The 288358-nt window shown below is 43.5% G+C and overlaps 3 protein-coding genes across 10 annotated transcripts in view; 2 read left to right on the plus strand and 1 right to left on the minus strand.

The window, feature by feature from the left end:
* DNAH9 (dynein axonemal heavy chain 9) overlaps positions 1-39310 on the plus strand; it is a gene marked incomplete at its 5' end in the record, with an annotated part of 303352 nt that extends 264042 nt beyond the window's left edge. The window contains 9 exons of the mRNA XM_081219032.1: positions 1673-1821; positions 11767-11894; positions 14420-14647; positions 18994-19185; positions 20339-20530; positions 22349-22519; positions 26907-27089; positions 34035-34424; positions 38820-39310. Coding sequence (XP_081075158.1) covers positions 1673-1821; positions 11767-11894; positions 14420-14647; positions 18994-19185; positions 20339-20530; positions 22349-22519; positions 26907-27089; positions 34035-34424; positions 38820-39047 — 1861 coding nt within the window. The 3' untranslated portion in view covers positions 39048-39310. The remainder of the gene's footprint in view (positions 1-1672; positions 1822-11766; positions 11895-14419; positions 14648-18993; positions 19186-20338; positions 20531-22348; positions 22520-26906; positions 27090-34034; positions 34425-38819) is intronic.
* A 1833-nt stretch (positions 39311-41143) lies between these two features.
* On the minus strand, positions 41144-62399 carry ZNF18 (zinc finger protein 18). Of its 5 annotated transcripts, none has more exons than XM_081219864.1 (7): positions 62384-62399; positions 56153-56632; positions 54775-54961; positions 54259-54350; positions 48275-48359; positions 47525-47632; positions 41144-42760 (listed from the first exon to the last, which is right to left on the minus strand). In XM_081219864.1, exons 2-7 carry the CDS (start codon positions 56537-56539, stop codon positions 41994-41996), a joined length of 1626 nt encoding a protein of 541 aa, XP_081075990.1. In that variant the 5' UTR covers positions 56540-56632; positions 62384-62399; the 3' UTR covers positions 41144-41993. The 5 variants fall into 5 exon arrangements, with proteins under 5 accessions (XP_081075990.1, XP_081075988.1, XP_081075989.1 ...); XM_081219862.1 differs by lacking the exon at positions 62384-62399 and adding an exon at positions 61624-62371; XM_081219863.1 differs by lacking the exon at positions 62384-62399 and adding an exon at positions 61624-62371 and having other exon boundaries at positions 56153-56655.
* Positions 62400-74626: 12227 nt separating this feature from the next.
* Positions 74627-181674, plus strand: MAP2K4 (mitogen-activated protein kinase kinase 4). 4 transcript variants are annotated; one of them, XR_014014028.1, is made up of 12 exons: positions 74627-74754; positions 85250-85282; positions 106070-106172; positions 134249-134423; positions 149247-149366; positions 157177-157296; positions 159701-159752; positions 162644-162771; positions 171076-171153; positions 173549-173697; positions 173908-173989; positions 177841-177886. XR_014014028.1 is itself a non-coding variant. In XM_081219866.1 (12 exons), exons 1-12 carry the CDS (start codon positions 74640-74642, stop codon positions 179193-179195), a joined length of 1233 nt encoding a protein of 410 aa, XP_081075992.1. In that variant the 5' UTR covers positions 74627-74639; the 3' UTR covers positions 179196-181674. The 4 variants fall into 4 exon arrangements, 3 of the variants coding, with proteins under 3 accessions (XP_081075992.1, XP_081075993.1, XP_081075994.1); XM_081219866.1 differs by lacking the exon at positions 173908-173989 and adding an exon at positions 179082-181674; XM_081219867.1 differs by lacking the exons at positions 85250-85282; positions 173908-173989 and adding an exon at positions 179082-181674.
* Positions 181675-288358: the final 106684 nt, after the last annotated feature.

Consider the following 288358-nt stretch of genomic DNA (forward strand, 5'->3'; position numbering starts at 1 on the left):
AAGATCTGAAATAGGATCTGTGAAAAAATGGGAGACGGCTGACCAGGGAAACAAAGAGTTCCAAGCGGCATTGAGGGCCCACCTAGTGAAATCCTGCATTTGTAGGGGCGCCAGCCTTCACCACTGGATGATTTTCTATAGCTGCATCCAACAGCCCTAGGGTAGATTCAGAGCATGGATCCCTGGTGGAATAAGAGTTAGGGAAGGGCAGTGTGTGGTACTGGCAGAGAATGATTAGAAGTCACAGGCCGTGCAGCCTACAGAGATGGCGAATTAGCAGCTGCCTGGCGCTGGAGGGTAGGAATAGGAATTCTCTAAATAGGCAGGAGAATCTTATTGCAGGCTTAAAGTGTTCTAAAACTGGATTATCATGAAGATTACAATTCAGTGAATTTATTAAACATTATTGAATAGTATACTAAAAATTGGTGAATTTTATGGTATGTCGATTGTACCTCAAGAAAGTTGTTTTTAAAAAAAAAGAAAAGAGGAAGTTACAGGCCATGGAGCCTACACTGGATTGAACAAGACTTGTAGTGACAAGAATAAGGGGATGATAAAAAAAGAAAGAAAAAAAAAAACCACCAGGGAGGCCAAGACACTGAAAATCCTGCATTTGTGGCACCAATACAGGTAAAGAATAAGTTAACTAAGGATAAATTACTAAAAGACCTGTAAGGATGGAAAGCTTTGGTCAGAGAGTGAGATGTTTCCATTTATGGTTTCAGACATAGAAAAAGTTCCCAAGTGACCACAAGGATGGGGATGGGGCCTTGGAATCAGGTGGCTGACATGGGGAGGAATTGAAGATTGTTAAGAATCTGGAGGATTGTCCACATGGATGCTTATGTCACTCAGGCTGGTGGAGAGACAGTCCATGAGCCAAAGTCCAAGTGATGAGTGAATGAGTAAAGGGACCAAAGGAGCAGTGGACGACATTGCTGTGCAGGGGTCGTGGTGGTACAGTCAGGGCAAACGAGCCTCAGTGGAGCCACATGAGTGGGAAAGAAAGGGTTCAGAAGTAATGGTCATCCATGAGCAGGACCGTGATCCCAGCTCCCAGTACTGAGAATGCACCCAGCTGAGAAGGGTACAGGGAAAATAGTGTCCTTGCGGGAGCTTTTAAGGCCAAGAGTTAGGCCGGATTGTCAGAAAGTGGTTACAACTGCAAGGTTTTGTTTAGCCTGAAATGGGACATAGGAAAAGGAACATTGATAAGTGGAGTAAGGTGAAAGGCAACACAGAGAATGATAGAACGTGAGGGACTAGAAGCCTGGAGGGCCTTAAATCATGGATAGGGACGGAGGATCCCAGGGATACAGTGTATGGAGGGTTTAGCTGCCTGCAAGCTTCCGGAAGGCGTTGCTCCTGGCAGGCTTCTGATGGGTGGTGGTGATGTGACAGGACATCCCAGCTCCACAGAGGAGTCAGTGGTGGCCTGGCTGGATGGGGATCCAGAAGGAGCCCTGATCCAGGTGAGCAGGTGCACACCCAGCAGCAAAGGTTGTAAGTGTCGACTTAATCAGTAAGTAGTGCTTGGCGTTGGTCCTGGCTCTGTAACTGCCAAGCCATGATCTTGAGCACACCCTTCCATTTCTATAGACCTCTGTTGCTCAAATGTTATTATTCTGTGACTGACATACACACATGGACCTTCTTTTATTCCTGGCAGAGATTTTATTGAGGAGAAGTTAGGAAGCAAATACGTGGTGGGAAGAGCACTGGACTTTGCAGCCTCTTTTGAAGAATTGGGACCAGCCACTCCCATGTTTTTTATCCTGTCTCCAGGGGTGGACCCACTGAAGGATGTGGAAAATCAAGGTAAGAAAACCTCATTATGGAGCCAAGCCAGCACCAGCCTCATGCACTGTCACTCTGCGTCTGTCAGCTTCTCTTTTCCTGATTCAAGGTTCATTTTGCAATGCTTGATATTTGCTAACCCTACAGAAATCGGGGTAATTGCTGAACCAACCCCAGGGGATCATGAACAGAGGGAGGACTGCTCTGGGATGTAAGGTAGCAGGTTCATGAGGAGACCTTGTCCCACCACCCACCCACCCATTCCCCTTCCTGTGGCTGGAGCAGTTATTCTGAAAAACAAGGACAGTCCTTTTACAGGCTCCTAGTGTCCTCAGGATGAGGTCCAAACACCTTAACATGGCTTACAGGGAGCTTCGTCCTCCAGTCCCTCCCTATCTCTCCAGCCTATTTTCCATTATTAGTTTCCTATTGCTGCCGTAACAAATTATCACAAACTTAGAGGCTTAAAATAACACTATTATTTTACAGTTCTGGAGGTCAGAAGTCATACATGGGGCTTACTCTCTCCCCCTTTCCCTCATAAGGACCCCTATGACTATATCAGGCCCACTCAGATAACCCAGGATAGTCTCCCCATCTGGAGGTCTTTAACCACATCTGCAGAGTCTCTTTTGCCTGTAAAGTCACATACATTCACAGATTCCAGGATTTAGAACATGGGCATCTTTGGGCACTCCTTGTTCTGCCTACATTTCCCTACTCCCCTCTTTTTCACTCTACATGGAAGCCATTCCATTCTCCCAAACATTCTGTTCCTCCTCTGGCATCCCCTTCACCAGGCTACCTTCTACTCATCCTTCAGATACCAGTTCCAATGTCACCACCTCCAGGAAGCCCTACTTGATTTCCAGGGTGCTGGGTACCCCTCCCCATGTGCTCTTAGAGCACCCTTCTGTCTATATATCACATTGTAATCATCTAGTGACTACTACGGTATCTTCATGTGAGAGTGAGTGCTCTGGGAATAGATGTCCTTTTCAAGGTAGTATTCAAATTCCTATCTCTGTATTTTCACGTGCTAGGCACTCAGTATACATTAAATAGGACTTCCCTGGTGGCGCAGTGGTTAAGAATACGCCTGCCAATGCAGGGGACACGGGTTCCATCCCTGGTCTGGGAAGATCCCACATGCCATGGAGCAACTAAGCCCATGTGCCACAACTACTGAGCCTGCACTCTAGAGCCCACGAGCCACAACTACTGAGCCCACGTGCCACAACTACTGAAGCCTGCGTGCCTAGAGCCCGTGCTCCACAGCAAGAGAAGCCACCGCAATGAGAAACCCGTGCACCGCAACAAAGAGTAGCCCCAGTTTGTGCAACTAGAGAAAGCCCGTGCACAGCAACGAAGACCCAACGCAGGCAAAAATAAATAAATAAAAGAAAATAAATACATTTTAAAAATATATCTTAAATAAAGGGATGAGCAAATGGATGACTAATCAAAACTATAAAACTAGCAAAACTAGGGAGTTCCCTGGCGGTCCCGTGGTTAGGACTCCACGCTTTCACTGCCGTGGCCCTGGGTTCAATCCCTGGTCAGGGAACTAAGATCCTTCAAGCCTCGTGGCGCGGCCAAGGGGGAAAAAAAAGCTAGCAAAACTACACATGTTGAAAAGTTAAATGAGGACTCAGCAGGTTTTTACAGAGCCAGGTCTTTATGGATGAGAATCCAGACCAGGTAATACACCTCCATGAAAGGAATCTACACCTGGTGTAGATTTAGAGCCTGGTGTTTGGCTCTAAAGAATAGATGAGTTCTGTATAAGGAAGAGAATTATCTTATTCACTAATTTAATGTATATTTTTGTAATCTCCTAAAAAGTTCAAGTAACATATTTTTAAAATACCTGTAATAAAGAATTTAAAATGAAAAGCAATAGTTCTCAGCTCCAGCCCTTCCCACACCCAGTCCACCTTCCCAGACACTGGGGTTTTGCCTATTTCTGAATTTATTCCTTCTGACAATTGTTTCTCTATTTCCTACTAATAATTTATATCATTATTTCTGAATTTATCAAGTTTCAGTATCTATTTATTCCCTGGTATGAAAAATAGGAATTTAGATCCCATTACTGCCAACCAATTGGCTTCATCCTAGATTTGGTAGCATAAGTCATCAGGAAAAAAATCACGGGAAGTAAAATTTCTGAATCTTTCAGTGTCTAAAAAGACTTCAGTTTTGCCCACATACTCTTTTAATAGTTCTGCTATTAAGGTCCAAAATGATTTTTACTCAGAATGTGTCCACACTGCTCAGTTGTCTCCTAGAATTCAGTTTTATTCATATGAGGCCATATGCTAGTAGGGTGCTATTCTTCCCTTGTTTCTTTGTTGGTGACCTATTTTTTTATTCCCTGGAAACTTTAGGATCATCTTTCTACCTTGTGTTCTGACATTTCATGAGCTGAGTTAGGTGTGGGTGTTTTTCATTCACCTGCTCAGCACTCAGCCTGCCTTTTCAAGTGGGAGAGTCACACCTCTCTTTATCTCTGGAAATTTTATTCTATCATTTTTGGTAAATATCACCACCATTCAGCAAGTTGCTCATGCCGGAAACCTGGGAATCAGTCACCCTAGACCCCTCCTCCACTACCTACCACATCTAGTCCTATTGCTTCTACCTTCTAAATGTGTTTCAAATGAGTCTAATTGTTTCATTGTGTCTCCCTCCTCTGAGGCACCACATCTCTCACTGGACTATCACAATAGCCTCCTAACTTATCCCGGTTCTCCTCCCCCACCTGCAATTTTTGCTGCTCTTACAGCCAGACTCATCTTGCTGAATCTCAGATCTGATTGTTATCATTCTCCTTCTTAAATCGCTCTCGTGGTTCCCCACTGTTCTCAAGGTAATGTCCAGTACTATAAACATGGTCTCTGTGACCTGCATGGCCTGGCCTTTCTGTCCAGCCTTGGATCTTACTTTCCCTCAAACTCACACTTCTCTGGCCACATGGCTCTTTTAGGTTCTCCATCATGAGCCCTCCTGGCCCAGGGCGTTTTCTCAAGCAATTCCTTTTACCTGAAATACTTCTCCCCAGCTCTTCAGTCCAATGCCTGCCAATCCTGCAGGGATCAGCTTCTCCTGACCTCTGCACAAGACCATTTGGTTCCCCCTTATACATATATTTGCTTCCGAGCATTTAATACAATTCTAATTACGTTTGCCTACCTGCATGTCACTAAGACCCTGGGGGTCAAGGACCGTGTCATCTTGCTCGTCATTTTCTTACCAGTGCCTAAAAGCGTAACTAGCACAGAGAGGTACTCAGTAAATATCAGTTGAATGAATTAACAAACGAGTGAATAAATGAGCATAAGAACTGTTGTTATTGCTATGTTATTCCTGACTTTCACTTTTTCATAGATTCTGTATTCCTTCTGTCCCATGGAGGTTTTATTCCTTTCATAATGACCAATCTAGTCTCCTCATTTTTATTCAGTATTTTCCTTTTCGGAAGCTTTCATATACGCTGTTTATGAGCAATTTCCTACTATTCTTTGCCAATTGACCCCCAGCTATTATTCCATCATGTAGTTTGAAGCTTTCTGTCATTTCAGGCAAGCTGACCTGTCCCTGAACCGTATTGGTTATTTGTCTCTGAATAAATCACCTCAGCCCTGCCCTTGGCTTCATCTTAACGCGTATTTCCCGACCAGAGGCAATATTGCTGTTCATCAGCTAGAGATTACCTGGGCACCTGTGCCTCTTTCTCTCTCTCTTCCTCCCCCTCTGCATTCTGGGTGGTTTGATTCGTTTTCTCAAGCACCCATTTAGAACATATACTCTGGTGACATCGTGTGCTCCACATCTTGCTTGGGTCTAATCATTCTGCCTGATGGACTCCTATTCTCAGGTTTGGAATCCACATAACTGACTCACTTTCCCCTATGTCCCCTAGGCCCCCGCTTATTCAGGAAGCTTACCGTCTCTGTGCTTGGGCAGAGTCTGTGCATCAGACTCCATCAGACACTGTTTTACCCCAATGTAGACGCAGACAAAGCTTGGCAGATGAAAGATTTTGTTCCCCCATCCTCACTCCAGCCCTTCTCCCGAAATGCATGAACCCACAGACAGACAAAATTCTGTATATGATTTTGGGAGTTCTCTAAGATTCTGAAGCTCATCCATTGACACTTGGTTAAGAATCTGTGCTTTTCTAAGAATCTGAAAAAGAATAGGTATATGTATATGTATATCTGAATCACTTTGCTGTACACCTGAAACTAACACAACATTGTAAATCAACTATACTCCAATATAAAATAAAATTTTTTTAATTAAAAAAATTTTTTTAAGAATCTAAGCTCTTCTGGCAGTTTTTTTTTTTTTTTTTTTTTTTTTTTTTGCGGTACGTGGGCCTCTCATTGTTGTGGCCTCTCCCGTTGCAGAGCACAAGCTCCGGACACGCAGGCTCAGCGACCATGGCTCACAGGCTTAGCCGCTCTGCGGCATGTGGGATCTTCCCGGACCGGGGCACGAACCCGTGTCCCCTGCACCGGCAGGCAGACTCTCAACCACTGTGCCACCAGGGAAGCCCCTTCTGGCAGTTTTGTGCCTCTTAGTCTCCTCCAAGATTTTCCTTCCTCAACAGTTTTGAAGGAGGAGGAGGACAGAATTCCATCCACTTTCCTTGGCCTATGTTTTAACATGAACCCACTTCCACCCACCCGCACAGCATTCCTTCTTGCCTTCGCAGATTAATCCTTTACCTTCTCTCTCTTCTCATCACCTTCTCCCTCAATGAGCCACACTTCCTTATTTGCACGATTATTTTTGCTTTTGCTTCATCTAAAAGCAATCACCCATCGTTTCCAATCACCCCCTAATACCTTCCTCCCAGGGTTACTGTGAAGATAAGAATGAAATCTCAGATGTGAAAAGGCTTTGAAACATTAAAAGTACAGTAGCATTGTACGGCATTAAAATGACGATGATGATGCGTCTATTCTTTGAGGCAGCTCGGTTTGCTCCTTCCTTTACATCCTTTTGTCACATCCTTTCAAAGCACAGTATCGTCCTCGGCCCTCCCAACAGAGGACCTCCCCTTTCCACCCTTACAAGGCACCTTCTCTGGTCCTTCTTTGACTTGACTCTTGCATGATCTTGCTTGGTCTCCATCCTCCTTTGTCCAATTACCTGGCATTGACAAAATGTTTCCGTTTATCTACCAGTTTGGCCTTCCACTGCCTCCTCTTCCTCTTTCCAGTGTGCTGGTCAGAGGAGGAGTTCCTTTAGATTTTTGTCAGCCTGCTACCAGGTGTGTTCAAAGAAACAGTTTTCAATTCGGTGTCTTTGCAGCTAGATTATCAACACTTTGCTTAGAGCCTCTTTTTCATTGTTCCTGACTCCATTCTCTTTTTCTTAAGTGTCAGTTGAAGTTGGCTAGGATGGAGCAAGTACAGTCTTTACAGAGCACCTTCCAGACTGGCAGAGTGTAGTTTCTGTGTGGAGGGACACTCATCCATCTGTTCATGTGCTGGGGACGGGGGACACCTCTTCCACTGAGAGGGGGCTGTGCAGGGATGGGGATGGAACAGGGATGTGCGCAGAGGCAGATACAATGGCAGTAAATGGAAGGTGTTCTACCAGATGGCAGATGTTTTGTCGGGCAGAGGGAGCAGTAGAGAGTGAAGCAAAGTGCTGAGCATAAGAAGCGGGGCAGCCATTAGGAAGTTTAAAGGAAGAGGGGAGTGGACAACATAGCCAACTTCTGGACGTGAAAGATTACCAGACACTCTCACAAGACTGAGAATCATCAGCTTGTGGTGGCACCAATTCACTCAGTGTGTTATTTTTTCTCTTGTATTAACGCATAGACTTGTCCAGGGTTGTGGTTTTACAAAAGTTGGGGGATGGATGCAGACGTAGAATGGGCAATGGAGTGAAGAATTTTATAAGATCATGGCTCAAATGAAGGATTATTGGGTCCATCTTAAAATAAGAGGGAGGTAAAGATGAAGGTTAGAAAAAACAGAGGAGCCAATGGACTCGTTTTGCTGACATAGAATAATATGCGAGGAGGAGTAAGAGAGTGAGCAGTCTGGACAGTAGGAAGTTAGAGTTGTGATTATATATGAAAGAATGATGTGTCAGATGTGGGAGAGTTTGCAGGGATAATCAAGGCCTCGGTACAGCCACTGGGAATGGGAAACAGAAATGGAAAGAAATTCTTTGAAGATGAGGAAGCATGAGGCTGGGTGTTGGCTGAGTCATCCATAGTGGCATTAAAGCTCACCAAGATAATGATGAGACAGAAAATATGGAATATTTTAAACCAAGTTCCAAAACCCCTAATGAAAGTGACTGTCTCTGGGAAGTTGATAGAAGGCAGAAAACATAAAAGTTAGTAGGCAATGTAGCCAGTAGCATGTGCTTTAGAAGAGAGCACATGTGTTAGCGTACGGTATTTGTTTTTCTCTTTCTGACTTACTTCACTCCGTATGACAGACTCTGGGTCCATCCACCTCACTACAAATAACTCAATTTCGTTTCTTTATATGGCTGAGTAATATTCCATTGTATATATGTGCCACATCTTCTTTATCCATTCATCTGTTGATGGACACTTAGGTTGCTTCCATGTCCTGGCTATTGTAAATAGAGCTGCAATGAACATTGTGGTACATGACTCTTTTTGAATTATGGTTTTCTCAGGGTATATGCCCAGTAGTGGGATTGCTGGGTCGTATGGTAGTTCTATTTTTAGTTTTTTAAGGACCCTCCATACTGTTCTCCATAGTGGCTGTATCAATTTACATTCCCACCAACAGTACAAGAGGGTTCCATTTTCTCCACACCCTCGCCAGCATTTATTGTTTGTAGATTTTTTGATGATGGCCATTCTGACCGGTGTGAGATGATATCTCACCATATGCTAACACATATATATGGAATCTAAGAAAAAAAAAAGGTTATGAAGAACCTAGGGGCAAGATGGGAATAAAGACACAGACCTACCAGAGAATGGACTTGAGGATATGGGGAGGGGGAAGGGTAAGCTGTGACAAAGTGAGAGAGTGGCATGGACATATATACACTACCAGATGTAAAAGATAGCTAGGGCTTCCCTGGTGGCGCAGTGGTTGAGAGTCCGCCGGCCGATGCAGGGGACACGGGTTCGTGCCGCGGTCCGGGAAGATCCCACATGCCGCGGAGCGGCTGGGCCTGTGAGCCATGGCCGCTGAGCCTGCGCGTCCGGAGCCTGTGCTCCGCAACGGGAGAGGCCACAACAGTGAGAGGCCTGTGTACTGCAAAAAACAAAAACAAAAACAGAGAGCTAGTGGGAAGTAGCCGCATAGCACAGGGAGATCAGCTCCGTGCTTTGTGACCACCTAGAGGGGTGGGATAGGGAGGGTGGGAGGGAGGGGGATGCAAGAGGGAAGGGATATGGGAACAGATGTATATGTATAACTGATTCACTTTGTTATAAAGCAGAAACTAACACACCATTGTAAAGCAATTGTACTCCAATAAAGATGTTAAAATAAATAAATAAATATTATATTAAATTTAAAAAACAAAAGAAGAGAGCACATGAAAGGTTTCTCATACAAGAGTGGAGAAGAAATAGCCTGCAAGTAATAAGGCTAGAAGGATGTTCCCCTTCCTCCCACCCGCAGGGGCATGTGGAGCTAGGCGGAGGGCCACGGACGCTGTAATGTCCTCAGACTGGAGCTCGTGGAGGGTCAGCCACCAAGATGCTCAGGGAGGTTCACAGTGTGGCCCGGCTCCTGGTGACACCACCATACGGGGCGCTGGAAGGAAGATCCGAAAGGGAAAGAGGAGCTGAAGGCAGGGGGCTGGGGGACTGGAAGCCATAGCACACGGAATTCGAACTAATCTTTAGCTAAGCCCTCTTTTCCTGTACCCTTTGTCTGTAAACAAAGAAAAGAAGTAGGGTCTTTGTGAGCAGAAATGTCACCAAGGCTATCTAATAATCCCAGCATCTTTATCCTGTTCTTTTTCTCTGGAATAAGTTGTCCATATTCTTGGCTCTAAAGCTGACATCAAATCTATTGCCAGCTAGGATTTATAGAGTTTAATAAGGGTATTTCTTGGGTTCATCTCAGTTGAATCTGTAATAACTATTCCTCACTACAAAAAGTCATCATCTTGTTTGGTCTTGTACAGTTAAAGAACACACTATAGTTTTGTTTTAGTGCTTTAAAGACACATCCAATATTGACAGTGTTCTTTAAATTTTCTTGCACAAGTATCAAACTGCAACTTTAATTTTAGTTCCCCTGAAACTAAATTTGTTAAGTACAAACTTTTATTCTTTTTCTCTTTTAAATTTCTCCTCTTTTCTCTTGTGCACCTCACCTTCTTAGAAAAATTGCTCGACAATTCCTTCATGGTATTACACATTTTTTGATCCTTTTGTCTAAAGAATATTATGTAATTTCTCTAAATTTTTTATTATTTTTTAAAATTTTATTTTTTTATTTATTTTTGGCTGTGTTGGGTCTTCGTTTCTGTGCGAGGGCTTCCTCTAGTTGTGGCAAGCAGGGGCCACTCTTCACCGCGGTGCACGGGCCTCTCACTGTCGCGGCCTCTCTTGTTGCGGAGCACAGGCTCCAGACGCTCAGGCTCAGTAGTTGTGGCTCACGGGCCTAGTTGCTCCGCGGCATGTGGGATCTTCCCAGACCGGGGCTCAAACCTGTGTCCCCTTCATCGGCAGGCAGATTCTCAACCACTGCGCCACCAGGGAAGCCCTCCAAACTTTATTGGGTTGGGTGAATAGCTGGTGTTCAAGCAGAACTGGCTGCCTATATTAAGCTTATTTCTTTGTGTGAAGTCTTTCTTGGGCTTGCAGAGCAACTCTTGAGCATCCGCCTTGCTCCAGTGACCCAGCTGTGACACGTGCATTTGCATGGCCATTCCCTTACTCCATTCCCGACAGTGAGATACAAGCATTCACACCTACGCAGCCAAGCCCCTTCTTGGCTGGCCTCTTGCCTCTCTTCACTCTCATTCATGCAAAATGACAAGGTTCTTTGTGGTGGGAATAACAGGGAGGAGGTTCATATGGCATAAAGTCCAGGAAGCCCAACTACCCGAGTCCTGGTCCTCTTGGCCTCGCCTCGCAGTAAGCTTCCAGGGAAAATATATATTATTATTAATATATTCCGGGGACAAAGCACGTTAGACCTGGCCATGCCCACATGCTTGCTACTCTTCGAGCCTTTCACTCTCTAGGATGGCGGCCCAATGCCTGCTCTTCAAGTGGAGGCTGCACAGAAGGGCAGCGGCACGTGTGCCCACTCTTGGGGATGTCAACTGAAAAAAAAGCACGACATGAGAGTCGTGAGTTAAGTTTTCTCGGGGGCAAAATGAGGACTGTAGCCCAGGAGACAGCAACTTGGAGGTCAGTGTGTGTGTGGTTTTGGTGAGGGGGGCATGCAGTCAGGCACACGTGTTTGCAGAAGAGCAGACGTCACCATGAAGGACTAGAGTGCTTTTCTAGATGTGAGGACACATAAGAACTGGACTCATAAAATCTTCTCCTGAGAATTCCTAACTATCTGAAGACCTGTTCTGCCAGTTCTTCCCAGAGCACAGAGGGCCTCATTCCTGGTCTCCACCGTGAGCTCCTTTCATAGGGTGTTGAAGGTCATCGGCTACAGTAGCTAGTGACTTAATCCTTGTACAGGCAGATGGCAAGCGCCAGTTTTTAGTTGGCAGGGATTAAGTGAGGAGGGAGGGGTGAAGCATTTTGTCGAGACAAGTGCTTCCTTCTCTTTGGGAACAAAAAGCTGGAAGATGCAGCAACCACCGCCCCCCCCCCCCACCGCGCCGTGAAGGAAGAGGGTCCGTGTGTGAGGTCGGGCTGCACGGCTTCCCGCAGCCTGCGATGGGGGAGCCGCATGGAGGTGTGCGTTTCCTCGTGAACACTCAATGGCATTAGAGGCAATAATGACCACTCCCTGCCCCTTTTAGGTAAAAAACTCGGATACACCTTCAACAACCGGAACTTTCACAACGTGTCTTTGGGCCAAGGACAGGAGGTAGTGGCTGAGGCTGTGCTGGACCTGGCTGCCAAGAAAGGCCACTGGGTTCTTTTGCAGGTACGCCCCCTCTGCCCTGCTGGGGTCACTCTTGACCCCGTCTCTGGGTCGACGCCCGCAGCCCCTGGGCTGACTTTCCTTCCGTGCCCTCGTCCCTGACTTCCCAGTCTTCTCCCTGCAGTCCTGCCCCGTGTGTTCTGCTCCTCAGCGCCCCCCCTCAGTACTCTTGCTCCCCCCCCCACTCTCTCTGGTTTCAATGGCGCCCCGTCCAGAAGCAGGCCTGTTCTCGCGGCACTGCGTGCTCAGGAGGCCGCCGTTCACCTGGAGGCTGCTGACCTCTTCCCAGGCATTCCATGGAGCACTCCTCTGCTCTGCCTTTCCACGTGTCACGTGTTACAGGCTCTTCATTACATGCGTGACTAGAGCATCACACGTGTAACCAGGGCTGAGCCTCTTCACTGAGAGTTCATGCTGGGGTTGGGAATCTGGAACACCTACCATTGTAGGAATACCTACAGCACTTCTTGTACGTGTTTTACTAAACACGTACAAGAAGTAAAGGCTGCCCCTCTCGAATCATGGCCTGTCCTCTTGTTCCCGTTTCCGCAGCTTGCATGGATCCTGGGGCTGCGGGGCGCGGAGCGAGTGGCTGACTCCTCTCTTCTTCCGCAGCCACCTCTGTGAGGGCACCCATGGCTACGTGGAGACCACTTACACTATGGCTGTGTCCTTCACTGCATTTTCTTGGGGAAAGAGACATTCCTTATTTACCCTTGGCACCCAGCACACCACCGTGAACACAGTAGACACTCAACCAAAGCCTGTGGGGTAAAAGAATCAATGAAGAAATCAGTGAAGGAAGGACACATGGAAAAGCCAGTCCCTCCCCTCCCATCTGGCTTTGATTACCGAGAACTTCCTCTGTCTCCTGATGACTCACTGTACACTTCTTGCTGTTGGGTTTTCATCCTTAATTATCCCATTATTTATTTGGAGCCTAGCAGCAGAGGGATCTGCTATTCCCTGGGACGCTTTTCCAGAAACAGTGGGAATCTAAGGAGAAAAGAGAATGACAGTGGGTTTCCTGCTTCTTCCCACTAGATCAGCTCGGTGCTGGGAGGGTGTGACCTCCCCAACTGTCTCAGGCTCATTTGCCAAAGAGACCCCCTTCTGGGCACTAGCACCTTCAGGAACCCAGCCCCCCAGACGGTGAGCAGAGAGCGTTTCCTCCCCCTGCTACCTACCGGCTGCCCTAATGCGGTTTCTGAGAGACCTCCAGGGTGAAACTCAGACGCTGGCATTCCTGAAGCAGTGGCAGTTTCTCACTGCCGGCCAGTGGTGCTGCCTGGCTCATGGAGCCCTGGCTCTCCAGGCAGCCAGCAAACTCTCCGCTCCCACAGAGTGATGACAACTGAATGCTTTCATTTAACAGAGTTTCATTTCAGCAATCGCTACGAACTCCTGCATAGCATTTCACAGTATACAAAGCCCTTTCAAATCCATTACCTTTGGTTTTTTGCAGCAACCCTGGGAAGTAAGTATGGAAAATATTATTGTTATTTCTCTTTTCATAGAAGAGAAAGTAGCACTCAGAGACCAGATTGCTGTGGCCCAAGCACTGTGCTCTGTGCCAATCTGTGTATTTAAGGCTCTCTGCAAGCAGGCTTCCTCAAATATGTATCAAGGAGCTTTTATCTATCCATCATAATGAAACTGATTGCAATGAAGCAAAGTGACTATCCTTGCTAGAGTGAAAAGTGCATGCTGCAAGGTAGTGCTAAGAAGTAAATGTCGTTTTACACAGACAGACAGAAAGGGATTTTGTTGGGGGAGGAGAAGGGCTCAAAGACCAGACAGAGGAGCTTGGGCTTGTAGTAGGGGCTTTCTCTGTCTGGGAGCAGCAGTGTCTCAGTGTGTTTTAGGAAGATAAGTTTGGCAACAATTAGCAGAATGGTTTCGAGAGGGGCAGGGGAGGAAGGAAAGCTAGCTAGAAGTTTAAATCAGTGCTTTTCAAGTCTTAACATGCATACAAATCACTGGAGGATCTTATTAAAATCCACTAATTCAGTAAGTCTGAGTCTGCATTTCTAACTGGCTTCCAGGTAAGGCCAACATTGCTGATCCATGGGCCCCACTTTTGATCAAAGGCTCAAAAAAATCCAGGTGTCAGATATGGGGATCTGGATTTGGAATGTAACCACACATTAGACCCTTGAAGTGTGGCCCCCAGACCAGCAGCAGCTGCGGCATCACCCAAGAACTTGTTAGAAATGCGAGCCTTCAGGCCCTACCCTGGACCACCTGTATCAACCACTCTGGGATGAGGCCCGAGAATCTTTGTTTCAGCAAGCCCTCCAGGGGATCCCGATGCCCGGTCAAGTTTGAGATCCTTGTGCTAGAGAGATGTAGGACACCAAGGGAAAGGATTGAATTGCAGGATACAAGGGGTCCCCATTACTGGGAACCCCAAGACTCATGCTGGGATGTGATTTGTTTGAAAGTAAGGCCAGGTCCCTCCTCAAGCCGCCTTCCTGATAATTGTTTAAGCAGATGCCTGTAATCAAGGGGTCATTCCTTCCCACCAGAACATCCACCTGGTGGCCAAGTGGCTCAGTACCCTGGAGAAGAAGCTGGAGGAGCACAGTGAGAACAGCCACCCAGAGTTCAGGGTCTTCATCAGTGCGGAGCCTGCGCCCTCCACTGAGGGCCACATCATCCCCCAGGGCATCCTGGAGAACTCCGTCAAGATCACCAACGAGCCTCCCACGGGCATGCACGCCAACCTACACAAGGCCCTGGACAACTTCACTCAGGTAGGGGGCCCTGGGAGGGAGGGGAGAAGAGTGCCCCGCCTCACAAAGAGCAGATTCCCCGAGTGGGAGAGTGGCACACAGCTGGGATGGGGTGGGGGACCGACTGGAGCAGTGCCTGGCATGGGCGAAATGTGTCCCCTCTGCAAGTGACCTCCAGCCAGTGCCCGCCGAGTGCAGCTCTCAATTCCCAGATATACCTTGGGGGAGCCAAGCTTAGGGTGTTTCTTTGGCAAGAGGTGTAGGGGAGCTTTCTGCACATCTACAGGCTAACTGAGTACTCCAAGATGGAGAAGGACAGAGTGCTGTAAATCTAATTGATATGGTGCACTGGTCACACACTTATTAGCTAAACACACCGTCTTCAAGCAGGGGGCTGACGCTCTTGTTCAGATGACGTCTGCATGCATCTTGAGTATCAAGGGTTCAGATAATCCAGGCAGCAGATGGTGGGGATCTGGACTAGAATGTAACCGTGTGTTAGACTCATAAAGCATGGCCTCCAGACCAGCAACATCCGCATCACCTGGGCACTTGATAGGAATGCAAATTCTCAGGCTCCACCCTAGACCAAGTGAGTCAGACTCTCTGGGGTGGGGCCCAGGCCTCTGGGCACTAACTACCCCTCCAGGGGATTCTATCCAACCGTCGACTTGGAGAACACTGTGCTAGTGAGACTTGGACTATCCAGGCATAGGGTTCAAACGCGGGCTACTACATGACTGGAATCTCTGTTACTGGGAACTCCAAGACTCATGTAATGGAGTATTTATTTAAAGCCAAGGCCAGGCCCATGGGTATATAAAGTACCGCTTTATATACCCATATATAAAGTAGCGCTTGCCAGGTCTGCAGCTCAGGCCTCTTGCATCTTCTCAGGAAGGCATCCCTTCTGGTCGCTTCTTCTTTGGGGAGTCCCACCCTTCTGGGAGAGGGAGTATGCAAAGGTGTGAACACCAGGAGGATGGGGGCCACAGGGCCCACCTAACGTCCATCTCCCACTCTGGCCTTGGTGGAGTCCAAGGGCGGGGTTCTAGGATGGGTCCTCCCCGACATCATCCTGTCGTAACACCAGGGGGTCTCTAGCTTCACGGAACCCATGCTCAAGCTCACCGCAAGCCCCAGATAGGTCATCTAGGTCAGCTGAAACAGGCCGTCCAGCAGGACAGCCATTCTGGTGAGCCCAGCGTAAAGCAGCAGGAGCAGCAGCCCTTTGGGATTGACATTAACATGAGATGAAGACCACGTGTCAGCCGAGTCTCAGGAGATTTCACTGACTGTCTGATACCCTCGTAGCAGCAGCCCAAAGGCCAACTTGCAGGGAAGCTTCCCCGGGATCTGAGAAGCGAAACTTATCCAGCCCCCTCCTCTTGCACTCACCTTTCCAACCCAGCTCCAAAACTCCCACATAACCTGGAGTAGAGAGCAGGGGAACATTACCAGGAGATCTCAGATATTTTAGCTTGCCATTTTTCCTACAAAATACCTTCCCACTGCAACATGGTACAGAAGGCAAGGTGCTTTTTTGTCCGGGGCATTTTCTTTTCTCCTTTTGTGTTTTTTCCTAAGTAGGTCTTGACTTCTCGGTGCTCTGTACCAGAGGTCAAAGCTTCTCAGTTTTCTAGATTTTATATTCCATGTAGGGCAACTAGACATTCTTAACTTTGAAATCTACAGACTTCTTTACAGGAGGTTGTAGTTGGTTCCAAGCAAAGACATTTTTGCCCTGAAAAGGCATTGGGACTATAGCTCAACTGATGGGTGGATAAACAAAAGATGGTGAATCCATACACTGGAACGGTATCTGGCAATAAAAACAAGGCACTGGTACATGCTATAACATGGGTAAACCTTGAAAACATTATGCTAAATAAATGAAAGCAGCCAGACACAAAAGTTCTCATATTGTATGACCCTATTTATCTGGAATGTCCAGAATAGGCAGATCTGTAGAGACAGAAAGCAGATTAGGGATGGCCCGGGGCTGGGAAAGTGGGGGAGTGGAGAGTGACAATGAATGTGTATGTGGTTTCTTCTCAGGGTGATTAACTAGTCTAAAACTAGACTGTGGTGATGATCACACAGCCCTGTGAATATGCTAAAACCATGGAAGTGTATACCTTAACTAGATGAAACGTGTGGTATGTGAATCATGTCTCAATACAATTCAGTGGAAGAATCTTTTCAGCTGCTACTCACCAGAGAAAAGGAAAAAAAAAAAAAAAGGCATTGAGTAGCACAGCAACATGAATGCATGTAATAATGCCACTGCATTGCAGGCTTAAGAAAGGTTAAGATGGTAACTTTTAAGATATGTATATTTTACCATAATTTTTTTTAAAAGTTGGGGAGGGAGGAAGACATTAGGGTGCAGTTAGCCTGCTCTGGTGAAGGGTACAGTGGTAGGGAACCCCCAGCTCTCCTGCCTTGAGGGTCTTGGGCAGAGCCAGGGAAGGGAGCGGCAGCTGCTTCACATGGAATAGCTTCTAATAATTAATATTATAAAACTCTGCCTCGGGGTGGGGTATCATCATCTACAGCTATAGCCGGCTTCATCTGCTCAGGCTCCCCATGGGCCCTCGTCCTTGGGCTAAACCCCCTGCAAGCCTAGTCTAGTCTGACAGCCTTGGTCATCAAGCAACTGGGAAATACATCCCAAGAGAGGCTGGCTTTTCCTGGAACATCCCTTCCACGACAGTTGGTGTTTGGGCCACTTAGAGCCCTCTTCAGTAACTCATTCTGAGGAAGAGGGATAGATTTATGAGTGGATTCATTGTTCACAAGAGTTTTAAATGTTTCCTTCTGCATTTACAAGTGCCCTGGAACAGTAGCCTGGTTTATATGCCTTATGATTCACTCTGTGCCTTCAGAGCCCTAGTCCAACCATTTATGGGACAAATTGCAGAACTGAGCTCTTTTTATCACTGCTTCCCTGACCCCTGTGCCATTCGGGGGTGATTATTTCTCTCTGACCTTCATGTGAGTATACACTGTCAACCAGCTTCAGCAAGTGTGGCTTCTTGTCTGTCTGCTTAAAGGCGTTTTTCAGCAGGACTCGATTTTCCACATGTCAGAGGTAACACAGGAAACACCCTACATGTCTGCAGAGAGCAGCGCTGCCCAAAAAGCAGCTATTACGTTCTTGCTTGCTCGAGGCAGCGCCTTTGCCCTCTGTCCCACCTCTGACCTTTCACACCCATACCTTCAAGGCAAGTATGGTACCCAACCAAGGCACCAGAGTGACCCCCACATATCCAGAAAGATAGGGAGACTGCGTCACGGGTTCTCCATGGAAAAAATCAGACCTACCAGAAGCTTAACTTCTCCCGCCTCCTCCGCTCCTCCTCCCCCAGGTAAGCGACGTCTAAGGGCCACTTCTTAGAAGAAACGCCAAGGCTGAACTCAGTCCAGTTCGTGTGAGCTTTCAAAGTGCCTCTCGTGGGCTCTACCTGCCACATCTTGCTCCTTCCTGAACAGAGAGGAGCTCACTCAGAGGACGTGCTTAATTCCAAAGAATCCAGGGCTCTTGTCCTAACGGCCCTTCAAAATGCAGGTTTTCCCCTCCCCACCATCATCACCATCCCCCTTAAAATCTAAGCGCAATTCCACTGACTCCCTCTGGACTCTCTCTTGCTCCTCTTTTCTTCCATCTGTCCCGTCTTTCATCCTCTCTTCATGAGCCACGCCGTCTCTCCCGCCTTATGCTTTGCAGTCGGGACCCCTAGGAGGTCTTGCTTCTGCAGCCACATGTCCGATCGCCCCTGCTCTGCTTCAGAGGAGACATTATGGGAAGGGCAGGGCATGGGAAGGGCAGGGCACGGCACCCCTCAGCCTCTTGTGGCTCCGACTCCCACCCCCACCCCACTACCCGCAGCTCCCCCAGCAGATGAGCCATGGATTCTTCAGTCACACAGGCAGTAATTACACCTACTAAGATTCCATGATGGGTGAGAAAAACATGGCAGGAAGGAGGGAAGTCAGAGGTGATGCTATGGGAGTCCCCTCCCACCTCCCAGCGCAAAGTGTCATCAACAGGACAAACACGATGCTCCCCTGGCCGCTACCCCTTTTTCCGTTAGCTGTGCTTGGGAACCTCATTAGCACATCCATGTGTGTGAAACTGAACTGTAAACCAAACCCCGTTATAAGCTGAATCTAAACCTTATCTCTGACTCTAGACTAAAACCCAGCCCCTCTGCAAGGTCCCCTCAAACGCGATTCCATGCCTGTCCACAGAGCAACCCACGGTCCTGCTGGAGCTCAGACCCTCACGGGAACACAGCAGCCCTGCCATCCTAACCCACACCATGGCCTGCCCTGTGCTAACACCGAGCAACATTTCCTTTCAGGACACCCTGGAGTTGTGTTCCCGGGAGACAGAGTTTAAGAGCATCCTCTTCGCCCTTTGTTACTTTCACGCCGTGGTGGCAGAAAGAAGAAAGTTTGGGCCCCAGGGGTGGAATCGCTCCTACCCCTTCAACACTGGGGACCTCACCATCTCTGTGAACGTGCTCTACAACTTCCTGGAGGCCAACGTGAAGGTAAAGTTTCCGGCGGCGCGGAGTGGCTCGGGAGGGCACCTCTGAGAAGGATGATGTGGCATCAGCACGGCCAGAAAGGGGCGTGCTCACCGGGGCAGGTCTACACCCTCCCCAAGGGGAGTGAGCAGGTGCAAGTTTACCACAGGGGCAACCCCAGGGCCAGTGTGAGGCTGAGGAGTGAGTACCACGGTTGGGGGGGGCAAGAAAGCTCAGGAAGCCCCGTTAGTGCCTCACGCCTGGTGTGAGCCACCCACTGGTGTCAGTCTCAGGGCCCCCCAGACCACCCTGTGCGCTCCCAGCGTTGCGGGGGGCGGTGATCAGCAGGGAGGGACCCCACACTCACCTGATACAAAGTCCCAATTTAACTCGCCAAGGCAGACCTTCTCGTGGTGCACGCAGCTCCTTGCGTAAGCACGGTCTTGCGGAAGTTAAAGAAGCTAAACTCTGGCTACACCTCGCCTCCTCCCTCCTCTGGCTGATGTCTCTATCCTACAAAACACACTAACAATCCACGCTCTTCCAGTTAAGGGGATGTGTACGCCATAAGGCTCTTCTGGTTCATGGACCAAACACAGCATCCTTTGGGGGACAATGAAGCCAGCCCAGAAGCAGTGCCTCTGCCTCCGGTTCCAGGGTCCTGGGAAGCCCACCACACAGCACACCAACCCTTCACCTGCCGCGGCCACGTGGCTTTCTCCAGGTGGCTTCCACCCCTGTCTCTAACACCCATGAACTTGTGTGCTGTATTTCATTCACTTTGAACTTTCCAAGGAGATGATTAATTAATATGCTAATTAATGGCAGGAAATGGGAAAAGTACCCATGCCCTCGCTTTCCTCCGTTCGACACTGGCGTGATTAAAGGACCCATAGGTAGAGACTGACTTCACTGCCACAGTTAATGACTGTGAAAGAGGGAAGGCATGTGTGCAAGAGTGCCGGTGTCTTACCTCCTCTCACTCTTTGATGTAATTCCTCCAGCGTTTAATGAGCTCCCACGTGTGCCCAACCCCACTGGGCACCAGGGGAGCTTGGATGAATAAGACGCTGTTGCTAATCTCAAGAACCACCCTATCTTGTGGCTCACCCTCTGTCCACACACTGGGCCATCCCAGGGCCTGCGTGGAGATCTTCCTTTCCTTCCCGTCTCTCAGGTCCCCTATGATGACTTGCGCTACCTCTTTGGTGAGATCATGTACGGAGGCCATATCACTGATGAGTGGGACAGGAGACTCTGCAGGACCTACCTGGAGGAATTCATCAAACCAGAAATGCTGGAAGGAGAGCTGTCCCTGGCCCCAGGGTTCCCCCTCCCAGGCAACATGGACTACAATGCTTACCACCAGGTAGGGACCTGGGTCTCTCCCGGAAGGACTGGAGATGCGCATGCAGGGCCGGGGAAGCCCAGCTTAAAGAGCCGAGGTCACATCAGCGTGGCGCTCAGCCTGTTCAATGTAAGAGCTACTATAGGATTTCTAGCCTCAAATTAGTGATAAAGTTGAACTTTTAGAGATCTTTTTATTCTTGATGTTTAGCTCGATAATTCTATTTGGTGCTCTTTTCTACAAACAACATCTTGGGCATTTATCTGATTGTTTTCATTCAGGATATTGACACAACCATTAGGAGCAAAAATTCAGGTAAGAACTTAGCCAGCTTTTGGTAAAGATTATATTAGTGGTTCTCAGTATCTTCAGAGGGACATGGTCTTGTGGGCAGACACTCACCCCTCCCATTCTCTGTTGGTTGCTGTGAACACAGACACACATACACATACCAAGAAAACATCCTCATGGAGTTTTTTCATACTCTCACTTTGGGTTTTCATTTTACTATTACTTCAGCTATTTTTAAGGTGTGCATCTTTGCCTATTTACCCTACCATGAAAATGTATTAAAAAGGAATTCAAACAAAAAAACCTTTTTTGTTGCTTCATTTTTGAACATCCCTAAAAGAACTCTTGAATACCAAACTTCAGGGAAATACTGGTCATAGGAACATTAACTACAAGCTTTAAACAAATTTTTAATTCCTAAAATTTAAGAAGGTAAGTCATAAAAGTTATTTGATCCAGAAAAACTAGGCCTATGAGAAGAAATTAAAAACAATAATTCTCTTGAAAGTAAATAAAATAATTTTTAAAATAAACGCTTTAGCCAAGAAAGTTGTGCAAGAGCGCCCCCTACTGTCTGTGGAACAAATGCAGGTGATGGGCAATGATAACACTTTCCAGATGACTTCGGTAGAGTTCCCCTTTCTCCATACCTCCCTTTAATCTGTCAGTAGACGCTTATAGGGCTTACCAGGAGACCAGGAGTGTGCTGGGTGCTGGAAGAAATGCAAAAATAAACACGCAAATTTGCCTTTAAGGAATGAGCCATCTTTTACTTAGACTAGATGTTACTAACACCAAGAAATCATCAAAGCTAAACTTGAGGGATATTTTTTCACTGTAATGGAGAGAATTGGCACAGAGTGCTCAGAAACATTTGGAGAAGGAAGTGAGCTTTACATGCCGGGGAGGATTTTTTAGGGATGGCAGCCTATGGCCCACCACAACTGACCACAGAGATGTGGTGTTTGGAGACACATTGTTTTAAATGTTTTTAATTCGAATGCTTTCTGCCAGAAGCAAAGCTCACTTCATCCCACACCAGGATTCACACATTTATTTTGCATACATGGTCCCATGTTTGCATTCAGGTTTATCATTCCTGATTTAAATAAACAGAGGGGAGAGAAAAGGAATTTAAGCGGGGAGGGCTGGGTAAAATTCCCAGGCAGGAAAAGTATCTCTGAGGGACTCTGAAAAGTCCTCCTTGTGTGTGGAGGGACAGGTGTAGGTCAGGGTGCCGTGGGAGGGGCTGAGATTGGAGATGGATAGTCAGCTAAGCTTCCCCCAAAAGAATGAGCTCATGAATGTGGAGGTTCTGGAAAACCAGCCGGGCATACACAAACGGACGGTGTAAGGATGTGCCCTAACAGGTGGGCAGCACAGTGAGGTCGGCCAGCATCGGTGAGTGGCGTCCACCTGGAGGGCCAGAGGGGCCCCGGCGTCTGAGGCCTGCCCCGGACCACTGACTGCCCTGCAGAGGACTAGTCAGGTGGGAGATGGGAGACACGTCTCGTTGGTTTTCAAGTGAGCTTACCCTTGACTTTTTAGTACATCGACGCCGAGCTGCCCCCAGAGTCGCCGCATCTCTACGGCCTCCATCCGAACGCGGAGATCGGCTTCCTGACCCAGACTTCGGAGAAGCTCTTTCGCACGGTGCTGGAGCTGCAGCCCCGGAACAGCCAGGCCAGAGATGGAGCGGGGGCCGCAAGAGAAGAAAAGGTATATGGAGGGGTTGCCCGAGATATTCTGGGGAGCCCAGGACTGCTGAGGTCGCCCTTTCTCCCGACGGCCGCGTTGGGCTCCACAGCGCAGACTGCTCGGCGTGCGTCTTCCTCGCGCATGGGTGGTCCAGCCTCGCCGCGCCAATCCTTCGCTTCCGAGGGACCCGCCGCAGTCACGTGACCAGACGGGCCCTCGGGGTACGTGGTGGTAGGACGTCCCAGCCGCTGGGTGTGGCAGTGCTTCGCTCGTTCCCTCACAGGCAGGTTTTATTCCGTTTGTCTGCCAAAGTGAAGAAAGGGCAGAGCTGAACAATCGTGGTTTGGGAACCTCGAAACGGACCTCATGGTTCCTTTCCCAAACTAAGTAGTTATGGGTGGGGAGCTGTCCCTAGACACCCCACCCTCCCTCCGCCAACTAGACGCTCGTGTGGACGAACTCGCTCCTCTTTAAGAGGAAAATGCGGTCTCTTTGTGGGAAGGACAGTTAGTCCCCGAGTCTCCTAACGCACAGCTAGTGCTACTAAGCACAGGACTTCCCGAAACTTCAGGAAGGTGCAGGGGAATTGTTGGGTGGAAAGGCAGGGGAGGGTGCCGTGTGGGTGTAGGGTGACCAGAGGCAACCTGGGAGCTCTGTTCCTGGTGAGGGCGCAGCAGAGGGCAGAAAAGGAAGGGGCCCAACGTGAGCCTTCTCTGTGATGCTCTCCTAAGACAAGGCAGTTCAGTTTCCCACAGATGCGTCTGCTTCACCCCACCTCCCCTCCAGAGCACTACCCGGATTCCTTTAGTTAGAGGTTCCTTTGTTACAAGGAAACATACCTGGAAGATTAAGCATTAAGAAACCTGGAGAATTATCGAACTTTTAGCCTTCAGGGATTGATTTTAGGAAAACAAACTGACTGATAGTAAAGGAGCTGGATGTTTGTTTAAAGGTATGGAGTGATGTCATTAAAATGAGTCTCAAATTTTAATATGCCTCAGAATGAGCTAGGGAGCATCCGATTCTGGGGGCTGGGGTTAGGCCCAGGAACTTGCAGCCCAGCGATTGTGATGCAGGTGAGCCTACTTTGAGAAAGCTGCTCTAAACCCCACTACTCAACCTGTTTTACTCTTTGATGCATAGGATATAATTTGAGAACAAAAGGAAGATAAAGTTTATGTTGCCCAGAATCCAAACCACCTCGTATCAAAAATGTTCCTAGCTTAAAAATGAAAAGGCTGGGACTATGTGAGTAATAGGCTTAGGATTCTTTGGGCAGCATTAAAGGAAGCTTCTAGTTCTTGTCATTTTCTTATCCCCTTCTTTTAACCACTTCGAGAAACGGTGTGTGTGTGTGTGTGTGTGTGTGTGTGTGTGTGTCACAGATGAATGAAGTACAATCACTTGCCAAACTAGGAGAACCCAATTGCAACACAGATACCGGGAAGTGGGCAGATTTCACTAATATACAGTTATTACCCATGGAGGAAAAAGAAGGAGAGAGAAGAAGAGGGGAAAGGGGAAAAGGACACAAAAGAAATTCACATAATAATATAAATGGCCAAGAAAAATAGTAAAATATTCTCAACATCACTCATAACTAAATGGAGTTAAGTGAAATATTATTTTTCACACAATGGTAAAATTTTTTAAACGTGAGGATATCCAGTGATGAAAACATAAGAAAGATGTACTCCCATCTCTGTTAGTAGAGGCTTAAATTGTAGAGCAATTTGACAATAGCTACTAAAGTTTAAAATGTTCATATATTTTACTCATAATTCTATTCCTAGGAATTCAACCAGTGGAAACACTCAAAAGGGCACAGATGTTACGATATATTTCTTTATTGCAGGATTGTTTATAGTAGTAGGAATGATAAACAGACCAAATACCATTAATAGGGGGATGACTCAATAAATTATGCTATGCCAAAACAGTGAAATAATATATACTGTTAAAAAAAACAAGGTAAATCCATCAGTACTAACAAGGGAATGTGTTCAAGATATATTATTAGGTGCAAAAAGCAAGCTGAGGGACTTCTCTTGCGGTCCAGTGGTTAAGACTCTGAGCTTCCACTGCTGGGGGCATGGATTCTATCCCTGGTTGGGAAACTAAGACCCCGCAGGCCACATGGTGTGGCCGAAAGAAAACAAAAACAAAACACAAAAAAAAGCAAACTGAAAAGTCTGTGTGTATTATGATTCCATTTGTGATAGATAGAAAGAGAAGGAGGTGGGGAGGGAAGGGAGAGCGATAGAGGGAAGAGAAGCAGCAAGGCAGGAAGGAAGATGTGGCAGACGTGATAAATATGGGGATGGATGGATGGATAGATGGGTGATGGATGGATGATGGATAGATAGAGTCATATGCATTGAAGGACACCTGCAGAAATTATAAACCAATAATTAACAGTGCTTTTTCTCCCCCTTTGAAGGAAGAGGCAAAATTGTGGGAGGATTTTGCTTCTAATATCAGAGGAATCTGTAATACTTAGATTTTTATGATAAGCATTTATTACTTTTCCAAAAGGAAAAAAAAACAGAGGTGTTTGCTTGTGGAAGTAAAGTAGACCACATCCCTTGGCATGCACTGCTCCCACCTGAAGTGTCCTCTCTATGTCTGTGGATTTTCTCCCTCCTCAGGCAGGGTCTCCAAATCCTCCACGGCCTGATCAGTGACGGAAGAGAACTCTGTTTCCCCATGTTCAATGTGTTTTGAAACAATAGCTCCAGACTATCTTTTCATTTCTTTGTGAATAATGTCCAAATGGCAGCTTGCTGATACAGGGCTGTTTCTTCAAATTCAGCTCCAGAGACAGAACTATGCTGCAGTTTTAGCCATTTGTCTTCTGTCTCAACAGCAGCTTCCAGGTACTGTTAAAATTCCATTCCAGTTTTTGCTATGACTGCACCAGAGACCCATCTGTGACACGGTAATGAGTTCTTACTTTCTTTTCTTCTAACATCGGCTCTTTTCCTAGATAATGTATTGTCTGTGAACACGACAAGGCAAAATTAACATTGACAATCCTGTACATGTATAGGGTCCTTGGTAGCTTTCAGATGCTGCCACATTCATCACCTCTTTTGGTTTGATCTCTTCACCAGCCCTGGGAGTTGGCGGGGGAGGGGGCAGTGGAGAAAGTTGCTCTTGGAAATTTTTAATAGATGAGAAAATTGAGGTCTAAGTGACTTGCTTAAATTCACACGGGTGATACATAACGACGCCATATTAACTCAGTCAGGGTTCTTTGATTGCAAGGAACAGAGGCCAGTTTCGCTGAAATAGGCAAGAAATAGCTCACTGTATCAAAGGAATACACTGAAGAAAGGATAGAAACCACAGTGGCTCTGGGGTCCCAGGGAGAGAGAAGAGTGGACCATCGCACTTCCCTCCACTTTCTGCACCTAAATCCTGGGCTTGAGATTCAATTTTCATGCTCCTGGGAAAGATCATCAGATTGGCCCACTTGAGTCCGGGGAGGGCTGGGCCCGGTGACTGTGCCCCAAAACAGTGGGGAAGAGGTAATTTCACAAAAGGAGACAGGGACCCGTCATTGGAAGCAGAGGGATGAGATGAACGAACCAAAACAGCATCCACCACACACGTCCACCAGCTCTCCTGACTCCAGGAAGGGCTGGAACTGGAGCCCTGGCTCCCTCTCTCCCTCCCTCCAGCCCCTCTGCCAGCCACATGTTCTAGTAAGTTTGCACTTTCTCATTTTTCTTTCTCTGCTGGCAGAGCTCCTGGGCTTTACTCATTTGCTTCAAAATGGCAGACTCAGCCTCCCAGTGCCTGCCCCCCAGACGGCCCAGAGTCTTGGTGCCTCAATTCCAATTTTCCAGGAGAGAGGCCCTGATTGTTCTAGCTCCCCTGGTCTGATTAGCTGACAGTCCGTGTGACAGGAGGGTCCGTGGGGCGTGGGAGGAGGTTTACGTGAGCTGTGGCGATGCCTCTTCCAGGACCCAAGGACAGGAACTGCAGTGGGGCCTCGTGGAAATTCCGGATGGAATGTTTATATGTCTCCGTCACTGCTGCTCATTGCCGCGGCTTCCCGTCGTTCCAGACGACCGCCCTAGGCCAAGTCTGTCCTATGCCCTCGTAGCTCGATTCCCACAGCGAACAGGGTCAGCCTCTGGGTTTTTCAACTCCCAATTCTCAGAAAGGCCTCTGTGTTCATCCTTTTAAGCGGGTCCCAGAAGTCACAGAGAGCTGGCCAGCCTATAAGGGAGGCCATGCTGCGGTTGGTCCTCAGCCCCTGACCCAGCTGACCTCAGCAAGTGGGCAAGGGTATGCCCAGGGCACGGATGACTGGCATCTTTAGTGCCACGTGGCAGGGGAATGGAGGCCTTCTGGAGAAGTTGAACCCCGTCTTAACCCTGTGTTTCCTGTTGTGGGGCAGGTCAAGGCCGTCCTGGAAGAAATATTGGAGCGGGTGACAGACGAGTTTAACATCCCAGAGCTGATGGCCAAAGCGGAGGAGCACACCCCCTACGTGGTCGTGGCACTCCAGGAGTGCGAACGGATGAACATCCTCACCCGAGAGATTCAGCGCTCCCTGCGAGAGCTAGACCTCGGATTAAAGGTGGGCGAGGCTGGTGGTGGGGGAGGGAGGGCCACTGCCAGCGGGAACCCCTTGTGGGAGGGGCGCCAGGGGAGCCGGAGAGCAGTGGTCACAGCAGCCTCACTGCCTAAGAAGGCGCCACTCCTAGAAACCAGGGTCTGGCCAGGCTGCAGGGAGGGTAAGACAGGCTCTGAAGCTGGAAGCTGGGAAGGCAGAATGAGCCGTGACTGGCAAGCTGCCCGGGAGCCCATGCTCTGACCGCCGAGCAGAAGAGAAGTCTCGATGCCCTGTGTCTCCTGCTGACATGGGTGGTGTTGCTTTCATGGGACGTAGAAGTGTGTGCTGCATCAAAGCACAGGTCCTAGACAGCCCTGCACCGCCTCCCAGCTCTTCTGCCTCCTCGCTGTGTGGCCTTAGAGTGACTTAAGTCTCACTGCATCTCAGTTTCTTCACCTGTAAAACAGGGATAGTGGTCCTACTTCATAGGGCTTTGGGAAGGATTCAATAAATAGGTTTGCATAAAATGTTTAGAGCAATGCCCAACACGTGGCAAGTACCCAGAAGTGTAAGCTGATGGCATGATTATTACCACCCCTTCAGAGGAAAGGAAAGAACGTTAATCTTTTGCAACCTCATGGTTATCTGAAAGGCCCGAGATACTTCACAAGCTCTGACATTTCTCACGAGCAACGAAAGGGTCTATTATTTATACCAACAATTATGTAAATAGATCTACTTTATTCACCATAAGATAATTCCATCAAATGCCCAGCACAAAGCCTAACAGAAAAGCGCTATAACTGTTCACCTGGATGATAGGTGAGTGGGAGGTCCTGCTGCCTTTGACGAGCTGAGGAAAGTAACTGTTGTCAGTTTACACTGGCACATTTATCAAAATAATTGTAACCCCAGACAGAGGGAAAGTGAGGACCCAGTTTTGTAGGCAGCGGTGAAAGCTCAGCCCAGCCCTGGACGTCCAGGCCTGTGATGTGCTGCCACCCTTGTGTCTGCCTCTTGGAGTCGTATGACCACTGTCACAGGTGCAGAGGACACACAACCATGAGCGTCTTCACGTGTGCTCACATAGAAACTATGAAGTAGACTGAGAAATCTGGGTGAGTCTTTTTCAGTCTGTTAATTCCCATTCTGACCCAATATGGATAGAAGGAAATAAGGAGAAAGGAGAGACGGGAAAGGATGTTGAAGGCTGATGCTGTTTGGCAACATTACCAAATTATGCACCGGCTTGTAATCAAAGGAAATACAGAATTCCATAGAACAATCTCAAGCGTAAATAAGGACCTTGCCGGTCATTTTATGTGGCTCGGTTCCCTAGGTACGCAGGTATATATTAGTAATTATCTTGAGCTTGTTTGTTGCAGTCTTAGCTTAGTGAATCTGTGCAATTTGGTGCAGTCTATTTACCCATCCGACTTCCAATTCATTCACTCATTTTTCTCTCAAGAGCCTTCGCTGTGGTTTGGTGTCATGGATCCCAGTGCGTGCCTGGGCGAGGATGAAGGGGTGGGGAGGGAGTTACTCTTTTCTTCCAGTCTAGCTCGAGCGGGGCTGGTGGACGGCCAGCCCTGGTGCTCTGCCCTTGGGGAGACAGCGGAGACTGACAGGGGAGCCTTCCTCTCCAGACGGACAGTCTGGCGGGAAAACGAGCATACAAATGGGTTACAGTACCAGGCAGGGTTTATTCAGTGCCACACAGAGAGAGGTGCGAGCAGAAAGGAAGAAATCAGTATGTGGAGTCAGGATGGCCCCAGCGGAAAAGTGGCATGCAGGGGGCTTTGGAGGAAGAGTAGGCAATAAGAAGAATCTTCTAGAAGTCCCAAGGTGAGGAACCCTAAGCCTGTTCTAAGAGTTAACTTGGTTTGGCTGGAGCAGAGGGTCGCCTCAGGTAAGTAAGAGTGATATGGTGAACTTCTAAAGGTGACTGGTGGTGACACCATTGACCCAGAAGCAGTCAGGACAACGGTATGTTGCCTTTTTCTCCTGGTCCCCTGTGAGCGGGGGGGACAGACAGAGCAATCTCCACTTAAAAACGCTGTCATGAAAACCCAGTCTCATTAGGACAGGGCCCCCAAACTGGCCTGGTCATCAGACTCCCTGGGGGCTTCATCCCAATATGTGTTCCTATCTCCACCCTCCAGTCCCACCAACCTCTGGAGCTGGGGTCTGGAAAACTATATTTTTAGCCAGCAGCTGGGTAATTCTTGTGGCGAGACAAGTTTGTGAATAGCATTAAGGCAAGTAGGTAGAAGAAAAGATGGACAGATGTCTTCATGGAACAGTGAAGGTGCAAGGGGACAGCGGCAGAGTTCAGAGAAGGAAAAGTTTCCAAGTCTGGGGAAGAGGTTAAGCTGAGCTGCAAGAAATGGGAGAGGAAAGGAGAAAATGGCTGAAGGGAGCAACTGGAACAGGAGGGGTTCACAGGACAGCCTGGCATGTGCGGGAGACGTGAAGGCCCCACTGGACAGCGGCTGGTACATGGAGCACTGAGGAACTCACATCCCAGCTCCCAGTGGAACGTGGAAGGGGAAGCATAATGGGAGGAGAGGAAATTCTGAGCGAGGTTTTCCTTCCGGTCCTTTCTTTCTCTTTAACAGTCACTTTGAAGTTCTAGGACTGTTTTAGGTGGAGCACAGGGAGACATGGGGCAACCCACACTACCCAGCACATCAAACAGGCAAACCCTAATGCCCTGCCCAGACTGGGCACCAAATTAGAAAATGTCTGACTTTTTAAGTCATTAAGTCAATACCCTTAGCACTTTTTATTACAAAATTTTTATTCATAGTTGGCTGGATGGGAAACCATAATGCTACCCAAAAGTACTGGCTGAACTGAGAGGCACAGCTCTCTAACCCCTGAGGACTGTGGGAGCCCACAGCACACAGAAGTGGCCACCTGGGAGAGGTCTACCAGCCACAACCGTGTCCCCACAGAGAAGAATTCAGGAGAGTCAGACATCTGGCTCTCAGCCTTACACAATGAAGAACCAGGTCCTGTGAGCATCCCAGAGCTGACTGGTCAGAGGTACTGACTCCCACTAACCAAATGCACAAAAGCCTGATGTACAGAACTCCCAAATGCCAGTTTATTCCTTTACAATCCTTTACAACTAGGTATAACTTTCAAAGCGCCATTGACTGATGGCAGCCTGACCAGAAAATTCTCTACCTGTGTAGGAAAACTACAGGCGAAGCTGGATTCTTATGCACTGTCCAGTATGGTAGCCACTAACAACAGGTTAACACTTGAAATGTGGCTAGTCCAAACTGAAATGTGTTGTAAGTTTAAATTAAATGCTGTATTTCAAAGATATAGGACAAAAAGGGGAAAATACCTTATTAATAACTGTTATATTGATTAAATATTGAAATATTTGACATTTTAATCTATTAAGTTAAATAACATATTATGAAAATTAAATTCATCTGTTTCTTTTTATTTTTTTAATGTAGCTACTAGAAAATGTAAAATTACGCACATGTAATTTTGTGAATTTTAAATGTAAAATTACCCATTCACAACTTGCATTGTATTTCATTTGGGCAGTGCTCTCTTAGATGGAGTCATGGCCAGCCCAGAATCTGGGGCTGGGAACTATTTTCTATTATTCAGATATTTAATGGCATCAAACCTTTTCCCCCTATGCTTCAGTGGCTGATTGCCCCTCCTAATTGACAAATCCTGTTTTTCTAAACATGTGAAAGATGTTCAGTCTTAAAGCCCAGCTTGCTGACTTGGGGAACCGCTCTGGCTCTTTACTCTCATCCGTTGTGTGTTGACTTAATAGTTCAGGTTTTGCTTTGGCCCTTTAGTGACTTATGGTCACCACCCTGCAGGCAGCTGCCCTGGCCCACATGCCTGCTAGAGTGCACAGATGGACCAGCTGCTGTCGCCCGCAGTCTGGACGCCAGACTGGGAAGGGCGGAACCCACATAATTCCCACTTCCCTCCCCATCTCTTTACCTCCCGGTGTTTCATTCATATGAAAGCTGGTTGCAAAGACCACCTTCAGAGGGAAGGAAAAGCAGACAGGGGCTGACCCTCAGAACAAGGTGCAGCCTGCAGCCCCTGGAGAAGGGCATATGTGGGCGTTGCTGACCCCACGTGACGGACGCTGGCCACGTGCCTGCGAGCCCAGAGCACCAGCCACTTCTGACCCTCCAGAGATGCCCTTTACAGATGGACATTCCTGGCCATCCAGAGGCTGGAGTCCTTAGGTTTGGAATGGAGCCTTTGAATCCGCGCTTTTAACAAGCGCACTGACTTAAAGCAATGAAGGCCTAGAGGGCAAATCAGGTTTTTATCTTCCATTCTCCCTAAGAAAGACTCTGAAAGCATTTATTTATAGGGACAAAAAAAGTGGTTAAGGCCACATCCAGGTAGCCCTCATACCCACCATAAAGCGTCCCCCAGTCTTTAGTTCTCCCTGCTTTCCCTGCAATGTGGACGTGGAACAAGCCAGTCACCCAGGACCCTGAACTACATCATCTTCTTAAGGATTTAGTGTTCTCTTTGTGAGTTTTCTTTTTGTCGACTCTTGACCTATGAGCACATAAGTGCAGACATTAATCCATGTTTCACAGGATCCAGGCAGGGGGAGTTTGAGGAGGTCAGGCTTGAGCAGATGGAAGCAGGTTTCTCTCGCGGGGAGCTGGAGTCTTTACAAAAGGCCTGCTTACCCACAGTTTGGCCCAGAAACTTCCCGTCTGCCCACCCTGCCTCCACCAATCTGGCAGCACCTGAGGAAACGAATTTTCTCTGAACACCTTTTAGGAAACGCTGTCCCAGAGTCTGTAGGTTTATTCCTCTTTTCCTAAGAAAGGGACCCACGTTACACTGAGTGAATTTGGAGTGGGGTTCTCTCTGGTTTCTTCTCAACCCCTCCTCTGAAAGTGAGTCATTTCTATGTCCACTCAAGATCATGGGCAGATCTGAGTTCAGCACCGTAACCACAAGGTGAATGACTTCTTTTCCTAAATCGTTCCTGCTTCACTCTCAAACGGGCAGAACCCAAGAGACAGCACATTCTTTAAGGCTCCATCACTCATACTTTCAATTAGTAAATGCAAAATCATTGTCAGAATAACTTCTAAGCAGATGTGAGAAATTTTTAAGAAAGGCAAGTTACACATTTTATGCTTCCCTGCTGTCAAAATGATTTTAGATTTCTGAAGAGTGTTAAGTATTGCATATACATTTTTTTATTATCAGATTTTATTTTTAGAGCAGTTGTAGGTTCACAGCAAAATTGAGCAGAAGGCAGAGTTCCCATATCCCCCTCCCCCGACCACACCCAGCCTCCCCATCATCAACACCCCCAGCAGAGTGGCCCATCTGTTACAGCTGGTAAGTCTACCCTGACCCCTCGCAATCACCAAAGTCACCTGTAGTTCACATTAGGGTTCACTCTGGGTGGTGTACGTTCTATGGATTCTGACAAATGTGTAATGACATGGATCCGCCATTTTAGTGTCTTACAGGAGAGTTTCACTGCCCTAATATTGCATATATTTTAACTTAAGCACATGATTTCTTCTTGCAAGGAATTTCAGAGAAATAGATGTTTATAGGACCTCACCGTTTTCAGAAGTGGCACATCTCTGTGTAAGGCATGGTCACACGGAGTAAGTGATTGAATTAGCCAGGGGCAATAACCAGGCAACAAAGGACTTCTCTGTACCAGCAAACAACTGTGGCTGGCAGAGTCCGGGGCTCCATGTGAGTTCATCTCTATTTGTTTCTCTGCCACGGCCCTCAGAGATGTGCCAAAGGACCGGGACATTTTCATCCTACTTTTTCCAGTAGTGCTGACCCAGTCCTGTTAGATCAGTTGTGGGATGATTCCAGGGTGGGGGACCTTACCTCCCCACCAACTCGCATGGCCAACAACATTCACAGGTGCAAAAAACTTCCACAGACACACCGCGACTCAAAACAACCCAAGACAATTCTGTGGGGAAGCAAATTTATTTGGTGTATTATTTATAAAAGCACTTTATAATTATGTGAGTTAATTGGCCATTGAAAACTTAACATTTTTATTTTAAAAGGAAAAATAAATACAGCTTCTATCTTTTTCCTTTTAAGTCTATTGGACTTTATTTTTTGTAATGAGTCTTGATTTGTCTACATATCTTCTTATCTGCAGTTTAGCCAGCGTGTTCTATTGTATGCCCATAAACATGTTTTATTAAAATTGCAACATACAAAATTTTTAACACAACCCTGGCAAAAACACATACACTACAGTTTAATTACCAAACAGAAAACTAGGCCTTTCTGTTTCGAGCAGTGATGTCCAATAGAACCCTCTGTAATGATGAGAATGTTCCATATCTGTGCTAAGGGCACAGTGCCTGCTGATGACATGAAATGTAGCTTATTTGACTGATAATTTTATAATTTTAACTCACTTGTGCTTAAATAGCTTCATAGGACTGATGGTCATCATATCAGACACGGCAAGCCTTATTGGGTACTCTAACCCCTGTGCAGAAACCACTGCAGTATAGACGACACCTTCAAGAAATTGTAGATACTTGGCATAACTAAGGTTACAAAGTTTAATTTAAAGATGGTTTTCGATGTACATCTTCCTTTACAGATTTCATCTAGCAATTGGAAGAGGATTCCTCCTTCACTGGAGGAGAACGGAGGAGCCCAAGCTTTAGGGTAGTGTGGAATCAATATGGAACCCACAGGTGGCTTGAGGTCTGCAGTGGACCTAAACTACTGTCAGTAGATACGTGTAGACTCTGATACCACAGGAGTGGGGAGAGGACCAGTCTCTGTGAGACAAACCTTGCAGATCAAGTACTAGACAGGGACTGTCATTGTGTCACCCACCCCGGCAGTCATCTCCTGTCTTTCCAAAGATCCCCGAGGCCAGCTGTTTCCAGGGACTTGCTGCCCCTCACTCTTTCCCCTCTCACTCTTTGTCTTCAGGGGGAGCTGACCATGACCAGCGACATGGAGAACTTACAGGACGCTCTGTACCTAGACACAGTGCCGGAGCCCTGGGCCAGGTGCGCCTACCCTTCCACTGCAGGCCTGGCAGCCTGGTTTTTGGACCTGCTCAACCGAATCAAGGAGTTGGAGGCCTGGACAGGCGACTTTACGATGCCCTCCACTGTGTGGTTGACGGGCTTCTTCAACCCCCAGTCCTTCCTGACCGCCATCATGCAGTCCACGGCCCGCAAGAATGAGTGGCCCCTGGACCAGATGGCCTTGCAATGTGACGTGACAAAGAAGAACAGAGAGGAATTCAGGAGCCCCCCTTGGGAAGGGGCCTACATCCATGGCCTCTTCATGGAAGGCGCTCGCTGGGATGCACAGGTAAATCCTGGGATGAGCCGAAGGGCATCCCCTGTGGGCTGATTACATACACACTGCCCCCTGTAAAGTACAATTGCTAAAAGGGATGCCCTTTTTTTAGGGGCGGGGTATGCGGGCCTCTCACTGTTGTGGCCTCTCCCATTGCGGAGCACAGGCTCCGGACACGCAGGCTCAGCGGCCATGGCTCACGGGCCTAGCCGCTCCGCAGCATGTGGGATCTTCCCGGACCGGGGCATGAACCCGTGTCCCCTGCATCAGCAGGCGGACTCTCAACCACTGCGCCACCAGGGAAGCCCAGGGATGCCCTTTTAGCATCCCTTGAGGCTGTCAAATCATTTCTATGTAGCCAAGGATGACATAAAGAGCGCAGAGTGAGTAGAGAGGTTAAAAGCAACAGACTGGCTGGATCTGAATCCCAGCACTACCACTTACTAATTCTGTGAAAAATCTCAGTTTACTCAACTGTTTTTTAAAAAATATTGATTAATTTAATTTATTTCTTTGGCTATGTCGGGTCTTAGTTGTGGCACGTGAGATCTTTGTTGCTGCGTGTGGGATCTTTGTTGTGGCATGCAGGATCTTTAGTTGCGGCATGCGAGCTCTTAGTTGCGGCATGTGGGATCGAGTTCCCTGACCAGGGATCGAACCCAGGCCCCTGCATTGGGAGCGAAGAGTCTTAGCCACTGGACCACCAGGGAAGTCCCTACTCAACTGTTAAATGGGAAAACAGAGTTGCTGTGATGATTAAACGAATTAATATGCAAGACACTTAGAACAGTGCCTGGTACATAGGGAGTGCTCAAAACTTGTTGTGTGACCTGGGGGTATCATTTCACCTCCCTGGTCCACTTTCCTCATTCATGAGCTCTCGGAGGGCAGGAATCCCTCCTACTTTTTACACTGCTACATGTTAGCAAAGGGGTGCCAGTGATATCATTTAAAGTGACACTTTGAATGGATTCTTCACTGCAGGCTAATACAAATTTGAGTCAGCATAAGATCAGAAAAGATGTTTTGTCTCCAATAGGAAACTAGCAAACAAGCACAGGTGGCGGGGATAAGTGACATGAACAAGGATGGATAACTCTAGGACAAGTTTACATTGGTTCTACACATGATCTGGAAGGACTACTTAGTCAAATATCCCATTTGGCAATATTTGCACTAAACTATCCTAGCAGTCAATACAAAGGAACACGGGAAAACTATTAGAAAGTCTAGAAGATCCTACAAGTCCAGATCAATATGCATAGAGAGCTGTACTAAGTTGAAGAGTGTCCCCACAAAATCCATGTCCACCCAGAACCTCAAAATGTGACCTATTTGGAAAGGGGTCTTTACAAATGTAATTAGTGAAGATGAGGTCACACTAGAATAGAGTAGGTGCTGAATCCAATAATTGGTGTCTTTATAAGAGGAGAACACTCTGTGAAGACGGAGGCAGAGACTGGAGGGGTGCATCTACAGGCCGAGGGAGGCCAAGGGTTGCAGCAACCACCAGGCACTAGGGGAAAGGCATGGGACAGGTTCTGCCTTAGAGCCTCCAGAAGGAACCAGCCCTACCTACACTTTAAGATTTCTGGACTGCAGGACTGTGAAAGAATACGTTTCTGTTGTTTTGAGCCACTGTCTTTGTGATAATTTTGTTACAGCAGCCCTAGGAAACCAGTCAAGAGCCAACAGAAAGGACGGTAAAGTGGGACGGTATTCAAGCAGCCTGAACGTTGAGAAGGAATCCTACTTCTCTCTCTCCACCTGAACATTTGCATAAGTCTGTCAGTGGAGATCACATGTGGACTGTATTAGGTGTAAGGTAGCCAGAGCTAGGACACTAAAGATGCCAAAATGAGAGAAGTGCAAAAAAGATAAGTAGGGAGGAAGCTCAGAAGGAGGGGCACTGGCACTGGGGGGAAAAAGGATATTGATTCCAAACAACTACCTCCGATTTTTTCATGACCTTGTTTCCAAACAATAAAAACAAACAAAAAAATAACACCCGCCCACCAAGAACTCTTGTTCTCAAAGTCTGTATCCCAGAAAGCATTCAGCAAAAAGGGAAGGGTGGACTTCCCTGGTGGCGCAGTGGTTGAGAATCTGCCTGCTAATGCAGGGGACACGGGTTCGAGCCCTGGTTCGATCCCACATGCTGCGGAGCAACTGGGCCTGTGAGCCACAACTACTGAGCCTGCGCGTCTGGAGCCTGTGCTCCACAACAAGAGAGGCCATGATAGTGAGAGGCCCGTGCACCACGATGAAGAGTGGCCCTGCTTGCCGCAACTAGAGAAAGCCCTCTCACAGAAACGAAGACACAACACAGTCAAAAATAAATATATAAATAAACAAATAAATAAAAGATTACTATTAAAAAAAAAAGGGAAGGGTAAGGATGTCCAAAATTCCTCTCCTCCATAAAACAAGAACATTGGCCAAAAAAAATAATAATAATATACATATATATACACACACACACGTATATAAAGATATATATAATAAGATATAATATATATCATATATATAATATAATAGTATAATAAGGTATATATCAAAATCATATATAGTAATTTTATACATATATATATATACCAGAATCAAACTTATCAGAACTCCTGAAGTTAACCAAAGGCTTTGGCAATCCAAGCAGTGTTTGTTGAAGAAAAATGACTGAAAAAAGAGCAAGCATTAAATGCAAATGGATTAAACACTACAATTAAAAGGCAGAGACTGGCAGAATAGATTAAATTTTTAAAAACCTGATCCAACTACATGCTGTGTATAAGAGACACACTTTAGATTTAAAGACACAAATAGGTTGAAAGTAAACAGATGGAAAAGACATGCCATGAAAACAGTAACCAAAGAGAGTTGGGGGACTATACTAATAGTAGACAAAATAGACTTAAAAATTGTTATTAGAGAAAAGACAGAAGAGAGAGGAATTGTAGAGACCAAAAAAAGGCATTTTACAATGATAAAAGGTCCATCCATCAAGAAGATATAACGATGACAAATATATGTGCATCTAACAAAAGAGACCCCAAAATAAAGGAGATGAAAACTGTCATAATTGAAGGGAGAAACAGACAACTCAACCATAATAACTGATGACAATAACACCCCACTACTAATGGTGACAGCTAGTGGTTATAGAGTTTCTTTCTGGGGTGATAAAAATATTCTGGAATTTAGATAGTGGTGATGACTATACAAGTTTATAAATATACCAAAAACCAGTGAATTGTACACTTTAAAAGCGCTGGTTTTATGATATATGGAAAAAGAAAGGTTCTACCCTGCTGCCACTCCCTACCATAAACACTCAGGTGTGGGGGACAAGGGGTCCTCACTGTTTACCTTAGTTCTGTTACTTTCTATGCCTCATGTCAGCCTCTACCAGAACTGAAGAGGCACATCCTTCCCGTTAAATACATTTCATGGGAATTAAAACAAATTCTGTCCACAGTGTAAGGGGCTCAGAATCACCTAGGCACAGGCAAGGAATCCATGAGTCACTCTGGATCATCATTTCCCAAAGTATGTTCAGAAAATCCTAGTGCCACAGGAAATGAATAGGTTGCAAGAAAAGGGTCTTTTGGTCAAATAAGTTTGGGAAAGACTGGGATAAATAAAGTCAAACTGTTTTCTTTACTGCCAGGACTTCTTGTCTTCAATGTACTAGCATGCACCGTAAAGCTTCAGGCCCAGGGTGTGGTAAGCTTATTTCACCAAGGCACCTTTTTGTTCCTCAGAATATTTCTCCAAGGCACCTTTTTGTTCCTCAGAATATTTCTCAGGACTACTAGAAAAAACTTCCCCAGACAGCACTATGGAGACATCTCAGAGAACCAGAGAGAGGCCCCAGCTGGAAAGCTACAGAACGGCCAGGTCCCTGTTACATGAGTGAAGATAGAACACAGCTCCCTCTGCTCAAAAATAGAAAATGCTCTAGAGGGTGGAGGACAGCACATAAGAAGCTGGAACAGGACATAACCAAAGCCTTAACATCTAAAGCGTTTGCCAGCAGGGACTGTTTCTTGTTCAGCTTTAAGTCCCTAGCACCTAGCATGACACCTGGCAAATAGCTGCATTCGGTATGCTTACTAAATGACAAAATAAAACTAAGAGAAATTCAAGCCCCAAAGAGATTAATGTGCAAATGATATGCAACAGCTTTTGGAACTCTGCTTCAAGAAGATATTCAGGCTGAAAAACAGTGGGAATATGATGTCCACCCGTCCACGGCACCCCATCGTGGGTTGTCGAGAGAATTTAGTAAGGGGGTGGGCCCAGGGCAACCAGGTCTTCCCAGTCTCTCTCTCCCAGACCTTCCGACAGGAGAAAGCCTGGCTGGCTGAGCTTGAGGTCTGACCTGAGATGTTCTCGTGTCCTTGTCCTCAGGCTGGGATCATCACCGAGGGGAAGCTGAAGGAGCTGACATCCCCCATGCCGGTGTTGCTCCTCAAGGCCATCCCCGCAGATAAGCAGGACTGCCGCAGTGTCTATCCCTGTCCTGTGTACAAGACTTGTCAGCGAGGACCCACCTACGTGTGGACTTTACACCTGAAGACGAAGGAGAAGCCTTCCAAGTGGGTTCTGGCCGGAGTAGCCTTGCTTCTCCAGGTGTAGCTTCTTGCAGACCCACTGAGGCGACAGAGCTGGGCTGGAGGCTGCCCAGAGGGACCAGTGGAGAGGGCGGACCACAGCCCTAGAGAAAGATAAGAAACTGAAAGCACTCACAGTTCTGAAGAATTCCTTTGGGGAACTCGGAGAGAAGGACCTAAAGCAAGGCAGAGCGAGAGGAGTGTGGACCTGGGAACTAGGGGAGAAGAGTCTCGTGACGCTGAGACTCGTAACACTACTTTTTTCCTAATAAAGTGATTTGTTCTTCACCTGTGTCTGGTCCAGGCTTTGAGCGTTGCAGAGTCCTAAGTTATCATGAAGAGCCCAAGAGAAACGAGCCACAGGCACTTGAGCCCTGACGTCGTTACACAGCCCTACACGCAGCGCCCTAGTTCCCAGCTGGTCCGGGGCCCAGCGGCACAGGCGTTGCCCATGAATCAGAGTCTGCATTGTAACGAGCTCCCCAGGTGATTTGTATGCACTTTATGGTTTGAGGAACGTTACTCTGGATCAGGGGGCCACCAGACTTTTTCTGCTGGGATCAGACAGTAAATATTTTAGGCTTCGCAGGGCATACTGCTTCTGTTGCAACTGCTCACCTCTACCACTGTAACCCGGAAGCAGCCATAGATGATACCTAAATGAATGGGTGTGGCCACGTTCTAATCAAACTTTACAAAAACAGGCAGTGGGCTAAATTTTGCTGATCACTGCTCTAGAGGATAAGGGAAGTATATATGCAATATTTATCCCTCATTAATCCACACATCCATTTAACAAGTGTTTAACATCTACTACTTGCTGAGGACAAAACTGCAAACAAGGTGGATTGTTTCCTTGTCTTTCTGTCATCCTTCAGATCATTTAAGAGGGGCCCAAGGAGAAATCTTTCACCTAAAGCTTTTTAACCTAAAAGTTTTCTAGATTTTCCTCTGTGGAACACATTTTCACTGGATGCCCAAAGAGGTCTACAGTTTTAATGAGCTGTAAAGAGCTCTGTGGGGAGGCTTGTTTGTTAAGTCGTCTGGGGGGGGGGCTCACCACTCCTTCTAGGATCATTATTCCCACATATCCTTGGAGAGACTTACTTTTGGATTAATTACTATTTAGTACAGTGGTTCTTCATCTTGAGCAGGCATCAGAATCCCCTGGAGGACTTGTTAAAACAAAGACTGCTGGCCCCCACCCTTCAGAGCTTGATTCAGGAAGTCTAAGAAATTGCCGATGCTCCAAGTCTGGGGACTGCACTTTGAGAACTCCTGATTCAGAACATAAAAACCCACCCTCCTACAAACCTCTGCTATGAGAACACAGAACCTCATGCCAATTCCACCATGATTTTCCTGCTTTCTGCCTTGTGGTTCCCGCATCCCCAGAGGAAGGGCCTTATTCCTCATGTTCACGCTATAAGGGAGTTGACAAATTCCTCTGGAACCCAGGGATTCCAACGTAAGTGCTGTCTCTTCTCACATCAACCAGCAACGTACTTCCCATTGTTTGCCAATAACTTGCAGTTTCTTGCCTACAGTTCATCTGTTTCCATGGACATAGCTCTGTCCTCCTCATCGGCGTCATGCTTCCTGATCCTCACTGGGAAGAGTACAGTGAGGGCAGGCAGAGGAGGACCAAGATGGAAGGAAAGTGGTCTCGCGGTACGAGAGCAGGACACTCTGGGTCACGTCATTTTTGGAGACAAGTGGTCAGGTTAGATATATGAGTTAATAAACCTCTAGATACACTATAAATTGGATCAGTACTATTGATTTCTTCCTAACACGTACAGATAAAATGAGATAAGGAAGATAATTTTAGAGGCCAGGACACTTTGGCAAAAATGATGGATGGCCTAAGGGGGACACCAGGAGAAAGAGGGGCAACTTGAGGCCCCAGAGCAAGTGGGAGGTGGGCATGGAAAGAGGACACCAGAGTGCCCTGCACTGGCCAAGCTCTCACCGGGGCACCAGGCTAGCAAGTTCCCATCACTGCTCTGCTGGCTGGTAAACTTGGTGGGTTTGTACGGACTGATCTAGGAGCTCAACCACCACTTAGGGTCTGTGAGTTCCAGTCAGCACACAGTGGACGCTGCAGACACAGACAAGACAGGGAGTGACCACCAAGTTTATTGAAAACAAGGGACGCTTGGAGTTAGCTTTGCACCTTTATGACACAGACCACACTGAGCTCACTGGCCTCTACGCTCCCCCCACTGGAGCAGAAGACCTGCTCTAGGGCCACAGTTCTAAAGGGTGGATCTGAGGTTCTTCCCAGCAGCAGCTGCAGCTAATCCAGTTAAATCCTTCCCAGAGACCACTCCTAAAACGGGACCTCCAAGTGACACGTTCTCCCCAAGGGGTCCAAGAGAAGAGATGAGCTGGAACGTGAAGACTTTTCCTTCTCCGGATGCAGAAGCAAGAAGGTCAACCTGCGCGAAATCCGATCCGGAGGCCGAGATATCCTCCGCGTCTAAAACCATGTCCCAGTCTCTCCTCTCCAATCCATGAAAAAATGAGAGAACAGGGATATTTTCTAAGAGATGAAATTTCTCTGGATGGAGCCAAGTTTGTTTGTTTGTTTTTTTAAATAAATTATTTATTTATTTTTGGTTGCATTGGGTCTTTGTTGCTGCGCGCATGCTTTCTCTAGTTGCGGCAAGCGGGGGCTACTCTGTGTTGTGGTGCGCAGGCTTCTCATTGCAGTGGCTTCTCTAGTTGCAGAGCACGGGCTCTAGGTGCACGGGCTTCAGTAGTTGTGGCACGCGGGCTCTAGAATGCAGGCTCAGTAGTTGTGGCGCACGGGCTTAGTTGCTCCGCGGCATGTGGAGTCTTCCCGGACCAGGGCTTGAACCCGTGTCCTCTGCATTGGCAGGTGGATTGTTAACCACTGCGCAACCCAGGAAGCCCGCCAAGTATTTTTAAATGGACCGGGAGAGAGACATGGGCTCGGAGAGCTTGGCTATTGAAAGGGCTTCTTTCCCAAATGGGATCTTTGATGTTTGGCAAGGCTTGAGCTCCAGCTAAAACTTTTTCCACAGCGGGAGCACTTATAGGGTTTCTCTCCTGTGTGAACCCTCTGATGCCTATTAAAGTTGGATCTCTGAATAAAACTCTTCTCACAGATGGGGCACTTATAGGGCTTCTCCCCCGTGTGGATTTTCTCGTGGTGGCGCAGCCCCGAGAAGTCGCTAAAGCCCTTCCCACACGTATCACACTTGCAGGGTTTCTCGCCCGTGTGGATTCGCTGATGCTTCACGAAGTTTGAACTCCGCAGAAAGGCTTTTTTGCAGGTGGGGCACTGAAAGTACGTCTCTCCAGTGTGAGTTCTTTGGTGAAAATCCAGCTGGGAATTCCGGTAGAAGGCTTTCCCACACTCCCTGCAGGTAGGGAGTCTCTGGGCCATAGGGGCTCTCAGCTGCCGTCGTGGGGAGGCCTCTCTCTTCCCCTCCAGCCACGGCGTGGACGGCTCTCCGGGAAGAGGTGGCAGATGCTGACCCAGCTGTGTCCCGGAATTCCTCTCTCGGGGAGAGAGCTGCGCCCCTGTCCCCTCACCATGAAGGTTCTCCTGGGCCTCGGGGAGATTCTCTCCTTCTCCAAAGCATCTTGGCTCATCCTTGCTGAAGAGGCCACTTAAGGAAGTCTGAGGAGGCCCTCCTGAGGCTTGAGGGTCCTGGTCCCTGTAGTTCTCCAAGTTTAAGTTCTCTTTGTCATTCTCCTGTCTGTCCCCTGAAAGGAGAAAGAAGGTATGGAACAGCTCAATCAGTGGTCTGCCCTGCTTTGCAACTCATGTGTCAGAGAGAGGGTCATCACAAAACATTAATTCTTTTTACCAAGAGGGCATCGGTGAGTGAAGAAAACCACTGTCCAGCCCGAGCACCTGGCACTCACTTCACGTGTGTCCAGGCTGTGACTCAGCTCTGGAACCAAGGAGAACAAGTGACAGCAGAGGACGGCTCCCAGAGGCCGCAGTGGCCACCCCCGCAAAGAAGCAGCAAGTTTCTTGAGCCCAGGGAAAACAAGTCTAGTATATGAGAGTACTACTCTAAAAAAGTATTGGTTTTTATCTAATTATATATAAAAGATAAATATGATCACTAAAAACAATTTGAAAAGCATACACAAGAAAACCAAATCAACCTCAATTATACCACCCAGAGGCAACAACTATGAGTATACATTTCCTTCCAGTCTTTATCTGATTTATACATATGTATGTATGTATGTACGTACGTATGTATGTGCTTTTTTCTGACACAACTGATATCATACTGTATAAACAGTTCTATATCTGGCTTTGTAGCCTTTAAATGGTAGATGGTGGTACTTATCAATTCCACATGGATTCTCCCTTTCACAAGTCACCCCAAAATTCATGAAATGCAACCATGTGTCATTTTACTGTGGTTGTGACGCACAGTGAGACTGCTGTGTAAAAGTGAACCCCTCGGTCTGTGCTTGAGTCCAGCGTTCACTTGTGCTTCATTACGTCACATAACAGTTAAAGTTTGTTTTTCTCATCATAACTTGGGTTTTTGCTTATTACTACTTAATGATGCATGTAGTAAAGATTTTTATTTTGGTGGTAGAATTTATCTTCAACTTTTATAAATTACTTTATTCCTGTAGATCTAAAGAAGCTGCTTGCCTTTCTCTTTCCTATATCAGTGTCTTTCAAATTATCAGCTAGAGACCGGAATCTGCTAGAGAACCAGACCTGAACTTGGTAATTCAGAGCCTTATAACATGTTCCTCTCAGATGGCAAAGGTACTTTCTCTTTTCTTTAAAGAAGCCTTTATAAATATCATTTTAAAGAGCTGAATAATGGCCCACTGTGGAGATGTCATAATAAACACATAAGAGGAAACATAATTTATTTAAGAGTTCTCCTACTATGGGAATCTAAGTTGTTTGTTATATTTTGCTACTATAAATAATGATGTGATAAGCCTTTTTCTTCATAAATTCTGCCCACATTTCTGATCAGTATCTTAAAGGAGGTTCCTCAAAGTAGAATTACTGTGTCAATGGGCATGAATGGTATTAAGGCTGTTGACACCTACTGGCAAATCGATTTCCGCAACGACTCTGCCATCCTCGGGTCTGAGAGGCTGGGCAGAGAGGAGGTGAGTGTTCAATACCTAAGCACTGACTGTGTCTCAAGTATCTGCCATTAAGGCTGGTGAAAAATGGCTTCTCATTGGTATAAATTTTAATTCTTTAGTTATTAAAGGATCAGTTTTTTCACACTTATGAGTTAGTTTTCATACTCCAAGACTGCTGTCCACTTTTTTTTTTTTTTTTTTTTTTTTTTTTTTTTTTTTTTTTTTTTTGCGGTACGCGGGCCTCTCACTGTTGTGGCCTCTCCCGTTGCGGAGCACAGGCTCCGGATGCGCAGGCTCAGCGGCCATGGCTCACGGGCCCAGCTGCTCCACAGCATGTGGGATCTTCCCAGACCGGGGCACGAACCCGCATCCCCTGCATCGGCAGGCGGACTCTCAACCACTGCGCCACCAGGGAAGCCCAGTCCACTTTTTTTTTTACTGGGAAAGTCACTTTTTTTCTTATCAGCTTGCATTAACTCCTTCTATATTAAGAAAAATAGTCACTTATCTCTCATGTTCATGAAAAGAGTTTTTCACCGTTTAGTTATTACTTTAATTTTGTTTGGGGTTATTTTTATGTATAGGAGTTGTAGTCTTTTTCTTTTTAAATACAGTCAAGTCTATTAATCTTTTAATGATTTTTTTCCGTTGCTTTTATACTAATAAAAATCTTCCCCAGCTTGACGTGAGTCAAACATTTACCCATTTTCTTCTCTATTATTATTTTATTTTCATATTTTATGTCTTTTTCATCTGTTTCCAACTTATTTTGGTATATGACATACATAAAATTTAAGCTGATTCCTCTTCCCAGAGTCTTTTCTCCTTATTTTGCTCATCCCATGGATTTGTTCTGCTTCTTCCTTCATCACATATCAAAGTCCTTTATAGACCAGCCTCTGTTCCCAGGCTCTGTCTTCTGTTCCATTGGCCTGTGCGTCTATTGTTATATCAGTATCCCACTGTGGTAATGAGTTTACCTTTTTAAAATGATATACTCTTAATATTTACAGACCCAACACTGATGAAACATTCTTCTTTCAAACCTTTTTACTGTTCTTGCAGTATTTTTCCTGATAACTACTTAAGAATCATTTTTCCAAATATAGTTGACCCTTGAACAACGAGGGGTTTGGGGCACCCACCCCGGTGCAGTCAAATTCCAAGTGTAACTTTATAGTCAGCCCTCAGTATCCAGGTTCTGCATCCGTGGATTCAACCAAATGCGGATCGTGTACAAATTTATTGAAAAAAATCTGAGCATAAGTGTTCCTGCACAGTTCAAACCTTTGCTATACAAGGGTCAACTGCATATATATATATATATATATATATATATATATATATATATATAATTTTAATCCTTTGGGAATTTGATTAGAGGTATGAGTATAAGGCTTTTTGAGGCTTACTCACCTGCTGACCTTCTTTAACTGTGAGCCTGTTCTTCCATATGGTCAAACAAAATAGCATAGCTACCCTCTCCTGGGACATCCGCCCCCTGCTCTGAGTCCAGATTTGCCAGACTGCTCACTCTTGTACCTTTGAGACTGGACTAGTCCTTTCCCGTCTTGGTATCACTGTCTCGTCCCTGCACACCTGGCCTCCTGCGTCGGCTGCCCACAGGGCTCCCCTCCTCCAAGGGGACCTTCCTGGGCTGTCCTGCACGCGGCTGCTTCCTCAGCCTCTCTCCCCACAAATCCTCTCTCAAGAACCTACAATGGCATCTCTTTCCCTTATCAAGGCAGGCCGGCTTTTTATTTTTTTATTTTTATTTTTTTTGTGGTACGCGGGCCTCTCACAGCTGTGGCCTCTCCCGTTGCGGAGCACAGGCTCCGGACGCGCAGGCTCAGCGGCCATGGCTCGTGGGCCCAGCCGCTCCGCGGCATGTGGGATCCTCCCAGACTGGGGCACGAACCCGTGTCCCCTGCATCGGCAGGCAGACTCCCAACCACTACGCCACCAGGGAAGCCCAAGGCAGGCCAGCTTTATACACTCTCCACAGTCTGGTTCAAGGTAAGATCTAATGGGACCATGTCAGCAGGTGAGATGACGGGAAAGAAAAAAAATAGAATGTTGCCATATGGAGATAGAATGAGCTAGGTATCACAAATAAAATCCTACCACACGGGAGTACAGGGGCAATCCCTGTACCTTCCTCTCAATTTTGCTGTGAACCTGAAACTGCTCTAAAAAATGAAGTCTGTTAAAACAAAAATCCTACTGCAACAACCTCTGAAGCAGCATTTTCAAACTTTTTTTTTGTCTGCTACCCACGATAAGAAATACTTTTATATCGAAATATAGTACAGATGCACATATATAGAATAAAAATATCCTGAAACACTACCTACCCTGACATCTGGTATTTCCTATTTGCATTCTGATATTTTCTATTCGGTATTATCATTTCATTTTTTAAAATGCTGGTTGCAACCCTATAAAATATTTTCACAACCTGCTAACTGGTCACAAAATGCAGTTTTAAAAATACTGCTCCAAAGGAATCCTTGTGAAGTAGTATTATGATAAATATATTGCTTAAAATTAAAACCGTATGTCTCATGTGATGCTTGCTCTCTCTGTGGTATTGATACATTAGCGAAGGAAACAATTAATCAGACCCTTCTGGGGAGAAAGAATGGCCTGTCATACAGTTCCCATCCTTGGTCCTTTTGTTCCTCCATGGTTCTGGGGTCTTTTGTAGATTTGAGAGAGAGAGAGTGTGTGTGTGTGCAGGAATGTTTGACAGTTGATTTTACATAACTGCAATGTTTTTAAAAGAACGTAGAAGGCAAAGGGTGATTGCTGTTTTACAGCAGAACAAGTTCATATTTCTTCGTACCAGTCTTACAATAATGTGATTTATATGACCCATTTATTTGATGTTGCTGCTGTTTAATGAGACTTAGATGCATGGAGATTAGCTAGACCATATTTTTCTGTTTGTTTGTGTTGTTTATTTTGTTGAGGGTGGGTCAGTTACCATTCACCATAACGAGAGTAAGAAAAGTCTAGTTACTTTAAACCTTCTTGTTAGGAAGGGTAATAGTGGCCTGTTAGATAATCTTTTTTTGATAATAGAATTCAACCCATATCTGTTTTGGTCTCAACTGTACTAACCCTAAGTCTCTCTAAGAAAGAAAACTGTCACAACAGGCAAGAGTGAGGCAACAGATCGGATGCGGGGTCTTTCTTCCATGATTAAATATGTGTCAACAGCCCAAGAGTCAGAGACGAGACCCACCTCGGTACTCAAACTGGACTGACCAGATCACGGCCGGTTAGAACCAATGTAATAGAAACCAAGTACTGATATTGACCCGCCACCTCCAATATAATGACTGGAGGTCAGAAATGGCTCTGGACCAGTAGACCATCACTCACCTATGCAGGTGGGTCTTGGGATCTTCTCGCTGATGTGTAGGTGTGGTCCTGTCAGCTCTGCCCCAAACCCAGCTGGATCAGTCAGGTCATGCTTGGGATTGGAAATGCCTGGTACAGAGAGAGATAATCTGTGGGCCTGGATGAATGGGGAGCACTGGGGACCAAGCCGTGTTGCTCAAAGGAGGGCCCTGAGTGCAAAGGGAACCAGGGAAGCTCTGGAGACCACTGAGGATGTGCAGAGCGTCTAAGACACCAGTAGTCACGAGAAACCCAGGATATATGGTGAAGGCCACAAAAAGAAGATTCTGGGAGGGAGCAGTCAGACCACCTGGCAGGCTGGTGTGAGGGTCGTGACTGGGACCCCACGCATGGTTGGCTGGGACTGTGGTTAGTAGAAAAGACCATGCATGGTCGGCCACTGCTGAGCCCCGTCGTAACTCAGCACCTACGAGCTACGTAACAGTGAGCAAATGACTTGATCTGATACTCACTTTCATCACCTTAAAATGGGAATTCCATCACCCGTTTCACAGATGAGAGGAGTTACTGTACCTGAGGAGCCACAACAGTGCCAGGCACACAGAACACGTTCGATACAGGGAGCTGCCACCATAACCCAGCCACCTCCAGCTCCCCAGTTCCCAGCCGTGTCTCTAAAGAGTTCCTTCACCCGGAGAATGTCAAGCAGTGTGGCTGTCTCTAAAGCACACGGAAGATGTCTCCTTCCATCAGGCTGACCCATGCCCGTACCTCCTGAGACCATTTTCCCGTAAGTCTCCAGCATGAGATCCCAGTATTGCTCCTTCTGAGTGGAATCCAGGTGCCTCCACTGCTCCTAGAGAAAAACACAATGCCCTGAGTCCAGGGAAGGTTTCTGAACCCTCCTTCCCTGCCTGTGGGAGGCTGAGGAGAAAGGAATGGGCCTTAGGATCCTGGCCATCAGATGGTCTGAGAAAGCACGGGAGGTGCTTCAATGGGAAATCGACAGGCCCTGCCTCAGTGTTTCTTGCCGTGGTTAGAAAACATTTAGGTTTTAAGTTCCGTATTTTAAGTTGCCTGTTTTTGCGAGTGGAGAAGAAAGAGAAGGCAGGAGCCCTTTCTCCACTTTCCTTTTGCTTAACTCTCTCAGTGCTTATCAGAGAGGTCTTTGAGCAGCAGGGGGCCGATATTCCCCATATTTCATTAAAGTCTGGAAATTCAAGAGGGAAAGGAAAGAAATTTTAAAATGTATTTGTTGGAAAAGCAAGTGCAAATCAGTGAAGGGGTGGGAAGGGTAAAGAATGGCATCAGGCGAGTTGTGAGTCTCACTGTGAGACAGACTGTGGCCTCGGAGCAGAAATGCTGCAGCCACACACACTTCGAATCTCCCGACAGTTCTGAGTTCAGGTCTAACAGCAGATCAGTTTTCCTCTGGTGAGTGGGAAATGGAGGGGTTCCCTAGAGCAAGCTGTCCCTTGAGTGCGCCCCAAACATGCCCTTCTCATCCTATGGAACTGAGCCTGGAGACTCAACGCTGGGAAGGCCATGGAGCTGCGGTCAACTTTTGTGAATCAAATGGCAGTCTCCCCACCAGGAGGCTGACTGTTAGACACTCAGTTTGTACAGCAGAGTGAGGAACAGCACAGTCTCTGGCGTCAGACGCAGTGGGATTCAAGTCCCAGGTCTGCCATTTCCAGCTGCGTGATCTTGAGGAAGTTACTAAACTTTTCTGGGCCTCAGTCCTCACCTAATGATAGTACTAGGCTCAAAAAACTGTCTGGAGGTTTAACAGAAATAACCAAGTGTGATCTATTTTCAAAGCACCCACTACTTTTCATTCATAGCATTCATCACAGTTTATTAAATATTTATATATATGTACACACACACACACACACACACACACACACACGAACATATTTAATGAATAGTTGCCTCTGTAGCACATTCACACCATGAGAAAAGGATCCTCCACTGTTCTTTCTCAGTTCCCAAGACCGTGCCCAGGCTAGAGCAGGCACTCAACATAAGTTGTCTGGGTGAAACAAAGCCCTTAGCAAACAAGTGCTTGGTAGGCGGTCTATTTTCTCACTATCACTACCACACGCAGTCTACGGGTTATCAGTCTTCCAAGGGTTCACAGGGAGAATTCAGGGATCCTGCACACTCTCGGAAACCCCAAAGTTGATACCCATCTATTACTGTCATGAACGGCCAGCCAGGCCACAGGCGGCAGAAGTGAGGAGAGGAAGAATGAGAAGAGAAGTCACCCTCCATCACATCCAACCCACTACCCAGGGAGGCCATTCCCCATTCTACATTAACTCTGCCCCCAGTACATTAAGGGGACTGGAAATGGCTGAAAGAGAGTGGAGACACCAAAAATTCTTTAACTAGCAGATACTAAGCTTAAAAAAAAAGAAAAGAAAAGGAGGAATTAAATTTCTTAGGGTGAAAAAAGTGAAAAGGTGAAAAGTGGAAAACTGAACTCTATATGTTTAACTATTAACTATAACCACATTTTAAATACGGATTTTAATTTTAAAAAATTTAAAGTAGGAATGTTTAGCAGCTTACTTTGTTAATCTTCTGTGAAGGAAGCTACCTTAACAGCCTACTGGAAATAACCATCTTGAGCAAACACTGCTGAATACAGGAGTCCTCGGTCTTCCTGGTCAAAACACACAGACCCTCATGTTGGCACTGGCACAGAAAAGGACGGGCTGCCAAGCACAGTAACATCTGCCTGGACGCCTGGCTCGCTGGATACAGGCCTCGTCCACGGGCACCAAAAGAGTAGCCACCCAGCACAGTACAAGGCGGAAAAGAATACAGCCACCAAAACCCCCAAGGGCACCATCAGCCCTTTCAAAGCCCAGGAAAGAGGCTTCAGGAGTCTCTGGAAGGCGTGCCTCCAGATTAAAGCCACAAACTTACTCAAGGAACTGCCCAGGAGCTAGGGATGCATATGAAGCCCCTTACTTAAGAGGCAAGACACCAACTGCAGCCATCTTCATTTTCTGTCATTTTCATAAGAGTAGAAAAAAATCCAAATTCCTATTCTGGAAGGATGGAAGTATGAGATTTGATGGGGAAATAATCTCAATTTCATGTGGAAACAGCACCATCTTGTGGGTTTGTGGGACACTGCCACAACTGACTGGCAGACAGGCATCTGTACTGTGTTCCCTTCCCAAGGTTTGAAGACACAGGAACCGGCGCCAGTGCATCCCTAAGTCTGTGAGACTGTCTCTGACTCAGTCACGGCATCTACCACAGTGGACCTCATACCCTGCCATTGTTCTCAAGGTTCCTAATTTAGGGAACAGATTAGAGGACATGATTCTTTATACTATATTTAAACATTCCCTTCAGTTAGTTACAAAAGACTCCATTAAACATCGAGGTCCTTCTGATGCAAATAGTTGTTAGTTTGGGGGAGGGATATTGGGATCGGGTAGGGATGATTTTTGTTTGTTTGGGGTGAGTGGCTGTTAATCAGTTATCGGCTATATATAGGTAATTTATATATTATATATATTTATATACATACATTTATATTTATATGGTGCTGCTCGTGAGCATTTGGAATACTTTGACTTCCAGCTATCCAGAACAAGTCATGGTTAATGTCCTCATGTAATGTAGAGCTAATGTTTAACTCCGCTAGTTAAAATATGTTAATAAATTGTAGATGCCTTTCATAGGGATACTCTGTATTTACTATAGAAGCAATAATAATCCTCCAAGTCAACCTGAAATATTTGGCAGAATACCCAAATCTTTTTCACCAAGCAGCCTCCTGCCTAACAGTTTGGTTTCTGCGTACTTAAAAGCAGGAAGATGGGCACCCTCGAGTCACTAAAAAGCTGTATCCCTTCCCTGCCCCCTCCCCATCCTCTGCCCAGGGTAAACTGCAAAGCTCGGACTCTGGTTTCTAAATCTTTTGAGCCTGGAAAGCTAAGGCTCAGACACATCTACAGCGGCTTCCCTGTCCTCACCTTCACTCTCAAGTGCCCCACGAGGAAAGTCCCAAGAAGAGTTCCCCAAAGGTTTGAAACAATGCTCTGATTAAGGTCTACAGGTGCCTGAAAAAGTTGATTTTTTTTAACATCTTTATTGGAGTATAATTGCTTTACAATGGTGTGTTAGTTTCTGCTGTATAACAAAGCGAATCAGCTATACATATACATATATCCCCATATCTCTTCCCTCTTGCGTCTCCCTCCCAATCCCACCCCTCTAGGTGGTCACAAAGCACTGAGCTGATCTCCCTGTGCTATGCGGCTGCTTCCCACCAGCTATCTATTTTACATTTGGTAGTGTATATATGTCTATGCCACTCTCTCACTTCGTCCCTTCCCCCTTTCCATGTCCTTAAGTCCATTCTCTACGTCTGCGTCTTTATTCCTGTCCTGCCCCTAGGTTCTTCAGAAAAAGTTGATTTTTATCAAATGCAACTTTTCAGAGTTGTTCACCACATAATCAAGATAAACCTCTTCTTGAGACTTCTGTTTACAGTCAAGATGGAGTAACAGGGAATGGATTTACCTCCCTGCTGAAACAACCAAAAACAGGGACAAGATATATTAAACAATGATTTGCAGATGATATACTTTAGGAAGAACAGGACAGAGATCCCTGTGTGCCCTACAGTTGCCCAAACTTGCCACCTGGAGAGGGCATCCAGAGCAGCAGAAGGAGCTCAGGGTCTGGGGAGGCCAAGAGGGTTACAGAGTTATCAGCAGGGCAGAAGACCAGACCAGGGGAGCTGCACACAGAGAGAGCTCTGGAGATCTGCAGAGCGTCCCCCGCAAGTCAAGGAAAGACCCCCCTACCCCAAAGAAGCAGAAGGCACAGTCCCCAGAGCTCACAAAGTGCTGGAAACACTTCATATTTCCAGCAGCTAGAGTGGAAAACGTTGTCTATCAAGAAGCATAAGGTAGAGTATCACCTCAGTAGAGGGGGAAGATTAGCCCTAGACTAAAGGCTTTACTGGTGCCATGTAACAAACTGTATCCAAGTAACTTAACTGTATCCCAGAGCAGAGCTCAACAACATTTATAGGAATGCAAAAATATGCAGCCCCAACAATGTAAAATTCACCATGCCTGACATGCAATCAAAGATTACTGGGCATACAAGGAAGTAGGAAAAGACATCTCATAATGAGGAGATCAAACCATCCATCAAAACTGACTCAGAACTGACACAGGTGATAAATTAGCAGACAAGGACATTAATACAGATATTATAAACATATTCCATATGTTCAAGGAGTTGGAGGAAAGATTGAACACATTAAGTACAGACATGAAAGATATGATAAAGCCCAAATTCAAACTTCTAGAGATGAAAAACATCTGAGATGCAAAATACACTGGATGGGATTAAAAGTAGATAAAACACTGCAGAAGAAAAGATTAATGAGCTTGAAGACATAAAACTAGAAACTACACAAAATAAAACACAGAGATTAAAAAGAGAGAGAGAACAGAGCATCAGTCAGCTGCGGGTCAACTTGAAGAGATATAATGTGTATATACACACGTTAAGATTATACATGTCCCATGTGTGTGCTATTCTCACAGTTCCCAAAGAAGCAGAGAAGGCAGGGAGACAGAAAAATCAGTTGACATAACGGCCAGAATTTTTCCAAATCTGATGAAAGCTATACTCCAGCAGATCCAAGAACTTCGGTGAACCCCAAGAACAAGGAACATGAAGAAAATGACTCCAGGGCCTCCCTGGTGGCGCAGTGGTTGAGAGTCCGCCTGCCGATGCAGGGGATACGGGGTTCGTGCCCCGGTCTGGGAGGATCCCATATGCCGCGGAGCGGCTGTGCCCGTGAGCCATGGCCGCTGGGCCTGCGCATCCGGAGCCTGTGCTCCGCAACGGGAGAGGCCACAACAGTGAGAGGCCCGCATACCACAAAAAAAAAAAAAGGAAAAAAAAAAAAAAAAAAAAAAAAAGAAAATGACTCCAAGGCTCATCATGGTCGAAATTTTTAAAATCAGAGAGAAACTATTAAAAGCAAGCAAGAAAAATACATTATATGCAGAAGAACAAAGACACGTGGCATGAAGAACAAAGAAGTACATGTGGCAGGGTTCCATTTTGTGTAAAATTCCAGAAAATGCAAACTACTGTGTGGTGACAAAGCAGATGAGTACTTGCCTCAGGACTGGGGGAGAGTAGGAGAGCAGCAGGGAGGGATTACAAAAGGAAACCTTTGGGGGCGACAGATACGTTTACTATCTTGACTGCAGTCATGGCTTCACATCTGTATATACCATGTCCAAGAACTTATCAAATTGTACACTTTAAATAAGTGCACTCTATAGTTTGTCAGTCACACCTCCATAAGTGAGTCGGGGGAGAGGATAACCTGTCCCACGTTACATGTAACATTCGAGATCACAAACCGACCCCAACGTGGAGGCCTAGACGAGGAAATGAAATAACAGTCTTTTCTCAGCATAACCCAAAGATAATAAAAAAGGGAGACAAGATTGCTTCATCACAGCAACTTCTTCGAGGTCCCAGATTCTATTATTAAAGATGACAATTAGGAAACATTCTGCCTTCAAAGAAATATTGAAACCCGGGTTTCATTCGACATGTATGGCTGTCATCCTTGCTAGGCCTTCCTCTCTCCTCCGCTTCTGAGAACGCTTCCCTTTTCAATCCATGGACTGTTGACAGACCCTCAGAGCGAGGTTCTGGGGTATGAGAAGCAGGGGAACCCCGCTCACCTGAGGTGCTGTGTGGAGAAGGGAGGCTCCAAAGTCTTGGTCTCTGATGAGCCTTTCCTCGGGTCGGGCAGGAAGTGGGGAGGCAGCCAGGGCTGAAGGTGGAGACAGGAAGATTAAAGAATCCCGATGTCCTGTCACCCACTAGCCAGAGGGCACAGGTGCAAACCTCAGAACCAACAGAACCAACGCCTGTTCCGCCATCTGTGATCTCAGACGTGTGCTTGCCTCCCTAACCCACTCCGACTCCCCCTACCTTCCCAGCTGCCTCACCCGTGTGTCTCCTCCCACCTCCCTCCCCAGAACCCAAATCCGAAAGGCTTGGCCCTGTCGTAAGTGGTTTAAATTGCAGACTTTGAATCCCCAAATCAGAGTGATTCCTGTATGTCTACCCTGCTTCCGAACTTCCCAGAGACACCCCAATCCGAGCGGCACATCATTTCAATTCACTCTTAGGCCTACTGACCACAATCCCGCAATTTCTCCAAGACGGCACCACACACACCACCTGCCCCTCACCTAGTCCTTGTTCCGAGTCGGACTCCTCTTTCACGATGTGGCTCAGTGGCTCCCCCGACCGGCAGGCTGAGTTCTGAAGCCCCAGCTCCTGAGGCACTTCAACATGGGCCTCCGCTTCCCCCAGTGGGCAGCTTTCAGGCTCTGCCTTCTGTGATAAGACCTCCTGTCCCAGAACTTGGATGCTGATCTAGAGACCACATGGTACTAATTACTGAAAGATCCAGAGTAAGGATTTCTGCAAGATACAAAGCTAACCTTCTAGAACACATCATAAGGCAGTCCTTAGGGACATGGGGCAGGGAAAGAAAAAAGCCAGCATTTACTTCTGGTCCAGCGGGAACCAGGGAGGGAAACATCCTGAGAGAGGCCAGAAGCCATAGCCTGGGAGCCCTTCCGACAGGCCACTGATGTTGTGTTTCTACTGGACAGTTTCCATTCTAAAGATGGAATGGGATATGGGAGATTTAGCTTCAATCCCTAATGGCTAAAAAGTGTGGAGAATCTCAGGGAGTCTTAGAATCAGGTGAGGTGTGGGGACACACTGAGATAGTATAACAAGAAATGTGCAACTGGTCTTTGTCCCAGGTTCCTGGCAAGCGCTCCTAAAACCCCTGGAATTTCCTGAAGGACAGGAGTGCCAGGAACAACTCCTCCTATTCAGAAGGAGCCCCTTTCAACCATCCCTGAGTTGATGCTGATGAGGTGACTCTTGGTGGCCCCTAGACGGCTTCAGGATGGAGGCCGGTCCCCAGAGGAACTAATCAGGTGGTCAGAGGGTTGGAACTTCCAGCGCCACCCCTCAACCTCTGGGGAAGGGAGAGGGGCTGGAGATTTTCAATCACCAATGGCCAATGATGAAGCAATCATGCCTAAGTAATGAAACCTCCATAATAACTCCTAACCTGTGGGGTTCAGGGAGCTTCTGAGCTGGTGAATACATACAAGTGCCAGGAGGATGGCATGCCTAGATGAGGGCGTGGATGCCCTGTGCCACCCCCATCTCCTCCATTTGGCTGTTTCTCAATCATATCCTTTATAACAAACCGGAAAATATGAGTAAAGTGTTTCCTTGAGATCTATGAGTCATTCTAGCAAACGATGAAACCCGAGGAGGGGGTTGTGGGAACCTTCAAATTTGTAGCCAGTGGGTCATAAGTACGGGTGGCCCCTGCAGCTTGTGACGGGGTCTGAAATGGGGTCAGTCTTATGGGACTAGCCCTTACCCTCTGGGGTCAGAGCCAAGCCAGACAGTGTCAGCGAATTGGTTGTTGGTGTGGAAAAGCCTACATATCTGGTGCCAGAAAAACAGACAACACCCCTGCTAAGACCCCAGAGGAGCCCTGTGCTTCAGTCAGAGATCACAAAACTCTCTGCTCACCCACTGCCACAGCTTCTGGGGGTCCCCCCTCAAGCTCTCCACGAGGGTCACTGCTTCCTCCCCGCTGCCTGGACACTGCTTCCGCACCCACATCTGGATCTCCCCGGGCAGGATGGTCAGGAACTGCTCCAACGTCAGGATCTCTAGGATCTGCTCCTTGGTGTGCACCTCTGGCTGCAGCCACTGGGAACAGAGCTTCCGAAGCTGTCTCAGGGTTTCGTGGGGCCCGGACATCACCTGGTAAGGAAACTGCCTGAAAAGCTGGCGTGCAGTCTCAGAGCTGGAGGGCTCCCCTCGAGGGGTGTCATCTGGTCCAGAGAACGCGGACTCCTTGGCCTTGGCCAGTGGCGGCAGCAGGACTGGAGCCTGCCCCAGCTCCACGGGCATCGTCTGGCTTGGCAAGTCCTTTTAGGTGATGTGCTTCTGGTACGGAGTTTTCCCTGGGAGAACCAGGTCTTCACAGAGCCTCTCACAGGGACACTGGAGGGGGAGTGACAGTGATGCTATGCGGATGAGAGGGACGCACTTTCAGAAAGGACAAATTCACACGCCCTGCCTGAGAAGCCTCGGAGGCAACCGTGCATCTTCTGAAATCAGTGGACACACTAATCTATTTTGAAAGATGGTAAACTTGAAGCCGCAGAGCAAACCACTACTACCATATCTAAACTGTCATCATCACCCTGACCATTTTTACAACGTTCTGTCTTGGTCTTCAAAAGGCCAGACCAAGTAGAAGAATGAACGCACCACATTAAGCGTTTTCACTGTGGGTTTCCAGGTAAACAGCTCTTCTGCAAAACACTCCAATGTCTGCATCCGTGTGTCTGCAGACCAAAAAATAGAGCTGAACAAAGACCTTGATGCCCTAGGAATGAAGGCTAAGGCTGAAATGATCAGATGCTTCCAAAATAAATAGGAGGTTGAAGAGAACTCTTCCCCAAAAGGTGCAATGAAATTTCTAAGTGACCTCTTTTGAATGCCATGTTGACAACGGGGAATTTATGAAAAACCTGTCACACTGAAATTTTCAACCCTGGACTGAAAGAAGGTTTAGAATAAATACTGACTACCTCAACAACATTCCTACAGACTTGAAGCAAGTAATCACTCTTTTATGGTGAGTGGTATCAAAATTCAGAAGATAGCAACTAAGGGCCTCCCTGGTGGCGCAGTGGTTGAGAGTCCGCCTGCCGATGTAGGGGATACGGGTTCGTGCCCCGGTCTGGGAGGATCCCATATGCCGCGGAGCGGCTGGGCCCGTGAGCCATGGCCGCTGGGCCTGCGCGTCCGGAGCCTGTGCTCCGCAACGGGAGAGGCCACAACAGTGAGAGGCCCGCATACCGCAAAAAGAAAAAAAAAAAAAGAAGACAGCAACTAAGACAGTGAAAAGAGAACTATTAAATGGCAAAGTTAATATTAAGATATTTTTAAAGGAGCATGCACTATTTCTAGCTAGCTTTCTTGCATGTAATCCTAATATTAGATTATTGGGTCTATCTTTAAATATTATGAAGGAGCTAGAGGTCATCATTTCTCCATAACATGAACCACAACAATCAATCACTTGGGTGTCTGGCTTAATCAGAGATCAGTACAACACTAGTTTTGAAGGCTGCTTTTTCCTTGAGGTGTAAGAGCAACGTCCTCATCCCCACCACTTCACCCAAACAATCCACCCTATATCACAACATCATTTAAAAATAAAACAAACAAAAAAAGGAAGCAATTTTTTTCAAGGGTACAAAAAGGGAAGGAGTAAGGTAAAAGGGATCGATTTAATATTATGTTTCTCATGTGGATCTCACTAACTGTACTTTTTGTTTATGCAGAGACCCATATATTTCATTCATATATTCACGCAGCACCCAGAGTGCTACAGCAACATATGTTCTCAATAATTCAGGAATTCTGTTTCTGGTCATGGCAGCCCACCTACTGTAAACAATGACAAAACTGGAGAAAACCTAAGAGGCCACTGTTTTCAAGCACTGGCCCACCAGAAAGGCGAGAATGGAATCCCTGAGAGAAGAAAAGCTTGTGAGGAGGGCCACGATCATCCTGGCTGTCTGCCGGGGGATGATTTCCTAATCCCAGTGCAGGAGGCTGGAGCTCAAGCAGAGACCAGAGGTCTCACTAAACTGAGGAGGCAGAGATCAGCATTTGGAGCTACTGAAGTGGCTGGGATCGGAAGAACAGGGCAGCAGGGAGGAGGGAGCTATGGGATAGAGGTGGAAGTCTGTGCGGGGTCCCCTGTGAGTTCTGGCCAAGGGCTGGGCTGCACTCAGTAGGGTGAAACTGCAAGGTTCAACAGAGAGCAGTTGCTACCAGGTTAAAGGAGCAAAAGAGGGATACAAAAGGCCAGTCAGTGATGAGAGACATTTGCGTTTCTGACCCTGAGAGGAGAGAGACCTTATTAACACTCAAGGCATCCTGAGATACCAGAAAGGCCACATGTTAGGAGTAAGGACCTTGCTCTAGAGAAAGACCTACTCTAAACCTGCCCTAAAAAACTTAAAGCCAAGCTTCAACAAGATCCACAGAGGAGGTCCAGTCTACTGCTCTATTCTGATCCAGTCAGAAGAATTTGGGGGAATTCCCTGGCAGTCCAGTGGTTAGGACTCCATGCTTTCACTGCCAAGGGCCCAGGTTCAACCCCTGATCGGGGAGCTAAGATCACACAAGCCACACAGCACGGCCAAAAGAAAAAAAAAGGAATTTGGGAAACACCTTGGGCTTTCCAAAGATCTGCCCTAAAACCAAGCCAACACAAGTTGATCAGTCAGTAATTGAACTGCCTGCTAGAACAAAAATCAACACTCTTCAGAGGAAGATAACAGAATCCTTAGTGTCTACAATGTGCCATTCACAATATCCAGGATGCAATCCAAAATTACTACACATGTAAAGAAACAGGAAAATGTGACTCAAAATCAAGGGAAAGCAGTCAAGAGAAACCAACTTCAGATGGCCTGAGGACTTAAAAACAATATAGTCTTTATGACAGAAGAGATAGTGACTTTCTATAGAGAAATAGAAATTATAAAAAGAAACAAATGCAAATTCTAGAAAATGAACCACCAACCCAGAATTCCACATCCAACAAAAACACCTTTCAAAGAAAGAATTAAAGACATTTTTCAGATAAATAAGCTAAGAGAATTTTTCACCAATGACTTGTACTACAAGAAATGCTAAAGGACATTCTTCCAGTTTAAGGAAAACTCATATATACAGAAAGGAATGAAGATCTCCAGAAATGGTATATACATGGTGAATAAGTTTAAGATACCATGCTTTTATTTCTCCTAACTTCCTTAAAAGGCAACTGACTGTTAAGGCAAAGATGACAATAGTATAAGTAGAACATAAGATAAGTAGAAGTAAAAGATATAAAAATAGCACAAAGGAGAGGGTAAATGGAATTAATCTGTTGTTTTTACATTCATGAACTGCTAGAAAGTTGGGAGTAAGAAGTGGTGTCAGGTGAAGTGACAGATGGGAAATGTAAAGGTGTTAAGTGAGGAGCAGGAAATAAGAAATGTGAATTATAAAGTGGTACAATATTAAAGTATATTCTGATAAGTTACATGTTGATAATTTAAGGATGCATACTGTTAGCTGTAAAAATATTATACAAAGAGGTACAGCTAAAAGCCAATAGACGAACACTAAAAAACAGTCAATAATATACAGGAAAGGATCAAGAGAAGACTAAAAATCAGAAAGATCAAATGGAAAAAAGACAGTATGACAGATTAATACCCAACCATATCAATAATTACATTAAATGTAGATGGACTAAACACTTGAATTATAAGGTCGAGATTGTCAAATTTAAAAAAGCGAGACCCAACAATATGTTGTCTACAAGAGACATTTTATGTATAAAGACACAGATAGTTTGGAAATAAAGTGGTGGGAAAAAGACATTCCATGCAAACAGCAAGCACATGAAAGCTGGTATGGCTATATTAGTATCTGACCAAGAGACTTCATGACAAAGAGAAAAAGAGGGACATTTCATTATGATAAATGGGTCAAATCATCTAGAACGCAAAGCAACCTAAATGTGTATGCACCTAATATCAGGTCTAAAGGGACAAATCCTCAATCATGGTTGAAGATTTTAACACTGTTCTCTCAGTAATTGATAGAAAAAAATAGACCAAAAAATTGTAAGGATATAGAAAATCTGAACACTATCACCCAAGTTGATGTAATTGACATTTAAACCAACGACTGCAGAATACACATTCATTTCAAGTGCATACGAAGCATTCGTCAAAACAGACCATGTGCATAATTAAGTTTCAAAACACTGGAATCTTAAAGTATAGATTCTCTAACCACAGAGAAATCAATAACTAGAAACCAATAACAGTAAGATACCTAGACTATCCCAATATATGGAAATTGTTAAATAACAATATTAAATAACCTATGACCAAAGAAAACAAACCACACAGGAAATTAAAATATATTTTCATATTGAATGACAATGAAAACACAACATATCAAAATTTGTAGGAAACAGCTAAAGCACTGCTTAGAGAAATGAACAGCTTTAAATAAATGTTAAAATTTTTAATAAATATACACGCATCCTTCACTGTCTAGATCTATTTGGATCCTGAGTTTCAAATAACAAGTAGCAAGATTTCAGATAGCAAGAGACTTATCAGTAGAATTATTCACATTTACTTAGTTCCCAAATTAAGATAGCAGTTTAGATAACATGGAAACTGACTTTTAGGGAAAACTATAGATCTTATAAAACATTTAAATCTAACTTCAGCAATTATACTCTCACATAATGGTAGGGGAAATGACTCGCTTATAATTAAATTACTTGACAGATGCTTTATAGATTGATATCCCAATGACTTCTTGAGAATCTGCTCCTGTTAGTTATGAGAAAAAATTTAAAGATATTCCAAATGTATAGTTGCTATACTTATTAAAGCTATAACAAATTAGAATGAATTTTTAAATGAACATCTAGGTAAGGATACTCACTATACATTCATATATAAGTAACCATTTGCAGAGCACCTACGATTGACAAAGACTGTCTCCTTAATCAAACTTCAGTCAAGCTGAAGTTGCCTGAGTCAATCTCTTTGACTAGGAATGGCCCCTGGACTCTGTCCTTGTCACTTCCAGTCCAGTTTAGCAAGAATCTTGCTGACTCCAGTTTAGGGAGTCAGCAAGACTTGACATTTGATCAAATTCAACATCCCTTGGTATCTGGTCAAATTCCTTATCGCCCTGGCCTGCCTTCAACAAAACCGGTCAAGTTGGCTTAGCTAGAATCCCCCCTTAACCCAGATGTTTCCTCTTAGTAATTTTCCACCCACTGAGCCCTCCCCACCCCTTGGCTATAAATTTCCATTTGTCCTTGTTGTATTCCATCTCTCGCTCCAATACCACAAAGTCCCACGGTAGCCCCCCTGAATAGTCTGCCTTACCGTTTTTAACGAGTCTCTGAGTAACTTTTTCTTTAACACTATGCATCAGCTCCTTATTAGGCCCGGTTCAAGTCGTTTCTAATCCTCACAATTACCCAGCATGGTGAGTATTACAGTGTACAGATCGGCAACCTCTGAGGCTCACAGCGGCGGCCAAATTCAAACCCAGGAGGCTCTAAGCCTGTGCTCTGGGGAGGAGAGCTGCAAACCTTTGAATCTGGGGGGCGGATTTGGGAGCTGTCACAAAAGGCTGGAGGAGAGGAGAAGCTACAGGCATTTCGCGCCCCGGAGGCCAGGCGGGATCCAGGCCTGCCAGGCGCCGGGCAGTGCTGCCCACTGCGTTCTCCACCCTCCGCCCACGACGCCGACAGCGCCGGGAAAGAGACTCCGGGCATCAGCCCATCCGGGTTCCCTCTTCCCGAGGCTCACTTCCAGCCTTTGAGGGAAGGCAGGAGGGAGGGGCCCCTTTTCGGTCCCAGTCCAGAGACGTGGCCGGAGAGTCCGGAGGGGCCCACAGGCTCAGGGACACAGGGCCCGGTCCGGGGTACCGGGTCTCCACGACCCCAGAGTCCACTCACAGCCCCGCCGCCCCTCCCCCGTACTCGCCGCGTCCCCGCGCGCGCTCCCGGGCACTCGGGCGCGCGTCCGCCGGCCCGACCGCCGCTCCCGGAGTTCCGGCCGAGTCCGGCGCGGACGCGGGCGGCGCCAGGCCAGACCCCGGGCTGCCGCGGCCAGGCCTATCCAGCCCGCGTGCGCTCACCTCAACCCGAAGCGCCGGCTCCGGGCGCACTTCCGGGAGACGGGAGGCTGCGCGCGCCTCTGGAGCTGGCGGGGCGGGGCGGGGGCGGGGCGGAGGTGCGGGCTCCGATTGGCCGTCCGGGTCGCTCCGCCCCGCCCCCGCCTCCGCGGCGCCGAGGCCACTGTGCGTCGTCTGCAGCGGGCGGTTGTGTCATTCATTCGAGCTCCGCGCGGTCACTCAGTCCTCACCTGGATGTGTAGTGAGCCCCGGGTCTGGGCCGGGCACTTGGACCAAGCACTGCGAGGGCTGCAGAGGTCGTTTTCGTGACTTTCCCAGACCCCTCTGCCAGTCCCACACCCAGAGCTGAAGCTTTCGGGTCCTATCCCAGGTTCTTACCGGAGTCTCTCGTCCTTGGGGTTCTCACCTCACTTGGCTTCCCAGGGGCATATGATTTGCCCCAACCTTGCTCTGTCCCGCTTCTCCAGCTCTCACCTACTCTGCATTTCCCGGGCGCTCTCCTTCCACCTTCCCTCTTTCAGTGTTGAAGTTCAGTAGGGTGCCAGCCTCTCTTCCCACCTTGTCTCTTGCCTGCCTGCCCCCCTCACCTCACGCCTTCAACGTGGTGTCTTCCTCGCCTCCTCCCTCCCCTTCTTCCCTTTCCCACGTGCCAACAATGGCCAAGTCCTATGATTTTACCGCCTATCTCTTCGACACCTCCGCTCTGTCCACTCTCTACCCCTACCTCCTTCCCCGTCATTTCTAACCGGGATAACGGGTGAAGCCCTCATCAGTTTCAGAACTTCGGTCTTGCCCATTTCCAGGCCATCCTGCACTCGACCACACAGTCATCTTGTGGGACAAAGCTGTGTTAGTAGTAAGTATCAGGTCCAAATCTGAGAGACTGGAGTTACGTGTGTATCGTATGAATGTTCAATCACGGGCAATTGGCAAACCGTAGAGCATTTTAAAAAGGAGTTGGGGCTTCCCTGGTGGCGCAGTGGTTGAGAGTCCGCCTGCCGATGCAGGGACACGGGTTCGTGCCCTGGTCCGCTGAGCCTGCGTGTCCGGAGCCTGTGCTCCGCAACGGGAGAGGCCACAGCAGTGAGAGGCCCACGTACCGCCAAAAAAAAAAAAAAAAAAAAGAGTTGTCAGTATAGTGAAGTACCCTGCCCAGGGTTATCAGGAATGGGAGACATCTCTGAAGAAACAAAGCTTTGGGCAAAGGGGGGGATGGGTGGGTCATGATGTCTTCACATATCTGAAAAACTGACCAGTGGGAAACGGATTCAGCATGTTTTTCTAGGCCCCAGGACCTGAGCAAGACCCACTCTGCGGCGAAAATAGTGAAAAATACTATTTCAGCTTAACCCAGGTGGAAGTTTCTGAAGGCGACTTGTGTAACAAAGCTGTTTTTTGAGTTCCTGAGCAGAACATGGGTAACAATTTGTCAGAAACATTTAGAGAGACACTTGCAGAGGGTGTTACTTCCAACACCAAGGTGCTTTGCTTCTAAGAAATTCAAGAGGTGAGCTGGTTTGGAAAGGGAAGATGATGAGTTTTTATCTTTAGCATGTTAAGTTTTTAGCTGATAAACATCCAAGGAAGATAACAGTAATTTGAAAGCTTTAATTGGGCCACGGAGCCCTCTGTGAATCTGATGGAAGCTATAACTCTTTTCACAAGGAAAGTGCGCATACATATCTATATACAAAATTTTGCACACAAATTCAGGGAGTTCACAGAGCCCTGAAGTGCATCCTTGGAACCCACGAACTTCAGGTTGAAAACTCTAATTCTGATAGATGGTTCTTGATATGGAAGTTACACTTGGCAGTTTAATAATTTCTTTATAAACTGTCACCTTGCTCCTTGTGATATGTGATCATCATTCCTGCCCATAAAAGTTTTGGCCACTAACTAGGTCTGTTAGTCTCTTGAAGTATGAGTTGAGACAATTATTTATTATTAACTGTGCATTGTAGTGCTTCTCCTCAGACCAGTGCCAAAAGCATCATTTTGGAAGTTTGCTTAAAAACTGTATTTCGAGGCTCCACTTCTCAGAGAACCTAATTTTAGGAGAAGGCAAGAAATCTGGGCTTAACATGCCTTTTGTGTGAGTTTGACTTGCGGCCACATTTGAGAAACCCTGATTTAGAGCAGTGGTCGCTACACTTTTTTGATCAAGCACTCTTTACCAGTAAAACTATTTTGAGGCTAGAGAGCCACTATTTGTATATGTATTTATTAATAAATAATATACATGTATTATTTTGCCTACATATTCTATATAATAAAACGTGAATATAAAAGTTAACAAAGACTGAGGTAAGAATGAAAAAATAATTTTTCAAAATACTTATTTTATTTGTTGAATAAAATTCCCACTTAAAATGAGATGGAACAGGCCTCCTTAGTTGAGCAAATCTTGATTTAATACTCTAATTTTACAGAGATTTTTCAGGTCTTGTTCTACCTTTACTTTTTTTTTTCAACACTTAGTTTTAATGGCTGTCATAAATTAAAAAAGAAACTTCACAAACCCTCCAAATGGAAAAAGTACATCATTGGCAAAACATTTTCATTTTTCAATACCATCTGTTAATTAAGCAATTTTTGAAGAAATGTGCCTACTAAGAAATTCCAAAAAGTACCTGGTAGGATATTGTATAACCTTAAGCATCACTGAAAATTATCTTCGTGTTCTGGATAGGGTTTCAACCACAGAGCCTAATGTTTACTAAAAGTTGGGATCTCACCTCGTCAAGACTCTCTATGTAATTGATCCGTCTCTTGTTCGTGCCAGAAAAAGAGCTCCTGCCTTCAGGTACAGATGTGGAAAACTTCTGAATCCTATAGATGATTCTTTTTTTTTTAATTTTATTTAAGTATAGTTGATTTACAATGTTGTGTTAATTTCTGCTGTACAGCAAAGTGATTCAGTTATAAGTATACATACATTCTTTTTAATATTCTTTTCCATTATGGTTTATCACAGGATATTGAATCTAGTTCTCTGTGCTATACAGGACCTTGTTGTTTATCCATCCTACATATAATAGTTTATATCTGCTGATCCCAAACTCCCAATCCGTCCCTCCCCCACCCCCCTTCCCCTTGGCAACTACAAATCTGTCCTCTATGTCTGAGAGTCTGTTTCTGTTTTGTAGATATGTTGATTTGTGTCATATTTTAGATTCCACATACAAGTGATATGTAGTATTTGTTCTCTTTCTGACTTACTTCACTTAGTGTGATGCACAGATGATTCTTTATCCCATTAACCGATCAGGGGCCCTTTAAAGCTTGGAGAGTTCTATCTGGTTAACAATTTCAGGGAGATTGAGTAAGAGGCCTCAGACTCCCTTAAACATTCTACCACCCAGAATTCTCCTTCTTTGGTCCCTTAGGTGCCTCATCTTGATGCTTCTTACTGATTTCTGCTTTCCGCGCGGTCCCTTGTGGCCTCCATGGGTCTCCTTCCCTTCAAGCTGCTTGATCTCTTGCTGAGCTGATGACCCTCCCGGCTTTGGACAGCCAGCCCCTGCCCTTGCTGAATCTGTGACATTTCCCTCTTTCTGATGGCCAGGGCTCCTGAAAACCCCACCAGCATCGAGCAGTGGGAGGCCCATCTGTCCTTGCTGTCGGATGCGAGGGATGGCTGGACCACTGCCCAAGTTTTTTCAGATTGAACTTTCCTCCCTGTGACAGAAGCTTCCAGGAGCGTTTGGTGACTCTTGAAGGGCTTGAGATCAATAGAAGAAGCAAGCTTTTTCTTCCTCTGGGGAGCCAGCAAGACGGGTGAGTCATCTGTCACTGCTAATTAACAAAAAGGGTCTGAACATTGGGAAACACACAGAGAGAAAAGGATTGGGATGAACCAGACACTGGGGTTTAAAAGAAAATACCAAAAAAAACCCTATTTTCCAGAATATAGTCTATTCATCATGTGGTATTAGGAGAACACAGAGAAAATTAAGTTAATGGGCAGCAGCAGTGTGTTTTAGGAAGTCTCGGAGGGCCACTGCAGAGAGATTCAGGCTGCCCGTGGAGATGCGCAGAAGAAACGGCATGTGGCCAAAGGCACAGAACATAACCTCATCTTGGAAGAAGCTGGGATACCAAGAATTATGCATAGAGTGTATTCATTAAAGCTTGCAGAATTTTACCAAAGATTCCTTCTTTCCTCTGATGCTGCTGTGGACCCTCCAAACCAGGCACTGGAAACTGGAAGCATGTATTTCGTTTGGCAAGCACAGTTTTTAAATTCTTATTTTGAATTGGGAACACCTTTTATGGTGTATGACATACGCTGACCATCCCTGTAAATCAAGTCTCTTTACATTTTCCAGGACTTTAACCTGGTCTCTAAAGGTGTTTGAACAGAACTGCTCAGTAATATTCTCCAGAACTCAGAGGAGGTGGTAGTTTAATGATGCCCACCTTGGATTCTGGGTTTTAGAGCTCATTGGGGATGCCTGAGGGCTCAGCTGGCCAGTGGGTTGGAGGGCTTTCAGGGGAAGAGGCAAGGCTGACCACTGCAGCCTGGGGAGGGCACTGCCTCACCAGAGCCCTTCTCCCCTAGAGCCCTTCTCCCCCAGAGCCCTTCTCCCCCAGAGCACTGGCCATGTTCTTGTCAGTCTGTTGTCTCCACCAGGCACCAGGCGTCTAGGAACGGTCCTTCCCCAGATCCCCGTTATTCAGGGCAGCTCCCAAGAGAGAAATACGAAGGAATCAGTCAAGAGCAACAGCAAGAATTTATCCTAGGTGTATGTAACTGTATTTTCAGGACCCAAATTCAGACCTCATGGTCAAAAATTGGGAACGTAGTATTTGAATTGTGACTGTCCTGGAAGATTCATGACTTGTGAGCACTAGAGCTCAATCAGAGTCCACTAGGGGGGAAAAAAAAAGAAAGAAGGAGTTAGATCCTCAAGACCTATCTGGGAGAGTTAGACATTTGTCTCATGGATACACTCTCTTATAAACTGGGATCTGGACTTCTTTCTCCATGAAGAATGATCTTGGATTTCCTCCACATACCTGAAAACATATGTAGTCAAGGAGACATGGTCTGGTGTAGACAACCTTGTCTGTGAGCCTGTGTCGCCCTCCAAGGCCACCCCTAGGACCACCCGGACCACGCATGGATGCCGGAGGACAGTTGTGTTCAAGGCAACCACATCCGAGTGGCATCGTTTGGACCTCGTGAAACAGTGATGTGAGTCCTCCTGAGGTCCCTGTGGCGTCCTGTGGTCCTCCAGGACAAATGCTACCCATCTCTGTGTCGTCATACACTCCTGAGCTTTTAAGATCATGTCTCCTTGCTCCAGCCTGGCTGAGAGGGAAAAGAACAAAGAAATCCCTTAACTTGGCTTCCTGAAAACCACTGAACTGCACCAAACTGTCTAAAAATATATTCCCGAATTCTAGCACACAGACTTGTGAGATGGTAGGGGAAAAAAAACCTGCTAAAACATGGCTTATATATGTAACATCAGGAGAGAGTAGTTTAGAAATGACAAAAAGATTATCATTTTTCTTTGACTGCACATGTGGCTTGGATTTAATAAGGCATAATAGACCAAAAATGGCATGAAAGCTCTACAGTAGCACCTGTCAAGAACAGGTTAGAATAGGCAGAGAGAAATGGGGAGGGTAGCTTAACAAAACTTTATTTTCAGGCTTAAAGGGAACCAATAAAGACTTTTAAGTAAAAAAAGTACTATCAAAAATTTTACTCTATTGATCTAGTAATAAATATTCACTGAGTAAATTCTTACACGATCTATCATCTCTGTATCTTGCAATTAATTGCTATTCGAGTAGAACCAGAGCAGAGATTAGAAACTCGGTACATTTATTTTCTGTTCAATAAAGAGAAGAAAAGAAACATTTTGTGTAAGTAAAATAAGGAAAAAACATATCTTTTTATAAAACAGACTTTTCAAAAATAATTTGTGTTTCTGATTAGTTTTTAAATGAAACTGCTTAGAAGAATATAAATGTATGGTAATCAATACTTTGTAACTCATAAAAGAATGCTTGTTGCAACAACAGAAGGACAGCTATCAATCTCAATTTAGCTACATATTAAATAATTTTCATTAGGTATTACATTTACAATATTCACAATTCATAAGCTACCAAAAGTTTATTATCAAAAGACTTTCTCCAAATCCAGTTGCCCAGTCACTTATATGGAGAAAGGAAAGATGAATAAAACAGATAGGAAGTGGTAAAATTCTAGTTCTTTTTGAAATTTTAGTTCTTTATAACAAATTTTAAATTTTGATGCAGTATTATGTGAAAGTTTTACAACTCTAAATTGGTACTGGAGGGACTTCCCTGGTGGCGCCGTGGTTAAGAATCCGCCTGCCAATGCAGGGGACACAGGTTCGAGCCCTGGTCAGGGAAGATCCCACATGCCGCGGAGCAACTAAGCCCGTGCGCCACAACTACTGAGCCTGCGCTCTAGAGCCCGTGAGCCACAACTACTGAGTCCACATGCCACAACTACTGAGTCCGTGTGCCACAACTACTGAAGCCCCCACGCCTAGAGCCCATGCTCTGCAACAAGGGAAGCCACTGCACTGAGAAGCCCGCACACCACAAGGAAGACCCAATGCAGCCAAAAATAAATAAATAAATAAATAAATTAATTAAAAAGAATAAATTGGTACTGGAATGTGGCTGTTTTGTGGGCCATCAGAGGCTGTCTTTATCTACGACCTAAGACAAGATCAGGGAGAGAATGACTTTAGATGAATGAACTGAGTTTAAATACGACCTTTCTTCGAACTAATGGGAGCTTGTGTCTGAGGTAGTTCATAAGTTAGAAATGTCAACAGAAAAATATATTTATCAATTTTTAAAGGAAAATATTATATACCATTATTATTTAAATGCATACTACTATAATTATGAACGAGATTTGGAATCAGTGGTTTAGAAGCCATTTATTTATCTTTTACTCATTTTTTTTTCTATTGCATTGCTGGTGCTCATTTATTGGTTCATACGTTCTTTAGATATATAAGTAAATATATCTTTATATTTATGTATTACAGACAAACATATGAAGTACTTCTGGGGTATAATGAGGTGTAGTTTTCAGAGGTGTATTTAGACTTAGAGAAGCTCTTAGCATCTGACTAATATAAGGTAAATTGCATTTTTCCTAAGTGTCCACTTTATCTTTTTATAAAACGCAATTCAGACTTTTTGTTCTTGTGACATCTTCTCTCCTGCTCATTAATATTTTTGTGCTGTGTATAGTGTATAACTTTATTATTAATTCCTATTGTTGAATAATTGAATTTTTTTCAATATTCCAAAAATAGAGAATTTCCTATGTGTCCAGCATTAATTTTTTCGTTCATCTATGTCGCTGATAAAATGCTTCATCCACTACTAATAGAATTTAGTTACTGATTTCTGATGGTTAGAGGAAGCCAACAAATTGTTTGTACCTCTCAGAAAAGGGCACAGTTTCCTTGAGCTCTGACTGGTAGATTTGATATGGACCGATGTACCAAAAGTGAGTCATCTGTGGTCACAGGAATTCATGTTGTGGTAGTTCCTCTTGAAATGAACACATTTCATTTTAAGTTTATAAAATATACAATGTCTGCCAATGTCCAATTCAGTGGCTATTATAGATGAAATGCCTCAAAATACACTGTTACCATAAGGGTGGCTCTAATAAAAAAGACAGATCATAATGTGTTTGCCTAAGATGTGGAGAAGCTGGAACACTCATACACTGCTGGTAGAAATGTAAAATGGTGTAGTTACTTTGGAAGAGAGTTTGGCAGTTCCTCAAATGGTTAAACACAGAGTTACTGTGTGATCCAACAATTCTGCTTTTAGGCATGTACACAAGAAATTTGAAAACCTATGCAAAAACTTGTACACAAGTGTTCACAGCAGTGTCAATCAATTGCAGTTTATTTTTGCCTTATTTGGAATGTGAAGAGAAAACTGTCCTCTTAATGTAACCATTGAGACCTGTATCAAGAAGAACAAGCAAGCTACATTTCTAAGCAAAGGTGCTCTAAGCAGGGGGTATACAGATGTCACTCTGACCTTGTCATACATTGCTCATAGCAATGGCCTTACTCTGTTATATCCATCCTCTCCAGTGGGAAGGAAAAATCATTACATGACAGAGCCAAGAACTTCAGGCCCCTTTAGGGATTTTTGTCAAGGAGCTCTTATAAACATGAATTTGCTGGTTATTGAAACATATTTTGCCTAATTGCCTTTTCCGCTCCCCAAGGATTATGCCAGCTACTAGTATATTACTAAAAAGGCTGTACTTCTTTTAAGCGATTCATTATTTTGAACCATGTATGGGTTTGTTATGGCTGTCATAACAAAGTACCCCAGACTGGGAGGCTTAACCAAGAGAAATGTATTTTCTCACAATCCTGGAAGCTGGAAGTACAGATCAACGTGTCAGCAGGGTTGCCTTCTTCTCAGGCCTCTCTCCTCGGCTTGTAGATGGCCGTCTTCTCCCTGTGTCTTCACACAGCCTTCTCTCTGTGTGTCCTGTTCTCCTTAAAAGGACACCAGTCATATTGGATTAGGGCCCAGTGTGACCTCCTTTTACCTTAATTACCTCTTTAAAGCCTTATCTCCAATACAGTCACATTCTGAGGTACTGTGGGTTAGGACCTCAACATACGAATTTTTTTTTGCAGGGGAGACACAATTCAGTCTATAAGAAACCATAAAACATAAATATATAAGAAAAAAATTAGCATAGAAAAAGTAAAAAGCTCATAGCTTCATCAATTTGAACAAGCCAAGATCCTTTCTTGTTTTTGCCCAAACTCAGACCTAGTTGATGTTTTTTTTTTAATTAATTAATTTATTTATTTATTTATTTTTGGCTGTGTTGGGTCTTCGTTGCTGCACGCAGGCTTTCTCTAGTTGTGGCAAGTGGGGGCTGGCTACTCTTCGTTGTGGTGCGCAGGCTTCTCATTGCAGTGGCTTCTCTTGTTGTGGAGCACGGGCTCTAGGCGCGCAGGCTTCAGTAGTTGTGGTATGCGGGCTCAGTAGTTGTGGCTCTTGGGCTTTAGAGCGCAGGCTCGGTAGCTGTGGCACACGGGCTTAGTTGCTCCGCGGCATGTGGGATCTTCCCAGACCGGGGCTCCAACCGGTGTCCCCTGCATTGGCAGGCGGATTCTTAGCCACTGCACCACCAGGGAAGTCCCTGATGGTTCTTATCCCTGGTTCTTATGCACTAGTTAACAATACTAACAGCAATCCAAGTATACTGTCTGTTTTATTACAAGCGCAGCATTAGGCATTATTAAACAAAAAACTAATTAGTTACATATTACTCTTCTCTGAAAGCATCCTTTATTTCTGCTTTCTTTAGACTCTTTTTGTCCCATTTTATCTTAAAGTACTTCTTTAATTAAAAATTTCTTTTTCATTGAAGTATAGTTGATTTACAATGTTGTGTTAGTTTCTGGCATGCTGCAGCGTGATTCAGATATATATACATATATATATATATTCTTTTTCATATTCTTTTCCATTATCATTTATTACAGGATATTGAATACAGTTCCCTGTGCTGTACAGTAGGACCTTGTTGTTTATCTATTTTATATACAGTCATTTGTATCTGCTAATCCCAAACTCCTAATTTATACCTCCCCCACCCCCTTTCCCCTTGGTAACCACAAGTTTCTTTTCTATGTCTGTGAGTCTGTTTCTGTCTTGTAAATAAGTTCATTTGTCTCATATTTTAGATCCCACAATATATTTACTCTTTTAATTCAACTTTCCTGAATGAATTTCCTAGTTGGAATGTTTTCCTTTAGGTTTATTTGTTACACATATTTTCCTCATTTAAGTTCACTTAACTGTATCAGGTCAATGTTTTTCTTACTTGATTAAACTCTTCTTGAACAATCTTAAATGTAACCTATATAATCTAAAATAATATTGGAAAACTTTTTCCTACTAAATAGTTGACTAATCTCTAGTATTGCCTCTAGGATTTCTATTAAATAATAAGTTTCTATTAAAGAAATATGTATAATTGGAAAAAGAGACTAGTAGCATTTTACATAAGACTGTAAGTATATCAATTGTCCACATCAAAAAATGGGGGAGGGATACTTATGGTACTAATGCGGGTGGGGAGACTAGAAGTCTTCCAAGTCATTTCTTGGTACCACTCCAAAACCCAAGGAACTGCAAGTGAGAAATGAAATGGCATACACAACAGTGACATTTAGTCAGCAGGAACTGGTTGTGAAATCTACTGGCAGGTACTGGAATAAAGTGTCAGAAAATTTCTCAGATAGAACTATTTGGTGTCTGGTAATCCTGCATCTGGAGTCTGATGACGACATTTGGTGTGTTTGCCAAAAAACTATGAGGCTGTTGATGCTTTCTCCCAGGATGTTAAAGTGGCCAAGCCAAGGAAAGTGCAAAACTATTGCCTGGGGATGGTGGTGGTGGGGTCCCTATATTTTTGCATCAATCTTTGTTAATTGTTGGCAAGTTGTGTTGATGTTTTGAGAGAAGAATTTCATTTGATTTTTGATATTAACCCCTCCGGGCACTAAAACATAAACCTCAAAGAAAAGAAAGCTGTCTTCCAATCTGTACCTCCAAAGAAGAGCATTTAGGGAGCCTCAGCTCCTCCTTTTCTCTGTCATTTGTTGCTATTCTTCCCATCAGCACCATGTCAAAGACGCAGATTGAGTATTTAGCCTGTACTCTGGGCTGAACAGCCTGGATGGGACACTTTCCTTCCAGGTTCTGATTATATTTCCTTTCTGGGGACCCCACTTTTATGGTTCCCCAGGACCAAGAAGAGCAATCTGGGATACTGATTCCCAGATGGGAATTTGGCAGTGTTTCTAATGACCTGGAAATGGAGATGTCGCTCTGCCAGCCAGGCCCTCAGAGGAGAGTTCTGGCAGGCTGGAATGCAAGGCTCTCCACTTTTAAGCACACCTACATGCTCTCACCTTCAGTTTGCCTTCACTGCCTCCCCAGTTTACTTTCCCTAAGCCCTAACTCTAGCCCCTGTGAGCAGTCAAGATGATGGCTGAGGTTGGGTTCGGAGCAAGAAGGCAAGGCTTCTGTTGATGGAGGGGACATTACCAAGATGCCCCGAGGAAGTTCCAGCACAGATAAGGTCTGTGTGGAAGGATGTCCTGGTATAGATTGCTCAGTGCTTCCAAAGGGCAGGAAACATCCAGCTCCATGTTTCAGACTACTTGGCATATTGTATAGTTGGTCATTCTATATATAGACGAGACATACCTCTGCCAAGAGATCCATACCTTACCGTTCCAATTACATTTCTGTTGGCCCACAAACCCCCAGCCTCATAAAGGACCTTTTTTTTTTTTTTCTTTTAGCTGCTGCCTTCCTAAAACCAGTCTCTGTGCCAAGCACTGGAAGAAACTTGATTTTGTTCTGTGAAGTTGCCATCTTATATAATTCATATTTAAATTATATAATTTATATGGCTCGTCTTATAAGGTGTAGAAGAGGTGGGGGAGAGAATCCAGTGTGTATTTAGGGGAAGTCGGTGATATAGATAATATATTTCGGGAGGCCAGGGAGCTTGCATGCTTAAGATACTGTTTTTCAAATTTAATGTGCATACAAATTACCTGGGGATATTATTAAAATGTAAATTCTGATTCAGTCTTCTTGGGATGGGTCCATTGACGGTACTTTCAGTAGCATTCCTTAGGATCTCCCAGGGCAGTGTAGAGGGTCAGGGTGTTAGGCAAGGCTTAGTGGGAGCTCCAGATGGAACCACAGGTAGAGCCAAGTCCCCTCTGGAAGTGCCGTGTCAGAGACTGGACAAGAAGCACGAGCTCTGCGATCCCTTTCAGTTTTACGATTCTGGTTTTGGGTTCTGAGATTCCAACAGGGGCTTCTTAAACTTTTGGGGTCACACACCTCTGTAGGAATGATAGAAGCTGTGTACCCTTTTATACCCCAAATGCACACACTCCTCACTCCGCAAACCGCTCTAGGCCCCGTGGCGGCCCGCAGCCCCGGTGCAGGACTTCTGCCGGCCTCTGGGGTCCCGCACCGGCGACCTGGTCAGTTCTGCCGCTCAGCCGCTCAGCATCTGGTGCGGCTCCGCTTCAGCCGCGGGCGGGGGCGGGCTGGGGGCGTGCCGGGGGCGGGCACAAAGCGAGCTCTGGCCACGCCCCTCGGCCGTGCGAGAGGCCGAGCTTGCTGCATTGCAGCCGCCGCGGCGCCGCTCGGCTCCTCACTCCCAACAATGGCGGCTCCGAGCCCGAGCGGCGGCGGCGGCTCCGGGGGCGGCAGCGGCAGCGGCACCCCGGGCCCCGTGGGGTCCCCAGCGCCCGGCCACCCGGCCGTCAGCAGCATGCAGGGTAAGGAAGGCGGCGGCGCCGAGACCCCGGCCCCCCGGCGCGGCCGTCGGCGTCGTCGCGGCCTGTCGCCGCGGCCGCGGACGCCCCCGGACCCGGCTGAGGAAGCCACCGAGCCGCCCGTGCCGGTCCGCCTCCCTCCTTCCCCTCTTCCCGCCCCGAGCCGGCCGCCCCGGGCTTGGCCTGGCTCCGGGCGGCGGGCCGCGCAGGCCCGGGCCGCGGCCTCCGCCCGCGCTCGGCCCGGCGGGCTCCCGGCCGCCCGCGGGGGCCCACCTGGCCCGGGCCCGCCCCCGCCGCCGCCCCCGCCGCCGCCGCCGCCGCTTACCTGGCGCGCCCCGCCCGCCTTTCCGGGAACGCGCGGCCGGGCTGCGGCGGCGGGAGGCGGCCGGGGCCTGGCCCGCGGGTCCCGGCCGCCCAGGGCGGCGGCGGCGGCGGCGGCGTCCCGGCCCCGCGCCCCTCGGCTCCTCGGCCCCGCGCCCCGGCGCCCCGGCCCGGCTCCCCGCCGCCGCCGCAGTGGGGCCCGCTCAGGGCCATCTTGGTTCCCTGCGGGCGCCGCCGGGCCCGGCCGCCGCCTGACCTCTGGGCTCCGCGGTCCTCCTGGACCCTCGGTTTCCAAACTTCTGCAGGTTTCTGCGCGCTGGGCGGGTGGGGCGGGGGTGTTCAGGCCCGTGCCACCTGTAAGGTGATGAGACAGCCCTTGGCCTGGGAGAGGCCGGGGGTTTCTGTGTTAGCCTGGCATGCAGACCAAATAAATAAATAAATAAATAAAACAAACAGGGAGCTCGGTTGAAATGCAGAGATCCGGGAAATCGAAAGGCAGGGGTCAGAGTGGTTCTCTGCGGGGACTGCACATCTGAAGCAGCCCTCCTAATTAATGACTTTCCCCAGTGGGAATGCTTATTAGCTCTATGTGGCTCTTGACAGGGGCTGTTGTGAAAATACCAGGCCCCAGCCCGTGAGGGACCGTTTCCTTGAGTTTACTGGGGAATTTTGAGTAGTAATGTTATCTTTGAAAACAGGGAATCTCAGAAATCTCTTGACAACTTTTGCAGACTTGCTTGCGTTAAATTATTAGCAGCGTCAGTTGGGGTACCCTTCGTGGTCCGTGTGACCATGGTTACTCTTTGATTAAAATCTTCCTAAAGGGCTCCGAGGTCCATCTTAACCGTCTGTCTGGTTAGGTTTGACGTTTGTTGAGTATTTCGGGTTTATGAGAAGGTGATTCATGAAGCAGAGGCGGGATTTTATTCATTTTTATATCCCTGTCCCGCTCCCCATGGGATATACGTAAGGAACAGTGATAGATATATACAGGATGATGTCAGAGCTCAGAGGACACTTTCTGTGCAGGCCCTCAGATAATTAATTCAAATTAAATTAGTTATTGGATGCCACTGTGTTGTACAATATACAGATGAAGTACAGGATGGGTTTCCTGATCTTCCAGCTCTAGTCTCGTTGTCGTTGGTGGTGCTGAAATGAAACAGCAAAATGACAATTTAAGATTATATTGCATATCCAAAACAGGTGACTTACAAAGCTCATAAAAATGCAAGTTTTTTGGGGGGTGGGGTGGGGGGGAGGGGATGAGTAGGGAGGCTGATAGTTCGAAAAAGCTGTAGAAATTAATTTTTGTTCAAAAATGTTTACTGATGGGCTTCCCTGGTGGCGCAGTGGTTGCGAGTCCGCCTGCCGATGCAGGGGACACGGGTTCGTGCCCCAGTCTGGGAAGATCCCACATGGCTGCGTAGCGGCTGGGCCCGTGAGCCATGGCCGCTGAGCCTGTGCAACCGGAGCCTGTGCTCCGCAACGGGAGAGGCCACAACAGTGAGAGGCTCACATACCGCAGAAACCCCCCCCCCAAAAAAAAAAATGTTTACTGAGCATCTGCCTAGTGCCAGACGTAGTGCTCTAGTGCTGGGTATACAGAAAAGAGTGAGTCAGACGGTCTCATTCCTGATGGAGCTTACCCTCCTGATAGGATTGGGGAGGGAAGACAATATGCAGATAAATTTAAAAAATTGCTAATTGAGAAAAGTGTTATGAAGGTAACAAGCTGGGTTAGAAGTTAATGGGGGAGGGGGCAGTCTGCTTTGGTAAGATGGTCACAGAAGACCTGTCTGGAAAGAGGACTCTGTTACGATAAAGAAGAGGGTTCTAGGCAGAGGGAACAGTGTGTGTGAAGATTCCAAAGTAGGAAAGAGCTTAGAGTGTTCTAGGAACTCAGAGGAAGTCATCGTGTTGAGGAATTATTCTGATGCGCTCCATTCTCCTCTCCCACCCCTGAGTTTTGATACCCAGTAAACTGAACTTTCTAATAAGCAGAACCCAGTTTAAAAGGGAGAGGGAGGACATAAGACTTCTCTTTGAATTTTTGATGAATTTTCTTTTATCAGTACTGTGTCTAGCCTTGATTGACTCAGGAACCTGTTGTATCTTCTTGAACCTCTCTCAGTTACTCAGAATGAAGAGAAGCACTTGAAACTCTCAGGACGTTTTCTCGCACAATCCAAGTTACAAAGCTTGAGCTTAAGCAGCTGTGTAGGATCTTTTTTGTTTGTCTTGTGATGTTAGAGCCCAGCCTCCCTTACTTCACCTATCAGATCTTTGGCTTTAGATCATACTTCAGGTCCTTAGAAGATGTTTGGTAAATGCGACTCCCCCCCACCCCCGCAAGCATGGTCACCTGCCACCCCCAAAGCACTGTCTCTCTGGGACCTTTTAATGGCCAAGCTCTTTCCAATAGCAGGGTTTAGCTGTGGGATGCATGGAATACATGTCATATTAACAAACATTGGTGGTCGTTCTGTGTGAGAAGCACCGTGCTGGGCACTGGGTCACCCTGCACATTTTTTCATGGCTTGAGGTTTGTGGCCCAAGAGTGGTCTCAGCTGAGAATTATTGATTTTTTTTGGTTTTTTAATATCATAATGCTTGAGTTAAGCCAGAGCTCTGGTGTCCTGCATTTGAATCCCCTCATCGGGACTTAAGAATTTTGTGACCTTGGGCAAGATACTTAACCTCTCCAAGCCTGAGTTTCTCAGTTGGGAAGCAGGAATAATGCTTACCTTACGGGAACTTTGAGAATGCATATAAAGTGTGGGCCTGACATACAGTAAGGATGTGATTGATACATGTTAGCCATCATCATTGTTAATAGCAACAATACTCTTATTTGTAATGGTCTAATTAATTGTCTCTTTCATTATTAGCAGATGAGTCCCTAACGCCTCATGATCCATCACACGGTTTCTTTAGCTTCATTATTACTGGGTCCTACCCTTTACTCTACCCTGTTTATTTCCATTTTTCATTATTGAGCATTTCTGGTCAGAGTATTCTTGATGAGTCTTTATCCTCCCTGGGTTCACGTAACTGCTCTGCTGTGTACAAGCTCTGTGACCTTGGGGAAATTACCTACATTTTCTGAACTCACCTGGGATTCTTATCTGTTAAAATAGGGATAATACCTTACGGGGCTGTTGTGAGAATCACATTATTAATGCACATGAAAGCGCTTTGAAAATTATAAAATATCTATACATATAAGGATTGCTATTAGACATGGCTATTTAAATGCTTTAGTTACTAAACCCTTAAAATGTAGCAGATTTTAAAAAATCTCATGAACACAAGAAGTTAAGTTTATTATAGGAGACTTAAAGCAGGGAAAAATTAAACTTTTCCTTAAACTTTACTTGGATAGCTGAGAAATGTCAGTTTTAAAAAAATGTGTAGAATAGTTAGAATCTATAATTGAGTCTGAAAAACATGGAGACATTTGTAAAGTACTTGTTACAGGAACTGGTTATAAAGTATATGTTTTAAGTGCCTCTGATTCTCTTAATGTGCTCATGTAGGTAGTTTTTCTTTTTTTCTTTTTGAGTCTCAAATATTGATGTATAACAGAAAAGTTATGGACTAGTCCAGTCCTTACCCATTTACCCTCAGCTGAACATTTTATAAATATCAATTTAAGTAAAAAGATGATAGCTTGATTTTACTTTTAAAAAATGGGCAAAATAATGTACAGCATAGCGACTGTAGTTAATAATATTGCATATTTGAAAGTTGCTAAGAGAGTAGAGCTTGAAAGTTCTCATCACAAGAAAAAAATTATTTAACTGTGTGCGGTGACAGATGTTAACTAGACTTACTGTGTGGTGATCATTTCACAATATGTACAAATAGCGAATCAAGTTGTACACCTGAAACTAATATAATGTATGTCAATCATACCTCAGTAAAAATATTTACAAAATAAAAGAAAACACACAACCTTCAACTGTAATGAAACATACCTGTTAAGAAAAAGTGAAGATTTAAAATCAGTGTACTTTTTTCTCCCAATAATATTTGAATATAAAAAATTAGTATGAAATGCCCTATTTGTGATTATATTTGACTGTCTTTCTGTTTTTACCATTTAGTTGGTGGTTTTCAAGAACCATAGGAGGTGCCTTTATCCCAGTTTAAAGAACTGAATTGTGCTGACAGTGGATAAGGTACCAAACCCTAGAATTGCTTGCCTTTCCCACTGTGTTGCACACTATTTCTTTCACCATTTATTTGACATAACCTGATAAATAAAGTCCAGGTCAGGAGATTGGTCCCTCCTCAAAGCACATATTGCATTTCTGTATGTTCCTTAAAAAGGAGAGCAACCCTAGTATTAAAATTTAAAAAGTAGAAAAATATAACGCTTTCAGGATACTGATTTTCTCACATTTTCTTTTAATGCCCCTTATTAGAGTGTGAGTTGAAACTTGTTTAAGATGGGATATTAGTGAACCCTGTATTTTGAATCATGTTTCCTTTTTTGCAAATTTCTCTTTTTCCATTCAATTTCTGTTAACTAATTTGAGAAGCTGGGTTGATTTGGGCCCATAGAGTTTTTTCTTATTTTTAGGGGTCTGGAGGTCAAAATCAACTCCATCACACATAATTCAGGTCAGTCTGCATCTCTAGTAGATAGAGACAGCCCACATGGTACAACCTGAGGAAGTTTAATTCACATTTAAAATTAAGAAGGGAAACTAATAGTTAACACAGCTCTTTTTTCACTGTCTTTACCTAATTTGATGCTCGTTAAGTGCTCTTTAAGGGTAGATGGGCATGGTCTCCTTTCATATATTAGGGAACTGACGTTTAAATTAAGGAATTTGCCCTAGTTGAAGTGGGTTTTAATCCACCTGGTGACAGGCAGCCTTTGCTCTTTCTACTCTTCTACCCAGGTTCACATGGTTTCTCCGAGCTCTATTTAAGTCACTTCAGCCATTCAGGTCTGAGAGAAGAATCTTTGCCAGAAGTGATGCAGATTCAGGAATAGAAGGAAGAGATTATTTTAGGTTTCAGTCAGGGGGTGGAAGCTGTATGCATCCAGCCATGTTTGGGTTGATTTTGGAGCCTCAGGGCTTCCTGATGCTTCTTTGTGTTGCAGAGTTCTGAACTTGCTGGGGCGTTTACCCTGGCATTTTGAATTCGGGGGCATTTTGATTGCAAATCTACAGGCAAGTAGAAAACTTTAATTAGATGTTGAAAGGTAATAGAACTCTTTCAACACTATGCATAGTATGGAAAAGGCACCCACTTAGCATAAGAGTTAATAGCATACGTTGCCATCCTGGCTAAATTTGTCATCTGGGCAACTTACTGTCCTGATAATGGGCATGGGTTAGCTTCTGGCCCTTTTCCCCAACTCCAGGAAGTCTCCATGTGTCTCTTCACACTCTTGGCAAGGTTGAGAATTAACATGAACCCGTAGAAAGGATTCAAGGGCAAGGAGAGAGGAGGTTGGCCTGACTTAACAGCCGCGCAGTGAGGGAGCACTGGCCCGTAGTTAGCACAGCTCAAGATGGACCTTTACAAAGAAGCTGGCAGTCCCATCGTGCACGGCTTGATTCTTGAAGAACAGCATGGCATTCCCCACCAGGGAGAAGGATGGTGGAAGTGGACACCACAGCAGCTCTTTCAAGCTGTACTATATCTCATCTTACCAACAGTCACCCAAAGTTTTCAAAAGGGGGAAGCTAGAAAAGGGTTGCCAGATAGATCTCTGTTGTATATCTGACATATATTTATATATGTGTCTATCTGTGCCTGACTTTGCTGAAAAATAAGCGACATTAAATGGCTCTCCTGATGCGTTTGCCAGTGTCTCTGAGATCTGGGTTAGGTTCCTGCCAGGAGACAGTACCCACTCCGGAGTTAAGTCCTCAGGACAGCAGGCTGGGTGTAGGAAGGGCTGTAACGGAGAGGCAGAGTGTGGAATCCTTTGCTTTTACCTCTCTTGGTGACAGGAAATGAAAGGAGAGGGACTGGTTTTGTGTGGGTTAAGCTGGTCTGATAGGGAAGGTACCATAATCGTTGCTCACCTGAGGGAGAGACCAGGAATAATAATGAGTCTGATAACATTAACCTGTGCTATCCCAGGCTCTGTGTTGCATTTATTACCTTATTTAATCATCACAGAACACTTTCCGGTATTATTATTCTGTTTTACAGATGAGAAAATTGAGGCTCATAGAGGTTAGATGCTTGCCCACAGTCACATGGTTGATGAGTTGCTCTCCCCGGGTGTACTGGGTTTCCTTGAACGGACTCGATGGTAATACAGTGCTTAGTTACAAACCGGAGAGTGAATTAGGTGGTCATCAGCCTCAGGAAGGAATGGAACTGGCATATGAGAGCTGACAAGATCCTGAATTTTTTAAAATGTGGAAAGGATTAGTATTCATAAAATCATGATGACGCAAATGATGACGCATCCAGTATTCTGGATGACGCAAATAACCTGGAATTACTAAATGAAGGTGGGTGGGTCCCTTTTAAGTTTGAGAAAGGTGAAGTCAGGAAAGCTCAAGGAAGTAACACAGCAGGAAATCTTGTGGAACTCACTCTAAGTACAATGAAAATACAAAGTTTGGATAAGCTTAGATAAATGCTGAGATGTTAGAGTCATAATGGTATACTATGAGTAACTTTACAGTTGAAGGCGCATGCCAAAATTTTGAGGTTGAAGTTGGAAGGCGGCAAGCTGCTGGCCTCTTCATGCTTGTGGCAGAGGAAGGTTTGGGAGCTTGGTCTGTGGGCCTGACCCAGTAAGGCAGGCAGCTGTGGTTTTCTTTGTATCAGTGTGGCTTCATACTGGAGTTCATTATCCCTTTTCAGCATTACCAGAATCCAGGGTGTCCAGGAAACTATAAGGCGCTACTGAGGAGGTGGAAAGCTGCTTACGCCCCTGTCCCGCCCTCCCGCCCGTTATACCCTCAGCCCAGGCGAAGGGCAGTGCGGATGGTTGCTGTGCCCCATGAGGGCCACTAGACAATCAAAATTACACGTGCACACGCTGTTTCAAATTCTAAGATTGCTTGATATTATTCTTAATTTTATATATAAATGAGGAAACTGGGGCTCAAGCAAGATGCCTCTTTTGAGTTTCACAGTTGGAACTAGAACCCTGGTCTGACATTCCACATTTTGTTTTCTACTTTCTCAAATACTCTTTGCCTTTGGTTTTAATATACACTTATATACATCCTAAACAGCCTTTTAAATGGATACAGGCAAGCTCACTTTATTTGGTAAATACAGTAAATTGTAGGTTTCCAGTTATGGCCAGTTAAGGACTCTCAAGATTGAGGTTGGACGGTGAGAATGAGGGGGAAATGTGGTGGGAGAGTCCTGGTGAGAAAAAGGAGGGGAAAAAGTCCCACAGAGCTTTATTTCTTTGGTAGGCCTACTAGCACCTTGCCCTGTACATCTCAATATTTATTCTTGGGGGTCTGAGATTTAATGAAAAGAAACTTGGCTGGGGCCATGTACTTCCCCACATCTATACTGTAAGCACCAACTCTCTGACTTTTACGGGTTCCTTTTTTTTTTTTTTTTTTTTTTGGCTGCGTTGGGGCTTGGTTGCTGCGCGTGGGCTTCCTCTAGTTGCAGCGAGCGGGGGCTACTCTTCGTTGCGGTGCGCGGGCTTCTCATTGCGGTGGCTTCTCTTGTTGCGGAGCACGGGCTCTAGACGCGCGGGCTTCAGTAGTTGGAGCACGTGCACTCAGTAGTTGAGGCTCGCTGGCTCTAGAGCGCAGGCTCAGTAGCTGTAGCGCACAGGCTTAGTTGCTCCGCGGCATGTGGGATCTCCCCGGACCTGGGATTGAACCCGTGTCCCCTGCATTGACAGGCAGATTCTTAACCACTGTGCCACCAGGGAAGTCCCCCTGGTTCTTTTCCATATATATAATCTCTCTCTATAGAGTTTCTCCCCCGCCCCACCCCCATGTGTGTGTTTGTGTGTGTGTGTGTGTGTGTGTGTTTGTATAGTCTTTTAGAGGTCTAGAAAGATTTAGGTAATGGCTTTTAATCTGATTTAATTGATAAGATTACATGGAGTTCCAAGGAAAAGGTGAGCCATCTGTTCCAGTTACTTTAGCCTGTGCTTGTCAGTTAGCAAGTCTTTTCTGAGTGAGAAATAATGCAGAGATAGATGTAGGTATGAGTCCTTAGAATCTGTTCATCTGGTCACTTCATCCATAATTAGGTAAAAAGAGCAAGTCTGTAGTTATGCTTTGAGAATTTCACCCCTTCCCTTTTAGCTACATGTATGGATTCTGTACTGATGACAGAACTTCAAGTTTTGAGAATTTTGTAGCATTTAAAAGGGGGCTTAACTTCTGATGTGTTAGGGGAGTAATTGGTGACGTTCTAACATTCCCAGTTACATATACCTTAAATTTTTTCCTATTCATTATACTTTTATCCTTTAACTTATTTTTATACAACTATACAGATCCAATTCATTCTTTTTCACATACTTCTCAGACTTATTTTTCTTGCTCCTTTCCCCATTCATCTTGCTATTTAGTTCACCTCTTTGCTCACCTTTTATTTTTGCTACCTAGTAGCAACTATTGAGCCTATTTAGAGCTAAAAAGAGAATAGTAACTATCCCTCGAAATTGTTTCAGTGTTTCACCAGCTTCCTCTCTAGTCTCCAGGTGAATTTTCTGTTCCCTCTTCCAGCGGAGGGGGTGGGAGATGGGCTTCTGAGCTGTGGCCAGGCTCCTCCGTGTTTCCTATTCCACTGCTGCTTCCATAGTGCCAGCTGCCAGCTCCCTTTCCTCCTGACTTGTGCCAGCTCATTTTGCCTGGTAGGAGGCTGGCTGGTGTTTAGTTGCTTAGGCTTATAAGATCCACAGAATCCATTTTTTGTTGTTTGTTTGTTTGTGTTTCCTTCTGAAGTCTGTTCCTGCTGCACATCTGGCCGGGGCGGCGGGGTGGGGGGGCGAGGAGGCGGGCAGCACGTGTATGGAGCCTAAGCAGTAGAGAGACAAGTGTCAGGGCACTGCCTCAAGTTTGCCCCCAGGACTTCTGTCCCTTGAAGTCTCCACTCCCACTTCCTCCCACTTTGCCATCAGGTAGTAAGTAGGCAGAGGCTTACTTTTGTGTCCCAAAGGTACCTTCATGTCAGAGTAGCTACATTAGCCATTTTTCAGGTTTTGTGCATTATAGGTACTATATCTTAAAATCCTAGGAATTTCAAAGCTGGATGGGAAATACTACTTAAACATATCCTTTTTAGTCCTGGCTTTTTTTTTCCTGCAAGTTTTGATTGAATGTATATAACTACAACTTGAGTGATACTCATTCTAAATTTGCTTTCCCCATTTTGTTCCCCAAAGCAATAATAAACACAAGCATAGGTAGACCACTGAGAAAACCAGAAATTCACCCAATAGACTATGATGGCAAATGAATATTTTGGAAAGGCTTTTGTTTTGAACAGCTTACTTTACTGGGCACATTTTACAAAATTACATCTGTATAAATATATGCATAAGGTATAACCAGGCCCAATTGAATTTGGAAAATATGTTTATGTTTCTAAGGAGAATTCAGAGGTTTTCATAACTGCTACAGTCCTATGTACCGTTTCTAGGGACATGGTCTTTTTTCAGGCCTACTTCACAGGAATTTAAGCACCTCTTTAGTAGTTCACTGTCTTATCATTTGAGGTTAGCTCACTGGCAGAATGTTCCTATGTGTGTTTAGCTTTCACAATTTATCAACTACCAAAGCTTTTGAATCAGGGGTAGTAGTTAATCGAATAATTCCAAGTCAGTAACTTGAGTTAATAAAATAGCTTGTGATGTGTTCTGAACTTGTAGATTGAAGAAATTGACAAAACTGTCTTAAAAGTTGTTCTTAACTTCCAAGGGCTAATAGCTATTCTTCTTATTGAATAGATGTGAAAATTAACAGTAAAGACAACATAACTCTTATAATTTAAACTTGATTTCAGTTTCGTATAATAAAGTACAATTAAGTCAGAAAGAGCTGAGTTTTTGAAGAAAGCCCGTATGTTATAGTTCTATCTGTGATGGTGGAGGTTATGTGATTTGAACTGTTCTTAAATGTATTATAAAAATGCTATGTCATGTTCTAATTTTGGTTTGTTTGATTTACAGTAAATGAACTGGAACTTATCTCTTTTACTTTAGGCTTTCAGATAAACTTCTGTGAAAAGGCACAAAGTAAGCTACAAATTTTATGATATTATGCTACTTAATTTTTTTATATCCATCTTGGTATTGGGAATGTGTCCACTATTGTTTCAACTAACCAACCATGCCAATTTTACTTTAAAAGAGCTTCCATTTTTCATTCATTTTCCAAATACAAAAAAAACAAAACAAAACAACTGTGTTATATTCTTGCTTTCACTTGCAATTGAAATAGGAGAAACATATGTAGGTATTCAAATGTATGTAACTATAGAAAGATGTACTAGATTTAGAAAGATGTATACAGGTGTAGAAAGACATCTATTCATATGTATATAGTTATATAGAAAGACGTACATAGATATTTGGACTTAGCCATAATTTAAACCACAGGTTGAGGAAAGTTCACTTTTAAGATTGGAGTGCAGAAAGTATACAGTATAACTGTATTCTGAGACCTCATGCTTTAAAATTGATTTATTTTAAAGGATACATTTAATGAATTTTAATTTTTTTCTTTAAAACAAAGCTTTTTTCTTCCTCCTCCCCACCCCCCAACATAGACAGGGTTTTTGTTTGTTTGTTTTTTAATAAATTTATTTATTTTATTTATTTATTTTTGGCTGCATTGGGTCTTCGTTGCTGCGTGCGGTCTTTCTCTAGTTGCGGTGAGCAGGGGCTACTCTTCGTTGCTGTGCACGGGCTTCTCCTTGCAGTGGCTTTCCTTGTTGCAGAGCACGGGCGCTAGGTGCATGGACTTCAGTAGTTGTGGCTTGCGGGCTTCAGTAGTTGTGGTTCACGGGCTCTAGAGCACAGGCTCAGTAGTTGTGGCCCGTGGGCTTAGTTGCTCCGCGGCATGTGGGATCTTCCCGGACCAGGGCTCAAACCTGTGTCCCCAACATTGGCAGGTGGATTCTTAACCACTGCGCCACCAGGGAAGCCTTAGACTAGGGTTGTATATTAGGGTACCAGTCTTCATATACTACAGAATAGATTTTCTATAAGAAAGCAAAATTTATAAAGCCAAAACAAATGCATTTTAAACTTAAATGTCATTTGTATAAAATGCAGTTTTAAAAATCCCAACTCAAGAAGGCTATTCTCCAGTTAACATAAATATATCCCAAAATATAATGCATTCATCTTCTGCTTGTTGACTCATAGTGTGGGAAAGAATAATGACTGCTTTTTTTTTTTTTTGCTGTGCCGCGAGGCTCGTGGGATCTCAGTTCCCTGACCAGGGATTGAATCTGGGCCACGGTAGTGAGAGCCTGGAATCCTAACCACTAGGCCACCAGGGAACTCCCACGACCGCCTTTTGATGTACATCATTGTCTTTTCCCCCCAGCTTTATGAGATGTAGTTGACATGACATTGTGTAAGTTTAAGGTGTACGCATGATGATCAGATGCCCTTACATATTGCGAAATGATTACCACAGTAGGGTTAGTTAACACCTCCATCACCTCACATAATTAGTATTTCTTTTTTGTAGTAAGAACCTTTAAGATCTACTCTCCTAGCAACTTTCAAGTATATAATGCTGTATTGTTAACTGTAGTCACCATGCTGTTACCTTTTAGATCCTCTGATATGTATCATTCTTAAGTAAATTAGTCAAATGAAATAAAGTTTAACCTGGAGAAAACATTTCTGCTGTTTTTAAATTTTCTGATGGAATCAAAATGCTTAATTTCCATTGGTTGAACATTGTGACTTCCTTTGAAAAGTAGTTAACAAAAATTTGTTTCTTGATTGGTTTATCCATGATATAAATATATAATGAGCAATAGAGTAAGGCAGCTAGATCCTCGGATAAAAAATTTTAATTGGTCCATCATTGTCATCCTTCTCTTACCTTAAATAAAAATAGTATATGATTTCCTGCTCATAGTGAACCTGCATATATGATATATATCTACATGTAATGTAGTTACAGCTTCTATTTTATGCTATATTTTATTTATTTTTTATTTTATTTTATTTTTATTTTTATTTATTTATTTTTTTTGCGGTACGCGGACCTCTCACTGTTGTGGCCTCTCCCATCGTGGAGCACAGGCTCTGGATGTGCAGGCTCAGCGGCAATGGCTCACAGGCCCAGCCGCTCCGTGGCATGTGGGATCTTCCCGGACCGGGGCACGAACCCGTGTCCCCTGCATCGGCAGGCGGACTCTCAACCACTGCGCCACCAGGGAAGCCCTATGTTATATTTTAATTTTAACACATCTACTATGACAGTTTTTAGCTTTCTGTTTAAATATTTCTGTTAATATTTAATATACTTTTAAATTTTTATTTACATATTGACATAAAATCTAATTTAAGAAAAATGCTGACATTTAAAAAATTTTAAACTGCATTTGCACTGTTGCTTTTTTTCTCTTAGTGGTATTGTGAACATAAAACAAGAGAAACATTGATTTTATTTTATTTTTTAAATTTTATTTATTTTTATTTATTTATTTTTGGCTGTGTCGGGTCTTCATTTCTGTGCGAGGGCTTTCTCTAGTTGTGGCGAGCGGGGGCCACTCTTCATCGCGGTGCGCGGGCCTCTCACTGTCGCGGCCTCTCTTGTTGCAGAGCACAGGCTCCAGACACGCAGGCTCAGTAGTTGTGGCTCACGGGCCCAGTTGCCCCACGGAATGTGGGATCTTCCCAGACCAGGTCTCGAACCCGTGTCCCCTTCATTGGCAGGCAGATTCTCAACCACTGCGCCACCAGGGAATCCCAACATTGATTTTATTAAATTTAAAATTGTGTATGCAGTGACTATAAATGGCTCTGTAGGTAGATGTAAAAATGCCTTTAGACTTTCTAAATGGTACTGTCCCTCTCCCATTGTTGCAGAAATGATAGGTTTGCAGTGCTGCTTGCTTTATTACACGTGGCGGAACCTAACTGTGTATTCCCGCTTGATGCCCGCTTTTGGTTGCCTTCACTACCTCTTTACACTGTGACTGCTTTCTCATATCTCCCCTTTTATTTCTGCCTCTGTCTTTGGGAGGTCCTTCTCTTACTTTTCCAGCTTTGGGAATTCATACAGTTTTATACATGCATTCACAGAGCACATGTTGGACACATAGGTACCGTCACATGAGGGAGATTATTGGGGCAGAAGTGAATAGAAGAGGTCTCTGCCCTTAGCGGGCTCTTAGTGCAGTGGACTAGGGCTGTTCCTGCGTTGGTTGCAAGCATACGACTACTGATGCTGCAGATCGATTAGTAGCTGAACCCAGGATGAGGTGGTGCAGGAGCGCATATGCACTGGGTACCTTTGCTTCCCCTGTTCTGTTCTAAGAGAGAACTAACATGAGGGCTGCTGTGGGGTCTCACGATAGCTGCTTTCCTGATTGGAGACCACGGCTCAGAGATCCAACAATGGCCTGTCCTGCTTTGGAGTCAAGCAGAGCTGTCTGTGCTGGCTCGGACCTCAGTGGAAGCCTTGAGGAAGTGGGGGAGGGTTGGAGCTGGAATGATGGTACGGAGGGCCAGCTCTGAGGTCACAGCATTTATTTTTGAACTCTTGGTTCCTATATTTTAGGGTTAGTTTTCAGTTGCTTACATATATTAACACTTTTTCCCAAGCTGGTCCTATGATTTGCATGTCTTAAAAATTATAAGTGCAATTTGGTAATGTTTGCAGAAAATCAGTCTTCCAGTTTGCTCTGGAATATAGTCATTAACTGTATGTTAAAAGTAGCCACTCATTTCTTTAAAAATAAAGGGCTTGAAATCACCAAAGCAATGTTTTCTTAACTATTAGGGCATACTCTAGTGCCAGAATCTCCAGTTTCATTTTAAGGGTGTTTCAGAATTTTCAGGAAAACTACAGTTTAATTCATTAAAAATAATTACATAGCATACCGTAGTTGTAGGAGGGGATAGAGTACAAAGAACACAAAAGTCCATATTGTTAGAAGTCCACCATGTTTGAGTCTGCTTCAAATGCTCAATTCTCCATCATAAACCAAAGAGACTTATTTTGAGATGATTCTGATGACTAATGGAAGCTCTGAAGGATTAATTTTCCCCCATTGTTTGACTTACACATAGTTTTTATTTTTTATATTGTTACATTACTGTTCCAATCAGTTTATTACAATTGCCTGTTACGAGTTAATGGCGTTTTATTGGTGATGTGTGTGTAGGTTTTTAACACACACACAGACAAATAGTGTGAGTGCATATTTAATTTTGGAACCAGATTTTTATAGAAATTCACTAAAAATCCACTTTGCACCTCATGATCTTTTCTTTTTTATCAATTATAGTTTCTGCATTTATTTGCTTTTTGGTTTTCTAAGTATATATAAGATAATATATATTTAATATAAAATTGTTATTTGAGCCAACAGTGTTATATTTCTTTAACACTGTTAGATTATTGAATTTTTCTAAGGTCTGTATGTAAGACTACATCAGGGGAAAATGTTTTTTTCCCATGCAGAGCTCCTACATTTAGAAGGTTGATTAGTTCATCATTTACCATTTGTAGATAATGATTTTGTACTTGTAAATATGTTTATGTGATTTATGACTCAGTTTGAATGATCATATCTCAGTGGCTTTAATGAGCTAACTTGAAAACATAGTTCTTTAGAATATGATTTGCTTTGCTTTATAAAACCAATTTTTTGGGGGGAGGGGGGCAGGAGACTTGCCTAGAAACAGTTTTTGAGATATGGTTTTGTAAATGTCAAATTTACCTTAGTGTATCGGCATTTTGACTTTTTGCTTGTATGAGAATTGTGACCCATTAAAGATCCCAGGGCACGGGGATTTTCCTCAGAAAATGCCTAGTAGAATCCTGTGCCGATTAAAGTGAGAGTAGTTAGGAATTTGGCAAATACTCCTAATAATTTAGTTTTCATACAAGGGCACTTTTAGCCTTCTTTTCCCCCCTTACTGCAGTGCATTTTCCGCCCATGGCTGTAGAGTTTTTGAGTGCTAAAGACAAGTTTTGGTAGTGTTGAGTTTCCGTAGCTTTGCCTTTTTTACTTTTGATAGCTCTAAAAAGATTTAATGGCTTTAAAAAATTGTTTTACTTGAGAATGTTTACATAGCAACAGGATCTTTATTTAGAAAATTACATGTTGCAGAGCTGACTGTTATCCTTGAAGTCACTAATAGAAATTAGATTACAGGTATTGATCGCTTTTGGTAACCCTGCACACCAAAGTATTTGGGGGGAAAATGGAGGTATCCTAATGACAGATTTTCATTTCATCGTGAAACTATTCTTTTTAAATAAGTACCCCAAATTGTTTTTAAATTGGTAATAATAAAAATGAAACAGTAAAGAGGAGGAAGGATGTTTTGTGAATCTTTCCAGAAGTCTGAGGAAGTCATTAATAAGTTTACTGACCTGATAAGTTCTGTAAAAGATGATGTTTCACTCAAGAGAGTATTTGACTTTACTGGAGGTGGAGTATAGAAAACCACGGAAAGGAAGAAGTGGAGGGAGGGTCAAGCTGTCCTGTGTTGAAAACTAAGAGCTTAGAACATTCAACTAATTAAACTTCTAATTTCCCATTTTATGTAACAAAAATCTATACCCAATGACTAAAATTTTATTGTTTGGAATTTATTAAGCTCACCTAAGTTTTTCAGCAATCCTAAGAAACAGAATGACCGCATTTGCTACTACTGGAGGGTAACATGGTTTATTTAAATCTATATACACGCTGAACTTAGTTACAAAATGAGACTACTGTAGGGTTTGCCGTAAGCCCCTAGGACTGAGCGTCTAGTACATTCATCACTGTCTGTGGACCATGATGAACTGCCAGGGGAAAGCCCAAGCTTTCCAACAGCTTTTATACTAATTGAAGCCCAAGAATCGTTGTATAGGCAGAGTCAAGGTTCATGCATCCCCTTTATACCATATACCATTCCAAGGGGAATGCTACCTAATTATCTTTGATCTTGGAAGTGGTGGGAACATTAATTCTTCCTGAAAATTGGTTTTGTTGCTAAAGGAAGGAAGGTTTCAAGTATCTGTTGCACCTTAAAAATCATTTGGAGAAGCTTACTGTGTGGTGTTTTTGAATGAGAAAAAAATTAGTGATTCTCCCACATTGCAGAAAGTTTCCTTTTATTTGCCAGTTGAACTTTACTATGAGCAATGAAAGGATATTTGACAAAACTTTTGTGAGAAGTTTCCAGAAATTATTCCCAACTAACTCTCCAGTTAATCAAAGTGGTTTTCAATTTAGCTTATATATTTAGGGCGATGGTTTTCAAACAAGGTATAGTAAATACTTGAATTCTTACTGCATGATTTTATGAGTGCTTTCAAAATCCAGACACAAGTGTCCAGATGAAAAGATGTTCTAGAAGAAACTTGGACCTGCCATGTTGGTGTTGATTTTCTCATTAGGTAGAAATCAGTGAACATTAATCAGAAGTGAAAATCAAGTGTATACATATTTACTCCCCTTCAGAGAACCTCTTAAAAGGTTAAATAAACGGAGGCACAAATATAACATTTAACAAACATATCTATACTGCTAATGGTAAGAGGCACTGGGGTCTTTAAAGATGGATTAAATCTAGAGCCTACTCTGAAGAAGTTTATGTTCTTGGAGAAATTGAACATGTAGAGACAGACTATGTGGTTGAAATGATAACAACAGATAACTCTCATTTACGGTGTGCCAAACTCTGTTCTAAGCTTTTTATTTATCTTATCTAATCTATCACTTTATTTAAATTATCTAAGTAAGTTATTAACTCTTTATTTCTTCCAACAATCTTATGAAGTAGGTATAATAGTTATTATAGATGAGGAACGGAAGCACAGAAAGTTTAAGGGAGTTTTCTAAAGTCATACAGCTAAGGAGTAGCAGACTGTGTGACCTTGGTTTGGTCACAGGTTACATGTTATAAACCATAGTGTTTTATTGATTCTTGAAAGAAAGCGGTGAGCACTCATAGGAATGATTTTCTAAACCAAATGGCTTTTGAGGAGTCTTCACTTGAAAATTGTCATGAGATCTGGACATAACATTTATATATCATTTTTGATTTTCTGGCCCTGGAGAGTTTCAAAACTTTATCTAACAAGCCTGACTGAACATTAAGTGGAAAGATTCCTTCTTGTGGCTCCAAAGCTAGGGACAGAGGGATCTACCACTAGGGAGAAAGTATTTTCAAAAAATCAGAATTATTCTGGCCTAGACAGATGCAGAGAATGGATTGCTTTGGGATTCTCAAACGACTTGTGTGTCTGGGGAACAGCTGACCAAGATGAGTAGGTCAGGAGACTGGAGAGTCAGTGAACAAGGTGGCCATGCGCTGTGTGAGGACAGATCTGTGTACAGGCTCTTAAAGACGAATTGATGTCTTCAGATTTATGTCCCTCCTACTTTGTTATAGTTAGGGGTGGAAGAAAGCACATTATTTAATTTTTAAAAAACGTTTAATGATAGAAGTTTTCAAAGTTAGTATAGTGAACCCCATGTACCCATTACATGGCTTCAACAATTGCCAGCATATGGCCAATTTTATTTCATTTGTTCCTCCTCCCTCTACCTATCTCTACTAAAAAATTTTAAAGCTGATTCTGATTATCATGATTTCATCCACAAATGTGTTTGTCACACATCTTTTAAGTGATAAGGACTCTTAAATACATAACTTTAATGCCATTATCACACTGTTAAATAAACAAAACAATATTATCAGATAGCCACTCAATGTTCAGATTTCCTCAAATGCCCTACAGATGCCTTATTTACAGTTGATTTGTTCCAAGTTGACATCTCAACAAGGTCCACACACATACTGCATTTGGTTCATATGTCTCAACTTTCTTTACAGTAGTTACCTCTTCTCTCCTTTTTTCTTGCCATTTATTCATTGAAAAAAAATGGGTCATGTTTTTTGTAGCATTTTGCACATTTTGGATTTGGCTGATTACATCCTTTTAGTAATTAGTGCTTCACATTGCCCTGTATTTCCTGTTAATTTGTAGTTAGAAATAAGGCCTTTGATCACATAGATATTCAAATTTTTGGCAAGAACACTTGGTAGGTGGTGCTGTGTATTTTTTTTTTTTTTGGCGGTACACAGGCCTCTCACTGCTGTAGCCTCTCCCCCTGCGGAGCACAGGCTCCGGGACCATGGCTCACGGGCCCAGCTGCTCCGCGGCATGTGGGATCCTCCCGGACTGGGGCACGAACCCGCGTCCCCTGCATCGGCAGGTGGACTCTCAACCACTGCGCCACCAGGGAAGCCCCTGTGCTGTGTATTTTTTGTTGCGTCACATCAGGAGGCATATGATTTCTGGTTGCAGCTCTTGTTAAGATTGATCCGTGGGCTTTGGTGCCGTCAGTGTGTTTCATATGGAATAAAGTTCCCCATCAGCCTTTCACCTGATGGTTCTGGCTACCATCAGTGATTTTTGTCTACATTAATTCTTTCATTCGGGACTGGTTAACTTGTGTTTCTAAACGTTTGTGGGCTCTGCAAATAGTTGCTGTTGTCAACCAAGAAACAAAGTTTGTGTTTGGGGCATACTATCAAATGCAAATTATTGCATTGATTATCTATGACTTAACTGCACCAGTGCCGAAGGATATGAAGTACGTGACTGAACAGGGTTAGTGAAATGCAAGAGTTGCTTAAGAAATTGTCACTACTAAAAGGTGAAGAATGACACCTGTTGGACAAGTACATACCAGTCACTGAGAAGGTAATTGCCAACTGGAACACAAGTAGTTCACGTGTGTTTTATATCTTGGATGAGAACTCCTATTTACTTCTTGTCTCATCAAACTGCCTTTTGATGACTATCTCTGGTTCCCAAGTACTGGCAAGATAATGCTTGAAGGACCTGAGCATTCTAATCACTGAATATAAATTAATGAGCAAAGCTGGAATCCGGTTTGGGACTGATCTTAATTTGGCAGAACTGGTTTCACATACCCACTGGTTCTTCGACTTCACCAGAGATCAAGAGATCTTTAAAAGTCCCAAACCAGATTCCAGCTGTCTTAAGCAACTCTCCCATTTCACTATCCCTGTTCAGTCACCCGTCTTGTAACTACACTATTAAAGTCTCCACGTGGTGATCTTCTAACACTGATTTGACCTTGCACAATTTGTAAATAACAAATCAGAGACATTTCAGTCAGGATACTCTCATGTACTGTATATTCAGAAAGTAGATAGGGTGCAATATATCCTCTTTGAGTGCCGTTTAACTCTCTTTATTAATCTTACTTTATTCTAACCTTTTAAAAACCTTAATTTATAGAATACATTTATGGGCAACAAATAGTACTTAACTGTGTCCACTGAAAAGTGAAAGTGTTAGTCACATCTTAATGTTTTTTTTTTAATCGGGAAGGATTATTCTGTGGGGTACAAAGAAGCTATTTGGATGTTGGTGAGAGGAGTATAATAGTGCTGTAGTTATTGCTTATACATATACAATATTAGCTTTGTATGGAAGATGCTGATTCGTTTTCCACCTCTGTTATTTGCTTTGGTAGTAACACAGTTGGATATAAATTTAAATTTGGATTGTGGATTATTACTTAAAATTTCTTTAAAAAGATGTATAGGGTAATACAGAACTGAAATGGAAAAAGTTGGTTGAGTGTATAAAAGATGATCACAAGCCATGCAACGCAAGTCAGTTAAAAATGCCAGCTATCTTTTTTTAAAGCCAGAGGATGGCTGATTAATCCATGTGTCATGAAGTTCTATAGTTAGGAGCGTTTCTCTCGTTGAAGCTTGCTGGCTAACTTTTTCAGAGAACCTATTTAACTTCTAGTTACGCATCTTTCGATTAATGAGAACAAAAGAAGCAACTAATTAGATCTATTGGGAAGTATGGATAAAACCCCCAGTCAAGATGTCTGAGTGAAACTGTTTGTCCTAAAGGTGTTAAATCAAAACTTGAGCTTGGATTATTCATTTATTCAAGAAATATTTGAGTTCCTGTGATACGCAGGTGCTTTTTTTATGGAAAGTCACCAGAGTGCTAAATCTAATTTCCAGTGGTCAAAAGTCATCCAGATGAGTATGAGAATGCTTATGTTCAGAGGCTGACTGTGTTCCCGAAGAAGCAAGGGGTTGTTATATAACAAAGGTGGTATGCTCTCGGTGACTAGTTGAAAATTGTATAGTGTGGGGCTTTTTGCCCCTCCTCTGCAGTTATTAAATTATCGCTGAACTACTCATGGTGTTTGAGAATTGGGGAAGTCATCTTTGAAATAAAGCTTCCCTTCTGCTTTAGGTGGTGCAAGCTGCAGGCTTGCTTATAGGTTTGGATAGCATAAAAAATCAATTACAGGTATTAATGGAAATAAGGAAAGATTTATTTCTTGAAACTGACTTCTTCTGCCTTTAGGAAATCTTAATAGTCCTCACTTCTCAGTGTTTCACATTTTGCCACTCTGAGGTGTTTTCTGACTGCAAGCAATTTTCCAATGTCAGTTGGGTGCCCAACAATTCAATTCAATTCTGACACTATCTACCTGGAGTTAGCATCAGATCTCACAAGTTAAAGGGTTCGGCCCCATAAAGCTGCCCTGACTTCAGATCCAGCTGCAAATGGGGTGCCGAGGCTACTCACGCTTCTGCTTGGCTGACTGCAGATTACAGGGTTCCCTTACCCACCGCCCCCAGGTTCACTTATTTGCTAGAATAGCTCACAGAACTCAGGAAAACACTTTACTTATGTTTACCAATTTATTAGAAATGTGTAACTCAGGAACAGCCAAATAGAAGAGATGCACAGGGCAAGGTGTGGAGAGAGAGGAGGTGCAGAGCTTCCACACCTTCTCTGGGCTTGTCATCTTTCTAGCACTTTGATGTGTTTACCAGCCAGGAAGCTCCCCTAGCTCATCTTTAGGAGTTTTTATGAAACTTTCATTACATAGGTATGATTGATTAAATCGTTGGCCTTTGGGGATTGAACTCGATCTCCAGACCCTCTGCCTTACATGGAGGTTAGTGGGTGGGGCTGGAAGTTATAACCCTCTGATCACTTGACTGTTTTTTCTGGAGATCAGCCCTCCCATCCTGGAGTTTTGGAGGTTCTCCCCACCCCCACCTAATAAGCAAAAACTCTGATATAGTGGAAGGAGGCTTGTTATGCATAATAAAGACGCTCATCACTTAGGAAATTCCAAGGGTTGTAGGAGCTCTGTGCCAGGAACCTCCAACAAATACCAAATATATTTTTTATTATATCACAGACAATGTCTGTAGCAAAACTACCTGCATATAATAGACGCATAGCTTTGAATCAGTAAGCTTTCTAGACAGGCTAATCTATAGTTACCTGGAAAGAAGAGTAGGTACCCACTATCACTTTGGCCAGTGGATGGTTGATTTTCTGTCGTGAAAAGGATCAAGATGTCCTGTCTGCTAGGACTAAAGTGGCACCTCTAGTATGATGCTAAACTGTCTGTAAAAAATACAGCTTTCTGTATCCTAATCTACTTGCTAACTTATAGAGTCTAGAAGAGTTAATTATTTATGACTGTGTGGGAATCCTTATTGGCATTTTGGGCAGATGAGGAAAGAAATTAGATAAGGGAGGAAATTAACATTTGATAAAAATCTGGCTTTGTTGTGTGGTTAATAATATTATTCTAAGTAAACTCTTTAAGAAGTCAGATCTGGTTGTTTTAGTAGCTCCCCGACTTGGGCACTGCTGTTGGCTGAAATATTCATCTCCTTGCCCTGTGGCCTGGAGCCACTCACTAGAGCTCTAGGACAGTGGTGCTTAGCCAAGAACAGCCTTGTTTTTCCTTCATTGTGTTGTGCACCTGTGCTTTTCTTAACACCGAGGTACATATAAAAAAGATTTGAAGCACTGATTGAAAAAATACTGATGGTATTATTAGAAAATATGGTTAACGAGCTTATTTCGTTTCTGGGTGGTGGGGTGTTAAAATGATGACGGCAGGATGCTGTGGGTTTCCCGAGCAGGGAGAGTGTACGTGATATAAGCGCAGTGGGCACTCTGGCTTCTCGTTAGAGCTCAAGCAAGCCGCCGTGAGAACATCACGTGTGGCCTGTGCCTCCACAGAGCCGCAGCATGGGCTCGAGGTATGGACGAAAACTGGAACAAGCTTCACGACTTTTCTTGACATGGTTTTCCTAAGTTTGCATATTATGTGCCTTGTCCCACTAGAAAGAGAGCTACCGACAAGGAAGACTCCTTATGTGGATGGTTTTCCAGAAATCCTAACATCTTGCTCTGGGTGCGTGGTGAGACAGTAACCTAAACCTTTGGGGAGCTGATGAGGAGTTTCATTAGAATGTTGAAGGGTCCGATTGGGAGGTCTGCACATCACAGGAGAAGAGACCACAGACCACCTGCATAGAAAGTTTGGTTGGAGTTGGTCAACACAGTGTTTGCGTGTCACTTGTCTCCATGGGGCCCCTGTTGACATGTTCACGGATTTGAAGCTTAAGAACAAAAATGCCATGTGGATTTGGCTGAGTTTGGGGCATTACACGGATGTAAAGTGTTCTGAGCTCCTGGACAAGGTGCTGGGGACCTTTACTGACTTACTGTGCTGCAAACACTCCCCTCCCTGACTAGGATTAGGATTGTCAGCGCTGCGTGTGGCCTCTGAGCTTCTCTGTGAAGGGAAGTAGTGCAGGTGTGTAGTGGGTTAGGCCTTTCGTACAAGGACTGTGAAGGCTGATGATAAAAGAGAGTGCGAGCACGTGAAGGACTCAGAACGTCTTCCTCTTCTCCCCTAACCTGGGGGTGGAGGTGTGCTGACAGTATGGCTGCCACCTTTTGAGTATCCATTTGGAACCTTCTCAAGGTGGGTGTGTAACTGGAATTCCCACTCTTAGATTCCTATGGAGGCTGTGCTTGCACGGGCAGGAGCATGGCATTGTGTGTATGTGTGGGGGGGGGTGTTTTCCTGTTTTGTTGGAGATTAAACTATTGTTAACTTAGCTGATTCATATACCTTGAAAAATCTCAAATGATATAACTTATGAAATATTACAAGATGATAGTGGTATGGATATGTCCAAGTTGTATCAGCAGGTATATCAGAGTGCCTATGTGTACTTGTTTTTTTTGGGTTTTTTTGCAGTATGCGGGCCTCTCACTGTTGTGGCCTCTCCCGTTGCGGAGCACAGGCTCCGGACGCGCAGGCTCAGCGGCCATGGCTCACGGGCCCAGCCGCTCTGTGGCACGTGGGATCTTCCCGGACCGGGGCATGAACCCGTGTCCCCTGCATCGGCAGGCGGCCTCTCAGCCACTGCGCCACCAGGGAAGCCCCGCGTACTTGTACTTTTAAGGCCATTTTTTTTTACTTGTTCTCTAGGGCTCAGTAAGATTAGGTTTAGAGAACAGATTAGAAGACTCTGATGTGAGGAGCAAGGAGGCTATAATTAAAACAGAGACAAAAAACGCTTAGTGCTGAAAACCAGAAAAGTAGAAAAAGAAAAAAGTCACTGATAATTCTAGCACTTTGAATTAATCACCAGTGATATTCTGGAGAATGTGGCCTGTGTGTGTACTATAGATTATCATATGCACACGTGCTTTACTAAAATGACAATTTATCAGACACATTACTTATTGCCTGATTAAAAAAGAACTCTTGGGCTTCCCTGGTGGCACAGTGGTTGAGAGTCCGCCTGCCGATGCAGGGGACGCGGGTTCGTGCCCCGGTCCGGGAAGATCCCACATGCCACGGAGCGGCTGGGCCCGTGAGCCATGGCCGCTGAGCCTGCACGTCCGGAGCCTGTGCTCTGCAACGGGAGAGGCCACAACAGTGAGAGGCCCGCGTACCGCAAAAAAAAAAAAAAAAAAGAACTCTCACTGTTAAAGTTAGTTCTAATGTCAATAGTCTTTATGGTGTGTTTTCTTGGTAGTAGTGTAGTATTCCAATTATGGGTGTGCCATAATTTTTGTAACTAATCTAACACAGATGTCTCTGCTTTGAATAACTTTCTTTTCATAGCCTTTAACTTCCTAAAGGATAAATTCTTAGGAATGGGTTGGCCATAAAGACATTTTGAGATGTTTGCTAGGGATGGCCCTTTTTATGGAGAAAGTGAACCAGTTTATCTCACAGCAGTGCTTTGTTTGTTCATTCATTTGTCTGTGTCCTTTTGTTTACTGAAGAAGTGCTAAGGATTTATGTGTCTGGTGTAATTCTAGACATTGAGGCACATGAGAAATGGTTTCTGCACCCCTGAAACTTAGGGTGTAGTGGGCAAGGTGGGCATCACCTAACCACAGATGGTGTAAAAGTACAGCTCTGACAAGTTCTGAAGGGATGCTGCTTCTCATACCCTTTGTTAACATTCATTTTAGGACTCTTTATTTATGTGTGGTATTAAAGGCAAAAAATGAATTTTAATTTTTTGGAGAGCTAGAAGAATTTGATAATTTTTTCATGTTAATGGTTTATTTCTGTTCTGTTCGTATTCCTTCTTTTGTTAATTACCTTTTCATGCTCCTTGTGTATTTTCTAATTGGGATATTTGCTGTCCTACTGATCAGTAAGGCCCTTATATTCTCTCGCAGCTTGTCATTTCAGAAGGTAATGATTTCAGCTGGGGCTTTGTAGTTCAGACAGAAGGATTTCCTCTTTGCCCCTCAGTGAACCTGGGGACCTCACAGGAGAGCTTGGGACCATGGAGATCCAAAGCCAAGATGCTGCTCAACAGAATGTTTGATTCTGTCTGCGTGACTGTGTGGACAGGCATCTCAAGCCCTGTTTATCTCAATAAAGCCTTGACATCTGTGCTGTCTTGGTAATGCCAAGAGGGTCTTCCTGAATTACATTGCTCCCTGGGTGTTTTTGAAGAGTTTGGACTAGTGAGGAATTGGCTAGTTTAGTCTGAGGAGTTATGTGTGTTTGCTGGTGATAGACATCTGGCTCATATTAGTCCTCACCACAGTAGTTCTGCCAAGTAAGGGGTGGTTTTTATCTTGGTTTTACAGATGTGTGAATTACTAGACCACAGAAATATCCCTCTTTTTATCTTTATCAGTATTTCATTGGTGGTCATTTAGCATCTAGCAAAAGTACTTTCCCCCCCCATTCCTACCCTTTAACTTCCTCCCACCATGTTCCTTTTTAATTTTGGCAGGATGCCAAAGAAGATAGTCTTTGTAATTATGTCACTACCTTGTCTATCCTTTTGTCCCCACTGCCTGGCAAACCACCTTGTGTATAAGTGTGATATTTCTGCACCTATGGCTATGTAACTTATTACACTGGACTTCCCCCAAATCTATCTCACACACAAAAGTGTCAAAATGTGCGAAAGGGGCTGTTGGTTTCTTAAACTCAGCGCTGTCCAGTTTCCAAAATGCTTAGCTGCATGGATGAATGACGGTGTTCTATTTTACTGATGAGAGTTCAGTGTTCTAAGTGAGATTTTGTGAAGTTTTGGAAATTGCTCACCCTGATGTACCAAAGGCTGGCAGAGGAGGAGTAATATAATATTAGCTGGTAGTAGCTCATTTACTACTTGGAAGGCCTGAGATTGCAAGTCTAAAATGTACAGAGTTGCCCATTTCTTCTAACTGCAAGTCAACATCCTTCCTCTCTTATTCTCTCGAGCTTATGAAATAAGTTAGGGCACTTGTCACGGTAGTAATTTAGGCAGAAAAGGGAATGAAAGTAAGTTCTTGTCTACCACTTTATTTCCTCATTTCTGAAATTGTTTGAGGTTGCATAGTTGGAATTGTCTTCCTCTTTTCCGGTGATTACATATAATTTAAAAAATTATTCTGGATACTCTTTCTGTTTTGAAAATTAGGTACTCAGAGTTAGAGCCAAGGGAGAAATGAGAATTTAAGGCAATTCTTTTTCCCCCACCCCTGGTGGGATGCTTGGAATACTTGGTATCATATGAGTGATTTGTCCATTGTAGTTCAAGTTCCCACTTTCTCCTGTGCTTGGGTCAGGGGAGTCCCCTGTGGTGCTGGTAGGAGCCCCTTCAGAGGGACTGGTTCTGATCGCTTTTTCATTGTTTCTACCCAGCTCCTTTAGCATGTGAGTAGTGGCTTGAAAGAGCAGCTGTTTAATTTTTCATGATTCTGTTTGTTACTCACATGTCTGCATTCAGCTAGTGGGTCTGTTGGGGCGGTCTCAGCTCAGTGGGGTAACTGGGACTTCTGGGCCTCTCCATGTGCTCTTTCAGCATCAAGGAAGCCTGACTGAACTGCTTTCCATTTAGTCTCGGTAGCTTTCCAAGAGGGTGAGAGTGCAGACTGCAAGGGCTCATGAGGCTTAGCTTTGGACGTCATATAGCATCCCTTCTGCTCTATTATTCTGGTCAAAGCAAGTCCCAAGGCCTGCCCAGATTCAAGAGAGAGGGAAATGGATGCCACCTGTTGATGGGAAGAGCAGCAAAGTCACATTGCAAAGAGGCGTGGACACAGGGAGCTGTGATTCATTGGTGGCTATTTTTGTAACAATCTACCACATAACCCACAGTGGTCTGAAAGCTGAAAGGTGTCTTCCTTTTGGCTTCAATATTCTGTGAGTCTGAGTTGTTCTGTGGTCAGAATTAGAGCAAAAGGTATTCCTAGGCTGTAGTGAGTATGGATGTACTTGGACAAATCCTTCTTCAGAATCATGGTTCTGAGTATTCTTGAAGATCCCATGCTTAGGAACGTTCCTCTCATGAGAACTGTGAGGAAGAAATTGCATATGCATGATATGGAAAAGTCTGTGTAAATATTACTGGTGTTCTCTTAAGGCGGAGCTCTGAAACCAGAATTTCAAGGGTGATGCAGAAAGGCTGGCCCTTCAGTCCTCGGAGTGGCTGAGTGGGGCCTGAGGCTGCTGAAACACCTCGGCCAGCTTTCGGGCCAGCTATGATTTTGATTCTCTCGCTGTGTTGAACAAATGTCCTCATTTTCTTTGTAAGCTATGGCATGAAAAAAGTTAGGCAGTATTGCCCCAAAGGATACAGCAGCACTTCGGAAATGTGGTGGGATGAGGACAAATACTGTTTTCCTTATCAGTCAGTGTTCTTGGGTGCAAACAACAGAAACTTATTCTAGCTAATTTAACCCACACTATAGTTGTCTGGGTCTTTCCATGTCAAATTTATTCCCAGATCAATGAACATTTGAAAGTATTTTCTGTATCAGGCACTGAACTTGGGTTTTAAGTATACAAAGACAGTCTTCTGGATGGGAAACTTCTTCCATATGAATAATTTAAGATGTTTGACATACTTTGTTTCTATCCTACTGTATTTAAAGGGGAGGGTCTGTTTATCTCTGTTGACTGGTTAGGAATTGATTATTTGCTGACAGTCTTACCAAAGGGGTAATTATAATCACAGATTTATAGTCTTTCTTGATAATCACTTTAAATTACTTGTACAAATATTTTACTCCCTATTAGCTTCGAAAAATCTCCACTGGCCATTTATAGTATCGCTTATTTCCTTGTACCCTTTTCTCCCTGTGGAAGTTGTTGCAGGCTTTTGAAAAAAATCCACATTGATCTAATATCCTATTTGTTTGTAGTTTTGTTATTAAAAATATCTGAATACATGGTGACAGGTTGCCTTTAGGGTTTAGTTTTTTGAGCCCCTTGAGAAAGAGAAGTAAAGATGAGAAAGACCAGACCTAATAGAGGTTCTTAGTTAGAGAAAATGAATGGGAGAGGAAGAGATGCTTAAACAAACAAAAAGGCTCATGCCTACAGAGATTCAGAAATAGCCTTTAAGGTATTGTAAAAGCTGCCTCCTTCTACCTGTCCCGGAATCTCACCTTTGATGGACTTTCTGGAGCTTTCCTTCTCCTCCTCAAGGCTGACCACTGTATGAGTTCCTCGATGGGCAGTTGGGGTGTGCTGCTGAGAACAGGCTGTGTAACTCGACCTCAGGCTCTTGAGTCATTGCTGCTTACAGAGGCTTTGAACTTTTATAGAATTCTTTGGCATATTTTGTTGGTGAGAGATCAGAATATATACTTGGACTGTTTTCAAGATAGCTGCAGATGTTTCTGAAGTATAGAGTGTGTTTAAGTCTAATTTATGTAAGTTATGTCACATTCTGTTACTTGTGTGCTTGTTCATTTATGCAGTAAATATCCTTTAAAGACCTCGATTTATTTTTGTTTAAATGTGAATGCAGTGTGCAAAGGAATCTGTGTGTGTGTGTGTATTAGGTAGAAATATTTATTTTCAAAAGAACAGTTTGAGTACGTTTTAACTGTAGTAAAACATACTTTATTTGCCCGGGAAGGTTAGCTACTGTCCTGTCAAATTGGGCTTTTGAAGAGAGGGCCAGTTTTGGTGTTTTTCTTTGGATAGTTTTCACAGTGATTCTATGTTCTGTTATTATCGTTAGTATTTGATCTTAGTCTTCTATCACTTTTCACCATATAGAGAACATGGGTGATGTACCAGGTAGTTTCAGACACACACACGTGGCAGGTGGCGTTCAGCTTTTGATGTGGGGAGTTCGTAAGCATTGAGCTCATTCAGATTTATGATTGCAAAGGTCCTTAACTCAATTGTATCTCCAGAAACTTTGTTATATAAAGTAACATTCATAGCTTCTGGTACTTTGGGGGCCACCTTTTCAGTCCACTACAGTCTGCCTTCTGGCCCCCATATAGTCACATCTGCCCCACATGCAAAGTACATTCACCCTCCTCCATCATCCCCAGAAGTCTTAACTCATTACATCATCAGCTCAAATTCAGACCTCATCTAGACATCATCAGCTCACCAGTCCTAAATCTCATCATCAAAAGCATCTAAATCAGGTATGGGGTGAGACTCTTGAGTATGATCCACTGTGACACAAAATTCTTCTCCATCTGTGAACCTAGTAGCTAGAAGATGAGTTATCTGCTTCCAAAATACAGTGGTGGATCAGGCATTGGATAACAGTGATGGAGATTCCCATTCAAAAAGGGAGAAAACTGAAGGACCAGAGGAGTGAGCAAGCAGTCCCAAGCAATTTTAGAATCTAGCAGGGCCTGCGAATAATCCTCTGCTTTTAAGTATTTCTTAAAGACAGATTTCCAAGAAGTGAAAGAACATATTCATTTAAAGCTTCTTGTACATTGCTGAACCTCTCACCAGAGGTTACTTTTCTACCAGCAGTGTATTTTGCTAGTGATTCTTTTACCTGGTCACTCTGATCACCATGTTATCATTAAAAAAAAAAAAAAAAAGTATGTGTACAAAATAAAACCTATAAACTTTCCCAATTTCACATGAACCAAAATTTTAACTGTTTTTGGGGTTACGAGTACCTTTCATAATTTTTTCTCAATTTTGCTTAATTTTTCATACCCTTGCCAATTTTTCTATTTTTCTTGATTTGTGTGATGTTTTTATATATTTAGAATTTCTGATTTTGTATTATAAGGATTTTCCCAAGTTTTCATTTAATTTTTTAAAGGTTTTTTGGTAAATACAGAGTTTGCTTTTTTAATACAGTCAAATCTGCCGTTTTTTGTAGAGTACCTTTCGCATGTATAGTTTGAATATCCTTTCTGTACTTGCAGTCAAATAAAAATTATTTAAAAAAAAATTTGGTACCCAAAAGGGCAACTTATGAGGAAAATTCATGTTGTACTATGGTTATGTCTGACAGTGGGCTTCTTAGGAACTGCCATTATCCTGTAGAAAGGCCCATCCCTGAGAGCTGATCCAGCTCTTGTCCTGCAGTCCTGTCCGACTAGCGTGGCATGCTCAGCCTTCCACGTCTCGTGAAAGCACCGGGCTGAACAGGTTGAGCCCTCTAATCCATTTTCTGAATCCATTGAGGTGGGAAGGTGCTTGGATGGCAGAGATGTTGTTGGAATAGGTATTGATTGGTATATGTATAATAAAGTGCGAAGAGTGAGCGCTAGGAAAAGTATCCTTAATATGTACATGAAACCAAGGTGTACTAAAAATGTGGAAAAACCCAACTCTGTTACAAAATTTCCATATAGTAGACCCCTGCATTAATGATTTTGTAAGATTTATTGACATAGAAAAAAATATGGTCAGTGAGTAGAGCATGTTACAAAACAGTATTGTGTGGTCCAATTTTAATTGTAGAGGAAAAAATAATGCCTCTATCTATGTATAGAAAATAGTGTGCAATAGATAATGATTGTTTTGGGGTAACGGGACTTTTAAGTGTATATACAAGTTTTTAAAACCCTATATATTTATAGGTGTATATATAATATTTTATACATTTTTGTTTCTTTATCTTTTCTGAATTTTCTGACTTTTCTGTAAAGGACATTTTTTTTTTTTTTTGGTATAATATAAGGTATTGATACTTTCTCCCTTCCCATACCAAAGAAATTGCCTCCCCCAAAATGATTATTTGATATACCTGTGTTATTAACTTGAAGTTGATTGTACCATAATGCTTTTAGGCCATTATGATTGCAGAATGCTTCATATTCTTAACTCAGTTGTTTATATTACATTCGAGGGAACATGATTTTTATTAAACTAAGGAAGTAAAATGTAACACTGGAAAGATGCTAATATTTTAGTATTTTTCAGTATATCTGCTGAGGGGAATGATTTTTATTGTGGTGTTTTTACTTACAAAAGCCTTAGCATCTCTGAAGAATATAAACTGGAAACACTGAGCATTGTTTTCTGTTGTTTTGGAGATAATGAGTGATTTGTGGTTAGTAACAACTTTAGATCATTTTTATTTACTTTTTCTTAATTCTGAGCAATTCTTTGCCACCTTTCAAAATATTAATTATATGTTAAAGCAAAATTTTCTGCCTTTTGGTGTGAATTTCTTTTGCCCTCAGAATCCTACCTGTTTTATAGTACTTGAAACTTTTACTTTTTATTTGTTATTTCTTAGGTAAACGCAAAGCACTGAAGTTGAATTTTGCAAATCCACCTTTCAAATCTACAGCAAGGTTTACTCTGAATCCCAATCCTGCAGGAGTTCAAAACCCACACATGTGAGTATTCCTGGTAATTAAATAAAAGGCTCAACTCAAGCAAGGGTTTTAAAGTTATTATGTTTTATGAATTTTTTCAAGTTGAGGGGTTGGTATTTCTGTTATCCTCTGGGCCATTTGAAATATTGCTGTTTGAACTCAAATAGAAAGCTGTTGATTCTGTAGTCTGAAGTAGGCAAACACAATTTTCCTTTTTAAAGTTTACTTGAAGGGAAAGGAAGAGCTGAAGATCCAGTTACATTTAGATCGTTTTAATTTCTCTCTTATTGAACTCTGAGAATATTATTTTTACCTCTCCTTCTGGATTTCCAGTTAAGTTGTAAGTAGTATTTAGAAAACTCAACTCTCCTGTAGATCTGCACAAATCATCCCCACTTACTAGGTGACAAAATAGATTTCCATTCTTAATATACTGAGTGTCTATAAGTTTTCCATGTCATAGTAGATTGAAAGAATGTGTACATGTCAGTGATCTTTTAAAAAATTGTTTCCCTTAATATTTTTAAATTAAAAAATAGAAATGATATTGTAGCATTTTACTGAAAAGTATTAGAAATATATTAGTTAATTTAAAACAATCTCGCCATAATAATATTTTACAGAAACCTTTGAATCAAAGTGAAGTGAAGTATTAAATAATAATGTTTTCTTCTTCTCAAACCTGGCAAGAACATGAAGGGTCAAAGCCAGTGGATTTAAAGTATTTCTACTAATGTCCAGAAAAATAATTTTCACCTAGTTCTAGTATTGAGAACTATAAAGCAAGTGGTGGAAGGTATGGTTTAAAAAGCTGTCAGAATCCATTATTTTATAGTTTTGTAATAATTCCTCAACAATCTGTATTCAAACTTTATTAGACTACAGATACATTTATTTTTCCCGAAGAGGCACATTTATTGCTGTTTGACATTTGGTATACATTGTATTTGCAAACAGTAACACATTGGTAGAAGGTAGACTGTCTTGCAGTAGGAATGTTGAAAATGTTTTATTTTTAAAACATCAGTGTCTAGAAGGAAGCAGCATGTACGTGTGTCTGTACGCTCTTATGGTTACACCTATCACCTAAAGGGGAATGAAAGAGATTTTCAATGAAAACTGAGTCGCAGTTTATTTGCTTGGGAGTGGTGTCTGTCAGCTTTATTAGACTGCTGTTCACAGTGAGACTTCTTGTCAGAGCTCAGCCTTGTTACCTTCTCTGCAACATATTGAGGAAGGAAACTCTTAGTACTGCTTAATTAGTCAGAGCTCCAGCAGCAGGGAAACACTGTTAAAAGAACCTCCTTCCTCATTTCCTAGAATTTCTAGTGAAAGCTAGTACAAAAGAACTTAAAAGAACCTTAAAAGAACCTCCTTCCTCATTTCCTAGAATTTCTAGTGAAAGCTAGTACAAAACTAATTCTTGAACATATTCCATTTCTGTTGCCTTGGTTGCCAGCTGAACCACACATTTGAAGTCTAAAAAAGAAGGATATGTAGTAATCGCCAAACTTAAACAAATCTTTCTTTCTTTCTTTTTTTAAAAGCCCCCTTGGACAAAGAGAAAGACAACCTGATTTGCATTTAGAACTAGAAAAACATTTACATATTTGTACTGTCTCCCCATTAGCCTTTCTTCATGTCTGGGGGAATTCATGGACAGAATCTTTTTTTTTTAAACAGTAAACAGGGTGGTGAAGAAAAAGCTTTCTTCCAAAATTTGAGTCTTTCAGTTTTTGTTTGTTTGTTTGTTTCTTGTTTCTTTTTTTAAAACTACTTCATAATAATCCTGTAACTGGCTAGGTTTCTTATTTATCTCTTCCCAGAAGGTGTTAAAAGTTTGAGAGGACACAGTAATAGGCATCTTTGTGATAGAATCTTTGGAATTTGATTCTACTATGTAAAAGTTTTAGACCCTGCCTTTGAGTTTTATTATTGCACTGGTCTGTTATCTGGATCAGGAATAGGCAACTACGAGAATTGATACCCGTCAGAGACAGTTGTTTCCCTGCTTAGGGCAGCATATCTTCTCTACCTTCCCACCGCCTTCCACAGGGATCCTCTGTATTCTTCCTGTGTATTGAATACTATCAGGCACTAAAAACCACTGTTGATCACTGCTTAGGATGAGTTTGCAATTAGAAGATATAACTTGCAGTAGGTGGAGGCTTTGAAAAAGACACCTCTATGCCATTTATATGTGTTTCCTCCTTTTAAAATTTCCTTGCATTCAGTTCTTCTTGAACTTTAGTTATAAATATAAAACTTTTTAAATGAGTTTAGGAAAAGATAAGATGAAATATAAGTAACTAATGAAGTTCTGTCCCAGGGACTAGTTTCAGATCCAACTGACATTTGATGTCTACTGGGTGCAGGATTCTGTGGACGATTAAAAACAAAAAGATTAAGACAGTGTCCTTATTTTCTGAGAAATAGCAGTTTAAATAAACTTTCAAGAAGACAGAAATTCAAGAAGTAAGGCATAAGGTAATACAGATCAAAAGTCAAATGAATGGTGCAGGAGGGGTAAGAGCACTTCAGATAAACAACTTGGTGAAAAGTTTCACAAAGGAACAAGGTTTGAACTGGATTTTGAAAGCCCCCTAGAGGAGGTTATGTGGAGAGAGGGGAGAATGGCATTCTGGTGAGTGTCAGCGCACGCTGAATTTGGGGGCCACGTGTAGATCTGTTTCATTGTAGCAGAGATGTTAGTTACAGATTACCTGTTTCTCACTTTTCAGCATTTTGCCTTTATTCTTGGTGTTCCATAATTATATGAGAATATGCTTAGGTTTGGATCACCTTTCTGTGTACCGGATGAGTTGTTTTAGTTTGAAGAGTCACATATCTTTTTCTGAGAGAGTTTCTGCTGCTTTTCTTTTGATAGATTCCTTCATGTTTTTCCTATTCTCTCTTCCTGAAATGTGTGTTATTTGGTTTTTGTATCTCTGAATTCTCTTGGTCTTTGACTTTTATATTTTCTATCTCTTTGTTTTCTTGCTTTATATTCCTTTATTTCCTGACCCTTCTATAGAATATTCTATTTTGGGAATTGATTTTTTATTTCTAAGAGTTGATTCTGGCTTTTTCTTAGTATTCTATTCTTAATTTATGGATGTAAAGTCTGGAATTTAAAAATTCTTTCCTATCCTTTAGGTAATCTATTTCCTCAAGGGTCGCTTTTTCTTTTATCTTTGTCTTTCTCCTTTGTGTCAGCTTTTTTCCACATGTCTAGTAGTTCTTGGTTGTCCATTGATAGTTGAGGATGAGGAAATTAGAAGACTTATTGGAAGCTCTGGTTAGAGGCAGCCAACTGGTGGGCTTGACTTGACTTTTCTGTGAATGGTTTGAGTGCTGGCTGTTAGGCCAGGAATACTCTAGATGCCATAATGAGTAGGGCAATATTTGCCCTAGGAGGCATTGTTTTTTCCAGATAGCATGTTTATTTTCTTTAGAGACATGCTCTCTTTTCATTTTGGGGCAGGTGGAAAGGAAAGGAGGAGCTGAGTAAGCCTTTCTTCTGGAAAGAATTTTAATCGCTCTTCCATTTCCAGGCTTTTGTACTTTCCAGCTATGAATCCTCTCTAAGGTTCTGTTGGGACCATTACCCATCTCTCGTCTCGGCGGCATGCTCCCCTCCCACCATGTGTTATGGGTGCTAGTTTTCTCTGTTGCTATTTTTTTAACCCCTTATTATGGAAAGTTGCAAATATATCCACAACTGGAGAGTGGTAGCTGAATCTCTATGTATTTATCAGTCAGCTTTAGCAGCTTCAGCAGTTAATATGGCCGATAGTATTTTTGTCTATTCCTCTACCCTCCTTAGTTTTAACCAAACCTCAGACATATTATTCCATCCATAAATATTTCAGGATGAGTTTCTAAAAGACAAGGACTCCTTTTTAAAAACACAATCATAATATTATCATTATCTCTAGTAGGATAAATGATTCTTCAATATCATCAAATAAGTATTATAGATTACTTCATCACTTTTTTTTTTTCAAGTTTGAAGCAGGAGCTAAACAAGGTTTTATACTGCACTTGGCTGACAAGTTTTTGAAACTACAGAGTCCCTTCCCTTGGAATTTTTTAGTTTTGTTTTGTCTAGATATTTTTGTCTGCTTTCAGGTGTTCAGAAATTTGTCTAAATTTCTGTTTCTTTATTGTTTATTTCCTTTAAAAAAAAATCATTCTTTTCATGTGAGTCCTTAGAGAGTGAGGAGACAACCTGAACAAGAAACCTTGGTTTTTAATTATCATTGGTTAAAATTATCAGTATTTCCAACACATGAAAAAGTGAGTGTTAGAGACTCTTGTACCTGCTACCTAGATGTAAGAGATGTTAGCATTGTGCCATTTGGCTCTTTAAATGAAAGATTAAGCTGTAAAACTAAAGAGTGCAAGGAAAGATGAAAGGAAAAAAATGTTTGGCTACTTCTGACATTTCCATCAGGATTGGATTATACTAGGCACTATATGTCTTTTTGATACCCCAAGGGTATTCTTATAAATGTGGCAGGCTTGTGCTAAAATCATGTTCTGTATATAAAATTTGACATGAACAGAAGTAGATATTCCACTGCTGTGTTCTGTGCTTTCATCATGCTGAGTGATGTGTGAGCGCTCTCAGTGTGCTGAATCATTTAGAATGCACCAGATACGATTGTTATTCTGAAAGAACAGCCCTTTTATCTTCACAACGTATCAGGATTGTACAAGAAGAACCACCAGCTTAAAAGCTAACATTGGAAATAAATAATGATGAGTAAAGATACATTTGGGGGCTTAAGCTAAACATTTGGGAACCATATGTTGTAAATTTAAGGGGCTCTGTGTTGTTGAGACCAAGAGGATCTCATTTTTCTTTATTATATTTGAACAGAAAAAGGCTCAGTTGTGCCATAGAACATGCCTCTCACTGTTGTGGCCTCTCCCGTTGCGGAGCACAGGCTCCGGACGCGCAGGCTCAGCGGCCATGGCTCACGGGCCCAGTCGCTCCGCGGCATGTGGGATCCTCCCGGACCGGGGCACGAACCCGTGTCCCCTGCATCGGCAGGCGGACTCTCAACCACTGAACCACCAGGGAAGCCCTAAAAGAAGTTTTGAAGTCCCCAGTTAATCACTAGTATTCTTTTTTTTTAAATTTAGTTTTGGCTGCATTGGGTCTTTGTTGCTGTGCGTGGGCTTTCTCTAGTTGCGGCGAGTGGGGTGCTACTCTTCTTTGCGGTGTGCAGGCTTCTCATTGCAGTGGCTTCTCTTGTTGTGGAGCACGGGCTCTAGGTGCGCGGGCTTCAGTACTTGTGGCACATGGTCTCAGTAGTTGTGGCTCACGGGCTCTAGAGCGCAGGCTCAGTAGTTGTGGCATGTGGGCTTAGTTGCTCCGCGGCACGTGGGATGTTCTCGGACCAGGGCTCGAACCCGTGTCCCCGGCATTGGCAGGCATATTCTTAACCAGTGCGCCACCAGGCAAGCCCAATCACTAGTATTCTTAATTCCATGATGAGCCTACTCAGTAGAGCATCATCTTAAAATGCAGAACAGTAATTATAAATTACGTAGGCACTTATTGCTGGTTAAATTGTGGAAGCTTTATCTTTTAAACTTATTATCTTGGATTAACTGTTTTGTTACTGCTGGAGTCCTGGTTTCTATCGCAGCGTCATCACGGCCTCTGTGACCTTCAGTGTGTCACTTAACTCTGATTTTAGTTCAGGCATTGAATTAGGATAGTGACTTTCATTATTTTGTATGGTGAATGGCAGGGGGTGGGGGAGAGAAAATGAATATGAATAGGAATGAATATGAATCAAGCTAGTGTTGTGCTCCTTTCTTGAAATAAAATCTTGTGCATGAGGCTGACAGGCTGTTTGTGGAGGTGGGAGAGAGCTCTGTGGTCTTGTCTACCTTCATTCCTCAAAATAGTCCCAGGACATCTCTGGTCAGTTCCTGAGTGTGAAAACCATTAGTCTACTTGAGCTTAAAACATTTTTTCCATCTCTGAAATTTTTAATGTAATCATAGTCATTTGTAATCTCTACATTTTTGTGGTGGAGCCCTTTCACATAATGGCAGTAATTTTATGGTAGAAATACTTATAGGTACAAATTAGTACCCCAAATTAAAAAAGGCCAAATGTGTCAAATTCTGTGGGGTAATCTACTTATTTTGGGCTGGTTTAGATTTACTGCAGCGAACTTTTTTTTCTTCCTGTAGCAAAATATGCATAACATAAAATTTACCATCTTAACCATTTCTTAGTGTACAGCTTAGTGGCATTAAGTACGTTCATGTTGTCGTGTATCCATCGCTGCCATTCATCTCCAGAACTCTTATTTTCTCAAACTGAAACTCTGTATCCACTAAACACTAACTCCCCATTCCTCTTTCTTCTGGCCCCTGGTAACCACCATTCTACTTTATGTCTCTGTGAATTTGATTACTCTAGGTGCCTCATATAAGTGGCATTATACAATACTTGTTGTTTTGTGACTGGCTTGTTTCACTCAACATGTCCTCATGCTCCATCTGTGTTCTGGTATGTGTCAGAATTTCCTTCTTAAGGGTGAATTATATTGTATGTATATATGACATTTTGTTATCCATTGATGGGCATTTCGGTGTTTCTGACTTTTGACTATGGTGAATAATGCTGCTGTGTGAGATAATCTTTCAAAACTTGCATTCTTAAAGTTCAGAGGTATTTAATCTTTCCCTCAGTTCCACACTCCACCTCCATGCACCTGATGGTTGTACTTGGAGGGCAGTGGTACTAGGTGTGACTGAGCTGATTCTCTTTGTGGCCCTCCACCCTTGGAGAGTCACTAGTATAATTCTCCTTAAGCTGGACTCAGGTATTGGATGTTAATTCTGAAATATTTATTTAAAGAAATTAATGTGATAAATGCTGTTGAGTTGCTTGTCTCCCGAAAATGAACTTAGTTTTGGTGTTTTAAATCATCTTGATTCTCGAATCGGAGACTTAGACGTTAAAATATATAATCCGTAGTTCTTTACCTATAGTACTGCAAAGTTCTGCTCTTTAAAGAAATGTCTGGTTGCTTTGCTTTAGATGAGTTTTCCAACCATTTGTAATCAGGCAGCAAGTTTTTGAGTTCTGATTTACTTCGTAATGTTATAGAAGTCCTTTGCTTCTGTAGTGTAGGCATGTTTCTGAAAACTTCTGTCTACTAATAAGGAATTCTACCATTTAAAGGAAACATCATCTCTTTTCAGAGTATTCTTTCTTCTTATTATTATTTAAAATTGAGTCACAGTATAATTACATTACTGTTCTTGAGCAAATGTGTTTGCCCCAGAGTTAATAATTGCCTCATTAAATGGTTCACTGTGAATCTCTTCTCCACATCATTAACTACTTAGGTGATCACTCAGTTCTTTTTTTCTAGAGTCATCTGTCTATCTATACAGTACTCTTGCTGTATTCTGGAGTGGTTGCACTTTATGGCTGGTGCCATTGTTTTGTGAATGCCTATGTTACTCTCCTGAATTTGATTCCCTTTTTCAGGGATTTCATGTTTTCTTCCTTCCTCCCTTCCTCCCTTCCTCCCTTCCTCCCTTCCTCCCCTCCTCCCCTCCTCCCTTCCTCCCCTCCTCCCTTCCTCCCCTCCTCCCTCCCTTCCCCCTCTCCTCCCTTCCCCCTCTCCTCCCTTCCTCCCCTCCTCCCTTCCTCCCCTCCTCCCTTCCTCCCCTCCTCCCCTCCTCCCCTCCTCCTCTCCTCCTCTCCTCCCCTCCTTCCTTCCTTCCTTCCTCCCCTCCTCCCTTCCTCCCTTCCTCCCTTCCTCTCTTCCTCTCTTCCTCTCTTTCTTCCTCTTTCTCTCTCTCTCTCTCTCTCTCTTTCTTTCTCTTTCTTTTTCAGTTTTTCTCTCACATTTTGGGGGAGTATATCTTCTAATGGCTTCCTAAGATAAGTGTTTTTTCTTAGTAAGTAAGGTTTTGGGGTCTTTGCATGTCTGAAAATGCCTTTATCTAACCCTCTTAATAGATTAGTAGTTTTATTGACTATAGAATTCTGGGGTAGATATTTTTCTTCAGAGTTTTGAAAGCGTTGCTCCAATGTTTCCAATGTTCAAGCGTTACTGTTAAAAAGTTATATGCCGTTGTGATTCTTGAACTTTGGAATATAACCTGCTTTTTCTTTGTGGATGATTGTAGGATTTTTTCTTTTCCCCTGTGTCAGAAATCTGCTTTGGTTTTATTTTCCTTTTCTCTTCTTCCTTTCTTCTTTCCTTTCACTGAGCTCTTGGTGGACTCTCTTAAACTAGAAACCACTATCTTTCATTCTAGGATATATGCTTTATTTTTCTTTTATTCTTTTGATTTTCTCCTGTTCTTTTGATTTTCTCCTTTCTGGTAGCTCTCCTGCTGGAACTCCACTTTAGGTTTTGGACCTCTTAGTTGGAGTCCCTCTTTTTATCAACTTTTTTTCTCCTTCAACTTCGTATGTATTTTCACTTTTTGTTTGTCTTTGGTTGATCCTTGGTTGTCTCACACACACATGCATAAAAGAGGCAACCAAAAGGTGATTGGAAGCTTTGTGATGTGCTTGGTGATATTCACAGTGAGGTGAAGAAGAGGTGCCTGGTTTTTTCCTTTGGAGAATTACCCAGTGTCCTTTTTTCAAAAAGAAATGGGCATGGATTAAACTCAATTGAGAGAATGATTACAGATTCTAAATGAATCAGAAAGAAAGAAAAAGTGTTATAACAGTGTTCCTAAATATTTAAATGCCTAGGCAAGGCACAAACACAGAATCACTAGACAGAGTAATGATAAACAACATTAAGGAGCTAGGGAAAGAAGAGCAAATTAAATCCAAAGTAAGTAGAAGAAAGGAAATAATAAAGATAAGAGCAGAAATTAATGAAATAGAAAATGGACAAATAATAGAGAAAGTCACAAATTCAAAAGTGGTTTCTTGGGAAGTTCAATAAAAGTGATGAACCCCTAACAAGACAGATGAAAGAAAAGAAGAAGCCCAAGTTATCATTGTCAGGAATGAAAGAGGGCAATCACTACAGATCCCACAGGCAGTAATAGCATACTAAGGAAGTATAATAAGTAACTTTATGCCAATAAATTTAATAACCTGAATGATATAGACAGATTCCTTGAAAGACATAAATAATAAAAACTAACCCAAGAAGAAATGGAAAATCTGAATACCCCTATATCTGTTAAAAATTGGATTTAGAGTGAAAAACTTTCACTTTCAAAGGAAACTTGGGGCCCCAGATGGTTTTCCTGGTAAATTTTATCAAACATTAAAGGAATAAATAAGACTAAACTTCCACAAACTTTTTCAGCAAATAGAAGAGTAGGGGGCGTTTCCCAATTCATTTTATGAGTTCAGTGTAACCCAGATATCAAAACTGGAAAGGGATATTATTAAAAAAATACTACAGGGCTTCCCTGGTGGCGCAGTGGTTGAGAGTCCGCCTGCCGATGCAGGGGACACGGGTTCGTGCCCCGGTCCGGGAAGATCCCACATGCCGCGGAGCGGCTAGGCCCGTGAGCCATGGCCGCTGAGCCTGTGCGTCCGGAGCCTGTGCTCCGCAAGGGGAGAGGCCACAACAGTGAGAGGCCCACGTAACAAAAAAAAAAAAAAAAAAAAAAAAAAAAATACTACAAACCACTATCCCTCATGAACATACACTTGAAAATCCTCAGCAAAATATTAACAAATTGAATCCAACAATATATAGAAAGGATAATATGTCATGACCAAGTGGGATTTATCTTAATTTGACATTTGAAAATTATCAATATAATTCACTGCATTAATAAAATAAGGAGAAAAATGGCATAATCATTTCAGTAGATGCAGAAAAAACATTTAACAACATTCAATATCCATTCATTATAGACATTCTCATTAAACTAGGAAAAGAGGGGGGAACTTTCTCAGCTGTTCAAAGTACATCTATGAAAAACCTATAGCTAATATCATACTTAGAGACAAAAGACTTAATGCTTTCTCCAAGATTAGTCATAAGACAAGAATATCTGTACTCACCAATTCTATTCAGTATTATACTGGAGGTCTTAGCCAGTGCAATGAGGTAAGCAGAAGAATTAAAAGACACGAAGATTGGAAAGAAAGAAGCAAACCATAGGACTTCCCTGGTGGTCCAGTGGTAAAGAATCCGCCTTGCAATGCAGGGGACGTGGGTTCGATCCCTGGTCAGGGAACTGAGATCCCACATGCCACGGGGCAGCGGAGCCTGTGCACCACAACTACTGAGCTCGAGTGCCTCCACTAGAGCCCTCCTGCTGCAAACTACAGAGCCCACGTGCTCTGGAGCCCGCACACCACAACTAGAGAAGAGAAAACCTCCTGCCACAACTAGAGAGAAGCCTGCACGCCACAGTGAAAGATCCCTCATGCCTCAACAAAGATCCGTATGCCGCAACTAAGACCCGACGCAGCCAAAAGATAATAATAGTAATAATTAAATAAATAAATAATCTTTAAAAGAAAAGCAAACCAGTCTTTTTTTTTTTTTTTTTTTGGCAGATGATATGACTATATGTGTAGAAAATCCTAGTTAATTTACAAAACATTAGTGACTTTAGCAGGGTCGCAGGATACATGATCATTATTCCAAAATCAACTTAAAACATATTAGTAAAGGAACACCTGAAAAGTGAAATTGAAAAAATGATTGTCAGAGAATGAAAAGGTGTAAAATACTTAGTGATAAATTTAGTGAAAAATGCATAAGACTTCTACACTGAAACTACAAAGCTATAATATGTTGCTGAGCGAACTTAAAGACGTAAATACATGGAATTTATATGGAAATGCAAAGGATCTAGAATAGCCAAAAACAGTTTTATAGAAGAATAAGTTGGAGGACTTAAACTTCAAGGTTTGCTATAAATCTACAGTAATTAGGGCTTTGTGGAAGGACATTAAGGATAGACAAATAGATCAACAGAATAGAATAGAAAGTCCAGTAGACATAAAATCCATTTTTTAAAAAAAATTTATATTGGAGTATGGTTGATTTACAATGTTTTGTTAGTTTCAGGTGTACAGCAAAGTGAATCAGTTATATGTACATCAGTACTTATGTCCACTCTTTTTTTTTTTAGATTCTTTTCCCATATAGGCCATTATAGAGTATTGAGTAGAGTTCCCTGTGCTGTACAGCAGGTTCTTATTATCTATTTTATATATAGTAGGGTGTATATGTCAATCCCAATCTCCCAATTTATTCCTCCCCCACTTATCCCCTAGTAGCTGTATTTGTTTTCTACATCTGTGGCTCTACTTCTGTTTTGTAAATAAGTTTATTTGTACCCCTTTTTTTAGGTAATCAGTATCATGCGATATTTGTCTTTCTGTGTCTGACTTACTTCACTCAGTATGACAATCTCTAGGTCCATCCATGTTGCTGCAAATGACATTATTTTGTTCTTTTTTATGGCTGAGTAATATTCCATTGTGTATATGTACTGCATCTTCTATTTACAATAGCCAGGAAGCAACCTAAATGTCCATCAACAGAGGAATGGATAAAATCCACTTATTTTTGATCAGCTGCCTATACAGTTCAGTGGGGAAAAGGAGAGAATTTCCATGGTGATGGAACAACTGGAAGAAGGAATGGAACAGAGTAAATCTTGATTCCTACTTTATGCCATACGCAAAAAGTAGTTTGACATGGATCATAGATCTATGAGGAAAAATTCTATAAAGCTTATAAAAGAAAATATCCAAATCAGATTGTGATCTGGCATAAGGAAAGATTTTTTTGACAGGACAAAGAAAGAAATAACTACTAAAAAATGATAAATTGGATTTTACCAAAATTTAAAATTTCTGCTCATCAAAAGCTTCTTAAGAAAATAAATAGGCAAGCTACATACTGGGAGAAAATAGTCTCAGTTAATATATCTGACAAAGAACTTTAGTAAATATAATGAAGTACAACACAAAACAAAGAAAAATGTGGGTTAAAGACTTAACAGACATTTCCCCAGCGTGTATAGGAATGGATAATAAGTACATGAAAAACGTGCTTAACAACATCATTGATTAGGGAAATGCAAATTAAAACCACAAGGAAATACCATACATACTGTCAGAATGCATAAAATTTAAAAGACCATGCAGTATATTGGCAAGTATAGGGTGTAATTGGAATTCTCACATATTGTTGGGGAAGTAGAAAGTGGTACAATCACTTTAGAAAACTCTTTGATAGTTTCTTATAAAGTTAAACATACATCTACCTCATGACTCAGGAATTCTACTCATTATTTACCCAGGATGAAAATGTCCTCAGAAAGACTTGCATACAAATGTTCATTAAAAACTTTATTCGTAATTGCCCTCAAACTAGAGACAACCCAGATGTCTAATAATGGAAGAATGGATAAACAAATTGTGGTATATAATTCAATGAAATTCTCAACAGTAAAAAAGAACAAAGTACTGATGCCCACAGTCACATTGATGAATCACCGAAAATGCTGAGCAGAAGAGACCAGACACAAGAAAACACACCATCTGATTGTCTCTATGAAATTCTGAAGGAGGCAAAACTAATTTATGGTGGCTGAAATGAGACAGCATGTGTCTCTGGAGGGGACTGAAAAGCATGGCTGAAGAGAACTTTCCAGGGTGATGTAATATCCTATATCTTGTTAGGGTTGTGAGATATAAGGGTGTACGTGTTTGTTAACTCATCAAACTCAGTACTTAATGGTTTGTGCATTTCACTATATGAAAATGATACTTCAATTACGAAAAGGCCAGAACTATAATGATAAAAATTATGAGTATAGGGCTTCCCTGGTGGTGCAGTGGTTGCGAGTCTGCCTGCCGAGGCAGGGGACACGGGTTCGTGCCCCGGTCTGGGAAGATCCCACATGCCGCAGAGCGGCTAGACCCGTGAGCCATGGCTGCTGAGCCTGCACATCCGGAGCCTGTGCTCCACCACGGGAGAGGCCACAACAGTGAGAGGTCCGCGTATCGCAAAAAAAAAAAAAAAAAAAAAAAAAAAAATTATGAGTATATTATTTACTTTCACTAAACAGTACTTGTGGCTTTCTGTTCTTGTTCTCAAAGCACCTCTGTGTTTCCTCAGTCACTGATAAGTATATGCACCCTGTGTTTTTATTGGATTTGGCTCCTGTGCCTGTGACAAATTTTGTTTCTGCCCATTTGGTTTCCCTTGTCATGATGTTTGAAAGAGACCTAGAGTGAAAACTTAAAGAAGGTTATCAGGTAGCTTTTGAGGATTAATCTGGAACATTCATCGAGTCACATGAGGTGTGGTGTACCCTTAAGTAGTTACAAGGTGCAGGGACATGTTATCTTTACTATGCTTTTAAAAGCACATTTACCGGTGGTGTTTGCTTCCCTCCCTCCCTGCTTCCCTCCCTCCCTCTCTTTCTGTTTTTAAGTATAGAAAAGTATAAAGAAGAAAACCAAAATGGCCCATAATTTTACTGTCCAGATAATTGATGTTACCCTTTAAAAAATGAGTAGTATATGCTTCTAGTAAGAGAATTCAGTTGGTATAGAAAGTTATAAAATGAAAAGCTCCATGTCCTTAATATTGCTCTCTGAAGATACAACTTTATTATAAAGTATAATATGTCCTTTCAGAAAAACTTGTTCATATATCCAGATATGTGATAATTTATATAAAACCATGAAAATATTTATACAAAAAGTAGTTTTATTATACACTGCTTTGTAGCTTTTTTTTTCACATAGTACATCTTGCAGATATTTCTAAATTAGCACATACCCTATTTTTCAGTCAGTTGTGTACCTTTCATTGCATGTTATAGCCAATTTAGATTATTTTCATTTTTAAATTAAAAACAGTGTTTTAAGAATAACTTTGTGTTAGTGAAATATTGCATTTTTTTTAAATTAAAAAATGTTTAATGATTATAGATTGACAGTTTTTGGCCTTTCTCCTATGTTAGGAGACTTGGAAGGCGCAGCTGTGTCTTCTCAGCCCTGGCGCCATTGGCATTTTAGGCTGGACAACTCTTTGCTGTAAAGGCTGTTCTGTGTGTTGTAGGGTGTTTAGCAGCACCTCTGGACCCTACTCGCTAGATGCTGTGGTGCCGCCCCCCCTCCCTCAGCTGTAAGAACCAAAAATGTCTCCAGACCCTTGGGGTGCAGAGTTGCCCCTGGTTGAGGACCACTGACACACACAGCATTGCAGGTACACCCGGATGGTTGCCATTGCCTCTCCTGATGGAGGAGCTGCAGAAGTCAGATACAAGAGATGTGTTCCTCCTTAGCTTGGGGTTTCAATGGGTGCAAAAAAGGGGAATGTAGGGAAGGGATATAGGGATATCTCATAGAGCCCAGGGAGTGCGTCACAGTTTTGTGAGCGACTGACAGCTGTCAGAAACCAAAGCAACCCAATAGGTGTTCTGTCATATGTTCAGCAACTGTTTATTGAATGTCTGCCATCTACTAGGTACTGTGGTGGCCACTGGGTATTTCATGTTGAGAAAAAGAGATGTGAGTGCTGCTTCATGAAGCTTAAGGTTTAGAGGTAGACACAGACATTCAGCGAATGAATGAATGAATGAAATTATAAATAGTATACCTGCTATTGAAGGACTATAACCCGATGCCATGAAAGAATGAAAGAGGGGCCTAATTTGGAGTGGAGATGGTGAAGAGATAGCCATGGAAGGCTTCTAAACCTGTGTAGCTTTTTACTAGGTTTGGGGAAGGGGCTGATAAGAGTGTTCCAGGCGGAGGGAAGAGCATGTATTTGAAGTTTCAAAATATCAAGGTGGGAAAGGTTCAGCTTTTTATGGAACTGAAAGAATGCCAGTTTGAGTGGAGAATAATTGAATGAGAAGGAGAAGTGGATTTAAAGTAAGGGTGGAGAGGTAGTCATGGGCCAGATGATACAGGGTCTTGTAGGCAGAGTTGGGGTGATGTACAAAGTGTAGTGGGAAGCTGTGGCACGTTATAGGCAGGTGAGTGACATGATCTGATTTACGTTCTGAAGTGATGATTCTGGCTGCTGTTTGGGGTACGCACTGGAGAGAGGCAAGAATAGAATTAGGGAGACCCAGCAAGGCTGTAGTAGTGTAGCTGAAATATATGGGTGGTGATGACATTGAGTTGACGTTGGAGGCAGAGGGAAATGGACAGATTCCGGAGATTTTTGGAGGCACCATTCACGGAAATTGGTAATAATTTGAATGTGGGTTGTGAAGAGGGGAAGGCATTCATAGTGACTTCCAGAATTCTGGCTTGAATGATGGGTTCAGTTGCCATTACTGATGGGGGGCCACTGGATGTGTCTGGAGCTTCAGTGGACAAGGGAGCACAGAAGAGCAAGAGTTAAGCTTTAGATGTGCTAAGTGTGAGATGCCTGTGAAATACCCTATCAGAGATATCAAGGAAATAAACATGACACATACTCTGGTGTCGAAAATAAGAGTCTGGTGTGCAGAGAAAAGGGTACAGATGGGAGATAAAAAGTTGAGAGTTGTCAGCATATAGATGATAACATTGTCTAGGAAGAGAGTGTATCTTGATGAGACTGTTGGGTCCAGGGCTGAACCCCGAGGAAATCTGACGTTCAGAAACTGGATACAAGAGGAGCAACAGGCTGAGATAGGAGAGACGTTTGAGAGGTAGGAAGCAAATCCATAGAGGGTGATGTCATGGGAACCGAGCATCATTTCCGAGGGCGGGGGTGGGGGGTGGTCAGCTAGGTCTAATGTTCTGAGAGTACTGGTAAGGCTGCTTTGCTAGTGATGACTCCTGAGATGCCCTTTTAAACTACTCTGATTTCTTGTAATACTTGGGGGGATGGGGTTTTAGCCACCAGTGGAGATTGGAGCCCAAATAGGGAAAGGATCTTATGAAAACTTGTAACCTGTTGGTTTAGGTCTGCTTTCCTAACCTTTTCTATAAGGAGCACAGCCAGAAAAACCATTTCAGTGGTATGCTTTGAGCATAGGTGAGAAACATCAGCTCAAAGGGAATATGCAGCAAGATGTAAACGTGAATGTTTGTGTGTTCTATTACTGTCTTCCTGGTTGATTAAAGAAAAAGTGCTTTCTACTTCATAAGTCAATACTACTGCAGCATACTGCAGATTTGTACAATTAATACCTTCTGTTCACTGAATATGGATATCAAAAGTTGAATGTTGATCTCTGGAGTCTTTGAGCAATTCTTGTAGAAATCTTTCTTTTTTCAGTTTTTCCTCTTGCCTCATCTTAGATCTTAGCAAAGATACTCATTTTGTTAGTAGTGCCAGGAAGCAGGCAGTTTCCATGGCAACTGACAGATTGCGTTTACTGTGGAAATTTCCGGAATTGACAGAGCTGCATTGCAGAAGGATGCATAAAGCACTATTCATCTAGAGATCCTAACAGTATGGACCCAGAAGAACAGTTGCAGTGCTGTGCAGGGTATGTGTTATGTTTATTTTCCTGTCTAAGGAGGATTACGAGTTATGAGGAGAGGGTAAAACAGCTTGAGGCGTTTTAGTATATATGCTGGCTTGCTAAAATCAGAGAAGCTTTGGGAAAAAGGAGGAAAAATAATTTGGGAAGAAAGATGTGTTTGATAGCGTTGGGAGGAAATCAAGATAAAGATCAATGAGGTAGAAGAATGTGATAATGAAATAAGAGGAGAAAACACACTTCAAACTGATTAGATAATAAAGGGGTCTTACAGATAGATGGTGGTTCTAGACACAAGAAGATATTTATTTATCAAAGGAAAATTAGCAGGCGTTGGCAAGCTCAGGGAATCACGTTCTCCTGTACGGGAAGGAGAATGCTGGTAAGGTAATGAGCTGCCACCTGCTGAAGGGCGATGCGCAGCTGTGCGGGCTGCTCTGGGCGTGGGGAGGTGTGCTGCCGCCTCGGGTCCTCCCCTGCACGCAGGGAGAGTAAGGGAAGGGCCGTTAGACCCTCAGTCCTACTCCCTGTGGATTTGTGGAGGATTTTTAAGAAAAAGCCTGAAATGTATCTCGAGATTAAATTCTGGAAATAAAACTATAGGACTTGGGTAGATAAATGGAATTTCTTATCCTCCAGAGCATGATTGTAAATTTGAAAGAGAAATGATATGAAAAATAGATAGGATTTAGGTCATTTAAATGATAGGTGATATCTAGCTGAGTAGATGTCATGTAGGTTATGTAGACAGCAAACTACAGCTCATGAGTATTCATCTAGAGATGAATACAAATGTGGCCTGCTGCTAGTTTTTGAAAATAAAGTTTTATTGGAATGTAGCGACACCCATTTGGTTACACAGTTGCCACAGAGACTTGTGTAGATGGCAAAGCCTGAAATATTTATTGTCTGTCCCTTTACAGAAAAGTTTGGTGACTTGTGATTTAGATGGTGTATTGGATTCCTAGGGCTGCTGTAACAAATTCCCACAGACTTGGTGGCTTAAAGCAACAGAAATTTATTCTCTGGGGTTCAGGAGGCCAGAAATTTTGAAGTCAGGGTGTTGGCAGGGCTGTGCTTCTTTGGAAGACTTTAGAGGAGGATCCTTCCGTCCTATTCCTAGCTCGGGTAGCTCCTGGTGTCCCTTGGGTTTTGATAGTATAACTCCAGTTGCTGCCTGTCCTTACTTCCCTGTCTCTGTGTGTCTCTGTTTCCTTTTCTGTCTCTTTTAAGGACACTCATCATTATATTTAGGGTCCACCCTAATCCAGGATGGTGTTTTCTCGAGACCATTTTCTTAATTACATCTGTAAAGATAAGGTCACCTTCTGAGGTTCCAGGTGGACATACCTTTTGTTGGGGCTACAGTTCAGCCCACTGCATGTGGTGTTAAAGAACTGGGTTTTGGCTTCTTAGACTACATTCTGTGTTAAGGTTTCCTTTGGAAACCTGTGAGACATATCCTCTGAAGTAGACTTGTTGACCTGCTGCAGAGGGTGTTAAATTTACTTTTCAAGGACCGGACAATACAGGCATAGTTAAAAATCATAGCAGACAGCCTCTGTGATGCAAACAGAAGCAGCTGGGTAGAGGTAGTACTGGAATATTCGCAGGAGAAAAGGTACTAAAATATTCACAGGAAACCATGAGCATTGTCTAACGTTACATGTCTCCATCAGTCTCTCCTCAACTCCCACCCCCTAAAAAACAACAAAGTGAATCTGGAAATCTAATGAAAGGTAGTTGGAACCAAAATGAGAATCAGAATTTTGAGAGATAAGACTCATGACTAGATTATGACAATGGGAAATACATATATGATTTAAAATAAGTAGATTCCATACATGAGTAGAGTGAACAGAGCTGTAAGTTTGAGACTTGACTCTGGTTAGAGAGCCTTTGTATCCTTATACGAGCATATGGACTGTTGGCCTAGGCAGGCGAGGTCTGTGATGTTTCCTCTACCTTCTGAGCACATTTATAAGCCATAGTAATGACAGTAGATCTCTATCCTTGCATCCCTCGGAAGTTTCATCTAGCATATTTGGGTATATTTGGAAATGTTTAAGCAGTGATAACATGCCCATGCTGACGAATCACGTGGTAGCCAGGGGATTCCAGGGTGGGTGCTGGAGCTGCAGAGAAAATCCTCCTCACTCTGTGATCTCAGGGACCCCAGCCTAGTGCCTGCGTCCTCAGCTGTGCACCTGAAAATGAAGCCCCTGGTATAGACTTGATGGAGATAATCACCAGCAGAATTAAGCAAAGATGGTTAGAAGTGGATCCAAATTAGGGTTCACCAAGAATAAGCAGTACCAAACTAGCATACTATACTTAAAAAAAAACAAAAAAACGTTACTGGGCTGTAGATCAGGAATTTGCCGTGGGCTGGGTGTTTCTTGATTTCACCATATGTGGGTACAGAGGAGGAACACGAAGCCTGAGCCAGGATTTTCAGGCACAGTTTCCTGAAGGGCAAGACTGGATGAAGTTCGTATATTCTTTCTAATTGAATTCTGTTAGTCTGTGACTGTGTGTATCTTGAACACCAAACTGAGATGTTAGCAAGCGGTAGGAATGGAAGTTTTCTTTTCTTCTTCCTTTAACAAGATGTTTTGTATACTAAGTCCCACCCATGTTGAATTGTGTGCTTCAGCTTAAACAGCTTCAGAGAAAGATTCAAATTTAGCTACAATCACTTTATTTTTTATATAAATTTATTTATTTATTTATATATTAGTTGGCTGCATTGGGTCTTTGTTGCTGCGTGCGGGCTTTCTCTAGCTGTGGTGAGCGGGGGCTTTCTCTAGCTGTGGTGAGCGGGGGCTACTCTTCGTTGTGGTGCGCGGGCTTCTCATTGCGGTGGCTTCTCTCGTTGCGGAGCACGGGCTCTAGGCGCGCAGGCTTCAGTAGTTGTGGCTCACGGGCTCAGTAGTTGTGGCTCGTGGGCTCTAGAGTGCAGGCTCAGTAGTTGTGGCACACAGGCTTAGTTGCTCCGTGGCATGTGGGATCTTCCCTGACCAGGGTTCGAATCCGTGTCCCCTGCATTGGCAGGCAGATTTTTAACCACTGCGCCACCAGGGAAGCCCTACTACAATTACTTTAACTTTTAATTTTTCTGTTGGCATCTAGAATCTATGTATGGAAATAGAATGAGATAAGGTTTAAAGCATAGATTGGGATTAAATTAAGCTGGTTGATCATAGTTCATAAAAGCTAAAATTTAAGTACTATAAGGGGTTCAAAAATATACTAGATTTCAAGTAGATATATTATATAAAATAGATACATAGCAAAACGTGTCTGTTAATAAAATTTATTTCTATAAAATCTTTTTTTCTCATTGACTTATTTAGATAAATGTCCCCCCAAAATAATAAAAATAAGCTTGAGAATCTAGTTGTTTCATAGATATGTGTTTAAAAGATAATTCACATAGTAATAGTACTAAAAATAAGCTACAGGTTAGGAATAAAAATAGTGGTTCAGACCCTTGGTTCTTATTTGCTTGAGGAACTAAAGTTATGACTTTATAAAAGCAGTTTCATATTTGTAGTACAAAATGATGTATGAGTAGCAGCTGCCTGCTAAAATATTTAAGAAACAAAGGTGAAAATATGAAACATAGAAAATTAAGACAACTTAATGCTAAACGCTATTCTTATTGCTAATAACAATAACAGCCAGGGTAAAGAAAAAATGTACCCAGGGTTTCTCTTCCAACATTCCTGCAGAGACTGCCTGAGGTAAGGGGGCCCCTTCTGAGCCTCTAGTCTCAAAGACCGAGCATCTTCATTCTCTTTCCTGCCCTCCCCCCGTCACTGGTAACTACAGAAAATACCTGGAGAGGGACGGGAGGAGGAGGAGAGGTGGATGCAGACACATTCCACTGGATAGTGTGGTCGTTCTGAGAAGTGTTGTAGGTGGACGCAGAGAAGGGTTGTAGCAGCAAAGTAGACTGAGAGTTGTATTTTTATATTTGCTGCCGTCAGCTGAGAGCACAGCATTAGAGAACAAGGAGGTTGCGGGGAGGAGCATTTGCCTTTGGAGCAGTGAGTGCTTTGATTGAATGCACTGAGCCCTGGATGCCTCACACTGTACACGTGCTTTCAGCTGTAGACGTGGGACAGGCAGATCCCTTTCACACAGAGTGGGGCCCAAGGAAACTCAGTCTCTCTCTCTTGACAGTTTTGAGGTATAATTGACATGTAATAAACTACCTATTTAAGGTGCACATTTGCTGAGTTTTGAGGTGTGTGTGCACCTGTGAGACCACCACCACAGGCAACATCATGAACACATTCATCATCCCCCAGAGAGCTTCCTCCTGCCCCCTTGTAGCTTTTATATCCACACGTTTGATTTGGTTCTTCTCTCCATTCTTTAGTTTCTTGAACATATGGAATACAGTAATAAACACTGTTTCATTGTCCTTGTCTACTTATTCTAGCATCTCTGTCATTTCTGGGTCACTTTGAATTGGTTGCTTTTTCTCCTTATGATGGGTCATAGTATCTTGCTTCTTTGCATCTTGATGATTTTAGATTGCATGCCAGACATTGGGTGCTGGCTGTTTTTGTATCTTATAAATATTTTTGAGCTCTGTCCTTTGGTTAAGTTCCTCGGAAACAGTTTGATCCTTTCGGGTCTTTTTCTTCAGCTTCGGTAGGTGAGACCAGATCCTTCGGCGTGCTTTCCTGAATTCCCCCATGAGTTGTGGAGTTTTCCACTCTTGTGGGCAAGAACGGGAGTTGTTGCATGAGCCTGGGTATCGTTCCCTCTAGTGCTTTTGGGTGGTTCTTTCCGCAGCCTTGTGTAGGTTCCTCATAAGCTTGTGCTGGTCAAGGGGGGCCCCTGCACGTCTGTGGGGTCCTCCTTCTGTGCGGCTCCCTCTTACCTAGTGCTCTGCCTCGAGAGCTCGGTCTCCCCAGACTCCCAGGTCCGTCGCCTCCTCGTGAGGATCTGCTGGATCTGCCCCCCTGTGTTGCGGTCTGTGCAGTCTCCCGAGGCAGTACGCACGCTGGGGTGGCTGCAGGGCTCCCCTCGTGTATTTCCTGCCTCTCAGCGCTCGCTCGCTGCCTTTTGTTGTCCGCTGTCCAGGGTCTTCAAGACCTTCCCGTGTATTGTCTTTTTTTTTCAGTTGTTTCAGGTGTGAGTATCAGTCTGTCTCCTGATGCTCCATAATAGCCCAAGCACAAGTGCCACAGACACTCATCGTGACATAGGAGGAGAATTATGGAATTAGGGAATAATATCTTCAATGCTTTGAGAAAGAGCATCTCTGAATATGATATTTTCCAGCATTCAAAGTCGTTTTTTACAAGAATAATCAGCATTTGTAATAAAGTAGAAGAAATCATGGCATTCATAAAAAAAGGATTGGAAAATACTGAGGAGAGAACAAATTTGGATAAATAGGCAACAGAATTACTGAAAAGGGTGATAGATGAGAAAAAAAGACATTGCTAGGGAACTGAAAATGCAGTGGTGGAATGAAATCCATATTGCATGTGGAACTTAAATGGTACTGCATGACAGCAAAAGAAAAGAATGTGATGGGGATAATTGATTTGAAAACATACAAAGTACCACATTTTTTACGTATGTAAATGCATAAATACAATCGGAAGGTAAACAACACCCTGGAGAAATATTTGCAATACAGGAGGAAGGGTTGATAGGTATGTTAATAGAAAAAGAACTTTTTAGCAGAAACAGCGACAGCAAAACAGACACCCGTCTAGGAGGGCTCTGGCTAAGGGGATGTTATCTCAGGTAGTTAACCAAAGAAACGCTGTTTACCAAATAGCTCAGAACATCCAACTCCAAGAGTAATAAATCAAAATGCCACTTAAGAGTGAGAGATCTAACCCCAGTCACCTTTCCGGTTGGCCTGAGGGAAAGGGTGCAATGGGCCAGGCACAGGCTCTCCCTGCTGGTGCTGCTCAGTCAGCGCAAACTCTCCAGGCAGCGTTATGCAACCATGTGGACCCTGTAATGGCTGATACGTCAACGATGCACTCAGTGAAGTCTGTAAAGCAGTAGGTGCAACAGGTCATTCGGTGACCTATCCACATAGTACAGAAAAATGCAAAGGATCTATAGTGAATTGTTAATAGTGCTTTTCTCTGGATTATGATTGATTTTTCTTTTTAAATTTCTCTTCTACCTGTCTAGCTGTGAGAGGGATTTAGGATTGGGTAGTCTGCTTGGAAAAAGAGGTTCAGGAACTTGTCCTGCTGCTGAATTTGCACAGCAGAACCCTGTGTTTAGTAGATAGTGGGCTGGGGCTAGAGCTCTCCCAGGTAACCTTGGTCGTGCTGTTCTGTTTCTTTAAAAAACAAGCCCACCCACCTACATACAAACCCCCAGGCAGCTTTATCAGACACATGAGGTAGAAATAAAGCTTTTCTCAGGGCCCAGTCTGATTACGTTCTGGAACATTATGTCACAGTTCTTTAGTTGTTTTGGAATAGGAAGGATTTCAGAAATTCATGGATTAGTCTGGGCCAATGAAGGGATGGTAATTAAAATACAGTAGTGATGATTCAGTATTAAATAGTAAACGGACAAGTTGCTCATTTCTGTCCAGAAGCTCAGTGAGAGAAAGTACTGAGACATGCAGATGGCCAACAGACACTTGAAAAGATGCTCAATTATCACTAATTATTAGAGAAGTACAAATCAAAGCCACAATGAGATACCACCTCACAGCTGTCAGAATGGCCATCATCAAAAAGTCTACAAATAATAAATGCTGGAGAGGATGTGGAGAAAAAGGAAACTTCCTATAGGACTATTGGTGGGAATGTAAATTGGTGCAGCCGCTGTGGAGAACAGTATGGAGGGTCCTTAAAAAACTGAAAATAGGGCCTCCCTGGTGGCGCAGTGGTTGAGAGTCCGCCTGCCGATGCAGGGGATACGGGTTCGTGCCCCGGTCCGGGAGGATCCCATATGCCGCGGAGCGGCTGGGCCCGTGAGCCATGGCCGCTGAGCCTGCGCGTCCGGAGCCTGTGCTCCGCAACGGGAGAGGCCACAACAGTGAGAGGCCCGCATACCGCAAAAAAAAAAAAAAAAAAAAAAAACTGAAAATAAAGCTACCATATGATCCAGCAGTCCCACTCCTGGGTATATATCTGGAAAAAAACCCCTCTAATTTGAAAAGATACATGCACCCCAAGGTTCATAGCAGCACTATTTACAATAGCCAAGACATGGAACCAACCCATGTGCCCATCAACAGACAGCTGGTTTAAGAAGATGATATATATATACGGAATATTACTCAGCCATGACAGAGAATGAACTATTGCTATTTGCAGCAACATGGATGGATCTAGAGAATATTATACCTAGTGAAGTAAGTCAGAGAAAGACAAATACTGTATATCATATATGTGGAATCTAAAAAATAATACAGGGGCTTCCCTGGTGGCGCAGTGGTTGAGAATCTGCCTGCCAATGCAGGGGACACGGGTTCGAGCCCTGGTCTGGGAAGATCCCACATGCCGCGGAGCAACTAGGCCCGTGAGCCACAACTGCTGAGCCTGCGCATCTGGAGCCTGTGCTCTGCAACAAGAGAGGCCGCGATAGTGAGAGGCCCGCGCACCGCGATGAAGAGTGGCTCCTGCTTGCCGCAACTAGAGAAAGCCCTCGCACAGAAACGAAGACCCAACACAGCAAAAATAAATAAATTAAATAAATAAATAAATAAATAAATAATAATAATAATACAAATGAATCTATATACAAAATGGAAATAGACTCACAGACATAGAAAACAAACTTATGGTGCTAACTCCCCCTGCCCTTGAATACGTAGACTTACCCACCCTGTGAGCGGCAGCCCGATATAAGGCATGAGAGAGACATTGCCAGAGCATGTGTACCCTCCCTGTAGGGTTAGCTCTGAAAGAGAGGAATTGAATGGAGTGTGTTCAGTTTCTTCTCTGTATTCACTGATCAGTCAGTAAGGCCTCAGGTGAGAGACCAGATCCCTCTGCATGGAACAGTGAGGCGTGGGAGGAATAAGTGTTCCCTTCAACAATTGGGAGAGGTAAGCCCTAAAATCTTTGATATTTTCCAGTCATTCATATGGCATCTTCTTATAAAGCCAGGGAATATTGTCGTTTGAAAAGGAACATGAAGATACTGACCACATGGGACATATACCCAACCTGTTTATAGTAGCTGTTGAATATCTGTTGGTAAGAGATGGTACGTCCATGAATTGATTTTCCAAATTTGATTAAAATTGATAAGGTTGATTAATTTTTTTTTTTTTACGTTTTAATCCTTTGTGTTGGTGTCTGTAGATTTCACCAGAGTCTATTATTACCACTAAAATTCTACTAGCTTTATATAGGAGAAAATATATTAATGGTAACATCAGTGTATATCTAAACAGCTTCCCTGGTGCTGTTAATATCTATCCAAAAATATATACTGTTTGAAATACTGTATTCAAGAGATACATTATGCGTTTAATTCAGATTTGTGATCTGTAAGGCATTAAAAAAATATAAGTGTGTAGCTGAGTTTTTACCTGGAATGTGTATCATTTGATAATCTAATTACAAGTCCTAATATAACAAAGACTACTAAAACTTGTTTTCATATTAAAGACCTCTAAATCCAGAGGAGAATATTACTAAGTTTTCTATGGACTTTTTTCTACTGGACTTTCCTATGTAGAGGGCTAGATAGGGGGCTGGGATTGTATTCCTTTCTGAGACTTGGGTTAATTTGAGATTTGGAACCTCAGTCCTTTACTTGTTTCTTGAGTGGACCCAGCAAAAACATTGGAGGGGTGTCCTGGTTAAGTATTGCCCATGTAGAGCACTTACCCTATTTTAGAAGGAATATAAGAGTAAATAACTTGTTTACTGGTAGGCAGAGGCGTTGAGGATGACTTACAGGTTTGTGGAGTTGAGTCAAAGTAATTTCCAGGTAAGAAATTAATAATGAAATGACTGGGAGTTTCTGATACTGTCTAATAGAAGTAACACTTAAATCTTGTTTGATAGATTTGCTTAAAGTTAAAGAACTGTAACTAGGGTTTTGGCCGCTTGGTACAGTTGCCTCAGTGATTGACTGCTAGAGTTTCATGGTAAAGGTTCAAGTCAGGCTTCCAGATCTGGTTACTACAGTGCTTTATCTACGTACAGTTCTTCTTTGGAAGCAATCATGGTTGGACTAACTCTTATAACAGTAGCTGTGAAATTGACTCAGTTTCATTGGAAAGATCGCCAGTCCAGTACGAATGAAGACTCTATGAACATGCCTTGGTGATGGCATAACCGTAGCATGTTTTTCCGTGGTTTTCACAACTCTTTTCCTGTCTAAGTGGGAAAATGGAACTCTGGGTAGTAATCACATTCTCCTGTTCATCTTTTTCTTTTGCAGCTGTATTGAGATATCATTCATACACCATACTGCTCACCCATTTAAACTGTATAACCCTACTGCTTTTAGTATATTCAGGGTTGTACGTCTGTCACCTTACTCAATTTTTGAACATTTTCATTAGCCTAAGAAGATAACTCACATTCCTTATCTGTCAATCTGTTCACTTTCAAAAAGAAAAAAGAATCTTATCCAGAAACCATACAGCAGTCCTACAGTAAGCTAAACTATTAGCAGAGATATTTCATAATTCTAAAATTTGATCTTCAGTGTGATAGACAATATTATAACTCATTTTTCTCTGACTTTATGCAGTAATGAAATATTCATTTCATTTCTCAGGAATGCTAGCAACAGACGTTATATGATACAGTGTAATCATGAGTGATAGTCTTTGCCATATTCTATTGGCTAGAAGCAAGTCGCAGGCCCCATCCATATTCAAACAGAGGAGCTTATGCAAAGATGTAGGTGCCAGGAAAGTGGAGGTCATGGGCAGCACCTTAGAGCCTGGCTGCCACTACCGTCAGCAGTAGGCTAGTGCTGTATATTTCACCAGTGATTAAATTGAGCCATAAAGATGGTGTTTTCTTGCCAATGATCGTAGAACAATAGTCATTATTCATGGAACTTCTTTATGTTAGAATATTTCCTGGCTTAATCTGTCTACTTCATGAAAAAGATTACTGAGAAAATTAGTTACTGGGCTTCATCTGCTTGCCTAGATTTGATTTCCATCTTAGCCAGTTCAAGCTTCACCTCCATACCTGAATGGTCACTTATGCCACTGCTTTCTGGGCTTCCTTTGACTCTACATGCTAGGGTATATATAATATTGGTGAAAGTATTTTGTAAACTGAAAAGAACTTGTTATGAATGAAAGCTGGTCTCAAGACTTACTAAAGTTATGATTTGAGAAGCTGGCATTTGGAATGCTGGTTCACTAAGTTGTTATTTAGACAAAGCGTAGTAACTTTTTAACTCTGACCTTGACTCTTGGTTATCATTATTATCAGTACTAGTATAAATGATTATTCTGGGGGAGTGATTTTAAAATTCTAAATATATGAGAACCTTAAAAGTAACTACAAAAAACAGTTCTACTAATCTGAGAAAACATTTCCTGAATTTTGGAAGAAGAAGTAAATAACCAATCATGTTCTTGCTTGTGTCATTAGATCAGATTTTAAAAGAGATTCTGATCATTTAATATGAAATTGAAGAAATGTAGATGATATTCAATGGAATCTTTTTCTTTATGTCTGTTGCACTCTCTGACTTGATACAGTTCATCCCTACACGTTGGTATGTGTGTGAGAGAGAGACAGACAGACACAAACGAGATTGATTTTACATTTTTCATTGGATTTGCTTTTTTACAAAGTATGGTTAGAAGTTAATACTTTGATCTCCGTGCTGGCATTTTGGAGATGATTTTTTTATTTAATGAAAATCTGTAACAAGTGAGCGCTTCTGTCCATAAATCATTCTTTTTTCACCCCATTGCTCTATCTGTTGATCAAGGGCTGAGAGGCTCAATTTTGAATAGCACATGGTAGTTTTCCTCTTAGAGCCAGCTGGCTAGTTGTTTAACTCTTCTCCCACCTCAGCACGGCTTTAGCATGAATAGGGCAGTATCCTAAGGTGCTCATTCCCAAACTTCGCTAGAAATCATCTGGGTATCTCTAAATATACTGTTTTTTGACCCCTATCCCCACATATTCTGATATAATAGCTATATGATGATACCTGGGCATTGGGATTTAATAAATCTCCCCAGGTGATTCCGATGAGCAGCAAAGTTTGTGAACAGCTGTATTAAGGATTGAGGACCTGGAATAATTAATGTTGGGTAAGGTAGGATAAGAACTTTTTGGAAATGAGGTTTGTAGCACCTGCGATTCTGCATTTTATAATGCAGTTTTGCAAAGTTTGGAGAAGATCTCGTATTTGGAAATGAAACTGGTCTGCAGTATTAGTTTCTTCAGTAAATGGAAATTTGGTTTTATGAATCCCGTAAAAGCTAAGTTTATTGACTCCCTGAATTTAGGCCTTTCTTAATTAACTCAGTGTGTAAAAAACCAAGATGACACAAATGAACAACAACAAAAAAAATCCCCGGAAACCCAGAGCGCAGACTGTTCTAGTAACTGATGAGAAAACAAATTTTCCCACGCATTAATCAGTGCTAGCTAAAAGAAAAAAGTCAAAACCTATTTAAAATGTGGAAAAATTGCTTCCCAATATTTTAACAGAGAGAGACTGAGAACACACAGCATTGAATCGTCAGGAAAACTGAAGATCTCCCCTGAGCAACACTGGGATTTCACTGCAGAGGACTTGAAAGACCTTGGAGAAATTGGACGAGGAGCTTATGGTTCTGTCAACAAAATGGTCCACAAACCAAGTGGGCAAATAATGGCGGTTAAAGTAGGTGATGCCCATGATTACTTTTGGTACTTTAGTCCACTCGGTGCAATTTTTTGGTGCAGTAACACCACTACTGCTCTTTTCTTACTGGTATGGTAAATATGGGTGTTCCTGAAATGGTTTCTCCGAATCCTTTTGAGGGTGTTTTGTATAGAGGTTGTCTTATCGGTGGCATGTTTCCTGCCTCTCGGGAGACATGAGTCCTGAGGTGTGCATGTTCCCTGCACTTTCGGCATGATCCTTTAACATGTTTTAAACTTCAGGCCCTCCCGCTGGCTGCCAAGGTGAGTTCCGGTGGGGCGGCCGCACCCTGGGGGCCGGGCAGTGCCGCGCCGCGCCAGAGCTGCACGGAGACGCGGCGCACTGGGTTGGGCAGGGTGCGGGGCTAGGGCTAACAGCAGGCTCGCTGACGGTTTCCCGGAAACCACGCACATGCTGTTGCCACTAACCTCAACCTTACTCGGTCCTGACCGGCTCGGCTTCTCTCTGTTTTTTGCACCTCCACTCAGTACCGCCCTGTGCCCTGGCTCCAAGGTTGTACTGAAACGCATACTCTGTGATGCTGCTGTCCCCGTCTGTCATTACTGTGAGTGTCGTGCCACTTAATATGTTCATTTCAAACAAAAACATCAAGAATGGCCAGAAGTGGAGATTGGCCGCTAGACTGTACCTGGCAGGCTTATGTTGGTACCTGTGGGGAACTCATGGTTTCCGTCTGACTCCTAGGGGGCCCACGTCATTGTAACTTGTTCATGTGTTTGTTCATATGTTTAACGAATATTTGCTCTGTGTAAGATATTTCAGGAAAGTCAGCGATGGGGGGAGGGGGGCAGTTTAAAAGGAAAAAATGAGATATGGCCACACTCTCATCGAACTTAAAATTTTTATGGGAACAGATACTTTCCCAGTTTGCAAGAACTGAGAATGGGTTTGCCGACAGTCTAAGCTAATCCTCTTCCTGTTAGTCCCCTCCCTATTTTGAGAGTTTATCAAAATGGCTTGATGAGAGGAGTGACCTGTTTCCTACTTGACTTTTGGGAGTGGATTTGTGTCACATTAATATAAAATGCTGCCTGTGTTGAAGTTTATTGTGAGCAAAATGTTACTCTGTTTTAGCCTCCTTCACTGTTGAGCATTTCTCTTTGCTGGGTTATATAAAACTAATGAAAAATTAATGGTGGGGAGAAACCTTAGGATTCTCTCTATGGGCTCCTAACCTGTTTTTGGTCGTATTTCTTTTACAATGTGGTGACAACTGTAGACTTTTTTCTTGGGAAGATGGATACATATACAAAATTTTGCGTATAACCACAGACCTCTAAAGATGCCCAGGCTAAGACCTCTGCTTTGGATTAACCTGTTGAAATAAAATGTTGTTTTTCTTGGAATGTAAAATAATTTCTCTCTTTTTATGTTGTGAACTGTAGTGTGAGTGGAAAGAAAGTCATTTTATTTAGACTTTTCTGCATGAGTGTTGAATTGCCCTTATGTACTGTCTGTGCATGACGCTCACTTTTACTTGGCTGGGGCTTAAGGGAAAGCTATCCTATATAACTAAAGTCCTAAACTTTTCTCCCAGATACCAGGGAAGCTACTTTTTAAATAATTATGTCCTGCTTTTTTCAGTCTGTGCTATGTGTGCTTTACTATGTTGATCAGCATCATAAACTGTTTTGGTAATCTGGATAGACTTTAATCATGGTTAATAGGTTTTAAAGGTAAATAAAGAAGTTCCTTCGTTTGGATGTTAAAGTTTTTCTTAATTTGCTAACATTTCAACTGTATAATGCTTAGTCAAATTTTGGAAGAATTTAAGAGTGAAAACAGGAAATTGTTGTCTGCCATTTGTAATCTGATCTTATTTTGAGATCCCCTGTTGGAAATGCTATTAAAAACCCCTACTCTTAAGAAGTACTCCTCAGGTGGTGATGGGACCCACAGACTGATAACTGTCACGTCTGTACTCACAGGTGATGCTGTGTATCTTTGTCACCTTGAATTCTTGAGCAAGCATCATAGTTTAGCATGGGAGTGGTGGCAGGGCAATTTAAAATGAAAAAGGAAAAACTGAGATATGGCCACACTCTCACTGAACTTGGTAATCTGACATTCCAGTCAACATATTGATGGGGTGTGTAAGGACTGGATTTCATGAGTTCGTATAATACTGGAAGAGTGTTTGTGCATTAATATATATTAAAATTGGATACCAATTTGATGACTAGTATATGCCATCTACTACAAATTTAAAACGTATTATTGTTGGTCTCACTGAAAAAACTTAGCCCTTCATCATACCGAGAGTTTATTCACTCTTCACTTAGGCACACAGACCAGACTGACGAGTGAAGATACACAGAGGCATTGTACGATTGAGGAGTTAGATCTGACATTTTACACGTAGATGGCTCTGTTCCTGAGCACACACTGGGTTTATCTCTGAGATGAGGACTGGGGAGATTTAAAGGAACTGTGAGACAGAGGTTCACACTCCTGTAAGTTTTCCTTGGTGTTGGTGAAATGAGAAACCCACTAGAAGTAGCTGTATACTAAGTGTCTTATGCACTTAATATAGAAGGATTTCTTTTTTTTTAACATCTTTATTGGAGTATAATTGCTTTACAATGTTGTTACTTTCTGCTGTATAACCAAGTGAATCAGCTATACGTATACACATATCCCCATATCCCCTCCCTCTTGCATCTCCCTCCCACCCTCCCTATCCCACCCCTCTAGGTGGTCACACAGCACCGAGCTGATCTCCCTGTGCTATGCAGCTACTTCCCACTAGCTATCTGTTTTACAATTGGTAGTGTATATATGTCCATGCCACTCTCTCACTTTGTCCCAGCATACCCTTCCCCCTCCCCGTGTCCTCAAATCCATTCTCTACGTCTGTGTCTTTATTCCTGTCCTGCCCCTAGGTTCTTCAGAACTAATTTTTTTTTTTTAGATTCCACATATATGTCTTAGCACACGGTATTTGTTTTTCTCTTTCTGACTTACTTCACTCTGTGTGACAGACTCTGGCTCCATCCACCTCACTACAAATAACTCAATTTCGTTTCTTTATATGGCTGAGTAATATTCCATTGTATATATGTGCCACATCTTCTTTATCCATTCATCTGTCGATGGACACTTAGGTTGCTTCCATGTCCTGGCTATTGTAAGTAGTGCTGCAGTGAACATTGTGGTGCATGACTCTTTTTGAATTATGGTTTTCTCAGGGTATATGCCCAGTAGTGGGATTGCTGGGTCGTATGGTAGTTCTATTTTTAGTTTTTTAAGGAACCTCCATACTGTTCTCCATAGTGGCTGTATCAATTTACATTCCCACCAATAGTGCAAGAGGGTTCCCTTTTCTCCACACCCTCTCCAGCATTTATTGTTTGTAGATTTTTTAAAAATAAATTTATTATTTTATATTTATTTTTGGTTGTGTTGGGTCTTCGTTGCTGCACGTGGGCTTTCTCTAGTTGCGTCTACTCTCCATTGCGGTGCACTGGCCTCTCACTGCAGTGGCTTCTCTTGTTGCAGAGCACGGGCTCTAGGCACGTGGGCTTCAGTAGTTGTGGCACACAGGCTCAGTAGTTGTGGCTCGCAGGCTCTAGAGCACAGGCTCAGTAGATGTGGCGCACAGGCTCAGTTGCTCCGCAGCATGTGGGATCTTCCTGGACCAGGGCTCGAACGTGTGTCTCCTGCATTGGCAGGTGGATTCTTAACCACTGTGCCACCAGGGAAGTCCCTTGTTTGTAGATTTTTTGATGGTGGCCATTCTGACCGGTGTGAGGTGATACCTCATTGTGGTTTTGATTTGCATTTCTCTAATGATTAGTGATGTTAGGCATCCTTTCATGTGTTTGTTGGCAATCTGTATATCTTCTTTGGAGAAATGTCTGTTTAGATCTTCTGCCCATTTTTGGATCGGGTTGTTTGTTTTTTTGATATTGAGCTGCATGAGCTGCTTGTAGATTTTGGAGATTAATCCTTTGTCAGTTGCTTCGTCTGCAAATATTTTCTTCCATTCTGAGGGTTGTCTTTTCGTGTTGTTTATGGTTTGCTTTGCTGTGCAAAAGCTTTTAAGTTTCATTAGGTCCCATTTGTTTATTTTTGTTTTTATTTCCATAAAACAGGAGGTGGGTCAAAAAGTATCTTGCTGTGATTTATGTCATAGAGTGTTCTGCCTGTGTTTTCTTCAAAGAGTTTTATAGTGTCTGCCTTTACACTTAGGTCTTTAATCCATTTTGAGTTTATTTCTGTATGTGGTGTTAGGGAGTGTTCTAATTTCATTCTTTTACATGTAGCTGTCCAGTTTTCCCAGCACCACTTATTGAAGAGGCTGTCTTTTCTCCATTGTATATTCTTGCCTCTTTCATCAGAGATAAGGTGACCATATGTGTGTGGATTATCTCTGGGCTTTCTATCCTGTTCTGTAGGAGGATTTCTTTATCAGACATTAAGCTTATCCTGGAAATTATCCTAAGATTTACTTGCAGTATCTGCACCAAAGTGAACTGTGGTATCAACCTGATTTTTAAAAATTATTGTTTATTCCTCATTTTTAGTTTTGAGGGAGCCCTTCCCCAAATTTATTTTGCCACATATAAGAAATGTTTGAAAAAATGAGTTCTTAGTTACAGGAAATAATTATCTCCAAGAGATAATTAATCAAAAAATCAGTTATGATATCATAAATTAGATTCAGCAAGATAACACACAATATATGTAAGAGTTGTACTTACGATAGTTTCTTGACCTTTGGCCTGAGCACAGTTCCCCAAGCTGCCAGGGAGGTTCTGTGTTAGACCTAGGATGTGGGAAATTTGAATCCTTCATTTTTAATTGCACACGCTTGGGTAAGCAGGTTTTACTCTTCTGTGAGTAGTTTGTCTTGTACTATTTTGTCTAACTCTGCCTGAGCGACTGAGTCACGGGACTGCTGAGGGCAAAGGCATCGTTGCCTCAGGGTCTTTTAAAGCTCAGGAAGGATGTCCTTTGACGCCGGCTGGTACTTCAGGCTTGGATCAGTATCCTCTGAAAATAACATTTATTTCACACCCCGTTTTGCACGATGGTGGAATAACCACTGAATGAAAAGATTAGACACGCACAGTCACCATCCCCTAAGGTGAAGTAGGGCTTAGCTAAGCTCTGCTTAGCTGTCCGGCAGGGCTGGTTATTACAACCAATTCTGGGAAGAGCCCAGAATTCAGGCCAAGCGTTTGAAGAAGCAATCAGGATTAGGTTTCCAAGCTAGGGTTAGAGAAATTCAAATCTGGGAGAAACCCCCAGCAGAGTTAGTCCACAGATGATCAGAATCTACTCAAAACAATCCAGGGACACAGGAGTAAAGAGTTAGGAAGAGTAGCTGCAGTGCCACGGTTCAGGCCCATGGCTGGAATTGAGTGGGACAGCAAAGGCAGATGGCTACCAGAGGGAGGAGTGACCTCCTGCAGGCCTGGACCGCCGCCTGCCTGTTAATTAGGTCCGGATTGACTTCTTGAAGGATCGTGCCCTGTTCTTGTTTGTAGGCTGTGAGAGAAAAAACAGGGGAGAGTAGGAAAGGATGAAAATGGGAGGGAATAGAAAGGAATGAAACTGCTGTCGCTGAAGACAGAAGGCAGTGGAACTTGGAGGGTGAACGCGGGAGTAAAGGTCTCATCTCACTGGAGAGTGGAGCTGACGCTGGGCCTCTGGATGGGGTAGGAAGGTGTGAAGGTTGTCACTGCTGGTCACTACGATGAGCTTTGAGTCTTCTAATTGAGAAGTTCCCTGAGTTAATCAGAAAAACAGTCGGCTCTTTGCAGTTTGTGACCTCATATTTAAGGGTTTCAGGTGTTTCCCTTTCTTGGCCATCTGCCTGACATGTGTTACTCCTTCCACCCTCGGTGCTCTTCCTCTACTCTTCCAAGTCTCCTGCTGCGCTGGTTTAACTTTTCCTGATCCTGGGCTGCTAGCCCGATCTCGATTCCTGCATTCTTGCCTCTCCTTGGTATTTGGGTCTTGACGTCAGTGTGCTTGAGCTGAGACCCAGGTTACCCCGATGCCTGGTGGGAAGGACCAGCGCCCTCCGCCCGAGAGCATCAGCACCCACAGCCCAGCCCTCCCTGAGCAGAGCAGCGTGGGGCTTTCGCCTGCTCACTGGGTGGGCCTCCTGTGCAGGTGGAGCTGCGGGTGTCGGGAGGCAGCTGGGCAGTGGGGACCTCGCCATTGCTGTCAGAAGTTCAGTGCCGAGTAGTTTGCGTGGGGACCGTGAGCACTGTCGGAGGAGGGCCATTTTAGTCTCAAGCGTTGGTCTTGCACAGTGTTCTGAAGGCAGTAGAATGACACTTGACAGGCGTGGCCTTAATTAGAAAAGCTGCTTTCTGATGGTATAGAGAACTTTGTTAGGCAGTTTTGTTGAGTTTCAAAGGTCCACAGTGCTAGCATTTGATTATCCAGGTCACTTGTGGGACGCAGAAGCCATGGCTATCTTGTTTTGAATTGAGACTGGAGTCCAGTATCTTAGGCTCTCATTCGATTGGCTAGATCCATGTGGCTTATTAAGAAATCCACAGTTGATTGCCCCATATTATTTTATGTTGCTATTGTTGCTTGAATGTTGTGGCATTGCAATGAAAAGTGTAAGTGGTGCCCTTCCAGGAGTGGACAGATCCCAAGGATGTGGCAGGGCGGCCCCCCAATCCCTGGTGTAGTGGGGATTGGAGCTCCTAGTCTGCGTGTGTTTCTTTTGCTGTTGCTCCTAGTGGATGCTTTCTGTTAATAGAATTGTATGTAGACCCCAGTAAATAAAGTAGCCAAAATCAATGCTCTCTGGTTGATGTGCTGGATAGGAGGTGCCTCCCCATATCGGAAGCCCTTGGGGCATGAGTGCTGAGGAACCTTTGGGATCCACGTGGACAGTTTGGAAATGGTGGCTCTCGGTGAACTTTCATCAACCATTTTTGTTTCTGAACATTCTGGACACCTAGTTTCTGAAACCCTCTACCTTCACTTGACTGACCTGACTGAACCGTGACATAGGACTGAATCCCAGCTCATGCAGTTATTTGGAGAAGAACCCGTCTTAACACACCTCGCTCTAAATGAGGGCCCTCTGGAACGATATGTGAACAATACCTCCTGCACAGTTTCTGTCATTCTTTGTCATGTTATAGCTGTGCCTCTGTAATTGTTTGTATATCAGATTTCTCTCCTATCTCACTGTATTGTCATGGGTACCGAAGTTGGGATCTGTCATTTATGATCTTTAGGCCCTTAAATGTTTCAGTGCTGAGGTTAAATAACATTGTGCTCTTTACATCTGGATGATGTAATGAGTAAAGAGGAAGATGATACCACCCTTGTCAAGACTTACCAAGCTTGTCCCATTAACTTTGTCCTCAGGGCAGGTCTTCCCATGATGTGACATCACATACGTTGTTGGAAGTGATCTCGCACGTTCTCTGATGGTGCACAGCACAAAATGTGTAGAAGGAATTAAACTGGGCCTCAGTATCCTCAGTGAGAAGAAGGGGAGGTCCTACTATTAATTAATTAATTTGACTAAGATACAATCGAGAGTTCATTAAATTGCTCCTAAAGACTCAGATGGTTTTGCAATTAAGGATCAGTATCCTTTCTTTCTTCCTTAGTAAAAACATGTGTTTTCATAATTTAAAACAATTGATTTAACAGACACACAGTTTGTTACTCTTTGACATGAAAAACAGTTTTGCATCTGTGATCAGCACTCCAAACACTTTGCCTTTTTTTTTTTTTTTCACTGTTTGTTTTGGCTAATGTTGCCATCTGCTTTGACCTTATTAGTGATAGTATTGTAAGATATCATGGACATTTTCTTATGTGATCTGTTTAGAAGACTCTTTAGCAGCTAAGGTTAAGTGTCTTGCTGCATCTGTGGGATATAGAATCTTTGTTTTGAAATTAGGAAAATAAGAATGCCTAGGGTTTCCTGCAGCTCAGAGGAAAGTGATCGCTCACTGATGTGCTGCAGTGGTTTCTGGGGTTTTCCAACTTTGTATTAGAACTGAATTCTGGACATTTCTGCTGGGAAAGCAGCACATTTGTTGTAAGGGTCGAATGTTTGTAAGAATCCAAGGGGACACTTGGGGATCTGAGTGTGATCCTTGCTCTCCTATCCCCTACCTCCCTGACTTAGGTTGATCTGAAGTCATCCACTGACTGGCAGTGGATCCCCCTTTGTGTTTTATTCTCTCACATATTAACCTTAGGAGGAGTCCCTAACCAAAGGGCAGGGACTGCTTAATGAAGAAGGCTGCCCTTCTGGCAGGGCAGTATTGGTGTTTGTGGATCCTAGGAACTGGATACTTTCAAAATACGTTTATGACAATTATATCAATTAAGAAACCCTTGTTCTCATCATCATTTGATTTTAAGTGAAATGCTGTAGAACCTTCATTCCATCCCTCTTTGTTTTCTGTGGAGAGGAGTCCACTCGAGATCCCATGTGCTGTGTTTGCCCAGGTACCAGCGCTAGGATTCCTGCACGGGTGATACTTATCAGTGTCTACTCAGTCTGGTGTCTTAGGCTCTCATTCGATTGGCTAGATCACATGGCTTATTAAGAAATCCACAGTTGACACAGGGAGCCTTTGATCTCATTCCTGCCCTGTTAGTGATTGCGCAAGCTTTCATCCCATTTTGGCAAGATATTTGGCAATTACTTGAGTAGAGAATATAAATACTGTTGGTCACCTTAGATGGTGAGAGGCGCTCAGCTAGAGGGATGAGCCACAGCCACTGAGATCTGAGTTCAAGCTACGTGCAGGTGATAGCGGATCCCCCACGGCTTTGCCAAAGGGGAAAGACCTTCTGGTGCTCTGATTTCGGTTGGTGGTAAATTGAAAGTAGCACTTTGCCTAATGGCCCAAATACTAATAGCTTGCATCACTTTATTCTGTGTTAAATTGTTTTAGTCAATGCCTAGAATAATCTGTAAAGCCATACACTGATTTCCTCTATAGTTGTTGAATACATCACCTTGCTGAGTTTCGTTGTGTCCGTGCCGAAATTTCTGATGGGGGAACTCACCCCTCATTCACTTTTGAATACTCATACCTTATTCCTAACTTACTCTAAGCAGCCACAGATGAACACGGGCACCTTGTTACACTGTCCTCTGGACCCTCAGCTGAGCCCTTCAAAGACCCGGCAAGAATGTGTCATGTGAGAGTTTAGAGGCTATACCTCCCAGGACTAGTGGTCATGCCCTTTCACATTATTTTTCCCATTTATTCTGTTCCCCACATCTCTTTCCCCATGTATTTTCTCCATTTCAAAACAAAAACACAGATGGAGTATCAGTTAGAATTGATAGACATTTTGTAAGTTTATTTGACTGTGTTGCTATTTTCAAGTCTGTCTTTCTAAAGTCAGTTCCTGGACTCCTCGGTTCTTGATTCCTGATATGTTTGTAGGTGACGTGTATCTTTTTTGCCTGGAACGCCCAGATCCTAGAAACATCTGTCGTACACATTGTGGAACTACTGTTTTTAATCAGGAACATGTATGACTTATCAGTCTTCTTTACCCTGAGTCTTTTGAGTATGTGATGACCTATTTTCTCCTTCTCTAAACATGAATGGGATCAGGTAACCCAGAGGGCCTTCTCCACACACACATTATCCAACAGATAGAGCTGGTCATTGGCCTGACCTTTCCTTATAGCTTGAGTTGGCAGGTAGAACAACTCTGGGATTTTGGTGAGAGTCCAGAGTTCTTGCATAGGACACAGGCAGACACAGACTGGGGTCCTTCCAGGGCGGGCCCCAGTGCTTTGGTGTGTGCCTGGCTTCTCTAGCAACTGAGCTAGCTCTGAGAACTCTGACACGGAGATGTGGGTTAACTCTGAATCAGAGTGGGTGGCAAGGACACTACCGGAATCAGCTAGGTGTTCATTTAGCGCCCAGGCAAAATGCTCCTTGGAGACCCGCTTCTGAGGACCTACCCTGTGGGCCTTTTTTCATTTCCTCTTTGCCACAGTTGAGCCATCCTGACCTTACCCCGTGATAGCGAGTGGGTCATCATCATACTCTTTCCCTTTATCGCTTCTCCATGTCACTCCTGACCTCTGAAAATAAATTTAGGAAAGGACGAGAAACGAGAAAGCGACACTAATGCGGTCATAGTATCTCAGTAAGAAGGGGTGAAATCGGTTTCCTTAGGAGTGTGTACTGCCTGTTTTCATCCATCCTCTTGGCTTCTTTCTCTCTGCCTTTTCCACCCCAGTCCTTCAGTGAATTTAGTTTTAATAGTTCCCCCAGTCCCTTTCCATGCTAATAATGTGTCTTAATCAACTTGAAAGTCCTTCATACTTCCTGGTGTTAGTTTTGTCCCTAACTATGCATCCTTAATGAGTACCAGCAATTACCTGAGAGGTCGGGTTGGCAGGGTTTGGAGATTAGGAGAGAGAATAGTGTGTGTGAAATCCCAGTGAAAAATTAGAGGACATCTAGAACTGTGCCATGTTTAAATAGCTGTTCATAGCAGTAGAGGAGTATTTATACTTTAAATTCAAGTTGTTAAAAATTGAGGCATTCCAGGGCTTCCCTGGTGGCGCAGTGGTTGAGAGTCCGCCTGCCGATGCAGGAGACACGGGTTTGTGCCCCGGTCTGGGAAGATCCCACATGCCGCGGAGCGGCTGGGCTCGTGAGCCATGGCCGTTGAGCCTGCGCGTCCGGAGCCTGTGCTCCGCAACGGGACAGGCCACAACAGTGAGAGGCCCACATACTGAAAAGAAAAAAAAAAAAAAAAAAATTGAGGCATTCCAGATGAGGCCAGGTATAAGCTGTCAACATTTAAATTTACCAATGACTTGAAGATGCCACATTGTACAGGAAGAAGGAAAACAAACTTTCAACCACTTCTTGGTATTTCTGTACGATTGGGACTGTTCTCAAAGTGGGCATTGCTGGGTTCTGTGCATGAGGTAGGAGAGGGCAAGAGGGCAATTTCTAACTTAAATTTTTTAGCTTGTCCTATGGAACTTCTTAACTTTCCATAACTGTAGCTTAATCCTTACAGAGTTCTAGTAACTGAATTTGTGGCTGCTTCAGCCAATGGCATGAGTTGGATTGGCTGCTTTAGATAAGTGAAGCTCTGGAATTTTTTTTTTAATTAGATAAGAACCATATATAACACTAATAGTCATACAACCAGGGAACTAGGAATTTATCTTTTTTTCCCTTTGCCTCTACTAAGTGTCTTTAAATGAGAGTCATTTTGGTGTTGCTGATTTGTAGCTACATGCAGTTTTTATTGGCATTTACCTGCTTTTAAAGCTTTATTAAAATATAAAACAGCTTTGTATACAGATTTGGACAACAATTTTAAAAATATATTTTTACCTTCAGGTGTATAAAATTTCTTCACTGTAGCAAACCCTTTATATAAGTAGGGTAGTAATTCTTGTTTTGCTTTAAAAGTGTTTTCTCTACATTATGTTCCAAATAAAGTAAAATTGTAATACTTTGAAAATACTTCATTATTGGAAATGCTATGTAGGTTGATTTTCAAAAAGTAGTTTAGTTTGTCCTGAGAGAATGTGATAACTTAAGCTAGGTTAATAAAACAGTGACAAGTAAAAGCTCAATAGCCCCATAATGAAGAAACAAGAGTAATTTTAATGATATCTGGGTGAAAGTGAAACTGTTCTTTAAAACTTAAGGTTCTTGAGATGATTTTCTTAAATATTTTCTACTTTCTTAAGTAGAAATTTAAAAAAAGGGTTTGCTGAGCCCAAATAAACATTAGCCTTATCTAACTTTAAATTTATGGTATCAATAAATGAAAATTTCCTGTAACTCAAGGCATTTATCAACACATTTGATTTCTGAACATTTAAATTACAGGAGAATTTCAAGTAGTGTAATTGGCTTCACCTTTGCATTTGCATTTTCCAGTACCCTCATTAAGGACAGCTTTATAAGGGGAAGGGAAGTTTGTTCTCAGTGATGTGTTCCATTTTTGGTGATTATGCTCCCTTCATTAGAGAATCCGAGCCTTACTTATTTCAAATGGTAGAAATCTTTTCCATACACATTACTTTGATGTTCACTTAGAAAAACTTTCCTGGTAGTGACTTTTATTACTAAGTATTTTGTCATTTGAATCATCGATTATTTGTGTTTTCTAACTTGAATTACTTATTGAATTACTGAATTAAAATCATTAATTTGAAGCTACTGCTATTGTAGGAGATATATGCTTATAGTTAGTCTCCTCTTTGAGTCCTTCAGGCCTTTTGAATTAGCTTAGTTTATTAATTCCTCACATATAATAAATGTTACAATACGACCCTAAAACTTGAGTATCAGTATAATTCAGAGCTAGCTGTACTTGCTCAGTTTTAAACAATTGAGATGCAGTACCAGCAGCTAGTCCTCCAATGCCCATCACTTGGACGAGATGTTCAGAAAGCGTGAGGAGGTGGTGACAGGCATCGTTAGAGCAGTAGGCCATCCAGCAGCACCCCCCCACCCCCGCCACGTTCTCTTTCATGCTAGCAGTGGCATTAAAGAATATTTTACAGATGGACAGATTTTCCTACCATGCTGATGATCTCAAAGATTACAACTGTGCCAGGCACTCTCTCTCCAGTATGGTTAGTAATAATCCTATTATATCAGTTAGATGCTGGGACTTTAGTTAGGTCTCCAGTTCACACAGTAACATGTATCCTTTCTGTAGCAACAGCAGTGTTTTTAGAAATTGGTCCCCAAGAGTCAGTTATTGATGATAACTACTGAGGTTTATTGTAAATTTAGAAAACCATATAACCAGTTTAGGGAAACAAAAAATAAACTAGAAAGGAGGGCATCTTCTAAAATAGTGTTTTATAAGTGTGTGTGTTAGTACACTTGTAAATAAGGAAAAATAGTAAAAATAGAAAAAAATTTTTTTAATCTATTAATAGTGAGAATTCTTTAGTAGGTAGAAATCTTCTGCAACCAGAGGATCATTTGCTTTTTTCTTCCCTGTTTGTCTCTAATTACCAGTTCTTTGTCTTTTAAGTTTAGATACATAGGATTATTAAGTCTTTTAAAAATAATAGCGTTCCCAAATTATTATTTTCACAGCTACACTTTTAAAGTTATATTTTTTAAAACAAGTTTTGTAATTTAAATGTTTACAGAAATTTCAGTGTCATGTTTTGAACAAATACAAATTACATCTCTGGGCTAATTTGACTTTTTAAAACTATCCCTTTTGAGCAGACATTATGCCGATGTTGATTTAAAAGCAAAATTATTAATCTCCAAACTATGAAAGTACAGAAATGGGGGGGGGATTTTCTTAATTTTAAAAGTACTAGTCTTACTTGTTTTTATTTTTCATTCTTCTTATTTTTTTCTTATTTATCTGGGCAGGATATTCAGTGTGAAAGTTTGGAATAAATCAGTCTGTACAAGATGGATGCCAGCTAGTAAATTTTATTTGGTATGAAGTACTGTAGCTAGCAGGCTGTAAATTTTAAGTTGCAAAATTTAGTTTGTTTGTATTTGGAATATATGGAATTCCTCATTTAGTGTGGGAAAAATGAAAATGAAAGAACCTACTTCTATTCCTTATACACCTGCTTATTGTCGTGTCACATGGAATACATCTTTTGTATCTTTCTGTGCCTCTGGCTTCTCTTCTGTAAAATGGGTTCAAGAGTTTAATTGACTGCCTTCACCCTTTCAAGAACATTGAGGACAGATACCTTGAAGTCTTTGGAAGACAAAATGCCACCTTGTATATTTTTTGATACTAACTTGCCTTGTAAGTATGTGCTATGTATTATACACAGTGGCGCGGTGTGACATTGTGAACATTGAGAACAGAGCTGTTTGCATGCCTTGTCATTAAACTGTAACTTCATTATTAATATTTTACACTCTCTGAATTTGATTCTTTCCTGTCTCTAGTGCAGTGGGAGCTGTCGCTCTGAACATCTCCATGTTCTGTACAGTTCCTGGGTGGGTGGCAGGGCTGGGGACGCTTATCTTTTGTGGGAATCTTTTAGAATTGTGCAGAGTCGTCGTTGTACAGGTGGGTTGGGGATATACCCCAGGTCTGCAGTGTACAGGGGAGGACCTCATCATCTGAGGAGTAGACAAACAGCCCTCTGTCTCCTCGTTTTTAGATTTTCCGCCACATGTTTATGCTGCCCTGCATTCTGACTCACGAGTTGGAGAGTCAGGTAGAACTTTTTGTTTTTAACATACAGAAAGTGTGGTGAAGGGGGAAGGTACCAGTACAGGATTTGGGAGACATGGATCGTAGTCTGTGTGCTGCCCCTACGCTAGTTCTCACTTTTACCTGTTCTGGGCTATTTTCCACCTCTAAAGAAGGAGGATGCTAAGCCGTTAAGGATGCCAGGGAGTGAAGAGGGCTGTTCTTGCATTGAATGCCCAGATTCCATACAATTCTGAAATGGTGATTTAAAAGTATGTATGAAACTACTGATAATTATTCAGTGTAAACTGTTTAGAGGATGGCTTGTTAAGATTTTCTTTATATTTGCCTGCAGGGCATTCCTTCCATCATCTTCAGTGAATGCTTGTGGTTAAAAAGCCCTGTGTCCCTTAAAGAGTTCCTAAGTGCTATTTTGTCAAAAAATTTTTTTTCTAAGTGCTATTTTATTTTTCTGTGATAAAATTATTCTTGTAAAGTATAAGGAAGACGATAATTTTTATGTCTGGTTAGTATTTGTGAAGTCTGCTCGGAATTTTTAGTCTTGTGGTAGTGGTTTTTCTTTGGTTTCTGAAGTTGTTTTATGTTTTTGTGACATCTTTTGTCATTTTTTTTTTCCAGAGAATTCGGTCAACAGTGGATGAAAAAGAGCAAAAACAGCTTCTCATGGATTTGGACGTAGTGATGCGAAGTAGTGATTGCCCGTACATTGTTCAGTTTTATGGTGCACTCTTCAGAGAGGTAGGAATAAACCTAAGCTGGGGTCTTAGCTGACAAGTGGACGTCTACTTGGAATAAGTAAGAGGATGGCAGGATTTGATTCTAATCTTCAGTTTAATGCTGTACTTTAGTAATACATTGATTTCTCAACATTTTAGTATATCGCCATGATAATTTACACATTAATTTCATGTTCCTTTGGTTAAGGGGTGAATTTCATACTTTAATTATATTAGTTAATTAAGTATTTTATGGCTGTCATTTGTGAATTCCATATTTCCTTCTTCATATGTAAATATTTTCTGTTTTTTAAGAACCTGACAAATCACCTGGCTTCTAAATATGTTACTGTATTTAGATCTATCTCTTTTGTCCTTGAGCTCCCTCGGCCCTCCCCAACCCCTTTTTTAAACTTTCATTAATTTTTGTCATCCAGTGTATCTGCATTTAGCATAAGCATTTATTCGTGTCCACCCACAATCCTCAATAAAATTCATCAGACATGGAAATTAACAGCTGCAGTAGAATTTCTTTTATCTAATTCTGCTATCCAGATTTTTATGTAGAAGCTAGAACTTTAGTTTCTTGGTGTCAGGATCATGTGTCTCTTTTGGTCTCTGACTCGCCTGTATCCTGCTACAGGTTATCACTTCTGCCTGCAGCTGTCAGTGCACTTGCTCATTTCCAGTCACACCACTCCCTAAAGCAGGGAAGTGAGTTAGGGTCAGGAAGTAAAGGTGGAGCTGTCAGTGAATCAGATACTTTATGGTGTCCTGGACAGTTATCACACACTTGTGATATTTAGTTAGGTGAATGGGAATTGAACTGAACTCTTATGCATTTTAAATACTCTTAAAAAATATCCATTATCAGGGCTTCCCTGGTGGCGCAGTGGTTGAGAGTCCGCCTGCCGATGCAGGGGACACGGGTTCGTGCCCCGGTCTGGGAAGATCCCACATGCCGCGGAGCGGCTGGGCCCGTGAGCCATGGCTGTTGAGCCTGTGCGTCCGGAGCCTGTGCTCCGCAACGGGAGAGGCCACAACAGTGAGAGGCCCATGTAACGCAAAAAAAAAAAAAATATATCCATTATCATTTTGAAAATGTTAGGATGAGCTGGTACTGGTGGGTTTGTTATGAACTGGTGAGGAAAAACTGCATCCCACCCTGCCCTTCTTTTTCGGACTGGATCACAGAGGGTGTCATTTTGGGGGTTTTGTTATCATTATTGACTTAAAAAATACTATGTTGTAAGACAGGACTGAATGTCACACTGTATAGAAAGATATGAAATCTTATCATTGGAGAAGACCTTAAAGGTTCGTCAATTAATTCTTCACCCAGTCCCGAAATATTTATTTATTTTTCTGTGCCCTTAATAGATAACACTATTAACCAGAAGTGTTCTCCTTCTTGATAGAGCCCATCCCTTTCTTGAATCACTAATTAATCACTATTAGTTTTAGACTCACATAGCTTCTTTCTCCTCCTGTCCTTGTACTTTTTTGACTTGAGTGTTCATTTTTATGACCAGATCTGTTGAATTTGTTAACTTTCTTCCCCATGTCACATAGTATTACATCACATCAGCGCACACAGTCGTGTATTCAGGCAGGTAACTCTATCCTGCACCGAAGTATTATATACTGTTATTCTGTTTGTAAGATCATGAATCTGGAACTTTCTTCATGTTGCACAGGAATCTTGTCATTTCCTCCTCTCTTCTTCCCTCAAACCATGAATTTCTTCTTCATAATCATAAATCCCCTGGCCACACTACTCTTCACATCTCATGAAGAGCAGTAGTTATCTGGAATGGACTAGATTTTCTCTCCTAACTGGATGCCACAGTCAGCTTTTCCATGCTGTGCTCACTGTCTCCGTAGACTCTCATGGGCTCTATCCCAGCCCTAATTCACCTCCATAGTGCTCAAGTATGCCAGTTTATTTCTCATGTTCGTTTACTTGATAATTCATTTGAGCAACATTTAAATATGTAGCTCCAGGCTAGATAGTGTGAAGTCTGATTTTATGAAAAGAAAGCAGAGTGATATCCATGATTGAAAAGTTACTGGAAACAAAACAAAAAGCTTGGAAAATAGTATTGAACAGGATCGTTACGATTCCTTATGAATAGTTGGGTAAAATTCAGTTTCATATCTCAGGAAGGTTGACTGGAATTGAGATATGCATCTGTAAGCACTAACATCTATTGAATGCTCTATAGATTCCACGTTTATTACTTTCACAACAGTCTCGGGCAGGTTGGTGATATTATCCCCTCTTTCCAGGGAGGAAACTGAGATATGAGTAGTAATTTAACAAAAGTCGCACAGCCAAGAAGTGTCACGGACAGGACTTCAGAGACAAAAATCTCACTGTTCTTTCTGTTATACCACAAGTGGTCCAGGGATAAAGAACTTGAGCTTCATTTAAGAAATAATCTGCTTTTTAAACATTGCAGTTTTTGCGTATGAGAAGCTGAAGGGTCAGGAGCTATACAGCTAAGTTGTGTAAAGTCACAAAATGCCTAGTTAGGCTGAACATGAAGCCACCCCCCGCCTTCCTTAGATCTTAGAATGCAGGAAGTAATAGGTACTTTCTGAATAATGAAGTTTTAGAAGCAGCAAGTTCACCTTGAAGAGTGCATGTGCATAGTCACAGTTGTAACTTTCCTGAAGTTACAATGGTGAAAAATAATAAGCATTTATTTAATAATGGTTTGGAGAAAGATTTTTGAGCTAGATCACTTAAAAGAAAAGGATCCTTTTTTGGTGACATGACCTACAGTTGTTTTTTTTTTGCGGTACACGGGCCTCTCACTGTTGTGGCCTCTCCCGTTGTAGAGCATAGGCTCTGGACGCGCAGGCTCAGCGGCCATGGCACACGGGCCCAGCCGCTCCGCGGCATGTGGGATCCTCCCGGACCAGGGCACGATCCCGTGTCCCCTGCATCGGCAGGCGGACTCTCAACCACTGCGCCACCAGGGAAGCCCGACCTTCAGTTTTGATAATAGACACAGAATTCTGGGTTTATGAAAGGAAGAGACTGGACATGAATGAGCGCATTTAGGACTTGTTGTGAGAGAGACAAATGCTTGTAACTCCCATCCCTGTGAAAAGCCTCCATAGTATTTCATTTCACATGATTTATATGACCACAGGACATCAACTCTTGGTCTGATTCAGTCAACCAACAATCACGGAGCCATGAGATGTTATTTTTCTTCTTCTTAGCACCAACAATGTAGAGGTTAATCTTGCCATTGGGTAATATTGAGCCTCTGAAAGTTCCATAACTTTATTTGGAGCAGTGAATAAATAACATTTAATACTGAAGTTGGTAACTCAGTTATTGCTGTTATCTCCAACCATGTGTATATTTCTTTCTAGGATGAAACTAAATGAGGATAAGAAGTCCAAAATACAACTTGGATTTTATTTAGATAATTTATGAAGACATCTAATTGCACAGGTTTCTAAATTCGTTTTCAGACTTGGTAGACAGGGAGAAAAGAGCTTGACAGTACTGAATAATGAAAGTGACTTTTAGCCTGTAGCTTACATAAAGGCCAGACCTACTATTTATGTTATCAATACTGAGACTTAGAAGCACTTTTTGTTTGTTTGTTTTTGGGTTTTTTTTTTCGTTTTTTTGTTTGTTTTTGCGGTACGCGGGCCTCTCACCGTTGTGGCCTCTCCCGTTGCGGAGCACAGGCTCTGGATGCGCAGGTTCAGCGGCCATGGCTCACGGGCCCAGCTGCTCCACGGCATGTGGGATCTTCCCGGACCAGGGCACGAACCCGTGTCCCCTGCATCAGCGGGCGGACTCTCAACCACTGCGCCACCAGGGAAGCCCTAGAAGCACTTTTAAAATGTCTTTTAATATATACATTTTCAGAATTTAATAGCAAGGAATCCCTTATTTAAGGTATCTTTGGAGGTTGGGGAAATTCCAGTGTAGGAAATACTGTTCTGAGTAATCTGTGACTATAGGAGTTCATCAGGTTATGTAAAAGGCAGTGATAGGGCTTCCCTGGTGGCGCAGTGGTTGAGAGTCCACCTGCCGATGCAGGGGACACGGGTTTGTGCCCCGGTCCGGGAAGATCCCACATGCCGCGGAGCGGTTGGGCCTGTGAGCCATGGCCGCTGAGCCTGCGCGTCCAGAGCCTGTGCTCCGCAGTGGGAGAGGCCACAGCAGTGAGAGGCCCGCGTACCACAAAAAACAAAAAAAAAGGCAGTGATATTAGCCAAATAGTCACCTCCTCCCTTTCTACCCCTACTTCTGCTCATGTTGTCCTTTCCCCTTCCTTCCCCGCCCCGGCAAGTTTTAAGTACAGCTTTATGGAGGTAAAATTGGCAATCAGCTGCACATATTTACAGTATACAATTTGATATGTTGGAACAAATGTACACACGTGTGGGATTATCGCCATAATCAAGGTCATGAACATACCCACCTCTCACGAGTTTCCTTGTGTCCCGTAGGTTATACACACTTCCTCTCTGCTGTCACCATCCTCAGGCAACTGCAGAGCTGCTTTCTGCCACCGTAGATGAGTTTGCATTTTCTAGAATTTTATGTAAATGGAATCATACAGCATGTACCCCCTTCTTTGTTGTTGTTGTTGTCTTTTACTCAGCATAATTATTTTGCAGTTTAGTTGCTTTCAAAGAGTTCTCTTCAGGTTATCTGTTTTTCCCTGAGTGATACTTGGTAGTTTGATTTTATTTTCAGAAATTTGTGCCTTTTATCTAAACTGTCAAATTAATTGGTATAAAGTTATTCATAATAGCCCTATATTATCATCATAATATCTGTAGAATCTACAGTGATGTTACCTCCCTCTCTCTCTCATTCCTGATGTAATTTGTATCTTCTCTATTTTTTCCTGATTAGTCTGGCTAGGCTAATTTGTTAGATGTATTCCTAGGTGCTTTTTGCTTTCTACTGTGAGTGGTGTCTTTTTAAACATTTTATTTTCTAAGTTGTTCCTGTTGGTATAAAAGTTATGTTATTGGTTTTATCTGGATGTTGTCTCTGAAACCCTTATCTTGATCTTGGTAGTTCAGTTTCGTTATCCTCCACCTTCCTTTTCAGTAAATCCATATTCAGTAATTTTTATTTTTGTATTTCAGTTGTGTGGTTGTCCTGTCTTTTGCTTGAACATGAAAGTAATGTTGCTGTCACTGCTTTTGAGGCAGCTCAAACCATTCCTTTTTTTTTTTTTTTTTTTTTTTTTAACGCTGTTGTCTATTCTCAGTTATGGCCAAAAGGAACTGCCATAAGAAATACATTTACATTAGGTTATGTGCCTTAGAAACTACAAAGATTTCCCGCCCTGGGGCTAATTGCTCCTTTGTGCCTGCCCTTCTCACCTCAGTTTACTTCTCCCCTTTATCTCCCTTGTTCCCTTGTGTTTCCTTCTCTTTTGGTTGCTTTCCTATTTTTCCATCCTTTCCCCTTCTCCCCTCATTTTCTTTTTTAGTTTTTTTTGTTTTTTTTTGTGTGTGTGTGGTACGTGGGCCTCTCACAGCTGTGGCCTCTCCCATTGCAGAGCACAGGCTCCGGATGTGCAGGCTCAGCGGCCATGGCTCATGGGCCCAGTGGCTCTGCGGCATGTGGGATCTTCCCGGACCGGGGCACGAACCCGCGTCCCCTGCATTGGCAGGCGGACTCTCAACCACTGCGCCACCAGGGAAGCCCTCCCCTCATTTTCTTAATTCTAGTTTTTAGCAGCTGCCAGGCGCTTTACTTTGTGCTTTACATATGTTAACTCATTTGATCTTTATCATAGTCCATTGAAGATTGTGGGGCGATCCCATTTCATAGTTAGGAGTTGACGGGGCCCAAGCTTATATAAGTGGAAAGTGGGAGAGCCTGGATGAGTAAGTCAGGCCTTCACACTCTAATCAATGATTGTCCCACTTTGCTATATTACTGAAGTTAAGTTCCTTCCACGCTGTTTTTCTAAGTAGGTGAGTTAAATGTGCTATCCTTTTCTCTAATTAAAAAATTCTAGTAAATCTATTGAGATGGTGTCTTTAGATTGAAATAAATTCAAGTGTGTGTTTTGGGTTAATAGTGTTAGTCATTTATGAAGGTTATTCTGCAAGAGCACCCAGAAAAAGAGACCTAAGAAGAAAGATTGGAGTAACTATAAGTGAAATATGCTCTGCAAATCAGCCTTCTGTGAAGCCATGGAGCTACAGGGATGTTGCAGCAGGTGCTTCTATTTTAAGAGTGGGATCATTCATCTCAGCAGTCATCACAGCATGTGCTGTCTCTACATATAAGTTAAATGTCCTTGCATTGGAGGTGTTGATAGGAGAAAGGAGTTATGTAAAGTGGATTCTGTTCATGGCTCTGTTGCTAATTAGCAGTGCTGTTCTGAGCAAGCCATTTTATTTCAACGGGCATAGATCTCTCGTATGATCAATGCAAGCCAGATGTTAGGGGAGGGAGGTTAGTGGTAGAAGATCTCTAAGGATATAGCTGGATCCATAAATTAGTAACCATATACAGAATTTTTTAAAGGTAATTTTTGTCATCATCCCGATAGCTCTTTTCACTCTCACAAGATACTTCGTAGTCCTTGTTTATATGTCCACATACTTTTACAGCATTATAAACATGGAATCGGCTTATAGCCTGTGTTTTCTCATGCATACCTCATGAACTGTATAGTTTTCAAAATAATTTAATTTCAGGTAATCCTTTTAATAATGTACCATTTCATCTTGTGAGATAGTTGAGGTTTTTAGTTTGTTTTTGTTTTTTCTTTTTGTAATTTACGAGCTATTTGTTTAAGTTAGATTCCCAGTCATGGGATGACTCTATCAAAGGGTATAGGCACTTTTATTTCTCTTGTTTTATTGTCAAATTGCCTTCAAACTGGTTTAAAACACTCTACAATGCTGCCAATAGTTTTTGAATGATTTGATTTGATTATAGCCAGCATTTGTTCATTTAAGGAATGTTTATTGAGCCCGTCATGGTGGACTGTATGTTCTAATAGGGAAGATCAATGAAAACCATAATAAGTAAATTATATATATATATATATTTTTTTTTTGTGGTATGCGGGCCTCTCACTGCTGTGGCCTCTCCCGTTGCGGAGCACAGGCTCCGGACGTGCAGGCTCAGCGGCCATGGCACACGGGCCCAGCCGCTCCGCGGCATGTGGGATCCTCCCGGACCGGGGCACGATCCCGTGTCCCCTGCATCGGCAGGCGGACTCTCAACCACTGCGCCACCAGGGAAGCCCCAGTAAATTATATTTTATATTAGAAGATGATAAAGGCTCTACAGAGTAGAGCAGTTAAGGGGATGCTGAGAGGGGGATGACTTGCATTTTGAATTGGGCATTTTCAATGTCGGCCACTGAGAAGGTGGCATTTAAGCAAGGACTTTAGGCATTGAGTTTGCTTTATGTACTTTTTTTTTCTTTTTTACTGATTTAAGAAGTTGATATAGTTTCTCAAGACTCCTGTAATCTATTTCCTTTGTTAGTGAGAATGAACAGTTTCCCACATATTTTCTGTTTTTCTATTTAATCATGGCAGAGTTTGAAAATTTTTATAAAAGTCGAAAGGTTTTCTATGTAGGACTATGCCCATCCTTACAATTAAGAGTGGGGAAAATTGGGCAACTAAGTTTGTGTTTGAACATGAGGAGAATATTCTGTCCAGCACTTTGATAAGGAACAAAAATTTTTTAAAAAAAGAGAAGAAGAAGAAGATTGCTTCTCTCATTGTATTTCTATTTTAAGTAAAGGGAAGGTGGTACTTAATGTTAAGATGTATAAGAATAACCGATATTTGTTTTTTTATAGGGTGACTGTTGGATCTGTATGGAACTCATGTCTACCTCGTTTGATAAGTTTTACAAATATGTATATAGTGTATTAGATGATGTTATTCCAGAAGAAATTTTAGGCAAAATCACTTTAGCAGTAAGTACTTGGTTTTCACTTTGTTCCTTGTATACATTCTTACATAAAGATGCTACTGGAGTTTTGAATGCACACATCTGAATGCCCTTCACAGAATGTTACTGACCTTCCTGGAAAATCACTATAGTAGGAAAAGAGACAAAAATCACTTCTGTGGGGTAATTAACACAACAAGTAGTAAGAACAATTTTCAAAATACTACAGACACTTTTCATTATTGAAAAGTACATATTGAAATCATACATTTCAGTAATAAATACTACAGTATTCTTTCCATTAAAATCAGAGTGGACCATAATAGATTGTGCTGTAAATAAGGCTAGAAAAAGCAATTTTCTGTTCCTCTTTCCCTTGTTACTTTAACTGTATTTAAATAGGTTATATTATCACAGTTCCGCTTAAATTAATCAGAATTGCAGCAGTCTCCTTGAAATCCCTTAATTGAAACTCTTTAGACAAAGTATATTTCCTGTGGTTTAAGATTTGGGCTATTCTGTCTAAACTACTTAAATTGTTGACTAGCAATTTCAGTAACCAGCATTACTACTTATTTGGTCAAATCATTTTTACCATAGTACCAAAAAAGAAAAGAGGCACTGTTTTGCTTACGTGTTTATAGTTTTGAAAATGAATTAATGATCATTTTCTTTCTTGTTCTTTTAGCTAACAAAGGTCATTCACAGTTTTTTCACAGAAAGAAAAACAAATTTTTTTGATAGAGTAAAGTTAGTAAGTTTCTTAGAAACCCCTGAGAATCTGAACTCATGACATGACCTGGGTTAGTGGATGTGTAAACTAAATTTTATAGGAAGTTGTAAGATAGATATTCTGGTTGCATGAATTTCCTCTTTCTTCCCTGCATCCTCCACATCCAATATAGTCTGCCTGTTAATTGTCAGTTTATCCTGTTTAATCATTAAGGGTCAATGTTAAAATATGTAGACAGTTTCTGAACTGTATTTTAGTTGTAAGAGGTATGTGTGTATAACTGGGATTTAAAAAGTCAGGTTAAACTCTAGTCATAATCTTAAGATTAATAGGTCTCATGTTAATATTTTAAATTATTTACCTGAATTAATGCTTAATTTAAATGTTTTATGAGCTGTTAAGATACATACCCTTTCATATAATTTTATAAAGAAGCTGTCTAGTATAAACAAGTTTTACTAGAAACTTCTTCATTATTCAGACAGGTGTATGAAATTTTATGTTGATCACTTTAGTCATCTCTCTTCGGTATACCAAACCTAGCTTTATCTTGGAACTTTTTACTATTCATAATAATTACAATGGAACAATAGTAGAATAATGATAATAGCCCATGGTTATTGAGTGTTTATTTGTGTCAGGCCAAGATCTCATGACATTTTATGTTCATAGCAACTCTCAATGGTAAATAGTGTAACCCCCTTTTTATTTACAGATGACAAATCTAAAGCATGAAGAGGTTAAGTAATTAATTTGCTTTGAAATTCATACATTTGTAAGTGTAAATGATTTAAGCCCAGGCAGTCTGGTCCTAGAATCCAGCTGTTAACCACTGCACGACAGGATGATCATGAAGTTGGAAAACATAGATAAAATTATTTTAGCCTATATTGCAATATATGTAATGTACACTAATAAATCATTTATTGTATATTTGCCTGTGTTTCTAGACTTGGTGATCATCCTTTATATTAAGCGTAACATTTAAAATTAGTTTGTGTTAAATCCGTTCTTGCTAATTAATAACCCCATGAACAAGCCTGGCTGCTTGAAACATTGCGAGTTTGTGTTCTGCACCCAGCAGCTTGATGGCAGCGGAGACTTGACTTTTCTAATTGTAGGCCTGTGCTTCACATCTCTTTTAGTTTGAGGTTGTAGAAATTTTAATTCAAGTCTCTGTTTCCTCTATTCCTGGAGAAATCTTTGATTTCCTGATCATGAACAGTAATCAAACAACAGGATAAATTCTGGCTCTGCAAAAATTACTTTGCAGACTCCACACCCAGTGAGGGGGAATGATTGTGAGAAACTGAGAATTTGGAAAAACTTATTAAATTAGGGTTGATAATGGAACCAGACTGTTGGACCTTTTTGTACTAAATATATCTGTTCCTAAAAAGTTCGATGGTATGAGAAAGATTATACAACTTTTTAATGACTTATTAAAAAAATTGTAAGTTACCCATTTGTTTTTTTAGCTGTCAGGGAAGGGTGTGTAAAGGCAACTATGATTTCAGATCTAAAATAATAATTTAGCATCTTCAGCTAACATAAAAAATGGACAGAATATTGAAATATTAAGCCCAAAAGAATGCAGAGAGCTACCCGAGCTGTTACTTTACGGTAAGCTATTGTGCTGTTTGATTAGAAGGAAATTGATTGTTTATCCCATCCGTCTCTGCTTTTTCCTCCCTAGACTGTGAAAGCACTAAACCACTTAAAAGAAAACTTGAAAATCATTCACAGAGGTGGGTATGAATTGTTTTTTTTTTTAGACTAGAAATTAACGTTTTTCCTTAATAGGAAAAAAAATTAACAGTTACAGTGCATTGTATAACTTTTCCTAAAATACTTGTACTTTTAGCAAAACATACTATATGTACCCTAAAACTTTATTATTAATTTAGGATTTTTTTCCCTTTGGGATTCTATAAATTTCAGTCTAACTTATTAGAATGTTGGGGCTTAGTGGAAAAATAATTATTCATTTGCCTGATAGATAATTAATGTTTCTCTGTCTATACAAATAAGGCAGGAAGGTGAACCTGTGGACCGTCAAAGAAGGATCTGCAGGATAGCACCCTCGATCATTTTAAAGGCATGCTACTGTCCCTATCAAGTGTTTCTTCTTTACTTGGGAGGATATTTTTGTAAATTGAGAAAGATTCTTTAATTAGTATTTTACATTGAAGTTCCTCTAAAACATTTATATTTGTGAAAACAGTGATCTTGGCCTTATTTAGACACAGGTCCAAATTCAAACATTTGGTGTCTGTCTTTTGGGAGACAGTGGGATTCCTGAATTTAATTCAGCAAATAGTTTAAGTAGTTGCTCTGTCTTATTACTATGCCAGACTCGGGGTAGTGAGGCAGTGGCTTTGAAGAGGCATAGTTCTGTACCCTCAGTAAATCTGTAGTGGACAAACCCAAGGTAATACATGCCAGTGTGTGATTCAGCCTGACAACACAGGACAGAAAGGAAACAGTCGTATTCAGAGATGCAAAAAACCTTGAATTCTAAGGTTAAAGGGCTCTAAGGTTGTGATTAAAGAAATTAGTAATTAGGGCATTGATTTAAGTAATTTTTATTTGAGGTTGACCCTGGACCACAGCAATTAGTTAACCTTGAACATCAGAATATTTCATTTAATTTTGCCTGGCTTAATGCTTGTTAAAAATAATATTGGCTAGGCTTCCTATTTTCTCTTTTGGCCTAAAATCATGTAGGATTAGGTCCCTAAACAAAATTATTTTGTTCCTCTTGTACTTCATATTGTTCTTGTTTTGGATTTTTTCCCGCCCTTTTTTTTTGGCTATATTTGGTAATTATGGGAGTATTACCTTAGAGCATCTGACAATTACCTTAGGGATTCTCACCAATCACAGTAAAGCACTAAGACATTGCCCAAGGTTAAATAAAAGGGAAAGGCCTCAAAAATAACTTTGCTTTTCCTGTGACTAAGTAAAATGATGAATTTATAGCAGTCTTTTTTACCAGCTAGGATCAGTTAGCTTTTTTTTTTTTTGCTGTAATTAGAGTGCTTTTGATTACAAGTAAGAGAAAATCCTGTTAACTGGCTTAAACTTCAGGGGAACTCATTATCTGTCGTAGTAAGTCCAAAGATAGGGTGGCTCCAACACGATGTGATTAGGGCTCAGGCTCCCTTCTTCTGGCTCTGCTCTCCTTAACATGTTGGCTCCATCCTCAGGGTAGTAACAGCTAAAGCAGGTCCTGTGTCACGCCTAGCATAACAGCCTCTTGAAGAAGAAGCTGTCTCTTCTGTGCGGCTGTCTTAGCAGCAGGGAGCTCTTCCTTACTTGTCTCTCACATTTTCTCTTGTCTCCTTTATGCCCTTACCTAAACTAGTCCCTGGCAAGGAGCACGAGGCTACCCTGATAAGCTTAGACCAATCAGGACCCCGTGTTTGGAGGTGCGGATAGATGTACACAGAGGAGGATGGATCTCAGTAAAATGAAAGTTCCATTAGAAAGGATGGTGGCATGGTTAGGGGTGGGTGTTTGATAAGCAGTCAGCCGTGTCAGTGACGGTAAGCGTTCTTTTCTGGATTTTTTTGTAGGTCCCCTTCTGAGTTACAGGCAGATATTTTTGTATCCTGTATTTATTTCTGTCCTTTTTATTCATGGAGCCATGACAGGGACAATGAAATGCCTCGAAGGATTGAGATAGGGACAGAGAATTAGTGAGCAAGGCGGGGAGAATTGTCCAGCTAGCTGATTTGCACACACTGGCAGTGAGTTAGTTGATGGTGAGTGAGGAGGAGGTGATAACCTAGGGGCCAAGGTGACGAGACTGTATAAAACCTGGAGAACTGAATGGAAAGGATTCAGCTTTCTCAGGTGTGCGGGAAAGCACACACACTCTGAGAATGGTAAAAATGAATCTGGTTTCTCCAGGATGACTCTTAGAGAAGGTTGGTTGGGAGAGACTTGATGAAGCCATCTAAGATCAGAAAAATCTCTCAAGGAGAAATAATTATTAAGTGGATGCATTTACTGAGCACTAACAATGTTCAGTTTCTGTAATAGGTGTTTTCATTTCCACAATCCTATAAGTTGGGAATTATTACTTACATTTTGTAGATGAGGGAATTGTGGTTGCTAAGTGAAAGTTCAGGAACTTGCCCCAGGTCACATTGTGAACATCAGGCCCAGGTCTTGAACCTTTGCTTGTCTGATCCCGAAGCTTGTGGTCTTTTAGATGTACTGGATTGGATACTTTCCGAAGTTAGATAAAGCTCTCCTTTAACTAAATTGTGAGTTTATCATTTGTATACTTTGCATTTAGTTGTATAATCTTTGACACGTTTGTAAAGTAGCTTAGTATACTCTTACAGATTAAATTCATCCTACATGTTTTGACTGTTGAGTAATGAATTTGAAACAAGTAAATGAGTATGTCTCTTGATGAAAACGAAGAAAACTTTATAGAATGCCTAAATTTAATATGAGGAGTTTTTTGATAATGAGTTTTTAGCATTCAGAAAACTTTTTTCATCTTCTGAATTTTAAGGACTTGATCACTTATGTTTTGTAAGGTTTTTCAGTATTTTTCCTTGAAATACTTCAGAATATAGCTCGTTTGATTACTTGAACGTTGAGTGACATCTGTGTCTTGCAGATATCAAACCTTCCAATATTCTTCTGGATAGAAGTGGAAATATTAAACTCTGCGACTTCGGCATCAGTGGACAGCTTGTGGACTCCATTGCCAAGACAAGAGATGCTGGGTGCAGGCCATACATGGCAGTAAGTGCAAAGGCCAAACCTTCTTGCTTGACAGTCATTGCACAGAGATCCTGTGCCCTTTGGTGCTGTACTACTAAGGAATCTGCTTTGGTCGTGCAGTTTCACCATACTAGAATATTCTCCTCTTCCACGAAGACCAAACTCAGTTCTAGCTCTTCTGTGAAACTTGGCGAAATCATCCCAGTGAACTCCTGTTTCATTGTCTTACTGTATTCCTCTTGCCTGGCACTGAGCATTTATGGTCTTTTCTGATTACTATTTTTTCATTATATTCTAGTTAGTTCTCAGAAGGCCTCTCTGTATCTCTAGACCCCCATATGCTGTCTTGACTGGAGGAGGTACTACAGTCAAGTAGTAGACATATTGATTGTATGTTTACAATCAATGTTACAATTGATTGTATGTTTACAATTGTAGTAGACATATTGATAGTGTAAGTGGTGCTGTTTCTGGTTAGAGAAGAACGGGAAGCCGAATTCCTCATAGAACTCAGTATGTCTAATAGCATGTTCAGAGGTAAGAGAAACTCACTGACACGTGCAAGGTAGAGGCATTAGTTATTTCTCAACCTGGAGCATCAGGTTGAGACGCTTAATACCTGCTGATGCACAGGAAAGCTACTTATACTGATATGTTTATTTTGTAACCAGCCAAAATACTGATCTACCTCTTTTTTTTTTTTAATTTATTTATTTTTGGCTGTGTTGGGTCTTCGTTGCTGCTCATGGGCTTTCTCTAGTTGCAGCGAGTGGGGGCTGCTCTTCGTTGCGGTGCACAGGCTTATCATTACAGTGGCTTCTCTTGTTGCAGAGCATGGGCTCTAGGCGCACAGGCTTCAGTAGTTGTGGCTCATGGGCTCTAGAGCACAGGCTCAGTAGTTGTGGCACATGGGCTTCAGTAGTTGTGGCTCGCAGGCTCAGTAGTTGTGGCGCACGGGCTCAGTTGCTCCTCGGCATGTGGAATCTTCCCAGAACCAGGGCTCGAACCCATGTCCACTGCATTGGCAGGCAGATTCTCAACCACTGCACCACCAGGGAAGCCCCTACCTCTTTTTTGAATAGGTTTCAGATGGCACTCAAGGTACCATTCTGCAGGTAATTTTTGCCTTGGCATTCCTCGTATTTATTGGTCTTTCTCATATCTATCTACCTACCTACCTACCTACCTATAATCATATTATATATATTTTGTTACTTTTCTCATGTTTATTTTTGTTGCTTTGCCTAGAACTGTATCAGTGTTGAATGACAGTATTGATGGTAGGATTCTTATGTTGCTTGACTTGAAAACAAATGTCTTTTCCTGGTTTACTAAGTGTATGTGTATATATCTGTGTGTGAGAATGTGTGTGTGAGAGAGAGAATAAGAATGAATCAGAAATGGCTATTAAATTTTATTAAATGCCTTTTTGGCATCATTCAGTGTCTGATAAAATGTTTCTGTGCAGCTGTTGATATGACACATCATAGTAACATATACTTCCTGTGGTTGAACCATTCTGGCATTCCAGAAATAATCCCTACATGGTTCATAGTTTATATGTTTAATATATTTTTACATGTGCTATGTTAATATTTATGATTGCTACATAAAAATGTTTGAGATTGGTTTATAGTGTACCTTGTAAAGGTTTTAGATGGGTTATGCAAGTTTTAAAAATCAAATTGGGAAAATTTTCATCTTTATTTTATTCATACAGTAAAAAAGTATTGATCACCTAGTGATCAAAAATATAACTTTGGCCTCCTTGAGCTCAGAAAATTTTCCCCAGAGCTCAGAACAGTTGTGATAGTATAGTTTTCTGTTCTTTGAGGTTGAAATCCATCTTGGCCAGGAGTCTTTGGGGAAAGATACATAATTCTTTTTTTTTCCTAAGATTTTTTTTTATGTGGACCATTTTTAAAGTCTTTATTCAATTTATTACAATATTGCTTCTGTTTTATGTTCTGGGTGTTTGACCGTGAGGCATGTGGGATCTTAGCTCCCTGACCAGGGATCGAACCCGCACCACCACCCCCTGCATTGGAAGGTGAAGTCTTAACCACTGGACCGCCAGGGAAGTCCCCATAATTCTTTGAAAACTGTGAAATTTTACTGTTTCCTTAGCATCACACATATGCGTGGGTGGGTGTGAGTGTGCATGTGTATACATATACATACTTTTCTTTTCTTAGTTGTTTTAAATGTTGGGTGTAAGAGCTGTTTACTGCAGTGTTTTAAGTACCAAGTATGTGGTAGTTTTAAAATCTGTCCAATCTCTTTAATACACCTCCCTTCAAAAGGCGGTGGCTAAGTACAGCCCTGAGTGTGGACTGAACTTCGTCACTCACTTCTCATGAATAGCATGTGGCAGAAATGACAGTGCATCCCTCTGAGAGTAGGTCATAAAGAGGCATGTGGCTTCTTTCTTGTTTTCTTTCTTGGATTGCTCACTCTGGGGGAGGCCAGCTGCCATGTTGTGCAGACACTCAGGCAGCTTTACAGAGAGACTCATGTGGTGAGGAACAGAGGCTTCCTGCAGTACTGTGTGAGTGAGCTTGGTGACGAGACCTCCTGCCCCAGGGAGGCTGACAGTCCTGGCTGACATCTCAGTTGAAGTCTCATGAGAGACCCTGAGTCATAACCACCAACAAAAATGCTCCCTGAAGCCTGACTCACAGAAACCTGAAATAATAAATGTCTGTTGGTGTCAGCTGTTAAGTTTTGCGGTGCTTTGCTACACAAATAGCTAACCAGTACAAAGTGATTCATGTTAATCTTTTTACTTATTACTTGCTTTCAAAGCATTTTAGTCGGTTTCTGCCTTTCGGGACATATTAAAATTCTTCTTTTAGCATGATAAATGGTCAATTAAAAAATGAAATATTGGAAAAGGTCTGTTCTGTATTATAATTATATTCAGCACTTTTTTTTTTAACTGTTTATTTTTCAATATTTTTGGTAAGGGACTGTGTTGGGTCTTCATTGCTGTGCGCGGGCTTTCTCTAGCTGCAGTGAGTGGCTCTACTCTTCGTTGTAGTGCGTGGGCCTCTCATTGCTGTGGCTTCTCTTGTTGGAGAGCACGGGTTCCAGGCGTGTGGGCTTCAGTAGTTGCAGCACATGGGCTCGATAGTTGTGGCTTGTGGGCTCTAGAGCGTGGACCCAGTAGTTGTGACGCACTGGCTTACCTGCTCTGCAGCGTGTAGGATCTTCCTGGACCAGGGCTCGAACCCATGTCCCCTGCATTGGCAGGCGGATTCTCAACCACTGCACCACCAGGGAGGTCCCTGTTTAGCACTTTTTTGCCACTTTAATCTAAAAAAATAGAGGAGTTCAAAATTTGAAAACATTGAGATTGTCAATTTCTCCTTATTCCTTCCTTGGTTTTTATTTTATATACTTTAATACAAAGTAACTTGAGTTGTGTATTTATTATAAATTATATGTTTTGGATATAAAATTGTTTTATCTACTATGTTTTTGCTGTTTTTGTTAACATTATAGACCCTATTCTTTAAGTTGATATTTTCCTCTTGTAGTTAATTTTAAAAAGCTTTTTGTTTTTCAAATCCGTACTTCTGACTTAGATTTAAGATACAGGGTCTTTAATTAGTTTCATGGATCTTAAATCTCTACTCCTCTCAAAGAATACTTTTCAAAATATTAGAAGTACTACATGTACAAATAAAGAACGAACATGTGTCAAAAATATATTTAACTCATTAATGAGAAAACTGGACAGACAGGTTAGTGAAACTGGCTCAAAGAATATTTGCATAATTTTGTATTTATAGTCACTAAAGAAGGAATATTGCAACAAGATGGCTAATCAAAATATAAATTTGCGGGGCCTCCCTGGTGGCGCAGTGGTTGAGAGTCCGCCTGCCGATGCAGGGGATACGGGTTCGTGCCCCGGTCTGGGAGGATCCCATATGCCGCGGAGCGGCTGGGCCCGTGAGCCATGGCCGCTGGGCCTGCGCATCCGGAGCCTGTGCTCCGCAACGGGAGAGGCCACAACAGTGAGAGGCCCGCATACCGCAAAAAAAAAAAAAAATATATATATATATATATATATATATATATATATAAATTTGCTAATTATCTCCAGGTTAATAAAATAATAACTTTTGGGGTTGTTGGACAGAAATCATTTGCATCCCTACCTGACAAAAATCTGCAGGTTATTGTGTAACTTAAGTGTCTGGGCCCTAATGAAACAAGTACACTTACACAGTACTTGGGCAGGCTTGCTGGTGCTCCACTGTGACACTGAAAGGAAATGGAATCCTTTTTTGGATTTATTTCCCGTTGTTGGATAAGTTTTTCTAACACACACATGCTAGACATTACAGCTGTTTGTGACATAAACATACAGCAGTTTTAGAATGACATTAGCGCTGTAACCACAAATAATAGGTGCCCATTTTAAGCATACAATTTGAATTTTGACAAATGTAGTTAGTCATGTAATCACCACATCAGTCAAGATATAAAATACGTCTCATATTTTATAGGATCATTGGTTCTATTTTCTGTCACTGTCGGTTAGCTTTGCTTTTCCTCGAGTTCTTTAGAAATGCCATCCTACAGTCTGTGCTTGTTTGTGTGTGCTTTCTTTTGAAGATGTATCGATGCTGTCCGTGTGTATTTGTTGTTCAGCCTTTTTATTGCAGAGAAGTTGTTATTGTATCAGTAGACCACAATTTATCCATTCTGCTGTGAGTATCTTGTCATTGCTGAGTTTTTTAGTACCTGTTATGTGTATTAGTCGTTCAGTCATTTTATTGTGGAGAAGTTGTGCATTGTATCAGTAGACCACAATTTATTTGTCCATTCCACTGTGAGTATCTTGACGTTGCTGAGTCTTTTAGTACCTGTTATGTTTCTCCATTGATTTAGATCTTCTTGCTGTCTCTCAGTGATGTTTTATAGTTTTCAGTGTGGATCTCTTGACCACCTTTTGAATTTATTCCTGAGGAATTCATGTTTTTTGATGCTAATATTGTAAATGGGATTTTTAACTTTTTCCCAATATTTTGCTATTATTATAGAGAAATAGAGCTGGTTTGCATATTTTGACCTTGTGTCCTATGATCTTGCTGGTTTCACCATTAATTTTAGTAGGGATTTTCTAACTAAACAGTTGTAGATAGAAATCCAAATGTTTGTGAGTAAAAGCCATGCTTTTCCCCCCTTGCCTTTTTGTACTGGCTGGGACCTCCAATATAATGCTGAATAGAAGCAGTGCCTTGTTCCCAGTATTAATTAGGAAGGACGTATTCTGTATTTCACCACTAAATATGATGTTAGCTGTAGGTTATTTTACATACATTTTATGAAATAAGAGGTTTCCTTCTCAGTATGCTAACAGTTGTTGAATTTTATCAGATTCTAATCCTACATCTGTTGAGATGATCATATGATTTTTAAAATCATTCTATAAATATGGTACATTACGTTGATTTTCAAGTATTAAGCCCATATTATATTCTTGTGATAAACCCCACTTGATTATGATATATTACCACTTCATATGTTGCTAGATTAGATTTGCTTATATTTTAATAATTTTTGTGTCTGTATTTATGAGGGATATTAATTGTCTTGTTTTGGTCAGGTTTTCATAAATGGCTATGCTGGCTTCATAAAATGGGTTGAGAGGAATACCCTCCTTTTTTGTGTTTTGAGAATAATTTGAGTAAGACTGGTGTTATTTCTCCCTTGCATGTTTGAAAGAGTTCCCCAGTAAACTTACCTGGGTCTGGACTTTGTGGAAAGGTCTTTAATAACAGATTCATTTAAAAATTTAAAAAGTTTTGCAGTTATTCAGATTTCTACATTATTTTTCATTTTCAAAGGATGTCTATTTCATCTGTTTCTGTAAGATCAATAGTAATATCCCCTCTTTCATTCTGACTTTAATAATTTGAGTCTTCCCTCTCTTTCTCTTCATCAGTGTAGCTAGAAGTTTGCCAATTTTGCTAATCTTTCCAAAGAATCAACTTCTACTTTTGACATTTTGTATTGATTTTTGTTCGCTGTTTTACTTCTGCTTTACATTTTATTACTCCCTTCCTTCTCCTTGCTTTGAGTCTAATTTGTTCTTCTTTTCAGTTTCCTTAAAGCTGTCAAGTTAGGCTGTTGATTTGCAATCTGTCTTCTCTTCTAATATATGCAATTACTGCCATAAGTCTCCCTCTGAGTAGTACTTTCACTGCATCCCACAAACTTTGGGTAATTTCATTTTGGTGATTTCACTTTCATTGAAATTGAACATGAGTACTGTGAAATAATTTACTGAAATTATTTCAATAAATAATTTCATTGATTACTTCATTTTGTAACTTCATTTTAATAATATTTAGTTCAGAATATTTTTAAATTTTTTCTTGAGACTTCTTCTGTGATCCATGTGTTATTTAGAAGTGTGTTCTGTTTTTAATTTTTTCTTGGAGTATGGTTGCTTTACAATGTTGTGTTAGCCTGCACTGCACAACAAAATGAATCAGCCATACACATACAGATATACCCTCCCTTTTGGACTTCCCTCCCATTTAGGTTACCACAGTGCATTAGGTAGAGTTCCCTGTGCTATATAGTATGTTCCCATCAGTTGTCTATTTTATACATAGTATCAATAATGTATATATGTCGATCCCAGTCTCCCAATTCCTCCCACCCCACCCCTTTCCCCCTTGGTATCCATACATTTGTGATCCATGTGTTATTTAGAAGTGTGTTGTTTAGTCTCCAAATATTTGGGGATTTTTTAGATATCTTTCTGTTATTGATTTCTAATATAATTACTTTGTGATCTAAGAACATGCCTTGCATGATTTCAGTTTTTAAACATAAAGTGTGTTTTATGGCCCAGATTATGGTTTATATTAGTGAATGTTCCATGTGAGCTGGAGAAGAATGTGTATTCTGCTGTTGTTGGATGGAGTATTTTCTCTCGTGGTTGACTATCTGGGATTTTTATGTAATGTGTATCTTATCAGGTAAATAAATATATTTATATCTAAAAGTAAAAGTGAAGAGCTTCCAATGAATATTTATGCAACACAGTACTCATATTCAAAACAAAATGCATAGGTCTCCAAACTAATTGTTGCTGACATGCAGAGAACATAACACAGTGACCATTATGCGTCTCTGGACATTTCTTTCAACAGCAGTTACTGTCAGTCTTAGCTAAGGATCCATTGTCAGCTCTGTGCTACTGATACCCTCTCTCTCTTTTCTTTTCCATCTCTGGCACACTATGTAAATAATGGTCCCTTATTTCAAGGAAATGTAAAAATGCTCCTTTCATAGAAATTACTAAAAATGATTTTTGCTGGTTTTATGATAGAATAATATATTATGATACTGGCAATGCCTTAATTTGGTTAACAATTAGACTAATTGACAAATATCTTTAAAGATATAGATATAAATCTATATCTTTTTTTAAAATTTATTTACTTATTTTTGTCTGCGTTGGGTCTTCGTTGCTGCGCGCAGGCGTTCTCTAGTTGCGGCGAGCGGGGGCTACTCCTCGTTGCAGTGCACGGGCTTCTCACTGCGGTGGCTTCTCTTGTTGTGGAGCACAGGCTCTAGACGCGTGGGCTTCAGTAGTTGTGGCACGTGGGCTCAGTAGTTGTGGCTCGTAGGCTCTAGAGCGCAGGCTCACTAGTTGTGGCGCACGGGCTTAGTTGCTCCATGGCATGTGGGATCTTCCCAGACCAGGGCTCAAACCCATTTGCCTTGCATTGGCAGATGGATTCTTAACTACTGCACCACCAGGGAAGTCCCGTAAGTCCCTGTATCTTTAAAGGTATAGATATTTAGCTTTATGATAAAGAGTGAGTGGAGCAATTATAATAAATTTAGCTCATACTTGCTTTTGTGTCTCAAATATACTGTGGTATGTCCTTATTCACTGAAGCAAAAAGTGATAAGATCCTAAAACTTAGTCTTTTTTTTTTCTTCTTTTTACCATTACTTGCTACTAATCTGGCCCTGTAATTCTTTATGTTCTTCCTTTTTCCTCCCCTTTTCTCCCTCTGTCTGTTATCAGCTTCAGTTTTGTAAACTCTTGTGCGTCCTTAGGGGGAAAAATTAGGCTTGTATTCCCTTTATGGAGGAAGCCGTTGAGTTGGGTCTTTCCTTGCTGTTCATTTTCAGTATAATATTGGCTTCCTGTTACTCCCAGTCTGTCCCTAGACATGGATTCCTCTAGTAGTGTGCTGGCATTCTGGCTGCCTACCCAGCTCCTGCTTCCATTACTTGCTCCTGGAGGGTGTGTGTAATGAATGACTGTGATTTCTCTTTGTGTTTTAGCCTGAAAGAATAGACCCAAGTGCGTCACGACAAGGATATGACGTCCGCTCTGATGTCTGGAGTTTGGGGATCACATTGGTATGTTCGTGTTCACTCAACCTTGTCGTTGTCGTGTTATAAGACATTTAGAGATAAAAGAAAATTTAACCATAACCAGTCTTTCACCACTCATAACATATCTGGTCTCTTCTAGTCTTTGATTTTATATACCTATTTCTCCCTGCCCGCCAAGTGTAGAAAAACAAGTTTTTATCTTAAAACTCAAGCTAGAGTTGATTATTCCCCTTGTGGTTTTGTGAAGCGCCTAGGACTCTTTAATGTAGTGACCCTGGATCTCTTGGCCACAGATACTAGGAGTCAGAACTGCGCTCAGAGCAGGAACAGGGAGGCCAGCTCACCTGCGGTCAGTGCAGCAGTGCAGCTGCGTCCCCATCTTAAGCAGGAGTCGTATGTCCAGTAATACTGTGGACAGTGTGTGTATTAGGTGCACATACTTATATGTATGAAGGTAGTTATATACTACTTGGAATCTTTTATTCACCGAATAGAAAAGTCACACATGCTGAAAGTAATTCCATTGTTGAAGGACAAGAACCATCGAGGTGACAATTCTCAGTGAAAGTTCTGCCTTAGAACAACACTGAGCGAGAATAGTAAGAAGACTACTTAGTTTGTAACTAACAAGCACGATGAAATAAACTGTCTCACCTGTGGACTGTATTGAAATTTTGGTTCTATTTTAAAAATAGATTTATTTGCTGATTTCCTTACCACCAAAATTTGTTTTGAAGTTTTAGATTTATTTTCTTGTGCTTGCTGTTTTACCAGGGCTGAATGGCATTTTTCTGATCTCAGACAGAGCAGCTTCTTCCACATTGGATGTGAATTTTCCATCAGTATAGGTGGGGCTGTGTCCTGTTTGGTAGGCAACCCAAAACTTTTCCTCCCATCTTCAGTAAGACCCCAGAGCCCCGAGACACCAGGTTCAGAGCAGTGAACTATTCCTGTAGCTTATTAAATAATCTCCATTTGTTTATTGGCATTATATGGTACTCAGATCCTCTTCCTGAGGATCACACACCCTTGTGAGCTGTCCTTGGTGAGTCACTGTGCCACACCTAATGAATTCTCCGTCTAGAGACATGAAGGCTGGCAGCTCAGCTCTGCACAAGACTCCATCTGGTTTCCCTTGTGAGCAGACATGGGAGATACCTCGTGGAGTCTTTTCTCAATGTGAAGCCACTAACCAAAGGGGATTCCTTCCCAGTTAGTCAGGAGAGAGCACAGAACTTGGGAGTCTTTTAGGTCTGGTGACTGGAGCAAGACTTATAGCTACCAACTGAGACAACTGTTTGCATATAAGGGATAGTCACGATTCAGAAATACCTATCTATGTCCAAGCCAGTTATGCTTAAAAAGCAAGTTTTTACTTCATTGTAAAAACAAAATTTTGTTCTGTGAAAGGTTTTAACATAGGAATTTTTTTAGCAATTTCCTTTAGTACCTCTGGCTAAACTTTGTTTAAAAGCAAGACGTTCAGTACTTATAATTGCTTTTTAATTTTTCATAGAGACATTATTTTCATATAATTTTTAAAAAATTATGAGATGTGTGAAATTAACTTCTAAGATCCTAAGTCTTTCACCTTATGATGTTGTATCCTACTGTTTCCTTCTCTTATTAAAACCTGTTCTCAAGAATGAATCTAATGAAGCAATTCCCATTGCTGTGAGTAATCAAGGAGGTTTACTTCTTCCCAAGCGTTTGTATTTTTATCAAAAAGAAACCTCAGCCAAAAGAGTGGATTTGCGCGTGTGTGTGCGTGCCCACCTGCCTGCTTTCCCACAGGCGCATGTACAAGTGGAGATGGTGCTGAGCTGGAGGAGGCCTCCTCTGGGGAAGAAGGCCCTCCCGTACCAGCTTCCTGTTGGAGGACGGCTTTATGATTGCTTGCTCACCTTCCTTTCATTGTGCAAACTGGTACTTTAATACTTGACTAAACTGACAAAATCAAATCTCAGTGGAAGAAGCTCCAAAACGGTCTTCTCAGATAGTGCTCTGTCTGTCATGTGCCATCATCTCTGATAAGTTTGGGGTCGCCTGTCAGTGCATGTAAAATGGGGTTCATTTAGGCCATGCTGCAGATTTAAACCTAGTTCTTGGAAAAAGCACAATTTCTAGGTTTCCATTGTCCTCAGAACAGAGTGGGAGAAAGATGAGAATACAGTTCACAAATATGTTTGACCTGTGGCAGATATGGACGTACTATCTTGATTTCTAAGTATCCCTTCCACTTAGCCATAATAATTCTGAAGATTGCACCTCAGCCTGATCTTGATTTGAGTCAAGGCTTTTTCAAGAGTTTTGCTTGGAGTTTAGATTTACAATGTGGCCTTTCCAGTGAGGAGTAATAAGTACTGGATTAATAAGTAATGCCCAGTGTATTTTGCTTTTTCCTCTGTGTTCTCTTTAGTACGAATTGGCCACAGGCCGATTTCCTTATCCAAAGTGGAATAGTGTGTTTGATCAACTAACACAAGTTGTGAAAGGAGACCCACCACAGTTGAGTAATTCTGAGGAAAGGGAATTTTCCCCAAGTTTCATCAACTTTGTCAACTTGTGGTGAGTATTTGATTTATGAATGCTCAGAGATATACGGTGAGAGGATAGTGAGGTAATTACTTAATCTTAGCAACATTGGTACTTTATACTGGGGAAGGGGAGCCTTCTTCATATCGCTCTGTCTTCTCAGCTGGGACTCTGGATCGCTATGGCTACATGGAAGGCTCCAGCTAGCCTGGAGAGGCATCACTCTCTTATTCTGCTACTCAGGTACTGATGAAAAACAGATGTGGGTGGTGGAGAAGCTGCTGCCTCCAGATTTCTAGTACCTTGTACAAGAAATACAGCCTAGGTGAGATTGATCATCTTATTCTGATGTGGTTCTAACAATGAAATTGTACCAGAATCACTTGGAAGCTTTTACTAAGTTAAGATCCTGCCAGATCAGACTTTCAGGGGTGGCTCTCTGCTCTGACCTGACACATAACCCAGCTGGGTGTATGTAGTAGTGTCAGGCCCAAAGCTCAGTCGGTAGAACCATATACTGGCTCACAGAGACCTTATCCCAAGGAACCTTATTCCAATAAGATTCCTTATTCTAGGAACCCCACGCCTGATATTGTTCACTCCCCTTTTTACAGGTGTGTATGTGTTTGTAGCATGTAAGAATAAATATACACTGATATGGCAACAGGACAGTCGTGCCTTGTTATCTAAATTTTAAATAAAACCTGTTTTGTTATCATTTGAATATTTTTGATAATTATTCTGTTTATCCAACATGATTTAAAAGTAAGATATATTTATGAGCAAAAAGCCAGAGCATTTTGTATATTCTTCTTTTCATTCTTGAAAATGCTTTTCTTTTTCTTAATTTTTTCTTTCCAGGAATGCTGTTTTCTCTCTACTCTTTTAGGTCCTATAAGACTAAGACTTAATGTTTCACGGTCTAGCATTGCCCTCTTTTTGAATATGTAGAAAACATTTGTTTGACTCCAGTTTTCAAGTCCCTTTCATCTTCTCTAACCAAATTCTACTTTTGTGTTGGTTTTCAGAGGGGAGAAGAATACCTCAAGATTTTTAGATAGAAGAGGGCCATAAGGATGACTCAAATTGGCTGCTTTTTCCTTTTAAAAAACAATCTACTTTTACCAGTTTGCACACATATATACAGTATATAATTGCAAAATGTGATCATTTTATATATTCCACTTTAATGAAATACTTGGTTAAAAGAATCTGTGTGAGTCATGAGCATAATATCTAAAATAATCACCTGGGAACACTCCACCAGGATTGCTTTCTTCTTAATTCCTGATCTCTCTATTGGTCTTGTTTTATATATATATATATATGTATATATATTTTTATATTTATATTTACTTTTTATTTCTGTGTCCCGTGGTGCAAATTCTCTCCCATAAATAATGGTTATAGACTTGAATCTCACGTTGTTTTCCCTGAGTAGGTATGTAGTTCCATCTCATTCCAGATCATTAAGGTCTTACAGTTGAAGTATTATCTGTTTTTGTGATATGCTCATATCAGCTCTCCACATTTGTCCATTCTCCCTTCTACTATCCCTGAGCATTTTCTGTTATCTGGCCTGGATCATTCGGATTCCTATTTGGTTTCCTCCTAATCCAATACCACCTTGTTCCAAGCCATTTTCCTTCTTTCTGTCACAGCTGTATTTTTTTATGATGCATGTCTATCCAATCATTACTTCGTGTTGAAAACTGTTTAGAATGTGCCTTCTTAATGGAGTGCTGTCACCCCCAAGGGACAAAAATTTGTTCAGGAGAGCCAGAAAACCTTGCATAGTATAATGGTTTGTAGCAGATATGCAGTATTTAACTGTCATGGGAAGAGAGGGTAATAATGAAAAAATGAAGCATGAAGTCTAATGCTAAGAAAAGCAACAAATGAAAACCTACCATATAGCTCAAGGAACTCTACCCAGTGCTCTGTGGTGGCCTAAATGGGAAGGAAATCCAAAAAAGAGGGGATAAATATATACATATAGCTGATTCACTTTGCTGTACAGTAGAAACTAACACAACATTATAAAGCAACTATACTCCAATAAAAATTAATTTAAAATAAAAAGAAAGAAACGCAACAGACTAGAACATAAAGCTGCTTTTAATGGAGATGAGATTATGGAATAGTCTAAAATACACTTAAAATAAGTATATTTAAGATGCCCAAGGAAGTAAAGGTATAAGTTTCATTAAAACTGAGGAAGAAGTAAACAGAAATGAAACAGTTGGATATGAAAACTAATTAATTAGAAGGCTTGGAAATGAAAAAACATAGCTATTGATACAAAGATACAACAGATGTGATGTACTCTGGACTGGAAACACTTGAAGACAGAGTTGGGGAACTGGAAGATGGACTTGAAGGGTTTCCCCAGCATGATGTAGACTAATATGTATGAAAGAAAATAGTTAAAAATCAGTGAGAAGAGAATGAGTAATTCTAAGATGTATGTAATGGAAATGAAAAACAAATCTGAAAGTGGAGAAACAATATTTAAGGAGATCATAGTGGAAAAGATTTGAGAATTGATCTAGGATAGGTGCTCAGATTTCAGTTAAAGTTTGTATCATGTAGGATAAATAAAGGTAAATTTATACGAAAATTCACTGAAGCAAAATTGCAGAACAATGATAAAGTAAGAGTTGGCCGGAGGAGAACTTAGAGTACCTGCAAGAATGAATGAATCAGACTGACAGCAGACTCGTCATCAGCAGCACTAGTTGCCAGAAAACAGTAGAGTCATAGCTCCAGAGTGCTGAGGAAAAATAATTGTCAACCTCATCCTGAAGTTTTATACATGGGCACTCAATTATCATTCAAAATAAGGAGGAAGTATAGATTTTTTTTTTCCAGGAAGGGAAAGCCTGAGAGTTTACCATTCATAGGTTGTTTTGAAAAGATATATTTGACCAAGAAGAAAAGTAAGCCCAGCAAAAGGGTGTTGCAGGTTGGTTCCCTGGAAAGCAGGCTTTGGGGACAGTAATAAGTGTACAGGAAGTTGGTTAAGTGGTAGGTAGTGATCTTTGGGTCAACAAACAGCAAAGGGAGGGAAAGCAAGGCTAGGCAGAAAGGGGAGTTGGGCTGCAGTGCAGCCTCAGCCCAAGCCTCCACCAGCCCTGTAGGAAGCTGTGAAGCTGGGCTGGCCCTCCAAGGTTGACTCGTTCGGGAAGAGGGTCTTGGATTTTTATGCCCCTTTGTGGATCAGTCATTAGATACAGGCTGGCGCCAGAAAGCCAGGGTGGCTCTCTTCAACTGATGCCATCCCTTAGAAGCCACAACCGAGGGCTGACTGCTGGCAGACCTCCCGGCAGTGGAGGAGTAAGTCCTTCTTACTTAGCATCTGTGTAGCACAGTGAGGCGTCCACTACAGAAGGTGCAGTTGTGAAGAACAGCACCGAGTTTAGATATAGGGGACCTCTGTTGCCCAGATTCACGTCTGATACTAAAAAAATGAATGTAATTGAGGTTGGAGGAGAGTGGTGATTAAGGTACGGTCCAAGATAGATCAGGAAAATACAAACAAAATGAAAGCACTTCTGGCAACATTAATTAGACAAGGTAGAATTCAAGGGGAAAATGTCAGGAGGGCAGAGGTTTTTAATATATCAGTATAGTCCTTAGTGAAGTTATACTACTGTAAACTTTTGGAACAAAGAACACAGAATTAAGATACAGAGTGCAAAAATGTTTTAGTTCTAAGGATAAGTTTATAAAATTCATATGTAGTTTATCTCCCAGACTCGCTGGATTACAAGTTTCTCTTAGGGTAGTTTCTGTATATATGTGTATATATTTAGAAACACACAGGCATACAGACATATACACTTATAATTTTATACTTATACATGCATTCATACATTTAACTACATAGTATTCTAACATGTAGCTATGCCATGATTTATCCAATTTTCACCAGTTAACTTGTTTCTAATTTTTCACTAATGCTCCTACATTGAATATCTTAAGGATAAATCCTTAGATTGTAGATTGCCTAATTTTTTGTGTGTTTTTTATGTTTGGCAGGTTGTCTGCTTTGTGACTTTGTATCTGAAGGGAAAAAAACCTACTTATTTGATTGTAATACTTTGTTTGTGAAAATAAAAGTACTTGGGTAGCTGTGTGTCCATTTTAACGATGTTAATTTTTGTGTTATTTTAGCCTTACCAAGGATGAATCCAAAAGGCCAAAGTATAAAGAACTTCTGGTGAGTCTGAGACTTTGGGAACTGGAGATATCTCCTCACTCCTGAATCCTCCGGCATGCTGGTTCACTAAGCAAGCAGCCGGCCTCTCTGTCATAGACTGCTTGACCTTAATGAGTGTTGTTAAAGAATGTTTTAAAGCAAAGAGATTTGGAAAGAGAAAATTTGTAGGTCTAGTTTTCCTACTAATTTACTAGCTAGATTCTCATGGAAAACTTTGGCCTTTACATGTTATTAAAGCTACCCGAAGGAGTTTGAACATTCACTCTGAGGAGCCGTTTCCACCGCGTGGTCTGTGTGTGTAACACGGCCATAGGAATTTACTGTGCTTATCCTGCCTTTATTAAAAGCTCTCACACAAACTGACATCCTATGGCCAATTCTCATTTCTTTGAAAGTTCTCACCCTTCCGTGGAACTCGGACTTTTTAAGCAGTCTACCGGATCTGGCCTTGGTCTTGGCAGTGAAGAAAGTCCTGTGACGTAATAATGTGGGAATATTTTAGGAAAAGACCCACTTGTCACACTAGCTTCTGGTTCTCCAAGGATGTTAGGTAGAACTCCAGTCAACCCCAGCACTGACTCAACGTATTTGGTCAGTGTACTTAGCAAAGCTATGAAAGAAAAATATCACTGGGGGTGGAGGACGAAAAAGTGAGTTTGCAAGGCAGATACAGAGCCATAGGCTTTGGAGAGCACAGCGCACAAGCTCAGGGGAGAAGTTTCCATTGTGCCTCTTTTGGAGTGGGGGTCAGAAGGGTCGAAACTGAAACCTTTTTGTAAGGTCCTTCTGCTACATGTGGGGAGATACGGGAGGTTGGAGTTTATGCCTGTGTCCCACGAGGAATAGCGACCGGGATTCACGCAGTTCTTCTTGGCTCTCAGATGGCGGCGGAGGCTCCAGCTATGCTTTGTGCTGAGGAACGTACTGTCCTGGTACACAGATAAGCTTGCAGACCTCACAGCCAGGGCGGTTCCTCCAGAGCCTGACACCCTGCATCGCATCTCAGCGGCTCACACCCATTAACACGTCTGCGTGGAGTGCAGACTGTGCTTGCCTTGCTACAGTCATTTACAGCTCGACCTGGCCGGAGCCTGCAGTTCTGTGCTGTGTCGAAACTGGGAAAAGTTCCGTGTGAGCTCTGATGCGAATATTGATCATTTTTCTTTTCTTTTTCTGTTTTTCAATATTCTTGCAGAAACATCCCTTTATTTTGATGTATGAAGAGCGCGCTGTCGAGGTCGCATGCTATGTTTGTAAAATCCTGGATCAAATGCCAGCTACTCCCAGCTCTCCCATGTATGTCGACTGACATCGCTGCTACGTCAGACTCTAGGCAAAAGGGCTGAGAGGAAGCAAGACGTAAAGAATCTTCATCCCGTACCACAGTGTTTTTATTGCTCGCCCAGACACCATGTGCAATAAGATTGGTGTTCGTTTCCATCATGTCTGTATACTCTCGTCACCTAGAACGTGCATCCCTGTAATACCTGAGCGATCACACAGTGTTTAGTGCCGGTCAGAGAGACCTCATCCTGCTCTTTCGTGATGGACGTATTCATGAAATGTGGAAGTTAGTATGATCAATTTGTTGACCGTGATTAGATCACATCTTAAATTCATTTCTAGACTCGAAACCTGGAGACGCAGCTACTGGAATGGTGTTTTGTTAGACTTCCAAATACTGGAAGGATGCGGTGATGGATGCGCTGTGTCTGAACACAGACTCGGGCTGGAGTGAGAAGAGCGGGCACAGCCAACGAGACACATTGCCTTCTGGAGCTGGGAGACGGAGGAGGGATTTACTGTCTTCACCAAGTGCAATAGATTTACTGATGTGACATTCTGTTGCTTTACAGCCACTGTCAATGTCTGGGGATGGATGTACTTAGCCAAATTCCTTCCCTGTTTGAGATATCATGTTAAATCAGAGGGAATTTATCTTTACCAAAAACCACATTGCGTTCAGAGAGGTGAACGTTAAAAGATTGAGACAGGACAGAACGTGTTCTTTTCTCCTTCCCCAGTCCTCTGCTCTTCACGGGGGAGACTCAGGAGTCTGCCACTTGTCAGAGAAGGTGCTGATCCTAAGAATTTTCATTCTCAGAATTCGGTGTGCTGCCAACTGGATGTTCCACCTGCCACAGACCACCTGGACTGGAAGAAGAAAAAAGTATGGAGGGCAAAGTTTACAGATGTTTTTAATCCTAGAATCTTATCTGGAACAACTTGTAGCAGCTATATATTTCCCATTGGTCCCAAGCCTGATACTTTAGCCATCATAACTCACTAACAGGGAGAAGTAGCTGGTAGCAATGTGCCTTGATTGATTAGATAAAGATTTCTTCTAGGCAGCAAAAGACCAAATCTCAGTTGTTCGACATCACTGGCCCAGGTCTTCAGCTTCTGCATCTCTTTACCCACCTGTGTGGTCTATTGCCACTGTGTGACTTTTGCTTAATCCAATATTTCGCCTTTTTCTCCTATATCAGAAACATTTATAATTACCAAGGATGTTCCTTACCAAGGATTTTTAGCCCCCAATCTCTCACATGCTCTACCGTTTAAAAGGCTGAGAAGCGTGGGGCCCAGCTGATGTGGTAGGTGATGAAGGAGCATCTTTTCTAGAGATACCGCTCGACCAGAGGAGGATGGGAAACGGCAGTCTCTTAGGTGAGATCATCACCTGCGAGAATCTCTAGCAGATCACCACCATGTCTTGGAATTGGGAGTCTACAAAAACACAAAAACCAAAAAAACCCCCGAAGAACCCCAGAATAGTTCTAAGAGGTCATTTAAATCTGCCATCTTCTGCTGTCCTTCCTCCCTTAGCCATGGGCCGGATCTCCGTGGTTTCACTCTGGCCTCCCTGGCCCCGAGCGTTTGTGTGACAGTCGGTCAGGCAGCACCGTGAGTGGCTCACGCACACTGGAGTAGAAAGCTGCCGTGGTCTGAGACGCAGATGGGGCTGCGACGGAACCAACTGGTGGTAGGTGTTGCTGTGTCTCCTCCCAGGTGACGGTCACAAACACTTCTCAACAATAAAGGGAGAATGGTGCTGTTTACAGTTACATCCCTGTAAATTTCAGAATTCACCCGTGGTTTATCGCTTTGGTCCACTTGCCTGGTTTTCCTGTTTTCTCCCCCATGGCACCTGAAGCCCAGGCTTCCCAGTGCTCTACAGGAGGCCCTGCAGTGTCTGCCTCTGACCACACCAAGCCATCATCCTCCACCATTCCCGGGGACTCCAGAAGAATCTGCATCTCTGCTGTCAGCCTTCTGTCTGGCTCAGCATAGGGTCACTTTGCCATATACCAATGGAGATAGAAGCAATTCTGACTGTCCAGGAGCTAATCTGACCGTTCTGTTGTGTGGATGACCACATAAAAAGGCAATTTTAGTGTATTAATCATAGATTATTATAAACTATAAACTTAAGGGCAAGGAGTTTATTACAATGTATCTTTATTAAAACAAAAGGGTGTATAGTGTTCACAAACTGTGAAAATAGTATAAGAACTGTACATTGTGAGCTCTGGTTATTTTTCTCTTGTACCATAGAAAAATGTATAAAAATTATCAAAAAGCTAATGTGCAGGGATATTGCCTTATTTGTCTGTAAAAATGGAGCTCAGTAACATAACTGCTTCTTGGAGCTTTGGAATATTTTATCCTGTATTCTTGTTTGAATTCTTCCTCTATTTAAGATATATACATGGAATCGAAGTGTTTATGTAATAGTTCTATCCTTTTGCCTGCAGGTCAGTTGTAATAAATCTAGGATGTGATGATGACTTTGTAATTTGATTTTCTGAAGTCAGACCCTGAGAGGGGAAAATCAAGTCAATTCCATTAAATTATCTGTGCATTTCATATTGGGGAAAATTCTCTTCTTCTGGAAGTGTGTATGGCTTCTTTCTTTTTGTCCCCCCTTCTTCTGGTTGCTGTTTCTCTGCTTATTCTTCTTGGAAAAAATCTTTGCTTTCTGTTTGAGCGGGCGTGATGGTGGAGTCAGTTCAGATTTGTTTCTTTGTTGGTTGCCCTGGCCTGACCCAGCATTTATTACTGCTGAAGGAGGAGGGTGCCGTGTCATGGTGGAGAGACAGCCTGTAAGAACGCGGCCTGCCTCGGCCCGACATCTGGCTGCCAGCCCTGCTTTCTGCTCCCAGTCCTGTGGCTGCTGGGCAGGCATCAGGTGTCAGCTCATGCATTCATTCACGGCTACTCGAGAGAGGAGGAGGTAGGAGGGAGATTGTTGGGTCAAAGCCCTGCCGAGGTCAGACCTGGGAGGTTTATGGATGGAGGACAGTGGAAATGAGCAAAAAGCCATAGAGGCCTGGGAACTACCACAGAGAAGACCCTGGAGCTCCAGCCCCAGGGCTGACCTGTTGTGCTCCCACCTGTCGCTCATTGAGGACATCCTGACTCATTGAACGTAGACTAACTAATCCAGCACCTTTCCCTTTTCCTGTGCCTGCTGCTAACCTGATCTTGGAGGCAGAGACACCATTACAGAAGCAGGTGTGGTAGGTATCGAGCATTGTCCAAGGAAGGGTGTGGCCAGAGGCATCCTGGCCCCTCTGTCTGAGCCTTATCTGCTGGGAAACGGAGACCCTGTGGAGTTTCCAGATCCCAACTGAGCACCAGCTGTGCGCAAGACAGAGTGTCGTAGGTGAACCGTGTACTCCGTGCTTCGTGGACACTACCTATGTTTGCTAACCTCAGCTTATCCTGACTGTAGCCTTCTGGAGTCAGGTGGTAGAGGCCCTTTTTAGAGATTAGAAAAAAAACAAGGCTCAGAGAAGTGAAGTTCTGGCTCTGATAACAGGGGGCGGGGGGAGAGCTGAGATTCACATCCAACACTTATCGTAAGAAATTACATTAATTAAAACACGGCCATCGGGCTTCCCTGGTGGCGCAGTGGTTGAGAGTCCACCTGCCGATGCAGGGGACGCGGGTTCATGCCCCGGTCCGGGAGGATACCACGTGCCGCGGAGCGGCTGGGCCCGTGGGCCATGGCCGCTGAGCCTGCGCGTCTGGAGCCTGTGCTCCGCAACGGGAGAGGCCGCAACAGTGAGAGGCCCGCGTACCGCAAAAAAAAAAAAAAAAAACAGAAAAAACAAAAAAAAACACGGCCATCAAGAACGTGTTGAGCTGAGCGCCGGGTCACAAGCCTTACCAAGGCCTGCTTTGCTGTCTTGAAGCCCGAGGTTCTGGGGCCACACTGGGGCTTAGTGACCCCTGTGAAGGCAGCTGTGTAGAAGGTAGTTACTTAGAACCAACCAGAGAACTCTAGGTCCTAATTCTTCAGTGCAACATCTGAGAATTCAATGTAGAAACCTTGAGGTCCCCATCAACGTGATGATGTAATGTGGCAGTCACTGAGGCAGGAAAAGGCCTTGAGGTGGCTCCTTTCGTATTAAAATGCCCTTTCACTTTTTTTTTTTCTTTTTTTTCTTTTTCCGTACGCGGGCCTCTCACTATTGTGGCCTCTCCCGTTGCAGAGCACAGGCTCTGGACGCGCAGGCTCAGCGGCCATGGCTCACGGGCCCAGCCGCTCCACAGCATGATGGGATCTTCCCAGACCGGGGCACGAACCCGTATCCCCTGCATCGGCAGGCGGATTCTCATCCACTGCGCCACCAGGGAAGCCCTCCCTTTCACTTCTTGATTCCATCCATCTGTCTTAGCTGCAGGAGGATAGATTAGGGATGCATGAAGTCTTGAAAGTGCCCAGATGCTGGCTGCCCGTCTTAGAGGTGCAGTGGTGCTTTGTGTCCCCAGCTCTTAGCCAGAGCTGTATGCTCCAGTCACATCCACAGCATCTGTGCTTGTTACTTGAGATGCAAGGGGTAAAGAACCTAAAAACCGTTGGTCTTGACCTTGTTGGCTCCCTTAAATACCTTGTTAACGGGTTAGAGGGAAAATCCAATCAGCAATGGATGGCTTCCTTCTGAGGGTCCACTGTAAGACAGGTGTCCTGGAAAGTTGGTATGAGACCATGTAGTGTAAGGAATGTCTATAGTCTGTGAAACATCAGCTTCCATTATCTTCTGGGGATTTACTACAGACTAAAGTGATGTACTGTTTAGTCTTCTCCATCTTTCAGGTAAATGAATATCCAGGAATTGTCATCTCAAACCTTGAAATCATCATATGGGTGAATAATTCAATATCCGCAATAACAAATTTTTTTCTGATGATATGCCAAAGTGTATTTATATTTCTTAAATGTAAAATGTCATTCTGCTGTTTAAAATTGTCAATCCATATATAGCATAGCGTAAAGTCAAAACTGAGTCATCATAATGTGTAATGAGTCAAATTTCTATCTGCATGTGAAATTTCTCTCTGTATACACATTTTGCTGAAGAACTGTGAGATAGGACTTCTAGTTTTTCATAGCACTTACTGATTTAATATGAAGACAACTCTTTGAGGTCAAAAGGGTATTGTTTCCTCAGTCTTACAGGGTACCAGTCTTAAATAGGTAAGTCGCTTAAGTCATAATCATACAGGGAATTGTACATCATGCCAAGCAAGGAAGGACTTTATCTCATAAGTGCTGGAGAACCAGATGAGATTTTAAGCAAGCAAGTGGTTTGATGTGTTTTGTACTTTGGAAAAATCATGTCAGTGACTATGTACGCTGGAATGGAAGTGGGGAGATCTAAGACCAATTAAGAAACTTGGAATATTCTAGGCAAAAGTTGGGGGAGGTGAAGTAGTGGAATGGACAGGAGAGGATTTAAGCGACAGCTTGGGGCGGAATTAGCTGACCGGCTCCTGATGAGGGGAAGAAAGGGGTGGGGTGGGAGCCTGGAAGAAAGTTGTTTTCCGGCTTGAGTGATTAAGGTTTCTGTACAGAATCTGGGTGCCATTCACAACCTTTCACTGTTTACCGAACCTGCTCTTCTCTGCTCTGTTAGGCCTTCTTGGTGCCTAAGCTTGTCCCTTCCATTTGTAATTCTTTCCTTCACTTGTCTTTTGAAAGCACCTGCTTATTCTTTAAGACCTGGGTTAAATGTCACACCCTCTGGGAAGCCTTTCCCAATTCTGTCCTCTGAGCTCTAATCACTTTAAAAAAAAAAAATCTCTGTGCAGCATTTAATCATGTTTCGTTAGTTGTCTCTTTCCTTACTCGTTTGTGAGTTATTTGAGGTCAGTCATCTTCGTGGCCCAATGGTATAGTCAGGGTGGCCGTCCTAAATTATAGTGCTTTTCAGTTAAAAAGGACATGTAAGCCTGATTTTTTCACACCTGAAGATAGCATTTCACCCTGTTGAACCTAGATGATTTTTTCCTAGAACAGCACAAAGTGAATTGGATTTACACGTCCACGGCATATTTCTGCTAAAAGCAAGGAAGTGAACGTGGACTGTAGTTGGCGCACCACACAGTCAATCGTTAGCAGCCCAGTCTTAGGTCCTGTGTGAACAGAAGTAGTCAACTGTCATTAACATGTACTAGTGATGTCTGTTTCTGACAGCTTAAATACCATTAACAGTACTCCTAACTGGAGTAACTACACTGGTAACTACAAAATAAAATTACGTATTTTAAAATGCTTTCCCCAGTTGGCACAAAAGTAAGGAATGTCCGAGGCACCCCCATAAAGAGAAGAAACATGAGCTCTTTATCCCAACCTGCTTTCTTCTGTTTCTAGAAAGTAAATCCATTCTCAAAGCATGAAGAGTTGCTTCAGTTGAGGACAGAAAAAAGTGTTAAGAACTTGCTCTGAGCAACTTTTGTTCCTGAAGATGTGAGGGCCTTTTGAAAGTTGTCTAACCAAGTGCTGACAGGTGAGTCTGATGCTGAGAGTTTCTGTTGAACCTTTGTAACCTTGAACTTTGTGTTTAAAATTATGCAGGGTTCAGGGCTTAGGAAGTAAGGTGTGGTGCCTGCTGCATGTGGGATATCTACTAGGAAATCCTCCAGGAAGGCTGGGACTTCAAAGGGCTATGTACAAAGTATAAAGTGGACAAAGAAGTCTGCCAAGTGGTGGAAGATGGAATGGAAACATACTTGCCTTCGTCTTGGCACTGGACGCAGGAAAATTTTAAAAATCTCCAAGCATCCATAACCACAAGTCAACTTCCATGTGGGTTCATGGTTTGAATTCACACTACCTCTGTGGTCCAAAAAACCCAAGCAGAGAGTTTAAACGGACCTAGGTTAGTATCGTCCCCAGGTGATTTGCAGAAGCAAATCAAAATCATCTTTGGAGGAACTCTCCTTCAACTCAGGTTCAAAGGAAGGATTACCACACGTAAGGCTCAAAGGAAAATGAATAGCTCACAGTCAAAAATACAAAGACACAAACAAGATGCTGAATGAGAACCAGCAGAGACCACAAGCAGTAACAGGGACTTATCAGATGAAGAATATAAAATAAATGTTTAATATGTTAAAGAAATCAAGTGGGAAGCTTGAAAATATGAGCCCAGGAATAAGAGACTATTAAGTCTATTAAGAAGAAGTGAAAATGATCCAATAAAACTTCTCTAATTGAGCAATGTAGAGATTGAAGTAATAAAGTGAGTGGTGCGTGGAGACTTCTTCCTTCTTCCCCCACCCCACCCACCCAGAATCTATTCTCCTTTCCTTCCTTTTAGCAATAAAAACATGAGTTTTATCTGGGCATATAGTTGCCTAGCTAGTGATTATTTCCCCCCTCACTTTTATTTAGATGATTGGTTATTAACCAATAGGAATATAATGAACACTTGTGAAAATATAAGTTATAACTCTTAACAATAACCTGTATCTAACCACACAGTTTACTTATTATCACATTTCCCTGCTTTTCCTGACACAAGGTAATTAATCCTCCTCCTGAATCCCCGTGGTGGTCATTCACTTGCTTTCCTCTCTATTTTATCTTTTTTCCTCCCTCCCTCCCTCCCTCCCTTCCTCCCTTCCTGCCTTCCTTCTTTCCTTCCATAGGTAGGTAGGTAGGTAGGTAGATAGATAGATCAAGCATATTTTTGAGTTTAGGCCTTATATTTTATCGAAAAGTCATGCTGTCTATACTATTGTAGGATTTTTCCTCTTAATACCCTATTACATCCATATTGCATTTTAATTGCTGTATAATATTCCATTGCATTAAAAATGGATTATTCTCCCATTCATGGGCATTTTGGGTATTTCCAGATTTTTCTAGAGTGAACAGTACCACTATGAATATTCTTGTCCATGTGTCCTGCTTCACAAGTGACAAAATTTCCTTTGGGTGCTTGAGTCAAATTGTGGGATCAGAAACCATGCATTGAATGTTCAACTTTAAGAGACAATACCAAACTGTTTTCCAAGTAATTGCACTAATTTACGTCTTTCCCAACATTTGGTATTTCAGACTTAATTTTTTTCCAATTGAAGAAGTTTAAAGGGTATCCCACTGTGACCTTGATATGACTTTCCCTAATCACTAATGATGATATGCCTATATACACACTTATTAGCCAGATAGTTGTCCTCATTCATGTTTCTGCTCAGTTTCTCATTAGGTTATTTATGCTTTATTTATTGATTTTTTAATAAAGCATAAATTCCATTTGGAATTGATTTTTGTAAATGGTGTGAGGTGGAAATATAATTTCAACTTTTCCATGTGATAATCATTTTTTTCAGCTGCATTTATTAAACAATCATTTCCTTCCATACTGATCAGACATTCTATCATTATCATATAAAAAAGCTTCAAACATGCATGGGATTTTAGGCTTTCAATTTTTTCCCATTGGTCGCTTTGTCCCTCCCTCACCAATACCACATTGTCTTTACTACAGCTCCGTCATAAACCCTGATATCTGATATCCCCTCTTGCTCTTCTTTTTTTTTTTTTTTTTTTTTTTTTTCTTTTTGTGGTATGCGGGCCTCTCACTCCTGTGGCCTCTCCCGTTGCAGAGCACAGGCTCCGGACGCGCAGGCCCAGCGGCCATGGCCCACGGGCCCAGCCGCTCCGCGGCATATGGGACCCTCCCAGACCGGGGCACGAACCCGCATCCCCTGCATCGGCAGGCGGACTCTCAACCACTGCGCCACCAGGGAGGCCCTTGCTCTTCTTTTTTAACAGGTGTCTTGCCTATTCTTGACCTTTCCACCTCTATATACATTTTTTAAAAAAGCTCTATTGAGCTCTAATTCTCATACCATACAAAGAGGAATCAGTACTTCACTCCTCTTTATGGCTAAATAATATTCCATTTATGAGTCTACCACATTTTGTTTATCCATTTAAAGTGTACAATTCAGTGAGTTTTAGTATATTCACAGATATGTGCAACCATCACCGCAGTCAATTTTAGAACATTTTCACCACCACAAAAACACTGCTACCCTTAAGCTATGACCCCCAACAAACTCCCTCCCTGCCTCAGCCCTAAACAACTGCTAATCTACTTTTATGTCTCTATGGGGGTTCCCTACTCTGGAGTGGAATCACATAACATGTGGACTTTTATGACTGGCTTCTTAGCATATTTTCAGGGTTTATCCAAGTTCATCCAAGTAGCACAGTATCAGTATTTTATTCCTCTTTATGTCTGAATAACAGTCCACTGTACGTGTCTACCACATTTTGTTTATCCACTCATTTGCTGAACGTTTGTGTTGTTTCTGCCTTTCGGCTGTTATGAGTAGTGCTGCTGTAAGTTTTTGTGTGGATGTATTTTCTATTTCTCTCATACATATACCTACAAGTGGATTTGCTGGGTCATATGGCAAACTCTGTGTAATCATTTGAGAAACTGCCAGACTGTCTTCCAAAATGGCTGCACCATTTCGCATCCCCACTGGTGATGTATGAGAATCTCAATTTCTCCACATCCTTTTTATTTCCCCTAAGAGTTTTATGGTTTTAACCTTTTTTTGTGTGTGTGTGTGTGTGTGTGTGTGGTATGCAGGCCTCTCACTGTTGTGGCCTCTCCCGTTGCGGAGCACAGGCTCTGGACGCGCAGGCTCAGCGGCCATGGCTCACGGGCCCAGCCGCTCCGCGGCATGTAGGATCCTCCCGGACCGGGGCATGAACCCGTATCCCCTGCATCGGCAGGCGGACTCTCAACCACTGCACCACCAGGGAAGCCCCTGGTTTTAACTTTTATATAGGTCAAATGGTTTTTGACCTATTTCATGTAATCATCACTTATGGTGGGAGGTAAGAGTCCAACTTCATTCTTTTGTGTGTGGCTCTTCAGATGTCCTGGCATCACCTGTTGAAAAGACTATTCTTTCTCCCACTGAATAGACTTGGCACCCAAACTGTTGAAAATCAGTTTGCCATAGATATATAGGTTTATTTTTGGACTCTCAATTTTATTCCATTTTCCTTTATGTCTTGTGCCAGTCCCACCCTACTTGATTATCATTGCTTCGTGGCAAGTTTTGAAACTGGGAAGTATGTGCCATCCTACTTTGTTCTTCTTTTTCAGGGTTGTTTGACTATTCTGGATCACTTGAGATTCCATATGGATTCCAGAACCTGCCTTTCAGTTTCTGCAAAGAGGTTAGCTAGGATTCTTACTGGGATTGTGCTGAATCTGTAGATCAGCTTGGGGGTCAGTTTACCATGTTAACAGTGTTATGTCTTCCGACCCATGAACATAGGGTGTTTTTCCATTTATTTAGCTCTTCTTAAATGTTTTTCATCCATGTTGTATAGTTTTCAGGATATAAAATTGGCACTTCTTTTGTTAAATTTATTCCTAAGTATTTTTGATGCCATTGTGAACAGAATTGTTTTCTTAATTTCAAATTTAGATTGTTAATGCAAGTGTATAGAAAGACAGTTGATTTTTTTGTGAGATCTTGTATCCTGCAACCTTGCTGAACTCATGTGTTAGTTTTAATAGATTTTTGTAGATTCCTTAGGGTTTTCTATGTACAAGATCATAATCATCTGCAAATAGACATAGTTGCACTTCCTCGTTTTCAGTCTGGATGACTCTTGTTTCTTTTCTTTGTCTAATCTCCCTGGCCAGACTCTCCAGTACAGTCAGAGCCATCAGGGAGCAGATGTTTTCAGTGCCCCATGCGCACTGTAGCCTCTGTTTCCTGAGCGGGGGATGGAGAAACGGAGCCCACCCCTCTTGATCAGACTCACCTGGGACTTGGGCTCCAAGTAGCTGGAGGCAGCACGAGCGCCTTTGGGGGAGAAAGTAGTCTATCTGGGAGCGGGAAGGAGGGGCCTGTGGTTTTGGCTGCAGTGGAGCCTCCTCCTTGTCGAAGTGAGATGGGGAGAGCCAGCAGGTCTTGGTTCAAATACCACAGACTGACTTTTCTTACTGAATTTTTGTAGGTTTTCTTGAATAGATGTTTGTTTGTTCTTTGCCTTTAGGACCATTAGCAGAGGCTTAAAATTTAAAAAAAAATGTTGGGGGCTTCCCTGGTGGCACAGTGGTTGAGAGTCCGCCTGCCGATTCAGGGGACATGGATTCATGCCCCAATCTGGGAAGATCCCACATGCTGCAGAGCGGCTGGGCCCATGAGCCATGGCCACTGAGCCTGCGCGTCTGGAGCCTGTGCTCCGCAACGGGAGAGGCCACAGCAGTGAGAGGCCCGAGTACCACAAAATAAATAAAAAACAAAAAAAATAAAATTTTGTTTTCACCAGTTTCACTGGGGAGGGGTCAGTGGAGCCCTTCTTAATGTTATGGCAGACGTTGATCTCTTCTCTCTGATTTTAGAATAATCTCATCAAGTTCTTTGAAAATTCTGTTTTAATTTTTATTGGAATTGCAATGAATGTATAGATCAGTCGTTCTCTAACTTTAGCATATAACAGAATCACCTGGAGGGACTGTTAAACCAGGAATTGCTGGGCCTCACCCCTAGAGCTTCTGATTCTTGGGCGGGGCCTCAAAATTTGCATTTTTAACAAGTTCCCAGGTGATGCTGATGCTGGTGGTCCATGAACCATACTTTGAGAACCACTGCTGTAAATCAATTTGGGAAGCATTGACATGTTTACCATATTATGCCCTCCTATCATAAACATGATGTATCTTTCCATTTATTTAAGTCTTCTTTAATATCTCAATAAAATCGTGTTTTCTGTAGAGGTCTAGCACATTTTAGTAAGATTATTACTAGGTAATTTATATTATCTGGTATTATAATATGATCTACTCTTTATCTTTTTTACTTGTATATAGAAATTAATTGAATTTTGATATATGAATCTTACATCCATCACATTGCTAAACTCCCCTTTTTTTCTCTGATAAGTGGCCTATAGTTTGTTTTGGGTTTTCTATTTAAGTAGTTATATCATCTGCAAATACTGAATGTCTCATTTCCTTCTTTTTTTCCTTAAACCTTAATTTTGTTTTTATTATCTTATTTTTCTGGCTATGACCTCTAATCCTACAGTAAATAGAAGGGGGATAAAAGCCATGTTTGTCTTATTCCTTATCTTAATGAGAGTGGATCTAACATTTCCCCATTTAGCATGATGTTTGCCCTGTTTTGTTTGTTTTGTTTTGTTTTAGTAGATATTCTTTCACCAAGTGAGGAAGTTTCCTTTTACCTTAAATTATGAAGAGTTTGTTTTGTTTTTAGTGAATGAGGTTAAAGTGTATCAAATGATTTGTCTGCATCTGCTGAGATCAGTATATGATTTTTCTTATTTAATCTATTACTGTGGGGAATTTTACTTATGGATTTTTCTAATATTCAATCATCCTTTAAACCATTCCTTAATTACTAGAATAATCACAGTTGTGTTTAAAATTTTCACATCCATAATCCATAATCCTGTACTTTTCCATTCCTCTGAGACTTTTTTTTCTTTTGAAATCAGGTTACTTTTGCCTGACAGAATGAATTGGGGAGTTTTTCCTCTCTTTTCTCAGACTAAGAACGCCTGGGTTTGAATCTTGGATCATCACTTACTGTTGCCACTTTGAGTCCTGTGTCTCAGTTTCCTAATCTATGAGCTAGAAATAAAAGCAGTGACTGCCTCTCAGTGTTTTGGTGAAAATTTAATGAGAAAATGCATCCAAAATGGTGACCACAGTGGTTCACCGGTGGAGCTCAATTATTAATAATCACGGCCTAAAATGCAAGTTGCATTCATTCCATCGACCACTTGGGGGAGCCATATAGCTGAAAAACAAACAAGTTCCAAGAAAGGTTAAGTAGAGATTCTAGTCTGAGAGGGAGAGTTAAGGGTCATCTAGTTTCATTCTCTCATTTTTGCATTCGGGGAAACAGAAGCTCAGAGAGGAGAAGTGATTTGCTCATAGTCATGCAAGTAACTGGTAATCTAAAGACTAGAGTCTTTTTATTCCCCAATTCATTAACGAATCACTTGAAAAAAATCAACTTTTATTACAAGCCTACTAGGTTCCAAGCATGGCTAAATTTACTGTTCCTCCTTGTATGTCTGTGCAGAGTTGAAAATCATCCTACCCTTCTCAAGTTCTCGGCTGATGAATTTGTGTTGTACTTTTTACTTCTTTGAGATCTGTGCTTAAAGGGGAATAGATTAACAGATATTGTTTAATACATCTCATGCCCTGATATATACACATTTCTTACAAAATACAGGCAATGGGCATTGCTTTCAAGAAACTTACTGATACACAAGGGTAAGGACACACACACACACATACTCCCTTGGTGAGCTCATCCAATTTCAAACTTTAAGTATTCCCTGTAAGTGGTTAACTCTCAGCTTTATATTTCCACCTAGATCTTCCCCCTGGACTTCAGGCTCATTCATCTAACTTCTTACACAACCTTTCCACTTGAAAGCCCTTGAGGCATCTCATGTTCTTGTTTAAAACTGGCTCCTTATCTTCTCCCATCCTCCTCCAGCAGACTTTCTTACTTCAGAGCAACCCCATTCTTATGTTTGCTCAGCCAACCTTCCAGTTGCCTTTAAACCCTTTCTCTCATTCTCCACATGGAATTCACCAGCAAGAGTGTTGGCCGTGATCTTCAGGATAAATCCAGAAACTGACCACTCCTTTCCACCTCTACTGCTCCCATCACGGTCCATGCCACCATCATCTCATCTCTGGTTGTTGCCATGGCTCCTAGCTGATCCCCCTGTGCCTGCCCTTCTGTAGCTTACTCTGCAGAGTGGCAGAGGGATGCTGTTAAAAATCTCTGTCGTGTCGCTCAGTCCTCAGCTCAGAGACCTCCAGTGGTGTCCCATCTCACTCAGGCCCTTGTAACCGCCCTTCCAGTGGTGTCTCCAAGTATCTCTAACCTTGTCCCCTACTCTTTCCCCACCTGGCCTCTCAGCTTAGCCACACTGACCTCCTTGCTGTCCACTGCACATTGCAGGAAGCCTCCCACCTTAGACCTGTCTCCCTTGCCTGCTGTTCTCTGACCCCAGACGCCTGCAGAGCTCCCCCGTCACCTCCTTCCTTCCTGTCTGCACCCTCACATCGCCCCTTGCCACTCTTCAAAATTGCAACAGCCCCCCACCCACACTTCCTTTCCTTCTTCCATAGCACGTACACCCCAAACTCTAGATATTCCATTTATTTTGCTTAATGTCTAACTCCCTCCTGGAGAATGTTAGCTCTGTGAGGGCAGGGCTCTCCACTGTTTATTGCTACATCTCCAGCACAGAGCAGTGCTTAGCGTGTTGTTGGAATGAAAGATACAGGCTTCAGGAGCTAGTCTGTGTGAGGCAAGTGGTGCTAGGAAAGCAGTAAAACACTTTTGGCCTGCTTATCCCTGTTTGGTTTGCAGCAAGTTTCTGACTCCCTCTTGGTGTGGGCAATCATCTAGCTCTGTCCTTGATCTTACGTATGAGTGTGAGGGTCTTTTTTTTTTTTTTGGCTCTAAAATTATGGGATGATTATGCAAAAGTTGCCGTACTGCACTCAGCCCGCAAGTCCTCTAGTTATTGTGAGGCAGGAGGTGGTGCTTCCTGGCTGGGAAAGTCACTGGCCACGAGATGTGTAGGGTGTGATGAGGCAGACAGCGATGCTGCATTCAGGAGATGCCTGGAGATGGTGGAAGGCAGGTCAGACAATGGCAGAAGGGTCCTTGAGGGGTATGATGGGAAACAAATCTAAACAGATAGGTTGAAGCCATGTTTGCAGAGATTTGCCTCCAGGTCAAAGTCCAAACTCCTTAGTCTGGAATTTCGTGGGCAAGGTGCCAATGATTTTGAGCAGGAAACGACCCAAATGGTATTTTAGAAAGATTCATCTGTGCAGGATGGATTAGCAGGAGGTGATTCTGAAGTTAGAAGGCTGTTAAAGATTTTTAGTCTTGGGTGGTAAGGGCGTGGACTCTCATGGGGACGGTAGGACTACAGCTGGAAGAACAAATGCGAGATGCATTGTGAGGGAACTTGGAAGAAGACTTGGAACTAGAAGGCTGGAAGTAAAGAAAAGAGAAAAGAGAAAAGTCATTTAGATACACAGCCAAGAATGAAAGGAAGAAAGAGGAAGGCCAGAGAGAAAGCTGCGTTGTGGAGGAAGATGAGAGGTGCAGGGACTATCTTAGTGAGTTGGAGCTGCTATAACAAAGTACTTTAGATTGGGGGACTTCAAACAGTTATTCCTCACAGTTCTGGAGGCTGGAAAGTCCAAGGTCAAGGTGCCAGCAGATATGGTGTCTGGTGGAAGCTGACTCCTGGCTGGTAACAGCCACCTTCCCACTGTGTCCTCACATGGCAGAGAGAGGTAGTATATCTCTTCCTCTTCCACTGCGGGGACCCCACCCTCATGACCACCTGTAACCCTAGTTACCGCCCAAAGGCCACCTCCAAATTCTGTCCCATTGGCGATGCGGGTTTCAACATGTGAATTTTCGGTGGGCGCCCACATCGGTCCACAGCACAGACTCTCAGTATTTCCCAAGTGAGGAGACTCAGGGTTGGGGTCCCTTTCTGGGTGTTCCCGAGCAAAGCACCAAAGTTCAAGAGAATATTCTTTTCCACACGGGAAGATCTGTGTTGTCTGAAAGCAGGACAGTAGGAGAAGATCAAACATGCCGGGCAAGGAGCGAGCTGGAGAGGGTGTCCTTCACCAGGAGAGAGGTCTTTCACTTGTGGAGACAGAAATGTGGCCTGGCTGGAGCAAAAGAGAAAACATTTGGAGGCAGAGGTCAGGAAACACAGAGGAGCTTATTGCTAGGGGATGCTTCCCAGGGAAGAAGGAAGCACAGTTAGCTGGCAAGGGTGGGATAAGACGCAGAAGTGGGATTGGGGCTTGTTAAAGAGGGGGAGGAGCCTGGCAAAAGACGGTGATTGCAGAGCAAGTGCCTGAGCTCAGAGTCTTTGTGACCAACAAGGGTAAACAGCCCTCACCTCTCCATGCCCGCACCCTGCTTTATTTGTTTGCTTGCATTTATCACTATGTAAAATCATCTCATTTATTATTTGAATATTAATTTATGCCTTCCTCCTTAGAATGGAAATAAGGGGAATCTAATGTGTGAATGACGACAACGGTGAAGTTACTGGCCAGGAGCAAAGCCCTGGTGCCAAACGCACTTGGATCCAGTGGAACCTTCCACCCGTTGATCTCACCATCTCCTCACGGTTACTCACTCCTCTCCTGTTCTTGCTTCCTTCATAGCCGGCTTAAAATCCATGGTCAATCACTGAGATCATTTTCTTGCCCCTCTTCATTGTTGGTGTGGTTTCCAAACCATAACCCTGATGTAATTTCACTCTTTACCCAACCCAACTCTTTACCCATCTGGCACCACACAAGCTTACATGGTACAACGATCCTGTGGACAGCAAAAAATATGCTTACCCTTTCTACAGAAGAGGGTGCAAGGTCCCTGAGTGATGTTCAGTCTTCTTGATATCCTATAACTTAAATAATATGATATAAAGTGAACTACTATTAATATATCTGTATTATATTAATATATAAAATAATTATTATATTATATAATAATATAATATAACTCAGCCTGTATTAGATGATAAGGGGAAAAGAGAAGAAAATAAAAATGTTTGCTACATACACCTACAGAGACATATTCATAACAAAGTAAGGAAGAAATACAACAGTGATAGTCCGCATAACAGTGATAGTCTGTGCTGGTCATGTGACTGTAGCTGATATTTATAACTACCTTATTCCACTATTCTTTCCATATTTCCTCAACAGGCACCTTCTAGTCATGGTTCTTTGCCTGGTGAGGTGATCCAAACCTGCATTCCTGAAAGGACTTGTCCTGCCTGAATTGGATTGTCGTTTTCCACAGGGCAGGGTAGTACTGAGACCCTAAACAATCTCCTGGATTCCAGACAAGCTCTTCCTCATCTCTGCTGTGGGGTAGAGTCCAAGTTCCCCTTGGGAGTCAACATCAACCACCCTCACCAGTACAATAGCGCCTGACTCTGCCTGTCAATTCAGAGGCGTGAGGGTCTCAAAGTGGCCGGGTGGGAATAGTCTTAACTTCCAGTTTAATGGAATCACTATTGTGTCTCCTGGTGGAAGCATTCCTGCCTTTGGAACTCAGACCTGTAGACCAGCAGAGCGTAAGGTCATGGGAACAGGAAGCAAAGCTTTTGCTAGCGGATCAGTAGGGGTAAGAGTGAGTGGTACCACTGCCATTTCCACCTCTTGATTCCTGGACCCATGAATCTAGGCTATGGGAGAAATAGCACCATGGTTTAAATGGTGATTTAGAGCATATACAGACTCCTGAGAACATTACCCCAGGCTTGCAAGGTTAGGGAACAAGGGTGGGAATTCTGCTAGCTGCTGAGTAGATCTATTCCAATTTTGCTTTTCAGATTGGGTGAAATAATCACAGGATGGGTTCAGAGAGGCACTGGACCCACTGTGAGATGTACCTGAACTAAAACTCCATTGACCACCTGACCTCCATAAGCCCCTACCCTGGCTAGTGGACCACAGGGACATTTTGGGTCTCCTGGAATTAGTGTCATTCTGAGCTGGTGTCCAGTCATTTCCCAAAAGTCTGATTATTTTCTTTCTCCAATGCACAGTCATTGGTGAAAGGCTGTAGGTGCCTTTGGGGGAAGGCTAGGAGAAAGATTAACAGTATACATTTTTGGCAGTGTACTGGCATCTTTCCTCAATAGGACACGGTGGTCTTCCCTTCATTCAAGGGGTTCTGATTCTGTAAACCGGCTCAAGCTGGGGAATTGATTAGGGAGCCATGACTCTTTACTTTGGTGATTCAACTTAGACTTCTGTTCACTCGGCCTAAAACTCCTCTGCTTATACAGGTCAAGTAAGCATTTTGTAGACTGCGCCTCGCTTTCTCTTCTGGCACACCGTGACCCCCTGCCAGTGCCAGAGGTCTGTGTGACTCAGACTCTTCTGATCGCATATTTGTCTCCACTGTCCATTATGGTCATCACACCCACCTTGTCCTCAGCAATATAGGGCCAACATTTGGTCCCTGCCACTCCAAGATCCAATGATCCCTCTTGTATTGAAGGATCCCAGCTCACTGGCAGCAGATTCCACTGTAACTTCTCACCATCAGAGATGAACAAGCACAGAGCAATTCAAGGATACTAGGCTCCCCTCGTATATTCTCACAGTCGTGGTGATGGGTGTGTCCTCTGGACCCTCCTGCAGTAAGTGAGCAGGTCTTACGTGACAAATCCGCTCGAACATTCCAATCTCCCTAAGCCTTTGGCTACCTTCCTCTACAGTATACCAAGGCAGTTCTGATTTTTCACCTTCGTTTAGTATTTACCATCCTTTTGTCCATGTTTTAGCCACCAACCACCAAAAGTACCATGAGGACGCCTGCTAACCCCTTGAGCTACAACATCAAGTCCAGAATTTCTGTTTAAGGGGTTCATATCAGTAAATTCAACCTTATCCAACTTTATGTTCCTTCCACCATTATCTCTGGGCTTTTCCTGGTGGGAAATTTTCTGATTACTAATTCAATCTTTTTATTTGTATAGTCCTATTTATATTTACCATTTCTTCTTCTGTCAGTTTTGTATAGCTTGTATTTTTCTAGGCATTTGCCTGTTTCATCTAAATTATTTAATTTTTTGGTATATGGTTGCTCATAGTATTCACTTATAATCCTTTTTATTTTGGTAACGTCATTAGTGATGTTGCTTCTTTTATTCCTGATTTTAATTCAAGTCTTTTCTCCTTTATGCTTGGTCAGTCTAGCTAAAGGTTTGTCAATTTTGTTGAATTTTCATTGATTTTTCTCTATTGATTTTCTACTCTCTTCTCTTCCCCAGAACTCCCAACACAGTTCTACGAGCAGCCTTTACCACTGAAGCATGGGATCATGGAAGATAGCCCTGCAGGTGAGGATCCTTTGCCATCCATGATTTCTTTTCCTACTTAAGGTGAGGTTGGTGGATTAACAGCATTGAAATCACCTGTGAATTTGTTAGGCCTGAAGATGTGAAGGCCTCCATCCCAGATCCCGATACTAAACCACAAGCTGTATGTTAACAACAGCCTCTGGGGGATCATTTGCACATTCGAGTTTGAGAAGCACTGCAAGATGTGAGAAAATAAAGGGCTTGAGAGGTAAAGTACCACAGACTATGCGCCAGAAGGGGGCTCTGTAGGAAAATTAAGAGATGGTCAGGAGAGGGAGAGAGAAGGGAAGCCAAGGGGATGGGCGATGAGAAAACATAAACAGGGAGCTGAGATGGGGAGGAATCGTCACCCGGGCAGGGAGGGCATCACTCATCTAAGGCCAACCTCTGGACGTGCTGTGTAGCCAGGAGATGTTTTATCACATAAGAGCACAAGTGTGTCTCAGTGTTCTCGGTATCAGACTTGAATGTGCCTGTCAGAAAACACATCCAGATTTCCATAAACCTCCAGTTCTTTTTCTGGCAGTGAAAGTCACTGTTAAAAAAAAAAAAAAAAGCTAGAGAATGGAAGCATCTGTTACATGGCTCTCAAGGTGGCTAGGTGTCACTGCCCCAGGACCAGCCATCCTTCTGTAGTGTTTGCTCCTTGGACCTCCCACAATCCACAGGCCCCTGCCCCGGGCCCTGGAGAGCCCGCTGCCATAAATCTGCAATGACCCTACCCTGTCTGCGCACAGAGCTCCTTTCCAGGGACATCGGGGATTATTTATGGCAGCCCATAGAAATCTCTGTAAGGTTTCAGCCCCAGATGCAGGATGTGCATGTTCTATTTCTGTTTGACATCCCATGTCAGGAGTGAGCCCTGGACAAGGCATAAGTGATTCAGCATTAGATACAGAGGGTGAAGTTATGTGGTTACCTATCAACCCCAGGCACTGGAAGTCCTTGGAAATCAGGAGAGTATAATTTTAGAATTAACGTAATGAAAATGTTAAAAGGAGATCCATTTTTCTCCTCTACCGCTAAGATGGATTAACAAATAATTGGGAGAATTTTCCAAGGGTGGACAAATGCCTTCTGCTGGAGTTGTTCCCAGGAGAAGAAGGGTGAGCTGGGAGAAGGGCCTCCCTCTCACCAGCCCTGACCTCTCTGGGGTTCCAACACCAGAATTTCCTGCTGCTTCTCAGACATCTTCCCAAGAACTCCCTGTCAATAGCAACTCAGACTCAACGCGTTCGAAACTCGTTACTCTCCTTCCAAGTTCCTCCTTCTCTACTTCATACCCGGGTTATCGAACCATTCGGTTCCCTGTTGCCCCAGCTCCGAGAAGTTGCCCTCCTTGACTTCTCCTGGTCCCCAGCTCCTCCCATCCAGTGGGTGCCTGGTTCCTGTCCATTCTCCCTCCAGAGAGGTTCCCAGATCCATCCTCTTCCCACTCCAACCACAGCTGTACTGGTTCAGCCCTTCGTCTTTCATTGGGATTATTGTAATGACCTTCAGAGGGCCTCTAGCCTCTGCCCGCACTGTCCTCAGATTCACCTTCTGAAAGTTCCCACCGGACCACATCTGCCTCCGGCAGAACAAAGGACACACTTCAGAGCATGGGAAACAAGTCTCCCTGTGAGCTGGTCCCGTCTACTTTCTTCACTTGCTTTGCTTTGGCCTCATCAGCCTACCTCATAGCCTCCCACCTTTGATGCCTTTGGGCATCCTAGTCCTAAGGTCCAGAATGCCTTCCCCTCTTCCTCCACATCAGAAAACTTCTACTTTAACAATTTTGTTCTTTCCCACAACATTCTGGGGAGAATGTCTCCTCTGCACTTTGATGAAATCCTGGGCCATCAATGGAGTTGGCGAGCTCATTCTTAAGAATTAAAAAGGCTTTGGGTCATTTTTAGCTTCAAGAATATTCTCATTTTAGTAATTAATATATCCAGTCCAATGCAATGTTTAAGGGGAAAAAATGCTTTCAACTTTACTCAAGGTTGAATTTTCTATCCCCTCTCTCATCCCAGCTTCACCCATTGTGGAAGTTGTGGTGTGTGTGTGTGTCTGCACTGGGTGGAGTGTGAGTGGGAAGCTTCTCTTCTGTTTTTCCCCTGTACTTCTCTTCCTGCTGCCCTGCCCCCAGCTTACTAGTTGAAATTTCTGACCCTCCTGGTCTTAATTAGGGGAGGGAGGACGGGTGGGCGACAGGAAAGGTTTGGTATGACTGGTATTTGTGTCATCAACTGTTGACTGCTTCTGACCATGGCAAGTTGGTAGATGGGCAAAGCTGACTCTGCTTCTTGGGGTGCGTTTGTGGGTCCTCTGGGGTCTGCTCTGGGAATAGTCAGCTATGCCTGTAGCGTATGAGATACATTTCCCTCCAGCGGCCACTTCTGTCTCCTCCCTCTGCCCTTAGGAATCCAGGTCTAACCACCCACCTCTGCTTGGGGCCATCACACCTCCCTGGGCAGATCTCTCGGGCAGGACCTAAGTGGTCCCATGAAAGTCCTTTCTCTCCTGTGACCCACATCTGATCCATTAGACACATTCTTTGTCCCGTATATGGGTGGACATGTCTTCCTCTTTGGGCTGAAAGCCACGGCTTCTCTTATTTAGACAGAGGCACCATTATAGGAAGGTGGAAAATTCCTGAACACAGGCCGCAGAGCCCTCCAAACTCCAGGAGATGTGAGGGAAGCTCTCCAGATGGTTCCATGACAGCACGAGGCTTAGACGAAGGGAAAATGCCCTTCCAACCTCACCACCCACTGAGTACTCTTAAAAAACAATCTCTCCCTGATTCCCAAATTCACCTATTTTTAGCTTTTAGGAAGGTCAAGGTGGGCTACGGGTCACAGAATCATTCAGTTATTTCCTTTGCGAGTCCCTCAAAGTCGTCCAAATCCCTCACTTTGGAGTGTGGGAGTACTTGCTTTCGGCTTTCTTGGGGCATCTGATGAAACTGACTCAGCCCTTTGACATCCATCCATATTATCCTTCAAGATTTTTCTCGAATGTCCTTTTCTTAGAGAAGCAAGGCCTCCATCATCCCTAAGTACAAGTGTTGGTGGCGGGGAGAGGTTTGCTGGCAGAAAGCAGAAGTTACTTGCTCCTTAAAAGGGCCTGGGAACTGGAGAGTGGTGCCCCTGACAGGCTGACCTACAGCCTGTCCTTTTAAAATTATTCACTGGTGCCCAGAAAGACACGAATGTGCCAGATGTGCCCAGGAATGGCTTTCTGGATCTCACCTCTGTGTTCCTGAAGGGTCAGGGCTGCCACCTGGATATCAGAGCAAAAGTGGAGATTTGTTCCAGATTCCAGGCTTCTTTTTGGGCAAACAGAGGGAGCCTGGGGGGAAGTGATCCAGTCAGTCCTTCAACCAATATTTAGGGGCACTAAACGTGCCCGGCTCTGTGCTAAGCGTTGGGGGTATGATGATTACGAGAAAATACAAAGACAGAAGCAGCTTCCGCCTTCCTGGAAGGTGTGAGCCCCACCCACCTCCAATGGAAAACTATCATTTCTAGTATTCTCCAGACCAGAGCTAATTAGTGACCTAGAGGCAAATCCTGGTCATTGATGTGCTTTGGAACCAGACATTAAAGTAAATGGAATTAGCTGATGACAGTTAATAATTGAGACTTTTTATGTAAAGTTTGGTTTTTCTGGTTTCTTTTGAAAATGGGCTGGTCTGGAAACACCGGGTTCTCAGTCCCTTAGCCCCCCAGCCCACTGGCATTGTGGAGCAGCCGCCAGTTAGGGGACGGGTGTCCTCCAGTTTGCGCAGTCCTCACCACTCCCTTTTATAGGCTTTTCCATCTTCTTCACTCATTTTTGTTACCTCTACTCTGTAGAGGCCTGACCTGGGGATGTAGTTCTGAGTGAGTCATTTTCAAATTGCTTTTAGAAAGAAAATGCTTTAAAAAAAACCCAACAAAATCTCGTGTAAACCTGAATATGTAGAGAGAACACTGAAAAGCAGAGCTGCTTTGGTTGAAGGCAGAGAGAACTGCCAGAAGCCCCATGTGCCCTCCCGTCCGTGGTGGGGTGTCGTGTGAAAAGCCCTCCCCCAGCCCCTGGGAGCCTGTCTACACCCTGCCCCTGCAGCCACCTGCCGATTCTGGCCTGAGCGCCTGTAACCACAAGGATCAGGCCTTCCGAGCTGCCCACGTCCCCTTCCCCCGTCCCAGCCCCGTCCAGCATGCGACGCTCGCTTTCCTCTGCCGATTAGATCACAGCCCTGTGTGTCTGGGTCTGTGCGGCCTCGCGGTCGATGAGGTCAGCAAGGGACTTGCAGGGGACACTTCTGCAGAACATTCCACTGCTGTTTGTGTTGCCTCGGCCTTTTACAGAACTGTTGGGTTTCATGGGGACTTCAGTGCTCGTCTAATGAATTTAAACAAATGAGGCAAATATGCATCAAATACTCACATAATGGAAACATTTCACGAGGAGGGCTCTTGGTCTGTCTGTAGAATAATCCCCATCCTCTTGTTTCCTAAATATTTGTACTTCTGCATGCCAAGCATTGAACACAGCGATGAAGAATACGAGCTTGCAGAGCAAGAAAATTGTTTTCTCTTGCCTTTAAGATGTGTTGAGATTATGCCAACGTGAGACCCTGCCTTTGGTTTGGGCTCCAGCGGTAGGTGTTCGTTTGCTCTGTACTTCAGCTCTGTCTCGGTCTTCTTAAGGTTCTATCTTAGGAGGGGAGATGGCTCTTTTGCTCCATCTGACACCATATGTGCATCTCTTTAGAAGGTCCGAGGCCAGCCCAGTGGTCCTTCTCATCCTCATCTTCCTCCCAGTTTGGCTTAGAGGCTGTGAGAATGCAAAATCGTATGATCACTTTGGAAGACAGCTTGGAAGTTTCTTATAAACATTCTCCTATCCTGTGAATAGGTATTTATTTACCCAAGTGAGAAGAAAACACGTCCATTCAAGGACCTGTACTCAAATATTCACAGCAGCTTTATTCATGGTTGCCCCAAACTACAAATAATCCAAGTGTTCACGTGTGAATGGATTAAGAAATTGCGGTCTGTCTATACCACAGAATGTCACTCAGCCGTGAAAATGAACAAACTTCAGAAAAGTGAAAGAACGTGGATGCATCTCAAAACCATTACGATATTATTTACAGCAGCCAAGACACGGAAGCAACCTAAATTAGTGTCTGTCGACGGACGAATGGATAAAGAAGTTGTGATATACATAGTAGAATACTATTCAGCCATAAAAAGGAGGAATGCCTGCCATGTGCCACAACATGGATGGACCTAGAAGACATTATGCGAGGTGAAATAAGTCAGACAGAGAAAGACAAATACTGTATGATTTCGTTTATACATGGAATCTAAAAAACAAAGCAAAACACCAAACTCAGAGAAAAAGAGATCAGATTTGTGGGTCCCAGAGGCTGGGGGATGGGGGAAGGAGAATTGAATGAAGGTGGTCAAAAGGTACAAAATTCCTGTTATAAGATAAATAACTATTAGAGGTCTAATGTACAGAGTGATGACTGTAGTTAACACTACTGTGTGGTATAGATGAAAGTTGTAAAGAATAGATCCTGAGAGTTCTTACACAAGGAAAAAATTCTTTTCTTTGTTTCTATGAGGTGATTGATGTTCACTAAACCTATTGTGATGATATTTCATAATGTACGTAAGACAAGTCATTAAGCTGGAAACCTTAAATTTATACAGTGCTGTATGTCAACTGTATCTCAGCAAAACTGGAAGAAAAAAGCTTTATGCTAAGCAGAAAAGGCATACACAAAAGACTAAATATTGTGTGATGCCACTTTATATGGCATTTCTTATATTATAAAAAGCAGAACTGTAGTGACCGAAAGCAAGCTTGTAATGGGTGATCAAGGGTGAAGGGAGAGACTGCAAAAGAATGAGGGAGTGTTTGGGGATGAAGTTTTGTAATTTTAGCTTTTACGTTTAGGTCTGTTGTCCACTATGAATTAAACTGTGTGTATGGTGTGAAATAAGGATGGGGATTTGTTTGTTTGCATATGGCTATCTAATAATTGTTCCAGCACCACTGGTTGAAACGATTCTCATTTCCCAATCAAATTCCTTTTGTACATTTATCAAAAACTAATTGACCAGGGCTTCCCTGGTGGCGCAGTGGTTGAGAGTCCGCCTGCTGATGCAGGGGATACGGGTTCGTGCCCCCGTCCGGGATGATCCCACATGCCGCGGAGCGGCTGGGCCCGTGAGCCATGGCCGCTGAGCCTGCGCGTCCAGAGCCTGTGCTCTGCAACGGGAGAGGCCGCAACAGTGAGAGGCCTGCCAACTGCAAAAAAAAACAAAAAAAAATACAAAAAGCCAATTGACCATCTATATATATGTTGGTGGGTTGTAATTATTTTTAAAAATAAAATCATAGATTTTATCTGAAGTTTATAATTGAAAACTATCTGAGTTTCCCTCTAGTTATAGACTCTGCCTTTTACATCACAGCTTCCTAAATGCAACAACTAGTCATAGAGATAACTAACGCTTATTGAGAAATTACCATTGACCCGGCACCATTCTGAAACTTTTACGTATATTAACTAATCCAGTCCTCACAACCACCCTGTGAAGGATGTCTTATGATCTCTGTTTTGCAGAGGAGGAAAGTGACACCCTGTAACGTTAAATAATTTGCCCAAGTCCCAAAGCTCAAACACCAGAGCCGGGACTTGACTCCAGGTGCCAAGCTCCCACGTACTGCTGAAATTCTACACCACAACCACCTTCCTGGCGCTTCCCAGCTCCTGGCATATAGCAAGTGCTCAACAAATATTAATTCAATTAATATCATTATAGTTTTAACACTGTAGTTTGATTGTTGACCTGCTTATCATGACAACTGATGGTATGCTCCATTTTTAGAAAAGGACATGTGCCAAAAGAGGCTTACTGTTATCTTAAACAGGGTGCCATTTGGGAGGAATACAAAGATTAGCAAACGGACATGTGACTGAATGAATGAACAAGCACGTTGGCTTCAGCTGGTAGATTTTGTTCCCAGAAGGGCAGAACTAACTCACAAAAACTGCCCCTGTGATTTAGATTCTGAGTGGGAATCCCATTGATTGCTACATCTTCAACTTTCCTGACCTTTAGTTTGATCATCAATAGCACAGGGCTCATAAAAGCTGCCTGTGTACCTCTTAGGGTTATGGTGAGGTCAAAATAATGCCACCCGTGAAAGAATTTAGTGAAATGCACAGAACTGAGCAGGTGTCAGAGACAATTACCTTCACTCTAAACTTGTTCCACGTGGTGTGAGGCCAAGGGTGTGATCCGCTCATGTGTGCTATTTGCCGCCCTGTCTGGGGGCAGCAGGGGCGTGGGGTGCAAATCCAGGATGGTGCCCAAGGAGCCGTAAGGGGAGAAGAGGAATCTGGTCTGGAAAGCAATCAGTGATTCTCTGCTGGCCACCAGGGCAGTGACAGTTCATCCCCACACCCTGGTCTGTGGCCTGAATATAATGCCCACAGGTTGCCATGCTAGATAAAGATTGTGTTAGGTCCTGTGCGCCTGGCAGTGCAGTGGACAGGGCTGGGCCAAGGAAAGGCTCCAAGGTAGAGTGACGGAGAGAAGGCTGGACAGAGGCTTTTATGTCCTTTGGACTTTGGGGATGAGCGTTAACTCAGCAAGCTTCAGCTTATCTCTGGATTAGAAATAATGGGGAAAAAATCCATCTTAAGCCACAAACACTCAGTGGGGAAAGGATAGTCTCTTCAACAAACAGCGTTGGGAAAACTGGATAACCACATGCAGAAAGGTGAAATTGGACCCCTATCTTATACCACTCACAAAGATTAACTCGAAATGGATTAGAGACTTAAACATAAGAACCAACACCATAAAACTCCTAGAAGAAAACATAGGGGGGATATTGGTCCTCCCTTTGTCATTGGTCTTGGCAATGATTTTTTTGGAAATGACACTGAAAGCATAAACAACAAAAGCAAAAATCAACAAGTGGGACTACATCAAACTAAAAAGATTCTGCACAGCAAAAGAAACAATCAACAACATGAAAAGGCAACCTATGGAACAGGAGAAAATATTTGTAAACCCTATATCAGATAAGGGGTTAATATCCAAAATATATAAAGAACTTATAAATTCAATATAAAAACCCCACAACCTGATTAAAAACTGGTCAGAGGAACTGGATAGACATTTTTCCAAAGAAGACATCCAAATGGCCAACAGCATAAAAAGGTGCTCACCATCACTAATCATCAGGGGAATGCAAATCAAAACCACAATGAGGGGCTTCCCTGGTGGCACAGTGGTTGAGAGGCCGCCTGCCAATGCAGGGGATGCGGGTTCGTGCCCCGGTCCGGGAGGATCCCACATGCCGCGGAGCAGCTGGGCCTGTGAGCCATGGCCGCAGAGCCTGCACATCCAGAGCCTGTGCTCCGCAACGGGAGAGGCCACAACAGTGAGAAGCCCACGTACCGCAAAAAACAACAACAACAAAAAAACCCCTCACAATGAGATATTTCACACCTGTTAGAATGGCCATAATCAAGAAGATAAGAGATAGCAAGTGCCAGTGAAGATGTGGAGAAAACTGTCCATGACAGTTTGTTTATGGACCTCTGAGCAGTACTTTTTTGTCTCACAAGAAGGAGACAAGGTGTGGAAGAGACACATCCACTGTCCACACCATTTCCACTCACATCTGTTGAAGGCTTAGTGGCCTGACCACATCCAACTGCAAAGTTGTCTGGGAAATGCCTTTAACTTACACAGTGTTATATGTTTATTATATCTCAATTTAAAAAATCCATCTTAATATAATTCAACTTCATAAATGTGTTTATTGAATGCCTACTACATGCCTGGCATTGTATTAAGTACTACAGGGATGACAAGGATGGACAAGACCCCAACCATGTCCTCATGGAACAGGTGTGCCACCAATTAACTGAGGCACAGAAGGACCTGCCTTCCAAAGAAGCACAACCCACTGTAGGCTGTCCTCCAGGTCCCCATGGGCTCACCCTTGATCTTGATTCATCTTAATCTTGACTTAAACCTCATCCTCTTCCTCGGCTTCCACAAGAAAATGAAACACACTAAGGATGCCTCAGCTAAGTATCAATAAGCAGGTCTGATGCTTCACTGAGGGTTTGTGAAGTCGTGGTAGAGGGGTGATGTCCTTCAGCACTTAGAATTTCCCCCCAGATATTTTCACTGGACAGGTTCCTCCCTAATCTCTCCTCCGAGCCCCAGTCATGACGCGCATCCCCGCTCAGGCTTCCCCACACAGTGCCCTGCCCACCCCTTCCTTTTCCCCTTGGAGAGATGTCTTTCCTTCCACACAAACCTTGGCCTCCAAGCAGCCCTTTTCTCCTCCTGCAGCAACTCATCAACACCAAGTGTCTTCTTTACTCGGAAGGAGTTCTCAGAACACCTCTTTGAAAACACACACATATGTAGGATTTATTCATTATCACTGTAAAAAGATCGAAGTAAAATACTCATATGGTAGATATACATCACTTTAACCAATTTAAAGTATACAGTTCAGTGAGCCTTATATTATTTTATTTTTTCCCAGTGGCTTTTAGTACATTCATGATGCTGTGCAACCATCATCACTATCTAATTCCAGAACCTTTGCATCACCCCAAAGGAAACCCCATACCCACTCATCAGCAGTTCCCCATTTCACCTTCCCCATTTCCTCCTCCGTGACTTGTTTTTCTTACTTAACGAGACATCGGGAACCTCCTGCTGGTTGAAGGGCTCATTCTTTTCTAGGATCGTGATAAGACTTTGTAGCTTGTCTCTACCGCAGTCAACCCGCCCTTTCCCTGTGGATGGGTGTTCAGGGGTTTCCCAGCCTGTGCACTGTGAGCTGTATCACAGTGAGAACCCTCACTTCCATGTTTTCGTGTCCTGCTGCAGCTCGTTTTTATTTATTTATTTATTTATTTATTTTTGGCTGCATTGGGTCTTCATTGCTGCACGCAGGCTTTCTCTAGTTGTGGCAAGCTGGGGCTACTCATTGTTGCAGTGCACGGGCTTCTCAGTGCAGTGGCTTCTCGTTGCGGAGCAGGGGCTCTAGGCACGCAGACTTCAGTAGTTGTGGCACGCAGGCTCAGTAGTTGTGGCACACGGGCTTAGTTGCTCCACCGCATGTGGGATCTTCCCAGACCAGGGCTCCAACCCATGTCCCCTGCACTGGCAGGCGGATTCTTAACCACTGTGCCACCAGGGAAGTCCCGCAGCTCTTTTTTAAAGGTTGAGTCCCAAAGAGAAGCTACTTTGTCGAAGGGTGTATGTACTCTTCAATTTAGTAGATATCAGCATAGTACTTTCCCAGAAGGTTCGTACAATTTTTTTTTTTGGTGTCAGATGATATTTTATTCTCTGTTCAAAATGATGTCCAACACCGTTCATATAGTTTCATCCATCTTTTAGGCCTTTGTGTGAAACCTCTTTTTCCCCACGCATTTGGGCAGGTCTGGTCTTGGGATCAGAGTAGATGAGGAGAGTTTGCCCCCAGGGACAGCCCGGTCACTGGGCTCTGGGGTTTTCTGTGCTCTCTCCTGAGGCAGATGTGGTTAACGGTGACCATCTATAGAACTCGTTTTCAGCAGGTTTCACAGCAGAGGTCCTCCTGTTTTCAGTAGCAATTAAACAGCAGGCTGGCAGAGCTGTGTGTGTGTGTGTGTGTGTGTGTGTATCTAATACACCTTTTATTTTAGAGCAGTTTCAGATTTACAGAAAAATTGCAAAGATAGTACAGAGGGTTCCCACGTACCTCATACCAAGTTTCCCCGCCAGATAACCTCTGACACAGGTGTGGGACACCTGTTACAATCCGTGAACCGAGGTGAGAAGGCTTTGTGGAGAACGCAGTGTTGAGCTGGGCCTCGGCAGACAGGGTGAGGACAGAGCATCCCAGCAGAAAAGACCGTGTGAGGAGAGCGTGCAGGTGGGTGAGCTCAGGGTACGGGGAAGAGTCCAGCAGGGGGTGTGCGGGGTGACGGGGAAGGCTTTTCAGGAAGTAAGTGGATTGCTCAGGGCACACAGAAGTGGCTGTTTCAGAAAGGCTTCTTACCCATGTTCCCAACCTCTTCCTCGTCTCATTCCAATGTGGCGAAGGAGGTGCCCTTTGCTGGACCCGCCCTGAGTATGTGTTTTGTTGGAGAGGCTTCCTCCACAGATGTACTCTGGTCTCACCTGCCTCAGTGATCAAGAACCCAATCTATTTCTCTCTTATTGCAGAGGCCTGTGGGCTTTACGTGGTTAATAAGGGACACAACTTTAAAACCATCTTAGAGATTACTTTAAAGTCAAAAAAACGCACCATTCTACCAACATTATATTACAGTTGCTAAAAATATCCCATGCCCATTGGTTAGCTCAGAGCAATAGATATCCCACAGGCTAATTTCATCATTGGCAGAAGGCCATGCAGTCTCCAGACAGGATCAGAATCAAACTGGGGGCTGCTAAATATAGAAATATAAATTTGGGTTTGTTTAGAATCACTTGAAAACCGAAAGAACACATAAGCCAGTGCGCAAGCCTGGTAGCGTCTTCCAAAGCATAGCTCACCTTGTACGTTGGTCTGTCCTGCACCCCCAGCCCTGCTTTCAGCTTCTCAGTGGAAGTATCAGGCAGTTCTCCGTGTTTGAAAGTCACAGCAGACTTTTGAAGTAGTCTGGGCTGGAAGTAGACTTCTCGATATCGTCATCCACTCCCAGGGGTCACGCTAAGGGCTCGACGGCAGCAGACGGATTTCAGAGATGACTTCAGCGATTCTTGGAGGCCCCAGGCTCTTTGACCTCGTGTCTTTGCCACTTTCCCATCCAGATGGAGAATGAGTATCTATAGCTTCTCCTTGAAGTTTCATCCAGGGCCAGGGGTCCCAGTGGGCAAAGGACTGGGAAAGGGGGACAAAGAAAAGTGCTTCTTTGTAAACATCCTGCCCTGCACGTCCCTCTTGTTCAATGTTTATGGCAAGAAGGTACCTCAAAGCACGAATATACTTGCCCTGAGGAGCTCTGGGTAGGCAGGGATTTTAGTAAATGATGACCAGGTGGGGGAAGGAGATTGGGGGCGGGGGGTCACTTGTGGTTCCGTTTGGGACACTGCCCCCCAAATCCCCGAGGGAATCAGCACAGTCGAGTTCCTCTGGAGAGCACCCAGGACAACGGACCAGTTTAACTGGTCCAGAGTGTCTCTCGCGTGGCTTTCAGGCCACAGATCTGTCCTCTGGCTGCCTCCGTCACCTTGGTTAGGACAGCCATCCTTGCCACGTGCTCCGGCACTCCAGACCCTTTATCCTTCAGATATGCCAAATCCTTCCGTGTCTGGGCCTCTGCCTTCCCACCGGCCTGCGGAGTTCTTCCCTCAGGAGTCAATACTTTTATGACCTTCCTCTCTCTTCATTTAGGGGTCAGTTCAAATGTCACCTACTCAGAGAAGACTTACTGAAGCTTTATCTAAAGCTACTCTTTTAAATTCGATCCTCTCTCCCTGCTTTATCTTCTTTGATGTAACTCATTGGTACCTATTATAGATCATATCACATCACGTCACACTATACATATCTTTTTCTGTTTTTTGTTGTTTTGTCTTTTTTAATATACATATCTTTATTATCTGTCACCCCTACTGAAATGCACACTACCTAAAGGGGTGTAAAAATATTTGTCGATTGACATACTATACAAAGTGAGAAAGAGGAAGACAAATACCGCATGGTATCACTTACATGTGGAATCTAAAATATGACCCAAATGAACTTATCTATGAAACAGAAACAGACTCACAGACATAAAGAACAAACTTGTGGTTGCCAAGGGTGAGGGGGGTGAGGGAGGGATGGATCGGGAGTTTGGGATTAGCAGATGCAAACTATTATACATAGAATGGATACACAACGAGGTCCTAATGTAGAGCACAGGGAACTAGTTTCACTATCCTGTGATAAACCATAATGGAAAAGAATATGAAAAAGAATATATATATCTATAACCGAGTCCCTTTGCTGTATACCTGAAACTAACACAACGTTGTAAATCAACTATACTTCAATTACAAAAAAAACCCTAAAAAAAATAGAAAGAGCATAACAAGGAAATCAGAAATCTATAGAAAATAATTATAAAGCTCTGAAGGCAAACATAGTTTCTAAAATTAAAAAAAAAATTTTGTTGGTTGAAGAAATGATTTACAGTTCTGTTCATTCCTTACACCTGGATAAAACTTGACTGCACATGGACGTACCTCTGTGTGCAAATTCCATCAGCAATCACACATGCACCTTTTTCAATACATCTTTTATTCCTCCCATCGCCTGGTAACCAGACTTGTAAATGGGTAATTACAGACTGAGAGACAAGCCCTGAAGGAGGGCAGGATCGACCTAGAGCAGAAGGCCCCTGCGTAGTGAAGAACAAGAGGAGCGGCTTGACTGAGGGACAGAGAGAGGACGTTCCGAGGAGCCAGCATCTACCCTGTGGTCTCTTGGGGTTAAGACACGCACGTTCCCGTTTCCGGATTTGGGATGAGTCTGAGTATTGATAGCATCTCACCCTGCCTTTTGACCAGGTGGCAGTTGTGATGTACCGTCATTGCCTGCACACAGGAGAAATCCTCTGGTGTTTATATTCCTTTGAGAAAGGAATACATGTCAATTGTCACCTGAAAACTTGCACTGACATCTCTCGTTAGACCAAGGAAGTGTCCACATCAAAAATTGCAGAATGAATGCAATTTCTTCCGTGACTGGAAGAAAACCTTGCTGACAACGGAGGACCCACGATAAGAAACCAAGTGTCACCAGCACTCTGGTGGGCGCAAGGGATGAAAAACCAAGAAAGAGCACAGACACTGATGAGTCAGAAGAGCTGGCCTCTCAGCTTGGAGAGATTGTAGAGATACCATAGTCAATCAATCGAGCATGTATCTTCATTTTTATGTAGGCACAAGAGCCATAAACAACCCAGTCCTACATCTAATTAAGCCTAAAAGAATGTCTTAGGATAAGTATAACATAACCATTCTGAATGTTAAGAAAGCATAGTGTCAAAATTTCATGGGCAGGAATTTTGTGTTTCTTAAAGTTACAGAAAACAGTGGAGCGTTTCAGAAGCGGTGAGATCTCGGATTTGCTGCAATACAGTAAAGTGAGTTTGAAGGTCTGGGAGAAGAGCAGCGCCCAGCGACAGGGACAAGTGTTGGGGGGCGCCGCGTTCATGGGGGCGGGGGTTCCTGCAGGAGCAGGTGTCACTCTGCAAGGGACAGCTCCTCCGAGATGGGCTCTTTTCTGCAACGTCACTGCACTGCCATCTTAATATCCCTCGGTGCCGTTTAAGTGTAAGAATTACTTTGCTACCGACGTTGAGAGAAAACACATGGCAGATAGACACAATACTCGCTCTCCAAATTACCCCAAATAAATAAATAGAAGAATGTTCTAGGCACCTGAGGGATATGTAGGGAAGCGAAAAAGGCAAGTGCAAAGTAACAGCTGTGGCCGGGGCGGCGAGGGAGCTGTTTAGTTCTCTCTCCAGGTCATTGAGTATCTGTAGGCAGTAAATGAAATCGTCCCAATTTGTTTTCTCATGAAAATGTCAGCTTGAGCGCTTAAAGGAATTCTTTTCTTATGGCCCGAAAAAAGAACCCTTTTTTTATTGTGTGGCCCTCGAGACAGAAGAGGCTTTTTGATCCTGTTCCATGTTTCCACATTGCTGGTATCCTTCAAACTGGCTTACCCAGGGGGCTGACACGTTTGTTTGGTTTAAGCCAGAGCTCCCACCAGGGCCTGGGGGGAGTGGGCTTCTTGGCTTCCCCTCCGCCTGCTGCCCAGGTGAGACCCATGGCCGCAAATGGCCCTTTCTTGGCAAGATGTTTTAATGGGATGGTGCATAAAAGGGATATGGCTACATAATTCTTGTTAATAAATGTCTTATTTAGTTACCTCACGTTAATTATTCACCAAGCAAAGACAGCTGTAACGTGTAGCTCTGGTGTGAACGCTCCTTGGGCTTTTTCTTTCTCCCTTTTGCGTTCCTCCCCTCCCCTTCCTCTGGACAGTTCTTTTCCAAAGAAGAGAGCAGAGACCAATATTTAGTCGTTCAGCTCCCGAGACAATGAGCAGCTATTACAGCTGGAAAGGATGTCAGAAATCACAGAAACGGGTGATTTCCAAGCTGCTCTGAGGGGTCTGAAGGGTTTTCATGCCCAGTCTCTGGGAGGCGATCGGAAGGCCCAGTGGGCAGGGCCTGAGCCCCTGCCTCTCTGCTTCAGCTCCTGTGGTTTGATTTTCGTTCCCCTTGCAACATATGTGATTCCTGGCACAGGTTTTGTAAGGAGAAAAAGATTGGAGTCTTGGGAAGGTCTGAAAACTGCTGATGCAAATCAGGCCTCTCATTTACAGGTGAGGACACTGATGTCCAGAGAGGTAGAGTGATTTGCCTAGGGTTGCACAGCTTCTTGGTAAGCGAGTCAGGACTGGGAGGCCTGCCCTCTCCCTGTTGCATGGCTCGGGGTGGAGAGAGGAGCCCTGAGAAAAGAGAGAAACTGGGAAGGAGGAAAGCGGTCGTGTGTTTCTGTCTCTCCGTGAGGCAGTGCAAGATGGTTTCTTGAGACGCCTCTCAGGCCACAGAAGATGGTATCTCCTTGTGGTCGCTGAGAACGATGGTGCAAGTGTGACCTGGCTCTGTGGACTCCGATCATCAGACGAAAATAGGCAGTGCCTGCTCTCGAGGCTTCAGGGTTTGTGAAGCTGCAGCTGTTTCCCAGTTTCACTGAAAATGACGTTTTCTCTATTTTTTGGTTTATTATTATTCTGAGGGGGTGAGTTTCTAGGAGAGATTTATGAAAATGTACCCCAATTTTACCATATTTCCCAGTAGTGTGAATTTAGTCTTTGGGATGGAGTCACATTTAGGTCTATTGACCCGGAGTAAGTTTTAAAGTAAATAATTAGATGTAAATAAAAATATTCAGTATATTTTTTAAAGCATTGCCATTGTTGTTCTTGTTAAAACAGTACAGATTTTTCAAAAGTTCAGAGTATTGTGGTAAGAGACTCTGGAAACCTACCTCTGCTCCTTACTAGCTGTGTGACATTGGGCAAGTCACTTAACCTCTCTGAGCTTCGAATGTCCTCCTCTGTAAAATGGTGGTGATAACAATACCTTCCCTATAAGGTTGTTGTGCGCATTGAATGTGCTAATATATAAGCCTTTACAACAGTGCCCAGCGTGGGATTCTCTGTGCTTCATGAATCTCTCAACAATTCTAGAAAATTCTTGGTCTATATTGCTTAAAATATTGTCTCTTCCCCATTCTGTTGGGCCTTTTCCAAGACTCATAGCATGTCTTTTATATTTCCATTTCTTTGTCTCTGGAGGGTCTTCTGGATGATTTTTTTGGCTGTATCCTTCAGTTCACTGACATTCTGATGCACTCCATCCAGTATGTTTGTAACCCATTTGTGATAGAGACAGTTGACTGTACACAATATATTGTCCCCTCCTTCTTCTGTATTAATACGATTGTAGTTGGACACCTGGCTACTCAGCTCCATGGAATTTCCCAGACTACTTTGCAGCTGGATGTGGCCAGGACCCTAAGCCTTCAATAGATGTGAGTGGAAGTGGTGTGGACAATGGGTGTGTCTCTTCCACACCTTGTCTCCTTCTTGTGAGATGAAAAGGTACTACTCAAAGGTCCATAAACTCATGGCTTACAATGGGATTAGTTTAAAATAGGAGAGAAAATTGTTTTGACCCTTTATAGCAATTCAACATTGTCACAATACCTAAGCACGTAATCATTTTGCAAGTTATTCATCTTTTTTTGTATTTTGTAAAACTAATAGTTGGAAAAGGATTGGAAGAAAAAGAACTGTTCTGTCACCTGTGCCTGGGACCAGATGAGGTTAATGTCTTAGGGGATGGATGAGAAAGAAGATGGAAAGAACCTGTGGCCCTGAATGACCACATGGAGCAGGGCTGCCCGCCAACCTGGGCTGCTCACCTCAGTCTATGACATCAGAGGGAAATGAACCACCCTGTTCTTTAACGGATTGAATTATTGTCAGATCTCTTCTGGTGGCAGCTGAACCTTACCCACTGCATGTCCATCAGGTTTTTCATTCCGATGAGTCTACATTTTACTTCTAGAAATTATGTTTTGTTCTTTATTCAAATCTCTTTGGTTGTTTTTTTTAAAATAGATTCTCATTCCTTGATCGTGTGTGCAAGCCTCTGTTGTCTTTTAATCTTTCAACATTTGTTGAAATAAAGTCTTAAGCACCAAGATACAACAGATATGAACTTTCAAACAGAGGTGACAAATCACCAGAGGCAGATATTCATCAGGAATTTCTGAGAACTTGTTCTGCAACACTTAGATTCTTTCAGCCACTTTGAGAATAGAAAAGGATTCAGAGAGCTGGTGAGAAAAGATTTCTGCCACAAAGAGCTCTTTAGAAAAATCGATATTGAGGGCTCCATCCTCTCTCCACCCCAAAGAGGGTCCTGCATCAAAATTGGTGCAGGCCAAAGGAAAAAAAAAAATAGTGGAGGGCAGAGCAAAGGCTGCCCGTGGAGACAGTGGACGTCTGGGTATCTGGGTAGACTTTGGCTAATTAATGTAAACACTGGCTGACAATCTCTTTGTTTCTCTCTTCTGGCATTGGCCGAGGTTGAACATCATCAGAGCAGTGTCTATTAGTTTTCTAGGGCTTTCATAAAAAGTACAACAAACTGGGTCCCTTAAAACCACAAAAATTTATTGTTTCATAGTTCTGGAGGCTGGAAGTCCAAATTCGAGGTGTCAGCAGGGCCAACCTCTTCCTTTCTTTTTTTTAAAAAATTTATTTATTTATTTTTGGCTGCATTGGGTTTTCGTTGCTGCGCACGGGCTTTCTCTAGTTGTGTTGCTGTGCATGGGCTTCTCATTCCAGTGGCTTCTCCTGTTGTGGAGCACTGGCTCTAGGAGTGCGGGCTCAGTAGTTGTGGCTCACGGGCTTAGTTGCTCTGTGGCATGTGGGATCTTCCCGGACCAGAGCTCGAACCTGTGTCCCCTGCATTGGCAGGCAGATTCTTAACCACTGTGCCACCAGGGAAGTCCCAGATCTTCTTCTTTACTTCCAGCTCCTCATAGCTCCAGGTGTTCCTTGGCTTATGGCAGCATGACTCCCATTTCTGCCTCTGTCTTCAGTTTCCCTGGTATCTGTGTCTTCATGTCTTTCTCCTCTCTGTGTGTGTCTGTCTCCAAATATCCCTCTTCTTATAAGGACCCCAGTCATATTGGATTAGGGGCCCAACTACTCCAGTACGACCTCATCTTAACTAATTACGTCTGCAACAACACTATTTCCAAATAAGGTCATCTGTGGTGCTCGGGGTTAAGACTTTAACATATCTTTTGTGGGGACACAATTCAACCCATAACACAGGGAGAAAATTAAAGGGGGGTGGAGTCACAAAAAGGATGAGAAATCCATCTTCTCAGCTTCTGCTTCCTATAAACCCCCCTGCTTTTTCTCTGCTCTATTGGTCTAGGTCCCTACTGGCTCAACAAAGTTCCAGTATAAACTTCCTCCTTCCAAGACTCTTGACTCTCCAACCTCCTGCCTGATTCTGTGCCCCGTTGCTGAAGACTGCCCTCCACTCCTCACCCCCCATAACATGCCCCTGCTCTCCCTGCCCAGATCTGCTCACCTCCCTTGTTCAGCCGGGCATGCAGACAGAGTCACAGCCCTGACCCTCCTTCCACTCCCAGCAGCGTACATATCTTTCCTCTTGGGCTTTGTTCCCAGCACACAATGAGCCTCACAAGTCCGGAAGCCTTGCCCCAGAGTTCCCTTCCTCCCTGACCTCCCTGATCAAACCATCTGCTGGAGAACTGTTTCCACATCTTAGATCTTAGCATCCTGGAGGAAACTGCTGGGGTGAGAAGGTTCTCACTGTAGACCTTGGGGTGGTCAGTATTTTTCCTTCAGGGCTGGTGTGGCATGATATACATTTATCAAAGCACAGGAACTGGAGCTTACAAAGGAGAGGGATAGAGCTGGAGAAACAATGTGAGAAAATCCTGTGTGGAGTGAGTGAACTTCAACTGAGGACCAGAGTTCAAACTTCCTGCCTGATCAATCCTTTGTGTTTCTACAAAGTCACTAGTAAAACATAAGCCTAGTATGTCAGGAAAAAAGATACGTCAAGCTTTTAGCTCAGGTTAACCCAGGAGCACTGATTAGCTCACTTAAGATGGTATTTCCCTGAGAAGATGCTCCCAGAAAAGGAAAACCATATATTCAGATGGTGAGAGCTTTGGGCTGAGTGTTGGAGAATGGATCCAAGTCATTTCACCCTTCTTTATTTTGTTTTCCTTATCTGCAGAACAAAAAGGTGAGCCAGCCAACAAAATGTTTAGTCCTAGCATTCTAATAATAAAAAAGAAATTGACCATAATTTAAAAAGGTGCATTAACACATTGAACCTATTAAATATCTACATCTCAGTATTTATACACTTTTGTTGCCACAGAAAAATCCAGCAACTTTTAATGTCTGTAATAACACTTACTCTACTGAAATCCAGGAGAGAAACAAATCTACACGTTAGTTACAGAAAAAAAAATAAGAAAAACAAAACCTGTAGAAATCTGGAAAACTAAAAGTCCTCAAGCTTTACAAAATTCACGTTTTCATTTTTCTCCCCTAAACACGTGAGCCAGTCTGAATTTTCTTTTAACTGAACACATTGTCCAGATTTATCTTGACCCATCCCTCTCTTGAAGGAATGCAGCCAAAAGGTCCTTCCTCCCTGTAAAGCAATTCTCTAAATCAAAACGAACTTTTTTTTTTTTAATGATTCACAGTTGAAAGAAGCATTTTCGGATGCTGCAGAAAGCCATTCAGACACCAGATTGTCCTTCTCATTTGCCCTAATGAAGTCATGGTTTAAACTCTAGGAAAAGTTCTTTGAAGGTTCTGCACAACTGTAGAGACATACGGATAGGGCCATTCAAAGTAGAGTTTTACAAAAATGTTTTCAGTCCACAACAGAAGGATCGCAGAAAAAAAATTCTTTGTTTGAAACGAAGTATACTATATAAGATACACTATATATGTGCCTAGACTAATAATTTGGCCTGAAACGGGTATGGTCGGTGTGGGATTCAGGGGTAGGGTGGTAGCTGGGAAGCAGACGGGGTTGGCTGGTTGCTGTGGATGTTCGTTGGTTGTGCATTCGGCATCCATTTCTCTTCCTCTTCCTTTCAAATGGCAGCCAGATGTTCCTCTGGGAAGCCTCCCACCTGCATGGTGTGTCTGCCCTGCGTTTTGTTTGGAACTCCAGGGTTAGCCCTGCATAGAGTAAGCCAGTCCCAGAAACCCCATCTCCCTTGCATCAGCCAGTCAGCCCTCAGCCTTCCTCTGTCCACGGGGATTGGTACCAAGGGCTCGGGGGTGTGAAAATCAGTCCTTTTGTGGGACGTGGCTCTCTGTGTGTGGATGTGAATGAGGAAACATAGAGCCCCCATTTCTGCTGCTGGCACCGCTTTCCCATTAGGAGAGAAGCACATTTGAGGATGAACCTGATCTGGCAAAAATGAAAAAAAAAATGAGAGAATGCAGGGAATCTTCTGGGGAGAGTGAGAGTAGGGAGGAAGCTATGGTAAACATAAATAGACAAATGTGGTTGCACGCATCAGGGTCATGCGATGGGTGGAGACCAGGGGATGGGAACCCACCTTTGATTGGATAGGCAGGGAAACCTGTGCCACAAACCCACCGTGGAGGCTTGGAACTAAGGAAGAGCCATTTCACACTGATGAGGGAATTTCCCATGTGTCTTCGCAGCAGACTTCCAGCATAGAATATGTACATGTCAATTTCTTGCGTTGTGACCTGTGGACCTGCCTAATCCCCTTGCGGCCTTCCTGGCCTCAGGTACCACAGACCCTGTGCAGCGTCCTGCTCCCTTCTGTGGACCAACATTTTGGCTTTTGCAGTTTACCACAGAGGGGTATATGCACAAAAGAAAGAAATGCTTCCTGGCTTGCCCTTAGACTGTGTGAGCTGGGAGAGGAGGAAAGGCACGTTCACCTTACAGCTTCCCCTGCTCGTAGGCCTGCCAAGGAATGTGGTCTTGATGGAAGACTTTCCACAGCTGTGTGCAGGGCAGGGGGGGTGATGCTCTGATGGCCACGTCTCTACTGGTGTTGTTATACCATGTGGAAGGCTTGACCTTTGCAAGAAGGTCAAGGAAACCTAGAAAACAGTGATGGATGAAGGTGAGAAGGGTGGGAGAAATATGGAAAGAATTGGGACTATTTCTCCTGGAGGAGAGGACTAGAAAAGCAGGCCACTCCCATAGTAGCTGGATTGGAAGATCTTATCTCTTTCTGGGCCTTTGTTTGCTTCTCTGGGAAATGAAGCAGATAAACTCTATCATCCATGCAGATGCTTTCAGCCCTAAATTCTGTGATCCTGGGAATAATTTCCACATGTATGAAAGATATTTATGCACAAGGTGGCGGCTGTGTTTCCGACTCCATTGCAGCAAAAGAAGAAAATAGGAGACCTGAGGCGAAATCTTTTGACCTTGAGAGTTGTTGCAACAGTAGGAGAAAACAATGGAGCTTTTAAAATCCCAAGTCCCAGAATTATGTAAGAAAATAATATTTTGTTATTTTTCTGGGATGGAATAATCCCAAGAATCCACTCCCTAAAAGTGTGAATTTGAATTGCCTGGAGGTTTATATGTTAAAATGTAAATATGATGTCCTAAATTCGGAAGAAAAGTTCTTGCACAGTAACAGGGAGGCCTAAGATGACTTAACACGTTTGCTCTGCATTTTTAACATCGTAGCTGTGAATCACTCTTAAAAAGGGGGTGGCCTCCAAGCTGGGCAAGTGCGGTTTATGATGCTGAGATGGGCAAAGAGGAAGGTTTGGGAGAAATAGGGTTTCTTTTTACTAAAACAATGCCCTAAGTTTAAAGAGTGTGGGAGGGAGTTAATGACCCCCAAGATGTTCAAGTTCTAATCCCAGGGATGTGTGATTATTTCCTATGGCTGAAGAATTCTGCAGACATGATTAAGGAGTCTCAGATGAGGAGTTTGTCCTGGGTTACTCGGATAAACCTGCTATAATCTCAAGGGTCCTTAAAAGATGGCAGAGGGAGGCAGGAGGGTCAGAAAAGAAGATGTGATGATGGAAACAGAGGTTGGAGTGATGCACTTCCTGGAAGGGGCATAAGCCGAGGATTCAGGAGTCTCCCAAAACCTGGAAAGGGCAAGGAAATAGATTCTCCCTTAGAGCGGCTGGAGACAGCATGACCCCTGACCTTTCTCTTGACTCAGGAAAACCCATTCTGGACTTTTGACCTCCAAATATATGTAAGATAATACATTTTGGTTGTGTTAAGTCACTAAGTGTGTAATAATTTGTTACAGCAGCCAGAGGAAACTAATACAAAGAGAGAAGTTAGGATGGATTGATGCAGGGAAAACAAAACACTACAGAAGTGGAGCAAGAGAGGCAAGATAAATGGAACAGGAAACAAGGAGCGGGGCTTGTGAAGGGGAAAGGCTGGGTGTTGGAGGCTGCCCTGGACTGGATGCCTGGGGGACATGGGTGCAGAGCAGTGCGGGGAAGGGAGAGGCTGCCCAGCCAAAGGACAGCCAGGTTATCTCTTTCCTAGTCATCTCAGCCTGCGTTCCCCTGAGAGCAGGGCCTGAGACAGGTGCCTGTGTGAGTAGTTAGTCTGAGGGTGAAGGATGAGAGTGAGAGGACAAACAGGGAAGGAGCGGGAGGCAGGACCAAGGTGCAATCCTGAGGTTGTTACCCAGCAAGGGCCCGCAGCCCGAGATGCACAGGAGTCAAGGCTATGGTAGCGGCTCCCGAGAATAGAGCTTTACTGCGAGGTCGACCGGCAAGGAGACAGGAGGCAGGGCTCCAATCCATCTCCCGACCCAGGGTTTGGGTTGAAATTTAAGGGGTTGGGGGAAATTTCAAGCTTGGAAGTGAAACCATGGGTTAAATCCGTTTCACCTGCCGTCACTAATCAAGGTTGTTTTAAAACTCACATGACCGCAGAGGGCACGTAGCCTTAACAGTAAGACTGTTCCTAGGAACTTGGGGTCAGCTGGGTCTAGTTGGAGCTGAGCCGGTTAAGACTGGATAGGACCACTGACCCTTCAACCGGGCATGTGCGAGCGTCCCGCAGCGGCCCGTACTTAGCTTGTTACGCCTGCGCAGAGGGAGGAGTCTTCCCCTTTAGCCAATCACCTTGCCCCATGCCTCCCACCGCCCCGCCCCCTTATTCCACATCCCATAAATACCCCGCGTCGCGGCCTTCGAAGTGGTGGATTTGAGGTAGTGTCTTTTCGCTCGGTTTCTTTACGCGTAAACCCTCAGCTGCAAACCTGGGTCTCAGCGTTCGGTTTGCTGAGCGTCAGGCAAACCAACCTGGTTCAGAAGCTGATGGGCTGGTCTGGAATCAGTCCATAGAAGCTACTTGTGCTGCTGGAAGCTAGATTTTCCTCATTGAAGGACTTCTCGCTTTGTAAAAGGCTGTTGTGGCATCGCTTTTCTTCTGAGTGAACGAGAATGAAGGTTCTTGCTTCGGCGTCCTGGAGACGCGGTTTCCCGTCTTGCAGAGATGTGGTGCCGTCTCTGTAAAATAACTCAAGGTTTGATTAAGCAACACGCTATTTAAGGAGGCAAGACCAGTTGAAGTTGGTCCTGTTTCAAAGTGTCCACCGGCACGCGGCCCTGACCAGGGCAGGTGGCGGGAGCGGCAGTGCTTTTGGTCCGAGCACAGCCTCCGCGTGCTCTTCTACTACTTACATTTATTCTTATTAAGCTGCTGCTCTTTCAAGATGCAGCTCACTGCTGGTGACGTTACTTCCATCAAAGGATCGGATGGACATATGCCCTGAGAACCTGAGTGCTGCGCGGAGAACAAAGGCCATTTGGAGGGAGGTCTCACCCAAACTGGTCACAGAGCACAAGGAGACTAGAAAGTGGGAGAGAGAAACCCGGAGGAAAACGAGGGGAATCACACAAAGAGGTAGGTGGACCCCCCCAAATAAACTTTTCTAATCGCTGCTTTGCTCTAAGGGTTTCGGTGGCGGCTAGTGTGCTGATGCCGGGGTCTGGGCACTGTAACTACTCAGTGTTAACCTTCATCAGGTGGCCTTCCCATCCTACCCTGTTTCCTCCTGGTTCTGGCATTCCTGGCGTCTTGTGTGACTTGAGAGAAGGGAATGCCTTTGGCCTCATATCCTCACCGTTGTTACAGGAGCAGTCCTGGTCATACTTCAGATTCAGGTCCTAGGAGTCCATTTGGACACCTTGCCCCTTGTCAGCACTGCGGCGTTTTTATAACTTCAGGTTTCATCCACTCACTCCTTTCCACATAACGACGCCTTCCCCATGATCCGTGATGGGTGTTACCTGGAGGGATGGGGGAGTGAGTTGCAGCTGTGACTTTTACTCCCAGTTCAGCGATGTGTGTTCTGGGAAGGTCTTTCACGAATCCCATTTCATTTGTGTGATCTCCTGGCATTTTAAAAACATACGCCCATTTATAAGAAAGTCCCCTGGTGGGTGTGGGCACTTCCACCATGGGGCAATAAGGATCCCGCTCAGAACCCTGGGTGTCCTCTCATTCCTAGTATAGGACCCAGCGTCAGTAGTTGGGGAGATGCTGATATAGCTAGCTAGAGAAACGGCGGGGAGAGATGGATGCTCTGAGGCTACAGGGGATGCAGGTCTTTCCACGTGGTCTTATCCTAACCAGAGATAAGGAAATGCAGGATGCGTCTGACCTGTAGGAACCAGCACCACAGAGGGAGTCCTGGTCACTCGCTTAAAGCCCCAGGAGTGGAGGAATCTGGGCTCTTGAGGGGCGTGGGGCACGGGGTGCAGTGATTGGAAAAAGGTGCTGTAACTGTTGCCCAGCGCAGGTGTGACTGGGCTGCAGGCCTCTCCACGTTCTGGGGGTGGAGCTCCCGGCCCTCAGATGCCGAAAGGTCACTGAGGAGGGTGGGTAACCTATCCAGTCTTAACCAGCTCAGCTTGAACTAGACACAGCTGCCTCAAGTTCCAGGAAGATAACCGAGGCAAACATCTTGTTTCAGCTATGAGCTGCTTGGAGGACACAGGAGTCTTCAAACAACCTTGATTAGTGAAGGCAGGTGCAATGGATTTGACTAATCATGATGTATGCTTTCAAGAGCAGTTCTAGACTCGTCTCTGACATCTCATGGCAGCCTGATGGTGTGGCAGAGACAGTGCCATGCTTTCTGTTTCCCTCTTGTTGGGTACACGGGGGGGCCTGTGCTCCCAGCTCCCTGCTCTTGGGTTGAGATCATGTGACTGATTCTGGCCAATGGGCTGGAGTGAAGGTGATGTGTATCACTTCCTGGCTGAAACAGGTGAGTGGGCACGAGGTCTCCGTGTTCGCTCTTCCCCTCGCCTGGTGGCTCCGAAAGCCAGGTATCGAGACCTCGGTTCACAAGACGGTGGCACCTCCGTTGACCCGCATGCCTGTGAGTATTTGGAGCAAAGGCTGCCATCAACCTGCTCTGTATGTGTAGCATGGAGACAAAAGAAGTCTTCGTGAGGCTACACTGCTGACTCTAGAGATGAACTTGTTACCTCAGCATAACTTCACTTATCCAGGCCAATACCAGATTTACCTCTTGTGGTGTCTCTGACGTTCTGAAAACTCACTGAAATCTCCCACCTTTTCTGTTTCCTTTGTACACCTTTAAATGCGTCTCCTATGGCAGCAGTAACTATAGGCATACAGTAACTATGCCTCTTATATCCCTGAATTTTGACTGATTTGTTTCTTAGTGTGCAAGTCATGCACAGTTGACTTGGCTGATAGATTGAGGCGATTCATTGTGTGTTTACCATTTTTAGGTTTTATTTCCTTGATTTCTTTTTACAGATTTGAATAGCTTGTCCTTATGAGCTGCTTTTTGCTTTGTGTGATAGTCTCTGGCTCGTTTCCTTCCTTCCTTTCCTTGGTCTTAAAACTCATGACTTGCATTTTTCAACTTAATGTTCTTTAAGATGTCTGACAACCTTGAAACCCTTGTGCCTTGCTTTCCAAGGTGACAGCTGGATGATCTAACTCCTCTGTCACTTGGGTGCTTATGTTGATGGCTGAGGGCATAGGAATGCGAGGAATCCAATAGGCTTGATCTCTTCCTGCCACAGTGGGTCAGACTGTCCCACAGTCCTTCCTCCAAAGCGAGACTTAAGTCAGCTCCATGTATCTCAAGATGAGGGTTCTCAGCGCTGGCTGCGAGAAGAATCACCTGAGAGACTTACAAAAAAAAAATTCTTTTCACAGGCTCATCTCAGTACAAATGGATCACTTTCTCTTTCCTCCCTCCATCTTCCTCTCTTTTTTGGAGCTGGGCATTTGTATTCAGTCGTGAATTTAATGTTGATTGATGAGTGACTATCCAGCACTATCTCTGTGTCCTGCACTGTTCCAAGGCTGAGGATACAGTGACAGAAAAGACAAGCCAATCCCCTGCTCCAGGCGAGGTTGTCTCCTAGTTGAGCAGTCGGGACAGACGGTACATAAGCGATAAAAATAACCCGAGTAATTTCAGAGAGCGAAACATGCTGTGGCCCAAAGTGGGGGGATGTGATGGAGACACTGAGGGGGTTTTGTGAACTTAATGTAGAAGCTTCTGGAAGGCTCACCAAGGAGACAGCGGTGGAGCTGATACATAAAGGATGAGGGGTAGCCATCATGAACGGTCTGGGGCAGAGGGTTCAAGGTCAAGGGAACTGGAAGTCCGGTTGTCCCTAGACGACTTGGTGGGTGTATTTCAGGAACAGAAAACCAGGCCACCATGGCTGGAGTGTTAAACTGAGAGCAGAAAATTAAGCTGGAGAAAGAAACAAAAAAGTGGATATAGAGAGAGTATCGTTAGGGTGCAGGCCTGCTGGCGGGAGGCTGTCTGCTTTCACGGCAGTGATCGTCTAACGTGGAAAGCAGGCATCCTGCTCACACCCCCAGGAACACAGGCACCCGGGTCTACAGGTTGGTGCCTCTCGCATTGCCCCACACTTTCCTCCCGTCTCCAGGCTCTGCTGGGCTCACGGTCTGGGTGGGACGTGCAGCAGTGTCCTCCAGCCTGCCTCTCTCAGGAGGAACGTAGACTGCAGGTCAGCTGGTGTCCTGCTTCAGCCCTTACCCTTGACCTTCAGGATGATAGGAGGAAACAATCTAAGGTAGGCATGGGTGCCTCCCTCAGCTGTCACTCAGCATGTGCTCAGCGAGGGCTGCTTCCTCTCCTTCCCGGGAGACAGGACGCTTCCCGTCTCCAGCAGGTTTTGAACGAGAAAGTAACAGACTTTTCTGTCTTGACGAAATGGAAGTGAACGATACCCTCTGTAACTGTGACCTTCAAACCCGGGGACTGGCTTCTGCCCTTGGCGAGCGAAAAGCCGACAGGATTTTCCCATCTGACCCCAGACTAGCTGGCTACCCCCGCTTCACCCTGGGTTCCTCTCTGGCCCGGCTCGCGGCACCTCCGTATCACTTCTCAGCTCTGCGGGTGACCCCGGGCGCCCCTTCCCTACACGAGGGGATGCGCTGTTAACAGGAAGATGGGAGGGGGGCGAGGCCAGGGTCCGTCTTCGTTTAACACACAAATGGGTTGTGTGGCTGGATTTTGCATTCTGCTTCCCAGGGTGAATGATTCTTCACTCCACGCCCTCCTTTTCTGACAAAAATTGTGGGACTTGAATAATTGAGTGCTTTCCTGTCTCCAGTTAGACTGTGAGAGGTTAAAATTATTTTTAGGAAAGCAGTTGCCCAGAGTTGGTGGAATTCTAACCGTTCCTCATGGCCGGTTCTCACTTGGTGTGAATGTGAAAGCGACCCAACCACAGCCCCCAGGCCACCTGTCCCCAGGCTCCAGGTACCTGCCGTCCTGTGTCTCCTGCTCAGGTTGGCTGGCTTCTTGCTGCATGTGGTCCCTTGCCTGGTAGGTGTCAGTTTCCGCGTGTGTCCTGTTCTCCAGGCACAGCCCATCCTGCAGGGGCTTGGCGGAGATGGGGGGTGGGTGGGGTCCTGGCATAGACCCTGCACAGCTGGGGCAGCGGCTGTGGCTTTGCCACTTGCTAACCCGCTGCCTTCCACGTGTTGGATGTGGAGAGAGGGACCTGGCCGACCTCACAACTGCATCAAAACCGCTGTGAGAATCAACATCTGTGTGGTGCCCACTCCAAGTGCTCTCGGAATACTAGGTGTTCCTGGTAGCTGAGGAGCACATGAGAGAATGTTCCTAACTCTCTGTTCTAGCAGCTTCAAGCAGCCAGAAAGAGAGAGGGGAAAACCTGCAGAAGCATGGGCTTGAGCTGGTGAAAGGAGCTGGGGAGGAGGTGATGGAGACCCTGTGGGTCCTCCCAGCTTTGGCAGGTGGGGGGCCTGCTGTGTGGTCTGGCCCTGGGCTAGGCTCCTTCCTGGCTCAGCTGGGGAAGGGCCGCTTCCCCGCTGCCCAGGGCCAGGCTGCCTGAAAGGCTCGAAGGCGCTCAGAGGGGACCTGGCCTCCTCCCCTAACTGCCTTCACCTTCTTCATGTAGAATATCATTTCCCCTGCAGTGGAAGTGAGTCCGTCTTAGCTGTGTGCACCTGGACTTCTGTGTCCAGAGAAAATAAGGGCAAGTTACAGCATCGCCTTGCAAAGTGGCTGGACCCTGAGACCTCAGTGACCTTCCAGGCTCTGCACCTGTCAGAGGTGTGAACTGCACGAGGGCTGTTCCTGAAGATTATAGGTGAACATGCCTGTCAGTGGTGAGTCCGGAGTGTGGTTCAGAGGAACGCAATGGAAGAATCAGGTGCTTTCAGGATGTCAGCCTCCACTTGACCATTGGTCCAAGCTCAGACAGATAGTCAGTGGCAGGGCTGGGGCAGAGGTCCTGGTCCCGTGTCTGCCAAGGTGCTCTCCTCTTGTGTTTGCCGAGAACACAAGGAGATTGTCCGTCCCATCTTTACAGCCGGGGTAGAGCACAGTGACAGAAACGTGACAGGGCTGTGTGCCCCAGAGTTGAGGGCCACCAGATAAAGAACGGGATGCCCAGTTCAACTTGCATTTCAGATCATCCGTGAATAAATGTTTGGTATAAGTATGTCCCAAATACATGTTTTGGGATATACTTATGCTGAGCATTTACTGCTTATCTGAAATTCAAATGGAACTGCACGTCCTACATTTACGTTTGCTAAATCTGGCAACCCTACAAAAGAAGAAATTCATGTTGAAAATATCTATCAGACTGAATTATGGCTGCTTAGACCTGTCCTGGGTCTCCATTTAGAGGCAGAGTCTGCATCCTTTCTGGGAGTTCTTAGGACCGTAGCTACACCTGGAGCAGCGCCAAACCTCGATATGAAACCAGGACAGTTCAATCACTTATCCACCGTCTAGTTGTTCACAGCGGGTAGACAAAATATTGAGTTGTTTGGCAGAATTGCTCAGTTGTCCTCTGGACGTCTGGCGTCTTACATCCATAGATTTCCAGGTCGCCCCATTCTGGGACACTGTCTACCACTCAGTTCTCTGATCTATGAGGACCTCGTGCCCCCTCCCGCCTTCTTTTCCAATGGGGCCCAGGACGTGCTACTAGAATCTTCAAGGATTCAGCCGAAGTCTGGACGTGCTTTGCATTTTGTTCATTTCTTGGCCCAAGACTCCCATGTACGTACAGTTGTTTTACTTCAGTCTGCTGATAAAGCTCAGGCTTCTCCAGACTTCTTTTACTTAGTTTCTGTTATGTAGGAAACCCAGCAAGAAAATCAGATTTTTTGTTGTTGTTGTTGTTCCCCCTCAGAGCACAATGAACTGACATAAATCCTGTCCATGTAATAACACTCTGACCCTGTTAAGAAGATGGATGAGAACAGTGATTTCAAACAGCACGGGAAGCCCCTAGCAGGTTAAGGCTGCTTCTGGGAAAAGGCATTCATTGATTCAATTACTCATTCAACCAGCTTTACTGCCCGTACCTCAGGCCCATGGCACAGGGGAGAGGGGAGCAGCGGTGGGACGCAGAAGCTTGAGAGCTGGCCTTCTGTGTGGTCGGTCTGCCTGGATCCTGTTCTTAGCTCTGCTGCCCACCAGCTGTGTAGCTGAAAGTTACTTGATTTCTCTGCACCTCCAGTTCTTCTGTAAAATTGGATTAATAACATAGGGTTGTTGTGAGGATTAAGTGAGAATTCATGGAACCTCTGAAGAACAGTGTCTGACATTTAGTAAGTACTTTAACAAATGTTAGCTGTTACGGTGGATGCATAGCTGTGGAGATGCTTTGATCTCGGAAAGGGCAGGCTCTTGTCCCTAGAGGTAAAGTTCAGAGTTATTGTTTGGCAAAACCTTGTTCTGAGTCACGGTTGAAGAGCCTTGTCCTGGGTCTCAAAACTAGTCATGATCACCTCATTCCTCTTTACTCATAGTTGGTGTAGGAATGACCCTGATCCAGAGTTCTGACCACAGAGATACAAGAATCATAACAGTGTTCCAGATCAAAAGGTCTTTTTTTTTTAAACCAGGAGAGCAAAAGATTTTCTAGAAGTCTCAGCAAGAAGATCAGGTTATGATTCTTGGAAGCACAGCAGCCATTTTGTGACCCTGAGGTCACAGCATGAAGACAAAGACCAACATGCTAAGGGTGATTTAAAAAAAAAAAAAAGAAAGAACCCGGGTCTCCAAGGGTATATTCAAGTAACTCCACCAGATCACCTACCTCTAGACTTCTTACTAAGTGAGAAAAATTAACGTCTATTTTTTTTAAAGCTGCCATAACCACATTATCAATTGTAGCAAAATGGATTTTTTTCACTGTTACAGCCAAATTAAAAGATGCAGTCTTTCTTCAATGAAATCATAGCCAAATGAAAAAAAACAATGTATGGCAAAACTAGCAAAGTGCTTTGTGCACATAGGAAAGGAAGAGTTAGTGGGTGTTGGGGGTGTCTTACTGGATGATAAAAAGTTCTGCTCTTGTAAGGTAGACTCTTCACCCCAAAGCATGGACCTATCACTGTCACCTGGTTCTCAGAACACCCTTCTGGAGAAAGGAGAAAAAGTCCCCACCTTAATGGCAGACAGTGATCATGTAACCTTGGTGCTTCCCAGGTCAGGGCTGAAGCAGTCTGTCTTCCCCTCAGCTCCACCTCTCAGGATGCTGACCCTCGCCACGTGGCCTGGATCTCACTGCTTTGCTCTTTTACCATGTACACCGAAGCCAGGCCTATGGGCTGGCCATCTGTGACACGACAAGAGATGTGTAATTGGTTTCTGCCCCCAGGCCTGATACAGAGCTCCTAACACCCTTGTAATTTCCGGACTTATAAGGTGATTGGGAGCATCTTTTGTCCTAATATTTGGTCTTTTTTTTTTTTTTTGTCTGCGTTGGGTCTTCATTGTTGCACACCGGCTTTCTCTAGTTGTGGCGAGTGGGGGCTACTGTTCGTTGCGGTGTGCGGGCTTCTCACTGCGGTGGCGTCTCTTGTTGTGGAGCACAGGCTCTAGGTACATGGGCTTCTGTAGTTGTGGCACGCGGGCTCTAGAGCACAGGCTCAGTAGTTGTGGCACACGGGCTTAGTTGCTCCACAGCATGTGGGATCTTCCTGGAACCAGGGCTCGAACCCGTGTCCCCTGCATTGGCAGGCAGATTCTTAACCACTGTGTCACTAGGTAAGTCCCTAATATTTGGTCTTTGACCCTGGTTCCTGACACAGAGCTCCTAAATCCCTTGGAATTTCCTGGGAACCTCTAGTGAGGAAACTTCTGGTGGGTCCCTGGATGGCTCCAGCGTGGCGACTGGTCATCAGACCAAGTCATGGTTAGAAGCGTGGAACTTTAAGCCCCAGCTCCCATCCTTGGGCGGGGAGGTGGGGAAGAGGGGCTGGAGATAGAGTCAGTAATCGATCACACCCATGTGGTGAAGCCTCCTTAGAAAGTCCCAAACTACGGGGTCCAGAGAGCTCCTGGATCAGTGGACATAGCCGTGTACTGTGCCCCAGCTCCATGTGGACAGAAGCCCCTGCACTTGGGACCTTTCCAGACCTCACTCCATATACCTTTTCATCTGACCATTCATCCGTATAAACCTAAGTGTTTCCCTGAGTTCTCTGAGCCGTTCTAATGAATCCTCAAACCTAAAGAGGGGGTCATGGAACCCCTGTTCTACAGTGAGCTGGTTATAAGTACAGATAGCAACCTGGGACTTGGAACTCGCATCTGAAGTGGAGGCAGGCTTGGGGGACCAAGCCCTTAACCTGTGGGGTCTGTTCTAACCCTGGGGGGTTTGTATCAGAGTTGAGTTGAGTTGTAGGATGACCAGCTGGTGTCTGGAGAGTGGGAGAATGGGTTGGTGTGGGGAAGTCTCCCATGCATTTGCTGTCAGGAGTGTTGTGAGAAGAGGGAAAAAAATGAGGGTTTTTTTGAGCTGTTTTGTTGTTTTTTGGGGTTTTTTTAGCATCCGTACCTCCTCCAGCCCACAGCCCTTGCTGGGAGAGCTGTGTTTTGGCTTGGGTTAAAGGTGGAGGACAAGACAGTCGGTAGAGAGGAAGGGGACAGGCTGGGGACTAAAGACCTCCCAGAGAGCCCCCTGGAGACAGGTGTGAGCACAGAAGTTGGCTGGAGAGGAGTGAGAGATGACCCGGGAGAGGGTGGAGCAGCTGATGGAGAGACAGCTTTGCGTGTAGCAAGGGGCTCAGAACTGGCCTGCCTGGGACCAGGCAGACACCCAAGTTCTTGAAACATGAACGTGATAATGGTGGAAGAGTCTTTTGCCAGATGTGGGAATAACATTGACTAAAGAATCAAGGAAAACTGTCAAAAGACTTGCAGTCACGGAAAAAAAAATCTTCAAAAAATTCTTCAGAAGCATAATTGACCACTTGCAGTATCTGAGTCAGTTTGGGGCTCCAGTTTGCTGTCTTGTAATAAGCTGTGCTGACAGAACTTAATGAATTTCTGATGAAAATAGCTGATTGGAAAGTGTAAACCTCACTCGGGTAACGTCTTAGCTACACAACGGACTTATCTCTCAACCAGGAAGCGGTTTCTGTGTCTTAGAGACAAGGTCTATGAGATGATGTCTCCTTGATGAGTTGACCTATCTCTAGTAAGAGAATATCAACTCAAATGGAAAAGTTAGAGGTGTTAGGCAATACGGCAGTTCGTATGAGAGTTTTTAAGTCTTAAAGAGTTAAGTGGGTGTCAGGCACTGATTAGAGCTTTACGTATATTAACTCGATTTTCTGAGAACGTCTAACGAGGTTGGTACTAGCCCCATTTAACAGATGAGGGAGCTGAGGCTCAGAGAGGTTCAGGATCACAGGTTAGGTAGGTATCACAGGGCTATTAACTCCATGCCACAGAATCTGATCTTCACTACGCTGCACGGCTTCTCGTTAAATGAAATGGCCAAAGAGTATGACGAAGTCTCCAGGGCATGTGACAGCCACTTCAAAGTCTGGATGCTGCCCAGAGATTAAAGGGAACACTACATAGAAAAATGTCTATCCTCTTCATCCTGCTATTACTGGTGCAGTGCTGGGTTTCGACTTTCAGTTTGAGAAGTGACCTGGGGGGCCCTGTGGGATGGTTACATCCCAGCCAGGGCGAGGCTTCCCAGCCTCTAATGAAAACCCTTGTAACCTCCCTTAAACAAACAACTGGGGGAAAGGCAAAGATCCTCAAGGGATGTTGCATAACATTTATGAGCATTTTCTCAAACAATAAAAAGGTCTAATTGGCGCTTAAGCTTTTTGCATTTGAATGTAAATTACATCTCAAAGTACTGCTGACTATCGAATTTGACATTCAAATAATCTTTGAAATGTTGAGAGTCAGTAGGGGATTGTTTTATGAGAGGTAGGGAAACAGCTTGCAGGTCTGGAGGGAAGGGATGGGTACTGTTCATGGCTGGGACCTTTCTGGCAAAGGATTGTGAAGGGTTCTGTTAACAAAACAAATCTACACCTGCGAGGCCACGTACAGATTCTGTCTTTACCCCTTCAGAAAAACTGGATGATGGAAAGAAGATCCAGAGTTACGTCTACATGGTCAGAAGGACAGGGCAAGGTAAGGTGAAGTTGGGCTTCCAACCTAAAGTCAGGCTGAAAAGATCCCAACCCTTCCATGGGGAGCCCATTCAGAATCTTTGAATTCACCAATAGCACAGATCTTTTCCATTTTCTTCCCAAGGGCCGGTGCAGCAGATGAATACTGGTTCTCCGGATTCAAATTACAGTCGACAATGGGCCTCCTTTCTCTGCGGCAAGAAATTCCACCTCAGGCAGGACTGAGGTCCCCTTCCCTCATCTCCCCGACCATGACCTCAGGGCCTTCTGGTGATTCCAAAGGCCTCGCTCAGAGCAGAGTGCTGACAAGGTTCTCTCTGAATTTGGGCCCACCCTTGTTACTTTTGAGGTGCTTGTTGTTCAAACTTATGTGGCCCCTTGATGTTTGAGAGTTTTTCATGCTTCTTGGGCGTGAGAATCTTTGCTTAAACTGGCACTTTAGTGTGTATAATTTCCCCAGACTGTATAGCTGAGCCGTTTATAGTAAGGTAGGGTCTCTTCAAATACCCAGGTTACGTACTGCTTCTGATCACTGGTCTGAGGATAATAAGCTGTGTTGAAAGAAAACATTTTTTAAAAAGGGAAAAATACACAGCTAACACAGAAACATAAAATGAGTAGGTATTAATGATTTTATTTGTCACTGATTAGTGAAGTAACCAGTAAGAGGGGGGAAAAAACAGTTCAAAGGAGCATTCAGAAAACATTATACACAAGCAATTAGAAATACTAAAATAAATTTTCTAATACGAAACTGGTCAATTATCTACAGGGAAATAATCAAGTGTGCCTTTAGCAGACAAAATTCATTTGTATTTCTAGGTTCAAGAATCATCTGTATTACTATCCATTTTCCTCAACTTGAGTGGTAAAATAGCCCAGTGACCAGATCCTGTAGAAACCAGTAACCCAGAAGGGTGTATTTAGTGTTTAATTGAAAAGACACTCACAAAACTTTTTTGCTTATTTTCCAAGCCTTTTACAGTTTTTCTGATGGCTGAATATCTATGTTGAGTCAAAATGTGGGTTTCAGGGGCTTCCCTGGTGGCGCAGTGGTTGAGAGTCTGCCTGCCGATGCAGGGGACACGGGTTTGTGCCCTGGTCCGGGAAGATCCCACATGCCGCAGAGCAGCTGGGCCCGTGAGCCATGGCCGCTGAGCCTGTGCGTCTGGAGCCTGTGGTCCGCAACGGGAGAGGCCACAACAGTGAGAGGCCCGTGTACCGCAAAAAAAAAAAAAAAAAAAAAAAAAAAAAAGTGGCTTTCAGGCAGGAATCGAGCAACCGGGTAAATCTTGGTGCCCGAAGTTCCTGGTGAAAAATGAGTTGGCTCTAATTAAAGGGATCAGATGGCTGGCGTAGAGGATGAAGTGGATCACATGAAAGAGGGCATCTGCTATCAGGTGTGTACGTGGGAACAGCGGGCTCAACGACACTATCTACGGAATCGTATGGGGGTGCTTTTGGGGTCAGCAGAGGGGTAAGAGGGCTGCAGTCCTTGATCTGGGGCCAAGTAAGACGTCAGTTTTGAGAGGGGAGTGCCAGAAATACTGCTCTTTCGTAGAACAAACTGTTTGGGATTTGGCTTGATGAAAATTTGCAGAGGAAGAAAAAGAAAACCCTCTTTAGAGGTGGTTAGGTGTTGGGTTCCTAAATTAGAGCCTGATTTTGGTCCGATTTCCCTAAGTTTTCTTTTTTTTTTTTTAAGGCAAATGTAACTTCTATCCCTCAGAAGGCTCCCACTTTTTAAAAAAAAATTTATTTATTTATTTTTGGCTGCATTGGGTCTTTGTTGCTGCCCACGGGCTTTCTCTAGTTGCAGCGAGCGGGGGCTACACTCAGTTGCGGTGTGCGAGCTTCTCATTGCGGTGGCTTCTCTTGTTGAGGAGCATGGGCTCTAGGTATGTGGGCTTCAGTAGTTATGGCTCAACGGTCTAGAGCGCAGGCTCAGTAGTTGTGGTTCGCAGGCGCTAGAGAGTGGGCTCAGTAGTTGTGGTGCACGTGCTTAGTTGCTCCGTGGCATGTGGGATCTTCCCAGACCAGGGCTTGAACCCGTGTCCCCTGCCTTGGCAGGTGGATTCTTAACCACTGCGCCACCAGGGAAGTCCCAAGTTTTCATTCTTTAATAGGGGAACCCCAGTACTGCTTTCTTCTTCTTACCCCTTGGGAGGGGTCTGCAGCATCACACCTCTATCTCCATTTGCTACCTTTCAAGTCATGGATCACAGTTCCTCAGAGCAGAGTCACACCTCAGATCTCATGACCAGCTAAGCCACAGCCTGTAAACAAAAAACAAAATTTCTTTTGCTTTAAATCTCTCCCGTCTACCCATATAATCATAAACATTTTCCCCTTTAACTTTTTATTTACACTTTTAATTTAGGAATAACTTTAGGTTTGCATAACAGTTGTAAAGACAGTATAGACAGTTCCTGTGTGCCCCTCACCCAGTTTCTTGTGTTACCATGGTAAAGTGGTCAAAACTAAGAAACTATTACTATTACTATTTACTAAACTCCAGACTTGTTTTGGATTTCAACTCTTTTTCTATTAATGTTCCCTTTCTATTGTGTTGTTGGGCTCCTTTGGTCTGTGATAACTTCGGTTTGTTATTCCTTGTTCTTAACAACCTTGACAGTTTTGGACAGTACTGGCTGAGTGTCCTGTAGAATTTTTTTTTTTTTTTCCCGTACGCGGGCCTCTCACTGTCGTGGCCTCTCCCGTTGTGGAGCACAGGCTCCGGATGCGCAGGCTCAGCGGCCATGGCTCACGGGCCCAGCCGCTCCGCAGCATGTGGGATCTTCCCGGACCAGGGCACAAACCCGTGTCCCCTGCATCGGCAGGCGGACTCTCAACCACTGCGCCACCAGGAAAGCCCTAGAATTTTTGTCTGATGGTTTCCTCATGATTTGAGTGGGTTTATGTTTTTCCTTTTTCCTTTTTTTTTTTTTTTTTTAAGACAGCCATAGAAGTGCCCTTCTCATCACATCGTATGGCATCACAGGGGAAGTGAACCTTTATCACTCGGTTAAGGTGTGTTTGCCAGGTCCCTCCACTGCAGAATTGCTGTTTTCCCCTTTCTCTTCTCTCTTCTTTGGAATTAAATCACTAAGTGATTTGTAATTTCTACCTCCATTCTCTGGAATGCTTAGACAATTCTTTTTCCTTTTTTCTGTTGAAGTTCTAAAATAATCCACTCATAAAACTCTCTGGGCTTAATCTTTTTGGAGATAAAGTTTTAAGAAACTTTTTCAAAGATGTCCTTGATTACACATCTATTGAGGTCTTCTATGTTTTCTAATGTCAGAATTTCTGGTAATTAAAGTAAAATGAGCCATTTCATTGTCATCTTGAAATTTACTAGACAGTGTTTTGTCTAACATTTTCTCTTGTATATTTGATACCTTTTTTGTGATTAATACAGATGTGCATTTTCTTTCCTCGAGTAGGCATGCTATTTATGTTGAATTTATGAAGGAAATGGTAGGGCACTGTGGATTTGTAACTCCTAACACATGAAAGCCCAAAAATGAGAATTAGTAAAAATTTATATCTTTAAACGGTGAGCTAGAGACTTCGCTGGACCCCGGGGCAGATCCTGGGGTCCTCAGAGCAGAGCACTTAAGGCTAAGTTTATCCTTACTTCTCTTAGAAGCTCTTTTTGGCAGACATTCTAGTTGGAGAGCGAGAAGGAGCACAGCACTTGGGGGAGAGAGCAGAATATGCTGTCCACCCTCACCCTCTATTTTCTGCTGACCATCACACAAGACCTAGCTATGCCGTCCACAAAAGGGCTTCCCGCCAGGGTGAGAACTAGTGCCCTTTGCCCCACTATCCTGATGGGCGTAGGGATTTTTTGGATATTTGGGCCAGGAGAAATCACAGACTGTAAGGTCTGCATGGGACCTCTGGCTCCAAGCTGTCTCCCCTTCCCCTCACTTTAAGGCTGTAAAAACAGAGGTGAAGCAAGGCAAGACGAATTTTCCAAGCATGCAGAAAATCAGTGATGACACTGGGGCTCTGAATCCACATTTCTTTCCTCTGGTGGAGCGCCCCGTCCCCCTCTTTGGACCAGGCAGACCTAGACGCCATTCAGATAGTCAGAAGTTCAGCTGTGCTGAATCTGGGTGGGTTTGCATAGCCGGGTGGTGTCTGAGCTCTTCACTGTGGATGTATGGTCAACAAGGGACCTGTCCTGGTCACGCAGCTCATCAGGAGACTGACCTGAGCCTCTCCCTCTGGATTTGCACTTTACAGATCTCCACAGAAAACAACGGCATACTGGGAGGCGTTGCTTTATCTCTTTAATCTACTTCTCAAGTAATTCTGAACTTGTAGCTCGAGGGCTGGGATCCTTGCCAGCCTGTATACACGCTGTCCATCCACAGGGGATACACCAGAACTCGGGCTGCGTGGAGATTCCGTCTTTTGGCTGCCGGGTGCCGGCTCAGGCTGTGTATCTTGAAGCAGGATCCACATTCTTGGCAGGTCAGCTGGGACGCGTGTTTGACGTTGGTGGAAAAGGGCCGTTCTTGGATCCAGGGCCTCGCCGCTTGTGTCTTGTCTACACTCCTGGGGAACGGGCTTGAACGGGGCAGAAGCCAAGTGCTGGGAGGTGTGTTTGGCTCCGTCTCAGACACTGATGGAGTCCAGTAGGCTAACGCCCGGCTCAGAAAGGTCCCTTCCCTCCACTTTGCAGAACACATACAAACCCGCCTATGGGTCAGATGGGTCTGTGCGATGCCCATGTGAATTCACTCTTCACAAGAAGACTTCTTGTGGGAAACGCAAAAGCAGGTTAAAGTTATGCTAAGCTGGCACGGGATGACAAGACTTTAGTACAGGAAAGATCATTTGTTCCCTTCTCGACCTCTAGGACCCGCGGGCTTGTTGACATGTTTTTACCACGTTCCAGCTGTCTGCGGAGTCATGAGGTAGTGTAACAGATTTTAGACCCCAAATTCTGGTCTCCTGACAGGAAGCCCAAACCAGGTCTGAGTTTTCCCTCCAGCACCAATGGCTTTGATTCCTGATGGCGCATGTGGGGTCATCTTCTATGTCTGTTCACAAGGTGGATAAACTAACTGCCTTCGAAGGGAGGCATCCTGTTAATACAGATGGAGGCCCAGAGGAAACATACGAAGGTGAAAAGAGGCAGTCCCATGAGTGTTCTCTGTGCTTTGTAAAGTCTATTCCCAGTGGTTCTTTGGCTTTCAGAGATGATGTCCCCACGTCCTCCTCCAGCCCTGGCTGAGACAGGTTGACTGACGAAGCTCGCTGCTGGGCCCCAGGTATGCAAGCGATGGGCAGAGGCTGCACCGCATAAAGAAAGTCCACGTCCTCAAATGACATATGTGCAAACTCTCATGAGGAAAGGGAAAGGCACAAATCCTCCTCCTGACAGATTTTGGTGTAATTCAGAGGAGCTATTCCAAACAAATGGGCTGTAAATACCCTCCTCCTCCTATATGCCCAGCAGCTATGTGCACAAGATAAGATAATCTAATTTCTGTGGCTTCCAGAAGAAATGAGCGTGACACCAGGGCAGGGTGAGTAGAGAACATGGAAAAAGGCAGAGAAATGAGTGTCTTTCCCAGGCCTGGAGTCAGCCGAGCTCTGAGGATGTTTTCATCTGCTACCAAAGTATAGGAAATGTCCGTACTTGGGTACCTCATCCAGCAGCTTACTTATTCAACCAATAAACAGAAAAAACCTAAGTTATAAAAGTTCTTTTTTTTTTTTTCCTGACTCTGATAACCTCTTATCTGCAGGCATATATTTTGTGCTTCTCACAAGTCTGAGTTCAAATCTGCACAGAGACATTTTCACGCTGTTACCTTTGATCCTTTATCTCTTCATGGCTCTGCAGATAAAAGATTCCAACGTGTGTAAAATCTTCCAAATTAGAGGTGAACTAGACCCTTATCCTATATTCAAAATTCTCTCACATCTGCAATCCCAGTTTAAAAATGCAACTATGACAGAGACTTCAGGGAAGAGTATTAAAGATAGCTTTTTTTTAAAAAAAGTTACTTAATAATTTAGAATTTTTAGAAAACACAGAAGTTAAAAATTAAGCCACCCATGATTCAACCATCCAGATTTTTAATACTTTTAACAATTCCAGGGTGTGTGTGTGTATATATATGTATATATATGCATGTATATATATATAAAATGGCATCACTTAAAAGTATCTTTAAAGTCAGTTTTACATACTTTATAATAAACTTTTTCTTTTTTCTACCACAGTATCTTAATGGATAAATATCATTCCATCATATAGACAAAGCCTAAATTATTTAATGAATGCCCTATTGTTGAGCACTTAGGTTGTTTCCAGTAATTGCCTGTCATTAGGAGTGCCACGGTACCGTAATGACAGTCATTGTGCTGTATATTTACACACCATCATGATTATTTCCTTAAGATAAATTCCTGGCAGTAGGGTTGCTGGATGAAAATGTATGCAAAAATTCTAAAACACATAACCGTGTTGCCTAATTGCCTATAAATCGCATAGATTTAACTTTGCATCACCAATCTCTGAGGAGGCTACTTTCCCTTTATACTTGATGATAACTGGTAAATTACTTTTTTGCTAATTTTCTGAATAATAACTACTATATCATTATTTTAATAAGCACTTCATAAGTAACGGTGATACTTTGTTTACTGTTTTCTGTTTTTATGTTTTCTGCGTTTTATATGATCTTTTCATGTTTTTCAGTCTTTAATTTTTTAACATCTTTATTGAAGTATAATTGCTTTACAGTGTTGTGTTTCTGCTGTATAACAGTGAATCAGCTATATGTGTACATATATCCCCATATCCCCTCCCTCTTGTATCTCTCTCCCACCCTCCCTATCCCACCCCTCTAGGTGATCACAAAACACCCAGCTGATCTCCCCGTGCTATGCAGCTGCTTCCCACTAGCTATCTATTTTACATGTGGTAGTGTATATATGTCCATGCCACTCTCTCACTTTGTCCCAGCTTACCCTTTCCCCTCCCTGTATCCTCAAGTCCATTCTCTACCTCTGCATCTTTATTCCTGTCCTGCACCTAGGTTCATCAGAACCATTTTTTTTTAGATTCCATGTATATGTGTTAGCATATGGTATTTGTTTTTCTCTTTCTGACTTACTTCACTCTGTATGAAAGACTCTAGGTCCATCCACCTCACTACAAATAACTCAATTTTGTTTCTTTTTATGACTGAGTAATATTCCATTGTATATATGTGCCACATCTTCTTTATCCATTCATCTGTTGGTGGACACCTAGGTTGCTTCCATGTCCTGGCTATTGTAAATAGTGCTGCAGTGAACATTGTGGTACATGTCTCTTTTTGAATTATGGTTTTCTCAGGGTATATGCCTAGTAGTGGGATTGCTGGGTCGTATGGTAGTTCTATTTTTAGTTTTCTAAGGAACCTCCACACCATTCTCCATAGTGGCTCTATCAGTTTACATTCCCAGCAACAGTGCAAGAATGTTCCCTTTTCTCCACACCCTCTCCAGCATTTATTGTTGGTAGATTTTCTGATGATGGCCATTCTGACCAGTGTGAGGTGATACCTCATTGTAATTTTGATTTGCATTTTTCTAATGATTAGTGATGTTGAATATCCTTTCATGTGTTTGTTGGCAAGCTGTATATCTCCTTTGGAGAAATGTCTATTTAGGTCTTCTGCCCATTTTTGGATTGGGTTGTTTGTTTGTTTTTTTATTGAGCTGCATGAGCTGCTTGTATATTTTGGAGATTAATCCTTTTTCAGTTGCTTCATCTGCAAATATTTTCTCCTATTCTGAGGGTTGTCTTTTCGTCTTGTTTATGATTCCTTTGCTGTGCAAAAACTTTTAAGTTTCATTAGGTCCCATTTGTTTATTTTTTATTTTTATTTCCATTTCTATAAGAGGTGGGTCAAAAAGGATCTTGCTGTGGTTTATGTCAGAGTGTTCTTCCTATGTTTTCCTCTAAGAGTTTTATAGTGTCTGGCTTTACATTTACGTCTTTATTCCATTTTGAGTTTATTTTTGTATATGGTGTTAAGGAGTATTCTAATTTCATTCTTTTACCTGTAACAGTCCAGTTTTCCCAGCAGCACTTATTGAAGAGGCTGTCTTTTCTCCATCATATATCCTTGCCTCATTTATCAAAGATAAGGTGACCATATGTGCATGGGTTTATCTCTGGGCTTTCTATCCTGTTCCATTGATCTATGTTTCTGTTCTTGTGCCAGTACCATACTGTCTTGATTACTGTAGCTTTGTAGTATAGTCTGAAGTCAGGGAGCCTGATTCCTCCAGCTCCATTGTTCTTTCTCAAGATTGCTTTGGCTATTCGGGGTCTTTTCTGTATCCATACAAATTGTGCAATTTTTTATTCTAGTTCTCTGAAAAATGCCATTGGTAGTTTGACAGGGATTGCATTGAATCTGTAGATTGCTTTGGGTAGTATAGTCATTTTCATAATGTTGATTTTTCCAATCCAAGAACATGGTATATCTATCTCTCCATCTGTTGGTATCATCTTTAATTTCTTTCATCAGTGTCTCATAGTTTTCTGCAAACAGGTCTTTTGTCTCCTTAGATAGGTTTATTCCTACATATTTTACTCTTTCTGCTACAGTGGTAAATGGGAGTGTTTCCTTAATTTCTCTTTCAGATTTTTCATCATTAGTGTATAGGGATGCAAGAGATTTCTGTGCATTAATTTTGTATCCTGCTACTTTACCAGATTCATTGATTAGCTTTAATAGTTTTATGGTAGCATCTTTAGGATTCTCTGTAGTATCATGTCATCTGCAAACCATGACAGTTTTACTACTTTTCTGATTTGGATTCTTTTTATTTCTTTTTCTTTGATGGCTGTGGCTTAAAACTTCCAAAACTATGTTGAATAATAGTGGTGAGAGTGGGCAACCTTGTCTTGTTCCTGATCTTAGAGGAAATGGTTTTAGTTTTTCACCATTGAGAATGATGTTGGCTGTGGGTTTGTCATATATGGCCTTTATTATGTTGAGGTAGGTTCCCTCTGTGCCTAGTTTCTGGGGAGTTTTTATCATAAATGGGTGTTGAATTTTGTCAGAAGCTTTTTCTGCATCTATTGAGATGATCATATGGTATTTCTCCTTCAGTTTGTTAATATGGTTTATCACATGGATTTGCATATATTGAAGAATCCTTGCATTCCTGGGATAAACCCCACTTGATCATGGTGTATGATCCTTTTAATGTGTTGCTGGATTCTGTTTGTTAGTATTTTGTTGAGGGTTTTTGCATGTATGTTCATCCGTGATATTGGCCTGTAGGTTTCTTTCTTTGTGACATCTTTGTCCGGTTTTGGTATCAGGGTGATGGTGGCCTCATAGAATGAGTTTGGGAGTGTTCCTCCCTCTGCTATATTTTGGAAGAGTTTGAGAGGGATAGGTGTTAGCTCTTCTCTAAATGTTTGATAGAATTCTCCTGTGAAGCCATCTGGTCCTGGGCTTTTGTTTGTTGGAAGATTTTTTATCACAGTTTCAATTTCAGTGCTTGTGATTGGTCTGTTTGTTTTCTATTTCTTCCTGGTTCAGTCTCAGCAGGTTGTGCATTTCTAAGAATTTGTCCATTTCTTCCAGGTTGTCCATTTTATTGGCATAGAGTTGCGTTTAGTAATCTCTCATGATCTTTTGTATTTCTGCAGTGTCAGTTGTTACTTCTCCTTTTTCATTTCTAATTCTGTTGATTTGAGTCTTCTCCCTTTTCTTCTTGATGAGTCTGGCTAATGGTTTATCAATTTTGTTTATCTTCTCAAAGAACCAGCTTTTAGTTTTACTGATCTTTGCTATCGTTTCCTTCATTTCTTTTTCATTTATTTCTGATCTGATTTTTATGATTTCTTTCCTTCTGCTAACTTTGGGGTTTTTTTGTTCTTCTTTCTCTAATTGCTTTAGGTGCAAGGTTAGGTTGTTTATTCGAGATGTTTCCTGTTTCTTAAGGTAGGATTGTATTGCTATAAACTTCCCACTTAGAAGTGCTTTTGCTGCATCCCATAGGTTTTGGGTCGTTGTGATTTCCTTGTCACTTGTTTCTAGGTATTTTTTGATTTCCTCTGATTTCAGTGATCTCTTGGTTATTTAGTAGTATATTGTTTAGCCTCCACGTGTTTGTATTCTTTACAGTTTTTTTCTTGTAATTGAGATTTAGTCTCATAGCGTTGTGGTTGGAAAAAATACTTGATACAATTTCAATTTTCTTAAATTTACCAAGGCTTGATTTGTCACCCAAGATATGATCTATCCTGGAGAATGTTCCATGAGCACTTGAGAAAAATGTGTATTCTGTTGTTTTTGGATGGAATGTCCTATAAATATCAAGTAAGTCCATCTTGTTTAATGTGTCATTTAAAGCTTGTGTTTCCTTATTTATTTTCATTTTGGATGATCTGTCCATTGGTGAAAGTGGGATGCTGACGTCCCCTACTATGATTGTGTTACTGTCGAATTCCTCTTTTATAGCTGTTAGCATTTGCCTTATGTATTGAAGTGCTCCTACGTTGGGTGCATAAATATTTACAGTTGTTACATCTTCTTCTGATTGATCCCTTGATCTTTATGTAGTGTCCTTCTTTGTCTCTTTTAATAGTCTTTATTTTGAAGTCTGTTTTGTCTCATGAGAATTGCTACTCCAGCTTTCTTTTGATTTACATTTGCATGGAATATTTTTTTCCATCCCCTGACTTTCAGTCTGTATGTGTCGCTAGGGCTGAAGTGGGTCTCTTGTAGACAGCACATATACGGGTCTTGTTTTTGTATCCATTCAGCAAGTCTGTGTCTTTTGGTTGGAGCATTTAATCCATTTAAGGTAGTTGCTGATATGTATGTTCCTATTACCACTTTCTTAATTGTTTGGGTTTGTGTTTATAGGTCTTTTCCTTCTCGTGTTTCCTGCCTAGAGAAGTCCCTTTAGCATTTGTTGTAAAACTGGTTTGATGGTGCTGGATTGTCTTAGCTTTTGCTTGTCTGTAAAGGTTTTAATTTCTCCATCGAAGGTGAATGAGATCCTTGCTGGATAGAGTAACCTTGGTTGTAGAATTTTTCCCTTTCATCACTTTAAATATGTCCTGCCACTCCCTTCTGGCTTGCAGAGTTTCTGCTGAAAGATCAGCTGTTAACCTTTGGGGATTCCCTTGTATGTTATTTGTTGTTTTTTCCCTTGCTGCTTTTAATATTCTTTCTTTGTATTTAATTTTTGATAGTTTGATTAATATGTGTCTTGGCATGTTTCTCCTTGGATTTATCCTGTATGGGACTCTCTGCACTTCCTGGACTTGATGGACTATTTCCTTTCCCATGTTAGGGAAGTTTTCCACTCTAATCTCTTCAAATATTTTCTCAGACCCTTTCTTTTTCTTTTCTTTTTCTGGGACCCCTATAATTTGAATGTTGGTGCGTTTAATGTTGTCTCAGAGGTCTCTGAGACTATCCTCAGCTCTTTTCATTCTTTTTTCTTTATTCTGCTCTGTGGTAGTTATTTCTACTGTTTTATCTTCCAGGTCACTTATCTGTTCTTCCTCAGTTATTCTGCTATTGATTCCTTCTAGAGAATTTTTAATTTTATTTATTGTATTGTTCATCATTGTTTGTTTGCTCTTTAGTTCTTCTGGGTCCTTGTTAAACGTTTCTTGTATTTTCTCCATTTTATTTCCAAGATTTTAGATCATCTTTACTGTCATTACTCTGAATTCTTTTTCAGGTAGACTGCCTATTTCCTCTTCATTTGTTTGGTCTGGTGGGTTTTTACCTTGCTCTTTCATCTGTTGCATATTTCTGTCTTTTCATTTTGTTTAACTTACTGTGTTTGGGGTCTCCTTTCCGCAGGCTGCAGGTTCGTAAATCCTGTTGTTTTTGGTGTCTTTCCCCAGTGGGTCAGGTTGGTTCATTGGCTTGTGGAGGGGACTGGTGCCTGTGTTCTGGTGGGTGGGGCTGGATCTTGTCTTTCTGGTGGGCAGGACCACGTCCGGTGGGGTGTTTGGTGGTGTCTGTGAACTTATTATGATTTTAGGCAGCCTCTCTGCTAATGCATGGGCTTGTGTTCCTGTCTTGCTAGTTGTTTGGCATGGGGTGTCCAGCACTGGAGGTTGCTGGCCATTGAGTGGAGCTGGGTCTTAGTGTTGAGATGGAGATCTCTGGGGGACCTTTTGCCTATTGATATTATGTGGGGCCAGGAGGTCTCTGGTGGTCCTGTGTCCTGAACTCGGCTCTCCCACCTCAGAGACTCAGGCCTGACACCCGGCTGGAGCACCAAGACCCTGTCAGCCACACGGAGTGCAAGATGTCTGGTCTGGGAGTGATCTGGACTTGGTCACTGTAGTAACACATGCAGAAAGCAGTGCCTTTCTGAGGGTCTCTTCAGGCTTCCAGGGCACCATGTGCCTCAGCTAGTACAGCAGTTCCTGCAGTAGATGGACAGGACCTAATATCAGTTTGCCCAAGAGCTGCGAAGCCCCGAGACAACCAGGACCAGCAGGTGGCACTCTCTGTAGTCAAAAATGTGAAATTCTGCTCTTAGGGTCACTTCTGAGTTGTGTTGTCCTTTGGAGTCCCTGAGGCCCAGCTGGCAGGGGTGTCAGGCTGCGCACGGACCAAGCGGCAGGAGGAGGAGGACCGGCTGAGCGGCTCTTCCCAACCCACAGCCACTGGCTCCTTGGGGGGCTCCTGGCAGACCGCCAAGACGGGAGGCAAGGCAGCCACACAAGCAACAGCTACTGCGCGGGCCTCAGCTCAGTCTGGCTCTCGGGGGCTGGGGCAGAGGCAGTCAGGATTGGGGAAAAAGGGTAGAAGTGGGGTGCAGAGGGTGGGGCAGTGAGCGTCCAGGTCCAGAGGAAGGCTTCCGGGATACCTAGGGATGCCACCACATGGATGCCACTGCCCGGGCTGACGCCAGTGGCCACTCTCCTCACCCGGAGGGTGCTGCAGGTGCAGATGTACGGGCCTCGCCTAGCTCACTGGCTTGCTGCCGGCACCCTTGGTGTACCCAGCTTTGTGTCCAGTCTTTAATTTTTTAAGCTACTTGGTAAACAACACACTTATTGAATCATCTTATTAGTTGAATCATTTTTAAATTTAATTTATTATTTTATTTTTAACTGCGTTGGGTCTTCATTGCTGTGTGTGGGCTTTCTCCAGTTCGGCGAGCAGGGGCTACTCTTTGTTGCGGTGCACAGGCTTCTCATTGTGTTGGCTTCTCTTGTGGAGCACAGGCTCAGTAGTTGTGGCTCACGGGCTCTAGAGCACAGGCTCAGTAGTTGGGCTCTAGAGCACAGGCTCAGTAGTTGTGGCGCATGGACTTAGTTGCTCCGCGGCATGTGGGATCTTCCTGGACCAGGGCTCGAACCCATTTCCCCTGCATTGACAGGTGGACTCTTAACCACTGTGCCACCAGGGAAGTCCCATAGTTGAATCATTTTTTAGTTGTTGCTTTTAAATGTTTAGAAAGACAATTATGTAGTCTTCTAATCATGGTAATTTTTACTCTTTCCAGTAGTTATACTTTTTTTTCTTAATTCATTAACTGGAACTTCTCTTTGTCTCTTATTTCAAATCCCAGGACAATTTCTTGAGTTGGTTTTAATTCCCTGATTAGTTTTCTTCAGCATGTAACACGTTGCTCACTACCTCCACTGTATTTTGACAATTGATGTTTATCTTTTTTTTAATCTCTAAGTATTTTTTCCTGATTTCAGATTTTTTTCTTTGTTTCTCATCTTTTAAAAAATTTTTTAAATTTTTGGCTGTGTTGGGTCTTCGTTGCTGCTCGTGGGCTTTCTCTCTTTGTGGTGAGTGGGGGCTACTGTTTGTTGCAGTGCATGGGCTTCTCATTGTGGTGGCTTCTCTTATTGTGGAGCACAGGCTCTAGGCATGTGGGTTTCAGTAGTTGTGGCACACGGGCTCAGTAGTTGTGGCTCGTGGGCTCTAGAGAATAGGCTCAGTAGTTGTGGCACATGGGCTTAGTTGCTCTGCAGCATGTGGGATCTTCCTGGAACCGGGGCTCGAACCCATGTCCCCCTGCATTGGCAGGCAGAGTCTTAACCACTGCACCACCAGGGAAGTCCCTCTCTGGTTTTATTCCTGCAGTGGGCTCTTGAATCTCGCTGATGACCAACTAGAGATTTTCCTGAAGGTTTTTCTTCTTTCCTGGAATAATACATGATTTTAACTTCCCTTCTTTTGAATCGCTTGATATTTTTGTTAGATTTAGTGATTGTTCTTTGTTCATTCTTACGGTAGGAACTTGTCGAAAGTGAAGAGTGAAGATGGTCTTTATCAATCATGGCGTGGGTGGGTGTTCAAGCCGTTGGTCCTGATGTTGGGAGCCAGCTTGACAGCTTGGCCCCTGTTTTGATTAATGTACCCTTCGTGGTCACTGTAAGTTGTGGGTTCAGTGTGTTTGTACCTCCTGCTCATTGTATCAGAGAAGCTGATTAATATTGACCTTTTGCTGACTGCCCCATGGCTTGCTCACCCTCTTAGTGGCTCTAACTTAGACTTTGGGGGCATTAGCAGTGATTCTTCTGCTTCCATCACTTTCTGTCTCTATCTTGGTCCTCTGTTTCCCTCACTCTCCAGCTTCACTGTAGTCTCTGTTGCCCCCATACTCAGCATCAGCTGTCTGGTCTATGCTTAAGAACCCCCAAGTCGGGGCTTCCCTGGTGGCGCAGTGGTTGAGAGTCCACCTGCTGACGCAGGGGACACGGGTTCGTGCCCCGGTCCGGGAAGATCCCACATGCCGCGGAGCGGCTGGGCCCATGAGCCATGGCCGCTGAGCCTGCATGTCCGGAGCCTGTGCTCTGTGGCGGGAGAGGCCACGACAGTGAGAGGCCCGCGTACCGCAAAAAAACAAAAAAAAAAATCCAAGTCCGTGTCTCCAGCTCAGGTGTCTCTCTTGAACTTGGATATAAAACTGGATGTCTCCCTCTGGATGTTCTGTAGGTGATTCAGACAGAACACACACGAAAATGACTTCACTATAGGAGACTCCCGGGGTGGACAGATATGCCCTGTTCTCTCTGGCGGTCACAGTGACGATGCCAGCAGAATGCTGGTGAGCCTGGGTACCACCTGCACACTTTTGTTCTTACCAGCCTGTGGGCCCCAAGAGTCAGTTGTGCTCGCTCATGGTTGATTATGTCACTGGTACTTAGCATGCAAAATAATGAACTTTGAACAAGAAGGGTTACGATGCTATGAAAACCATATTTGAATCTTCATAAATAATTTGACAGTTCACTTAAAAATGCTGTTGAAGTGGATGTGGGTTAGTGAATCATGAATCCTGGGACTTCTGCTTGGACCATAATGGCGTCATGAGTGCCAGGTTTACCCTTCCACTGGAAACAACTAAAAATCAAGGCGAAATACATGAAGCATGGTTTTTGGACGTTGGAGGTCAGGCAGCTGCGGCTAGAGACCACAAAAGGGGAAGGAGGAGGTGAACCCCATGACTGCCGCCAATCAGTGCCTGGAGGGAGTTTGCAGGTGCAGCCCAGGGTGGGGAACCCAGGCAGAGTCCTGGTCTTTGGAGTTGAGGGGTCAGAGAGGGGAGGGTGGGAACACCCAGGCTGGGTATCACAGGGCACGTGCACGAGAGGTCAGAGCTGCACAGAGAGAAGTTTCCAGAGGGTCCCTCTTGGGCCTTGGGCGAGGGCTGGGCAGCTCACATACGTGAAGAAATGTCCCCAAAGCTGGAGAAAGAAACACCCAAAGGATTAGAGGAGGCGGTGCCTCTGTTTTGCTTCCGGGGGGGATGGGGAGGGGGAGTGGGTAGGGATACTAAGGCAGAAGCAGGAAGACCAAGTGCCTGGAGCCTCAGCAGGACCTGGGAGAGGAAGTGGGTTGTCCTGTGTTTGTCTTTGAAGGTAGATGTTCAAAATTGGAATATAACATATATATAGGAACGTGGACAAATCATAAAGTGTTCATTGAATTTTCACTAAGACCCTCGAGTGAACCAGATCAAGAAATAGAAAGCTTGCAGAAGCTCCTGTTTTTCACTGCCCCAGTGATTAAGCCCCCCAGCGCCTCTGCCCGCTGGGAGCCCTCGCTTTCCTCATCGGGACACTTGCAGTCCTCTCTGCAGGCTGCCGCTGATGCCTCTCTGACTCTGAGTGGCCGGTTAGGAGCTCTGGGTGGCGTGGCAGAGGTCCAAAGGCTGGCGCTTTCTGGGGTGCTGCTTGAGTTCTTCGGAGCACCCTGTGGGGCCTCCCCACTACCCGATTCCCTGACATGGGCGTCCTGGCTCCGGCCTGCCGTCCGTTCTCTGTCAGCTCCATCAGTAAAGCCTGCTCGCCTGGCAGGCAGCCTTCTTGGTGGGGTACCGGAAAGATGGCTCGAGCCCAGCTGCATTCCAGCGTCCGCTCAACCCATGGGAAACTCATGCTGCGTCCTGGCCAGGCTCAGCAGCGGACCCATCCCCTCCTGCCTGTGCCCCCGGTTCTTTTCTCCTGTCCATGTAGACACAAGTCTGTTAAGGACGGAGATCTCTAACCGGAGAAGGAAGGCCACTTCCCCTTCCTGCAGTGCCCATCGTGACTGTGAGAGGTTATCGGGATTCTCTCTCCTCACTTGACTTTGGACTGCAGACGGGAAACGCCACCATTGAGCACGAGCCCTGTACCTACAGCTCTGCTCTCTCCCGTCTTTCTTCTAAAGGGGTGCGGTGTTGGGGGGTGTCTGGGGAGCACGGCAGGGTTTTAAAGGTGTTGCATCTGGATTTGTTTTAATTGCGTGTGGTGAGACATGCAGACACAGAAATGACCGTCATGGAGTACGACGTGTATTATCCTCACAGGTCCCTAGAAACAGGAGGGGCCACAGACAGGGCCACACGGGGAGCACCAGGGTCAGCCGGGAGGGGGAGGGGGTGCTGTGGGCAAGAGCCTTTCCTGTGGCTTCCGAGGGAAGGAGCAGGCAAGGCCGGCTGAGTGAGCTTAGGATTTGGTGGTTTGGATAATTTCAGTGGGCTCTGGGGTGTAGAGGCTGTCCCAGTTGTCTGGTACCCAGCCCCAGAGTGATTAGGGCGGGTGGACAGTGGTCCAGAGTGTGAGATGTAAAAGAAAAAGCAGTTGGGAGTGTGGCCTCTTCATTGGTTGGTTTGCATTTGAATGGTTTTCTCAGGGGCCAGTGGTTTACTGTCTCTAAGAATTAAGTCCCCCCAAGGTTAGCAAAGCCCCAAGCTGTCAGTGTATCAGAATACAGAAAACAAAAGTTAATACAGCAGTGTGACAGTTTCACAATAAGCTCTGAGGGAGGTTTCTGGTTATTTTTGGTTCTTTTTAGAACATATGATACTTCATACCTCTTTGATCCCAGTTTTGGGTCCTGGCTGTCAATTCTGAGAAAACAGGAAATATTCTGTCTAACATCCTGCTACATCATCAGCAAAAAACGTAATACATTATCTAACATATTAGAAACGAAAGAGTTAGACGTTGAGGTAATATGCTGACATGAACTCCATTTTTGACTGGGGCTCGAAGTCCGGATTCCTTGGTTGCAAGCAACAGTTCCCAAGTGGCTGCTTTAGACAAAAAGGGAATCCGTTGGATAGATAGGAGCTCATGTAGAAGGAGGAGCTACCGCCAGGCTTCTGGGCGGGCACAGACCTGCACCAGCGTCTTCTCCATCCGGGAGTCAGATTCCAAAGAGGGGAATACAGGCAGGAGGTCAGGGGTGGGGGGACTTGGACATCTCAAGCCTCACCGTGGAGGAGAGAGGGGTGGTTCCCAGGAGTCCTGCTTCTCAAAGAAGAGGGTGTGACTTCTGCCTTAACAACAAGGCCAAAGCAAAACCTGATCACCACAGGTAGACAGGTGAGCATGAAGAACCACAGATGTGGCTTCAGAAAAGTCATCTTTGAATTCCATCTCTGCCACTTGATTATTTTGGTCACAATTTCTGTGGACTCCTGTTTTCTCAGCTGTAGTGCAGAGGGTGACAATAAGCCCCCTTCTACATTGTGTCAACAAGTCACTGAAAAGGCTGTAAAAATGACAAGCTACGTCATCCCTTCTGTTTGTGAGTCTCCGTTGCGCTGTAGGTGGTGTGTCTTAGTCACTGTATATTGAAGGCCTTCTTATGAAGATATACGCCAAGTTGATAGTAAAGCATAAAAACTTTAAAAGTCCTGTGGAGATGGCAGCATGTTCTGATCTAATACATACTTAGGCCCTGCATCCCCCAATGGGGTGAATCTGTTACATGATTGTGGATACCTGCCTCCCTAACTCTACTGTAAAAGACCTTGTTTACCCAGACCCCCTGTGTCTCTTGAAATGGACAGGAACTAAATCAAGAGGACTCCGTGCTTCTCTGCCTGCAGGATACGTGCCAGACAGATCTTATCTGACCTGCTGCTGCCCCGTGCACAGCCCTGAGCGGCTCCAGGGTCTGTGTTGACAGTCTTCCAGCGTGTACAGCTGACGTGCCAGGAGCTATTGAAAAGCCTTGGCCTGCACTATGCTAGCAGCACCCTTTCCAGTCCTTGAAACCCAGGCCCATTCTGGGGGGAAAGCGGCCTGAGACATGCCTCGTGTCTCTTGCAAGAGACATGGAGCTGGGGGGAGTGGAAGCTCCTGGATCCAGAGGATGCCTTGGGCGTCTTGAGGGCGTTTTTCTTCCGCTGACGGACAGAAAAGTATGTGTAGCAAGTTTCCAGCTTCACCCTGAGCTGTGTCCTCTGCTGGGATGGGAGCCTTTGTGGGAGAGGCTGAGAGCCTCTGGTGGGGAAATTGATCCTGAGGGAGCAGTAGGGTCCGGCACACACTTCATGGCCTTGAATAGATGCCCAGCCGTTGGAGGCTCTGAGAACAGAGTATCACACTTCCATTAATCTCTTGGCCCCGTCTCCCCATGGTCGGGGTGTGCTGCAGGGGAGGTGTGGCTGTCTAACGGGGGTTGTGGTTGTGAGATAAACCTCAGTGACCTTAGTCCCAAGGCAGAACATAAACGACGTTGCTTCGCCGTTGGTGTGAAACGAAACAAGGAAAGCTCTGGGAGAGGTAGTTTTGGTGATCTGATGCCACCTGACAGTCTGTTCCTCAAGTTGGGGTCTTAACGCAGCTGTCGTATTGATTCTCATGGTTTTGTGAGTCAGGAAGTTGGGTAGGGCTCGGCTGGGCTACTCTTGGGGTCCAGGCGGACTGCGTTTAGTGGGCCCCTCAAGGGTGTTGATGTGATGCTCCCCTGGTCCAAGATGGCCTCTTTGCATCCCTGGCACATCGGCAGGGAGGCTGGACGCTCAGGGTCAGCCGAGTCTGTGCCCCTGGGCGTGTCCTCGCCAGCAGGTGGCTCGGGGCCCCGGAAGCCCAAGGCAGAAGCTGCTGGTCCTGCTGCGGCATTGCTTTCACGCGCTTTCCTGGCCAAAGCAGTCACGGGCCAGCTGGGCTCACGGGCAGAGGAAGTCGACCCCTCCCTGGTTAGGAGGGCGGGCAGAGGGTTTATGGCCAACTTTGATCCGCCATCACGGCCTCCTCCTCCCTTCTGCAGGCAGTTCAGGGCAGCTCCTGCCTTGCGTGCCCCCCGGGGGGAAGCAGTGCCCACTTGGCTGTCCGGTGTTGTCTGTGCCCTAGGGAGGCAGCTCGCCTGGGTGTGACCCAGGGGTGGAGGTGAGGACCTCACGTGCAGTGTCCCCTTGCTGGGAGGGGAGGGGGAAGGTGGCCCCGGCAGGCGTTAGCTGACTGGACTTGGACGTACCCCGTGGGGGACCCCCTTTGGGGACTCCCAGAAGTACTCACGGAGGCTGATGTACAGAAGCCCCGCACGCCCCCTGCAGGGACCCTGGCGCATAGAAGCAGGTAAGGGCAGCGGAATCCGGCATGTTGCTCTAAGTGACCTCCCCCACCCGTGTGTCCTCCCCACCTGACACCAGCCCCACAGGTCGGTACAGTTGATGGAGAAGTCAGTCATGTGTGTCAAAGGTTCACCCCCAGCCTGGTGCTTTCTGCATAGTCTGTCACTCAGAGGGCAGTGAAGCTGTGCAGGTGAGGCCCCCAGACTCCAGTCCATCTGCACGATGATGCCAGTTAAATGTCACGAGTCCCTAGTGGGGACTCACTGGTGTTGCCCAAGCATCTTCCTGTCTGGTCCTTGCAGCTCCACTGAGCTGTGGCATCCGTGTCCCCAGCCTCCCAGATGAAGAGGATGGGGCCGGGCGGTGCTCAGGAACGTGCCCTGCTCACAGGGGTCAGCAGGTGTGAGCTCAGCACAGTCTGAATCCTGACAATCCTCTCTCTCTGGGAGGCCCCGCCTCCCCGAAGCCCTTCCAGGGACCCGCAGCTCCTGGTACTTCCGCCTATGCCAGGAGACCTTGAGCTGGGGTCACAGAACCTGGTTACGGCCCTCACCTTCCTTAGCGAGGGGCTCCGTGGGGTTCTTGCAGGACGGATGCTCAGTGTGGTGGTGTTTCCCAGCCCGGGGCGCTCCTGCTGGGCTCCAGCTGGTCTGGCCCCCTGTGAGGTCACCCTAGAGGAGATGGGAGGAGAGCCTTTGGTTTTGAGACTTTCTTGTTACCTACAACGACCTCGCTTACGTTCTCCCCAGAAAAAAAATGGACTTTTCTGGCTTTTGCCAGAGTCTCCGATGGCAGCCTCTGCTGCACGTGGGCGTCGTGGGCAGAAGGAGGGGGCCACCAGATTCTGTCTGTCTGGTGTCTTTGCTCCAGGGGCCCCATCCTCACCGTGGAGGGCGCCCCGCCTCCATCTGGAGAACACGCCTGGTTGTCTGGGCTGGGTGTCTGCCGGGAAGCAAATGCAGTTATGGGTAAGGCCAGCAGCAAGAACAGTGGTTTTCTTCACTTTTTTAAACTGTCAGCTTTGCGTCTGTTGCCATTTTTCAGTCATGGTCACAGTTTCAAAATCCGTGTAAAGAAGTCATTTAAAATGTGCTGTTGTATGTTCAGGGCTTAGTACCTTTCAGAAATCAGTTTTGAGAAATTCTACCTGAGGCGTGTTTGAGATCAGACTACTTATCTGGCTGCTGGCATTAAATGATAGTGGTTATCACACATTTCTCTTTCTGAAATTGCTTGATATTAAACAATGTTTATAATCTTATACTATTTTGATAAAGACTCATATTTTTGCTATTCACAAGTAGACAATCCTAGGTTTATTTATTTGTTGAATAGACGGCCCATGAATCTCAGGCACGGATTGGGTTAAAATTAACGTGAGCATGGTATTTACCACCACTTGGTGGCAGTGTACACCCCAGTTACAAGACCTTGTCAAAGAGGACACCGGACTGTGCTAAGTGCTAAAATTACAAACCAGAAGTTATGAAGTGGCAGTAACAGCCCCTGTCTAGAGCCTATTTTAGTGACCGAGATTCTAGCACAGCACCATATACTTAACTGCTTTCCCAAGTCACCCTCTTTGGGACTGTCACCGTTCCCCGGATGAATATCTTGATTTTCCTTTCCTTACGGCTGGAGAATAGAGATGTAAAGATCTTGTGACGAAAAGCCAGAAAACTAATGACTAGCAGCGTTTTTTTTTCCGTTGCAAAAGTTAAAAGTTTCATTAAGAATGCTTTAAATGTTTAAGATAAGGTGTTCACATATGATTAGACAGATTTAACCCCTCACTGTGATATATAAAATCTATACGTAAAGAAGAGCTCTCTGTAAAATTTTCGATTTGCCCAGAAAGTAATTCCAGTACAGTTCTGAAAGGAGCCAGGGGTGCTTCTGTCTCTGGGAAAATGTAAACCCACAAGCCTAGGACACATCAACTGGGGGTGTCATCTGGACGGGCAGTTGGGAAGGAGGTGGGAGAAAAAAGGGTGATTTTGGAAGCTGGTCACATTTGCTGAACATATGTGTTTGTCCTTGTACGGTCTCCCTAGTCACGTCACTCAGATTGTAACTGGCAAAGTTGAAGCTACGTTTTGCATTTGAAGGGATTCTTGGAGATCCTAAGAGTGTCAGCAGGACCAGGGACCTGGGGAATGAAGCCAACATGGAGGATGAGCTGGGCCCCTGGGCAGAGCACGTAAATCTGGGGGTTCACTTTCACGGCAGACACGTGCTACTGCAGGGGGGCGCAGAGCTGCTTCACAGCACCTTTCATTGCAAAGCTCGTTTCTGAGCCAGAGTTAGTGGGAGTCTGAAAGCAGTGGGGACATTGGGAGTGGTGGTGATTTCAGTTGTGCAAGGTTACCGAGGACCTGGCTTCTTTGCTTAATAGGGAGGGGACACGACTACACGGTACTTGATGAACTTGATGGCAAGAAACACTCTGGATGGCTTTATGATTAAGATTTACTTATAGGGGCTTCCCTGGTGGCGCAGTGGTTGAGAGTCCGCCTGCCGATGCAGGGGACACAGGTTCGTGCCCCGGTCCGGGAAGATCCCACATGCCGTGGAGCGGCTGGGCCCGTGAGCCATGGCCGCTGAGCCTGCGCGTCCGGAGCCTGTGCGCCGCAACAGTGAGAGGTCCGCGTACTGCGAAAAAAAAAAAGATTTACTTATAATTTTACATATTATTTAAATACATATATTACATACACCATATATTTTATTTAAGATTTATTTCTTATTAACCTTTGTGTGGGGAAAGATGGGATCTGGTAAAGATAACACTTGCTAAGACCGTGCTGTACTGCCTATGAGACCAGCTTTGAGTTCCACGTTTTTTTGGAGTTTGAATCCTTCTGGCTAATGCATCTTGCATTGAAAAATGGAATAAAAAACAACACACAGTACAACTCTTATGGAACCGCTGGTGTTATGACCAGACTCGTACGGGTCATATGGCATAGTCACTTCACTTAATCCTTCCAACACCTGTATGACAATGGTGACAGTCTCTTGTAAAGATGAATAATTCAAGGCTCAGAAGTTAAATAACTTGGTAAAGTTCAGAGAGTCGGTTGTAGAGCTAGCACTCAAATCCTAGTTTCTCATCCACCTGATGTCCCCAAGCAGGCAGCCTTTGGAGGACAAATGGGCCACAAAAGGAGGTGAGCTAGGCCAGCCCACCCCATTGTGCAAGTTCAGTAGATGCTGTTCACATAGACCACTGGAGAGCCTGCTCTGTTCTGAGAATGGTGCCCTCTGGAGCTGGGCAGCACCGCAGGCCTGTCTGTGTGACCGCCTTCTGATGGAATAGAGAGAACTCGATCAGCTCCCGGTTTGGGGTGTTATACATGAAACCACCAGAAGCATAGTAAATATCCGTGATACCACCAGAAGCATAGTAAATAATGCTGTCCACCTCTCCGGAGCACTGAGGTGTTTCTTTGATCAGTATCTTGATTCGAACTACCTGCCTGGGTCCTAGACACTTGCCTATTTGAGATTCTCCAGACAGAGTCCGCAGTGACATTCTTTCCATGCGCAGGCACTGCTAAGAATAACGTTAATGGTTACCATGTAATCACTGTGTATCACATGCCAAGCACGTTCCATTTATTGTCTCATTCGATCATTGTATGAGTTTTTTAATCGAAATCTTCATTTTGTGAATGAAGCAAATGGAATCCCAGAGGGGCTAATAGGCTACAAATGACAAAGCCAGGCCTTGAGCCCAAGGCTCCCTGACTCCACAGCCCATCCTTAATCGGTATTCTCTGCCTAGCTTTAATCATGCAGTTTTATATGCAGTTAATTATGCAGTTTTATTATATAAGGGGATGGACATGATATTGTCAGAAAGGATATCGTAGCTCAAGGGAAACTGTGCATCTGGCTTAGGGAGTCTAGTTTACAACATATTTGAACCATACTGAACTAGAGAGAAATCCATTCCTTACTAGTTGTATGACTGTGGGCAAATTAATTTTCCTGCACCTGTTTTCTCATCTTTAAAGTAGCGATAACGACAGCTACTACCTCTTACTATTATTGTGAGGAATAAGTGAGATGATCTGTGTAAAGCACTTGGCATATAGTAAGTACCGAATAAATGTTAGCTGTCATCTTCCTTGTTAGGTAAAGGCTACTCACATTTTTGCTACTGTGCTCTAGAGGAAGCAAGAGGGAGATAAAAAATGATGATGAAAAGCCAATCAAACTAAGATACAGTTGCAATATCTTTTGAGATTTGACATGTCACCAGTGAGGCTCTTCTGGAAACAGTAGCTGAAACTCCTGAAGAGCCCAAACACCATATGTGGGGCAGGGTGCCTTCTGAGTTGAGTTGCAGGACTTTTAGAGCCCAGTTCTTCCCTATTGCTGCATCTGGACCAGATCATAGGAGATTCTGAGGTGTCCCTCACCTCATGGGCATCAGCTGTTGGAAAGTCCACGTCTGTTTCCACTCAAAGTTAGTTTGTTGTGTAAAGCTAGATCTTCATCACTGAGGATAGCATCAGCAAGAGCTTACCTTCAAGATCCGAGCTCATTCCTTCCTTCCTGCGTTCATTGAATTGATGAAGCATCTTTCTAGGCACCGCCAAGAGAAAGAAACAGCCCCTGTCCTCAAGGAGGTCATAGACTTGAGAGGGGAGGTAGATGTTATGAGATACTACGCAGTCTCACTAAATGGGCTAATGGGCTAAGGAGAATGCTGGATTCCTCCCGAGCTTTGGAAAGGTTGGATCGCAGACGGTGTAGGGCCTGGCCTCCTGTGGGCATGCACCACAACCCTGGCCTTCACCCCGCGAGGACTCCGTGTCTGCTCTCTCCAGGGGACGGGCTACCCTTCTCCCACTGGGCTGGTGCGTGGGGAGCCGCCACACTCTCTGCTGGAAGCTCTTCCATCGGAGCTTTCCTACTGGGTGTCTGAGTAGGGTCACCTCTACCTGGAGCTGGGGCCAGGTCTCAGAGTTCTTGGATAAGGGTCATCAGGATAGTTTGGACAAATCTGGACAGCACGGCAGGCCCTCTTGGCCTGGCAGGAGGGAAATTCGGGAGCCAAGCGTGGGCTTTTCTGTGGCTTAGCAGAGGCAGCTGTGTTTCCTATCTGAGCCGGACTCAGACTCTCTCTTAGGCCAAAGTGAGGCCTGACTCGTTCAAGGGGTGAGGGAGCCGTGGATGCCTTGGGCATTTGGGTGCGGGTCTCCTGGAGTGAGGAGAGGACAGGCTTCTGCTCTGAGCGGTCTCTACACTCTCGCCTGGGTGCATTTTCTCCCCGTTCTTTCCTCCTGTCTGCCCTCCATGCAGACCATCCCCACTGGCTACTCAGGCTTCCCTGGGTCCCCAGGCAAGCTGCGTTCTCTTGCTGTTTTCCTCCTTCCTGGAATGTGCTTCTCCTTCACCCTTCCACCTGCCGGACCTCCCCTGACCCTGGAGGTCGAGAGACCCAAATGTAAGCTCACCTGTGGTGTCTTTTCTGCTCTTGCTGATCTGAAATGATGTTTTTTCTGAACCTAATTCTTTTTTTTTAATGGGAAAAGCTTGTGGCAAAATGCATGTAACATAAAACATACCATCTTAACTATTTTTAAGTGTGCAAGTCAGTGGCATTGAGTGCATTCATATTGTTGTGTAACCAAGACCACCATCCATCTTCAGAACTCTGTTCATCTTGCAAAACCGCTAAACAGTTTGCTGTGCCCACTAAACAATTCCCCATTCCCTCTCCGCCCCCCTGCACCCCGCCCCTGGCTACCACCATCCTGCTTTCTGTCTCTATGAATTTGACCGATTATACCTCGTGTAAGTGGCATCATACGGTATTTACCTTTCAGCGGCTGGCATATTGCACTCGGCAGAATGTCTTCAAGGTTCATTAGTGTTTAGCGCCTGTCAGAACTTCCTTTTTAACGCTGGAAAGTATTCCATGGTATGGACACATGACACTTTGCGTCTCCATCTGTTGATTGCTGCATTTGAATTGCTTCCCCTTGGTGGCTATTGTAACTAATGCTGCCTTGTTAGATAGATATGTTTTCTCCTAAAGGAAGCATCATGTAGCCAGGCAGATGGGACTGGAATTTAAGGCATGAAGAGGGAGGGAAATCTTCTTTCCAGGGCCAGGAACTGGCTCTTCCCTCCCTGAGACCCTCCACTCTGTTGTAAGTGCAGACGCCCCGAATGTCCTCAGTCCTGGGCCACAGTTGTTCCTGCTTCAGGGGAGCGAGACTCAGCCGTGTCCCTTTGGGCCTGGAGGCTGCTTGTAACAGCACTTGAAGTGACATCGGCATTTGGGACAAAGTTCTAGTACGAGAGCTGCATCTGGAGAGTCCGCTGGGATTTGTGGTGGTGGAATGGAAGCTCTGTGATGAACCGTGCAAAGCAGACACGCGACGGGTTCCGAGAAACTTGCAGGTTGTAGAGCAGTCGTGAGACTGTCCCCCTCTCAGGGGTTCCCAAACTCAGGATATAATTTGGTTTTTCTGAGATGGTCAAGGGATCTGTTTCCTCCAGTCTTATCTTATCTCTCCTTGTGTTCACTTATCAAATCTTTATTGGGAGCTTGCTGCATACTGCAGAAGGCATCGTGAGGGATATTTAAAAGTGCAATGAGTTCATGCTTCACAGCTTCCACTATTTAGGAAGTGCAGTATGGCACATGGAGGAAAATGATGATCAAAGCAGGTGGGATTGAGGGAGAAGTCTTTAATCTCAGATGCAATCTGGGAGAGCTGCTTGGAGGAGGGAGCATTTTTTGCTTGGATTCCACAGAATGCCTTTCTCAGAGTCTGTACTGGTATATTTCCTTGTTAGAGACACTTTCTTTTCTCAGCTAGGAAAAGAAAAAAATAATATTTGACTCCACAAGCTAACTGCTGGTACACCTGGGTTGTGGCAGTTGACCGTCATCACCTTGACTTGAAAATCTGAGACTCTCTGAGTCCTTTTAGTTTTAAGATTTGATTTTTCCCAGAATTTTCAGAGGGTAGGAACCGAGTTGCAAACTTGCAGTACAATTGAGAAGAAACAGGTATGGGAAAAGTCTTGTGCATTTCTCCTTTTCTCCATCAGGTTTATATCAAAGCATTTTCTTTTCCGCAGATTCCCATTTTGAATCTTAATCCTGTAATCTCAAGGGAATTTAAGAAACTAAGGGGCTGGTGCTCCGGCGAAGATGTGACTGGAGAATTTGCAGGCAAAACTAAACTTTTATGAAAAGGAGGACAGGAGTGAGCAAAAGGCTTTAATGTGTGGGCAGGGGGGCCGTTCGGGGAATGGTCAGGTAAAGAGTCAACAGAAAGGAGAAGGACACTGATTGAGATTAGTTTGCTCACAGGATGACCTGGGACATAATTAAAAATAAGAGCACTCTTGGGCCATATTCTTTTACATAACGAGGAAATGGTTGGTCTAGTCCAGAAGCCTAGAACAGTGGAGGCTTGGGGAAGAATCATCAGGTTAATTATAAGGAGTTGAGAGAAATACCAAGGTGGGCATGGACGATAAATTACGAGGAAGTTCCTGTCACTAAACCCATTTCTCTCGTTTCACAACAAAGTCACAGTCTTGGCTCAGCTTCTTCACACAAAGTAGGCTGTCAAAGTTCGTTGAAGGAACTTACTGATTCCCTTCTTCATTCAGCACAGAGCACTGAGCACGTCCTAGGTAGTGTGCACTTTTCCAGGCTCTGGGGACACAGTGGTGAATGTATATATACTATGTGTATATATCAGAGGCTAGAGCCCCTTCTCTAAAGAGATCATTCTTTTTTTTTTGCGGTACGAGGGCCTCTCACTGCTGTGGCCTCTCCCGTTGCGGAGCACAGGCTCTGGACGCGCAGGCTCAGCGGCCATGGCTCACGGGCCCAGCCGCTCCACGGCATGTGGGATCTTCCTGGACTGGGGCATGAACCCGTGTCCCCTGCATCGGCAGGCGGACTCCCAACCACTGCGCCACCAGGGAAGCCCAAGAGATCATTCTTGATGAAAGCAGTCAATAAACAAATAAAAAAACATCAGATACGTGTGTGGTCTAGAGAAAAGTAAATCTGGGGAGGGGAACTGTATTAGTTCCCTTTGAGACTGCCATAATAAAATACCACCAACCGAGTGGCTTAAACAACAGAAATGTATAATCTCACAGCCCTGGAGGCCAGATTCCAAGGTCAAGGGGTTGGCAGAGGCATGCTCCCCCTAACGGTGCTGGGGAGGTACCTGTGATTCCCTTGGCTTGTGGCAACATAACCCCGATCTCCACGTGGCGTTCTCCCTGTGCCTCTGAGTCCAGACTTTCCCTCTTTATAAGGATTGTTGTGCTGGATGAGGGCCCACCCCAATGACCTCATCTTAACTTCATCATCTGGAAAGGCCTTATTTCCAAATCAGGTCACATTCCCAGGCCATTAGGACTTTTAACATCTTTCTGGGAGACAGCATTCAACCCGTAACAAGGGTTAGGTAGTTGGTGAGTTGCTGTTTTATGTGGATGGTCAGGTGAGGCCTGAGAACGGGACATAAGACTATGGGGTCTTGAAGGCTTGAGGGAGGGAGCCATGCAGACACCTGCTTTCTGAGCAGAGGCTAGAGGGGAGAATGTTCTTCGTGTTCCAGGAGCAACAGGAGACCCATGTGATGGAAGCCAGGGAAGAAAACAGGGACAGGCAGAAAGACAGACAGCCATGGATGTGAAAGATGGGGCCCAAGAGATTATGGGGTTTTCCCTATAAGTAAAATGAAGAGCCATTGGTGACTTGAGTAGCAGTGTGTCGTAACAGATGTACACTGTGTAAGCATCCTTCCAGCAGCTCTGTTGGGAACAGTGACGAGGGCGAGGTGGAAGCAGGGGGAGCTGATGGTGAGGGCGAGGTGGAAGCAGGGGGAGCTGATGGTGGCTGGAAGCAGAGCTGGCGTGATGGGGGAGGAGTGAGACGTGGTCAGATTCGGGACACGTCCTCAAGGAAGAGCCGGTGGGGCTGTGGGTAGCGTGGATATGGCTGTGAGGCGAGAGGGGACTGAAGGGTGCTGTTTAGGCTTCTGGCTTCTGCAGCTGAAAGCATGGATTTGCCATCTTTTGGGGTGGAGAGAGTAGGTTTTGCCGAGATAGACACGAGAGTTTGAGATGTGTTAAGTTGGAGAGGGTTTTTGGCGTCCAAGTGGAGAGAGAGTGCGCTAGAGTTCAGGGTTACTGTCAGCTGCAGACAGTATAGAAAGCTGTGGTTTGGGATTTAATGGGCTGGGGAACCAACAGAGCTGGAGAAGAGAGAAGTTTCCAGGACGGAGCCTTGGGTCCTCCAGCATTTAGAGGCTGGGGAGGTGAGGCAGAACAGGAAGAGGCACGGCCAGTGGGGTAGGAGGACATGAAAAGCGGGTTCCGTGACGTGGAGAGAGTGGGGATGGGGTGGGGGGATCCGTCTGGGCGTTCCCCGGGATCTGACCACGGGGTGTGACCTTCACATGAGCACCTTGGAGGAGTAAATGGGATCAAAACCAGATGGTGGTGGGTTCAAGAGGGCCTGGGAGAGTGACTGTCCAAACTCTGTGTCTCCGACCCCTTCAAGAATTTACCTTTAAGGAAAAGCAGAAAAAGTGCAGTACCCAAAAGTGAAGGTAGGGTTAAAGGAGGGATTCTTTTTTTTTAAAGTGGAAGATAGTACAGCATTTTATATCTTGATGGAGACGATGTAGGAGGGATGGGAAGAGAAACGATGGGGAGAGACGGCAGGATTGTTGAAGTGATACCTCTGAACAGGCAAGAACTTGTGGGATCCAGGGTCAAACGGAAGGTTTAGCCGCATCCGGGAGGACACATGATGCATCCATAAGAACAGGAAGGCAGGCCAGGGAAGGAGGTTTGAAATGGGTACAGACATAGCCATTAGCTTGGAATATGGGGCAGTAAGAATGTATGGAAGGGTTGGTTTGTTTTTGGTTGTTTCTTCTACGTTGTCAGAAACTAGAAGCAAGGGCACTAGCAGAGGGGGATGTTGATGATTCGAAGACAGAGGTGATGATGTTGCCACGTCCCCTTGGTGCTCAGAATGATGGGATTAGGGAAACATGGGGGGATGACCAAGTGCACCACTTGAGACGGGGGCGTCTTTCATTTAAAGTGACCAGTCCCCAAGCTTGAATGTTTCCTGCCAGCTGTGTTCAGATGCGCAGGTTAAGGCTCAGAAGGGGAAGAGGGCAGTAAAGAGAGGAGAAGGGAAGGAGTCGAGTGAACAGGCAGGGAAGCGACGGTCACGACGGGCCCTGGGCTCTAAGCTCCGTGAGAGGAGAAGCGGGGATGAGAGAAGAATGAGGGGTGGAGGGAGGTCCTGGTGGGGTTGCAGGATTGTTGGCGTCCAGACAGCTCCAAAGAATGAGCTGGGAAAGTAGGCGGCCGTCATGACCGACTCATTAGGTAGAACAGCTGGGGTTGGGGGGTAGCGGGTGTGGTTAGAGGTAAGACCAGGTCTGGCATAACCGGTAAAGTGAGTGGCTGAGAAAGGACAGGGGGCCGTGCGATTGGAGGCCAGCAGGATAAGGATACGAGAGGGTCACCCACCTGGGTATCATCATAATCAAGGAAGATGCGGGAGCATAATGGGGAGAATTAAGAACTACATCTTCAAGGAACAAAGGGGAGTCTTCTAGAAGTTTGTGGATGGCTGAAGCATCGAGGGCTGCCCAGTGGTGAAATCTGAAGGCATGAGCTTTGCCATTGAGGGTGCCAGGGAGGAGGGAGGGACAACGGTTCGAGAACAGCTGTGAGGGGCAGGACGGACAGAACCCACCTGCGGGTCCTGTGGCCTGAGGTGTGCGAAGGAGAAGTGGTTAACACTTGGGAGGCCTGGAGGGAGAGCTGCGTCCTCGGGGGAAGCGAGGTTTCAGTCACAGCAGGAGGGCAAAGGGGCCGCTCAGAGGAGGGCTCAGCATAGTGGGAGCTTGCTAGTGTTGGATGGGGGGGAGTGGGAGAGGATGGGGTGGGTGGGAGAGGATGGGGGGAGGTGGGAGAGGTGCAGCTGGGCCAGGTGACGCCCAGAGCGGAAGCGCGACGAGGGGGCGCCAGAGAGCCTCGGCTCCTGGTGGCGCCCGGCTTCAGCGTGGAGACGGGCCGTGTTGCCCTCCAAGGCCGACGGAGCAGCATGGGGCCACGTTGGGGGGGCCTTTGCTGGGAGCACGTGGTGGGCGTGGGCTTCTGGGCCCCCATCTTCACTCTGCTTCTGGTGTTTTGCAGCCTGGAGCTTGAACTCTGGGAGCCTCCTCCCTGTCTGCTGCTGCTGTGTTAGGGCCACGAAAGGGGGTTGCCAGCACATCCCCGAGTTCAGCAGACACGAGGCGGAGCAGCCTCCGAGTGGAGCCAGCCTCCTCTTTGGAAGTTGGTTTAAAATGAGATGGCTTGTTGAAAAGTAACAGTTGGCTGGATCGGGAGGTCGGCTCACAGGCGGGACACGTCCGGCCTGATGTTTAGTTACTGCCAGTGGTACACAGGCCTTGAGCTTTTGTTTCTTTCTCTAAATAGATTCTGATTGTCCAACTAGATCCATGCTTTGTTTCATGATTTGAAGATAAAAGATCACTTCTCCCTAATGATAAATGAAAAGAATGTTTTCTCAACTGAGAAAAAGGTTAAACTGCTATTCATCATGTTTTGTCTTCAAACCTTTGATAGAAAAAACTTGGGTTCTTACCATTTATAGCAATTAAAAAAGGTAGAGTTTTGGGTTAAGTAAATATAGTTTATGAAAGCAATTTCAACACATATGTGACTTGAATAGAAAAAAAGCTAAGAACCAGAGTCCGCTCCATAGAAGGGCTGAAATATCTCTTCTAGGCTTTTTCTTCTTTTTCTAAAATGACTTCAGAGGAGAGAATCCCTACTTAATTTTAGACTAACAAAGGGGAAGGGATTATGAGAAGAATTTTTGAAATAGGCCTTTTAGGGTGGGAAGAATTTAGGATGGTGTCTGGGAATTAAATGGAGAGAATGGTGGGGAGTAGAATTTGCATAGAGAACTGGAAATGGAAAATATTTTATCAAGCCTTTTGCAAACAAGGTTTAGGTTTACTTTTTTTCCTAATTGAAAAGTGATATGTGGAAGCTTTCCTAACAAAATGGTGGGTCTACCTGACTCAGACAAGATGTTCCCTTCCTGTCCAAAAGGCATAGAGATGCTAGATAAATTATTATAAAAGATACTTTGTAATCCCTAATCAAGTTATAAGGAAGGAGAGTCATAAGGCGACAGAAATGGAGAGAGAAATCCAGGCCAGAGCAAAGGTGGGAGCAGTGAGGGGTCCACACACGGGCCCCGGGGCTGAGGGCTGCAGGTTTACAGCCCATGGGGTGCAGCGGAGATGGGCTGGGCCTCCTGAAAGGGGGAGCTGGACCCTCCAAGGGCTACTCCTTTGCAGAAAACCTCTCCACCTACCAGTCTGGGGAAGCAGCACAGAAGCTGTGCTCTTGGGTGGGAGAAACACAGGGTCACCCAGGCTTGTACCACAAATGTAAATGTAAACGATAGAAGGTCATTTGGTGTGAGGAGACTCAGCCAAGAAACGCACGTAAAAATCTCCAGAAAGAATGAAACCTCTGGAGCCACAGCATAAACTCTCAATACTGCACCGTGGTTGGGAGGGTGGTTTCATAACTCAGGGCACAAGACGTTTCCACAGGGGAAGCAAAGAATGGTACACCATGAGGGAGAGTCTGTCCATCCCTTCAAAAAAAGTCTCTACTATAGAGAACAGACATGCGGTTGCCAGTGGGGAGGGATGGATTGGGAGTCTGGGATTAGCAGATGCAAACTAGTATAATGGATGGATAAGCAACAAGGTCCTACTATAGAGCACCGGGAACTATATTCCATATCTTGTGATAAACAATAATGGAAAAGAACATGAAAAAGAATGTATATGTATGTATAACTGAATCACTTTGCTGTACAGCAGAAGTTAACCCAACATTGTAAGTCAACTACACTTCAATCAAATAAATTAACAAAAGTCTATACTCACTCCCTAGTATTGTATTGTACACAGTATTACTAAATACTCCCCTTATACTGTTGATTTCTGCATTTCTGTCACCAGCCTGAACCTCTCCTCTTCACTCTAGATGGCCCTCAACTCCTGATTACCTTCCGGTTAGCTTCCCTGAGGTGTCTAATGGGAATTTGAATATAACGTGTGCGGCAGCTAGCCTCCAATATGACCCTAAATATCCAAGCTCCTGCCCCTCTCATATGGCCCTCTGAACCACCCTGAGTCAGAACCGCCCAGGTTGACTGCAATCAGACACTGGGAGATAATGAAGGTGTGTTGTTTAATCTGCTAAATTTGGGGATCATTTGTTATGCAGCAATGGATAACAGATACAGTGCATCCAAAAGAAACTCCTGATCTTCCCCAAACTTTCTCCTCCTGCCATCTTTCCTGTTCCTGTAAATGGTAATTCCATCCTTCCAACAGCTCAGGCCAAAAACTTTGGAGTCATCTTTGAGTGATGAGATAGGGTCTTCCCTATGTTTCTCACATCCCACATCCAATATTTCACCAAATCCCTGATGGCTCTGTCTTTATAATATGTGCATAATCTGACTGCTCGTCACCTCCATCAGTACTATCGTGGTCTAAGCCATTGTCCTCTTTTGACTGAGTTATGGCAATAGCTCCTATTGGTCTCTCTAATTCTCACCTTGTCCAATTTGTATGTTCACAACAAAGCGTCCCGAGTTATCCTAACAATATAAGTCAGATTCCCTCACTCCTCTGATCAGATCTCTCTAAAGGCTTCCAGTATCACTTAAGACAAAAGCCAAAGCCCTTACAGGGGCTCTGATGCCTTTGTTCCTTGTCCTTCCTGTGACCTCACCTGGTACCTTCCCTCTGACTGCCTTTTCTTCAGCCACACTGGCGTCATTACTTTCACTCCAGCAGGCAAGGAATGACACTGTCTTAGATGTTTACACTCGTGGTCCCCTCTGCCAGGAATAATGTTCTCTTCGATAACTACAAGTCTCTTCCAGGACAATTCTATTTAAAATGGTGGCCTCCTCCCCTGCCCTCCACCTTTCCTGCTTTTTTTCTCCCTAGGCTTATCATCCTCTGACACCATGTATTTCACATATTTTATAACTTGTGTCTCTCCCTCCACTTGCAAGCAAGCCCCAGGGCACTTTGTCTCTTCGGTTCACTGATGTATTTCAAGTCCCAGGAGCAATGCCTGGTGCCTACTATAGTTTTATTGTGCTTTGCAGATACTGTGTATTTTACAAATTGAAGGTTTGTGGCAACCCTGTGTTGAGCGAGTCTATTGGTGCTCTTTTTCCAACAGCATTTGCACACTTTGCTCTCTGTGTCACATTTTGGTAATAGCAATATTTCAAACTTTTTCATTACTATATCTGTTATAGTAGTGATCTGTGATCAGTAATCTTTGATATTACCACTACAACTTGCTGAAGGCTCTGATGATGGTTAGCATTTTTAGCAGTATTTTAAAGTTAAGATATATTCATTGTTTTTCTAGACATAATGCTATTGCACACTTAATAGACTACGGTATAGTGTAAACATCACTTTTATATGCACTGGGAAACTAAAAAAGTCATGCGGCTCGCCTTATTGTGCTGGTCTGGAACAGAACCCACAATATCTCCAAGATATGCTTGTAGGCACTCAAATAGTTTTGGAAAAAGTAAATACTATAAATAGGAAGTAATATCAGAATGTTTATAAAAAAGGAAAATCTAAAAGATCTTAAAACAAATATCTTAAAAATGATTAAAAGTGAAAGGAGTGAGAAGCATGAAAAAAGCTTAAAATCAGTCAGACTTGCAAAACAACTGAATATCACTTCCAGAAATGAAAACCATAGCTACTAAAATAAAATTTTAAAAGACCATAAAGGATCAGAGTTAGATCTGAGGGAAGCACTCAGAATGGGGCACAGAGAGATGATGAGATTAAAATTATGAAAAAGAAGTTGAAACCTGGAATGAGAAGGTCTGACATGTACTGAATAGAAGTTCCACAGGAAGAAACTAGAGACAGTGGGGGAGAGGTGGTAATTAAAAAGACAATGGCAGAAAATTCTCCAGATTTGAAACAAAACATAAGTCTTCAGACTAAAATAATACAGAGTCCCAAGCAGGACTGAAAATTAATCTACACCTAAACATACTGAGGTAAAACTATAAAACATTGGGAGGGGAAAGATCCCATATATAGTGAGAGCATAAAAGAGTACTCACAAGAGCACTATGAGACTGACAGCAGACTCTTCATAAGTCATATTGTTTGTCAGGATACAATGTAAATATGCTAACAGAAACAACCATTATCCTAGAATTCTCTACCCAGCTAAAATTATCATTCACCAGTGGGGCGGGGTTATTTTGAAAATAACATTTTCAAAAGAACTCTTGCTGAAATAACTACTAAAGCGTGTACATCAGTAAGGAGAAAATCAAACACAGAGGATTGGAAAGGGGTTGGAGTTACAGTGCTATGAAACAAATAGAACATTTTGGTAATTCTAAACATTGACTTCCAAACAGATTCATTTGGAGGAGAGGGTTACAAACAGGGAGAAATTAAAATTCTAAACAATAAGATGGCAGATGGGAGGAGAGACATCAGAATTGAATGGTTCTAAGACCTGGGGGTGAGGGATTTTGATTGGCTTGGTGGTTTTTTTTGTTTTTTTAAATGTCAAGTATGCATTTTAAGTATCTAAAAGCATGAACCCATGAATTACAATGTATAATTTTCAAGCTGGTGAAGGAGAAAAGGGGAATGAAGAAAACATAATCCATTTTAATAGAAGTCAGGAGAGGAGAAAAATCCTCAAAAATTAGGAGGAAAAAAAACCCAAAAAAACCTGTACCAGGAAAGCACTAAACAAAGGAAATTTGCTTAGTGATATTCTGATCAGACAAAATCAATTTGAAGGCAAATTGCATTGGTGCAGATAAAGAATATTATACTGAGCGATAAGTGAAAAAATTCACAGGTAAGATACGGCAATGCTAGTTTAATGACGTAGGCTCAAATATATGAAGGTAATGGACAGGACTTCAAAGAAAAATTAACAAATTCACAATGATAAGAGATGTTAACATATCTGTATCAGAAACTAATGAAAGAGAAGACAAAATATTAGTAAGGCTATACCAGATATGAACAACATGATTAACAAAGATGACTTAATGCTTAAGTCATGATTAACAAAGATGACTTAATGTCAAAATACATATTCCTGGATACAGCCTCCCCCATTTTTTTTAAAGCACATAGAAACTTTGTATTTATTGAGTATAAACACCACATAATTGACATCATACAGAACGTATTCCTTGACCACAACTCACTTTTTTAAGGTAAAAATGAAAATCCCCTATTCTTCAGAAACAAAATAAATATACTTACAAGAAGTGGTTAAAGATGAAATTGTGTTGGAAATTATGAAATAATTAGAATCTCATGATAATCATTGCAATGTGTGCCAAAACGTGTGAGGATCAGATTTATATAATAGGAAAAAACCATGAAAGACTGAAAAATGAACAGATTAATCATTCAAGTCACAAAGTTAGCAAAAGGGAAAACCAAAAGAAGAAATTATATACAGAAGAAATAAACTGAAGACAAAAAATAATAAAGAAGGTGAACAAAAGCAATGCATATTCAGTAAAGAGGACAACACGAAGAAAGTAACAATCACCCATTATGCAGAAATGCTCTCTGTTAATATTTTGGTGCAGATCCTTCCAGTTTTATGTGGAGGCGATGGAACCAGTGCTAGGACTGTGACAAAGATGGCCAAAAAGAAGTGCTGTGCCTTTCCCTATAGAAAGTTTGGGTTTGGAGAGCAGGAAAAATGTTTGGAATTGGCGATGGAGAGAAAGGAAGCCTTCTATTTTTTGGTCTTGTTGCAAATGGATTTAGGAGGAAAACACCAACTTGAGAGTTGCGGGGATACAGATATCATCGAGGCTTTCATTGGGTGAGGAAGAGGCAATGGTTTCCAGAGAGGAGGTTGGGGCTATAGGAGAACTTTTGGGTCAGAAACGAGGAGTTGCAGAGGTAACGCTGAGAGGCTTATGGAACAAAGGAGTGGGTGGTGAACTGGGAAAAGAGTCCCAGTGATGCTGGATGATTCTGGCTTGGACACCTGGAAGGGACTGATCCCCAGGGAGGTGAGCGTGTCATGACTTGTCCTGGTGTGTGGTCTGGCAGAGAGCTGGTTAGTGGTGGTTTAAGTTATGGTCTTGAAACTGAAGACAGTGTGGGGACTGCTGGGGAAGAGGCTGGGGGAGTGGGAGACGGCACCTGACCTCTTCTGCGATCTAGGTGTCTACGTCTTCTGTCAGTGTTTTCTACTAATTTCTGGTCTACGGAGGGCACCGGTCTTTTACTATAATTATGAATTATTTTCTTTCCTTCTGCCGATCCCAGGCTTAGGGGCAGGAAAAAAAGGTTGCAGCCTGAGCCCAGTGTGCCATCTAGATCTGGAGATGGAACTTCCATTTTGACTTTATTTTCCACTGACAGTGGGGTTCGAGTTCTCCCCTCTGCTTAGTTACTTCAAAAGCGAGTCTTTCCAGGGTTCACAGTTACTGATGAAAGCCTTCTAAAATGAACGAGAAGGCAGGCCAGGATATAAGAAGAAATCTCTAAATGAAGGGAGTTCAACGATAGTCCATTTGTCCATCAATTATGCTTCCCCTGTCACCCCCCCTCGCCCCCCCAAATGTGCTCTTCACTCCATCCTCACAGAGACCAGCGGGAACAGGTTTATTTTCCCTAGAAACCCAACGTGTTCACTGTGGACTCATGAGGAGTCTTTGATCAAAAGTCCATTCCTGTAACTCAGATGACTCAGGCAGGATGTGCCTGTGCAGTTCTACAGGTGACAGTGTCCCCAGGTGTTCACCAGACTTGCTGCTTTACAAGCGCATTTGCTCCTTGCAGACTGTTGGCTGCATTAGAAGCCTTGGGCTGAGGGAGAAGAGTGGCCTCTGGTTATCAAAGCTTTGTCTCAACAAACTGGCACCTGGCTGTGTCTGTCTTGGCTATAGAGCTAGGTATATGGACAGTCTGCCTTGGAGGCTCTCCAAAGTAGGGATAATTACTGAATTATAAAAAAAAAACAAAACCTCCTTATAAGGAAGTTTCACCTAGGAGGAAGGCCCTCGGTGTCGGCTTAGCCAATAGCATGATAGGGTAGTTCCATGGTATTGGAGCCAAATATGATTCTCCTGCCCTCAACCAAAGGCCCAGCCTGGTTTTTATAGGCCAGACATAAATCTGAGAAAGTGTTTATACAACAGACCGGTTCTATCTGGAAAGCTTAAGAAACAACTTTTATAGGTTAATTCTTAGAAACTTGATTGGAGGCTGTTTAGAGAAGTCATGGGCTCCTTCTCACCTTATCTGGCCCTGTCCGGTTCATTCAGCAAAATAGGATTATTCATTTCGGGCTCCTGACATTCTTCTAGGCAGGCAGGCCTGCTTTACGGTGCCCCTTCCAAAAGACAGGGGAACCTCTGTGACACATTTATTAGTGGGTCTCAGATCTCAGTGCTGCTTTTCCTACCCTGCTGCACCATTTCGAGGTTTTAAGTATTCCCCCTTGGCGCTCCGGCCTTCAGTGAAGGCAGGGATTGCTGCAGGGAACCAGAACTCTCGTGCTGATACTGCCTCTAAGGCATGTCCTGCCAAGCCTGCCCATCTCAGTACGTGAGAGGGCTCTCTCCTTTCGGCAGATACCACCGCGTACAGAGCACGATGCCGGGCCCTTGGTGGGAGGCAAAACACAGGGGCCAATGTTCTTGTCCTCAGGGAGCACTTTTGCTGAAGGAGGTGACGCAGGTATACAAATAACTACTATGTGACAGGATGAAAGGCATAAATGCACTGTGTGGGGATTTGGGTATTTAGAAGGAAATTAGCCCTTGGCTGGGGGAAGTGCAAGCTGGTGGTCATTAGGGAGTACTTGGGGTTGAAGGACAATCTGGGTGAATGGGTAGAATTTTTGTTCAGTCTGGATGGTGGTTGAGAGTCAACCTACTGGGATGGGAAATCCTGGCATGGAAAGGAAACAGCTGGAAGTCGAGTTGAGTCAGAGAGGAAATGACAGTAGGGAAAGAATGAGAAGTGAGGTTCGAGGAGTCGGTGGGGTCCAGATGACAGGCCCCTGAAGGCGGGAGTGGGCAGTGGGACCTCGCTGGGGACAGTGCTGGCCACCCAGGGCTTTTCCCGGGAGGGGAAGTGGTGAGGTGGGAACAGCAAGAACAGGAGGGTGGCCAGGAACGCGTCCTCTCCCAGAAACAAGGGAGAAAAGATTCAAAAGTGGACTGTGGTTCAACGTGACCAGTACTTCCAAGAGGCAAAGGGAATGACGGAAAACATTGGGGTGCTAGCCCGATTTCGGGGGGGTTCGGCAGAGAGTGGTTGTGCATGTAGGGACAGCGTGTGGAAAATTCTGATGAGTAGTTCACCAGTGAGAAAAAAAAGATATGGACGTAGTGTGGGGGCCGAGGGTCCGCGGGGAATGATGTTGGGGGCGGGGAAGGGTCCGCAGGGAATGATACTAGGAAAAGTGGAAAGAATCAGTTGTGACAAAAGCTGGGACTTGGGGCTGGCTGGACCCCCGCCTGAGTGTGAATGCTAGGATTCTGAATGTGTTTTTTGTCCACCTGATTGGTAGGGCAAGCATTTCCTAAAATCGAAAAACCTGAAGGTGCTGGTTCCTCTTACGTCATCACTAACCATGTTGGACTTAGAAACCTTGATCCAATGTGACTGTTATGGTGCTGAGAGTTGCCCCAAGGCGAGGGGGGGCTCTTGGGAGCAGATTGGGAAGCGCAGGCCTAGGGACCCTGAGGTCGCACCTGAGGCTGGCAGGCACCCACGGGGCTCTGCAGAACACAGCGAACGGCTGTTTGGATTATCTGCAGGTCAGATCAAAGGAGATTACATTGACATGTTGCCCCTTTAACTCAAGCATTTGGCAAACATCTCATTCTTTTTAGGGATGATTTTGAGTTTTGTAGAATTAAGACTTTTTTTTTTCCCCAAGCATATTTCTCTCAGTTTTCAAAAGGTTGGGTCCTTGTGGGAAATTTAATCCACATGTTTATGATTCATTTCAGCTCCACTCTTTTCAAATTTATCTTTGGAGCATGAGTTGGTACTTGAGAAGCCTTTTAAAGTTCAGGACTTTAAGAACCAGCTAGTTATTTTGCTAGCTGTGTCTTAAACACGTATCAAAAATTTCCATAAGACAAAACTCATAGTTTGTAGGGTCATCTGAATGTAGCAGACTCCCAACTCTCGGCATTGTATCTGCAACAGCAAATCCATAGGCAAAGGACGGTGAACGTACACAGGGGGCAGCCTGAAAGAGTGCTGGAGAAGGGGTAAGATGTGTTTATAGGAGTGTCATCCGGGTTGCTGCAAATATCCTTGGACAGCAGGCCTGGGAAGCATCATGGCATCTGTGTCCTCCATGGTGGGCCCTGCTTCTTTTTATAGCTTTTTAAGCATAGATCCTTGAGCTGCTGGAACATTCCAGATCACCTCCAGACTAGTTCTACCCCCTCATGTTATAGATAAAATGGGAGCTCCAAAAGGTTCAGTGTCTTACTCAAGATTTCACACGCTTTAGTTTTAGAACTTCTGCAAGTTTTCACCACGTTTATTTTATTCCAAGGAGAAGAATATTTGATGGTAGTCAAGGTCACACCACAGGGACTCAGGGTTGGGGCTGGGAGGGTGGTGGTGGCAGTTTTGGGGGGTGGAGAAAGAAGCTGAACACTTATTTCCACAAGGAGTACCCTCTTTGAGTCTCTGTCTCTTTAAGATTGTCTCTGGGGTTATTTCTTGGTAAGAGGGGTGTGAAAAAGGGCTCTGAAGGAATGGGCTTTTAAAGCCTTAAACCAGAAGAGTGTTCCCTGGGGAGGGTGCAGTACTCTGACCTAAAGCTCTGTTTCTACAACCTTAGTTAACAAAGATTCTTAGGACAAGCTGCTTACTCTGTACACGGATGACTGCACTTCTCAGATGGATACATATTTCCTGTTCCAGAACACTAATGTTTATTAGATGAGCCAATGGGTGACCATTCTAAGTATGTTGGACCCACTCAGCCACTGCAGGGGAAATCTATTGACCTTGGGTGCATACTTTGGCCCAGAACAACTACACTTGTTTATTTGGTTGAGTTGTAAAAAATGTGGGAAATAGATGCATATCAGCAAAGGTCTTGGTCTTTGTTCAGCAAGGAAACTTGTGGTGAAATTTATGAAGGTTTTTATCAGTGTGAGGTCAACAGAACATATTCACATACATGCCATTTAAAATAGCGTTTGTTTTATAAGTGATTATGAAAGTACTATATGTTTGTGGTGGAAAACTTGAAAAATGCCAAAAGTGTAAAGAAGAAAAAATAAATCACTTATAATTAGAGATATTACTTCTTAGAGATAACCAATGTTAACATTAAACATTTGCACATTTCCTGTCTTTTTTGGGTGAGTTTATAGATTCTTTTGTTTTTTTGTACAAAATATACTATTTTCATATGTTGTGCACTGTTTTGTTTTTTAACTATAAAGGTCAAAAGGAGAAAAAGATGTTTCATAAGCACCTAAGACCAATAGCTGTGGTTCTGTTGGGTCTCCAGGACTGGTTTGAGGTCCAAAGCATTAGTTAGGATTCAAGGCAGCTGAAGTTCTTGGATCTTCATTTTCTAAGTGTGGCTCCCCTTTCTGTCTTTGCTTTTTTCTCCAGAACTGATTACCAACCTCGGTTTTCCTCTGCCTTCTAGCTTCTTCTAACACGTAGTTTCTCATTTCTTACGTTTTTGCCTCACACATGGCCTGCTTCTACCTCGTAGCCTCGCTGCCCACATACCATTTGTGTGACGTTTTCCAGCTCAACCTATTCAGAGAGAGAAACTGATTTATTCAGCTTGTAACTCTTTATTCGAGCACAGCTTGGCACCCGGGCTGTGCCATAAATTGCTGGGCAGTTGGGTTAGTTACCTCTCTACTCTAGTCAGATATGGCTAGGTGATGAGATTCAGGTAACATTTAGAAAATAATATGGAAGACAGTAAAAATCACCCCAAATCCTGCTGCTCAGTAATAAACACTGTTAGTGTTTTCATGATTTTTTTCTTTCACTCATCTTTATGAGATATGTGCATAGACACGTATGTCTATAAGTATGAGCAAGTGTATATTTTAAAAATGTGGGCAGAAGCTGTTGGTCCTTGCGGGGAGGGCATGATCGAAGCCAGGCTTGGGGAGGAGGTTGCGGGGGGTGGAATTTGATCACATCCCATTTTTTAGCCAAACAGTATATTTTGAACATTTTCTTAACATATCTAACTCTTTTAAAACCTGAGTTGTAGTCATGTACACTAGTTCACTTTCTGGGCCTACTAGTTTGTTTTACAATTTCAGTAGCACTGGGCACTTTTCTGGGTCTCCAGTGGGAAGAAGGACTCTGCTTCTCAGTTTCCTCCCAGTGGAAGGGTGTTAAATGGCTGAGTGGCCCCTAGCCCATCGACTCTTCAGGTAAATGGTTTCATGAAAATGAGGACACTTGCATTTGTCTGCCTCTTTCTTTTTTCTTTTTCAATTTATTTCCTTAGACCCTATGGGATTTAGTTTTTATTTTATTTTTTTTCGCGGTACGCGGGCCTCTCACTGCTGTGACCTCTCCCCTTGCGGAGCACAGGCTCCGGATGCGCAGGCTCAGCGGCCATGGCTCACGGGCCTAGATGCTCCACGGCATGTGGGATCTTCCCAGACCGGGGCACAAACCCATGTCCCCTGCATCGGCAGGCAGACTCCCAACCACGTGCCACCAGGGAAGCCCTGGGATTTATTTTGATACATGGCATAAGGAAGGAATTTAACCTTAAATCTTTTTTTTCCTAAAATTTTCACATATTGTCCCAGAACGGTTTGTTCACTATCCATTCTCTCTCAACTGATTTGGAATATCATGTAATTTATTTCCTTGATTCTCAGATGCAGTCGACTGTAAGATTCACCTCTGACTTAGAAACCGTAGCCATTTAAAATTCTCGAGTTGCATCCTGATATCAGAAATATTATAATCAAGGAATACGTTACCAAATTGTCATGCTTACTCAGCTGTGTTCTGGGCTTTCTGTCCTCTTCCATTGACCTGTTTGGGAGCACGTTAGTTTAATAGTGATGAATTTAATTTCTTTCGGTGTCTGGTACTTTTATATAATCTTGTCCATTTGTTTTTCTGTGTGATCTTCAAAATGAGTTCCCCCAATCCTATTACATTCTTCAAAGATTTGCACTAAATTTGCAGTTAAAATTGAAATAAGTTTGAAAGAAGTTACATATTTACAACATCATATATTTTGATAACTTGATGTTTGATGATATTAATTCTAATAGTTTCCCCCTGGTTTTCTCTAGTTTTCCGTATATGCATTAACTTGATACTGAATATATTGTTAATGTTTCTGGCTTTAATAAAAATGCTTCTGGTGTTTAACCATTCCATATGACCGTTGTCTCTTGGTCTGAGGCAGGTGATTTTTTATCATGTTAAGAAAATATACCAGTTTTCCCAAGAGTTTTAATTAGGATTAAATGTTGAAAAATTGTTTAATACTCATTTGCATCTATCAAGGACATGCTGTGGTTTCTCTGTTTTTAACTTGATAAGTAGATTTTTAAGCATTTAGCCATGCTTTAATTTCTACATAAATTCAGTTTTGCTTTTGTGTATTATATTTGTCAAAATTTTTTTAACATTCTGCGTCTTTATTCATAAGGGAGGTTTGGTCTATAGTTTTCTCAGCTTTTCATTTTCTTTTTTCTTTTTTTTTTTTTTAGAAAACTGCAGTGTAGAGGATTTACTCAGACTCTTTAATTTATAGCACAATTTTGTCATTAGTCTGTGCCAGACACCACCATGTATTTATTTGTTTGCATATTATTCCCATACCCAACTGTCATCCCCTCCTCCCCTCTCCCCACATACACAACTTATTTCAGCATTTTAAATGTGCATTTGTTTCTCTGACTGGGTCCTTTAACAATGTGTCTTATGGTCATATGGTATGTATTGTTGTTATTTTATAGATCCCATGCTGTTTTTACTTTTTAGACTAAGCCCTGTGTATTTAGGATGTACCCTCCCTCGATGCTGTGTTTCTGCTGCACATTACTCTGTGGGTGTGTTCACATATGTAATTTTTTTAACTCTTCAGATATGGTATCATGGTTATGCCAGCTCCATTAAGAAAAACCAGAGGCGAGCCATGTTTTATTTTTTAATATTTTAGCTAAGTGTGACCTGTTTAGAATACTTGTTCCTTGAAAGTTTGAAAAACTTCATCCATATAACCTATTTGCACCTGGTGTCATTTGGGGAATAGCTGTTATACACACACACACACACAACTCTCTTCCATCACTGTTAGTCTAAGTTTTTGGCCTCTTATTGGGAAGTTTTTAATACTGAAATATTTTTGAGAAAATCATTACTTTTCAAATCTAGTAGCATATAATATTTCTTATGAATTATAAATCTTTTTCATAATTATGGTTACATTGCTTTTTATACTTGTGATGCTTCATATTTGTGTTTTACTCTTTTTGAAACTTCTCCTTATTTCTGATATAGAAGTAATATATGCCTATTTAATAAGGGAGCTTTAATGATTTTCTTTTTGTGCCTTAACCTTGTCCAGAACTTGTTCCATTATTTTTTAAATGAAATGAAGTTCTTGATCAATTTAAATGCTTTTTAGTTTTCTAAATAAATTTTAAAAACTAATTTTATATTTATTTCTTTTACCTGCATTTTTAAGATTGATTTTCTTGGTCTCTTTCAGTTTAATGATTCAGATACTTAGTTCACATAGTCAGTCTTGTTTCATAATACTGCCATTAATTTTCCCCAGTATGTCTTTGGCCACAACCCTGACATTTTATGTGTTCTGTTCTTATTGTCATCATTTAAAAAATACTCTGTACTTGTAGTTTTGGTTTCTTCTTTGTCTCGAGTTATTTAAGAGAGTCTAACATTTCTAGTGTTTTTTTTTTTTTAATTCCTCTGTTATGAATTTCTGGGTTTATTACATTGTGGTTAGAGAATGTGAGAATGTGGTCTGCATTATTTCTACTTTTTGAAAACTAGCAGGATTTTCTTTGCAACCTAATATTGATCAATTTTTGTTAGTGTTCTATGCCATTTGAAAAGAATATGTATTATCTGAATATTTCTGAAGTTTGCCTATATCTATTAAATCGAGCATGTGAATGTAATGTATTTTTATCCTTTTCCCCCCACATATGTGTGTATGTGTGTTTGGTCTACTTGAACTGACAAAGTCTGAGGGCATATATTAATGACACCCCCCCATCACTGTGGTTTTGTCAATTTCTCCTTGGGTTTCCAACTGTTTTTGCTCTATTTCATCAGTGGAATCAAGTGTCTTCCAACATTTCTTTAGCTCTGTTCTGTAGGGTGCTGCAAAGGACAGGTATGTTACAAAACAAAGACAATTTTTATTAAGTCTCATTTGATTGGTGTTATATTATGGGAAAGTTAGACCATATTCCAACTCTAGAGCTGGTTATCATTGTTATGTGAGTTTTCATGTTATCCTGTATTTTTGCTTCTTCCTTTGTTTAATCCTTCAGCATATGTCCACTCAGATCTCTCCCATCTATCTCCATTGAACACTGAATATATATTCATTGGAAACCATTTAAAATGATAGGTATCCCTCCCTGTGAGTGGATTCTTCTCTCCCACCCGAAAGAAATTGAGTTCTGCCCTGTGACTTGCTTTGGCTGATGAATGTGATCAGAAGTGACATATGCCATGTCAAAGCTCCATGCTTTAAGGATCACTGCTTAATGTGACATTGTTCTTTTCTCTGCTGTCAGAACAGCATGTGTAGGTAGGGGCACATGTTCACCCACAGTCCCCGAATGGGGTCAACAGGGAGCATCCCAGCTCGAATGTTAAGACGTGTCATATGAGTGGGAAACACACCTTTGTTGTTGTAGCCGCTGAGTCTTTGGCTTTGTTTGTTAATGCAGCAAAACTTAGTGTAGCTGACTACTGTGTACTATGTACATCAGGCCCTGTTTTATCCATTGAGGCGAGGGTCTAAGATCTAAAACAGACAAAGCTCCTTCTCTTGTGACTCCCCTTTTCAACTTCTTGGGAAGTTGAAAATGTCTGTGGGAAGTGCCACTAACCAGTATTTATATAGGTCTCAGTAATATTTGATAGTTTTCTGTGTATAGAATCTGTACATTTCTTAAGCTTTTCTGAAGTATATTGCATTCTTTGTTGTGAACATAACCTTTTTCATTACATTATCTAAACACATGTGCATAGTGTATTGGAAATCTGTAGATTTTTAAACATTTTTATTGGAATATAGTTGATTTACTATGTTGTGTTAGTTTCTGCTGTACAGCAAAGTGAATCAGTTATATATATATATATCAACTCTTCTTTTAAATTCTTTTCCCATATAGGTCATTACAGAGTACTGAGTAGCATGCTATACAGTAGGTCCTTATTAGTTATCTATTTAATATATAGTAGTATGTATATGTCAGTGCCAATCTCCCAATTTATCCCTCCTCCCTTTCCCCCCTGGTAACCAAAGGATTGTTTTCTACATCTGGACTCTGTTTCTGTTTTGTAGATAATAAGTTCATTTGTACCATTGTTTTAGATTCCACATATAAGCAATATCATATGATATTTGTCTTTCTCTGACTTACTTCACTCTGTATGACAGACTCCAGGTCCATTCACCTCACTACAAATAACTCAATTTTGTTCCTTTCTGTGGCTGTGTAATATTCCATTGTATATATGTGCCACGTCTTCTTTATCCATTCATCTGTTGATGGACACTTAGGTTGCTTCCATGTCCTAGCCATTGTAAATAGAGCTGCGAGATTTTTGTATGTATTATCTGAGCACTTTATTAAGCTTTCACATTCAAGTAGTTACGTAGTTTTTCATTGAATTTTCTAGGTATATAATCATATTTCTAATAGTAATTTTGCTTTTTTGCAATGATTACAACTAATTTCTATTTTATAGCTCATTTAATTGGCCAGATTTTCATAAAAATGTTAAGTAATTATGGTGATAGCAAACGTTTTTGCCTTTTTTTATTCTAATAGGAAAGTGTCTATCTAGCATTTGACTCTTCAGATATGACTTATTTGTTTAAGACAAATGATCTTTGCCTTATTGAGAAGGTCATTTTCTGTTTCTCCTTTTTGTCGGTTTTTATTCTAAATATGTGTTGCATTTTCATAAGTGCCTGTATAGTGTCTGAGATGATTGCACATCTATCAGTGAGGTTCTTTGTTAATCGTTTTCCTAATATTAAAATACTTTAGCATTCCGTGACAACCCTAGCTGATTATGATGGATGATCTTTTAATATACACTTTCATTCAATTGGCTGGTATTTACTGTTTTGGAATTTGTGTTCATAATTGGTTTGGTTTATAGTTCTTTTTTGTGGGTGCTATCTTTGTGAGGTTTTGCTATCAAGATGATTACTTGTAGACTTTTTAAAAAATACTATTCAGGAACAGTTTATATTGCATGGGGATTATCTGTTCCTTGAAAGTTTGAACTGACTTCATAATAAAACTGTCTGGGTGAGCTTCTCTTCAGGAGGTAATGCTTTAGTAACTTCCTCAACTTCTTTGATGGGCTTAGTTTTCAGATCAGGTTTTGTACTTCTTGAGTCAACTCTGCAGTGACTCCTTCTTACAAGGACTTGGTTTAGATCTGAGTCCATCACTTGACAGAGGATTCCATCACCTGATCAGACTAGATCTTTAGCTGAATTCTGCTTCTGGAATTGTATTTGCTTGGAGCGAAAATTTCCTTCTAACTACTGTCAACTTTAAAAATAAAACAGCCAGTTAACTTACCAGCAAAATGAGTTTAATTGGAAATAACCAGAGTGATTGCAATTCAGGAAATGCAAGCTATGGTGGACCATCGGCAAATAAAGTAGGGGGCTTGCTTTTCCAGAGAAAAGGGGGAGTTGGTAGGGGCTCTTCTAAATAGAAGTTCATTGGAGGAAAGAAAGAGTTCAGGGTGACGATGGCTTTTCATTGGCTGAGCTTCTGTGTCTTCTGTTTGCTGGGCAAGAAAACCTTCCTTCCCTCCTGCGGGGGCAGTAAAGTAGAGGCACCTTCCTGGTGGAGATGCAAGGCACCTCTCTCCCTGTTTAGGGTAATTGATGACAAGTGGTAGGGTGTAAGAGCTTCTGCAGGTCTTCCTGACTGCAATTTTAGTTAAGATTTCCTTCCTTAATTTTCCCAGTACTGATAATGTGTCTGAAGGACAGAGGGCTGGGACTTCACCCAGTGGTATATCTCTTTTTATTTCTGCTCATTAGTGTATATTTACATGTGTGCTAGGATTGGATTGCAGACTTTTGCTTTCACTGTACCAAAATCAGGATATGAGGTTGGTTGGGGGCAGACCCAACATTCTCACAGCCCTTAATCGTTACAACTTGCTGGTACTCACCAAAAAGACGCTGGAAATGGCAAGTGGTCAGGTTGGCTGAGGCTGGTATGTTGTCAACCATCCTCTTGCTGGACGTGAATGGAGCTGGGAAAGGAGCCTCACAGAGGTGCTCAGTGCAGAGAGCTGTCACTGTTGCTGCCGTGAAGTGCTTTAGTGTTTTCATTTCCTGGGGCTGCCGTACAAAGTCCCATGAACTGGGTGGCTTGAAGAGCAGAAGTGGATCATCTCACAGCCCTGGAGGCTGGAAGTCTGAAATTAAGGTGTCGGCAGGGTTGGTTCCTTCTGAGGGCTGTAGGGGAGACTGTTCCGTGCCTCAGTCCTAGCTTTTGGTTGACTTGCTGGCCATCTCTGGCTCATAGCTGCATCCCTTGACGTTCCCATGACCCTCTCCTTGTGTCTCTTCACGTCGTCTTCCTTCTGTGCACGTCTGCCTCTGTGTCCAAATTTCTGCTTTAAATAAGGCCACTCGTCCTATTGCAGGGGCCCTCCGAGCAATGACCTCACTTCTCTGTAAAAGTCCTGTTTCCAAGACAGTCCAGTCCTCACTGGGGGTGAGGAGTCCAACTTGTCCTTTTGGGGAAACACAATTCAACCCCAAACACCGAGTAAGGCTGCCCATGGAAACAGAGTCAGAGGGCTCCCCTCCTGTCACGGGGACTGATGGCACCTGTGTCACGCAGCAAACACGAGTGGGCCGGCCACCAGCTGTTTTTCTTATTCCCCTCCGTCAGCCATCTTAGTAGGTAGTTTTTTCAAATTCTGTTGACAGACTGTTCCAATCTTCTCAATATTAAGTTTTGGGGGAATTTGGGGCCTCCGTATCTTTTTTTTCTCTTTAACAGTATTTTTCTGGAAAGAGGAGAGGGGCTCCATCAGGCCCTGCTAGGTTAGAAGCCGGAAGTTGTAAACCAGATGCCCTTCTGTGTCCGGGTTCTATTTTTCTGCCCTGTCCTTCTTCCTTGTCTGAAGATGAGCCAGTGGTCACAGCAGACCACACCTCTGACAGTGCCTCTGCCTCGGGGTGCCGGATGAGACAGGGAATAGCCCAGGGAGAGCATCCGTCATACAGAGCACGAAGGCAGAGACTTTTGTGGGCGACTGTTGTGGGTTTCTAGAGCTTTTCTGCACACTTGCAGCGTCACACCGATGGGCCTTGTGTAGCCTCTCCAGGGGTCCCCAGCTGTCTCTCCTGCTCACAACTCTACCTTCTGAAGCCTTGCAGTGTATGAAATGGCCCTTTAGGCCCAAGCCATCCAGTAATCACATTTGACTCTCACCCTTCCCTTCTCGCTAGCTAAATCATGTGACATTTCAAATTTGGACTCTTCAAGTTCAGCTTACAGTTTTGGCTTTGACTAATTGTATCAAGGTCTTGTGGGATGCTTGTCAGTTTCCAAAGCATCCCAAAATGATCTCCTCTCTTTCCTCACAATAAGTGGCTTTTCTGTTCATTTTTCACGGCGATAACTCACAGAAGTTACTGGAGGCACAGGGGGCGACTTGGTCAAAGCCACACAGATAGCAGGAGAGCAAGGACTGCGACGCAGGTCTGACGGTCACCCGGCTCCTTTCCATGAGGCCGTCCTGCTCCCCTGCTACCTCGCGGTCCAGCCAGCTCTCGGCTCACTCAAGACCTCAAAACACCGCCGCCGCCTCCTCGGAGCCTTTCCAGATTCAACCGAGGGGAGTAACCGACAGCTTTCCATTCTGCTGCCCAGCTGTGTAGATCAGGGGCTGGGAAGACCTCGGCTCCGTGGCCTGCTCTTGCTGGCCTAAAAATGTTTTTCACATTTTTAAAGGGTTGTGGGGTGGGGGGAAAGAATATGTGACAGAGACCCATGTGTGGCTCACACTGTCTGAACTATTTACTGTCTAACCCTTTACAGAAAAAGTCTGCGAGCTCCTGGTCTGGATACCTCTGTCTCCCTTTATCCACTTTTAAAATTCACTCACCCTCCATCTGTTTTTATGACACCCATTTTTGGCATCTATTTTTTTTTTAACATGGATCTGGGATGCTTGCGTTTGAATATTCAAAACTCCTGCTTGCTATTCCCTGATATTTTCCTTTCTCTTTCGGGTACTGAGGAATAGGTACCATGTGTTATATAAACTGTCTCTTACAATTTATTTGAGAAGAGAGGACCTTGGCATCAAATATATGTTCATATCGTACACCCAGTGAATAGTATATACAGTCAGTCCAGTACAAGGAGGAAGGTTCTTCAGAACTAGATAGGAAGCCCCGTGAGGCCAGGGAAGTAGTCTTGTCTTGTTCGCTGCTGTCCTCAGCATTTAGCACAGGTGCCTAAACTGGATTTGTGGGCCAACAGATTAGGAAGATTTTGGGTAGGAAATGGGGCTTTGGCTGAGATCTGAAGAAAGGGGTAAGAATGGAATAAATAGGAGTGCAGATGGTACTTGGAGCAGGTAGACTGACGTGAGAGGATAACCCAGTGTATGTCCTCACAGCCTTCACTAACACTGAAATAACAATCGGTATACTGGATTTTTATTTTGTTTTATTGAAATATAGTTGATTTACAGTGTCATGTTAGTTTCAGGTGTAAACACAGTGGTTCAGTTATACATATGTATATCTTTTTGGTATACTTAACTAAAAAAATTTTTTTTTCAAGTTCTCTTTTTTTTTGAATTTTATGTTATTTATTTGGTACACTTAATTTTTTAGTAGATTTTATTTTCAGAGAAGTTTTAGGTTCTCAGCAAAATGGAGCTGAGAGTAGAGCTTTCCCGCATCATCCCCGCCCCTGCACATGCACCACCTCCCCGTTATCAGCACCTCCCACTACAGAGGCAGGTGTGTTACAGCCATGAACCTACACTTGCATGACCTTGTGCAGAGCCCGTTGTTTACATTAGGGTTCACTCCTCTGGTGTCGCACATTCGGTGCATTTGGACAAATGCATAATGAGGTGTATCACTTTTATGGCGTCATACAAGGTGCATTTCATTTTTTAAAATTGGAGTATAGTTGACTTACAGTGTTGTGTTTCAGGTGTGCAGCAAAGTGACTCGGTTATACATACATATCTCTATTGTTTTTCAGATTCTTTTCCATTATAGGTTACTACAAGATATTGAATATAGTTCCCTGTGCTATACAGTAGGTCCTTGTTTATCTATGTTATATACAGTACTGCATATCTGTTAATCCCAAACTCCTAATTTATCCCTCCCCCTGCCCCTTTCCCCTTGGATAACCATAAGTTTGTTTTCTATGTCTGGGAGTCTAATTTCTGTTTTGTAAATAAGTTAATTTGTGTCATTTTTTTAGATTCCACATATAAGTGATAGGATGTGATATTTGTCTTTCTCTTTCTGACTTACTTCACTTAGTATGATAATCTCTAGGGTTCATCCATGTTGCTGCAAGTGGCATTATTTCATTCTTTTTATAGCTGAGTAATATTCCAGTGCATATATGTACCACATCTTTATCCATTCATCTGTCGATAGACATTTAGGTTGCTTTCATGTCTTGGCTATTGTAAATAGTGCTGCTATGAACACTGGGGTGCAAGTATCTTTTTGAATTAGAGTTTTTGTCTTTCCTGGATATATGCCCAGGAGTGGGATTGTTGGATCATATGGTTGGATATTGTTGGATCATATGATCCAGCAAGAAATGGAAGCCTCTCAGTTTGGGTACTTTGACACATTCCCTGGGCATCCCCACTGCTTGGTACCTTGCCTGCAACATAACAGGGACCGGGCCACTCTCTGTTGAAAGGAATGATGGTCTGTAAGACTATGAAAGCAGACTAAGTCCTGAGAGCAGGGAGTCTGCAATGCCAAGCTAAGGACCTTGAAATCCATCTTGCCTATAGTCCAGGGATCCGCAAACTACAGCCTGTGGGCCCAATCCACAACTGGCCTGGGGCTACCTTCACCCTCCAGCTGCAGAGCTGAGCGGCTGCTACAGAAATGGTGTGCAGTCCCTGGGCCCACAAAGCCTAAAATATTTACTATCCTCCCCCTGTAAAGAAAGATAAAGTTTGCCAACCTGTGCTGAACGGTATGGGCAAATCTCATAATGCTTTTGTGAAGGTGTTGCTGACACCATTAGGCACAACAGTTCTACCAATGTCCCCAAGTCCCAGTGCCCACCCATCCCAGAGACATCCCCAGGCACCCCTGTGTTGGCCGAGGATGCACTCGGCCACATTCCATTCTCAAAACACATCGTGAGCCTTGGTCGTGTCTAAATAGCTCCTTTGCATCCTGCACGTTGGCTAACTTCATAATTCTCAGAGCTGGCAAATGATTTTCTCGGGGATCCCCCGGCCTCCTTCATTGCTCATAATTCTCTCATCTTCTGAAGGTTAACAGTTTATAAAGTGGATGCTTGGGCCAAAGTTGCGTAACAAAGAGTTACATTCGCCTCTTTGCTTCCCTCGCTCTTCTCCGGGGGGCTGAGGAGTGTACGACATTTCGAAATTTGAATCTTGATGTTTAGTGCACGTTCTGACTTTTTCCAATTTTATCAATAAGTTGTCATGCAGGAAGCCTCTTGGGGAATTTTCTGGTTGTTCACTAGCACTCTTGAAACTCAGAATTTTCAGCCCCAAGGGTGCAGTTCAAGTGATGCTCCAGAGAGTAGGGTTGCCGGAAAAGGTAGGTTAGACCCAGAGAAGCTGATCTTTACAGGCCTGATGAGTGATGTTCTGTATGGGTCTCCCTGCTCAGCTGTGCACACTACTGTAGAAATATTCCTTATTTGTTTCTTCTTACTTGATTTTCATTATATAATGTTCTTCTTTAGACATGTTAATAACTTTTGGGATTCTTTATTACCTGGTTTCAATCTCTTTAAGTTTTTCTGTTCCAACATAACTTAAGGTGATGTCAGGGCCTTCAGTGAGCAATAGGGTCAGAATATTTGAAGTAAAAGGTACCAGTGTGCGAATTACTCAATAGGACAAGTGTTTGAGCCTGGAATTTCACAGGGTGGTGTTTATATTATCTTATGAAGGTGTACAAGATGCTGCCACACCAAAGCTGGCTGTTTCTCCTGAAATAGGAGAATTGTCATGTCCTGAGTGTCACCTTCCATCATCTGCCCCACCTCGCTTTATTGGGATTCTATGGATTACATAATAATTTTCCCCAAACATGGGCTTTCTTGCTCAAATTTCTAAAGCCTTTTTCTTGCACATGAGGACTTTGACTTGAGTGGAGATGGGTAAGGGGGTGTCTTAGCCAGGTAGGAGCAGGGACGTAGACACCCCTGGGGAGGGAAGTTGATCTTTCATCTGTCCACCTGGCTCCCATGCCCCTGATCCCAACTGAGTTGGGGATGGATCTGCTTAGCGACTGAGGATTCCTCCTGGGAATATAGGCACTGGTCACTGAGCCCATTGAGGTTTAGGGGCATAAAGACACTTGGCAGTTGGAAGTGGGTTCAGACAAGACCAGATTTCAGGAAAAAAAACACCCGAGCCTCTATAAGGCAACCAGTGGTAGGGCAGAGGGAATCTAAGTCAAAGACTTAGCAGCAAAAGGATATTACTGGTTCAGGGCAGAGTCCGTAACTGATGCCAGAAACTCTTCTCTGATCATCCCAATACAGGAAAATGGGATCAGTTACAAAGCAGGAAGTTAAGTCCTTTTTTTCTGCACATCTGATGAGTACTGTGCGTACATACTGTGCATAGTACCAGCCATGCTTTGTATTTTCACGTAACATATGGTATCATTCTAGTTTATGTAGAAGACCGAGAAGGAAAGTGTGACATGGTGATTTATAGTAAGAAAGGCTTGTTTTGGGTTTTTGTCCGTGTCCCTGGCACAGGGCTCCTGAATCCTTGGATATTTCCAAAGTGATAAGAGCTACAAAGGTATCTTTTGTCATGTTAATGAGGCAGCTTTGGGATGCACCTGTGGATTCTGGCTGGTGGCCAACTAGGTGATTAGAGGGTCAGAAATTTCAGTTCCACCCCTGGCCTCAGTGGAGGGGAGAGGGGTGGGGAGTTGAATCAATCACCAACAGCCAATGACTTAATCATTGGTGCCTGTGTCATGAAGCCTCCATAAAAACCCCAAAGGATGGGGGATCAGAGAACTTTTTCGGGGTTGGTGGTATGGGGAGACTGATACCTTGCCCTCTCCCATCTGGCTGTTTCTGAGTTTGATCCTTTTATAATAAACTGGTAATCAAGGGAGTAAACTGGTTTCCCTAGTTGTGTAAGCACAATAACAAGCTCATCAAACCCAAGGAAGTGGTCCTGGGAACCTCTGATTTTAATTAAGCCAGCCATTCAGAAGCACAGGTGATGACCTGGACTTGCAGTTGGCATCTGAAGTGGAGGTGGGGGATAGAACCCCAAATCTGTGGAATCTGAGTTATTTCCAGGTAGATTGTATCAGCGCTGAGTTGAATTAAGACACCCAGCTGGTGTTGAAGAATTACTTGGTGTGGGGAAAGAATTGCCTGGCATACACAATGGAAATTGGTGATCAGAATTGTAGATAAGGGGCCATGCTGGAAGGACTTAATTTTAGGTACCTGTAGTTTTTTCCATTTGGGAATTTGATGCCGAAAGCTTGGCTTCTGTGCACTGGTGCCGAATCGAATCTTGGAGACAGTTTTGGGTGAAGTAGAAAAGAATAGCTTTATTGCTTTGCCAGGCAAAGGAGGACACAGCAGGCTCATGCCCCTCAAAACTGTCCCAACCCAGGGGGATTTGGTGAGGAGTTTTATAGCAGTGGTTCAAGGGCGGGGTTGCTGGTAAGGATTAGGGTGTGTGCGGGGACTGCATTCCTTTAATCTGGCCTCAGGTGATCTGATGAGTTTCAGCAGTTCTTGAGGTTATCAAACTCTGTGACCTTCTCTCTGGAATGAAGAATGCTTCATCAGGTAGTTAACATCTTCCATTTGGGAGGTTTTAGTTCTTCAGAAGAGCTCAAAGGTATCATTATCTTGAGGGGGAACCAGGACGCTGCCCCAAGGCTGCACCATTGTTTCTTGATTGCTCCTCCCTTGTCTCTGCATCCCCTTCCCTGATTAGCCGCTGTTTGAACCTGCCCTTTGGAACTCAGGGAAGGTCATGGAGGCTGAAGCCTATTCGCTACAAACAAGAAACAGGGGACACAGGAAGGCTTCTGTGCTCAGGAGCCCCACTGGGTTCTGCTCAGTTTCAAAATGACTGAGAATGTGAGTGGACTGAATATTTGCATCACTCACAGATGAAATACTTGTGGGGGGGCCAGGCATTTTACTGTGGGGGGCCCTTGGCCGAGTGTGAATGAAAGGAAGGATGGATTTCTAGAGGTCTCCTCCAAAGCCAGAAGGGGCAGGCAGCTGCCATGGACTCTGGGGCACCTGCACAGTTGTTGTCAGGGGCTCTCTGCATGTGACCGATGCTCCAGGTGACAGACACACCAAGGAGGCCTCCAGGATTCCTGCTTCATGGTGGGCAGTCAAGGACTCACATTCAGCTCGAGGTCAGCATCCCTGGGCAGCCCTGACAATATTTAGGGAGGCTAATTCATGGCAGAGGTGGAGCCACACTGATGGAGAGCTAGAGCGTCAAGATTGAGTCCAGGGCTTCCCTGGTGGCACAGTGGTTGAGAGTCCGCCTGCCGATGCAGGGAACACGGGTTCGTGCCCCAGTGTGGGAAGATCCCACATGCC

Source organism: Mesoplodon bidens (assembly GCF_964165515.1).
Source record: "Mesoplodon bidens genome assembly, chromosome: 19".
Taxonomy (NCBI): domain Eukaryota; kingdom Metazoa; phylum Chordata; class Mammalia; order Artiodactyla; family Ziphiidae; genus Mesoplodon; species Mesoplodon bidens.

What these genes read in the sequence shown, in the direction of transcription:
- MAP2K4 (XM_081219866.1), top strand. Translation starts at nt 74,640, where the DNA reads ATGGCGGCTCCGAGCCCGAGCGGCGGCGGCGGCTCCGGGGGCGGCAGC. An exon ending in CTTCTGTGAAAAGGCACAAA is followed by an intron (nt 85,283 to 106,069) that starts GTAAGCTACAAA and finishes GTTATTTCTTAG; the next exon opens with GTAAACGCAAAGCACTGAAG. An exon ending in ATGGTGCACTCTTCAGAGAG is followed by an intron (nt 149,367 to 157,176) that starts GTAGGAATAAAC and finishes GTTTTTTTATAG; the next exon opens with GGTGACTGTTGGATCTGTAT.
- ZNF18 (XM_081219864.1), bottom strand. Translation starts at nt 56,539, where the DNA reads ATGCCCGTGGAGCTGGGGCAGGCTCCAGTCCTGCTGCCGCCACTGGCC. An exon ending in CCCAGAAGCTGTGGCAGTGG is followed by an intron (nt 54,962 to 56,152) that starts GTGAGCAGAGAG and finishes TGTGGTCTCTAG; the next exon opens with ATCAGCATCCAAGTTCTGGG. An exon ending in CCCAAGACCCACCTGCATAG is followed by an intron (nt 42,761 to 47,524) that starts GTGAGTGATGGT and finishes TTCTCCTTTCAG; the next exon opens with GGGACAGACAGGAGAATGAC.